We start from the raw sequence: 272,129 nt of genomic DNA, 5'->3' as shown, positions 1-272,129 counted from the left end.
CCAATTAGATTAGCAAGGTTCTGCTCTGTACAGAATTGAGAAATACATCAGGAATAATTGTGCCTCAGTAGTAGATACCTTGAGCCTTGAGAAAGCTACTTTAGTAGAACTATGTCAGTTTTTAACTCAGCCAATTTTTATTTATTGTCTTATCTACTTTAAATATACTGTGTCAGTCTTATGGCATTATTGCATGCTTATATTTTTGTTTTTCTGTAAGCACCCTTTTGTATCCTTTACGGTTCCTGAGCCACTTTCGATGCCTCTATGTGTCTAGCCCTTTAAATATTGAGACTATCACATAGATTTTGTAATGTGGGTTTATATGCTTCTTTATCTCTGAAGCTTTGCTGTAAAATAGCAAGTCAGAATTCCTTTTTAATATTTTTTGCTGGTCCTCTTGCAAACTATGGATATCAGAGCAATCATCTTTGAAATAGGTTAGATAAATTTTTTATGACCACATGTGTATTTTTCAATAGGCTTTTCCTGATGTGGTACAGTACTAATAAAGAAGATGCAACACAATTCTGCGAGTAAATAGCTTCTAGAGCTTTTCAGACATGACTGGGAAAAAATATAATGTAAACCAGCCAGGTGATTTTGGCTGCCTTTGATGCTTCTTAGATTGTCTAGTGTCAGAGGAATGGGAATCAGTAAACCTGCATTCATTTCATAGGTTGTTAAACCACTTCAGCTCTCTGTACCTTTGTTTCCCCAGACATAAAATGAGAACAATGTATTCACTCATCATTATGAATATCATTGAAATACTTCTTTGAAGAGTAATATAAAAAGTAGGCATTATGACAATGTTTCACTCATCCAGGGACGGGCTGGTGGATTGCTGATCTATCGCAAGACCTTGTTTGAAGGTGAGGGCAGCAACTGCGTTGACTGCTGTCATCCTCATGCTGCAGTCATGATGAAGGAAGAGGTTCAGGAATGCTGCTCTGCTCTGGCAGGGTGGGTTTCCTCAGGCCCCTCCTCTGGGTGCTCATCTGCCTGCTGGCGCTGGGCTGCAAACTGAAAGATACATGCGTAGCCAGGCACCCAAGGCACAGCACTGGTTAATTCCTAGTGTAAGCACATGTATCTCTTGCGCTTTGCTTTGTCAGCTTTCTCCAGGATGCATCATGTCCAACAGTGACATAACCAGGTGGATTTAATGTCTGTTGAGTGCTAAATTCTGCCCCTAACAGTTGCAGTCAAGAATATGTAATGCGTTTCTGCTTTGAACTAAGACATCCTAGTTTGGGATGTGGTGGCCTTCCTCCAGGGGGTAAGGGAGGCAGGATAAGAAAAGTGGCAAGGAGTCACCATACTGGCGAAAAGGGAAGCTCAATTACATCACGATTAAGTAAATAAACTGGATGAGATCCTAACCTCTTATTTGGCTTCTTTTCACCAATTAAGTTCTGGCTGATGGAGTCTCTCAGAAGAGAGCCATAAAGCTGTCTGCTGAAGATCCTCTGGGGAGCCCTGTGGTTAAGATATGCAAGGAGTGGCAGAGGAAGGGCGTTTCAAGGGGAAGGCATTAACACGCAATGCTGTGGAAATTTGCAACCAAACTAGCACAGAGCTCAGCGTAAGAAACTGCTGTAGTTCAGGCACGCCTTAAGGGCTGTGATGGAAGTGCAATTGCAGCCTTTAATTTGGGGACTTTATGTCCCTTGACTCTGGTGTTAGAAAATAAGTGATCTGATAGTAATGAATTATTTAAGAACAAAAGCGGTAATGTCTTATTTAATTAATTTCAAATGCGTTGTGTGCATTTATGTGCGTCAAGTAAAATGGCTGTCAACTAGTAAAATATTTTCTACAAAATTCTGTCTACAGATTTACTGAATTTTCATTTTGAAAATGAATGTAACTTTAGAGATTAATCTTCAGATTAGATTGCTTACTTTGGCGTGTTTTCAAAGGAAAAAGAACTAATATGTTGTGTCTTCAAACCATCCACTGCATTCATACAGTAATTTTCCCCCAGTGGTATTTCACAATAAAATTACTTTTGCATGTGGAATTAGTATTCTGCAACGATGAATCCAAAGAGCTTGTGTAGGGGTGATACATTTTGCCAGGTGAGGATTGAAGAGCTGATGAATACCTCTCCAATAGATCGTAACAATCACAAATAGTTATTTAAACACTTCTTGAGTACCAGTTTATATGACAGGCTCTAACAGGTTCTTGCAAAACTCTCACGGTCAATATGATGACTATTTCTCATTTGCAAAATTATTACCTCTTCTAAAATCTATATAAGCTATGTGATTTTCAAAACAATTAATTTTGTCTGTTAATTTTAACAGACTTTGAAAGCTGTAGTGTAAACAATGCATGTATACAAAAGCAGCTGAAAGAGCACATCTCCTCTCACTTTTTCCTTCTGGCGTGGTGCCTCCCAGAGTTGTCCAGTTCAGATGAGCTCTGCAGTCCCGGATGTCTAAGCCGGTGTCTGCCTAACTGCCCAGCTCCTCCACCACCTGTGAGTGCAATCTCTGGCCGATGTCAGCTGGCATAGGAATCAGTGATGTGTAGGTCAGACATGCCATGCCTTTTCCCTATTCCCTGTGTGCACATGTGCACCTGATGTTGGTCAGACAGAGACAGGGTGTTTTTAGGGGGCTTGACACTTCCATGACAAAAGAGACCTGCCAACCAAGAGAACTGAGTTCCAGAAGCGATGAACTATCCTACAGGGCAGGAATGACCAAATTCCACTATTAACCCTAATGGAAGAAAAATTCAAAACCAGTTACCAAAAAATAGAACAAAAATTGCCTCTGTAAAATATTTTCAGTCTGGCATTCTTTTTTGGATTAAGAAAAATTCTGATCAGCTCCATTTTTGTGATGGACTTGTCACCTGAATAATTCATGAGTGGTTATGTCTAGCAGGTAAGCTGAATACGGAGGGAGAGCTGTTGGTGTACCTGTGGTGTGTGGAAGGGGAGTGTGGGACTGGCCGAGGGGGAAGGCAAACTGCTCCTCCTGCTCTTTGCTTTAGCGCTCAGCAGCAAGAGTGTCCACACAGGAGCAGCAGGGGACCTCAGGCTGAAGGAAGGTCTTAGCAGGCAAAGACAGCTGCGTCTTTGCAATGTATTTGTGTGGGAAAGGGACTGTTGGACTTTTGTAATATCATGGGCACATATTTTTGGTAAGATTCTCCCATTATAGTCTGGTTTAGTTTTGGTTTTTGGTTTGTTTTTTTTTTTTTTGACTCAGTCTTAAATTCCAGCTGTAACAGGGAGCTGGCCAAGTAGGCTGGGCAAACTTTGAGATTTAGCACTTCAGGGCCACCATGTGATTCATGAGCTTCTGTGGCATGAGAGCTAGGCAATGCTGTTGGCTTACAAACAGCTGCGGGAATGCTTAAGTTAGAAGAGCAATAACCTGTTATTCTTGCTCCTTTAGAAAATCCCCCAAATATTACTCTGTAATATGAGGAGTTTTGCATTAATTCAACTTCAGATGTACCATTTATAGGCCCTAATCTACTTCATGGTGCTTGTTCAATGGTCACACTTCTGCAAAGTGCTCTACATGGGTTAGTGGCACCACGCCAACCGCTGAGAGGTTTGAAGGGTAGTAACTATTTGTTTGTTTTCAAATAATGAGAGACCTACTAAGTTAAATCCACTGCAAATGAAAGCTGAAACACTGACTTTACCAGGTGGGCATGGCTGCCAGTATAAGGGTGCTTTGTCAAACCCTTTGAGAAAGAAAAAAATAAATATATAATAATTAAGGTAATTGTACAAATGTATTCTGTTTATTACCATCATATCAGCAGAGCAGAGAGAGAGACTTATTAAACTTACTCTAACCCCTGTTAGTTCTTTATAAACTTGACAAAAAAATCAGAGGAAGATCATAGAATCAGAGAATCATAGAATGGTTTGGGTTGAGAAGTGACCTTAAAGACCATCTAGTTCCACTCCCCTGCCATGGGCTTCGTCAAGACCAGGTTACTCAAAGCCCCATCCAGCCTGGCCTGGAACACTTCCAGGGATGGGGCATCCACAACTTCTTGAAGTTTTTATCTGGAATATAAATTGTCTATATTCTAGCTCTTTAAGTTGTTTTTTTTGTTGTTGTTGTTTGCATTGCTAGTCAGAATTTGTTAATGTTTGCAAAAACATATTCTGGTATATGGGCTACTTGCAAACTGTTCTCTGAGATTATTATTTAAGATATCTCTTAATTGTAGTTTTAAGCAACATTGTAGTGGTTCTTGAAAGGCTCCCAGAGCCATCAAGCATTCTCCAGATGATATGCTAATAAGGCATATAATGGGACATCAAGGTGAATTTGTTCTTTCAATTTGTACATAAAAAGGTTATTTTTGATATTTTTTAACCTGTTCCTCATTGAAAATAATCTAATACTAGAAAATATTTACGCTGTAAAATTGTCAAAAGAGAATATCTTGCTTATTCATATATAGCCAAAGGAATAGAGTAGCAGCAGGGCTTGTATATATACTGTATATATTCTGTTACAATCAGCTAAATGGTAATAGAGGAAAAGGGTAATGAAAATATAGATCTGTAGCAAGATCTTCTGTTAGTTCATGGATTTTTGAGGCTTCTACAGTCGCTTTGGGGCCCAGCTTTTTCTCATATTTCAGTTGGAACTGCCTTTTTTTTTTTGCACTTCCACTGAGCTTATGGAAGAGAGGAACTTTGCAAATCTCCATAACTTATTTTTTCTGATGGGAAACTTTGCAAACATACCTATGGCTGTTAGGGGCTTCACTCATCTGTGTAATCAGGGGGAGCTGTTACCAGCCTTACTCTGGGTCTGAATGACCCAGACCGACGTCAGTGGTGGGCCGTTAAGGACTGCTGGCTGGGCTGACCCTTTTAGCAAGTCCACAGTCATGATGACTATGGTCACCCCTGTGGATGCTCACTGGTGCTAACATCAGTGCTATTTAAGGGAGCATCTAAATTTGTTCTTTGACTAGTCAGTAGCTGGGATGTGTGGCTATTTGAAAATGCTCATTTTGTGACCTTCAGCTTGCATCCAGGACCTATTTCAATCCTAACCTTTGGCTTGTATCTCGTTTTCTGACTCAGGCTCTTGACCTTTGGTATTTAGTCTGATTGCTGGTCTTTGGGTGCCAGATCATCTCTTTTCCTAGGCTTGGATTCTGGTTTCGGATATTAACTCTAACTGCTTATTGCAGCTTCGCACTTACATCTTATTTGTGCTTTTGAAATTTTCCCCTTAGGTCACTAATTGTACTACTTACATTTCTTTTTCAGCCTTTATGTAAGTGACTCAAACCTCTTCTTGTAATCAGAACAACTCTATTCTAAACGCCTCCTTTCTCTCCCGGTTCATTAAACTGGGGATGCAGAGCTGTTTGGACACTCCTCCAGGAATCCTTCATTCCTACTCAACACGGGTAGTCACTTGGTTGCCTTTGTGCTCACGCTTATCTGTTAGGATGGCTCCTGGCCTCCGTGCAGGTGGGTGGGTGCCCATCAGCAGAGACTCAGCCCCAGGCGGCCACGGGAAGTCTGCTTTACGGCTGGACATTCCAAAAACCAAAGCAAATGCAAGCCTGATAAATCCCAGCATCCTGTTTGCTGCAAATCTGTTGCTGAGACACCAAGCTGTAAATTGGATTATTTGACCAAATGTGTCAGAATGAAAAACTCTCCATAAATTAAAATGAAATCAGTTAATTTCCTCCTAAGACATTTTATACAAAATGACAGCAAAATCACATTTAAGGAAAATAAAAACAACCCCCAACATCCCTTTTGTATTTTCAGTAAAAGCACCATAAAATTCTGTCAGTATTGAAGGTCAGATGGCAAGCTTCATGTTCACAGTCGTGACTACATGCTCATGTGAGTTTGTTTCCCTGGCTTTACAGGGACTGTTCGCGTGAATAACTACTCCCGCAGAGTGAATAAAAGCTTTTGCAATCTGGTCCCAGCTGGAAACTTATTTCAGAAGCCAGTTCACTCCCTTTATAAAGCGCAATTTCTTTATTTTATCTTGGTTTGTATTTAGTTCAAATGATTTGAGATCTTTGGGCTCACTGCTACTCCATTCCAAATCACCTCTAGTGGAAAAGGTGTACGTTTCAGAGCTTTTAATTCTTTCTGGACACGTATTTGGAATAGAGATATTCTTTTTGTCTGGGAGGAGAAGGGTAATTGCTGCCTGCCTGGATATCAGTTAATTAGCGGTCTCCTCACCGGTGGACGCCTGGCTAAATTCACTCCTTTGCTGAGTAATTTATTAAAAAACTACAAGACTATTCAGGCAGCCCCAATAGTATTTTATAACAAAGCACTAATTACTTGGTATATTTAATGGCAAAAAGGGATGTAAGGAAATACAGAGCATATATTTTCAATTGCTTATGAACCTTTCTCTCACACCTTTCTCTTGGATCACAGGGCTCAGTGAATTATATCCAGTTGTTCCCCAAGTGAGGGTGCAGCATAATTTCAGAGGAGATACCGACTATCCTTTTCTTCCACAGCTAATGTAATCTTGGCCTCCTCAGGAATGCAGCATCACATTTTAAACAGGAGTCACTGTCATAGCCTTAGTAAGGCTGCTTAGATAGGGAGAATCAGCTCCACTAAGTGCTGATGCTTGTGTAGTGGCTTGGGAAACGCACAGAGGAAATGCAGGATAAACCTTTTGCTCAGCTCCCCTGTCACATCTTCTGTGGTGCGGCTGTCCATTAACATGCCACTGGCTCAGCCAGAGCGCTGGGGTCTGCCCAGATCACTTGGTAGCTGTCAAGTGGATAAGACAAGCTTCCTGGGGAATGTACTAGGGATAATTACAGGAAGGTGAAGTGAAATCACATACATGTGCTGCACCGAGTGCTGTGAGCAAAGGAGGCTTTATTCTGTGGTACGGGGACCAGATGGACTCGGTGACTGTTCTGTCGGTTTCTGGGGGAGAATTCAGTACATATGGTCTGGAATCAACGCCTCATTTTGTTGGTTCAAGTCACACCACCGCACTCTCCTTCCCCCCTGCCCCACCCCAAATTCTAATCTTGTTGTTGTTTTATAAACAGAAAATCTACTGGTGAGTGTGAGCAGATACGTGTTGAGGCAGCGTTTTGAAATTTGCCAGCTCTTTATCTCTTTTGCTCAACCCCCCCTGGAGTCCGAAAGCCCAAGCTCTTTTCTTCTCTTTTCTGCAGGGTAGAGACAGCTGTTGTTTTGAAAAGAGAGGCTATGTACCATAGTCATTCTTCTCAGAAATTGGAAAAAAGCACAAGCTTTCTGTTACTCTAGTGCCATATCAGATGATTCATTGTTTGTATGTATATAACATATTACTGTATAAATTGTGAAAATGGAAGGTCAGTAGATTCGATGGTTAGGTCTAACCCTGTTCATTTAGGACCAATCCTTGCAGTGTATCTAAATATCTTAGCACACGAAGGTATACACAGATATTTCCTAGGTGTTACTTAATGACTCATCCCAGTGGTCAGTTTTAATGCTGGGATATGCTAAGTGGGGAGGAAGCACACTCCAGTTTTCAGGTACTCCTTTCCAATACATGGTTCCTACAAAACTGAACACACGAGTATTAGAACATTGCTCTACAAAGCATTGTAGTTCATCTGTTGCAGCCTTTCTGCAGGGAAAACAAGGTTTAACTCCATATCTGACTATACTGAATAATTAATTGTGCTGCAGAAGATTAATTTGAAGAGAATCCTTTTTGCAAAGTAGCAAGTAGACAAGAAAATTGGGGACCTGGCTTGGTAATTCTAGTTTAAATGTATGGTAAGTTCATATAGTTTTGTTTTTTTTTTTTTTAAACCCCGTAGTCTATTTGTTAAAATAATTTACATTTTAGTTTTATCTAGAACTTTTCTGCCACATTTTGAATTTATGTGAAATCATGAAGCTTTGCTTTTAATGAAATGTGTATGGTACAAATAAAGAAACTATCATTTTAGATATTCATATATAATAGGCAGAGACCAAAAAATAATAAGTTTTGATGTCTGCTAGTTCTTCCTTGAGTAAACACCTGCCCATTCTTGGGAGGTGTTTGTGGTAGGGCATTGTGCTGTTCTTTCATCCCACATTCAAAAGACTACTATAGCAGTAAATAGCACAGAAAATAAATTTTTGCATAATGGAGGCAACTAACTCATACTGGAACCAAAATGTGTTAAAGAGCAAGGCTAAGACGTTGCACTGACCTCTTGTAACAGATCAGAAATCATGGGTGAGGACAACACAGACCAGGTCATCTTTGGGCTTTGGCAGGCTTGACCCTGGGTCAGCTCAGAACATATTTCATATGAACAGCAAAACTGAACTAGTCTCGCAGGTAAAGGAGAAGCAAGACCTTGTGGCCCTCTAAACACTTTTTTTTTTTTGTATTTAAAGAATTAATTAGTTTTCAAGGCAGAAGGAGTTAGTAACGATCCTTTAAAACAATGATGATTCCTTTTTTATTTTAAAATAATCTCTCCTTACTGAAATGTTATTAAAGGCTGTTTAGAATGTCTTTGTTTTAATTAAATGGTTAAGTGGAATTAGGTAAGGAATTACACTGAATTCAGAAAACTTTCAGATGGTGGTGCCAGTTTGCTCTTTATGAAGATCCAAAGGTTTGCCATCAGAATGGTTACTATTGCAGCACTGGTATCTCACTGAGAGCTGGAGCTGCTGTCTTTTGTTTTCGCAAAAATAGCTGAAGTTTTATTTCATCCTGGTTTGTTTACACTGACTTGATGCACAGTTTCAAGTATTTCAGCAGCATATATGAAGATCATTACTTTGAGAGAAGCGATTTCCATTAATCCCTTACATTTGATGTTGCATAAGACTTGCATCTTGTATTATGGACTCTGTAACTCAGTTTTATTTCTGATATTTTAGAAAGCACACCTATAACTTGTGAGATAAAAAAGTCATCAAAGCTGTTATTGCCCATTGCACTCAGGCTTTGGCTTTTCCTTTGTATTTACCATTATTCATTAATAATGACGTGCTGACTGATCTCTCTCACATTTTATGATGCACAGACACTCCATATGTATGAGAAAGACCTCCGAAAGCCTAGGAGGCTTTTTTTTTCCTCTCCAGTGAATTGATTATCTTCCAAGTCCTGACCCATATCTTTTTTTTTTTTTTGCAACAAGATCTTTCTGTATGGCAGGGGATGAAAGATGCCTTTAAACTAGCCTGTTTCGTCAGATGAGAGATCAACCCTAAGATGGTTTTCGTTTAGGATGTGCTAGAAGGTTGGATGTGAGAGGTTTTACAACTGCACGACCTCCACTCTGATGGCAGAGGTTGAATTGCCTTTAATCTTCTCCAAGCGTATACTAGCAAAGGATTGTTCTGGCTGCTGGTTTTTCCCTATAATTCCTATCTACTTCATGAATCTTACACTTAGATCTAAAATCTAATGGCCTTTGGGAAGTAATTAATATAACTTTCTACTGGGAAAACAATTGCAAAACAATTGTGAAAAATTTCTTTTCTGACTTATCCATTTGTGGACATCTATTTGTATTTCACCCTGAATCAGAGGCACTTACTCTGCTCTGTCACCCTCCATGTTGGAGTAGGTGTAGTGGGTCTATTCCTGAATTCTGCATGAAATCGGCTCCTTTTCCTCTTGCCACAAATGGGTTTGGACGGGATCTAAATAGTGGATGAAGCATCCACTATGAAGTCATTTTTCTGCTGTTACATTTCCCCGTATCTATCAGGCTTTCCATGACACAAGTTTGGATGCATTGCAGGAAAAGCTAACAATGCCTTTCAACGTGAGAGTTCTCACTGTGCAGAGCTACGGAGGAGTATCCTCTGTCCCCTTGCTCCCCTCAGATCCTTTTCTCCCTTTTGCACTGTTTTGAAACTGCACCGAGACCAACCAAGTGGAAGTTCCTGCAGCATTTCCAGCCTGGGCAGAGACACTTGCAGAGCGTACGGGACCTTGCCCAGACTTCATGTTTGAACATTCTTGATAGACTCAGAATCCCAATAAAAAGTCTGGGGTTTGAGTTTGGGGAATAGTGCGGTAATAGGTACTGAATAATTTGACACACATTTCTGACTGACTGGTAAGTCATTTAAGGCTTGGAAACTATATAAATAAAGGTGATGTAGAAGCTAGGGTTGGGATAAATGCAACTTTCAGGTGTCTTTAGCGGTTCACGAGGAAGAAGCTTGTAAAAAAAAAGTATTTGTTCATATCTTTTCAAGAGTGACATATAATTCCTTTTTCTATTAATATAAAATACTGAATTAAGAAAATGCCCAGTGCATTAGCTTTTAAACACCTTTAAACTTCATAGTCTCTGAATTTGGTATAGGCATGAAATTAGTAGCAGCTGTTTTGAGCCTCTCCCTGTGATTACGGATCACAGTCACAGGATGTACGAGTTATAAAATGTGTGCCAGTGCAGACACATTCCTAAAAGTCAGGGCAGCTTCAGGTAGTTCTTTTTACATTTACTGTTTCTTTGAAAGCTGGTAAAATTAAAAATTTCTAATAAGCTGTAGAAATAAGAATTTTTACCATTGGAAAATACCTAATTCAAAATGTCTTCTAGTAATATGGAAGAACTTGAAATGGAAAACATTCAAAACATTTTAAAAATAAAATTGAATACTGCATTCCAACATTTCCATTTTTCATTTGGATCTTTTTTCATGTTCCAAATTCTAGAGGTACAGACTATAATATTTCAATATTACTGTAAACATAATTCGACAGGGCCTGGTTGATATTTCCAAATTAAAAGACAGTGGAATCTACATTTTACTGAACATTTTGGGTTTTCAATATTTTTACCCACTTAGGATAAAAATAAATTTTGAAATGCCTGGATTTCCCAAAAGATAGACAATTTATTACTCTAACTAGAAGGATTTTTGCCACAGAGCTCCCTAACATAGGATCCGTACCCTGATTACACAAAGCAATGTACTGCTTCTTGCAGTCTTGACTATTAAAGCATGAGAGCTGTCAGATGACAAAAAATGTGTAGCATGTAAGAACTGTGTATCAGTAACACATTGTTTAAAATCAAAGTAAGTTAAGACCAAAAAATCATATTTCTTTTCACCTTAACACTAAATCAAACAAATGTTAATTAACCTTCAGAGACAGCAATAACTTCAGAAATTAATGGCTTTTCCAGGATTTTTATCAGTGGAAAGCCCTTGGTCTCCAAATACATAGCACAGAACTGTTTTTACAGTTCCAAGGGATTATTTAAAGAAAAAAAAGTAGTTTCATCAAGATTTTTAGTCTCACTGAAGTCCATGAGCAGTGGATTAGGTCCTTATATCCGGTTATGTAAACATTTCTGTAACATTTTTAGACAGTTTGAACTGTTACTATAGAACACTGCAGTGCTTTTCATAGCTTGATGTTTTAATACCTACACTTGAAGAGTTTATAATTTATTTTCCACCTCATACATCCTCTTCCCATGTTAACCTATACACTAGTATCTGAGACTATCACTCTTCCCTTTCTGTACTTATTGAAATATGTGAAACAGCTGTCTGTGTCTGACAAAACATAAGAAAATTGCTGAGCCTCAGTGATCCTTAACTTGCGCCAGAGGAGAAGTTATGCTTTGCATTTTATCTTGCAGCTACTTCCTGTTTACCTGTGGGTAAGAACAGGTTTTTTTAATCCACCGTCTTTGCTCCTGATGCCCAGTGAGTGGATAAATCTGGCCACCCATCTGAATGCTGCCTTGAAGACTTTCAACCTATTTTCTCCTTTTCTTAATCTTCATAAGCTTTATCCTTGTATAAAGTCAGTGTGAAGTCTAAGGTCCTTGCCTGAGAATGCTTAACCCCACTTAAAAACCTTGCTTCAGGTGTTAGCTCGGGCTTCAGTGACCCAGAAAGGCTGTGCTGGACTTTGCAGAGGAGGCCTGGAGGCAGAGGCCTGGGAAACGCTTTGTTTTGACTCAGGGAGCTGTATGTTCAGATACAAGACGAAGACAATGCTTGTCGTTCTGGGGTCCCATTAGAAGAAAAGGAGGACCTCAGGTTTAAAAAGATCAGACTCTTCTCTTAATTCTGCATACTGCACCGACTTTTTATCTAATTTTTCCAAAAGTGGAAAAACTACTAACTGGGTAGTATTAAACAAAGGGAGCAGATTGATCTAAAAAGACTGAGTAATAGATGCCTTGTATTAGAACCGCTGAAAGATCGCACACTGACAAAAGTGAAACGTGGTCCCTCGTTCATTGTTCATTCATTCTACACTCCTGTGCCATCTGTCACGCTAGCACAGTGACACGCTAAATCGTTGCATCTCAAAAGCATCAGCATTTTACACAGGGGAAGCAGCCTGAGAGTGCCAGGAAAATAGTTTTGAATGTGTGACCCGTATCTTTTGCAAACAGCATGCCCTTCCCTGACAACACAGGCAAGCAGGGGAATGGAGTTCTGCTTCTTCTCTATGACAAACGACAGTAAATTTTATGCTAAAACATGCATGCCTGTCCTGATAAACTCATGACAGAACTGTGGTTCTTAAGCAACAGGATTGTTAATTACTACAGTGAGAATTCCTTTGCTACCAAATTAAATTGATGTTGTGTGGACATGTGTTTGTTTTACTATTGCCTTTACCTCCCTGTTTCTTACAACCATCAGAGTTCTCATATGGTAAGCACAATATAATTTTTCCATGTTCAGCAGTTGCACTGCTTTAGGAATAATGTGCTAGACTTTCTCAAACACTTGAGCATATATTATGCTCAGCTGCCCTTCTTCAAGAGCTGCTGAAATAATATCATGGTCCAACCTGTGCTCATTTATGAAGTCAAGGAAGATACTACCCTAACAAAGTCAATGGGATTAGGTGACCTATATAATTGTTATCTTAAAGTCTTTGTTATAACTATCTCTGAACATGGGAACTAAGCACCTTTTTTTTTGTCTTACTGGCATTCTTCAAATCCTCCTAAAATTTTACTGAGATAATAATAGCAATCATATGTTGTATAGATAGTACTGTTCATCTCTAAGTGCTTTTTAAAGATAAGAAACATCTTCATTGATGCTGAAGCAAAATTAAATGGCTTGTGCTAAGTCCCACAGCACCGACTGACAAAAATGGGGAGTGAGTAAACCGTCCAACGCCCCAAGTCTGTGTAACAGTAACTGCATCTTTGTTGTTCTTACTATTTTCTATGAAAGTAATCAAGCCTATTAAAACATTATTAAAAATGTAAAAAATAATAACTAATGCTGTGGGTCTACACACACTTTAACCTAGTGTTAGCTAGCTCTGTTTCTGCAAGAAGTGGTGCTAAACCTCTCTGACCTTGTCCACAAGCTGATCCATAGGAACAGAGATTCTCACAGGTTGGAAGGGACCTCGGGAGGTCACCCAGTCAGGCCTCCTGCTCAAAGCAGGCATCAGTACTGATCTCAGACTAGGTTGCCCAGGACGTTGCCCACATTAAAACTGACTCACCATCATCATAACTTATTTTCAGTCTAACTCAGTTCTTTACACTGGGTCATTCTGCATCCATACGGGTACCAGTATTTAGTCTGACAAAGGAGCTGAGGGGATGAAGCAGAGGGGCAAGCGAGATAATTTCTTTCAATGGCAGTACTAATTCATGCTACCCTACAATGTAAGGCTTACTGTTGGAGTATAAAAGATATTGTGATGCTATGCTCAATCCTACTTTCTTCTTGTATTTGGACATTTGTTGGAGCAACAATTTCAGCTCTGAAAGGAGGAAGGGAGAAAGGTACTCTACACTGCTTGAGAGAAATCTCATATGTTAGTGGCACTTTCCACTCCCCACACCAGTCCAAGCAGACATATTTTCATACGTTGCCTAAGGGAATTCTGATATCAACTGTTCAGATGTAATATTTGTGTTTGGTCTGCCTCGTCTTTCTAGCTTATTTATTTCTGTTCTACTGCAGCATAAATTTAATTTAAATTACAATATTAATACTTAACTTTGTGGATCTTTTAAGCCATTCATAGTAGTTTCATAACAATATATCTCACTGAGCTTTCAGTGCAATTCTCTCTCTATCGCACCATCTTAATGAGAGAAGGGATAGTTCTCCTAGCTCCACTTCTTGCATCATACTTTATAAGATACCGTTGGTTCCTGACATGTGAAGGTATCTTAGGATGCTGTCCTTGAAGCCTTTGCTTTCCTTTTCACTGTGTTCTTATTGTGTCTGTCTGTGCTTTAAGTTTCATGCTCTGCCAAATTTTAGCCTGAAGTGACAGCAGAGAAATGAGTATTATAATGAAAGTGCTGACAAACCCTTAGCTGTAATGACGTGAACGGCACAGCTATCATTTGAGTTTGCTGCGTTCTTTACTTTAAATCTTTAATGCTATTTTCTCCTTTTACCCTGTGTTGAGCAGTGGGATTACTCAAGTGGTTTATGGCTTAGAAGTTGTGCAGTTAAGTGAGTTGTTCAGTGGGGTGGAAGGACTCCTCTCTAGGGGCTACCTTCTTCATTTTAGAGGTGTGGAAAAGTTTAAGGTTTGAGGAGGAAAAACGCTGTTAGCACGATGTTCAATACTGCATTGCCATTCCAGCACTGCCGTCAACTTTGCCACCTGTGACCACTTGCTCTAATGACACCTTATTTTATGCACCTCTGACTGAGGTAAGGTCAGTGTCCTCTAGGGTGGAAGAAAAAGATCATTTTGTATTGTAAAGGGGAAATGAGTGAAGCCTTAAGAGTAAGAAAATTTAGCTCATATTAAAGAAGTATTAGTTGATGATGTAGGCATTAATATTTTAGACTGTAAGTCATTTGAAGCAGGATGTCTGCATTTCTGTATGTCTGGATGCTGTCCAAAACATTTCTGACATTACCACAGCACAAATAATGCATGGGCTAGATATGAATCCGTACTGAAGTGCCCACTCTCTGTCTGCGTGTACCCGACATTGCAGCGACGGAAGTCGCGATCCTGTGGAGTTTCCCATTGTTTTCAGTGAAAGCAGAAACAAATTTTCAAGAGGCTTTTTGGATTAGATCTCTAGCTTTTCTAAAATGGCAGGAGTCCTTTCATATATGCCCTGCCATTTTATACTAGACAAGGATTCGGCTCTAAGAATTGCCTCTGGACAATATCTGCCTGGTTCCAGTTGGATGCAATTACTGTGCGGGTGGATGTGTGGCTCTTGCAGTACCATGTGACCAGGTAATGCTAAAGAAGAGGGGAACTATAATCCCTTTAGCTCCGTCATGTATCTTCCCATGGTGACTGAGATTAGCACTGTACTAATTTGAGCAAAATAAATATAGCATGAATATATTAAAAAAGATGAAACAAGATGTATGTGCAGAGGGATGTTAACAGCCTACGGACATCGACTGACATGAGCCTCATGAAGCTCAGCCCCATTTCCCCACTGGGGAAATGAAATTCTCATCTTTGGACATGAAGAAAACTTGACTGGGAAAGGCCAGGAACAACCTGCTCTAAGTTGGTCCTACTGTGAGCAGGGGATTGGACCAGGTGACCTTCAGAGGTCCTTTTCCGCCGGTAACGTTCTATGAATCTAGTCTCTTAAAGGGAAGATTAGTAGTGAAATCATTGTCCTTTGTGTTGTGAATCTGACTGAACTACCGACCCAGTGGGCGCTTAGGCCTGCCTAGAGGGAGAACTACCGACCCAGTGGGTGCTTAGGCCTGCCTAGAGGGAGATTAATAGCTCTGGCAGGATCATTGAAGGAAGACCCTTCATGTGTGTTATACCAGCAACAGATTAGCTCATTGCTGTCAGCAAAGTTAGGGTACAAACTTTGATTTGATCTCCTGTGCTTCCCTGCCACTATGAGATCTGTATTTCTCTCGTTCTCTATTATGAGCATCGAATCAAATTGCTTATGCCTCAAGAATTCACCTGCTTTGTCTGAAATCATCCCACTTTTCCTTTGCTTTGCTGTATGGAAATTATATTGATTCATGGAGAAAAGATTACTGAGCATCATACCTGCCTTTGCTCTCATTTTCTTTTCTGCTTTTCACATGTAACAGCATTATATGGCAGGCCTTGCAGCCACTTCCCAAGTTCTCTGGGGTATGTTTTGGAGAGTTCCTGAAACCGCGTTGCACCGATGTGGCTGCCCCGGGCAACTGGCTGCAAGCTGCTGTCTGTAAGAAACAGCAGAAATTCTTCAGTTCACTGTCTCTCCTTAACTGCCCTTGTCTTTCAAGATTTCACTACCTAAAGAGGGCAAGCAGACACACTGTCTATGAAACTGGGTGTAACACTTGGTTTCTTGAGCTAACAACTGCCACCACTTACGCATTAATAGTCTTTTGAGGGACGATGCTAAAATAAGAGTAAGAACAGCAGCAATGGGGGTGATATCATGCTTCTCTGAGTCAGGTTTGATTAAAAAAAGTAAAAAATCATCAGAAGCAGCTTCTGAGAATCAGAATTGCAAAACAAGTGGTAATAGCTCTCTCTGGATTATGTCTGACTTCGGCTAAAACAGTTTTCTGTATTTCTGGGATCTTCACTGACAACATTCTGCTGGTCATAAAGCATACGAGCAGAAGAAAATTTATGGAAAGAGATCCAAGTAGCCTGCTTGCTTTAATTTGCTCTACTATCATTGCACTCCAGAGCAGATCACAGCAGATGAAGGCAAGTCAGAACTTTTGACATTTTATTGTTACCCCAGACCTGTAACTGCAACAAAACTGGTTTCATCTCTCATTGCCTCATCTTACCTCCACGTGAACTGCGGATTTTTTATTTGTATTAAAAAGGAGGATTAGAACCTTAATCCATTCATCTTTGTAAAGTATTTTGAAATATTTAGAAGACATTTGCTGGTTAGCCTGCTGTGCTGGGTGACAATGGTATTAAAATCCAGATGCATTTTTTGTGAATGCTTTCCCGGAATCTTGGTTTGGAGTGTGACGTAAAGAATTCGTAAAGAAACCTTGGCAGAAAATGGAGTTATACAGCACCTCCAGAACAGACACATGATGATCTCAGTAACTCCTGGGCTGGGAATATAGGTACAGGAGACACATAAACATATTTTCTTGAGTCTACAACCAACGTTACAGAATGATTAGTAAGACTTGAGTGTCAAGCATTATTATGGTTTCAGTTTTGCTCTTTGAGACAGATACGAGCTGAAGTATAAAAATACTTACTTGTTTAGTGTCTAGAAAACTTTGAGAAAACTTTCCAGAACACCAGCTTAAGTGTAATAAATTCTAGACTTTTGTCCTTTGTACCACTATTCCCAATAGCTTACGGGGAGTCCAATGTGTCAAGTCAAAAGGAAAGCTTTAGAAAACCAATTATATGTGTTTTGCCCAAGAAGCCACACAATCTTTCATCCCTGAATACAGAGACACTAGGACATTCTGGTATATATGGCAACATGTAAACCTATGTTGGTTCATATTGACACTGTATATGTGGCTCAGCCAAACAGCCACGGAAAGAAATGCCCTGCAAAGAGACAAACAGGTATGTGGGTATGCTCTCAGCCACCTCTGCCCAGTCACCTTTTTCTGACAGCCTCCTTTTCACTGGATGCTAAGAGAAAACTAGACTTTCATTTTTGGAGGATCTATGGCAGAGACCTGTGGGAGACAACAGTCCCTTCAGCTGCCTCTCCATCTTGGGGCTCACTCACCAACTTTCATTAAGTGCTGCTAAAACTTGTTCTTACTAGTTTAGCTTGTTTCCCTTTTCCCCACTGACACGTATGCGTTACGTCATCGGCAAGTCTGCATTCTATTCTGAGAATTACTTTCCTGCAGATTTCCCTATGGAGACCTAGCATCTATCTTGCAGGGAGAAAAAAGTGTGTAGATGTCTGACGCATCACATTTTCTTCTATATTTGCCCTTCATTCATGTACAGCAAGAGGCTAAAAATTGTCAAGGATATTTGTTGCTTGTCACTCTTATTTGTGCATGAACGTACACATACAGCCTTATGCAGAGATGTGGAAACTTTGAATTTTAAAACAGCAAGAAAAGGTTTTATATCCTTGTTTATCCTCTAGGCACTGTGCTCTCACTTCTCTTTTGATGCTGATGGGAAAGAGGCTTATTAATGGGCTGGTTCAACAGAGTTGTTAAAAGATTTTCTTTATAATAAAGGAAAAATAACCCCCTCTTTGAAATTCCATCGTTGAATGAAATTACATCACTGATTTAGTCTTTATTTTCCAAATGACTAAGCATCTCATTTTTATACAGAATAAAAATTCTTGTCAAGAAAAATTGGTCACAGTTCAGATGTTTTCTAACAAGACATCAGCTGCATCATCAGTATGGTTTTCCTCTCTAAGCTGAGCATCAGCTTATATGAGAAAGAAGTGATATGCTGAGCTCCACATTCTTCCTCCCTCTCCAATCTGCATATCGCACTGCATTGCTGTGGTACATGAATTCTCTTGTGACCCAGCCATTCATAACTTAGTGCTCTCATCATCACTACAGCGAGCACGGAATTACAAACTTTAGTGAGGGTGAGATCTCGTAGGTCAGCCCACTCCATTTCCACACTGGTACAAAAGATTGTTCTGGGATACCCAGAGTCTACATATGCCTCTCTGCTAATACAAAAACACCTGTGGGGACTAGGAGGAAAGGAGAGAAGCAAAAAAGATGTGCTTGTGAAGGAGTGGGGGAAACCAGTGGCACTGAGTTTCTGGATTATTCTTTTGGCATAGGTGCAAACTGGGGCAACCGTCACTGAGAGACTTATTTTCCTGTCCCTGAAGAGTTTGAGACTCTTTTGTCTCTCCAGTGAAGACCTGGTATCCTTCTGTTTAGAAGTATTTGTTCCAAGGAAGAGCCATTCTGTCTTTTCCCCCACAGATTTCAGGGCAGAAAAAGGATTCCTATTTGTACAGAACATTTAATTTCAACAAATATGTATTTTATATGTGAAAAACAAGCTATATATTTGTTCTTTATAGCTTGCAATGAAAAACGTGAACATTACTGCAAATGTTCTAAAGTTAAATACAGCTGTATGGCAAATTTTGTTTTCAGGATCGTTTTCTGGTTTATGAGAATCAGTCTCATACAAATTCTATTTGCTTGGGTTTTTAACCCAATCTTGCTTACACTGTTTTCCTGCACAAAGCCTTGCGGCATTGTGACAGGTGGTGTATGTACAGACACATACTCTTCCCAGAAGATGTAGTCATATGAAGGTAATTTAGTAATCTTGTAAAGGCAAATCTTCACACAACTATTTGTCTTCTGAAATATAATCCCTATGGGTTTTGTGTTTAGAAGGTCATTTAATAACTTATTTGTTGACCTTGTCTGCTCTTACAACTGTCAGATCTACTGTTGTACAACACACTGTACGTAGCATGCAGAAGGGTTTGGAACGCTGTGTTGCGTTCACACAAACGGTACATCATTTTTGGCTCAACTCTAAAGGAATAAACCCACATCATTTTCCTAATGATGCCATTCTTTAACAGAAAAGGCTCAGTGCTTTATGTTTGAGAAAACGCAAGACCTTTAACTCTGGTTATATCTTTTACACCCATTTTGTAGTATACTGACTGAAAACCTCACCAAACATGATGGTTCAGCTTTCAGGTTACTCTTATTTTCCTGGGCCATAAGAGTAAAAATGTATTTTGACAGTGCCACTTAAGCTATACATCTAGCCAGCTTACAAATATCTGTTTCATTTCTCTGTGGAACTTTGCTTTACTCTTGTGTGTTAATGGGTGGACATACAAATATATCCTGTAAGCAGCCAGTGACAAAAAAGATTATTTCATACATTTATTTCTTACACTCAGTGGACCTTTCAGTGCCATTGTTTATAGTGATGGGTTGCGGTCACCCTGCTGCTGAAGTGAGAGTCAGCTCTCTTTAGTTGTATTGTATTTGGGAGATATTGTATTGTATCTGGGAGATACAATTCTTTAAGACTCTAGCATTTGCTTCATTATGAACAACAGTTTTATTCAGGTCAGGCAATACTTTCATCAGCTGATCTTGAGAAACATCTCAGGGAGCATTTTGAGACATTCCTCTAAGGCAGTTAAGAAAAGTTTCGTTCTTATGACTGCTGCACAGCTTTGCACGTTGTATTTCCATTTGAGACTAATGTGCAAAGTGAGCCCGAAGTCAAATGTCCACTGGGATTTTAAGCTTAGTTCTTAACCCAGTTCAGAATGAGGATAAATGAAAATGGCCAATGCTGCAACTGGCTTCACTGGTGTCAGAGCTAATCTTTAAGTTTCTGCATGAACTCCTAGTCGAGGTGAAACCTGGTAGGGACTGTACTGAGCAAGAACATTTAGTTTCTTCAATAAAGCCTTCTCTTTATGGTTGTGAAGCAATGTTCAGAGAACCAAACAGACGAAATAATTTTCTTGTGATAAATAAGCATCAAAATCTCACACAAACCCCGAAATGCGAATTGTACCTGCTGTTATGGATGCAATTCAAGGAATGACTTAACAAAGAGCCACAATGACTAGAGAGGAGTTGAGGGGCAGGAAAAATAGAGAAATAGGTAATTAATGTTTCTGAAACCATTTCATTGTTAACAAAAGTTCATTCATCTACGTGCCTTTAGCTGGGAGACATTATTCTGTTGAGATTTGGCTACACGATAATCTGGATTATTATCTCACTCATTGTCCTTTATGCTCAGTAATGTCAGCGACACGTAAACTGAATGAGAATCTTGTTTAGTGTGAGACAGAGTGGGAAAAGAGGAGGGAAAACACATAGGCAAGATCTATTTTAAAAATACTCTAAAATTATTAGATACTCACGATAGATACTAATTGACAGCTGATGGAGAATTTAAACCCAGCAATTTTGAGTTAGTTCCCAGATTTAAAGAACTGCAGTTAATGGGAAACAACTGTTGATGTATCCAGATGACAGAGATTGCTCGGTGGGACATTCTTGTGTTTGAAAAAAGTGAAAAATGCAGCCACAACAATTCAGAAATGGAAGGGTAGTGGACTGATCAGCCCTATCTTGGCATCCACTTCATTAACCTTATTCACACAGATTGAGTCTCTAACATAAATGAAACTACTTTTTGGAGAAAGGAGTGTTTATTGTGTGTAAAACTGTCAGAAGGAGACTCTTAAGGAACTAAAGGAATAGTTTGGTAAAATTTTATTCTTCCTGTACATATTTAACTGCTTTTGTCTAAGCCTATTTCTAAGGTTTTATTACATCAGTTTTTCGGTACTAAATAACATTTCTGAAGAAATGATGGAAAGTTCAATAGTTGCTTCTTTTTCCAGATTTTTAATGGATTTGTGCAGGGAAAAGCTTTTTCTAAAAGATGCCTTTGGGGAAATGTCTTTTACTTTCTCTGCAAATGTGTACTTCTATGACCACTAAAATGTGAGTTTGGAAACAAGAGTGGGCAGCGGTACATGAGGTACCATTACTGCTGTTTTGGGAACTGGAAAAAGATGTGATCACAAAGTGACAATTCCTTACTTTTTGGAAGTCTAATCACTATATTCTTCAGGCTGTTGTAGTTTCAGGAATAAAGGGAATTAAAGGCATGTCCTAGTTATATATGAAGAAGCTGTTTCTGGTCAGTTTTGCACTCAATGTGTGGTCATGATTCTGGTAAAAATTATGTTTGAATATTCTTTTAAGAAAAGTATAATGTGTATAAGACATAGTGTGTGATCTTTTAAAAATCAACATGAATGTGCACAGATGTATTAGTTTGTACCTTCAGCGCTGTGAGTGAAGTGGCTAATTTAAGCACATGATAGTAGAACCTCCCAGCCCACATCATATGATATCTTTCCTTCTCTTTCAATGCATTTTTTAATTGTAAATCCTGCTGCCTCTGAGTCGCTGATTCAGACAGTCTCCAGCAAAGCCACAAGCCATACCTTTAGCTGCAGGCACCTGCAAAAGTCCCATTCATACCCTGATTTCCAGAGCTGGGAATAAATTACTTCCAAGGCTTCTGCTCCCAATGAACTAGGCATTCACCACAGTAAATATAGAGGAACTTTAAAGCAAATATTTTTATAAAAGGCGACGAAGAGTAAATAAAGTACAATGCAGTATAGATACTCTATAAATAAATCATGCATGACTAAAGTACACAACTCGCACACCTACCAATGTCAAGCAGGGCTGCCAATGACATTGACACCTACCAATGTCAAGAGGCTGCCAGCCTGTCAGAAGGAAAGTTTACCCAGCTGAAGAATCGGAGAGAAAGCTCTGAAGAAGGTCTACGCCTTCAAGATGGAAACCTCTCCAACAATGGTAATTCACATGAAAGAAACACCATCTCACAGGAAAGCTCTTATTATCTTTTCACAAATGTGAAGTTACTCTAACCTAACAGGCCATGCAAATACATTTTTTTTTGTCATTTGCAGCCAGGTTTATTTATGCTGACACTGCTAATTCTTTTGCTTCTTGCTTCTCATGCTTTGTAGCTGTTTCACTTCCTCCGAGCTTAGCTGACTGAAATGAGGTCTGTCTGAGACCGGCGCTTTCTATAGTTCCTTGCACTGTCAGCTTCTATATACATGTTTAAATGATTTTGAATAGTTTCTTATGCTGTTTTATATGCTTGGCTTTCTTAATGGGTAACTGGTGTTATACCAGAGTTTCACAGACTGAGACAAATATTTGATTGCTTAGTGGAAATGAAATGATTGAAGGTAAAGGTGAAAAATTTTGTTGCATCCTTCTAGGAGGAGCTCTGGTCAAGAGCTAACTTCCTCGTTTCCCTAGAAATTTTTGAATACTTTCCATAAAATCTTATAAAATCCAGGGTTTGTGCTTTCTGTAAGATAAATATGCCTGCTTGTATTGGAACATAAGGTTTCTGTTGAGATACTGATGCATTAATATAACACAAAGGAAGGTCTACACGTCTATCAGACTTATAGAATTTCCTATACTGATCTATAAAAAAAATAATTCTAATTTTTCTGCTTGAATTCATGCCATTACTGAGTTCATTTATTTTTTGACACTCAAAACACAAATCAAAGGAATTAATGTTCAGTTTAAAGAAAAAAATTCAGTGTCTTTTATAAAAATGCCGCAATCCCACCTACCCAATAGTAGTCTTTCCCGTTTTCAGTAATAGCTTTTGAATATGTGGAGATACATGAACCATTAATTTGTGCCTTGGAAAGATCTTGAAAGAATGATCTTCACTTAACTGTGATTCTACGTGACAGTACATAAAGTGTAGCACTGTAGATTTTAAAACCATAAGAAACCATTGTGACTGTCTGTTTCAATCTATGTAATTTTATGAATGAATCATTGTATCACATCCAACAGCTATGACTGGTAGAGAACTGGTATTTTAGAAAAATACCCAACTTTGATTTGAAGATTTTCAGTGATGCAAATTCCTTTGCAGACCCACAGTATAAACCTTCTTCACAAGGTACATCAGACAATTTTTAATACATTGTATGCCACACTGATGTTTTATCATCCCGTTTTAGTAATCAAAAGGGCAGGTCAATTACCATAGTGAAGTTTAAATATAATACATTAATTGAGTTATTTTATCAAAACATCTCTTAGTCTCCAAAGAAAAAAAAGTGACAAGGTGGTCTGAAAGATTTATTTTCCATTGTCCTATGCTGACTTGCATGGATTATATTACCTTCCTTTAATTTTCTGTTACTTAAAAATTCCAGTGCTGGCTTTTCTATTATTTTGCCCAGGATCGCTGTCAGGCTGACAGACCTATAATTACCTAGCCTTCCATTTACTCTGTTCAAATTTGGCACAATTTTGCTTTTTTTTCTGTCAAGCTGAATTTAGTGTTGAATTCTCCTTCCAAGTTAGGAAATTGTCCTTGGAAATTTTAAAAATAATAACTGACACTGTATTGTTCGCATCATGAAACCACCAGCATACGTCGTTGAGATATAAAACTGTTTTCTAAATATTTAAGCTTTATATCTAAAAAACCCCAACCCTGTAGCAGTGGAGGACAACTTAAAATATGATACTTTTTTTTTTTTAAGAGTTAACTTTGCCAGAGTAAGAATTTGAATACTTATTCTCTTGAAGTGTTTAATTCAGTGGTCAGTGAGCATGGGATGACTTTGCAGCACTGGAATTTTTGCACACAGAAGTGCAAATTGGGATGATAGGTTGTATTACGACTTAAAGATTTATAATAGTTTATTTAGAGGTCAAATGGTGAAAAGATAAAACAGCAAAGGACCATCTTGCTAGTTATTAAGTAATTCACAAGAGCAAATTAGTCTTCAAGAGAACTCAAAACCATCATGGGTTGATTATGAATTCAGTGTGCATGTCCTTCAAGAGTGCATTCTGGTTTACCGAAGTACTGCACTACATTTTTAAATATCAAAGAAGTAAAAGACACTTGAGGGCTTTTCTAGAATGGCCTCATTCATTCTTTCTTTGCTGTAGACACAGAAACAAGATCAAATGTTAGTTATAATAGTGCTTAAAGTAACTATATCATCATGGATAGTGAGTGAGTAAAGTCTTTACATTACTAAAGCTCTGTGAAAGAAAAAGGAAAAAAAATGTTTAGTAAACTTAAGAATTAATATGCTAGTCTCTTAGATTTCTCTGTGGACTTCCAGAGATTTACTACTTTAATACTTTACGTCCCATGCTAAATAGATTAAAACTGAGCTCTAATGTTTCTCCTGGCTGCAACTTCATTGCCAAAATACCGTGATTTGAAGGCTGTTTTTCCATTAAAAAGTATTACACTACTCAATACAATGTACTTTCCTGAGGATTTGTTGGTTTATCTTTACAAATTTGATTCTATATATGCATATTTTATTTCAGTGCCTGTTTTAATGGCTTTAAAATATTGTAAGTTACTTCAATAGTATTACTTAACTTTTGACAATGTTACTATATTATGGAGGTATTTAACTTTTCCCTTTTCCTTTTCCATGAAAGATCACTTAATATTAAAATGTGCCATTTTCATCTCTTTAGATAGTAAATTTTGCCATGGCTTATTTTATTTGCAACTAGTTTTAGTAGTGATTCTACTGGAAACCATGGGATCAATGTATATTTTATAGTGTGTAGAATCTATTGTGACAAATCTAATGTAACAAGTTCTTTGATAGAAATAAGACTATTAAAAATATGGATGTGAATTCTGCCTGATTGTACACTGCATTGTCACTGGCTTGCTGTCTAAAATCAGTGAGTTTTCTTCCACTTAATCTTCATGACGTCACCAGGATAGTTTCTGCAGCAAAAAGTTCAGTCCTAATGCTATTGAAATTAACAGCAGAGCTCCCTCTGGTTTCAGTAACTCAAAGGTTTTATCCTAAATGCATAACCTTTCCTGATGTTGATAAAATCAATATAAAGCAAAGAAGGCTACTGTTCTGGGCTGTCCACAAATCATCAGACTGATTTTAATTAAACTTCAGTCTAATACAGACAATTAGTGTTGTGCTTACATGGGTGCAAGCTTACGGAAACCTTATTCTTTGGTTTCATAAGTACATACATAAACCTTTGTGCTGGCTGTCATTGCAAGGGTGAGTTTTGGCCTGATGGAATAGATGTCTTCAATGGCGTTTTGCCTGCTCGCTCCAGCAAAACACTTGGCTCGAAGTTCTGTGTTGCCTGTGATTGCTCTGTAAAGCAATTAGCTAACTAGCCTTGTTCTTAAAGCTACGCTGACTTCAGCAGTGATGGTGGTGGCCAAAGAGTTTTGGCATGAACCTCTTTAATGTAATGTCATCAAATAGAGCATCCATAGTAGTTTCAGTACAGCCTGAAACAAGGGACAGTGTAGGCTATTAGGGGAAGGTCAGTAAGTAGGTAAGAAGCATATCAGACGTTTAAATTAAGCAGCATTCAATGACATAAAGGGGAAAAAAACACAAGGTTGGTTGAATGTGCATTTAGAAAGGCAGATATCTACAGAGATAAAGAAACGCCAGCTGCATAGTGGTGAGTTTATTTAGTGTGCAAAATCTGGGCAGAAGTGTTCTGATGAGAATTGTTGGATAAAATGTATTTTGCAGCCTATTTTGGCAGTTCTTAGGCTTCAGACATCAGTTCAATAACCTCTTCAGGGCAGAAAAATGTGTTAATTAATCAAAGAAAGTAAACAGTGTTACTGCATACTTGGGTGTAGAGAAGCCAAGGCGGCACTAGTTTCTCTCTTTTTCTGTGGTTGACTAAATTACTTGATACAAAAGATTTAATTAAAGTAACTTTAAGTTACAACAAAACATTACGTTCTTTAATTTTGTCTGATAATATCTTTTGAATCTGAGACGTTCAGTGAGCTCCTTCCGTCTTGCTGCTAAAGCTAGGGCCAGGGATTTGATGCAGGATGGGCCTGCTGACCTTTCATACGAAGAGCTGGTAGAATAGGAGGTAAATAACCTGGTGTGAAGGTCTTCCAGCTTTGGTGTTATTTTACAGTGCTGAAATAGGGCTCATGACTGATCCCGAAATACCCGTTCTTTCACATCTGCCATCAGATCTTACTAGAATTGATCTTAAGCTTTGCCTGACATCGTGAAGATGGGTGCTGCCACTCTCCAATGGTTCTGCCTAAGTGGCGAGACACTAGTTTCTGTGAAAAAACAAGGGCAGAAACTGGGGGAAGGTTGCAGACCATTGTTTCAGATTGACTTCACTTCAAAGTAAAGGAAAACAAAGTTGCAAACATACTGTACTTGCAAAGGTTGTCCCATTGTGGATTGCTATGGAATGCTTTTTATTTCTTCCTAATGCTAAACATGGTTACTGCTCTCCCGCTTTAATGTTGGTAGGATCACTCCGGTCACTCGGGTTATAATGAGTCATCTCTGCTGTCCTAGCTCTTTCAGATTTGGTTTCTCAAGGCTGGAGTAACATTCGCTTATTTTTGTGTTCATCTTGAGCTCTTTCTGCAAAATCACTGTTCAAGGGTCACTGTTGTTTGAAATTTGCTTTCAAGTATATTTGTGACAAATAATCTAGCCTGACAGCTTCTCCGTATTATTATTTATTCCAGATGATACAAAGGTTAGTTCTTATTTTATTGCTCCTAAAATCTTATTTTTACAGTATCCTCCTCTGGAAGTCGTGTTCTCTTTTCTGGCATTTCTCTTTTCTTTACTGCATGGATACTGAAGAGAGGTGTGCATTTACATTTCTAGGTTTATCTTGTCATTTTGTTAAGTCTCGGGCACAGGTTCTCTTAACAGCTCAGTAGCTAATTCCTTGTTGATCTTCACATCACTTAAATATGTTGAGATCCTTGATTGTTTTTCTTTCCTTTCTGAGCAATCTCCTCACTTTGGCAATTCTGGCAGCCTTAAACAGTGCTGTTGTTGGGTTTGGGGTTTTTACACAGCCTTTCAGTTTCAGTTCATAATTCTCTTAATCCTCTTCAGATTTCATGTTCTTATATCTGTCATATACCCTCTATTTTACCTCAAGAGCTCTTCTGACATTCTTAGTCATCCACATCAGTCTTATCCTTCTTTTATGCCTAGAATAGCCGATCTTGCTCGTTGTCTCACAATCCCTTGACCTCCCCCCTTGCTCCAACTCCTGTTTTGTTCATTATTTAGCACTGGATGCGGCTGGATTGAAAGAAATACCAGATCTCATGGAAGTCAATGATATTGAAAGTGTCTGCCTATTTAGGGGAAGCATTGATGTTTAGCTTCAGTGGTTCTGAGTCAGCCTTTGCCCCCAGGCCGCCGCCGCATTGCTGGCTCATTTGAACAGCAGAGAAGGTGGTGCTTGGTGATGCAACAGGCGCAGACTGAACAGACACAGATTTTGCTTGTCAAGAGGTAAATCTGTATGGAAGCAGGATACTTAGGCAGAGGTAAAAAATAAGCTTAAATTGCTGCATTTGTCCGATAATGTGCTGAATTTCGAGGAAGCCAGAAAAAGTCCTTCTGTAGAGTATCAGCTAATGCACTGTGCATACTCGGCATCTCGCTTTACAGTGGGCACCTGTGCACCTGAGACAAGATCAAATCAATTTTCTCTACACATACTCCAAACCCAAACCTTCACGTTTGAATACCACTTAAGTAGTGTTTCTGATGAAGTTATGACATTGAAATACTGTATCTGAAAACAGGTTTAGAATTGAAGGATGGAGAAAAAGAGTATTTCACATGGATTTACAGTGTAGACTATGTGACAAAAATCCATCCTACTGAAGAATTCCTGTCCATTTTCATATAGCTTGATTCCCTATGTTTTCTAAGTAGTTCAGCAGCTCATTATTAAAAAAAAAATAAAAAAAAGGTCCACAACATCTCTTTTTTGAAGTCCCTATTACATTTGGTCTGTCCATAGTTCCGAAGCTGTATCTCCGCGGCACCTCAGCAGTATGCCTCACTGCCACCAACGAGGAACATTTTAATGCCTCATTAAAATAAGCTACTCCCTAATGAGGGTGAGTGTTCATGTGTGGGCGTATGTATGTTGTGTGTACCTCAGTACCCGCCTGCAATGCATTTCCAGGTGAGATCTACTGTTCAAGAATACGGGCAGCAGGAATGTCAGCATTAGCCTCCTTTTCTTGTGTCAGATAATAGAAGTAATAAAAAATCTGCAGTCTATTTTTTTTTTTTCTGTTGTTGTCAAAACTGCCCGAAATATTTGAGCTCTTTATTCTCCTTTCCACTCTGAAAGAAAACATTCAACTACAATTTGTTCTTCAATTAGAATTGCTCTGTGGGGAGATGGCACTGATGGAAACGGGTACTTTGCAGATGTCTTTACATTCTGTCAACCCAGGACTACATCTAGGGGCTAGTCTAATACCTGACATATATTAATTTATCTTGGAGGCTCTTCAAGTATATGTCTGACAGCAAGATGCTAAGAAATTGTATCGTTATCCAGGGATCTCCTTGGCAAAGGTCACAATCATTTGTATTTCCATTGAGAACACCATGTACTGAGGGCTAAAGCAGTTCTGAGGTTCCTCTGAGACATCAAAACTTCAAAAATAGTGATGGTCGAGACAAAGTCTTTGCTAGGATTTTTTAAATAATTGTGTTTGTCTCTTTCAACACTGTTTAAACCTTGATTTTTTTTTAACAAAATGGTGCTGGAATTTATGAAAGACTGTGTAACATACAAGGTACAACTGTAACACGCCTACGCTGTGTGACTTTAGGATTTTGTATGCCTAAGGCACGCAAATGTGTTTTATACAGCAAGGTACCTATATAAGCTATATTAGCTCTCAGGGGGCATACTAAACATCAATTCTCTCTCATCAAGTGTTGTTTTACCCACTGTATAGTACACAAAGTAGGTCAAAATGTGCTACAGCTAAGCAGAGCCCTTAAACCTAAATCAACTTAATCTAAATTGAACTTCCAAGTGAAATTCACTATTTGGTTTGTTTACAATTTTCTAAATTCAGTATGAGACAATAGGAAGCATTCTGTATCTTTAAAGAATGAAAATATACCCATAAATAAGCTCAATCGCTGGCCTTTGTACAGAGCAAAACAAAAAAAAACCATATACTAAATCAGCTAGAAGCTGAAAATAAATTTTGAGATTGTACTCTATGTTGTTGTCTGCTTGTTTGTTTTTTTTTTTGTTTTTTTTTTTTTTAAACTGTGTATTTATGTGGAACAGCAAACACAGATTATGCCTTAGTAATTTTTATGGCTTCGGCATCTGTCCCTTTGCTTTTATTCACATATTTTCATAGTCATAATCTCTAGTTTCTTATTTGATGATGCAAACCTTTCAGATGCAGAAAAGGATAAAAATCTTGCCGAGTCTAGTGAGAGTCATTTTCAGGAATAATCCTTTTATTTGACGAGGAAAAAAGACCCCAGGCGAAAAAAAAAACCAAACAAAAAACACAGCATGCATATTAAATGACTGAAGATATTAGTGTCCAATGTTTTCATAGCTTGGTTTCTGCATAAAGAAATGCTTGGAGAATTGCTCTACAATAGCAAACTGGAAAAGGCCCAAGACATAATCCACCTGAGCCTAAGTTTGATTTTGCATGCATAATGGAGCTTTATTGTGTTTGAAATTGCAGAGTATGTTGACAGGTCTGTCATCTATCTCAAGCAGATATCCATAATGGGATACACCCCCTGGACTGGGAAATGGCACCCTATTTTGAGATGCCAGTTCCACGGTCATCGAAAGGAGCTTTATGCATAAGTTCAAAGCTGTGAGTGAATTGCATCAACAAGCCAACTGTGTGAGGCAGGTGATTATAGAATATTGAGATTTGGCTGCACTCGCTGATTTTCAATTAGTTTCAAGGGCATGCAGAAGAAAGCAGAAGTGTGACAGAATTTGTTAGTTGTTTTAGAAAATTAATATGATGCAAAACTGGAATATTTCCATTAAATTAAACACATCATAGCGCATCCTCATTTGACGTGCTTGGGCAGTGGTGTCTCTGACGAAAACAAAACAATCCCCAAACCCTCTAAGTAACAAACCGTCCCCCACAAACACCTTTTGACAATTGCACCTGCTAGCGGAAAAACATAAAAAGAGAATCCATTGTGTCCTAAAGAAATTTTTTTATTTGCAGCTACTCCATGACTGATTGAAAGCTCCTCTGTTGCCTTGTCTACTACTGGCATGATCCCTCAGCGCTTTTCTATAGGGATTTGTTTCCCGAGTCTATTAAGCTGGTCTTTGTGTTGTCAAGAGCTACACTGTGAAGTCTTGTGATATGAAAGGATATTTACTTTGCTTCCTTATTTATGCTTTTGTCCTTTCAAGCTCTTTGATCTGCAGTGAAAGCACAGTTATCAGAGATTTGACTTAACATGGTTCCGTGTTTTGCTGAATGTCACCATAAAGCCAGGAAGAAAAATTTTTGGTAGGGTGGCAATTTTGATATCTTATAGCATTCAGAGAGACAGGGAAAAGAATTTTTGAGCAATATGCCACTCATAGATGTGTTTATGTATCCATAAAAACAAAGGCTGAACATATATACGGGATGTTAATGTTGAAGCCAGAGATGGGTGGGATCTTTACATGACAGTCTTCATTCTACCTAGTGAGGCAGTTTAAAAATAATTGTCGTATCATCTACTGTTGAGATTATTATTATTGTTGTTTCTAAAATGTTTAATAACTGTAATCCTTTACTTCTGTAATGCAGCTCTCATTGGATCTACTTGTAAGAATGTCAAATTTTAAAGAAAAGGGGCTTTAAAAGCTTGCTCCAGATCTGAAAACCTAGACTTGCATTTTACTCCAGTAGCGTTTTATACTTTTCCACCCCCTTCTCTAATGCAGTTGCTGCGACTCCTCCCTCATTCTATAGGCCTGTGATTTGCTTATTATCTGGGGTATCTGTTTCAGTGCGGGGTGCCAACACCAACAAAGAGACATGACTATATTTTCTCCAGTGGGTGCCAGTTAGCACAGATAGAAAGCTTTCTTTTTTCCAGTTGTTGTTAGCTCTGACTTACTCTAATGCCAGTTTGTGCTTACGGCTACCCCTCCTCATTGCGTGAAACAGGTACAGGCAAATCCTGCGTGCCTTTGCTGCAACAGAATTTTTGCCTTCCAACAGAATAAGTTCAGAATACAATTTGTGTCATATTCATTGCTGAATACATAAATTAATTAATCGGATGTAAATATAAATATAAAATTTTCCTGTTGGTTTCTTGCTGTAAGTGCAGGCTGTCTCACACATGACATAGTGCGTGTTCCTGTAAAAGGAAGAAAGGGTCACATGAAGCTGTGTCACGATGCAGGCCCAGAATGAAGTAGGACATTTCTTGACCTTGGTGTGCTCAACCGTGCAGCTGTAGTCTTCTTCAAGAGCTACTTTTGACAAGGAATGTTTCTCAAAGTCATTTAAAAAATCTATTTGGGAAAGATTCTGCAGAGAAATTTGCTAAATTCATGTTTCCTGCATCTGGCAAGCAAGAAACATTTTTTGAACCCCAGGTAACGTGTTGTGTTTAGTAATTGGAGCAGAGCCGGGTCAACTTGAGAATTTTATTTCACTCTGTACTCTGCTATATGTTAAAAACCATGAATTTTTACTTATGCCCTAATCTAATTCCCTAATCATTTTCTTAATATTTAATACAGAGCTAATGAATTTTACTTGTTCTGGCAAAAATACTTCCAGATACCCCAGCAGAACAAGTTGGTTTAAAAGTACAAAGTAAGTTTACATTTGAAAGGATACATTTGTGCTTTCACAGGAGAAATCAAAGGGTTTAGTAGGAAGAGCAAGGACTCTTGCCCAAAAGCATATTTTCATTTGGGCTGGGCTCTGCTTGGGAGCAGCGCTTGGGCAGCACCGCGGGTGGCTCCTATGGGGTGCGGAGGAAGAAGCTCCTGGGGCTGGAATTCCCACTTGATGCCATTGGACCCAGCCGTCCCCTCCCCCACTGCTTCCCACAGCACCCGCCGAGGGCTGTTGTCTCCTGCAGTCACCGTGGGAGAGCCCCCACACAAATGTGTTTGCTTCTGTCTAAAATCTGTGCAGTTTTTAGTAGTCTTCCAGCCTCTGGTGTGGGGTTTTGAAACTCCATCACAAGCCATCGCCAGAATATCCTGCAGAAGCTGGAGCGTGGCTTGTATTTATAAAAGTTATTTGTTTGCATGAGGCACATGGTGCTGATACTGTGAGTCATCCGTCCATTTTACTGTGACATTTTCAAGCACAATTATGTCTAGTGGAATTTTTTTGGTAGCTGGCTATGTTGCCCATCTGTGAAATCATCATTCTACCGAGCACTAAAAATAGAGATGAAACTCTTCAGAGAAAATTTTGAATCTACTTAAATGACAGTTTGAAATGTGTTCCTGCAGTCAACAGTTTAAATATTTTCTCTCCTAAATATGGATGCTCTAAATTTAAGGTGATGGAGTCCTGCTGTCACCACTTCAGTTCACCTTGTTAGCACAGTGATATACTTGGAAATAATTTCTGGCAAGGAACCCAGTCTGGTGCCCACCAAAGCCAATTCACTTGGGCCTCAAATGACTAGAACTGGCGTAGGAATGTAGGAGTTCTGGAAGGTGGATAACACACATGGTGGAAAGGATTTATTAATGATGGAGGATCACTGGAGGAAAATGTGAAGACATTCCATGACTGTACATCAGAGGGAAACAGGGAGAAGACAAAAAAGACTACTAGGAAATGAAGCTTTGAGATAAAGAACAATAGAATATCCAGTAACTTCTAAGTGGCTGTTTTTTCAGTCAAATAATCAAAGCAAGTTAGTGAAAAGATACGGTAAACGCTGCAAATAGTGAAGAACTCTAGCTAGGAGAGGGAACTGCTGGAAGAATATAAACTCTGTTGCTGAGTAATAGCATCCTAATTGAAGCCACAGAAAGCCAAAGAATCTAATTAGTCAGGAAAACACATTTAATTACATTCTTAGTAATTTGTTTTGAAAAAATCCAACTGGATTTTAAATTTAACAGATTTTCAATATGTTCAGAGCAGATTACACTGTTTATACTTGCATACAGAGAAAATGAAAAATACCGTTTCAGAGACATATACAAGAAAGCGTTTAATTCAAAATCATGTTTGCAGTTGTCCCTTACTATCTGCCTACCGTTATATAAAGTTCTGCAGAGAGCATGGAAAAAATAAATTAGGACTTGTGTTGAGTTGGTAAGCATTACTGGAGACCATCACCCATTTCTTTAATCTACAGGCAATCTGAGACATACTTGAAGCTGTAGCTCAGCCAAAAAATAATGCAAAGAGCACTGTCTGCGCACCCCGCTGCCTTCCCTCCTTCTCTCCTTCCTCCTCCCTCCCTCCCTGCCACCCTCCCGCCCCGTTTCTGTTCAAGTTTTCACAATGAAATTTTTTTCACAAAATGTACTGCTAGATCTCCAGCTAGACTGAAGTAGTGTTACTCACTTCATTTACATTTAGCTTTCAAAAATTTGTATTTTTGGTGAGCTTATATCCAAATGATTACATGGTAAGGCCTCAGTGTGGTAGGTTTCTTGTATCTTGAATGTTTTTGTCAAACACTAAATAGGAGAGACGAAAATCAACATTATGCTTAGTATTAGGATACCCTGCTCATGCAAATTAATAAAAAAAACACAATGATCCAAACCCATAAAAGACTATTCTTCCAGAGGGCAAATAAAAATTCAGTGTTATATCCTCTTGGAAGTTTTTTTACCCATTAAATCTCAAGCATGGATAAGGCCAATAACATGGACAATTAAGCCTCCCTCTCATCATCTTTATTCTGTAGTGGATCAATGTGTTTTAAATCCATTTATGCGCAGTTTTATCTATTTTTGAGATCCCAGTTAATGGGTTCTCAGAAGTATTGCACTTTTTATAGTTGTCCATATAAACTACATTCATAATAACCAAGTGCTACTTTAAGTTCTTTAGCGAGTCACTGTTACTTTTACTGACATCAGAAAGATGATAGTCACTTATCTGACATAAACAATATATGGACATATTTAAATTTCATCATGGTCTTTTTTAGATAAAAATTCAAACAACATCTTCAAACTCAAACTGTAGCTCTACCCTACTTCAGACGAAAAGAATGAAAATAGAAGTCATAATGCAAAGAGGATGCACCTGAAATATATGCAAAATTAAAAGGAAATATGTAACATGGATGAAAATGAACCCTGCAAGTCCTTGTTTGCAATATAGCCATCTTTCATTAAAATATTCCTCCCATGTATAAAGATAGTAATATTTTAGTATGTATTAGCATACTAATAACTTCAGCTGGACTATTAGAATTAATAATGGATTAACCCGCATGAGTGAGAATCCCTGCCTTGTTAAGGACTAGACTAATTCTGGTGCTTCCCATTTTTTATCAAATTACGTATTTCATAGAATCATAGAATGGTTTAGGTTGGAAAGGACCTTGAAGACCATCGAGTTCCAACCCCCCTGCCATAGGCAGGGACACCTACCACTAGACCAGGTTGCCCAAGGCCACATCCAGCCTGGCCTTGAACAGCTCTAGGGATGGAGCCTCAACAACTTCTCTGGGCAACCTGTTCCAGTGTCTTAGTATCCTCAAAGTGAGCAATTTCTTCTTCCCTCGTCCTATTTGTTACGTCAGTTCCTCTCACGCGCATTGCGACTGGATTTGTTCATTCTTCCCACAATGAACTGCTGCGCAGTATTGCTGTGCACCGCTCCAGAAGTTCACAGTGGCTGAAGTTTTGGTTAAGTAGCTCTATCCTTCTGCACAACACTCCTAAACTCTTAATGGGCTTCCGCTCCTAGGATGTCCATAAGAGGCTGCTTCTTTAGCTGCCTCTTTGCCGTACAGAGAATAAACACCTGACAAGCAATGTTATCGAGGGGGAAATGACAGTAATTTAGCTGCAAGTCCGCAATAACTGTATGATAGTATTAAATGCATTTGTTCCCTGCTCTACCATTCTTTAACACATAAAGGAAGTACACCAAATATGGTACAGCACAGAGTGTATGACAGATGAGGACACCCGTTTTTCTTTTTTCTCTCAACAATGGTTGTTTCCATTCAAAATGTCATCACTTATTATGGTAGCTGGTACACTTTCTAAAACGTCCATATAAAGCTGGCCGTTTCATTTGGGAATGAGTAACTAATATCAAAGGGACATAAAAGAGAAGCAATCTCAGTGAAATAATTAGACATGAATTTCTAGAAGAAGAAGGGAAAACAGCTGTTTAGAGAAGGGTTGATGGCTTCATTAATTAGCACTTTTGTGACTAAACAGTATCAGTGCTCTGGAATACTTTCTCAAAACTTTCTAAAAGGACTTGCATTTCTTTTTTAACTACAAATTTGGTTTTGAAAATATAGCAGATAATTTGATCTAGCAATATAAAAGGCCAGTTAGCTTTTGAAATATGCAAAACTATATGCTTACAGGTTTGGACCAACTGTGAAAAACTTTTTTCTCTCTGTTTCACAGTTTTACTCGGAGGCTCATGATGTTTGGTTTTGAGGAGTATTTGGTAGCTTCCAGTACATATCGCTATGGTCCGTTATAAGGACTGGAGGTTAGAAAATAGGCATTGGCAAGGCCAGAATTAGGAATTTCATGAAAACATTTGCAAGGGAGGCAGCCCTTTTCTATGGATGCTTTTTGGTTATGTTGGATCCAGGCCTTACTAGTTATGGATTCTGCAATAGTGCCACGGTGCTTAACTTCATAAGCCTCATTTAAAAATATGATTTATATACCTGAGTCTAGATTTGTGAAGGTACTAAATGCCTAAGCAGGTTGGGCACTAACTGCTGCTACTCACGTTAGGTGCTGACTTCCAGTGCCTGCAGTGGTTGTTAGGCAACTAGTCTTGATTTAGATATTTTTGAAAATGTACCAAGCATTTTTGACACCTAAATGTCTGGCTGTTGAGAAAAGAAGTCCTAATGACTTCGATGGGCATTTAAGGCAAGTACCCAAGTACATAGTAGACTGTTTTAATCTGGAAAGACCTGTGCTGTAATGATAGAAACCTGTGAACCGGGTGTGGCACCTTCCCAATTAAACCAAACTAACAGTTTGACTCAGGACTGCAACAGCTGAACCCACCAAATAGGAAGATTATAAAAAAGGCAGTGCTCAAATCTCAGTCAAGAGGTGGCATTGGGGTTTTCTCTCTTTGAAAGACTTTTCCTTAAATCAGCCTTGCTGCTAACGTTTGTTATCCTTTAACTTACAAAGGTAATGCCAAAAGGGAGAGGCTTCACCTAACAGAGAGCTTCTGATAAAGCTGGAGGCTGGGCATTCTTCACCAGATCCCTGGAGAACATCAGCAGTATTAAGGTTTTATTGCTCTTCTTCTAATTACTGTCTGTAGTTGTTATTCATTATTAATTAGATGGAGATAATTGTGGATGAAGGATGGCTAAAAGAGTAGGTAGGGACAGGAATAAGGAAGTGGTAGAGGAAAGGGATAGTAGAAGTAGTTGCACTGATAGGCTTTCTTAACAAAATACTGCCTTTGGCAACGATAAGGTTTAAAACCATCGGGTTTGATCATGGCTTGTTCAAAAAAAATGTCCTGAAATACTCTTAAAAAAAAAAAAAAAAAAACGGAGAGAAAGCAAACTTTTAATTTTGAAGCTGTTTTGAATTAGTGTGTTCGTAATCCTTACCTTGTTCCATTAATCGTTCCTGGCAGCGGTGGAGGCGCTGCCCCGCTGCCACTGAGGGCGGCCGCCCCGCGTCCCCCCGCTCCGGCGCAGCGCTCGGGCCCTCGGCGGCGGCCACTGGCTTCGAGACCAGTGAAACAAAACACACATCAAAGTTTTAGGGTTCTGCAGTGAAAGGTAACGCCAGAAAAACAAAAAACAAAGAAACCATATTTTCAAAACCAACCTTATTCAAGTTATTTATTTGGATAAACTTTGAAAATCTCGGGGTTAGCTCGGCGTCAGAACGACGGCGCTTCAACAGGTCAGTGCGAAGAGCTTGAGCCTGGGCTAGCGCCCCGGGTTTTCCCTGGAGGTGAAGGCGGAGCGGGGCTCCCGCGGGGTGCGGAGAGGGGCCGGGCCGGGCCGGGCCCCCGCGGGGAGAGGAGCGGAGGCCGCGGTGTGAGGAGCGGAGCGGGGCCGCGCGGCGCGGGAAGAGCGCGAGCGCGCTGTGGGGGAAGGGTGCGGTCAGTCGGGGTGGACGGGGAAGGTCGTACCGGCCCGGTAAACCGCGAGTTGTCAATAGCGAGGGGCGCCGGAGTGCGCGCAGAGGGAGACGCTAAAGCCGGTGGAGTCCCGGGCGTCGCACCGGTACCTGCCGTGTGGGACAGCGCCGGTCGGACGGGAGGGGAAAGGGCTGAGGGCGGACGAGGTACGCGGGACGCTGCGCGGCCCCGGACGCCCTGAGGGGACGGGCCCTCGAGCCAGGACACGGCGACCGCGGGGCACGACGGCTGATGGCGGGGACGGGGCGGCTGAAGGGCGGCGGTGCCTGAGGGGAAGGCTGAGGGGCGGGGACCAGGTGCGGCGGCGAAGGGGTTAAGGCGGCGGCAGCTCTATTTGCGGCTGCCGGAGCTCCAGGCGATTAGAGAGCGGCTCCGCGCCCCCGCCCGGCCCGGCCGCCGGCGCGCGGCAGCAGCAGGTGGCGGTGGCAGCAGCGAGGGAGTTAACCCTGTGGCGGCGGCAGGAGGAGGGGGGGTGACTGAGGAGCAGGCGGCGGCAGCAGGAGGAGGGGGACTGAGGAGGAGCAGGCAGCGGCGGCAGCAGGAGGGGGACTGAGGAGCAGGCGGCAGCAGCAGCAGCAGCCGGGTTGCTAGGGATGGAGAGATCCCGTGTCACCCGGATGTGAGTGTCATGTTGGCCCAAACTCTGAGGGATTTGGCAGCGGCGAAGCATCAGCAGGAGGAGGAGGAGGAGGAGCAGCCCCTCGCGCGTCGCTAGTCGCTACCATGGGGGTCGGGTAGCGGGGAGCGCAGGGGCAGCGCACACCTGGCTCGGGGTGGGGTGGGGGGCGTCTCTGCCCTGCCGTGGGGGTTTTGGTTGGTTTGTTGTTTTTTTTTCCTCACACGCACTGGAGAAAGTGGGAATAATGCACCACCACCAGCAGCAGCCGGAGCAGCACCCAGAAGGTAAGAGCCGGAGCGCCCACCAAGGGCAGCGGCGTGCCCGGGGCTGAAGGGAGGGGGGAGCGGGGGAGGATTTATGAGGGATTTGGGAATCGGGGATTGGGGGGGGGGGGAAGTAGGAAAGGGGTTGAGGGATGGGGTAGGTTTGGGATGGGGAAGGGACGAGCGGCTGGGTTGGAGGAGGGACCGTGAAGGGCAGGGGATGAGGCGAAGGCGAGATGAGGTGCTGCCCTCGGCGTGTGACCAACATGGGAGCGGGTTTATGCGCGTCTGTTTCTTGCTCTGGCCAAGCCGGGGAGGGACGCGGCTTGGTCGGCGTTCCCCTCATATTTGTGTAATTATGGACAAACGTGCCCGGAGATGCGGGGCTCGGGCAGGGCGGTGGGAGCGGTGGGCTGGGGCCGCTGCCCCGCCGGGCGCACGGGAGCGAGACGCGGGGCTGCTCCGCGTTAATCCCCTCCGGCGCTGCCGCATCCCCCGTTGTTGTTTTTAAATGATTCCTCGCTCCTCAATTAGCAGTAAGTTTGTGGGTTTTGCCCCTTGCGGGGGCTCCCCGGGGAAGGCAGGCACCCGGGCTTTGTTTCCCTTTCAAGTATTGATCTACAAAGACGATGGATGGATGGGTGGGCGGCTGTTTTGCGCCGAGCCACGTTTTCACGGCATCCCAAAGGGCAGGCGGAAGGCGGGGGAGATGGCCGTGCCACCGCTTTTTTAATTTAAAATAAATAAAGAAAACAAGGCTTGGGGGGCGAGGGGGGAGCAGGGATGCTTTGGAAAAATGTTGGAGATAAAATTCCCACCTTTGCCCCCGGTGCCAGCCCGCCCCTGAGGCAGTACTGCGCCCCCCTCCCCGCCCCGTGTCACCCAGCTGTTGATGCGCCGCACGCTCGCCGCTGGCCAGCGCTCGCCCCGCCGGAGCCAGGTCCCCCGCAGCAGCTCGGCCGCCTCCGTGGGCGAGGCGTGCGGGCCGACCCCCCCCTCCCCGCCGCCCCCGCCGCCATCCCGGGGAGCCATCTTAGTGCCCCCGCCGCGCGCTGCCGCCCCTCGCGCAGGCAGGGGCGCGAGCGGAGCGGAGCGGCGGGAAGCCGTGGGGGCTGAGGCCGGGTTCGTCCGCATCCACGCGTGTTCGCGGCTCTCGCGTCTTTCTCGCTGCCTGTTTACCCCCGCCTCCCCCGTCTAAAAAAAAAAACAAAACCAAAAACAAACAAACAAAAAACCAAACCAACAAGGAGGGGTGTGCTTTTTTTGTGGCTCTCCCCTGTTTGACGAGCGGCGATCGCTGGGGAGCTGTTTTCCTCTCCTGCCTGGGCAGATCCATGACACAGTCATCCGCCCGCCAGCCCTAATTCCCAGCACGTATATTGTGCCATTCCTCCATTTTTATTTTTTTTTTTTTTTTTCTCCCCCCCCAACCGAGGCATCTTCAAGTTTTGAATTCCACTTAGGAGTCTCTCCTTCCTACAGGTGCATGTAGGAGTAGACTCTCTTGCTCTAGTCAAAGAGCTCGCGAGGAAAGATCCTTGCGAGGAGGTGGTGTTTCGCCTTCCTTGCTGTCATCTGGATATAAAGAGGACTTTGTTATGATTTGGAAGGTGCAGTTTATTCTTGAAATCCTTGTGAAAACGCAAAACCAAACCCCATCCCTTTTCAGTGGCTTCACGGTTGTAATTTCTAGTGTGAAAGATACCAGTGTTTTATAAACATGTTTATCAGCAGACAGTATTGGATTTTTCACTTGTGGGGAGGCATCCACACATTTTTCTTTGAGAATGCAGAATAGGGCAAGATTTCACTTGCCTACAGGACTCCCCCCCTCCCCGTCCCATAGTTGGTTATTCTCAATGGAACAATGCATAAGAATTTTAAACTACTTTTTTGATCAGAATTAAGTGAGAAAATAGCAAATGCTAAGGTACTATACCAACATTGATCTTAAGGAGTAGCTATGTTTTATTGGATAAACATGGTGACAGGAAAGCTGCCATCTAGTTAGGAAAAAATACAGTAAGTGGAAGAATCAAAACATGAAGTGTTTGTGTTTTGACACTTGCATTAAACTTGAAGTTATAATACTGATTCCTGAGCATTTTTTGCTGCTGTTCAATCACATATATATATGCACGTACATTTGTGCTCTGTAGTGTATGTAATGGAAGCATCACATTGCCAAGAGGTCTTAAAATAATCTTTTTGTCAGAAATATTGTGACACATTTTAGCATTAAAAAATTATAACCAAGTATTTTTTTTCTTTTGTCCCACAGAGGTGAACTATGCAAGTAGCACCAGAATTCCTCTCCCTGGTGACGGACCAGCTATTCAGTCAAACAGTTCAGCACCACCCAAGCAAACTGTTTTATCTTGGCAAGCTGCAATTGATGCTGCTAGACAAGCAAAGGCTGCCCAAAATATGAGTACCACCACAGCCCAGCCTGTAGGATCTCTGTCCCAAAGAAAACGCCAGCAATATGCCAAGAGCAAAAAACAGGGTAATACGTCTAATAGTCGGCCGCCCCGTGCCCTTTTCTGTTTATCCCTCAACAACCCAATACGAAGAGCCTGCATTAGTCTAGTAGAATGGAAGTATCCTTTGATGCAGTTTTCTTTTTTACAATCTGTTCCTTGCGTTTTCTGAATGTATCGAGGGGATTGTTTTACAGCATCTCTTACAGCATCACAGCTAACACATTAGCTCACTTGCACCTGTGGGTAACTGTTGTTAATGTTGATGGTAGTTAATTTTGCTTAAATTGTTGTTAAAGATAGCCTCCTAATTTGTGTCATAGTGACATAGGGTATAATTTTACTGAAGTAGTTCAAAGTCAGAGAAGAGCTCATAGCTGTTCTTTTTTTTTTTTTTTTTGGAGGAGATGGGAGAACATTTTCAGAACTTTTTAAAGTTACAAGCTTACATTGTATTCCAGAAAATCTGTGTTGCGTTTTGTTGCCCTTCCAAATAAGGTTGAATGGATAGGAGTGCATCTAACAGTGTTAATTGGAAGATGACCTAAGATGTCAAACCTGTATCTTCTATATTGCGGTTTGGTGTATTGCTGTTAGGGCAAATGAGTCAGATGTAGGAATCTTTTAAAAAAGATTATTTTTCCGAGTACTAAAAGTAGGGAAGATTTTTAGTTAAGCCAGGGACTCGCTCTAAGTGCATACAAGTGTCTGAGATATTAATCTTCTGAACTTTTACAACATATGTCTACCACTAAATGTATTTGGAAGCATGTATATCTGTAGACAGGGGATCAGATACACTGGCCTGTATTCATGATAACTTGTATGCTGGGAAGGATTGCATTATCTTTAGTTCAGTGATTGTGATGTGGAAGTATGTGGATTTGTTTGGCAAAACTGATAGCATGTTGATGTGGTATATTATTTAATTCTCAAGAAAAGGTTTGAAATAGAAAATAGTGTTGTTGAGGTATGAGGAGGAAAATGTTAGCCTGCTAGCCATGACAACATCCCTGCAATGGGAAACAGCTGTTCAGGAGAGTAGATTACTGAAGTAAAAGTCATTTTGTTGCTTAAAACAGAACAGCCAACCTGGCAATAGGAACTGTTACTCATTTATAGGGCTTTTTTTCAGTTCTTTGAACACTATTCAATTGCAAATTAAAGATAGTGAAACAGATTCTTCTTTCAGTTGAACTGGTAGAAGTCCAACTAATTTCAGTAAATTGGCCTCTCCTTGGCTAAGGTCAGTTAAATGAAATTACTATGGATCTAGAGTGGAATAACTCAGGGAAGAAAGAATGTGTCCCAATAGCACATCATAAAACAAGGTTGTCAATCTTGCGATGGTATCTTTTGTTCATTTCAGTCTGGAGAATGCTGCATGTTGTTGTAACTTTTTGTACACAACATAGCAGCTGTTGATGTTGTTGGGGCTTTGTGAACATAAACTCAGCCTTTGAGGTGACAAATTTTTTGTAGGCCAACAAACAAAATTTAACAGATCTTATTGGGCATATGGGCTTTGTAGGAGTTTTTTTTTTTTTTTCAGGAAAAATATTTTAAACTGACAAAAATATGGGTGTGAGTATATTCAGTACTCTTCTCTGTCTTTATGGGACTCTTATGGATGTGTATCAGGAAGTTGTGCATTGAATTAAGGAAAGGATGCCAAAAATCATAGCCAAAGCCCAAAATACTCCCTTTCCAATATTCCAGTAGGTTCATCTGGGTACCTCCATGTTTGTGGTTACAAGAAAATAATGAAATACTTTGGAGCAAGGGCAAATTAATGATAAACTGAAGGGTGAATTTCATAGGCATGAATTTTAAGAAATATTTTTCTTTCTGGGAGACAAAAGGTGTCTCCAGGTTTCAACTGCTGCCATCCAGATGCAATATAAAAAGTGTAGCTGCAATTCATGCTATTTTCAGTGTGAAAGCCTATAGCCTCTCAGTATGCCTGGCTGCCAAGCCAGTAATGATACTCTGTTCCCCAGTCTACTCACCTAAACTTTTATCTGTCCTGGACAAAGCAAAGTTGTTCAGGAGCCCAGCTGTCAGAGACATGAAGAGGGGCTCAGAATTTTCCTGTGTCCATTGTATAGCTTTCCAGCTCTAATAGAGGAGAACAGTTGTGATTGGTGGGGATTCTTTCTCATATCCTCCTACAAACTAGATCTCAAATGATTTTCCTCCTTTGGACAAACACATTTTGGTTAACGTTAATGAGACTTATGTGAGCTTATAAGGACAGAACAGCTCAATAAGGATTCCTTACGCAGCATGATGATCCGTGTGTTGATTTAAGAGTGTATAATTGTATTCGTCTCTGGAATTTAATATAAAGTGCTCTGTGGCAGCAAGACTAGTAGTTGTGTTTTTTTCTTCCAAAAAGAAGAGGACATTGAAAGATCACTGCGATGGAAAATAATATGGTATAGTGATATAACTAAAGGTGATGAAGTGTTTGTCGCAGTTATCAGTCAAAAGATTGCATTAAAAGTAAGTCTTGTTTTACAAATGTTGATGCTGAAAGGACCACTAGACTTGAAAGTTTGTAGATACGCATAATTCATGAATTCCTTAACAAGATTTTCCAGACCATTTGACATATTTATACTACTGTCTATTTTTGCCAATTGTGTGGCCTTAGCTGTTTACATCCCGTTCCCAGAAGATGATTCTAATTCAACTAATCATAATTTGGTAAGTACTCTTGAACTTTTTTTTTTATATTTGTTTGCTATACTTTTAACTCGATGGTCATGATTAGCTGCTAGTATTTAAGGCTGTATTAAGTACAGATAATTTTAGTAAGAAAAAAATTGGTATATGATGATACTTTAAAATATATATGGAATTACTTTTTTTTAATTTTTAATACGTGCTCCCTTATGTGTTAAAAATATTTTTTTTCAGCAGTGCAATTATTCAGAGGGAAATGTACATTAATATTATGCTGCATGTATATGTATATTTGTGTGGTATAAAACCTTAATTTGAATTTCTATCGCTTATACTGGTTAAATATACACTTGCTGCCTTTCCTAGTATACTTTTCTAGTCTGTTTTCAATTTTTAATGGTATTAGCTGTGTATCTTAGTAGATATTTTAGTTTTTAATGAGGGGATGGTGGGAAATTTTACATTAGTACATTTTAAAGTGATAGGAACATCAAGGTGAATTTTAAAAGCAGTCAGCTGGTATAAGTGATCTTTCAAAAAAGGGATGGTATTGCAGTAAATAGTGTGTAGAGATGTATTTCTTTGAAAATAGTATACTAGTGTTGTGCTTGAAAATATATAATGAAAACTAATTTTGGTTTAATTCTCTATTAAAACTTATAAAGGCTATCACACTCAAGGGTAATATTGAATTACCTTCTAATAATTTCACTGTTCATATTAAACACCATCTTGAAATAGATAGTGGAGTTCAGCAGTCCTGTGCACTCAAAATCTGCGTGTGACTTTTCTAGGGGGAGGTGAGGTTTGTTCATGAAATAAGGAATTGGATACCAGTAAGTAGGTAACTTTGGATTAATTTACCTGGAAAAATTAGGTTGATATGAGGTTTTCTATTTATGAACACGTTTGTGTGAACATTTGTGGTGTGTAAGCTTGTTTATTTTCCTACAAGTAATTATTCTGTGTGTATGACCCATTTTATATTTTTTTTAATCAAGATTAAGCAAATATGGACAATAAAAAATGCTAGCGAAAGGCAGAATAATTCAGGTCAATGTAAAGAATGATTTCTGCAGCTGTGTATCTAGCCAACCAACAGTCTGCCCCCACCCAAGAAATTCGGGGCACAAATCTCCATAGCTGTCAATCCACCAAGAGATCCACTAATAACTAATTTCATAAAGCATTACATGAAAAGGGTAAAGCAGTTACTTGTGTCAGAGGCTAATCATTCTGCAAGAAATGTTTTTAGCATTAATTTTGTTAGGCTAATGTCTGGTATTTCTGACCTAATTCTACAGTGCGCTAGCATTTAGAAACGGACATTTTCATCTTTGGTGTTTTTTTTTTTTTTTTTGTGTGTGTCCGGGTTAGTCTAAGAAAATAAATTACTTTTTTTTTTTTCAGTTAGAGATCTTTATGGATTTTAAGTAGAAAGGGTCTTGAACACACCCAATTATATGTATATAAAGTTTACTTGGTTATTTAAATTCTCATTTTAAATTGGCATCCTGTTTATACTGGTGTTAAGTAATTCCACTAAGTTTACTCAAAGAACAGAATTTACCCTGACAATGTACTTTCAGGTACTCAGATTTAAGCAGACCGAGGGATCACACAAGCACAATCTGTGTACCTGAGCTAATAAATAGTTCTGGAATGAGCAGCATTGGCTTTTCTTATGACTAAGGTTCTACATCATGAAATACACTAAACAGTGGTCTGGGTTCACCTCTCTTCCTCTGGTATTTTACTGATGTTTTTCCTAGTGCGGACCCAATTCTTTTGTTGAACTGTCAGTGTGGATTAAATTGTGCTGTGAGGGAATAACATGGAAGAAATCTTCAGACTTGGCTTGGGAACCTGCTTGAATATGCATTTCCTGATGCCTGAGCTGTATGTAGAGATACGTATTTGAGAGAGAGGGCTGTCAGTTGTCTTGTAGTGGAAGTAGTGATTATTCTGTTGAGTAATGTTAAGATCTTTTGTGATACCGCTCTAAACAGACCAAATCTTAAAAATAAGATATAATATAAATAAAATATCTTATTTTTATTTATATTATATCTTATTAAAAATATATAATATAAATAAGATATAATATAAATAAAATAATTCTCTTTCATGAATGATGTGTTAGTACTAGGTGATACAAAACAATGCATTTCAAACAAAGCAAAAGTGCAGAGTTAAATTCAGACTGGACTGTGCTTGACCACTTTGCCTGTGTTCTGTGGGAAAGTTTATCAAATCCTTTGTCTAAAACACCTTGAAGTGTGTCTCTGGTGTGTGCCAGGAGAGGCGGGTGAAGGGATCCCCTTTTTCTGTACTTTGAATGGAGTAGTTCTCTCATGCTTTTCTATACTGCATAGAGTGTAACACAGACTAATGAACTTTAAAAACAGTTATTTAACTTGATCCTGAATTGTACTTGATTAATAAGTAGTCCCTAATCAGTTAATGTTCTTTCACAAGTGGGCCTGTTCTTCTGCAAGTAGGTGGGTGAAACTATTGTTGAACCAGAGAAGTTATTTTTCTCTTACAGAAGAACAGGGGCAGTGTACACTGGGATGAAATCCTCATAAGCTCACTACTTCATATTTTAATGTAGTTTCTTTCATCTGACTTCAGAAGTTTCAGGTGATCTGAACTTTCCATGCTTGATTCAGCTCTTCATTTGGCAGTGTTTCTTGTCTAAGCTTGATAAGAAGCAGTTTCTGGCAGGAAGGGTTCTCTGTATATGTCTATCTTCTGTTTCTGTCTCTTCTGTTTTTTCCCCCCATCTGTGGTATGTTATTTCCCTTCATGTCTTTTGTCTTTGTTAACTTCCCAGTCATTTCTTTCTTTCTTTCTTGTTATCTTTTGTCTCTGCCCTCTGGCTTCCCTCTGTGTTTACTCTTCTGTTTGTCCTCTTCTGCAGCATGTTTTGCTGTATCTCGCTCTCCCACCTCAATTTTTCTTTCTTGTATCATCCTGCTGTACCACGTTCTGTTGTCCTGTGCTTTGCCTCCTATTGACTTTCCCATTGGTCTGACCAGCACTGGGCTTCTTACTTTACAATGTGCAGGCAGACTGGCACGATAAAAGTCTGGATTTTGGCCACGATAAAGACACTTTTGGTTATTCTTTTTCTTTCATTTTTTTTTTTTTAATAAGTAAAAGTGAACTATAAGAAGGCATCCATCCATACAGAGTCTATGAAAACTACACTGCTGAAGTTTGAGTTTGAGGCTGCTTTGGGCATACTGCATCTCTTGTGACTAGACCCTGAAGGTTTTGACTGGGGACGCTGTTCTGCTTGAGATTGACAGCCTGTGCATTTTGGGAGGCTTACTTGGATAAACTACAGCAAATTGGCAAGTGCAAAGTCATGTGAGTAAAGGGCATGAATCTAATGCATAAAGAACTGGAACCCAATGATAATTAAAGACTATGCCCCTGATAGCTGGATTCTTCAGCCTTGTTTCTGACTACCATTGTCAGGGGGGAACCCTCTCAAGGAGTGAGGTTCTGCATTAAAAGAAGGTCTTTCCAGCCTGTGCTTACAGAGCTGGTCAGGTGATGGTCCTGGACATCATCTCTCCTTTCTCCCAGGCAGTTGGGACTGGGAGAGCATAGTGAGGGACACTGTTACAGAAAGGTAATGTTTGTGTCCTATCTTTCAGGCAAAGATTTCCTCTGTAAGTAGATTTAGGTGAATCTATCAGTGTCTCCAGCACTAGGAAAGCCAGTGTTGTCCCTGAATTCAGTTGTTCCTTCAATCTAGGGCACAGCAGGACAGTACTCTGAGAAGAACTAGCTGAACTCTTGACTTAAGAGGTGTCAGGCTTCCTATCCTTATCTCATTAGCAACCCCATGACTCATTCAGTTCTAAGGCCATGTGAGTAATTAATCCATCTATTGAAAAAGTTGGTTTTTACCTTGCACCCAGTTATCCTCTATATGTAGCTTATCTGAAAATACTGTTGCAGAATGTTACTGCATCTTTGAGGCCTGGGTCTCTGTCCTCATTATCAAAAAGCTATTTAGATTAGACGATGTTCTGTTTCTGATGTTTTTCTACCTTTGGATTCTTAGCTAATGGTCTCTCTTAATGCATCTGCTAGCTGGCATAAAACTCACCCAAGTAAACTTTTCAGGAAAGATGCAAGATAATTTGGACTTTAATGAAAATACTTCATTTTGCATACAGGAAAACACGATGGAGACATTGCAATGTATTGTATCTATTTAGCTAAGCACCTAACTACTGGTACTAAAGGCACCGGAGGTAACTATTTAACTACTGGAGCAGTGTGACTTATCTTTCTGAAAATTAGTAGTAAAGCTGTTTGATGGTTATTAGGTGAGACAATATACATCAGTAAGTAACCTTTGCACAATTGCAAGAATTCCTTAATAGATGACATTTCTGCAAGGGGATTATTAAAAAATGTTATAAAGCTGTACTCAGCCCTGTCTTCATATTTGAATTTGCTAATATTATGGGCAGCCCAAAACTTCAGTAGTATGCATTAGCTAATTATTATGGATTGCTTTGACTATTGTCAGTGCAGATCATGTATTTAGAAGACTTTTTTGCTTTGTGTTGTAACGCATACCTCTGCAAAATAGATGAAAAATCCTGCTCTGTCCTGCAGCCAGTTCCTAGGCCTATTCTGTCTGCTCTGCGCTATACCAGTAGAGTGAAATAGCTCTTGAATTTTCTTGGTAAACAAAATTGCATATGTCAAGTCCATCTGTAGGGCTTAATGAATGAGAAATTTTATTTCATGCTTTGTCTTAAGAAAAGGGACATTCCTGAAAGAAAGATATGACTGGCAATTTCCAACAAATAGAAATGTCACTAGGGTTTGTAGAGGTTTAGGAGTAACATAGACTAGTCCTTGTTCTTCTTTATTTTATTTTGTGTGCCCCAATACAACTTAGGATCTAGCTACTTCAGCACAGATAAAAATGGCTGTTTGAAGTGCAAGGGCATGAGGAGAAGGTTCACAACTTAGTTTTACGGGTTTCAGTTAATGACACTGCAGATAATTTACTTTTTGTTTGTTTGTTTGTTTTTAATGCAGGAGATAGCTTCTCAGTTATCCAAACCAGAAGGCCTTACAAAAAGATGTACTTAATCATTCCCATTTGAAAGGAAATATTTTTTCTATGTTGAAAGTTGCAAGCTTGTTCCTGTGGGGAATTCCTACTAAGGGCTTGTCTCTCCTTAAAAAGATTTGCTGGTAGTGCATTACTGGCAAACTGCCTAGGGAGATACAGCATACACCAGAAAGAGTTCTTTTTCTATTATAGCCTAAAGTCAGTCTCCCAAACAGAATTGTGCTGCACTGGTAGAAGGCTTTTTTTTTCCTGGTTTAATTGTGCTATGAAGAGTAGTGGTTCCCCACCCTTCTTTTCCTTTACTCCCTGCTTGGTAAAGGTATGCCTGCAAAATTTTAAAGTATAGGCTGGTTGCAATGAAAGTAAATCTGTGTACTTCCAAATACACAGAATAATCTTATTAGTTACTATATCAGTTGAATGGTCGGTGAGAAAGTAGTTAGATTTGACATTAAAATTGTTGTAATTAAAATCTAAAGGGAGCATTTAAGATGAGTGGGAGAAGTTTGTACTTTTCATACAAACTATTGGAATAGAGTAAAAGTTGATTTTTAAATCCTCTGAAAAAAACATGAACCCAGGTTATAAAACCAGTTTACTGACTGTATGTAAACAATGTGAATTACTAAGTTCCTCCAATGTCGAGCATGTAAATTTAAGAAAATACTGATCTACAGTTTTATTTGTTGACAATAGCTGCTATGCTAAAGGAAACCCTGAAAATTATTTCTGAAGTTTTTACTCAAAAAATGAACACATAAAGTTGCAAATCTTTACCTGTTGCCATGTATCAGTGCCACACCAAAAGTAGATTACCATAAATATTACTTGCACTTGCTTTATAAAACCTGTTTTGAAAATATGGGTGTTTGCTTTCTTTTAAAAACATGATTCATAGAAGAAGCATATTATGCATTGAGAACTGTGGGTTGTTTTTTTTGTTTGTTTTTTAAATATGGTCTGTATGTGAGCGATGTGTCTTGAAATACCGAAGAGTTGGGATCCATGGCTTTTGAAAGTGCTGGTCAAGGCTTGCTTGCTTAATTTGAGCAGAAAAGGAGAAGTTCTGAGTGCTTTTGAAAAGCTGGTCCCTGGGTACTTCAAAAGACTCATGTAGCTGTTAAGATCAACTGAAGTGTATTTTCTAATCTGGTGAGCTTTAATGACAAACTGTTTGCAGTGACGGTCAATTGAATGTATGATTTTGTTTACTGTTCATTTTGCAAGAATTCAAATTTCTTTATCCTGCTGTCATGCACCAAAACCTTTCTCTTGCTGGGCCATCTGGAAGGACAGGGCCATGAAGAAAGGTTAAATGAATATATAGTGATAGTGGGAGAATGTTAATTAGAATGGATTTGCTTTTCAATGTTAGGTTGTTTTCTTTGTTATTGCGTAATCCTCGGCAATAAAATTTTCATTTAATGAATTGCAAATACAATATCATCCCCCCTCCTCCCCCCTCAGAGGAGATTGAGAGCATGCCCTTAGTTCCTGCTTGTATAAATTCCACTTGGTAGCACCGATTAGCAGCTTACTGTTTGTGTTTTTTCATAGTAACTTTTATGAAGAAAAATGCTTTTGGAATGCTTGAGGAATGCCTTGACGAAACAGAATGTGATTCTTGTCAGAAACCTAGGTGCTTGACTTCAGTACTTAAAACCAAACTTTTAAATAAAGGTTTGAGATTTATGCTCAAAATTTAACTATGAAGTTACATTTTCAATGAAATCAACACAGCTGACCAGGGTACATCATTTGCCTGCTCAGTGTTAGTAAGCAGTATTCTAGAATAATACTGTAGTGATTGGTAGTGATATAAAACTTTGAAATGATGAGCAGATCGATTTGCATGGATTTATTTATATAGTCATGGACCAATTTTATTTTTCCTCTTATTTAATATTAAAAGATGATATACGAGTACATTTTCAATTTTGTTGCATGGCTAAAAGTTTGGGCAGTGTCAAACTCCTCTGTTGCCATTACGTGATGGTTTTCACAGTGGTCACTATTCATGTGGGTAGAGAGCTGCTAACAAGTTTGAAAACTCGTAGAATTATACCTTTTAATAATGTTTGAATCTTGCTGTTTGTTACTGTAGTAAATCACATAATACAAACTGTGATCAGTGTTGGTCAGTAGAGCAGAAAGGATGTTGTTAGACAAAGAACTTGCTGAAGAACAGAATTTCATCTTCAAATATGTTTTTATTGCATGTTTTCTAAGCAACTAATATTTGATGTATCTTAATTGAGGAAAGTGGTTCAGCCCAAATATTTATTTGGCCAATTGTTTTAGTTGTCCTCTTCTCATATGATACAAAACAGGTAGTATGTTGAATTTTATCACACTTGACAGCTTAAATACGTCGTACTGAACTACTAGGTTGCATTTCAGTAAAATTTTGTGGAACGTCCGGTGGAACAAAGGAGCATACAGAACCAGTTACATTTGTATAGCATAAAGGCTGAAAAGCTTTTTGCAATGTAAGAACATAAACATAAGAAATGCTTGTTAATAAGGTTCAGTAGTCTAATAATTATATTTTTCTGTGTTGGCTGACGGTACTGCAGCAGTGCAGCAGCCTCCAGCAAGATCAGATCTTATGCCACTCAGCTAATCAGAAAAATGCAGTCCTTCCAAGGTACTCAGCAAATACCCCAAAGCCATATTATGTTTATCAGACATTTTGTTAGTGCAGTTTTACTCTGATGGATTTACTATGATGCCATTACATTTTTTTTTTTTTTTAACACTCATCCAGAATCCTTTAAAACACATACCAATGATGTATGGCATAAGTCAGTTATTCTTCATAAAATGAAATTTAAGTAATTATATGCTTATCTTCATCCCAAGAAGATGTAACAGTTCTGAGTTCAGGTAGCTTTTATTGTTCAATAACTTATTTGCTGTAGCAAAGGAAAAAGCTGAAAGAAAACAGCCTCCCACATTATGTAAATCTTTTATATTTGTTAAAATAAGGTCTCAAAATCTCTTGACACCACTGACTTCAGAAAAAGTAAACGCAAAAAAAATCGGTAATAAAAAGGAACAATGTTTAACCCAAATGTACCTAAAAGTCTCATGGTATTAAATGATGCTTACTACAACCTCTGCTCTGATTGCTTGCTAGAGGAAAGATGAATACTTCAGGGCACAAAGTCTCTGTGACTGGCCTGCGTTTGTAGTGCAATGCAACTACCTCTGTCTCCTGTTGAAGTGCCTCAGCTGCCATAATTCTTGATGCATAGTATAGAACAAAGTTTCTCTAAATTCTAGTACCAAACTGACTGGTACTTAAACATTTTTACACTTAATCTTAAATATAATGAAGCTATCACATTTAATTGAAATTCCCTAAAACATGGCTTTGGAAGAGGTCATGTCATTTTACTGGCTAATGATTCAGTTTTATGTTTGCATTGTCGTGGGTGTGTTGGTGTAAGCCCATCTTAAGACCAGGCATGCGTGCCAGATGTATTCTTAATACAATAAGAAGACCTTACACTGAACTTTGAAACTTGCTGGACACTCTGAAAGCTTAACACGCATAGTTAATGCAGATTGAGCATAGGTAGACTGAATGTGCACAGACCTTTTCTGTCAGCGTAAGTTAGATTTGTGACTTTTTTTAAAAGGACTTTGTCTCCTGTTGTAAAAGACTATCAGCTGCTTCTTCTCACATCTATGTGTTCCCTAAGCACTGTATGTCTGAGAGCATTTATTGATGTGGCTGAAAAAAAATATGGGCCACAAGTTGTGATACAGCTCTGGTTGCTCTTCCATGAGCTTCCTATTAAAAAGGGGGGGGGGAGGGGAAGCTTTTGCAGTCATGTGCTATATGTGTATCTCTTTGAACCTGTAACTTCTAAGTGCATCTGATTTCAACTAAATACTTTGAAATCTTTGTTTCTGCTGTTATTTTTACATGTTCTTTTAGAACAGGAAGAGAGAAACTTTGTGTTCCCTCTTTTCCCCAAAGGCAGGCTGCAGCAGGAGTCAACATGTCATACCAAAACTCATCAACCAATACCAGGCTGTAGGGATGAGGCTTTATTAATTTTCATACTTACAGAACTATTTGTCTCATCTAAGAGGAACACTGAATTATGTGGGTTGAGGAAGTAAAATGGTTTGTTGCCGTAGCAGAAAGGGTAAGAGAAGGTAGGTAAGATGCTAACCAAGAACTTCAGAAATGAGCATTGAATTTCTTAGTTTGCCCCTAAGTTCTTGTGTGTTCTTGGACAGGCTATTTACCTCTTTAGTAATTTAGTTTCCCACCTATAAAATAGTTTTCTGTTTTAAAAGGATATCAAAAGGAAAAGTAAGTTTGAGGCTGTGAAAAATTCAGATGTGGTGATAGGGAGTTCTCTTAAAGCAGTTTCTTATTTTGTCTTTATTTGGAAATGGTTTGCCTGACTTTCTGGTGAACACTTTCTGGTGAATTTTGTTGTCAGAGGCTGTATTTTAAGTTTGAGAATGTAGACTGTTTTGGCAGCAAATTTTGGCGAAGAAAAAATGATTGGTAGTGGCAATATAGGAACAGAAGGAACAGCCACTGTTCCCATAGTGATACAGCAAAAGCAGTGACATTTAGGTAAACAGCAGTAGGAGAGGAAATTTGGGGGAGTTAATGTTAGATGTCTCAGAAGATACAGTAAGCTTCCATACGGTGTTTCATGTGTATCTGAAAATGCTAATGTTAAGCTTCTATTTGTTATATTAGTAGCACAAGCATCCTTCAATGCTTGTTTGGTGGGAAGTTCAGTGACTTCCTTGAACAGGTGATCTGTGAATGAAACCAAGGCAGGCAACATCCCATTCAGCAGAAATTGCACATAGCAAAAGAAAGCATGATATTTTGAGTGTTCACAAATAGGCTCATGTGAACTGTCCAGCTGGTGGGAATGGCACCACTGAAGGTGTTTTTAGCATGACTGTGTGACACACAGATGACAAAAGTATTTCTGGAAACCCTTGTAGCAGTGCTACTATTCATCCTACTTGGGGCTAAGAAGTATGTAATATTTGGATCATAGAATCACATAGAATGGTTTAGGTTGGAAGGGACCTTAAACATTATCTACTTCCAACCCCCCTGCCATGCCAGGGACACCTTGAGTTTCTTTTGAATTCTGAGCAGCTGTGTCTTATCACACATACTCTGCTCCAAATAATCCACATAATCGTAGAATGATTCTATGATCCAAATATTACATACTTCTTACCCCCAAGTAATTATTTTAAATATATGTATGAAAGCTCAAATACAGGACCTTAGTACTCGTTTTACTCAATGACTGCTAGGGCTGAGGCATTGCACGAAGTTGTGTGTACCTCTCTGTGTAGTGTTCAGTGCAAATTCTGTAATCATGTGAGGACTTTAGCTTGCAGACTAAGCAAATAACTAGGTGGCTAAAATTTTCATTTTTGTAATAATAATAGTTTGAAATAAAGAAGTGTGAAGTAGGAAGAATAGGGCATTGAGTGCAGGGTAGGAAATGAATTTCAGACAAAAGTTGTGGGAGAAGTAGAATTCTGGAGACTTTTTTACATTGAAACTTTCAGGAAAGTTAAATCATGGATTAGATAAACTGTCTTCTGGAGTGTTGCACAGTAAGGGGGATGGGAGTGGGGATGAAGAGCACTGACTATTGGAATTAGTGTCCACACAGGGACTCTGTGCAGGGGTTTGTCTCATCCCCTTTGTCCGTGTTTGGGACTGTGACTGCTTCAGAAACTGTCAGAACGAAAGCAACAATTGGAAAGGCTAATGGAAAGAAAAGTGAACTTAAAGGAGCAACTGCACAAAGACAATATATTTTAGTATATTAGAGTGTGGTATGACATAACATGTTTTAATAAATAATCTGAATGAGCTTGACCCATTCTTTGAACAAAGGTAACACTATGCTAGATTGTCTTGCACGTGCTTAGTTCTGTTCCAGTGAAAACAGGGTGAAGATTTACAGATGATTTGGAGGCCTTGATACGAGTGGGTGTTCACTGAATGGAGGGTTTCCAGTGAAGGGTTAAGTAACATGGGTCGTAAGCAATTAGAATTGTCTTTTTCTTGCCTTTAAACAAGTGTAGAGGTAACAAAATACAAATGTGTTAGCAGATAACCTTCAGGCAAATTGATCATGATGACTGAGTTAAGAAAACTATAAATTTCTGGGCTGAGGATACTGGAAGTATTTAAAGAGATGGATTAAAGCTCTGTGCTTAAGGGCTCCTGTGCAATAGCTGTTTTCTAATGGTTAGAGGAGTGATAAATTGTCAAGGATGCATCAATGTCCTTCATAGAACATTTATCAATATAGATATATTTCTAAAGCATATGGTTACACATGGAAGCAAATTAGATGTGTTATTTTGTAGCTAGATTACTTTGTAAAAGTGTACTTTGAAAATGACTATTTTGCCCATAAAGAGAGTATCTTTAAGTTGAGGTGGTGATGCTGAAAAAGGCTTAATTAACCCATGTGTCAGCTTCCAGTTGCAAGACAAATGCAGTCTTTTTGGATAGCAAGATTCTGTGTTCAGAAGTGTTGGTTTAACTTCTGTATTCCATCACTTAGTATAAAAAGATCACAGAATGGCTTGGGTTGGAAAGGACCTTAAAGATATGTTGTTTCAACCCTCATGCCGTGGGCAGCATTATCTTCTACTAGATCATGTTGTTCAAAGCCACATCTAACCTGGCCTTGAACACTTCCAGGGAGGGTGTATAAACAGTAATGTTATTTTCTTTGATGTGTGACTTTGTGAACTACTACGAAAACCACAAAATACTTATGAATTTGCTTTTACAGAAGTACAAAACTTTTAACATTCCTTATTCAGAAGTTTCATCTCTAATAAAGAACAGGTTTTACATGTAGATAGTTCATTATTTGGATTTGGGATCTTTGGAGTGTAGAATTTATTTTTGTAAGTTGAATGTGTGCACATTTAATTTTTTTTATGAGTCAGGGAAAAGAAAGACCAAACCTATGTGCTCAAGTGCATGTCAGAAGACATAAGTCCTGTGAAGAGGATTTAGTTTCTAGAAGAGATCGTCAAACTCTTCTACCAAATATGTAAACCACATTTTTGCTGAATGTGGAAGAAAAAGCGTAAAACACAAAAAATGTTCTTTAAATCTTCTTCAGACTATTAAAAATGCAAGTGAGTACGGCCGTTTTATATTACAAAACTTTAATATATTGTATCAGACTTGTTTCCAGCATGGCATTTTGAAGAGTGGCTAATATTAGCTAGTAATCTCATGTCTGGCAAATGTGAAGGACAAATTAAGGTGCTAGAGGTCCAGGTACTCAGGCTATTTTCTAGTTAGTTGTTTACTCATTCCCTTTTCCACTTTTTGTCATTCTTCATGAGAAGAAAGCTGGTAGTGGAGGCTCCAAGCTGATATTTCCACCATAATAATGAACTTTTTTTCTTGGCAAGTGGTGGAAGCTCATCTTTCTTCTGTGAACTAAATCTTGAAGGATATGAACTGATAGGTAACCTCATCAACTATCAATGAACTTAGAGGATTTTGGTGTCTCTTTATAGTCATTGTCTGAACACTCATAGTCTGCATAATTATAGAGTAAGGTGCTGATGCCTGCTCTTTACTAAGCTATTAGGGAGGTCACTGAAAACAGACATACTTCAGTTTCCTGGGCAAGGGGCAGATATGTGGGCTCACGTTTGTCTGGAGGAGGCATTTCCTCAACTGACAAGCAGCATTCAGTGTGCCAGACACTCCAACACAGGGTCAGCACTCAGCATGTAAGGTGACTGTGAAACATCAGCTATTTCTGCATTGTACAATTTGTAACCCCTTCTCAGTATGTGAAGACAAAACAGGGAAGTCTTAGGATATAAGAGCACAACTTTTCCTACTGTTTCTCTAAAGCTCTGGAGGAGTAACCGTGAGTAAAGAAAGTCCATGACCTTAACGTCCCTGGGTTTACTGTATGAAGGGGCATTTCAGGACACACCCTACAAAGCTGTGATCATGTATTTTAGCAAAGACTTGCAAAGCTGCAAGTGCTTCCTCGCTTCTACTTGCTGTTACTCCAGTCATGAATAGTGCATGTTAAAGCCCTACTGGAATGAAAGAAAATCCTTGAATTTGAATGTTACTATATTTTTTTTTAAGTTTGTGGTGGAATATCTCTAAAAATCTCTGAAAAGGCTATCTGTAGGTGTTTATCTTGACTCAGAAAGGGAAGTTAAAAAGGCTTATTTTGTTTTGAGATGTAAAGCTCTTTTGAAGAAGTCAAAGGTTCTGGACATCTGTATGTGTCATGAATGAAGCCAAATTGCTTGAAGATTTGAGTCTCTTCTGCATTTTAACAATGTGACAGCTTAGCAGCAGTAATGGTGCTAGATGCTTCACTAGAAATGGATTTTATAGCTTTGGTTTGTAGGTGAAAAAAGATTTCATGAAGAGCATTAAAACATTAAAGAATTTTATCATTCTATCTAGAAGATGACAGATGGAAATTTTTATTTTAAAATTATTATTTATCCTTAAACTAAATATCAGTCTTTGTACCTCTTCCTGTATTGATTTGATTAGAAATTATTGGGTGATGCTCTTAGACAACCCCAGTTGCAGAGTGAATCATCTTATGCCACCTTTTGAATGGCTGCTCATGTTTTAAATTAATGCATTTCTCTTGCAGTTAAGACATGTTAAACATGAACGCTTAAAGTATAATGACTTAGCTAATGAGTGATAAACTGCTGTGGTCTTATGATCACATGAAAATACCTGACTGCCATGGAGTAGACAAGTTTTCAGCTTTCAGATTGTGGTTAGTTAAACGTTAGAATTCTTATAACTCTGAGTAGGATATAGTCTCAAGGGATTGCACTTTTTTAAACCAAGCCTAGAGTGTGGATATCGTACATAGAACTTGCCTTTCTAAATAACTAACTTCATAATGCAACTACTGTGCCTGTTTTCAAATCCGAAGAAGCTTGTTTAAGTTTGTATTTTGCCATTTGTAGTATTAATTCTATTGTGGATACTTTGTTGCATCTAGTTGACTTTTTCCTAAGGCTAAATACCAAAGGCTGTGCTCCCCAGAAGAAGATTGAAGAATTCACTCACCTTTGAAAACCTATGGATAAGTACATGTACAGCAAAATTGTCAAAAAAATCAGAGGGAAAAGTCACAGTGGATTAATTTTTGATAAATGTCATAGCTTCATGATGGAATTAACTCTGTCAGTAACTGTTAGTTTGATAAAAATTTGAGAATTGATTCCCTAATTTATTAGTCACGTGTTACATGTATATTCACTCTGCCAAAATAATTGGGTTCTGGCACATTTTATTCTATAGCTCTTCCTAATACAGTTTTTCTTCCCATACTAATAGATTTTTATAAATAGTGAAATTTCAATGCTGAAAATAACACTTCAAAATACATTAAAATAGGTGAATGGTTTCCCTCAACTTCAGTAATAGTTTGCTGCTGCTATATTTTCCATTAACACATGCAATGATTACTTGATAATTTGGTGCTATATCTATTCAAGCATGCTTTGCATGAGTTAAGAAAAATATCACATATTTTAGCTTATGCAAAATCACAGCTAGCAACTATAAGTGGTAACAAGCAGTAAAATGTGTGCTATGTCATTTACAGTGACCTTCACTGCTGGGAATAACTGTAAGAAAAAATATCTAAGACATGCTTAGAAATTCTTTGTTTGGAGGGCTAAATCTGGCCTGTATTCTGCTGTCCTAATTGTACATAGTGATTGGAGGCCTTTTCAGCTTGGACAGACACAGATCTTTCAAAGGGCAGAATCAAGCACTCAGTTTCATTTTGTATTTCACAATACTGTATATACATCAGCCTACAACAGAGCAATGTGTTTGTTCTAAGCTATAGATTTCTAGTCTGCATACATTGTTTTTATGTAAATTTGACAAGCACATATGCCTCTAAAAAGGCCTAGATGTTATTTTATCAATAATTTAAGCATCATAATTAGTTGGAAGTTAAATGTCAAGATTTTTCTTTCAGATTGGATGTACTCCAAAATTAACTTGGTCATGCTAGAAGCAACTCTGTGTTGTAGAAAGATTTTCCTTCATGTAGGAACAGCAAATTTTAACAGCTGTACTGGGTCACAGCATCAAGCCCCCAGTCCTAGCTCTAGTACCGTCAAATAGGGGATGCATGGGGAATGAAATAAAAGCACAGTATTGGATCCAGCAGTCCTCATCTCAAGAACTTTCTGAGGCAGAGGTAAGGTCTTTGTGTTTAATGGTTTGAAATGAGATAGTACACATCACAGTTAATAATAATTCAGTAGCTTCATGCCATACTTTCTTTAAATGTTTTGAGAGAACATCATCTGGTCATTGTGCTTTCTTATTATTTGTTATAATTTTTTTCTAAAGATGTTTCAGCTGAGATAAATTTTCTAACATTTCCCCCATAAAAAAAAACAAAAACAAACAAAAAAAAACCAAAAAAAAAACAACCAAAAAAAACCCACAAAAAAAAAACCAAAAACACACAACCAACAACCCAACCCTTCCACGAAGGAGCAATCTTCCACTCACCTGCAATTTTCTTGTTACTCTTTCCGTTGCTCCTTTAACAGGTTATTTTCTTCCTTTATGTCACTGTAGTAGATATTTTTTGCTTTTTCTTGTAAGGAAGTCAAATTTAAGAATGCAGTGGTTGTTGCTGCAGAGGTATTCTTCAGAAATAATTTTTTGAACCAGAACTGTTCATGACATGATGACATTTGGATTCCTTGGAAAGGTGATCTGAGATGCAGTCATGTATAGTGTATCATAATTCAGTATTGCATCAGATTGATTCTGACCCGGTATTTACCAAGTAGTGATGCAAGTTACTAGAATATTCTGAAGCACCTCTCCTATGAGGACAGGCTGAGAGAGTTAGGGTTGTTCAGCCTGGAGAAGAGAAGGCTCCGGGGAGACCTTATAGCAGCTTTCCAATACTTAAAGAGGGCCTACAGGAAAGATGAGGAGGGACTCTTTATCAGGGAGTGTAATGATAGGATGAGGGGTAATGGTTTTAAACTGAAAGAGGGTAAATTTAGGTTAGATGTTACGAAGACTTTCTTTACCCTGAGGGTGGTGGGCACTGGAACAGGTTGCCCAGGGAAGCTGTGGATGCCCAATCCCTGGAGGTGTTTAAGGCCAGGTTGGATGGGGCTTTGAGCAACCTCGTCTAATGGGAGGTGTCCCTGCCCATGGCAGGGGGGTTGGAACTCGATCTTCAAACTCCCTTCCAACCCAAACAATTTTATGATTGATTCTATGATATCTTTTAAAAACTGCACTTAATATTATCTTGTCTGTTATTAATCTAATGCTTATTTTGGCAAATGCAAAACTAGTTGAAGTATTTTCTTTGTCAGATGTGAACTAGAATCCAGCAGCAAAGTTGATACTGATACTGGTCTGATTTTCCCACTCAGCTGCCCCTGCAATTTAAGAGTTACTTTTTGCTTACTGCAACTACCTCCCCAACATCTTATTTTCTTTGTTTCTGAGATTCTGAATTGTAGCAGTATTGTGTAATGGAAGGGGTAGTAAGAAAAGTGCATTTTGAGATGGTAGCAGCTGTGATCACAATATATCTGCTTCTTCTATACCACAAGTAAACAGGATATGCATGTGGAACTTCCTACCTCATTTAGGGCTGTCAGCTATGCCTCTTAGCATATTTCACACTGTCACAAGTTTCTCATTTTAATTGTATCATTTCACTGTAGCACTTTGGAGTAATTTTATTGGTGGAATGTAAAGCCGGTAGATCCTGGACGAATTCTAGTAATGACTTTAGCTAAATCAGATTATATCCAGCTATTTAAATACAAGTTTTGCACATTACTGGTAAAGATACCGCGTTGCATATAGCTACATATAATGATTGCTCTGAACACTGCTCCTGAGTATACTGTGCTTGCAGTATTACTCATAGAAGTATATTGTAGTATTATGAAATATCTTCCTAGCTTATTTGTTAGTAAATAGAAGCATATTCCATATCACGCCATCATAAATTTGTTCATATTCTCTGGCGGTTTTTGAAAAGAAGGCAGCCAGTAGTGAGGAAGGTAAGCTACAGAACAGTGAAACATTTGTTTATGAATCAAAATGTGTGGTGGATACAATTTAACAACTATTTCTTGATTTATTTTTTGCCCTAAGATTTTAGTCTAATTTGGTATTGTATGTTACTGATTATTGTGTAGTTTTCTTAAAAACAATTTTCTATTACCAGATTACCAAATTAACAGAGGTATACAATAAGACAATAGCATATTCTTAGTCTTAAGAGATAATGAAAGAAGCTAGTGATTCTAGCTGAAGTAGGAGGAGGAAAACACAGTTGGACTGAAATTGGTCAACAATAGGCAGCAGCTATTGAAAGAAAAACAACTGTTCTGTTTTCAGCCTACTTAAACTATCTTCATTACCTGATGAATAGTGAATTAATTAAGTAGTCAGCATGTAAGTATTTAGGAGAAAATAACACATTGTAGTTAAACAATAGAAAACGGAAGTTCAGTTAGAATTAAATTGTGCCAAACTATGTTTGTTTCTGGCTTTTTTAGAAATCTATCCTCCCTCTTTGCTTCCTAAAAATAAGAATATTTGTAGAAGTGTTGAAGGCCTGAAGGGGACAGTACTCCAACCCCAATTCATAAACCTGCTTTTTCCCAGTCCTGTAAGAGATGATGATAGCAATCCAATCGCTTTGTTTTTTTTTCCACTGAGATTGACCAAAGTCTCTGTGTGAGGTCTAAATTGATAAAATCTTCCTAATTATCCATTGGAAGAGCTTTGGGATACTGTTCAGATATGCTTTTCATAACTGTGATGCTAGATTTGCTAGTAGAAACACTGTTTGGGAAGGAGGAATGGGAATGCTTCTGGGGAGCAATCTTCATTATCAGGTCCTTCTTTTGGCCTACAGATCAAGTGTTGTCTATCTCAGTGTTGCAGTGGTTCTAATAAATGAATGTCCAGGCAAGATATGAAAACATGTATTGCCCTCTTAGTGAATATATATCATTTCACTTATACTTTTCTTTTTCCAGCTTGTCAAGCAGTGGTGTTATCCTTCAGCTATCCTGGCCTTCACAGAATCATTTAGGTTGGAAAAGACCATTAAGATCATAGAGTCTAAACATTAACCTAGCATCGCCAAGTCCACTACTAAATCCTGTCCCTAAGCACAACATCTACACGCCTTTTAAGTACCTTCAGGGATGGTGACTCACCCACTTCGTTGGCCAGCCTGTTCCAATGCTTGACAACCATTTTAGTGAAGAATTTTTTTTCCTAATATCCATCCTAAACATCCCCTGGTGCAACTTGAGGTCATTTCCTCTTGTCCTATCACTTTTTACTTGAGATAAGAGATTGACCCCCACCTCAGTACAGCCTTCTTTTCAGTTAATTGTAGAGAGTGGTAAGGTCTCCCCTCAGCCTCCATTTCTTCAGGCTAAACAGCCCCAGTTCCCTCAGCTGCTCCTCATAAGACTTGTGCTCTAGACCCTTCACCAGCTTTTTTGCCCTTCTCTGGACATTCTTTAGCACCTCAGTGTCTTGTCTTGAGGGGCCCAGAACTGAGCTCAGTATTTGAGGTGAAGCCTCACCAAGGCCGTCTACCGGGGGGTGATCACTTCCCTTGTCCTGCTGGCCACACTATTTCTGATACAGGCCAGGATGCTGTTGGCCTTCTTGGCCACCTGGGCACACTGCTGGCTCACGGTAAGCCAGCTGTTGACCAACACCCCCAGCTGCTTTTCCACCAGGCAGCTTTCCAGCCACTCTTCCCCAAGCCTGTAGTGCTGCATGAGGTTGTTGTGGCCCAAGTGCAGGACTGGCACTTGGCCTTGTTGAACCTCACACCATTGACCTTGGCCCATTGATCCAGCCTGTCCAGATCCCGCTGTAGAGCCTTCTTACCCTTGTGCAGATCAACACTCCTGCCTAACTTGGTGTCGTCTGCAAACTTGCTGAGGGTGCACTCGATTCCCTTGTCCGGGTCATTGATAAAGATATTAAACAGACCTGGCCCCAATACTGAGCCCTGGGGACTACTATTTGTGACTGGTCGCCAATATTATAATAAATATTTTCCATTTATATAGGGATGTTGCATTGTAATTTAAGGGAAATAAGTCTTAATACTGCATAAAAGTAATAAATGAAGGTGAGAAGCCAGGTAAACAAGCTTAGAAAACTCCCTTTCCATTATAGGAATGATAAAGAAAAATTCCTCATGCTTTTAAATTCCTTATTTGCCAGGAGCATCTCTGGTTGCTTGCAGATAAAAGAAATGGATCCTGTTTTGTGTTCGCTGGTTTGTAATTTAATGTACAGTTTAGAAAGTCCTCAGTGGTTAATGTCTTCAGAACTACTGCTTTGGAAGTCTGTCACTTTTATTCAGGCAATTGTTATCCCTGTGGTTGATCTTGTTTCAGTAGAGTATCTGTGTGTTTGTGTGCACATGCATGCACATAAATATACATATATAGTATAAGTTTCTAAGACTATACATATGATACCACATCAGTCCAGAATGATTCCTGTGTGAGAAAAGAGCAGTGGGTATGTAGAAAGTTTTTAACACAACTAGACCAGTCAAAACGGTCACTTGTTGTCCTAATTTTGTTTTGGGCTGGTAGATCTGCTGAGAGAATAACCAGAATTTCTCTTTTGCCCCTTGTTTCTTTCCCTTACCTTGATTGCTGAATGTAACTCAAACTTTAATTGGGAGATTGTTCTAATTCCTTGAAAAAAGCTCTCTCTTTAGCAGATACTGCTGAAGTATGTAGTAATCAGTATGGTAATGATGAAACTATGTTACAGAAATTTCTTTTTCCATTAAGATGCTTTTGGATCACTGGTAATAGCTTCTATGACTTCTCAAGTGCTACAGATTACTACTAAGGAGCCATCTCACAAGCAACTATGTTGCTTGTCTAAGATCAGCCGACTCAGGGAGGAATCTCACAGATTATTCATTTCAGCTGAGTTTTGTGCCTTTGTCTGTAAATGTGCATCTTTTAGGAGACTAGGCAGGAATCAATGAGCTAACCAGGTCTGGTTGATGTACCCACACTATGTAGATAAAGGACTTTGGTAACTTAATATTGGCATGCCGCAGTTTAAAATAAAGTTTCCACGCAGGATGCCGATGAATTTCAGTTGCCCATGCTACATACCCTGTTGGGAACCTAGGGGGGAAAAAAAAAGTTACTAGAGAACAGGGAAATATATTCTGAACACATATATAATTTTCTAGTCTCTATAAATTACTGTGTTTTGTACTACTTTTACATTAGTTTTCTGTGGTTTTGGGTTTTCTGTCATCCCTCAAAATGATGATTAATGTATCTTTGAAATTGTTACCATAATTTTTTATATAGTACAACTTGCTGGTTTTTCAAAAGTAAAAAGTTATTCTGTGCTGAAGGCTGATGGCTGTAAAAGCTCTTGTACTCATTAGAGTCTTCATTTAGCTCATCAGTCAGATGTAACTTTCATTTTTATCTTCAGATGTAGACAACAGCTGGGAGAGGAATGCTCTGGTTGCTTTCATTGCAGATAAATACTTCAAAAATCATTAAAGAGAAGGTGCTCTCATGCTGAGGAAAAATCCTGCTTTGTTGTCTGGCCTTCTGTGAAAATGTAGATGATTTTGTATGTCTCACTAGTATTAACGTTATCTGTTACAAATCTGCTGACTACCTCTAGAAGAATAAACCTGCAGTTTTTTAGCATTATTCTCAGCTATCATAATGTCATTTTATTCCTCATCAGCATCCCTTGCAAACAGCATCTTACACAGTGAGCTTGCAACTCAAAATCTGTGTATTAATCCAGTTTTGTTTGGGGGGTTGAAGGGGGAAGAAATAGCAAAGTTCTTACTGGATGCTTTGTGTGGAATTACTATCAAGGTCATATACAGTAGGAAATGCAGTGAATATAAAAATCAGTTACTTGATATTATAGTCTAGAGGCTTTTTGCTTTGGACCAGAACACTTCTAAAATTTTAGTTTGTGTCAAAACTTTGGCTCATATGAAGATTTTCTGGATAGCTTGTAAAGAGTTGTCAAGTTTCTATAGCCAGATGTCTGTTTTGCAGTGGCAAAACCTATTAAATACCACGTTACACAAAGTCAAGATGCTTATGTGTAATCTGTGATTCTCTCTTTGAGTCTTTTTCTAAAGTGAGATTCCTACTATCACATTTAATCAACTCTAGTAGTATAGAATTTGCTTGCTCCATCAGTAGCTTTATGGAACATTTTTAGGCAATAATGTACTGTGATATGCTGAAACTATAATTTATTTTTCATATTTTAAATGGTGACAACATAGAAAAATAAGGCAATTATGTTTAATTTAACACAAGGTTTAGCAGTTAGCAAAGGGGGCTCATCACTAGAAGTTCATAAAACAAGTGCTTTTGTATTTTAGTCTTTATTCTAAAATTAGTTACATGATTGGGGATTTAAAAGGTCACTAGTAAATACATATCTGAAATATTCATTTATGTCTTAGCTGTAGAGTTTGCGATTTGCAGCCTAATTTCAGATGTTTAGCTGCAATAAGAACGTGGGCCATCACCTTTTAACCATTGAAGTGTCAATGATCTCCCAAGCTTTTCAGTGGTTTTCAATACCTGAGCCTGCAATTATGGTGGAGGGGGGACAGAAGGATCCTGGAATGTGGATACTTTGACTGACAGCAGAGACAATGCATAAAAATTATGTTGTATCATTTTACCCGTCCTTTATTCAGAACGTTGCTGGAATTGAGGTGCGGTTGCTTTCTTACTATACTGTTGAATTTGCTTTTGGAATTCTTAGGGGGGATTTAAAGATCATGTAATTTTTAAGTTTTCAGGTGTCAAACTGTGCCATGTAATGGGAATTTATATGCACATGAGTTGTGGTCCTCAGTGCCTGTTTTACTTAGAAAGGTCTATCACTTTTTAAAATGACAGTCTCACACCATATTTGCTTCATAATTACTCTATTTACCAGTTCTCTTGAACTATCAATAAACTTGCATATATAAGGAAGTTATAGACTTCATTTCAGAGGTGGGGGGGAGGGGAACCCCAAACCTTCCAAGAATAAAAACCATACAGAGAAGTTTTGGATACAGACAACTGTGCATGATGAACTTCCTTTATTGTAGCAATATTTTTTTCTTCTTTAAACATAAGGCTTTGGCATATCTAATGTTAAACTCATTTTAATGTTTCTTTAAAATCCCAGACTTTATTCATAATATCTGTTCTGATTTTTCAAAGAGCACACCACATCTATTGTGGTAGAACCAAAGTAGTCTTCTGAGTTTTTTTTTTTTTTTTGTGAGATTTTGTCACTTTTATGATTTCTTTTTTTGGAGTAGGTTATTCACTATGAAATTTCAAGAAAAGAATTAAATGTTGAGAACTGTAAGAATGAACAGCTAAAATGGCCAAAAAAAAATATCATGAAGGTAACTATGAACTTTCAGAAATCACTTTTGTTCAGTGTGGTTGATGCCCACTGAAACATTTAGTTCATTTTTCTTCCTTCTTTTAAGCATCAGCTTCCCATTTAGTTTCTTCAGTGTCTTGAATGAACAGTAAAATTTAGGAGAGTGAACGTGTCAGTTTACTTCCTATCCATTCATTGTGAGACTTGGGCAATATACTTGAATTCTATTAGCCAAAATCTTAGTAAATTCTTCCCTGTTTCCTGAATATATGATCTGTGCTAGCTTTCCAGCCTGGTAAATAGGAGAGTTTATTGCCTATTGAATAAGAGGCTGGGTTATGAGTGTACAAGCATTTAGCTAACCTATCCTATTGATTTTAATGAGCATATTTAACTGTTAACAGTATAATTTAAGGGATTGTAATCTGTCTCAAGATGTTAATTAAAAATAAGTAACTCGAAGATGTAAGTTATGTACTTTTCTGTACTGCTTATTTAACACTGGACTCCATTTAAAAGGGGTTAAATGAACAAATGATTGAGTTTATCCCTGACATTGTTGTTCTTTTATCTAATTCCTTGTTTATAAATCTTTGGTTTGTCTTCTCATTTCTTTTGTTTTTTACCCTCTTCCTTTCTATTTCCACTGCAATTTTTCTTTTGTGCATTTTGAACTGAAATTGTCATATCTTACCTGATGGGTATTGGAATGGCTTCTTGGAGTTTGCTTGCCCATGAAAATGTTTTTCATCCCAAGTACTGTGACTGCTTGAGCCATGCAGAGCACGTGTAAAAATACACCTTCTACCCCTACGTACATAGAAGACGTTTAGTATTTCCTTGTTTTACATTATGCTGAAGGAAAATGCTTGATACAGCTCACCAATATTTCCTAGCTATCTGACACTTGGGGGATTGTCTGGTATTTGCTTTTCTTTCTCATTGGTATTATTTATACTAATTATGGTACTCGTCTCTTAAAACTTGAAACTAGTGATGATTGTTTGACTGAGTTTGTCAGGTCTCTTGTTAATAGGACAAAGATGTACGGATGGGAGCCTGTTTGTATGGCTTTGGAGAGAGGCTAACACTGACAAAGAGTTCAGAGGTTTGGATTAAGAAGGGCCAGCAGCAGCACTCGAGACGCCTTCATCTACCCATACAGGCAAGGAGTGCAACATACAGAGGCTCAAGGACATGTATTGTAATTAAAAATGCTCCACACTAGGTTTCCTTGCAAAACAGAGATCAAAGCCTATAAATGGATGATAAGGAAATTAGGGGTGATAATAGAGGCGAGGCTAACACGGTTATTTGGGAGTGAATTCAGAGCAAACTGAATTTATTACTTCAGCCCCAATATTCATACTGAAACTAAATTTGTGCCAGGATATTTGGTAAGAATCGTCTGTGTTTAATAGTCTTGTTTGAAAGGAAAGTATTTAATAAAACTGAATATTTGATTCAGATACTGGGCACTGTCCCAGTTTATGATGCTGTTGAAATGAGAAAGTGTTTAGAATGAGTAGTGTTGAAAGCCATGACATAGGCATTAATATTGATGACATTTAAGTATTAACTAGCAAAATGGCATGTAGTGGGAAGTAACTATGTTCTTATGTAAACTTTGTTACTTTGCTTTGACAAACGGTTATTTCCTTTTAAGTTTAACTTTTAACTTAAAAGAACTGGATTGATTCCATTTTTTAGTCACATAAACTAGGAGTTTATTTCTAAGGTGTACATGTACAAAAGTATTTTCCACTGGTCTAAACTAAATCTTTGGTGTTATTTGCATTATAAACCATTGTAATACAACTTAAAATGTCCAGATGTGCTAGTATGGGAGTTGGAATATTTTGTATAAATGTCGCATTTGAGCTGTTAAGCATTTATGATGACAGTGCAGTCAGTCTTCTGGCCTCATTTGGTGATGTGTAATTAGTTACTTTAATGAAAAGGAGGGTGGTTACCCTTCAGGAGACTAAATGGATATTCTATACCAATAAAGTTTCCATACATGGATGATTCAGGAATGCAGTCTGAAGAGTTTCATAATTGTAATATTTTTTTTTTTTTGCGGGTATAACTATTGGTATCTAAAAGCTGAAACAGAGTACCTTTCTAGAATGGGTTATAGTGCTGTTGAATATCAGAATTTTGTATCTTGGTCTCCTTTGTTTTTTTCAGTACCTGATGAGCAACTGTTACCAACAAATTATTCTTTGAAGTCTAGTTTACCTAAGCAGAAGTGATGGACTTAATAGGACTTTCTCGTTTTAGTAAGAATTATGTAGATGAGTAATATTTTGTAGTCTTGGATGGCAGCTGTAATTCCGCCCCCCCCGCTAGAATGCCTGATAGTGTTCTCTGCAATGAAGGGCTTAGGTACTCTTCAGAAAAAGCAAGCTCAAAAATTTTCGGAGGAAAAGGTTTCTTTACTTTTGTGTCAAGCTACTTTTCAAGCTGGAAGGAGGCGAAAAGCTTGCTTATGGTGTGTGTTAAGAATACACAAATCTGATTTTTACATGCCGATTTTTCTAGTTTAATGTATTGATTAAAGGGCAAATTATGAAAAAAGTATAAAATCTTTGTGTAGAAATCTAGCTTTTTAGATGAATAGTGTTATAAAATGAAGTAATGAGAATAGGATTTGGCTTAGTAGTGTAGACTAGTTTTCATAAGTCTGAGCACTCTTAAAATTAACATGACCTTTAGTTTGAAAGGTAGAATACATTGGCAAAGGTGGGATAAATGTATTTTGTATAAACTCATGTGGACAGGTTTTAGAAATCTGTTAAATACTACATTGACTGATGTCCAAATCTGAAGTCAAGTTGTTATACTTATAAAAGATGTTATAAGTAATATTATATAATGTAATTTTAAAATTATATTGGAATGTATAAAAACGTATAAAAATCTCATCATTAGCTCCTGTCTCCTCTTCTCTGCCAGAGGAAAGCATTGTCTTGTATCTGCCAGCGAAATGGTTGCTGTGGTTATTCCCTGCCTCAGTGTTTCAAAATGAGTTAACTAAAACAGTTTAAACAGTAAGCCTCACTTTTTTTTCCGAACTAAGCAGTAATGTGAAGCTAAGAATAGGCTGAATGGGGTTTTCCTTTCTGCTCTACAGCTGGATCCAGAAGATGTTTTCACACAGTTTCATTTCTAAATTTGACACAATCTTTAGTTGACTAGTCATCCCCTCTGTGAGGGATTCTGCACCCAGAACCTGCCTCATTTTATTGGAAGCACAGCAGGTGACAGAGATTGAGCGCTTTCTGTTATTACACAGCAGCAAGGATTGGACCAAAGCAGGCAGAAGTGCTTGAGCAAGGGGCTTACATGAAATTGCCTATGATGGATTACAGTCTATAGTCTTTTCTTTCAATAAATTTACAGCAACATTTCAGTACTGTAAGGCTTCCTTCCTGCATTTGTGGAGGGATGCAATTTCAGCATCAGTGAAGAAGAAGAATAGAAATCTAGGTTTGTTTGTTTTGGTGTTGCTCTCTGTGGACCATTTCTGTTTTGTGGATAAATGGTACTTACATTAGCACATGGCTAAAATGTTAATTGTACTAGTTCAGGTAATTCAGAATTAATGTCTTTTTTTATGCTTCAATGCATATGCAGTGTAGAAGCTTTAATACATACATGAGCATGCAACATTTGGTAACAAGACATTATTATCAATTTAAGTGCACAGATGGTACCTTTAATGCTATACAAGGCATGAAGAGACACGTTGCCAAGTTCTTCTTTTAGTTATACTGATGTTGACTGTAATTCTGCAGTTCTAGAACGATGTCTGATTTTAGTCCTGACTTTGGAGGGAAAAAAACCAAACATAGTATCTGAAAAATAATTAGTGCTTTTTTTTTTTTTCCCAAGTACCAATGCAAACAGACAATTTAATTATTGCATTTAACTTATCCTGTAGTAAGAAATTCTCTTGTGATGCATACATGTAATGAAGTGAGCTCAAGTGTACTCTTGGGAGTTATAATTTTTTTTAATGTCTGTGTTATTAAATATGTGCAGTTTTCAGTTAGGAGCAGTCCTCTATTTTCATAGTTTGTAAGGTAAGTTGACAAATGCCTATAACAATCTACATACTTAGATGTGAAGAGCATGGAGATAATTTAAAGCATGTTGTGTCAAGCTGCCTTTATCAAGCTGCCAGTGTGCTTTGCCAGTAATAGAGCATCTGCTCTCTGTTGACATTGTCAGAGGTTGAGGTCAGTAATGGTATTATGGTCTACTGTATACTTAGCAAAAAGCCGGGTAAAGCTTTTCTGTTTCTAACATGTTTTTCAAGTTGTGTTTGCCTCCACCACCGTCATTGATGTGTCTGATTAAAAAAAACAGTACTGTTTATAGTTCCCTTACATGTATTTGCACTTTGATTTTTACTATGCTCTCAGAGATGCGAGAAGCTGCTAGTATTCCGATGTGACTATAAAATATAAAAGATGTTGTCAGGCACACTTCTGGTGAATTTAACTTCTTTGACCATCAGGATAATATTCTAATCTATGTAGCGTATCTTATGAAACTTGAGCCTTGGAAAATAGAGGTCTGTGCTCAGAAAGATTGTATCACACCAAAGCTGACAGTGTTGGGTGTCGCTGAGGAGCGATTATGAGGGTTTAGGTAGCATCAGAGAGAGCTACTAAGGATAATGGGTAGGAAACTGAGGTATCATTAAGGTGATCTGAATACAGCCCCTTGTGCACCAGATGCAGCAGAGAAAGGGTATGTGATCAACAATTGCTGTTACTGTATTTTAGTCACATTCTGCTGATGCAGCAAAACTGCGGCCATAGCAAATCATACAGCAAAACTGTACTTTCCTGGGCAAGTTTTGCTGATGCTTCTGGAGGAGAAAGGAACCTATAAGGTGTTCCTGTACCAGTGAAAGCATTGTTAGTAATACTGTAGCAGAAATGAATCTGCTACATATCTTTTATGAAAAGCGTAAGAAACTGAATCCGCCCTTCCCCCGCAATGTGAAATTGTCACTAGAGTCTGTTTTGGCCTAACAAATTTCTAAGTTGTTCAACAGTAAACCAGAAGAGCTTCTTTATTGTCCTCGGGTATTTAATTAAATAGGTTTAGGAAAAAATAGGGCAAAATCTTTGTTTAATTAAAATGCTAATTCATAATTACAGGATGCACAGATGACCTTCAGTTACTGTGTAATAGTCCTTTTCTTGTCAGATCTTCTAAATAATATAGTAGCAGTAGCATTTATTGTAAGAGCTGCTTGGTGATCAAAAGCGGCTCCAGTTCAGCACAGTACTCTGATCAGTAATACATCTTTGGTACAGTTTGTTTTTAACTTAATATGAGCACCCTTCATTAGGAAGTGAAGTACAGCCTCTCTGAAACCCTACCACAACCATATATTTGCGGTCCTGCAAACTGATTTGGGCGCACCAACCTCTGCCCCTGTATGGAGAGCTATTAGTTTTGCTGGTGTGCTACAGCAGTGCTGGGAGAATAGAGGAGTGTGTTCACACAATGGGGGTTTAGTCTTGCTTAGATGTGTACGCAAGGTGCTCAAAACTGGAATGCGTTACCAGGGATCTCTTAAGTGTGTCTTATAATTGGATCTTATTGATTACTCTTCCTATCCCTCTGTGCTAGGTAAATATTTTATTACATGTGAAACACAGATACTGACCTAGTGTGGAAATATGGCTTTACGCACCTGCCTTTGTGATTATACTCCTGAAACTTTTGCTGACTGGCAATGCAGGGGCAGTTCTCTCCTGTGACTGCAGAGGTAAAGCTTATATGGTGTTGCACATGTGACCCAGGGGCCATTTGATGGCTTCTTCTTCGCCATTCTAGGATCTGATTGGGGATCACTTTTATATGTTTGCTTATACTTTTACATCTTGCTCTTTCTTCAGTGGTCTGCAAGTTATGTCAAATATACAAATGTATAACATTTGTATAACATCTCTTTCAACTTAGAGTTATACATTAGAAATACAATGCATGTATGTGAACTGCAAAGAAAAGTTTAGAACCAATGCAGTAAGATCATAACTGTTGCTCCAAGGTGTGCTGTGGTGCTTTGCAAACTATAATACTGAACTTTTTCTTGGGTCAGTACCTGACACACTGATGCTATAATAACATAGGAGTGCCTGCATATTAAAGTTGAATAGGGAATGACCCTCAGCAAGTGTAGCTTGCACAAGATAATGCCATCACTTGTTCTCTTTCTGTGTGGGAGATATTTTCAACCACCACAATGCAAATGCAATGATAAAATTCCTTTCTAGTTGACTAATCCATTTAAATATTAACTGAGAACAAACTGCTAACGTAGTAAAAACTTACGTGTCCAACCTACCTGTTCTCACTTGCGATACAGGTTTTAGAGTAGGAAGGAAATACTTGCATAGTTGACGGCTAAAAGGTGGTGCAGGTATCTGTCATTGTGGTTTTAAGTCAATAACCTTGAATTTTTTCCTTCAGGGTAGACCTGAGATTAATATAGCAGTTTAGTCTTGGATTCCTTACTTGAATATAGAGTTAATTTCAAAGCAGCAGTGTTATTCTGAGGCAAGTCTATAGCTTACCAGTGCTGTTGCAGTAGTTTTCTAAATTAAAATTGGGAACAGTCATCACTGTTTAATGTGATGATAATAAACTGAACAGATTGTTTGTTGATTTTAAAAAGGAACTAAAATGCACATAAAATGACAGAAAGAGACAATTTCAGTGTCTGCTGCTCACATGGGATTAATTTTCAGATGTTCTCTAACAAAAGTTGGAACACAAGAAATTAAGATGAGAAATAAACGACAGCTCTTAGGTGCAGTTACATTTTATATATCAGATTTTGTTTAATTCTGTTTTTTCTTAATGTGCTCAAAAGCTTGTATGTACATACACATGGAGCAGAAGAATTAAAACCAAGACAAAATAACAGTATTGTCCTCTCATCTGTTGACTGCCTTCATGATTATTTGCAGGATCAAATTGTGTGTTTTTGTCCTTATTGAATGTGTTGTACACAATGCAGCCCTTACACTGTGTGTATAAAAGTTCTTGCTTACAAAAGGAATGAAGTTACAGGATGTTTTTTTTTTTTCTTCAAAGAAGCAGTGTATCTAGCCCTGTTCCTTATCTAGCCACTCCTTGATTAGGAGTAGTTCTTCTCTGAACACAGTTTTGTTTCAGTCTTAAAGTAATTTTGGAAGCATTCTCTTCCAAAGAGAAGAGAATGCATCCTAAGTACATTCTCAAAAATGGTGTATTTTTGCTGGCAAGAATAATGGCAAAAATGACCACTAATAAAAGTTCTTCTTACTACACCCAATTAACTAAAGAGCACAGAAATGGGGAAACTTGGAAAGTATGCAAGAAGAAAGTAGAGGAAATATGTGTATGTATACATACATATACATGTATGTGCGCACAAATGACTGCAGACTGATGAATGAGTATTGGAATAACTGATACTGCAAAAATTGTACAACTTGGACAGAATTATAAGATACACAATGCTCGTAAATAAGGTTAGTTCCCTAAAGAAGGGAACTTCATACATTTTTGTCTTCTACGATCTTACCAGAGGTGTAGTTCTTCTCCGTAGCAGATTTACTTGATATTGCAGTAATTGGGGGGAAAAAATACGGAGAAGTTTTAAGACCGGTGGGAAGCTTGTAAGTACATTCATTGCCTCTGCTTCATACTGCTGAAGAATTGTGTAAGAGACAGCAAAATTTTTATTATGACTAAATAGATTAATGTTTCATATTTTAAAGAATGCAATTAATCAGCAACATTCTCTCTAGATGACTTTTAAATGCCTATTTATTTTTTTAATGGAAAACAAACCAAGTCATTCTTCTGTTCAACTGGAACAAAGGCACAGATCAATAAATGCAGATTATAAACAGTACTGTGTTATCACCAAATAAATATGCTTGGCCTAGTTAGGCCTGTAGGTCTAGTTTGATTTTTAATGTATTCCAAAATAGCTTAGAAAATACTGGAGACCTGTATTTGGAAGTCTGCTATTGGACATTCTGTGTCAGAAGAAGGAATGAATCGTCTTTAATAACATAAGTTCAAGTAACATGATCCATACAATTTTTGCCGACTGTGTACAAAGATAGTAATGTTAAAGCGTTCATGGTTTATGTATTTTCACATGCTGTATCTTCTCAGGAGATGGGAAGTAGTAGTTCTGAATACTAGGTACAGAGTCTACCTATAAAGTTCTGTACCATTATAAAATCACATTCTTAAAAGTAAGATTGATCAGGATGGAGAGAATGTTGTAGCAGGCTGGCATGGAGTTTCACTGGCAGAACACTTTTCGTGAAAGCTAATTTCTTTTTTAACCTTTTTGGTCAGGTTAACTTTCTAAGGACGTGAATTGCACCTTGTGTAAGATCACTATACCCTGCAAAACTGAACTTCTCTTCTTAAAAACACTAACCTTGTATATGAATGTGTTAGAATTTTATATTTTTCCAAGTCTTCTGACTTTTTTTCTTTTTTTTTTTTTTTCTTGCATATAGCTATGAATTTAAAAAACCCAAACAACTCACTGTTGCAACTTGAAAAGCAATTGATGTCTTTCTGTTTTCTGACCTTGGCTACATCTATCTGCTCACCCAGTGTTACTTTTAAAATTCTGATATTGAGGTCCAACGCATGAAGAGTTATGGCTTTTTTTTTTTCTTTAATGTTTCACCATGATTAAAAAAATAGTTGTAAGGAAATGGTTGCATTTCTACACAGCACATAAGCATTTCTATGGGAAATTTGAGTAGTTCAAAGACAGCAGCTGTTACAGCACTTTAGATTGCTCTCAATGGAATGTACTATTTTTACTGGTATTTTTTGTGGATGGCTTGCAAGCCATTTACCAGGAGCTCAATTATATAATCCTGGTTTAATCACAGACTAGTGTAAATTGAAAGAATATTTTACACAGCAAAACTGATCTGGCTCATTGGCAAAGACCTGATTTTGCGGGAAAACCAGGGTTTTGGTCAATAAGACTATGCAGTAGCACAGATGACCATGTAAGACCATTCTGGGAAACATACTGGTTGTGCAGGTCACAAATATTTTTAAAATTGTCATCCCTTCTGCAATAACTTCTTAATTATGTAATATTTTGGATTGGGTTCTTTTAAAATGTACTGGAAGAATATAAAGCATAAATCTGGCCATATTCATGTCTGAAATGAAAATTTTCTGAATTGTTCCAAGCACATAGTTATGGGAGAAAACACTTTTATATGTTAAACAGAAACAGTAATTCCATATAGGACCTTATAGGGTTTAAGGCGTTACGTAAGCTTCTGATAAGGAAAGTGCAACACAAATGCTAACTATTATCAATAGTTAATCTGGGAGAAAGAGGATGATAAGTTGCTAACCTAGAAGAATGATTATTCATAACATATGCATGTTTCTTGTTATGGGACAGAATCTTTTCCCGGTTGCTATGTGCACTTGAAAAGCCATGGTTTGGAACACTTTCAGCTTAGTGTTTTTATATGTTTTGAGATGGACAGCTAAGAAATTGCAGGAATGTCATCTAGGTCTTTTTAAAAAAAAAAAAAAGTCTCAGATATTTATGATTAAAGTTGTTTTATCTACTGATATGGTAAATCAAAGATAGCTTAATTATACTCTGGTCTATATTACTTTGCATTTCTCCTTCAGTAGTTACTCTGTAGACGTTTTCCTTGTGGAAGTGTAAAAGACAATGAATGCTAAAGTCACATGCCCTGGGAACTCATTAGCTTTTCTGCAATCTTTTAATCAGAGCTCCATATAAAGAAAACTTCCTTTGTGAAGGTACTAATCTAGGAAGTAGGCCTATATTAATAATGTAATGGGAGTTGCTTTGGATGCAGTTTCTGAATGTTATTTTGTTACAGATGACTCTCTGCTCTTGAAGTGATACTGCATTAAGTAATATGCTTAAGACCTCTAAGTCATCTTGTCAAAAATAGGTAACATTTTGTTTTCTAGCAGCAGAATTACTTTTATCATATAAAATCTCACTGTGTGTTTTTTGGTCCCTCCCAGACTTGGAGAAATCTTTGAACTGATCTGCTTACTGTCCCTTAGTTTTCCAAAGCTACTTTTATGCTTCCACTTGTGTAAATGTTTGGATTGTAGTCAGCTGAGTAGAACGTCTGAACAAATCATTTAACTCTAAAGTAAAGAAGAATTCTGTGGAAAGGGTAAATATATGGATAGTGTTTAACTGTGAGATAGACATATGTTTTAAGAGTCCTTATTAATTTAGTAATAATATGATCCATATGCAATTGCAAATTTATTTTTATTCACTGTTTATTGATTCAGAATGTTTTGTTAGGTTACAGTTAAGGATACCTAGGTTTATTTACTGTTACTGTATTAATTCAGAGGAGAAATTGTCAGCAAAAGACAACACCCATCTAATATTCTCTCAAGCATTGTTAACCAAATTGCTTGAGATTTTTGCAAGCAAAAAATTAATTTTTAATTTCAGTGCTCAAGCATGTTCACTTAATCTCATTTAATTGCTCAACACTGTTTTGTAGGCAGCAGCATAAGTATCTTTGCAATAGTTGAACCAAAAAACGTTGGCACTTGGATTGGCAATTTTTAGTAGCATATCTCTGGCTTTTTTTCCTTGCATAAAAGCAGCAAAAGCAATACTATGACTATTCTTTCTAGAGGAGAAGTTAATATTTAAACTGTCTTACTGTGATATCTGTCAGGTTGAGCTGGTACAGGAACATTGTCCCAGGTTTTATCATGACTTATTTTATGATCCATACCGTAAATTACATCCATATAGAATAACAAATACTCAGAATTACTAGAACTGCTTTTATTTAATAAAATAGCTTCTATAGGAATTTACTTAACTATCATAATAGGTATTCAAATGTCATCGAATACAAAAGTACAGTCTATACATTGGCATGAGAATGAAGTTCAGCTAGTTTTGTTCTAAATACTCAGTTATAGTAGCGCGGAGCTTTATTGTAGTAAATTATAGCTTCTTTGAAGGTAATGAGCACGCAGCCTGCGACCTCAGTCAATGACTAGTCAATTGTACAACCTTCTATTTTTCTCCTATTTATTCTGAGTCTTTGTTTAAATTTGGGTTGCTGAAAACTTTTCTGACATGAGTAATGAAAAGATTATGATCTGGAGAAACAACACTATTTGTCATATAGAGTTCACAACAGCATAATCAGATCTTGACAGTTTTTTATTTTCATTGATGATTGAAAAAATCTTTTGTAGTACGAATACTGAAGTTCTTAAACTTGTTTACTTATTTGTCACTTTTTAAAACAAATTTCTACATTCAAAATTTTTTACAATCTTTTTTAGTTGTTCTACAGGCATTTTTCTTTTGCTCATTTTTTTTTGTTTGAAGTGTTGTGAATATCAGAAAATGTCCAAGAAAACATGTATATGTCTGGGCCCCATGTAAATATCCAATGTGTATCTGTTTTTCCAAATAAAGAAATGTTGATTCATTTGAAGAAACTGATTTTTGAAAAAACAAAAGAATTTGATTATGTATATTGAAGAATGCACTATTTTGATTCCCTCTTGGAAATTTGGAGGAGATTTTCATTATTCATTTTTTCATTCTGCGTGGCATTTGTGATAGAAAATTTTTGTTGAAAGCATGCTGGTCTGTTGGACACTCAGTTATGGTGAGGTTGTATGGACTCATTAAGAAATCTTAATACAGAATTCTCAAATTACATTTTTTTGTAGGAGCGTGTTTCTTAAGGTATCAGTGACTTGTTCATTAAATACTGTGAGCAGTGTTCCTGCAAAGAACAAATTTTTTTTGAAGGTTGTGGCTGATTTTAAGTGTCTGAAACTGAGGCATTCCAAATTCCATATATTCTTCTGAAAATTCACTTGGAAATAGAAATGTTATTCATTAAAGATCAGATTTGTTGCACTGAGTCATTTAAAAAAAACCCCAAAAACAGAGAGAGAGGAAAAAAAAAACATTTGCCTTGCAGGCTTGTGCAGGAGTAAAAGGTGGAGCCACCTGTTTTATATTATTCTGTATCTGCCCTCATGATTCCCAGAAATTATTGTTTGGTATTAATGATTCAGGTTAAGCTGACAGTTTAAAAAAAAAAAGTTGATCCTTTAAAGGAGGTGTCCTATTTCAGTCACTCTTTTCCTTCGATAAATAGGTTCTCACCACTCTTTAGGGGGCATGTGGTATTAACTGGAGAAGTTTATGATTTGGAATAATTCTGCTGGTATGTTTATTCACTAACCTTGCACACCAAATACCAGGCTCACTATCATATGGACTTGTGTAAGCGAGGTCAAAAAATTTTCTTCCCTAAACTGGCCTTTGCTTGATCTGCTTACCATATGGAGCAGTGCCTGCTTCTGCCCGTTTTTTCACTTCATAATATATAGCAAATGACTGGTGATGAGTGGGAACTTCAGCAAAATTTCATTAAGTTCATGTCCCACACACATTCTAACTTACTTTCAAAAGTGAGAACCAATATTTTAAACCTTGTTATCATGTGTAACCCATTGTAAGGAGTGAAATTATTTGTGCACACAATGGGACCTTTTAAAACTTACGGTACGATTCAGCTGTTCTTGCATTAAATAGTACTTACTTAAGGTGTAATTCTATTTGTTTTGATTTATTAGATAGTTATTGTAACACTTGATCAGAATGACTCCACTTTTAATTAGCCTCCAAGGACATGATGTTATGACTCATCCTCATGCTGAACTATTTTTAGTAAATATTTATATTCTTACATAGTACGGAGAGGAAGTGGACACCAGTATGTTGACAGAGGAAAGAGTAAGTACTCTGGAGGTGTTCTAAGGTGTAGATTAAATAGTGTTCCCCCCCTTCTCCCCCCTGCCCATGACTGGCTTCTATGAAATTAGGATTTTCTAGACCACGTTACTACTGAATGTGAACAAGGATCTGAGAGTTGGACATAAGAAATTAAGTTCAAAGACATCTCAAATAATTGGTTTCAGGTACATACTCATTTTCTGTACTTAATATGTCCACTGCCAGTGTCTTTGAGGATGTTGGTAGTTTTGAGAGATACATACATATATATATATGAAGAAATACAAGAGACCAACTTGTTGTTCCACTTCCTATATAAGACCAAATTAGAGGGTGAAAAATGTGGTAATACAGAGGTGGAACTACATTATTGAATATCACAGAGTCACAGAATGGTAGGGGTTAGAAGGGACCTTTGAAGATCATCTAGTCCAACCCCCCTGCCAAAGCAGTTTCACCTAGAGCAGGTTGGACAGGAACACAGCCAGGCAGGTTTTGAATATCTCCAGAGGAGGAGATTCCACAACCTCTCTGGGCAGCCTGTTCAGGTGCTCTCTCACACTCAAAGTAAAGTTTTTCCTCATGTTGAGGTGGAATTCCCTATATTCCAGTTTGTTCCTGTTGCCCCTTGTCCTGTTGCTGGGCACCACTGAAGAGTCTGGCCCCATCCTCTTGACACTTGCTCTTTAGATATTGATAAGCATTGATGAGATCCTCTCTGTCTTCTCCAGGCTAAACAGACCCAGGTCTCTCAGCCTTTCCTCATAACAGAGATGTTCCAGTCCCCTGCTCATCTTCATAGCCATCTGCTGGATTCTTTCCAGTAGTTCCTTGTCTTTCTTGAACAGGGGAGCCCAGAACTGGACACAGTACTCCAGATGTGGCCTCACCAGAGCAGAGTAGAGGGGGAGGATAACCTCCCTTGACCTGCTGGCCACACTCTTTTTAATGCACACCATGATACCATTGGCCTTCTTGGCCACAAGGGCACAAAATGCATGATGTTGGGGTTGTTTTTGTGACTGTTGGTATCATTAAGTGACTACCGGTTTAACAGGTACATTGTTTTGCTTCAACTGGATTGGTAGGAGTGTATTTCCTTGTGCTGCCGTTATCCTGAAAGAATGGGCTTTTGGGTGATTTTCCTCAGTTTGGCATTGCACTAACTTGTGCTGATGTTCTTCAGAACATTGAAGCTTTTACTTTATCTTAGTCTGTCATCATGCTGTAAATTAAAGATCGTATCATAACAGGTAATGAAAGAATATTCAGCATTTACCTACATTCCATTCTGTACAATTTATGAGCTTTTCTCTTGTGTAAGATTTTGAACTCAGTATTCCCAAATAAGGTAGTAATATTTCAAAATTGGAAGAAAGTCATGCTGTAAAACATACTCACAGAAATAGTAAAGTTGTCAGCAGCAGCTTCTAAAATACATCCTTGTTAAATATTTTAGGATTCTATCATGTTCTCAATCATTTCCTTAGAAGGGACTGTGATCACAGTGGAGAATGTGTTACTTTCCTTTGAGCAACGCGTCTGTAGTCAACAAGAAATAGTTTGAGGCTGATGACCTTCTAAAGTCCTGCCAGAATTCTAGTTAGAAAGTTATTCCATGGCTGTAAGGAGGGAATTAAGAATCCTGATGCATGAGAATAGAGGCCCCTGGGAGCAGAAGGTGATTTACATGCTTTTCCCGAGGTGGGTCTGTTAGCCTGCTGTTTTTAAAGCAATGAGCTTTAAATAAACGATACAAATAATTTCTGAGGACAGGTAATTTCCATATTTTTCTGCAGATTTCACTGTTGGGCAAAGCCTCTAGAGACTTTTTGACTTTTTTTTTTTTCCATATCACCAAGCTATCAGGAAAGTGTTCTGATTAAATATGTGAGCAGATCTTTCTGATTATTTGTACTTGGGTGTTCAGATAGTAAGTAGAAACAACATTAGAAACTTAATATTTTAATGGTGTGGAGATATGAATGAAATACATTCTGGTAAATTGTGAATTTTATATTTCTGGTTTTGAGTCCTTGATAGGTACTCACCTGTTTTACTTAAAATATCTGCCTTAAAGAGTTTTTCAAAAAACTATATAGCTAGAAGAACTTAATGAAACTGTAGTAAAGATGAATAAAATTTAAATCACTAACTAAAACATCTTTGGTGGCTTAAATAATATGAACTATTGAACAAACTAAGCTATACCTTTTACAGGCCGTTTGACATAAATATTGATGCATTAGTATAAACAGTTAAAACTAATTTGGCTTTGCATTCTTAAACTCCCCTTTCCAGTCTCCTTAGCATGAATCTAGTGATTTTTTTAATATAGTTTTTGCTAGGTTTAAAAAATTTTCAGTAACATATAACCAAGCTGCAAGCTATTTCTCAGTGCACTAGAAACGTACAATTATTTCATCATGCATTTGAAGAAACTTGTTACAGAAAAATACTCTAGTGCGAAATTTGTTTGGAATGAGATCATGCAGCACATGCGACTTTGTTGTTGTTGTTGTTAGTGCAGTTTTAATAAATATAGTGAATAGGAAGCAAAGAACTCTGTGTTTGGGTACGTTGGAACTTTTGCTTAGCTATACCTTGTGAGATTAAAAAATTGAACAAGGTTACCTCCATAACATACAGATATACCTGTAGGAGCAAAGAGAACCTGAAGGAGTTTTGTGGAAAAATGAAAGACAATCTGAAGAAAAAAATCATTTGATCTAAATCATATTTTACCTAATTTTTGCTTTCCAACTGGGCTGTAAAAATCTTTCCCATCGCGTTCTCTTAAATATACAAAGGCTTCCTAAAAAATACTCCTCACCTTCCTCCATTGAAAATAGATGTTTTTATTTAAAAGTATTGATAACTCACTTCCCCTTCAGTTACCGAGACAAGCTGGGTTAATCTCTGCAGTCCCAAAGAAAATCATAGCCTATGAAAGCAATTTGCATGCTTTTTTCTTTCCCTGAGCACTCTTGCATTTCATTGCTATGCAATTGGTGCTAATCTAATTTGTTCCCGTTATGCATTAGATTTCATGACTTTGCCTAGTGGAAATTACTGTCTGTGAAATTATGGTAGACTCGCTCAGTTTTTCTGAACTTACTTTTGTGTAGGCTTAGTTGTGACTACTGTTAACTGTTTTCATTCATTAAATTTTGTTTTGCTAATCAGATTCTTTTTTCTTGCTAGTCTAGCTAGAGATAGTTGTATCCTTTTTAATCATAATTGCATCACCCTTTATTTTAACATGCAACTCTTTGCTAATCTTGTAATTAATTTCATGTGTTTTTAGATAGGTTATTGTGCATTGTTATGCATTTTCAGAGTAATCCGATTTAGAGTAACTGAGGACACTTTATCAAAATATGTCATTACCTACATATAACAGGACTGAAAGACTTCTGGATAGGCCATGAAACACTTGGACTGTATTATTACTTCCCCCCTCCCCCATCCAAATCCTAAATGTCTTAATGCTGGAAGCTGAAGCTATACCAACTCTGAGATATAAGGTGAAAATTTGGAACAAGTGGCATAAATAATGCTACAACAGTTTGGCAGTGGTTATAGTAGATGCCCCACATGCATCTGACCATTCTAAAAATTGAGATGGAACGCTCTTTGCTGATTATTGTGCTGCTCAAAGAGGGCAGAAGGAAATTTTATGCTTTTGGAATTGTACACAAGGTGTGTTTAGGGTCCTGTCAGAGCTTTTGACCCAGCTCTCTAGTGAATGACACAAGGCTTGAGTATTCACTCCTAATACTTAAACACAATTTCATGTGTTGTGGTTTTCTTGTGACGAGTTTATATAGGATCTCAGCCAAAAAAGAGCAGAGAAGGTCGGAGGTATGTTTTGAGGGCATAACGGAGTTACTAAACTTATTGAAGAACCCTTCTTTATTCATAGATTTCTTTCCTGTAGGTTGATTGAAAGGTACTGCTTTTTGGCTTGAAGGAAGGGAGACGCTTTTATTCATTGAGCTGAATCATCACTGTCTTGTTTTTGTCGCTATAAATTCAAGTCTGATTAAAAAACATTTCCGTGGGTTGCTGTGGCAGTCATTGTTCCAGGCTGGCCAGAGGCAAAACCAATCTAGGCTTTTGTCATATGGGAGATGAGATAACAATGATTTCTGCTTGGTTTTATAGCTCTGTTGCCGTTATTGGTAACTTCTGTGGTCCCATCTTCAAATTCCTGGAAGATGAAATCTGGTGTCAAGCTAGCTTTGCTTTCTTCCTTTCTCCTTGTGCTGAAATTACTTCAAGGATCCAGCTCTTGATACTTCTTCAACAATTCCCCTGCTGGATATGTCTTCAGTTATGGTTTCCTGTCTGCCCCCCCCTCCCCCCCCCAAGGTAGAACATCTAAGATTTTAGCTTGAGGAACAGTGTTTTCAGTTTCACTGCTTGCTTGAGCATTGCCTTCATCCTCCAGTGCATGTTTATGCTGCTTTGATTGTGCTGGTGTAACTGTGTGCAGTTGTGTTGAGACAGATCAGTGAATGAATTTGTGTTAAAATAGCCCCTCCCCACAATTTTTAATAAACTTTTTTAACTAACTGGATAAATATATGCCCACTAGTTGTTCTCACATGGCTGAAATGGTGTTGCCTTTGTGAGAAAGAGTGACAAGATGGAAAGAGAGAAAAATGCTTGGTTTAATCCAGTACCCCTGCTGGAAAAAAAGGCTTGTCAGTGTCCTTCCCTGCGTTTCTTATCCTGTAGCAGACTGGGCCTAAAACCACAGGTATTTAATTGTATGTAGAACTGATATAAAATGTGGAAAACCTAGTTGTTAAGCCAAAGTAGGGGGTGAAAGTACTAACCCAGAACTACCATATACATGGTGCAGCATTCTGAACTCATGTAAATAGGTGTAGCTGTTTCAAGTTTGCTAAATGTTTTTTCAGTAGATACACTTTTCATTGACACTTCATAGAGTGCAGGTTATTGTGTCTTTGACCTACTAGGTCTTGTTATGGTTTAGGGATCATCTGACTTACTATAGCTGTCAAAAACTTGTATATGGTCCATATTACATGCTATGAATAATTGAAGAGATACATGATCATGGGCCATGTCTGATGTGAATCGAAATTTTTACTACTGGATGAACTGGTGTGGATACTTGTGGATGTTAATTCAATACTGTGAATTAACAGCCTCAGCCTCCAGACTTGTCTCAGTTTTGAATTCTCTGAGCAGAATTTTAAGGGAAAAACACATTTTAGCAAACTACCAGGACTTTTGGGCTCAGACCTTCCAGCTGTGGATTTCTGAAGTTTGAATGAGTACGTGTGAAATGATTGCAAAAATATTCCCCAACGCTACAATAAAAGTAATTTTGTTGAGACATAATATTTTAAAGAACACTTCTGAATCCTATTTTTTCCTCTGTGTCTTTAAGTCTTGTAGGCTAATGAGTTTCCATTTGGAACTGCTTCTGGTGTTGGCAGTTTGATTAGAAGTACATTATTATGGTTGCTTCTGTCACTGGAAGAAGTACAAATATGTGCAGTTATCAAGTGACTCAAAGTATTGTAACAGCTATCCAAGTTAGCTGCAGAGCATACAGTATTTGAGCACTTGTAATGCTTTTCTGGAAGGTAGTTATGAAAATGTTGAGGGAAAAGGATACCAGTTTAACAGATTTATTTTTTTTTTTATATTGTGTGATTTTAGAATGAATGTAATGACATCCATTCTACAGAAAGTTAAGGATGTAGTCTCAGTACATGTTGTACAGTTCCGGGATGGAAAGTCTTAAACTACATTTTTAAATGTTGACATGGTTTCATGATTGATTATTTTTAATGCACTTTTTCTGGTTAAATTGAGGTAAGGGTAGCATACAACCATACTAGCGCAGTGAAATATTTGTCATATGTAGAGGTGTGATGCCATATTAATAAATATCCTCTTGCAAATTAACTTTAAATGCTGAAAGAATTTAATTTCTTCCATAACTGATGAATAGAATAACTGCTTGCTTACATCTTTCACATAAGGCTGGTACAGCATTCATCATACTGGTATCCAACCGTATACATTCTTTATGGAAAGTGAATTTATTGCTTGAAGCAAACTGAACTTCTTTATCTACAAAAAGATACTATCCAGACAGTCCTCATGAAAGTTGTCAGATGCTTCATTGTGAGCCTCAAGTACTGTAGTTGCTGTTATCTACTTAGTCTAGCTGGGCAAGTGATTGAAGACAGGTATTTGGATGGTTTCTGTAGAACTTGATCGAAACTTTATTAAATTGATATACTGATGTTTTTTAAGTAGGCAAAATGTAAGGATTACAAGATTCCTGCCGCGTAATCTGTACCTCGGGGCAGATTTCCTGCAGCATACCGAAAGGATTCAACACTTTCCTTGAACTCTTCTGTTTTCACACTTGGTAGTAGAACAGAAAGTAGAAAAAGTTCTATGATTTACAAAGTTATTTCCTTCTGTAAATGTATGTATGATCCTTCATTTACATTAGAGGTCATATTTATAATTGAGTCTTTTATCTGTACTAAATATTGACTTCAAGTTGTGACAGACTGAATCTTTGCACAGTTAAATACAGTCTCTAAATTTTAGTTTATAATATTTGAATTTTAGTAATATTTCCTAACTAGAAAATAACTTAATCCACAGTTCAGTCAAGGGTAAAGTTAGAGAGTGTTAGCTTTTTCACTGTTCCTGCCAGAAACAGATTGTCCAGCTATTTTATGTGGACACACAAGGTAGGATTTGCCGTGAGCATACTAGTTGATTATACTGTAGGCTACAGAAGAACATTCAGAGAATCCAATTTCAACCACTATGCACCTAAATTGAGATTAAACAAATGACTGAGAGGTGAAAGGATTTATATCCTGTTATAACCTACTCTTCAGCTATGCTTTAAAGTTTTAGTCCGCTGCTAATCTTTTCTTACATGAACTTTCTGTATTTGTGTTCAACCTAAAATGAACACACGCAGGATTTCCAGACTTTTTGCCCTAATCTCATTTTCCTGCTGAAAAACAAAACTTCATGCAAATGTTTATGAAAAGAGTGTTAGTGATGTAGTTTTAATATTAAAAGCATATGGAAGCTGCCATCTCACAAGAGGGGAAAAAAAGGCTTATATTTTTGCCTTTTGCTTTTAAAGAGCTAAGGTACTCAATATAGTAAGGAACAAAAATTAAGGAAAGAAAACTTTATTTTTTAAACATTCATCTGCATTATATTGGTCTGGCAAGGGGAAATTCTCTAGATTAGGATTGGGGCAGGGATAATTTAGATGTAAATAAATGAAAGTTCTGCATTTACATTTTCTGTTTCTTACCTCTGCTTGCTTCCTCTGCCTCTATATGTAATGGTATAGCAAACATATGGAAAAGCTTCTGATGGATATATATTTTAATTTTCTCCCTTGTAGCCCACAATAGTTGGCCAGCATGAACATGTCAGGAAACAGCATGAGGTCATACTGACCTACTTTCTTTATTTTTGAAGGGCAGTGGAATACTTTTCTATCCTCGTGCTGTGCTTTAGGTGCTTTTGGGAATAAGCCCAAATTGAGGCAATTGGTTTGAAATCTTGCATTCTCCCCACTTCCCAGAACAGCATTACTACAAGGAGTCACTGCCAGTTACAACACCTAAAAAGTGTTGCACTTTCCATTCTCTACTGTGCTGTTTGTGTATTACATATATACAGACTATATAGTCTGTGTATATATAGTCCGTAAGACACAGGCTGTATATTACAATATACAGATTATAGGCTATATGCTTATCTAAGATACCATTAAAATGTTAAATAAAATGAAATGCGCGTAGAATTTGTACACAGCTGTCTTTTAGCTGGTCCAGCTCCAGCAGACCAGTGTTGGGCTGGATTCCTGGTCACAATTTGAAGTGCCTGGTTTCATCACCGCCTTATATGCTAGTGGTAGATGGAGAGTGTGTATTTCTGCATGTGATTCCTGGATGCTAGAATAGAGACCCTAGACAGCCAGAGTGCTGTAATTTATCGGAGTATTTTATTTACAAGCCAATACCAGGTTTTATGGTGCTATCAAACTGCTATGTCTAGCTGATATATACTGCAGTCAGGTTTAATTACAGAATACATAGGGTGGATTTAAAGCTAGCTAGCTTGGGCATGAGGATCAGTGCAGCTGCCGTGTCAGTGACTTCGCTCTGCAGACTCCAGGTTATTAACCTGTGCTGATGTCTTGCTGCTACAACTTTAAGGTTATTAGTAGTCAGCTAGATTCAGTTGATGCTAGTCTGCCTATTTATGCTATGGTCACTTCAGTATAAGCACCATAGGTAAAATATATATATTAATAAGATAAATCTCCGTGCGTCTGTCCTTGATGCAATAAAGTTTACAGTATATATGAGTATTAATTACTTTTGACGAAGTTAAACTGATTGAACAAATATGATCAAAGCTTAGCAGTAGTTTAGAAGTGAAATGTCTGTTGTGATAGACAATCTAAAGTAATGACACAAGGTGAATGCAAAGCATCTTTCTCTAGATTAGAGCAAACAGTAATGTGAGAAAGGCAGGAGAATGTAATAAATATAAGCAAATATGGTGTACGTTTTCTTTTCGCAAACATTTTTTTGCACTGAATTTTTGTGGAATTTGGTGAAACTGGAGATGAAGGGAAAGTAGGGAGGTAAAGAAGTTTGGTGTCGGTTCCTGTCTTCCGTTTTCTGTCTTCAGCATATCAAATGAATTTAATTGCCCCACTGTAGTAATATTTTGCCACCTGACTTCAGACTTTACCTGATTTGTAGTGTCTCAGGTCCTCCAAGGAAGCAGTGTTCTGTATGGCCAGCAGCTAAGGGTTTTGGCCTGGAAAATAGCCTGAATCACCCAGTAGCTGAACTGAGTTATCTTGACCTTTTCTTGATCTTTTATGCTTTTCCAGGAGGTAGAACTTATGGCATGTCAACACATACCTATTCAGAAATTACAATATGCCCTGTAATTTAGTCTTGTTTGATAACTCATCTGTGCTGCCCTTTCTTATGTAATGAGCTGAAACCTGAGGCATAAAACATCATTAGTACTCCAGTATGCTTGGTTGTTAGATGGGATAATAGTTGCAATAATCTATAGTCTAACTTTCAAATTATTTTCTTTCAGTTTGGCTACGTAGTATCAGAATGGTGCTCTCAGTAGTGTTTTTGTTATCTTTTGGGAAAGCAAGTTAGTGTGAAAGGATGCACTCATTCAAGAGATAAAGAACAAATGACAGCATTTTAAATTACCTGTGTCAGTATATTCTTTAGAAAACATATGAAAATAAACAGCTTCCTCACATAGTCCCTGATAATCATACTTCTGGAAGACTGCAAAAAAAAATATTCTTACTTTATATGTGAACTAATTTTTATGGAAATGTGATTTTTTTTTTTTTTTTTTCAATAATCTCAGGGGCTAATTGCCTGCCTAACTTATCTCTGCTCTTCTTATTGCTCGTTGCTGTCACAGAATCTAAACAAGTATATAGCCTGAAGACCTAATCTAACCATATTTATTAACAATAGTGAAAAGGCTTTGCATTTGTCCAACATCTTTCATACAAAGAAAACATTACTACAACAAAGCATCACTGGATACTTTCCAAATTCTGGATTCAGTCCTGCTCCTTTTGACTTAAAAGAGAATATTGTTTAACTCTAGACATGATAAATACACAACAGCACAGATATCATCAAGGCTTATGTAACATGGAAAAAGACAACTTTATGCAAACAACCAGAATAATCTTTTTCTCTTCTAAGAAAGTTCATGTACATTTTAAGGATCCTCACAGAAAAGACTCCCCATGTGTGAAATGTTGTGAAGATCTTTACGTTTGTGTAGAAAGAATAAATGAGTAAGGTGCCCTACTGAAATAGAAACCTGGGGTGCTTCAAAAACTAGAGTAAGAAATTTTGATGTAATGTGAAAAATGGGAAAAACTAGTGTTGATTCTTTGGTGGAGTTCAAGTGCTGACAATTTTGACCCTAAATTAAGGGTTTGAAGGTAGGGAGTTTAGAGAGATTCACTGAAACAGAGATATATACGAAATGCATATTTTTAAATTACGTAACTGATTTATGTGCATACTTTGTCACACTATGGAAATTACTTTATGACAGAGGGTAAATTAATCGTCCTCTTTTCGGTCAATTCAAATAAATAGGTGCAGAGGAAGGATAATGGATGACTGTGTAAAGAAAACTTATTTCATAAGAGGGAACTGTAACAGCATAACATTTTTCAGCTAGAAAAATTGAAGAATGAGAGAGAATCTCATTGGGGGAACACGAGGGGGAGAGAAAAGCTGCTTAAGCTAAAAGATAGTGCTGGCACAAGAACAACTGGGTATCAACTAGCTGTGAGTAAAGTTACACTAGAGATTAGAAGAGCTTTCTAAACACCAGAGGGGTGAGATATGGGATCAGACTTCCAGTAAGAGTGAACAGCACATTCATTTTTGCAGGGCTGGGCCCCCCAACTTCAAATATTATCTAAATGCTGTCAACTGTGCTGGAAAAGAGTGCAGCAAAGAATCAAGAAATAAAATAGGAAACAGGTGGAAATCTGAATTTCCTGAGATATTAATAAAATGTCACTTGATCTACCCCAACTAATAAAGTGCTAGACTATATTTTTGTGAAATTATGGTACAAAAAGAAGCTTTAGAATATCTGCAAAAACATAAAATACCCAGAGTTTATTCAGAACAGTTAATTGGAGCTGCTGCTGCTTCTCACCAAAAACTTTGAAATTAGTGATTGATGGGTTATTGAAGTATGCTGAGAGTCCTAAACGAGTAACTCAGCTATATAGTCTCTTAGGATGCAATAGTAGTGCATGTTTTATTATCTAAATGTGTTTTCACTTTCTGGCTTGTTCTTTATAGAACAAGACAGATAGTATTTGTAAAGCAAAAGTCACTTCCTAAGTTAGAAAGGCCTGAGGTGTTTAATTATATATACTTTTTGTAATGATGAAGGATTAATGACAATGATGATTTATTGGAATATAGTTTCATTATGATTTTTTGAGCTCCTTTCCTAAATGGTAATATATCGGAAACATACAGATTAATGATAACCTGTGAAATTAGGAATAAATGAGGTACTTTGGTAGAAGTGCTGAAGTATTTTGTACAGAGAAAGAAACTGATGGAATTATAATGCAGATAAGACTAAAGATGGAGAAGTATTTTAAAATGTAAGTCATGTTTTCATTCTTATTGATTGTATGTTTGGTACAAGGACAGTCAAGAGTATCGTAGATACAGGCACAGGACCAATATTATGTAATAGTGTGGAAATGTTAAAATGTGAAGTGCATATCTGTTTTGAAGTAAAACCTAGATTTATTTCTGAAAAGTGTTGTGATGTTAAAAATGTAACAATAGTTAAGGTTAATCTTAAGTAAGAGGAGTAAGCATAATACAGCCTTTTTATTTCAGTGAAATCATCCATTTTTGTTTTCGATGTTTCTTTTCTGTTGAAGAGTAGGACTAGGTCTTTCAGCACACCTTTGCAGCAGGGATCATAGGAGTGTTTTGCGTAGCTCTACACAAAATACTACTGTAGGAAATTACACGATTGCTGAAGGCCTCACCAAAACTAAATGACATTGTCAGACAACACGAAGATAGTTCTTCAAAAGAATCACTTCTATTTATGCATAAAGAGTCGTGTTCTGTGATAGACAGTGAGTCTGGAGTCTTTCAGTGTTGATTCTAAAATTCATATACTCATCTAATTTATTGGATTTCAGCGGCATTACTATCGATTTACACTAGAGGAGAATCAGGCAACTGATTTTCTTGTGAGGCTATGTTCCATTTTAAATAATGGAAACTTTAAGGCTAACCTGCCCTTCCAAAAATAATAAATTATTTTAACCTATTGTAGAATTCAAGCTGCCTTTGTGTTCCTGTTTTTATTGTCTTCAATGGCTTAATACTGAGAGTCATAAGTGAACCTTTGTATCATAAATATTACCATTTGTGGCTGTGAATAAATGAAAACTTGTATTTTGCATTCCCATAAATACATGTTAGAAAAAACCCTAAGCTGATAAATCTGAGCTAAGATACCACTTACACGGGTATGTAACTTTTCAGGGAGAAAAGCCAGATTCTTGGTCAGCACAACAAAAATAAAACTAAGAAATTAAGGTTATTCTCTGGTCAACAAGCACATCATATTCTTTCCACTGTGATTTTACTTGCCACTTCTTCTTTGGCATCTTTCATCTTTTAACTGTATTTCCAGGATAAACTAAACATTCAGATTAAAAGCTTGTCATTTTCTGTAAACTGTATTAATTATACATGAAGTACACATGTATTCAGTGCTTTGAAAAGCTTTCTTCAAGTGTGTAGCTCTGTCAAAGGGGGGGGGGGGGAAAGGTTTGGTCTTATAGGCTGTAAAAACCCAAATGACTAGTTAATATTTAAAAAAGAAATGGTATCTTAGTTTAAATATGAGGTTTGAAATATATGATCATGTTGAGAATAGAGTTTCGTACTCTGGCATGGTCTGTACAGATATTAACATTCCAAAACAAGTACATTTTTTACTATATGACCTTATGATTCCTAAATCTTATGTTTAAGTACTAGAAAAATTAATGCATGCAGTCCAGTTGGTCATTACATAGTATATTGCATTTTTAATTACTGCTTTTGAATATGGCCTATATGTATATATAACTTAAGGACCGTTTCTGTTTCCAGAATGGGCAAACTTTAGGTCATAATTTTTAGTAATCTGTGGGATTTATGGAGATCAGTGTAATTGTAATTATTGTTATGTACTTTTCAGTGAGATAACTTTATTATAACGTACAAGGCAGTATTTGTTGCTGGTATTTTTGCCTATTTTTCTTTAAATAAATCCAAATAAAAAAAAAAAAAACAACAAAAACCTCCAACCATAAAGAAGTTAAGATGCTTAAAAAGGATGTGAACTAAACCATGTAATATGACTGAATTTCCCTGGAGGAGGAGGAAGGTGTCAGTTACGATTAATGTGAACAACATTTATGGCCCTCGAGATGTGACCTCTCGTTACAGTAAATGTGACAGGATGAATTACTTTCAATTACAGTGAACTACATTCAGCTACATTGGTTCTGACACACCTCACTAGGAAACTGCTGCTTTGATAGCTTTAACCAAAGGAAAAAGAGGCAAAAGTTTTGAGTGCAAATGTGTATGTCACTTGAGCAAAACCATTGGATTCTGACTACGATGTATTATTGCCTCAGGTTTTACACACTTCTATTACATCATTCGTTATTTCCACTGGCACTTTCAGGTTTATGCATTGGGCACTGGAGACTATGAAAACCACCTTTTTAATATGCCATGTATAATAAATTTAAATGCTGCCATTTTTCAAAAAAAAGATTGGATGAATTATCCAATTTTTTTTCAGATAGTAACCTGCACCTTTACTTGGAATGATAAGTGGGGTTTACTAGCCATCAGTATGTTCAATTTGGTATCGCATAACTCCCTTTAATGTTTATTAACACTATCAATTTAGTCTTACAAATTAAATATATTGCAACACAGGATATTTATCACTTGGCAGAAGGAATCGTTATAATGTCACTACTTTTTCCTTCAAGGTTCAATTATCATGCTTCAGTTTCTACCTTTAAGCTTTCATAGAAAATAAAAGATGCCCAGGGCAGAAGTCAACCTTTCCCTTTTGCTACAGAGGAGATGCCATCTATTTCACGCTGTACTAAGTATTCCATTGAAACATGAGTAAAACAATGCCTTTGGCAAATCATAAGTTAGAAATAGCACTAAGCAAATGAAATAGCTTTAATTAAAGCATTTTGTTTCTCTTTGAGGACTTGATTTGCAGTGTATTGAGCATTTTTTCTGCAAAGATGAAGACCCTCTTTTGAAATTCAAGGGATTGATGGTGTGGAATCACAGTAGAAAAGTTGCAATGTAAAATTGCCAGTTAGCAAAAGAGAACAAAAAAGGTGGTTGGTTATTCTAAAGCAATTCTGAATTAAGGCTGTGTAGGGTAAATTCCTTTTAGTCTTCATCCCATGTTAAGGGCTGATTTTCAAACCTTAGTTTTTTTCCAATATTTTCACTGGCCATTTGATGTTGTAGTAGTCGATTGTGAAAATTGTTTCAATAGCTATTTTAAAAACCAATATGCAGTATAAACTTATATCTATATGTCAGCAACTTCCAGGCCATTAAGGTGCAAAGATTTATATTTTAGTTGTTATTATTAAAACTTAAAATAGAATCCTAAAGTTTTTAGAGCTTTCTTCAAATTGCTGAAACTGGAAGTCTAATAGCATTTTCAATTCAACTATTCTGGCTGTGAAATATCCTCACTTAGGCCACCAGATTCCCTAAAGTTGAGGAAGATTCTTCTTTTTTTTTGTTGTTTGTGCAACAGAGAAGATTTAGGGGTGAATCTGAGTGTCTCCATTGTTGTAAGCAGTAAGTTTGGATAACATAAATGGTTTAGAATAGGTCAAATAAAAAAAGGAGTTTATGGCCCAATCCTTATATCCTGCCTGCACAGACAAAGCAGGATGGGTTAACAGATAACACCTTAGGTTGGTAACGATGAGTTTTCTCCTGCTTCTGGAGGTGATGCATGCTATTAATTTAATAATTTTCTTTATGTATTTTTAACAAATGATGGTGTTTCATGCCTTTAAACGACAGAGAAAGCTTCACAACTAACTCCATTAGATTTCTTTTCTGCTGTTCATATATTTAAGTCCTCATCTAAATGTATTAACGGTACCTGACTGGTTTTAGTTGCAATACATAGAATTTGACTTTTTGGCGTTATATGCCACCTAACAACTCTTCCTCTTCCCCTCAACAAAGTGGGAAAATCTGGATGGACTGTCCATGTGAGCCAGGTAGGCTGAGGGTTGTTACTAGAATCATCAAGTTCTGCCAAATATATATATAAAAGCATTTGAATGTCTGATATGAATTCATGAGCACATTTACATAGAATGCTTATGAGATTAAATTAGCCTAGCTTTTGAGGAATTCCTAATGACTTCTGCTTCACTTTTACAAGTATTGAAGTACACAAAAGCTTGAAAAATATACGGCTGACTACACATGAACATCTTCAGCAAATACATGTTTTTGAAATTCTGTGCATATAATGAAAGGAGAAAATATTTTTTGTTTGTTTTAGCTCTTGGTCTCTCAGTGGTTTGTATCTGATCAAAGTAATAGTTTTTCTTGCCTGCTTGGGAGTAGTAGAGACTCCAGTTCTCTAGGGGAATGTTACGGTTTGAGAAAACCCACAACAGTTTATTGTCATTTAGACACTTACTCTACCATCCGATGACCCATCCCCACCCGGAAGGAGAATCGGGGAAGAAAACCAAGGAAACCTGGGTGCTGAAATGTAAACAGATTTAATAGAATAAGACTAGATAACTAACACTAATAGCACTAAAGAACCAATATTGGTCCCGATACCAATATAAAATATACAAGGATTATACTCAGCCAATTCTATCTGTAGGAAGCTGTGCTCTCCCAGCAGGGGACAGTGAATGTGGGACACTGACAGTGCTGCAGCTTCAGGAGGAAAGGAAGGGGTCAGAGGTCCCGCACTGGGGCAAGTTGTTCTCTGGATCACCACCATCAAGGGAGACAGAGCACTTTGCAGCAACTTCCTAGTTTATATTGAATGTGACGTTCATGGTGTGAAATAATCCTGTTGGCCAGCTTGGGCTGAGTGCTCAGGTCTCGCTCCTCCTTGTCCCTGCACCTGGTGATCTCGAAAAACACTGAGACCTTGAAACCCACACACTGTAGCTGGCTATAAAGTAAAGATTTTCACAAATTCAGACACTAGATTCTTCTAAAAGTGCAGTTTTCCCTAGCATTAAAAGAGAAATTAGTCCTCCGTCACTCAAACGGGGACAGGGAAAAAGCAAATTTTTCCAAAAGGGAAGTAACAACTCTTGTTCCATGTAATTACTAACACAATTTGTAAATATGCTTTAGGGGCTATCTCACTGAGTAGGTGCGAGAAAGTCCCAGGGACTGTGACATTTTACATCAGCTGGAGAGCAATTTTATAGGTGGAGAAAAAGCAGGTGTTGGTATAGTCAAATTATCTTATAGTGTTAATGGACATGAACTTGAAACAGTGACAGAGCACTTATAAATATATTGTTGTGGACGGTGAATTCTCTGGAAATCAAACCTGATATCCCAGGTAGAGGAATAAAGAAGAAAAGACTTAGATGCAGTTCAGGTGGGAATAAGCAGAATAACAAAATAACCTTCCTGATAAATAGTTTTCTGTGGGAGAAGTGGAAAGTGAAATAAGAAATTGAAAACCTAAATACATCTCCTGGGCTGCCAAATGGTATAGGAATGAAGGGAAGAAAATTATTTTGCATTGCAACTCTGAAATTACAAGGATGCAGTTAGAAGTATTTGAGATTTTTGAGGCTTATTCCCTTTAATGTTGTGGCTGGCTATGTGATTAAAAAAAAAACCAAACACGTGTAGTTGTTTGCAGAATCTGGGGCTGTAAATGTAGCAGCCACTGGAGGGGCACTAACTAATGTTAGTAACATTCCACAAGATAGAAGGAAAACTGATTCATCTGTAGAGAAGAAAGAAATTTGGCTTCAGGGCAGACCGACTCATATTTTCCTTTCTATCAGAAGTTGAAGATTTTTATCAGCAAGGTTTGATCTGTAGATCACAGGAAGTGAGCAAAAAGTATTTTTTCAACTTTATTCAGTTATTTCAGTTTTGTTTTTACTGTGGCAAGTTTTCCTGATACTTTAGCAATGACTATCAGTAGCATTCCATGCGTTTAATTCTTTCAAAATTAGTACATTTATTGTTCCTTTTGTTGAATGCTTCTCTATCATGGTTAGAATGAAGAAAAGAGTAAAGCTTCCTGATGGTGCTGTTACTAGAATCAAGCAATATATGTCTTCATTTTTAAATAAACTTCCAGAAGAGTGGACTGGTATTGTACCTGAGCACAGCTGAAATCAAACCAGGTATATCACTGGTCTTGTTTGTGGACTGGGTACATAATGGCTGTACTATTTTTTTTTTTTTTAATTATTTTTTCTTGGAGCTCCTTTGTATTTATAGGGAGCCATTCCACCTCTTAATATTTCTTCTCCTTGTGCTCTATGTTTGCAATGTATGTCCAGGCTACTGTCCTTTTACTTTAGGGAGCAAAGGACTTCCATTGAACGCTGTCATGACAGAAGAGTATATTTATCCTTGCAACTGTATTTTCTCTACAGATCTGCATTTTCTTGGTTATGGAACAGCCAGAGCAATCTGACACTCAGATGTATAACAAAAATGTTCTCATATTCACTGAGCCTTTTTGTTCGAGTTGAAAGAATTATTGAGGTCTACCCTTTCATAGTTATCCAAGTACTTATTAGGCACACAAAATAAGAATCTCCCTGCAGGGAAACAGCAATTTCTGCAGCCAAATTAAACTTTGCATAACTGGAATTTACTACAAGATACTGTTTCATAACAAAGTCTTTTATCAGTGGAATGGCTTTCATTTTTGATGATCGCAGAATAAAATTTTTATTAAATAGACACCTCAACCATTTGGTTCAAAACCAACCACAGGAGAAGAAAAGTACTAGGAAGGACTTCTTCAGCATCTGAGACAATCAAGGATAAAGTTGTGCTTTAACATTTTCATGGATATTACCAACCATTCTACTGTCAGTTTGGATAAAGGCAATTCTTTTGTTCATCACACTGTTGTTCTGAACATTCTATCCTGTGTCGCCTATATTTGAAAATTTATTTCATTAACATAATTGTGTTGAAATTTTTATAGTTTATGACTTTTAATGCTCTAGCAGGTTGTCCACTCCTAAGTAATGCAGTCTTCCTAGACTTCAGTGTTCTTTTATAGTGCAGTACTGCACATTACCTACTAATAAATATAAAATAAATTAATGTGTTACCTAAGTAGTTAAGAAATTATTTCTAGAAGAAAAAAAATTCTGAAGAGATGATAGAGCATGTAGTGTGTCATTACCAGAAAGGCATTAGATCTTACACAGTGGAATATGTTATTTACCGATAATACCTTCTCCTCGCTATAGAAGTGTCATATCCACATCACGTATTGCAGTACCTTCTGTATAAAATTCTAGCGATGATGTTAGGATCTATTAAACAAGAAACTAAATACATATTTCTCTGATCAAATTTCTTAACATTGTTATAACCATATAAAGGATTCACATCCTTTAGTACTTTTAAAAGTCTGTGTTGATTTTTTTTTTTTTTTTTTTTTTTTTTTTTTAATAGTTTAATTCTGTAGCCTGTCCTCCTACAGAAGACCCAGTCCTGGTCATGGCAGCTGACTGCTCTACAAAAGCAGAGGTTTTGAAGAAAGTGTTCTTTTCTTGATCTTGCTGGCTTGCAGGAGGCAATACTAGACCACAGGTGTAGGACATAGCTCCTTGATTGACAACTGATCCAGGGGTCTGCCATTTAAAACTTGAGAAGGATGATTAAAAAAATTCCAATAAAGTAATAGACCTAACCATGTCCTCCCTTTATATTCTGTGACTTCAAAGTCAGACTGGGACATATGGTAGGTACAGGTCTTGCTTGTGTGTTTGAGTTTTTGAAAGCCTTATTTCATGGGGATTTCTTTAACCTTCTCAACTGTAGTAAAAACCCCCACCCACCAAAAGATCCCAGCATAAAACTGAACTAACACTAAATTAATTTAGTCTTACATAATGAAAGCTTCTATCCTGCTAAAGGTATTTAGAAAAACAGACTGTCCCATTAGGTAAGTTTTTAACAAATAATTCTGTAGTTTTTAAACTGACAAACGCAAAGAGCTAGTGTAGTCATATATCTGACAGATTAATGATTAAAGTACTGTAATGAAACTATTCTGTCAGTTTTACCCAATTCTTTTATAATCAAAGTGGAAATTAGATTTGCGATCAGGTGGATAAATCTAGGGCAAAAAACCACCTACTCAATGAATATGTCACTGTTCTGTTTCCCAGCTGACACTATCAGTGCAGAACATAACTACAGAACCAATCTGTTCTCCATATTGTTTTTTAATCTTTTTCTACAGAAAGTTCTTGCCATTCTTAAAACACAGCACTGGAACATTATAGAGCTGTCAATGAATATTTAACCCACAAGAATGTTACCTTTTTTGTCTTCTCACTTCCTTTTCATTGGGGATGCCATATTCCTTCAGAGAGACTTGAAGAAAGCTTGCATGAAGTGTCTCCTGGATAATAATCTGGCTGTTGGGATAGACTTTTGCTTTGGCAAGCTCACCTACATAAAAGCTGACCACAAAGCGACCATTAACTGATATAGGAGAGCCACTGTTTCATACATTTCGGAACTATATTAGTCAAAGAACAAAACAAACAGGTTGGGAAACTATGAAGTGACCAGAAACTGGACATAGGAAAAAGTGGAGATAGGCTTAAATCCAGGCTGTTGCAGTACCGCCTGAATAGGTTGACTACATTTTTGTTACATTTTTGTAGGAAACGTGTGTGTATGTATATATATATATAGTATCAAAATATGTATTTTTAAGTATGGTTAGCAAGAAGATGCATATGTGCTCACAGAAAACATGGGGAAAGCTCACATAGGAATATTTTTAAAGCAGATTTTTTTTTTCCCCCCTGTATGTTTCATTAAAAAATTCAGTAGAGGATTTACTGCTCTCAGTGTTCCTGTCTGTTTTCTAGTTGTGGATTTCTGCATGGTCAGAGGTGAATTTGTAGGGATTAGAAAATTCTCTTGGTTTATAAATTCTCAGAGATTTTGAAGATGTTCACTAAAGTATCTGACATCTAGCAACATTCTCATCCCCTGGTTTCTAGCCAAAAACTGTTCCCTTACAAATAAATAGAACTGCTAGCAAGTAACAAAATATATTTAACGTTAAAGTAATGTTGTTTTATGACTCGATGTGGGTTTAATTATCACTTAGACACTGACTCTAGTCAACTACGTAAGGTAAAATTATGTGACAATGTGACAGTATACATAAATATTGTCTCTTCTACTTTCCTTATTTTGCTGACCTTATTCTCCTGAGTATCATCAATTAGTGGGTGGCAGAAAGACACCCAAGTAATTTGGATTCTGTTCCAGTTATATTCTTTATTGCTTTCTTGGCCTGCTTTCTGTTGTGCAGTTCAGATTCTTTGGCATACTGTGCTCAATCTTCAATAGGAGTTGTGTGGATTTAGGATTGAAACTCAGATGTCACTGCCTATATGCATTTCTACAACTTACTTTTCACACCTTGCAAGTATACAGTCAATATGAAGTGATTGGTTCATTGTCCCTTTGTTGGTAATTTTTCAGTAGATGGTAAATTTATGGGCAGTCTGTTACAGTTTTTGTTGTTTATGAGGTGGTTTCGAAAAATCATGCTATTTCATATTATTCTGAAGAACAAGGTAAACAGAAGGATAATCTGTGCCTCTTTAAGGGAGTGCGAATAGTGTATTTAATAATCTACATACAGAATGGTTATGTCTGTTGTTTCCACCTAGCTTTTATTCAGCAAAGCTCTGTATCACCTGTCAGACAGCAGAGAGAGTTCCACCTAAGTATAGCATAGGGAAAAACTAGACAAAGAACTTGAATTTTTTCCTACTCGGTGTTATGAATGGAAAATAATGTATTTAGCATATCTACTAAATAGAGCTTTTACATGAACAAAACCAGCACGGATCCACAGGGGTGCCTGTAATCAGTATGAAAATTTGTCATCTGGATGCAACATTTTCCCGTCTGTACAAATGCTTATTTGCAGAACTGAGGTGTATTATCCCCTTTTAGTTTTTCAGGTAGGCGGTGATGATGTAGTAAGAACAACGCCAAGGGCAATGAAGAAGGATTTCAAGGCTTTGGGACGACTGGTTAAGGGATCGGGAGCCCAAGTCTTGTTTTCTTCTATCCCTCCTGTTGCAGGGAATGATGTGGGGGTTAACAGGAAGAGCCAGCAGGTCAATGACTGGCTCCAAATGTGGTGCTACTGGCAGGGTTTTGGGTTCTTTGATCACAGCCCAATTTACAGAACACCAGGCCTGCTGGCAGCAGATGGGAAAAACCTGTCTCGCAGGGGGAAAAAGGTTCTTGGAGTAGAGTTAGCAGGGCTCATTGATAGAGCTTTAAACTAGATTCGAAGGGGGATGGGCATGTAACTGGGCTCGATAGAGAGGCACCTGGGGGTAGTAGTTCAGCACTTGTGGGGCAGAGTGCTAGTATTTTTGAGGATTGGAAGGCCCACCACCCCTCAAAGGCAAAAACTATACACTCATTGGCTTTTCTGAAACGCCTATACAGTAATGCATGCAGCATGGGGAATAAACAAGAGGAGTTAGAGATCTGCATGTGGTCACAGGACCATGAACTCATCGCAGTTACTGAGATGTGGTGGGATAGCTCACATGACTAGAACACTGTCATAGAGGGCTATGTTCTCTTTAGGAAAGATAGGCCAGCGAGGCGAGGTGGTGGAGTCATTCTTTATGTGAGAAAGCAACTGGAACATATCGAGCTCTCCCTGGAGCAGACGAAGAGCAAGTTGAGAGCTTGTGGGTAAGGATTAAGGGGCAGGGTAATATGAGAGACACTGTTGTGGGTGTCTGTTACAGGCCACCTGATCAGGATGGGAAAATTGATCAGGCCTTCTACAGACAGGTGAGAATCTCCTCACAATTGCAGGCCTTGATTCTCATGGGGGACTTCAACTACCCTGATACCTGCTGGGAAGGCCACACAGCTGGGCATGGTACAGTCCAGGAGGTTCCTCCAATTCATTGATGATAACTTTTTGACTCAGGTGGTGGAGGAACCCACCAGGAGAGGTGTACTACTGGACCTAGTACTGACTAACAAAGAAGGACTGGTGGAGGATGTTAAGGTTGGGGGCAGAGTGGGCTGCAGTGATCATGAGAAGATTGAGTTCAGGATTAAGTGCAGTATACACAAAATGACAAGTAGGGTTGAAACCTTAAACTTCAGGAGGGCTAACTTTGATTGCTTCAAGGAATTGCTTGGACAAATCCCATGGGAGAGGGCTCCAGAGGCTAAGGGGGCTCAAGAGAGCTGGCTGCTATTTAAGCATCACTTCCTCCAAGCTCAGGATCGGTGCATCCCAAAGAGCAAGAAATCAGGCAAGGGAAGAAGGAGACCTGCATGTCTGAGTAGGGACCTTCTGAAAAAGCTCAGGTGGAAGAAGGGAATTTACAATAGGTGGAAGAAGGGGCTGAGAGCTTGAGAAAAGTATAAGAATGCTGTCAGCGTATGCAAGGAGGAAACAAGGAAAGCCAAGACAGCCTTGGAATTGAACCTGGCAAGGGATGTCAAGGCCAATAGGAAGGGTTTCTTTAAGTATATAGGAGACCAAAGGAAAACTATGGAAAATGTGGGCCTGCTGTTGAACGAGATGGGTGCCATGGTGACAGATGATGCAGAGAAGGCTGAGTTGCTGAACGCCTTCTTTGCTTCTATCTTCACTGCTTGGGGCAGTCCTTGGGAGACCCAGAGTTTGCGGGTAACAGAGAAAGTCTGGAGGAAGCAAGACTTTCCCTTGGTTGATGAGGGACAAGTTAGAGATCAGTTAGACTGGATATCCACAAGTCCATGGGGCCCGATGGGATGCACCCTCGAGTGCTGAGGGAGCTGGGGGAAGTCATTGCTGGGCCGCTCTCCATCATCTTTGAAAGGTCCTGGAGAACAGGTGAGGTGCCTGAGGACTGGAGGAAAGCCAGTGTCGTGCCAGTCTTCAAAAAAGGCAAGAAGGATGACCTGGTAAACTGCAGGCTGGTCAGCCTCATCTCCATCCCTGGAAAGATGATGCAACAGCTTGTTCTGGGTATCATCTCAAAGCACCTGGAAGAAAAGAAGGTTATCAGAAGTAGTCAACATGGATTCACCAAGGGGAAGTCATATCTGACTAATCTGATAGCCTTCTATGATGGAGTGACTGGATGGGTGGGTGAGGGGAGAGCAGTGGATGTTGTCTACCTTGACTTCGGCAAGGCTTTCGACACTGTCTCCCACATCATCCTCATAGGCAAGCTTAGGAAGCGTGGGTTAGATGAATGGACAGTAAGGTGGATTGAGAACTGGCTCACAGATAGAGCTCAGAGGGTTGTGGTTAGTGGAGCAGAGTGTGTTGGAGGTCAGTAACGAGTGGTGTCCCTCAGGGGTCAGTACTGGGTCCAGTCCTGTTCAATATATTTATCAATGACGTGGATGAAGGGATAGAGTGTACCATCAGCAAGTTTGCTGATGACATGAAACTGGGAGAAGTGGCTGACACACCAGAAGGCTGTGCTGCCTTACAGTGTGACCTGGACAGGCTGAAGAGTTAGGCGGAGAGAAACCTTATGAAATTCAACAAGGGCAAGTTTAGGGTACTGCCCCTGGGGAGGAATAACCCCATGCATCAGTACAGGTTGGGGGCTGACCTCCTGGAGAGCAGCTCTGTGGAAAGGGACCTGCGAGTCCTGGTGGACAACAGGATGACCATGAGCCAGCAATGTGCCCTGGTGGCCAGGAAGGCAAATGGCATCCTAGGGTGCATCAAAAAGAGTGTTGCCAGCAGGTCGAAGGAGGTCATCCTTCCCCTCTACTCTGCCCTGGTGAGGCCGCATCTGGACTACTGTGTCCAGTTCTGGGCTCCCCAGTTCAAGAAAGACAGGGATCTGCTGGAGAGGGTGCAGCAAAGGGCTACAAAGATAATTAGGGGATTAGAACATCTCTCCTATGAGGAAAGGCTGAGGAACTTGGGTCTCTTTAGTCTAGAGAAAAGACAACTGAGGGGGGACCTTATTAGTGCTTATAAATACTTAAAGGGAGGGTGCCAGGGGTATGGGAACAGTCTTTTTTCAGTGGTGCCCACTGATAGGACAAGAGGTAATGGGCACAAACTTGAACATAAGAAGTTCCATCTTAACATGAGGAGGAACTTCTTTCCACAACCTCTCTGGGCAGCCCGTGCCAGTGCTCTGCCACCCTCAAAGGAGTCTCCCACTCTGGAGACATTCAAAACCCGCCTGGATGCTGTCCTGTGCAACTTGCTGTAGGTGACCCTCCTCTGTCACAGGGTTTGGACTAGATGATCTCCAGAGGTCCCTTCCAACCCTGACCATTCTGTGATTTAGTGCTGTTTTCTTTTTGCCAGGGTATGTGGATTTCATGTTTGTTTCATTTTCTATATTGGGAAACTGCCATAACATTTTCCACGTGTGGGAATAAATGGGTTTACTTTCCTATTTTTTTTTTTTTGTATTACTGTGGTACAGCTGACAAATGATTTTCAGGGGAATACAGGTATATGAAGTGAGAAATTAAATTATTATATTTCAAAATTAAAAACTCAGTTACTTTTCTGTCTTACAAATGCTGTGTTTTCCCAGTGGCAGAATGTGAAAGAGTGGCTGCTTGTCCAGAAGATAAATCGCTCTGTATGTTGGCAAGGCATCAGTCACACATCATATTTAATAGCACATGATGGATTATTAGTCCCCAAATGAAGAATGTCAAAGTATCTGATTTTGTGTATGTCTAAACTGCAGAAAGTGGATCAGTTTGGTTACTTTGCTTAAATTGAGTCACTTCATCTGCTAAGCAGTTTTTACTCTGATACATGTATGTTACTCTGGAAGCAAAAATGTATTTCCCCAGTTAAGAAATAATTCTGATCTCTGATGCCCAGGAAGTGGAAATTAACGTGAGAAGACGTAATTACATAGCATAACAGATGAAGGTTTTGCAAATTAATGACTTTTTATTTTGAAACCATTATCTTGTGAGACATCTTAAGTTAAATGCTGAGTTTTGGTGCATCACATTACAACATGTAACAGTAGCTTTGCATATTTCTTTCAGAGATTTTGAAAATATGAAGATAATAAATGATGACTAATGTACACCATCTGGCTAGGGTGGGGAAAAAAAAAGATTTCTTCCTGAGCAACAGGGTTTCTGCTAAGCTGATTTACTTAAAATAAGAAAGCAAATGCATTTTTTTTGCTGAGAAAATGTAGTTCTAATGACTTCACTGAAACTTAGTGGATAAGGGTAGCCTTTGTTTTGTGCTCCGTGATCAAAGTGAAGCTTATTGGTCTCTAGCAGAAAGGCAGTGTATCTTCTCTGTCCTGTTGTTGCATCACATACTCAGGAAAAGATTGCTGAGACTTGAAAGATTTTGAGTAACATTAACAAAAGTGTTACACAGCCTTGCAGGAATCAGCCGCCTGTGAAGAGATGACCTAGCTCTGTGTGGTGTCAAATCAGTGAACAAACTACCCTCAATCTATACAGCCGTAGAATTAGATCTGTAGTAACACAGACATATTTTTGTGCTTCATATCTTCTTTGGATTTACAGCTGTCAGTTTTTTCTCTGCTACTTTTGTGATGCAGTATAGAACTAAATGCAAGAATAGATATTAGAACTTATATACAGTTTCTAATTTACTCTGTGCAGTTTCTTAGAACCAAATTATCTTCTCAGTCTCTTTTAATACAGATTTTGTTTTTCAGGCAGTCTTATGTATTTCCTTATTTTTTGTTTGGTTGTTTTATTTCTTAGTGTTCCTACTTCAATTTTTAACGAAATAAAGTATTCACTTAAACATCTCAACTAATTTGAACAAAATAAGATGTGCAGGGATAGTTTTCTCCACTACAGAGAAAAGTAAGCAGATAAACATGTGTATTGTAAACTTCTAGAACTTCAATCTTCAGTCTCTATTTTTGAATTATCTCTTACTGCTTTAGATTTATTTTTACATAGCAACCCTACCTCTGCAACTCTTCCAATAATACTGAAAATCGTATGGATTTATTTAGTCTTGAGAAATGGTTGCTTAAGTTCTTGACGTGCTGGGTGATGTATGGCCTACAGATGTATCTTTGTTGCAGTGGCAAAATTTGGTGTCCATAGTGACTGACAAGAAGTTACGAAAGTGTGAGAAGGGACTGTCAGTAACTTCCTGAGGGTGGGCAGGTTGTTAACTTTGCAGTTTGTGTTAGAACATCTGTTGGCTGCCTACTTATTTAAAGAAAAGACAGTCTGTAAAGAAAGCACAGCCTGTACTTTGAATATTGTTAACTACTGGGCCAAATCATTCATCTGGCCTCTGTGGAAGACGCGAGTTGTGATTTAAAAAAAAGTGAGTGTGTGAGAGCATGTGTTGTGGTTTAACCCCAGCCAGGAGCTAGGACCATGCAGCCACTCGCTCACTCCCCCCAGCTGCGATGGCGGGGGAGAATCAGAAGAGTGAGGAAAAACTTGTGGGTTGAGATAAAGACAGTTTAATAGGTAGAGCAAAAGCCGTGCAAGCAAAGCAAAAGAAGAAATTCGTTCACTGCTTCCCATTGGCAGGCAGGTGTTCAGCCATCTCCAGGAAAGCAGGGCTCCATCGCATGTTATGGTTACACTAGTTAGCAGGACTGTCAACTAGCACTAGATCAGGTCAGCTGTACCTTTGCCTACCTGCATCTTCAAAACTTTCTGCTTTGAAGCTGTATCTTCCCATTCTGCACTACTCTTCTGATAAAGAAGTTTCTCTTAACATTCTGTGAACCTCTAAACCTGCAGCTTGTGGCTGTTTCCCCTTATTTTACCATGTGCTGCTACTTAGCGTTTGGCTTCATAGTCTTTTTAACCCCCCTTCAAGTAGTTGTTATGTACTGTTAGGACTTGACTTCGTCTCCTTTTTGATGGAGGGATCTTTCTTTCACTGGAGTCTGTGCTTTTTCAACACCCTTTTTGAACTAAGAAACCCCAAACTGTAGTGTTGCAGCCTCACAGCACTGAGTAGAGGTGGATAATAATTTCCCTCTGTCTGCTCGCCATGGTGTTCCTAGTACAGCCCAATATGGAATTTGTCTGATTTACAATGAGCGCGTATTTAGCTTGGTGCCCAGTGTGACTTCCAAGTCCTTTCTCAGCCGGTATTGATGTGGGATTAGGTGCAGAACTTTACATTTTTCCTTGCTGAGATTCATGTGGCTTCGGTTGGTCTAGCTGTCAAGGTTTCTTACGGTCCATCTGCTAAGTGGCACACACTGACCTTATGCCCACTTTGGTTTTAAAAAATGAGCTTGTCTTACATCCCATATTGTTTGAATAGAATATTTGCAATACTGTTTAGGAAATAAACTGTCCTGCTTCCATAAAAGGAAAATAAAATAAACAGAAACAAGACAAAATATTATTTTAAAAGCTGGATGCTAAGTGACAGGGTAGAGTGGTTAGATTTGAACAGTCATGTTAAAAGGGTTTGTGACTGTTAAGCAAGTTATACTGGGACCGGTGTTGAGCCCAAATAGAAGAGCATTAGAACATTATTTGAAGGGGAGCAGTGAAGGGAAAGGATGTTTTTTAAGATGGAATCTGATAGATTGATGGGTGGAATTAAATTAAATATTTGCTTGTAATAACAGGACACTGAACATGATGACACAAGAGGTCGTCTTGGCCCAGAAGGTCCCATCCAGTCCTGTGTCCTATGTTCCCTTTATGTAAAGAAGCTGTTGAAATTTTGCATATATGAAAATTCCTCTCTCCTTTTTGTCTCACCTTTTCTTTTACTATGATTTTGATATATATTTTGCCCATAGCAAATGCCAACCATAATATTTTATGTCTTCCTTATGTTGTCTTACATTATTTATCTTTCTATATCCAAGCTGCAGACTTAGTTATATACAGGGAGACAGAAATAGCTGTTACTGTGAAATGTGTACATGGTAGGATTTGATTGAATTTAAGTGCTTTTGCAGTATGTTTCTCAGGAATGCTGATAATTCATATTATTGTAACCTCTGTGGTGCTCTCTAGCCAAAGAAATCTGGTGGCTTTTGGTACACAAAGCATTCATATTTCTTCTCTGAGGTCACTTCACTCTTGTAATCCAGTAACTGTTCCAGTTTATTAGTGATAAATTAAGTGGAAGGGACAATTCTGAAATAAATATGAGGGAAAAAATCTGGAGAAGGGAGTGAAGAGAAGGAGGTTGTCCATCAGTTCCAGTGGGCCAGAAGATCTCAGGCAAAATATAATGCAGCTGAGGAGAAGCTTCCGTGGGGGAAGCTCTATAGTGTTTATGAAATGTACTCAAACCAGAGGAAAAAGGCAGGAGTATGGTGCTGAGCTGAGGAGAGAATGGGATCCAGGAATCCTTGCTTTGCACTAGGAATAAACTTGCCTCTCATTGTGATCCCAGGGTGCTGCTTGTTGGAGATGAACACCTGGAGAGGAGTATGTAGGTTACTGACAAACCTCTACATTTATTAAGTCACCGGTGTCAGAATTATAAATGGATATACCACATCCTATACATAACCAATCCTAAATTGCCCTTCCTGAGGAAAAGAAATCTAGTGTCCCAAATTAAAGACTTTGCACGTGAGAATATAAAGATCTTTGTTTAAATTGCAAATTATCAAGGCTTATTTTTTATTTTGTTGTTTAAAGAAAGTGCCAAGCTGTGCAACAAATAGGAGATACATAGTTCCGTGTGTGATATCTGTGCTATATTTGAATATATGATAGTAGAAGATTGTAATCCTTACTGAGCAGTTATAGTCCATATAATTAACGCTGTGTGTGATAAGTGAGCAACATCATGTGTTCCTGAACAAGTTTAAAAAAGTGAATCATTGTCTTTGTGTCTTTTATGCTTGGCTCTGATATTTGCGTAGCAACAGATAACTAAACAAAGTATTATACAAAGGGATGAAATGATGATTTCTGAGGGTAACACATTTTGTTCTTTTTAACTGATCTGTTTTGATAGCAGTGACTTATAATTTATCCAAATCAAATATGTTGTTATTATAGAAAGAAGAAGCCACAAAAAAATCTATCGTCCAATTAGCTAGGAAAAGAGATTCAATGTATAACTGTTTAAAGTAAGAATTCTTGTAAAATGAAGAGCCTAATAATGTTTAAAGAAAGCATTGAAACAAATCTGAAGTTGGAGCTTCAATGATACATGGTGGTGATATATTAAATTAAAACTTCCTCAAGCATATTAGGGTGATTTAAAGAAATTCTGGTAATGTGGAAGGAAGAATAAGTCAAAGTAAACTTTCATGTCAAGATGAAAACGTTGCAATACAGTGTAAAATTAAATGAAGACCCTCTTAATTAGCTTATAACTTTTGAATCTCCTTGGTATGGGATAACCAAGCTGTCTCAAACTCCTTTATTAAGTAGAACTCTGTGGCTCCTAATTAAATAAAGGCTGACCTAATGAATAGTGAAAGTAAGTACACCACTGCATACCTTTTAAGGATATTTCCAGGGCCCTGTTCTACAGCATTTTCTGGTTTTAATGAATGCAAAGAATCCTGTTGACCTGAAAGGGACTATTTGCTTAAACATAGGTATGGTATACTTCCGTGTTTGCAGAAATAGAACCTTTTTCTCTCACAGAATGTGAAAACAGGAAAATCTCATGCAATTATGTAATTATAACCTTGTCAGTAGAGCTGTCATTAAGTGCTATGTAATTAAAACCTGTAAAATAAACTGCCATGATTTATCGTATCTCCTTAGTCCTGATCAATACAAATTAACCACTTACTGCAAATTCTAACTGGTAAAAGAGCTGTTAAATTACATTTTCTTTCATTGTACTTTTTTTTTGTCTTTTACAGGAAAAAGTAGAATATGCCTTCCTGATAATTTTTACAGTTGAAACATTTTTGAAGATTATAGCATATGGATTATTATTACACCCCAATGCATATGTTAGAAATGGATGGAATTTATTGGATTTTGTAATAGTAGTAGTAGGGTAAGTAACTTATCCTTCATTACACAAAGATTTAAAATCTTCTTTACAGTGAGGTAGACTTACGTCTGTTTGGCTGTGAGTAACAGCCTATGCTTGATTTCTATTCCATTGGAGTAAAAGAACAAAGTGATACAAGTGAAAATTCAAAAAGTCTGTCAATGCTATCTGTGGCTGCAGGCTGTGTTGCACAATCAACTTTATTGTAAAAGTTCCCAGGGAATTCTGAGTTCTGCCAAAAATTTTCCTTGGTTGTTACCTTGCAGACTCTTTTCCATCTGATTTTTTCCAAGGTGAACTCTTGGTGTGTGATAAAGATTGATCTGTTTAGGTCAATATACTGTTATATCATTTATTCATTTACCCCTATACTGTGGTTATGTGGAGTTCATCTTTTCTACAAAGACCTCTGGGAAAGACTCGCCTGTTTCAAAGTGGAGGATAGTGGTCAAGGGAGACAGAGTTAACTGGGTGATTCCTTGACCTTCCCAAAATCTGAGGAAAATTGAACACTTAAATACTTTCCTTTGGGGTGCTGCACATCAGGCCCCATATATATATATATGATTTTGGCTTGCCTCGGGGAGAATGTATGCTAAAAATGCCTTTTTTTTTTTTTTTTTTTTTAACCCTGTGTGCCTTGCTGTACACAGCAAACCCTGAAGAGTTTGTTCTGCTCTTCAGAGGAGGGACTGCTCGGGCCTTATGCAGGTTACAGGAGAGTGGAACATCCCACACTTACATTATGCAGCTGCTTATGATAAATAACACATTTGGCTTTTTTGTCAGCAACTTTCTGTCAATCGTTGTGCTAGTTCATTAGAAGATCCTACCTTCAGCTTCCTAGGGAATGAATCTTGAGGCATATATTCCCCAATTTGCTAAATATGGAGGAGATTATATTGAAAAAAAAAAAAAAAGGAACTTCCAGTACTGTAAATTTTGTTTACTGAAAACATTTATTGATATAGCATGTGGAGAACGTTATCCGCATATAACTTTGTATTGTGGCTGGCTTGCAAGGAAGATGTTGGCATGCAGTGTGCCATTCTAATTTCATTTTTAAGTTCAAACTATATCAAGGTCTGTAATTGAAAAGGCCCAGAAATTAGAGTGTGTGCTGCTCTTAGCTCACATGATTACATTAAGGGAAAAGAAAAAGATGCAAAGTAAAGGAAATTGTGGTAAAGCATTATTAAATTTGGGCAAGTATTATGAGTGTATGAATTCCCAATTTATAACTATTTGATTCTGAGATAGTAATTGTTACTGAGAAGATGGTATTTGGGCCAGTTGCTTGGCATTCAGGCAGTTTTGGTCCAGGGCTAAAATTTGTATAAATAGATCCTTCATCAGGTCAGGTCATTCTCAACAGATTGTCCTCCGTGCCTGAAGGGGAAGCTTGGTGGGCAGGTGTGGAGACTATCACACATAAGAGCTCTATTCTTTTGCCAGGCAGTCACTTGAATAGACCTCTTCCCTCTTGTCAAGTGACCATGGAGTTACAGTAACCCTGGAGCAGTCTAATTAACATGACCTCTATCTTTGGCTGTGTCCTAAATACATGATAACTAAAAAATTTTCCATTAACTCCTAAACCACTCATTATTGGAGGCTAAATCTAGTTAGGTCAAATGTTCACACTGAATCCAAGGAAAACATGAAGAAAGAAGGACCACACCTTATCAAATACCTAAAATATCACACTAAGATTTAAATCCTAGCTCAACCCCCAAAGTTTTGGAATATAAACTGTTGTGTAAGTTGTCATCAGTCTACCTGGAAGACAAGGTGGACCCTTCATAAGACATCAGGCAGTGACAGATCTGAGCAATATTTTTGTTTCTTCTTCTAAGAAGAATACAATCTACATAAGCAAGTAAGCAAGCAAGCACGAGTCCACTTATTTAATTAATGCTTAAAAGCCCAGTGAAGAATTGATTTTCATATATAACCCAAGGTGGGTATGGAATCACTTCTGGATCTGATTCTATTTGACTAATTTCATTAGGTATTTTAATAGCTCTGAAAGATCTGCCAAGATGTCCTGTATTGAATGTATTAGGTGAAATTTGCTTCATGTGCTTTCTCAGCAGAAACTGAAGCTGTCCAAATGCATAAATCTTAATTATACCCAAAGAAATCTCTACTAGCAAAAGGGAAGTATGTATAGAGGCTTTTTTTCCCCAGCATTAAATTTAGCATTTAAACTTTGGTGAACTGTACAGGAAAATAAATGTTAATTTTAGAAGTAATAAAGGAAATCAATGGTTTTATACCTAAATGGCTTTATAGGATAGACATGAAATGATGGGGCTGTAGACATAGCTGTGAATGAGATGTTTTCTCATGTCTTTGTCACTTCTCTCTGAAGTCAAAGTATGAATTACTTCCAGAGCAGTCTACTACTTGCCTGCATGCTATGCTACATAATTTCCATTTATTTCTATGAAAGAATAAGGTCCTGGAAGAGAAACATTTCATAGCACCTTCCTGTGCTTGTAGCCCTTCAATTTTCTGAATGATATATGGGACTGACAGACTGAAAACAGCTTCTCTTAATTTGGAACTTGATTCAGAAGTCTGTTTAACCATGTCTGCCTTTAGAGCATGAATAGTCACTCTGAAATCATTGAGATGGCTCATTTTCTTAGAATTATGCTTCTATTCAATTACAGGGCTGAATCAGGACCTGAAATATTAAATGTCTGGATTTCTATGGTTATAGCAGTATGTGGGTTGCTGGTGTTCATTGTTAGTTCTGTAGCTGTTAGTTCTGTTAGTTCTGTTAGTTCTGTGGCTGGCTTTCACTCTGGAGGGGACTGAAGCAGAATAGGCATAGGTATTGACTGATACAAGTCCATTGCTTACTGTGGGGAGAGAGTCTTCAATATCCTAGTTTAGGTAACCTGTTAAATATTACATGATTTCTAGCAACTATCCAGTGTGACAGAGTTGTGAAAAGTTTTCTTGACAAAACCAAAAACCTGTGCATTTCAGGTGTCCTTTACAAGTGGGAAACATTTTTCAGGATTACAAAACTATTGACTTGATAATCCTTTCAGGAGGAGTTCAGTTTTACAACTACTGAGCTACAGATTCTGTGCAAAGGCTAATATGGTTTGCATGGTCTAGCCAGTCTAGAAAACCATGCATCTGAAATGCAGGTCCAAACTAAAATAAACCTAAGATTACTTTACACTTCAACCACTTGCATCACTTTGAATTGCTGCTAGAACTGGGAAAGAAAAATAAAACTCTTGTCTTCCAAAGCATTTTAATGAATGACTAGTTCATTTCTGCAGTGAAGAAATACAATATACTAAATGAGTCATCTGGGAATATTTTTATCTTCAAAGATATTACGTGTCAGACACAAATCTTTTTGGTGTTGTTAAATGTCGGACTCTACTTTTCACATATTCTGGTTTTCCTGACTGTATTTAAGAATATTGAGCTGCAGTGTCACTTGGAGTTCATATAGTCCACCAAAATTAAAATACGTGGTTTCTTGTGATTATCTATTTCATGTTCTTAAGAGAAGACATTCTCCAAACCTTACAGCTCAAATGTTTGGACAAAGAAGTAGCAAAGTAGCTTCATTTATTTAAAAATAGCAGATTGTGTATATGAGCAGAATGTTAATTTATTGGATACTGTGTGATCATCACTCTCTGGAGGGATTAGAAACTATTGCACTTCATAACTCTTCCTGTCATGATTTAATGTGTAAATATACCTCTCAATTTGACAGCTGAACAGCTTTTCAGAATTGTCTGCAGCTCAAGTAATTTCCTAATACCTTTGATTGCATGATAAATGGATGGTGATGACCTTACCCTTCATCTCATTTTCTAGATTATTTAGTGTAATATTGGAACAATTAACCAAAGAAACAGAAGGTGGCAGCCACTCAGGTGGCAAACCTGGTGGCTTTGATGTCAAAGCCCTAAGAGCCTTTCGTGTATTGCGACCTCTCCGGCTTGTATCAGGAGTGCCCAGTAAGCTCTTTTCTATTTAATTCCACTGGAATAATACTGTGACTGGTCTGATTGTTTAACTTTCTTGTTCCAGACACTAACAGAAATGAGATAATATAAAGTTGATTTCTTGTTATCTGGTTATGTATATAAAGTGGGTTTCAAGACGAATGATAACCTATTTCAAGTTGAATGAAGGATTGTGAATTCATTCAGTGTATGATCTTCTTACACAGTTCAATAAGCAGACAGGGGAGTACACTTCTTTTTTAGAAGCTTTATATAAAAGTAAATTACATGTTAAAATGCAAATACATCAGAAAAAAAAATCAGATTTTTTTATTCCAAAACCTTGCAGATCTGAAAGTGTAGGTGGTCCTAAAATAGTTTATATGTTGGTAAGTGTATGCCAAAGCACATTACACATTTCATATTTCCTGCCCCCTCCAATGCACATGAATGCCTTCTGTTTATCCCAGTAGACCTAACAGATAAATTAGGAAAGTTAAAAAGTAGAACAATATTATTTAAAGAAACCAATTGAATTTTCTGATAATCTTTCCCGTTTTCTTTTGATATGTTATTAATTATGGAAACTATTTGGACTGAAGATGATTATGGCTTACAATTCAGCTCTTTCCAAGACATTCAAAAGAAGAATCCTATATACTGTGTTTATTATACCAGACTGTTACATGGAAATGATTGTGATGGTATATATTTAGCAAAAGAACTTCAGTGAAGAAAGAAGCAGTCTTATGAAATGTCAGAAAGGAATTCTATTAAAATAAAAATGAGCCTTTTTTTTTTTTTTTTCCTCCTTGGTACTGTGGCAGCTTCATTAGTCTGGGATTTACTTCTTTTGGTAAGACCAAAATTTGCCTAAATATTTAATTAAGGAGGAAAGAAAAGAAAAATAAAGTCGTTCTGAAAGTGATGAGGCATAAATGATAAAAAAGTAAGTTTGTTCAGGGTAAAAATGTGTTTTCCCAGGTGATATGCTTTATTTCTCTCTCCAGACCAAAAAGACAGTTCTGCAGTTGACTGAGCATACGTATTCTCAGGACTTGCCACAAAGTTGTGGTTGTAGCACAGAACTTTTAAAAAGTCACATAAAATGACCTACAGCCACATGCTGACTACATGCTCATTTGTTCTAAATACCCATAAATACTTGTGCCACATTTCAAGCATTAACTTCTATGGCATAACCTTTATTAACAGAGGAAATAATTAGACAAAGTCAAATACTTATGGAGTATTTCATGTCACAGGAACATTTTGTGGTTCTGATTCACTCTGCATGCCTGTATCATTAATTTCTAATAATGTGTAATTATAGAAAATTTGGTAAATCAAGACATAGAATCTGGTTCATATCTTGTATCCTCTTTTTTTTCTTTTAGGTTTACAAGTTGTCCTGAACTCCATTATAAAAGCCATGGTTCCCCTCCTCCATATTGCCCTTTTGGTATTGTTTGTAATCATAATCTATGCTATTATAGGATTGGAACTTTTTATTGGAAAAATGCACAAATCTTGTTTTCTTATTGATTCAGGTAAGTCATGAAACTGTTGACTAAGATAAAGGACTAATTCTGTTTTCTTTCAAGTCTGTGGGATTTCAGTTTGAAATAGAACAGGGGCCAAAGCACTAACACTGTTGTAACCCCAGTTTTCACTGTGATTCATAATTTTAGGAAGAGTACATTAAATTTAAAAAAGAAAACAGCAGCAATGCAAACTAGTTAGAGACTAGAACATACTCTGAATAGGTTTTAATTTCTGAAATGTGTAACTGAAATGTCAGTAGTGAAAATATTAAGGGTGACTGTCCACAAGGGACAACTTGATATTTTTTTCTGATCTCTGATTACTGGAGAGGTACCTAGTCCTGTTACAGGGAAGGTACACTTTCCTGAGTTCACAGTCTGGCAATGTCTCTCCTTGAAGATTGTGGCAGTACGGTAAGAAGTGCAGTTCTGAAATGTGTGATGAAAGAAAATAGCGTTCCTCTGTCCAGGTGAAATAATGAACTGAAAGTGTTTGTTATGGGAGAATTTTGAAGGAGTGAAACATTACGAGGGAGATCTGATGGCTAAGGGTAAGTTTCTATCAGCTCAGTAATGAAGTAGACTATATGTACGAAGAATTAGTTCAGAGCTGTTTCCTTGGTCGTCCATATGTTAGTATGAAGTGGCATGAAGTGAAGAAACAGCAATGAAGAGAGAAAAAAAACCCACAACGAACCATGGTTGATCTCTAAAAGATATGTTGTATTATTACATGCTTCTTTCCACTTTACTCGGATGTTCTTAGTTATATTCAGTTTTGATTCAGCCTCAGTTCAAGGCTGTAAGGCCCAGGTGTGAGAGACACTAAAAGCTCTGAAGCTGCCACAGGTTGCCTTTCTCAGCATTTCTCATGCTGATATCTGGCTTTACCTTCCAACAGGGTTGATACTACTTCACGCAAAGAGTTAACTCGCAAAAACTTGAGAGCTGAAAGTTCTGATTATTTTTGGTCGATTTTCAGATATACTAGTTGAAGAAGATCCAGCACCTTGTGCATTCTCAGGGAATGGACGTCAGTGTGTCATGAATGGCACTGAATGTAAGGGTGGATGGGTTGGACCAAATGGAGGCATAACCAACTTTGATAATTTTGCATTTGCGATGTTGACTGTGTTCCAGTGTATAACCATGGAAGGATGGACTGATGTGTTGTACTGGGTAAGTTCATAAATCCCTGACCTTTGTTTACTTTTAAACAAGCTTCAATGTTCAAGTGAGAAATAGACTGGTTTACAATACCATTGGAGGGAAATCTTGGTGAGTTTTGTGGGAGACGAGCTCAGCTGCATACTTTTTCCAGTCACAGCATCTTACTGGACTCCTCAGGCTAAAAAGACATTTTAGAAACAAATTTATTCATTGCTTATTTGAGAGGTTTTTTGCCTATTCCATTTGGATAAATGTAATATTACATTTATGTCCTTTGGACTAGAATTTTTTTTGTGCAAGCCTACGTTTTTTTTAATACGTCTTTTCTGATTAAGCTTCAGAGCTCTCTTTTTGCAGGATTTCTGCAAAATATTTCACAGTATTAACATAAATTAGAACAAAGCAGGCTCTCAACTGCAAACCATTTGTTAACTATTCAGGAACAACAAATCACAGGAGCTGTGAGCCTGACATTGTCTCCGTAGAAGCAGCAAAAGGTATAAAAATACTTAACTATTTAAGTCCTCATCTTTAATGTTAGTCTGGCACAAGATATGGAACCTTGTCGTGGTTTAACCCCAGCCAGTAACTAGGACCATGCAGCCTCTTGCTTACCCTGTCTTCACCCCGGAGAAGGGGAGGGAGAAAAGGAGGGAAAAGGGAAGAAAAACTTCATGGGTTGAGATAAAGACAGTTTAATAGAACAAAAATGGAAAAGGAAAATAACAACAACAATAATAATAATGGTAAAAGAATATACAAGACATATGTCACTCTCACTGGCCGGTGAATTGGTTGTCCAGCCCAACCTGAGCAGAGATCATGGGTTCCCCCCTGGCCAACCTCCATTTATATACTAAGCATGACGTCTATGGTATGGAATATTCCATTGGCCATTCTATTGTTCTGTCTGTGCTCCTTCTCAGCTTCTATGGGAAGCTGAAAAAAGTCCTTGACTAATATAAACATCACTAAGCAGCAGCTAAACCAATATACATTATTGACATTCTTTTCATACCAAATCTGAAAACGTAGCGACCACTAGGAAGAAAATTGACTCTGTCTCAGCTGAAACAGTACAAACCTCCACAATCACCACATAAACAGACAGCTGGACACAGGCTGGGAAACTGAAGATATCTTTAGTTCCGATTTTACAATTGAGAATGGAGGTAAAAGAACACACAGATTTTTAAAGGACTAGGGTCACCTAAATATGCAGCTAGACATTTCTCTGCCTAACCCCATTTCAGTTCATTACATTGCATTCTTTTGTGAATCTTTAAGCACCTGAATGACCTTGGACAGAACACTCACATCAGATATTTAAGAAGTCTGTGACAGAACATACCTACCATAGGTGCTGAAAATCAATGAGAATATTCTGTACCACTTGGTACTCAGCAGTAAGTCTTTGCAGCATTGGGACCTTATAACAAATATAATTGTGACAGTTCGAATATTGGAAAATACTTATGAAAGAAGAAAACTGATTACCAGTAAGGATCATTCTTAGCAAGCTGTTAAAAATGGATGAGCTATCTTAAGATGTATCTTACTGGAACTATACTTTAGGTTATGTTGCTCACAGCAGCTTATGTTTTGAATTTCTTCAACTTTGTCTGGACGAGTGGGACTGTTTACTGATAACAGATCTGTTGTGGTGTATTGGATGCAATTAAGGATGTGGTATTACCCAGTGAGTGAACACTTAATTTTATGTGGTCATTTATTGCTAAAAAATGTAACACCAGAGTGTAGTCTCAGATAAAATCTATTATACTAGAATATAGACTATGGAGATGTTTTTAAGATAATGTCACTGTAACGATAATTAAGATGGTAAACTGGCATTCATTAGGATTGAAAGACAAAAAATTTGACAAAATAGGAATCTCTGCTTCCACTGTCTGTTATCAGAGATACAAATTTGTCTATAAACATGCATACCTTCAATACTGAAGAGTCTAACAATAATGCATAGCTATATATAGGCTAGTGTATTGTTTCTCACAGTGTAGGTTTATCAACTCTTTGGATTTTGTTCTCCAACTCTTCCTAATTTTCTCAAGACTGTGTGAATGTAGCATTCGTGTATGCTTTATACAATTTACATTCATGATGATGAGTTACTTTTATCCCTCCTGAAAGTAAAGGGAAGGCTTGCCATGATTCTTTAGAAGAAAAAAAAATACTTTTAACATCTTTCAAGGCAAAAGTATGCCCACATTTCAGTACTTGACAATTCCTTCAACTGTCACCAATTTTTTAAAAGATTAATGTAAAAACTTCAGGGAGCTACTGTATTTGGAATATGATTGTTACAAAAGATATAGAAACAATTTAAGCTGAGTGGCTCAGTATTAAACATTTTTTGCCCTCAGAATTAATGAGCTAGTTGATCTGATGCATCTTAAATCTTTCTGGTCTCCATTGACAGCACAAAAAATAAACCCATTAAAATAGTGTGCTGAATATTGTTATGATTAGACAAAATGCAAGGCATAAGAAAATGAAAAACTTAAAAAATTCAAAACTACACACGAATTATTTTATTTATCTATAACAAGTTTCTGATGTAGAAGGTATTTACAGGTACAGTTTCATGTTATTGTCAGTTTTCATTTTATTACAAATGATACTGACGTTATTAGAGAAGCAAATATTTATTGATCTAGTGTAGTGAAATATAATCAAAGCCAGATATTCAAGTGGCTTTGGAATCTGTCTTAGCTGATGTTTAGATAATTAAATTATAGATCTGGATTCTTTGTGTCTGAAGACCAACAAATTGCCCATTGTCAAGCTGAAATTACTTGCTGAGGACAACAGAAATGACAATTTATATGTTTTAATTTTAGCCCTGGATTAAGGTGAGATAGATTTAGCTATTGCTAGGCAAAAATTAGAAGATATTTTCTTTTAATTGTGAATTATGAAAACATTAGGGGTATACCAAATTGCAATAAAAATGTCCAAAGAATCTAAGAAAACAATTTTAGCTAGAAGTGCATGGATTTTGTGGGTTGGTTTTTACTTAGAAATCTATTGATGATACACAACTGAATGACTTTTATACAAAACATAAACAAATAACACCAAACCCACAAATATTAGAAACTGTGCAAAATTCTGATTTCCATTTTGTCAGTGTGAACAGTAAAATTAACTATGTAGGCTTATCTCGCTAGCAGGTGTAATCTGAGTGGGTGAAATACGTGCAATAGTTTGCATCATCTTATGTGGCGTTCTGTTAGCAAGAATGACAGCTGAAAATGACAGCTTCCAATAACACTCACTAGCCCAGCTCATTATCACCTGGTTAACAAACAGTAAATTCAGCTTAACAATCCTTCAAGTATCAATAATAATTTTTCTCTTATGCGTACCTGTTATAAATTGAGGGCTTGATCCTTCTACTACTAGGCACCCTTCAGATCCTGGTGACATGGATGTCCTGCTGCTCACCAGTTTGCATCTGAAGCCCATATGTCCTATTATTTTTTAGAGTATCATCTGGCTACTTTCCACTCTAACTTATGTGTAACTCACTGGATAGCATGTATTACATGTTTCATCCACAAAACCTGTGACTCCTTAGTGCCAAATGCTAGACTTAACTACAGAGGTTAAGGGATAGTGTCCTTGTTTTCACCAGCTAGTGCAGCATATGGGTTCCCAAATTGTATAATATGTGGCTGCACATCTGTACGTCTTCTCCATTTACATCAGGACTGAGCTTATTCCCAGTCACAGTCCTTTCTGTTTGCTCTCTAGCCCTAGCTGAAGGCTTATGCTATTAGTTTTGGATCCCAGTGCAGTCCTTGTTATTGGCAAAGTGGCAGCCTCTATGTGCCCAAGTTTTTAATGCTCTGGCTCACATTCTGAAGCTGAGAGTGTAGCATTCTTTGCCTCATTTTCAGTTTATGCTAGCAAGCATTCAAGAATTACAAAATCTGAATCTACATTTGCATATCTGGCTCTAGATTTTTTTCCATGTCTTTCAGACATCTAGATTTATAGTCTATTAATGGCAAACACATATTTTATAAATTGCTTTTTATTTTTAGCTATTTCACTTGATACATAGGAACAAACATAATGAGCAGCGGTAGTTGCCAATAAAACCCCCAATTTTCCCATGAGTACCAAAATTATCCCATTTAATTCTTCTTGTTTGCACCATAGTGAAGTTATCTTGAGTTACTACACTTGAATAATCTACACTGACACTACTGTACCTTGAATGACAGATAGACAGCGCATCTGTGAAATAAACTACTGTGTGATGGATTGCCAGAACAGTTGATTCAATGATCGAGCAACTGTATTAGTGGCTACTGAATTTTACTAAGTCTATTTTGTAGATAGACATCGCATTACTAGCTCAAATATTAATGGCTCGTCAGTTCTCTGACACCTAGCTAGCACTGTTCAGACTGATCTTGGAGATTTTTGAGACTGAAGCACTCAAGCTGAAATTGCTGAATAATGGTACATTGATGTCTTACATGATTTCGCCTATTAATACACCTACTGATATGTTAAGATATACTCTCATGGATTCATGTTTAAAATACACAATTCATTACCTGAAATGTCTAAGCAATCTAAAATATATCTAAAACTTGCGTAAAGTTTAAGGAAAGGGGTGTCAGTTTTTTTAATGTACCCTTTACTAATATGCCAACTTCTTAAGACTGTGTCCTTTACTACTGTTTGATAGTAACATGTTATAGTCAAAGAAATACTTCATTCATAATTCCTCTGCTTTTATAACAAAGAAGTGTGCACCTAGAAATCTGGGTTGGTTTTTTTTTTGCTTTAGAAATTAAGCTTTATGTGCCCCAATATACTCCTTGAAGCATCTTAGAACATCTTAGAATCAATCAGTTCTGTAACACAGTCTGTTTAGTCTGCACTGCACTCTTGCATCTGTCTAGTATGCAGATGTCTACACAGCCATTGTATTAATGTTACTGGAAGTAACATATCAAGATAGAAAAGGCTGTATCAATAATTCTTTGAATGTATTTCCATAACCAAGTACAAGAGCTGTGGCTTCCTCACTAGCTTGCCAGTAGTACAAGACAACTTTATTGTGCATAAACTAAAAGGTACAAAATCATTGCATGTTTGTTTTCTAACTGGATGAGAATTTGAAAGAATGATTATAACTCCCACATAAACCTACACATAAGAAAGAAAATAATTACAATAATAAATCAGTCTATTGATTTTTCAGAATATCAATCAGATGATCAGGGACTCAGACCATCGTCTGATCATGTCACTTTTTAGAATGCTGCTAGTTCAAGAATCTTAAAGGACAGCCTACTCAGAAGTATTGTAAGGGGATATAGTGTACTTGAAACCAGCTGATGTGCAGCCAAAGATTTTTCCTAAACACAAGCAAATATTTTGCAAATATACCTCACAAGAAAACCCCTTGGCTCAGTCACAAAGTGTATTATTAGTCCATAAACAAAAATCTGCAAAGTGTGTTTGAAGTATTATCAAAGCTGTCATCAGAGTGTTGAGCAGGAATCTCTAAAAAGTATCTTTCAAAAAATGTGACCAGCAGTCAAGTAAGCAATAATACTCTAGAACTTTGAGCTGAATAATTTAATAAACCAATGGGAAACAACTACTTTGGGTGATTTAAGTCACATTAGTCACATTACAGCTGCAGAATGGAAGGCATGTTATTGCATCCAACACAATACTTGTCAGTGATGAATTTCAGCTTACACTCTGAGAGAAGTCAAAGGATGCTTGACAACTTTTTTTTCCTTTTGTATGTCAGCTGCAATTATTCAGCAAACAATGTTAAAAATTGTGAGGGAATACATTAGAAAAATCTTAGAAAATATTTATTTCTGCCTTTGTCTGTTATGTACTAAGGATAATTTAATGCTGTTCTCTTAACATCCCTCAACACCACTCACAGGTCATCTGAGGGAGAGTCTTCAGTGAAACAAGGCAGCTCATCCCCAAAGGCATTGATGTGCTGGATGCACAGTGCACCCAGCCTGTCACTACATAGACAAAAATTTAACACATGATATCCAGCTGGAGAAAGAGCGATAGAAATTTTGGATGACCGTCTTAATATATTGCATAAATCACACTTAAGAGCCAGGAATTGCAGGCAGGGGTTTTTGAATTTGCGTGTTAATTACTTGCATCCAATTTCATGTTAAAATCTAGCTTAACCCCATCACCTTTTAGGTAATGATGTGGACTAATTACTTTTTTATATCCTCTAGTTAGATAGATAGATATATTCTCTGGATATAAAAAGCTCTGAATCAACCAATTTTAGATTGCAAAGAGACAAGACTTAAATTGGCAATAAATTAGAATCCTCAGAAAGGGAGAAAAGGGAATGATCAAATTCAGACATGCAAACAGAGCTGCCAAGCCAAGGAATATACATATTAAAAGTTTGAATTGGCATTGAAAGGGATGATCATATAACTTTTTTCAAATGAGCATCTTAACACAAAGAACCCACCTGAGTGGGATTTTAAACTGCCTCATGGGGAAATATCCCATGAACTGAACTTGATTTACTTTGACAAGATACCTGGTATCTTAGTCTTAGCTGTCTGCTGACCTGTACTGCAGTCAAAGCCTAGAACTAATTTCTTCTCATAGATCATTGCAACTACTCAGAAGAACATACTATTTCTCCCCAGAAAGTTTAAATAAAGTGGATAGGAACTGGATTAGAAATAGGCCAGGCTTTAGGTAGCACTAAGAATTCCACTAGTTGAATAGCTAGAGTTTCTTCCAAAAACTTTGCCACAAGAAGCAAACAATCATGTTAAAACCATCCTAGTTCCCAGACTGATAACAGTTCTGTAGATACATTCAGATTGACCTTGAGTATTGGGGTTTTGTTCATTGTTTCTACGTAAACCAAGGTAACAATTTTACATCGACAATCTAAATAGTACATGCTATTATGCTTGCAGTTTTTGTATCCGGCATATGGGAAATACTAAGTACATACAATTATTATACAATGTTGTATGGTACATATATAGGTGGAATAGCAGATATGAAAAGAAAAATGGTATTTAGTATCTATCACTAAAGTGGATACTATTACTCTATGTATTTAATAGAGAAATATTTTAAAATAAAAACACTGTTCTATCACATTAGATAATTCATTTCAATAGTTTTTTGAGGCCTAAGATTTATTAGACCTAAAGATCAGTACATAGGTTTTATAAATTTCTTATGTGAAATTAGTTTGGGCAATATAAATAGGGAGAAGCACTAACAAATTGTTCATCCTAAATTAACACGCTGCAACCAATGAAGGAATCAAACAGTTCCATTTTGCTATACCTGGAATATAGAGTTTGTTAAACCTGGTAGAGTCCTCTGACAATCCAACAGAAAACCTTCACTGGATTACTGCTTTGTAAAGGCAGTACTCCTCATTTTGTTATGGTAATGGCTATCTGCTCTGCAGATTCAGCCTGGAATAACTATCTGAAGAAGAGAAAATAATTTCTTAGCAGTCACATTTGTCATCTAGGTTTTCTGTGGAACAATTATTTGATTATTCTTTTTCTCCTAGTTAAAGATGGTAAGCTGATTAATGAAATGCCACCAACAGTAATTAGCTAAAATGGCATTAGATGCAAAATAAAGTATCTGAATGGAAAAAAAAAAATAAGACCTGCATCTAAACTGATTTCTAATCAATATTAGGGAAAAAAAAAATATAAGCAATCAGCTTTGAAGAATAAGTGCATTATTTGGCTACCTAAATTATACACTTCATTAACTAACAATGTATAAAAATATGGTAGCAACTGAGGTCTGTTCAGATAGATCAAAGCAAATTAATAAAACTGAAGCAGTGTCTCATAAGTTGAGGTTTAACTTGAGATGGTCACTTGTATGTGTCCTATATGCAACTTTATAGCACAGTTTACGTACAGAAGCTGGGGGCCAAATTTAGAGGTGATTAAGCAATTATGAAGCTCTGTAGGTACTCTACCAATCTTTCACTTCTCCAAGAGATATATTTCTCTTTATGCCTTAATGCCTGAGCCATGAAGTTCTGATTTTTCATTTGTTGCTGAGCTGAAATGCTTAACAAAGCAGTGGTCTCTGAGTTCACATCCCACCAGTGTATGTCTTGACGTGCTTCTGTGCTGGCAGTACAACAAAGTTGAGTCTGGCCAACCAGGAGAATGTCAGGGAATCTATGCTTTAACTCCAGAACCCAGAGAAGATTGAAGATAAAATTACATGCTTTTACAAGCCAGCCTGGAGGCTGTTGTGCTTCAAGCACAGGCTGTTTTAAGTCAGTTTTAAGTTAACTCCACTTCAGCCTTGAATATCCCAGGACACAAGCTTTGAAGCTAGAAGGCTTTGAAAAGCTGTCTGGTATGCTCTAAAATGAGTAGAATAAATAGCCTGTGATCTGAGGTTTTGAGAACCTACATTGTATGCTTCAAAGAATGCAGGATTAGTCCCATTTCACAAAATACTGATTTCTGAAGGATTTTTACACCCGTCAAGAGACTGACTTTGTCAGTCTTAATAATTTTAAGATTATTAGGTAGATCATTGGTGACAATAAATAAACTCACCAGTTATGTATCTTTTGGAATGTTGTAAAAGCAGGAAGGTAAAATTGAAACCTAAGGAAACTCAGACACTTAAGAAATTGAATTATTTTACACAATGTTTCAAATTTGCTTAAAGTAGATTGATGCATCAGTGCATTATAGCTGTAATAGTACAAATGCAGAATTAGAGGTGTTACTGCATTGCTTTATCATTATCCCCAGTTAGGGCTTATATTAATTGATACATACAAAGAGCTTGCAACAGATTGCAGTAAACCAGTACCAGGTGTGCAGAAAAGTAAGACCTTGATCTGCACTCAGTTGTGTACAGGGATTTTACTCACAATTACCACAGACAAATGAGACATTTTAATGATTTCTAATTGATGTTTTAGATTGGAGTGTGCTGTCTGCAGCTGTGTAATACTAATGGTTATGTCTGCTGTAAATTTGGGTTTCTCCATGTTTCACTTCAGAGTCTTGGTTTCTGATTGTCTACGTCGCATTGTAATGGTAGTTGACTCCAACTACAGCACCAATAACAAGATAATTCACTCCAAATGCTGGATGAGGCAGTTTCAGACTGTACCAAGTTTGTCCTATCAGCTCTAGATAATTCTTCAAGACTTTGCAGACATATACTCACAAATATAAGCATGTAAATGCAAAGAGCGAAATATACAATGAAAATTAATTATTCTCCACCAATTTAAGTTGCATAGAGTAACTTGTCTCCTGATCTGGTAGCATCAACAAATGGGACCTTTTACAAGGACTTTTGAACTGTTAGTTACTGTGTTTATCATGAAAGGGATAGGAAGAGCCTCAGAGTTTTCATAGCTGTTTAAATACACAAATCTAATCTCACATCTTTATGAAAGGAGTGAAAATGCGAAGTGTAGCCAAAAGTGGCATCTCTGGAGAATAAGCCTTTTTAAACACTTAACTGAGTAGTTCACATCTACCGTTATAGTGAAACAGAATTAAGTGATATGAAAAATACTTTATCCTTCATACCATCCATTATCTCATCTATCCTCTGGCTGATGTGATGGGTAAACTAATTCAAACTGAAATCCAAACAGTAAGACTAGATCTGGAAAAAGGCACAGAGAACAGCAAGAAGGATGGTCCTTGGGGGTGTCTTTGCAATAGGTGTTATGGATGCTAAAAGCTTAATGGACTCAAAAAGATATGGCCAAGTCCATTGAGAGCCATTAAATATGACACCTCCTTTAGTATAGTACGTCCCTGACCCTCAGTGGGAGTCTTGCAAGGCTTTTTGCTGAGGATTTGAGATATGGTATCTCCTAGATTTCCTGGTACTTTAGCATAATTCAGAGGCTTTTATTGTTTGTTTCTTAGTTGCAACTTCCAATGTATCTGGAATTTGGGTCTTCATAACTTCTTATTCTGCACTTTGGGTGAGAAGTCAGCATTAATCCTTTCAACTGAAAATACCTTATTTCTGAGGATGAAGATTTTCCTGTGCTCATATATTAACCAAGCTCTGGCTCAATTTTTTATCAGAAGGGAAATTGACTCCTTTAATCATTCTTTAACTGAAAGTTATGGAAAGTGCCACTTGACATGCATGAAATGAGTAGCTAAGTTTTCCAAAAGGAAAGGACTTATTTTTATACTTTCATCTCTGGTGTTAATGCAATCAGAAATATCACTTCATGAGTAGAAATTACAATGCATTAATTGAATAGAGTTTAATTGTCTCTAGAATTAAATGGTAAAATTCTTGAGTAGATGCAGTTTCAGGTTGTTGCTTTTAGGAAGTCAGTCTGAGACTAGTGCCAAGTTGTTCTACTAGATTACGGGTTCCTGAGTTAGGAATGCTTTTGAATTAGTTCATCATCTGCCCAAACCGAAGTATTTCTTCTAGTACTGGTTAGCTGCAGTTTCCAATTTTTACATCACAGGGCATTAGTCCTAGGTAGATTAGTCTAAAACATTGGGCTTACAATAAAACTGAATAAATCCGAAGGAGTTTTTTTCATATGTTATGCACTGTAAAGTGAATGAAGGAAATGCAAATCACAGTTGCCTATGCTAATAGAGCCTTTATGACAGAGCATGGAAATTTCAGCTTTGCTCCTGGGTTCCTACGTTAGTGCAATGCTTGGCTTCTTGAATATGTTCTCTTTGTGAGCAAAAAGAGTGTATTAAGTTGGATTGCAGTGATTCCCAGAGCTCTCTTTTCTCAAAGTAAAATTGCAAATATTAATCTTTCAGGTTTTCCAGAAAGATTTATAGCAGGAAAACGTTGGCATCAACAGCAGATGAATTTATGCCTTCACTTTGAACTCTGGTGAATTGCAAACAACTATTTGCTAATGGTACAGTTCAGTTAGATGCAAAATGTGTTCACGTGTATTTGAGATTTAGACAAAATGTTCACTCTTAATCAGCTATCGTTAGAAGAACACTTTGTGTGTATCATCTGAATCATTTGTATGAAGGAAACGTAATTCTAAAGCAATAAAATAATTATGAATATGCATTTTAAACTATTGAGTAAATTTTATTCCTAAACCTTAAGACCAGATGCCTGAAATTGAAAGAAGATGCACAGGACAGCATACACTGGGACATAGCAGAAATTCAGTCTGGGCAATAGGGTATTTTACTAAATACCTGAGCGTCTTCATTGGTAAGATTTCTTCAATGTAGGAGACTTGTTCTGAGGGAATGGGTACGGATGATTAAAAAAACAAACAAACAAAAAAAAAAACCCAACAAAAAAACCACAAAATCAAACCACGATTGATCTCCTTAGCATAGGCATCTGACATGGTAAGTATTGCTAAAAGTATATTAGTACAGGAGACTAAGTATAAGTAGGTCAGTATAATGGCAGCATTATGAAAGACTTTATTTTCCATATGAATATGCTGTTACAGAATTGGACTATGGAATATGGACTTATGAAAGACTTTATTTTCCATATGAATATGCTGTTACAGAATTGGACTATGGAAACTTGGGATCTTTTAAAATTGGAGGTAATGATCCCAGCCTTTCTGAAAGACTATAACCCTTCTCCATTTTAATTTCTCCAAAATACACTTTTATTAAAATTAAAAGGAAAAAATCCAAATCAATTATATTTTGCAGTTTTCTTTTTTTTTCCTAGCAAGTCTAAGTAATTTTAATTTACTTTTCAGTACCTCAGTTCAATTACTAAAGCATTTTAAAAGGTGATATAAAGAGAGATTATTTTAAAGGATGCATGAAGATGTTGTGTAAAATAATCTTTGGTTACTTAGGAAGTTTGTTTATTTTAGTGGCATTATTACAGATTGCCACCAAAGAAAAGTGCCTGTGGGCCTTAACCTGCAAAGACTTAATGCGTGTGCTTTTATCTAACCATCCCCAGAGCCTATCTTGCAGAAATTGAGATTATGATAAATTTTTAAAAGAGAGAGGAAAACATAAAATAAGTAGTACAGTTTGAAAAACAATGGTTCCACGTTTAGTGTGTCTACTCCGACAGAGATGTTAAGGACGACAGGAGTCAAATTTGACTATCAATAGAGCTCAAAGCCTAATCATGAATTTCAGATATGACGAACACAACAGCATTCACAGAAGAGGAAAAAGGTTTGCCCGAAGATTGTTCTACAATACCATATCCAGTATTGAATGCTCATGCAGTTTTTATTATCTGCTGAATTTTCATGGCTAAAAAGCATCTTAAGAAGAATCTAATGCAAACTTGTCAGCATAAACAAAAAAGCCAGAATAATTCCTCTCCCACGAGAGACATTTCCAAGAAGTTCCAAGTCAGAATTATTTTTGTAACTTATCAAAATGTCTTTTTGTACCTGAATGCTGCACACAAAAACAATTTTCCTGTGTTTTAAAATATCTTTTTTTTCTGAATAGGCCTTTTTAGATTTCCATGGGTATGTTTCTCAAGTCCCTCTGCTGATATGTATAATGAGCTCGCTAAGAATAGACAGTGGAAAAAGTCTTTATAGAAAAGCTTGTGTGGGTCTATAAAAAGTGTACTTAAAGCTCAGTTACTTCAATCTTACCTTAAAAAAAAGAAAAGTAACAACTTTTTAAACATCATTTAACCTTAATCTTGATATAATTTTTGTTCAGAAGTGTTTGTGGAATATTTCCATGTTTCCACTATGTTTCTAAAATTGGATTTCAGTTTTTCATTTTCCTAAAATTGAGTTCATGTTGTTACACACGTTCATTCTCATTTATTTCTTTTTGAATTAATTAAAAATGTCTGACTGCATCCAACTGTAGTATTTCAGGGAAAAAATATTGAAATTCCATGTTACAGAAAATAATATTGCTTGTACTGTTGAGATACATATTGCCGTTTCTTTTCTCAAAGGATCATTCATGTAGCTAGGATATATGTGAGCTAAAAATCCTAATACTTCAATATACTTTGTAAGCATAGTTTTAATTAGTGAGATCTGAAATTTAGTTCATGTTCTAGGTATTAAAGAACAGAACTGTTGCAGTGCTCCATTTATGTTTGATAATATTTTTGGTCTGAATACGAGGTTCACTCAGTATTTTGTTTTAGAGTATGTATTGGAAATGCAAAGTGAGCGTGGCCAGTGCCTTCTTTCTTGTTTTGTTCTCCTTTGAATACTGAAGGAATGAATAGAATGCTATCTCACCTGAATGATTAAATTCTCTTTGTTCTCTGACTCTTCGTTGCTATTACTATAGTGATCTACTCTATAAGATCATCTTATTTCTTGCAGATGAATGATGCTATGGGATTTGAATTGCCATGGGTGTATTTTGTCAGTCTCGTCATCTTTGGGTCATTTTTCGTACTAAATCTTGTTCTTGGTGTATTGAGCGGGTAAGCATACACCTTTTTCATCATGAAGGCAGAGTCCTGAATTCAGTTGCCATGAACACACAGGTTATCTTATACAGGTGAGACTTCAGTTGTGATGACATCTTTTAATAAAGCTCTATTTCTTCCTCCTCTAATTAGAACAAAAGCAGTTTTCTGTAGCTATCATATAAATAATATGCAAATACCAAAATCAGAGCTTAGACATACCAGTATATATTCTTCATGTCCGTACTTGTAGCAAAATTATAAAAAGGGCTAATAATTTTCTAGCACTTATTTAAAGCTTATTTTAATTCATCTTGTAAGCATCACATCTACATCATAATTTGGGTAAGTAAAGAAATTAAACAAATGTTCATTGATTTATTTATTTTTTTAAAGAACTGAGTTAAGTCATAAACTTTCAGTGTTGAAACCTACGTGATCTGGCAGCTGCAAAAAGGACTCTGCTGTTTAATGAATGACTGAATCATAACTTATTTCCTTACATTTTACAGGTAAATGATGCAATAGGATGTGAATGGCCATGGATCTATTTTGTTAGTCTTATCATCCTTGGCTCATTTTTCGTACTTAACCTGGTTCTTGGTGTACTTAGTGGGTAAGCAGTTGAGTTAACATTGTGTATGCTACTGCTACTTGTAAGATGGCCTCTGCATTTACTCAAGCTTCTCAGCGATGGCTTTTTTTGCATGCACATGAGACTCTTATGTCATCCTACCAGTGTTTGCTCTTTTGACTGAATTGCGTGATTCTAGTGCCTTTATCTGTCTGACATCACGTTCACCATGCTTGCCAAAAATACTCATTAAATGAAGCACTAATTTCCTTATTTTATAATATTTCAGCAGGGAGAAACATTATTTTGCACACAGAGATGGGTGGTGCGCCTGTACAAATATTCTCCCCTATAGTTATAAAGAAGTGTCCTTTTTCTGAAAGCCTAACTGTTGCTTTTGTTCAAATGCCCATAAAGTAACGGAAGTGTGATTTGTGTTTACCAGTCACATTGCAAATTCTTTTTAATGGGTGCTTCAAGATCTGTCTTACAGAAAGAGTATGACTAGGCCACCTCGACACAAAGTGTTTGGGGCTTCCTGCATTGTAGAGCTGTGTCCTGCTCTGACAGCCTGCACAAGTGAGCTGACACAGTTATTGATAATCAAATGTCCATTTAATATACTTGTCAGTGGGAGATTGTCACAGCTTTTTGTTGGTTTGTGTACTCCAGACTCCAGCCAAGAACTAAAGTGGTGTCAGTTTTAGCTGTATAATGTGGTTTAAAACTGTGGTTTATGGCAATAGTTTGCAAAGTTTTCCTCTTGCAAAGCTTGCTTACTGAGGTTACAGCTCCACTTCCTTTGCCATTTCTTCGTTTCTAAGACGCTTGAGCTTGGGAAATATGGTAAAGATATTTTCTGGTAAATAAATAAAAGATCCTGCTAGTATCTGAATACTAAAAGAAAATTATTATTATTGTATGTATTAGCTTTTAATTATACAACAAACGGTATTGTTCTGGCAGTCTTAGGCAAGCTGGGCCATCTTTGTGAGCCAACAGAAAAATTTGTCTTATGTGGAAAGCAGCCTGACACCATAGCTGAAGGTGTCATCAGGCTGCTGATTGTGCGCTATATATTCAAAAGGAATTATAATGCATTGTTACATTCCTGGAAATCGGGCAATGAAACAAAATTTCCAGTTGCTGATATGATAACTATATTAAAAGAGTGTTTTTATCTGATGAGTAGTTTTACGTGTCTTTTAAAATCATAAGTCATTTAGATAGGTTATGGTTGCACACAGGAAACTAGGGAAAGCATAGTTTTACCTTACTGTAAGAATCACTTTACAAAGCAGATGTTTATAAGTAAAGAGAGAGTGCTAAAAAGACATTCCTGATTTTTAGATTTAATCTCTTCCTTCCAAGACCTCCCCAGTAAAGTCTGATTTATATAGTCATATTGGCTTTGTTTTATTCAGGGACAAATGTGTAAATTATTGTGAAACTAAGGGCCTAGCTTTCACCTCACAGACACACTGGACAAACAGAATAAGAAGGAGAAGGACGGATAAATGAGGGTAGTCGCAGTGTAATTTATTTCTTCTTTTGATACTGTTACCCAGCGTTGCTGTGTGACTGGACTTCCCACTGAAGTCATTAGAGGATTATGTTTTCCAAGTTCCTTTACCTGGCCCTTAAGAAGGTCACAAGCAGCAATTAGTTTTCTTCCTGTTTTGTGAAGGTGTCCTGTGGTAACAGTTAACTAAATATTCCCCTTTTGCATGACTCAAATTGTTAATGGTTTCAGATTTTTATGTTTTTAAAAATAAGTTGTGGGGAAGGTAATGCTGGATTCGGTGGTTTTTTGCACATGTTCATTTCTTCTACTGAAGCCTTGGAAATTTAGAGAGATCCTCACAGCTAAGCTTTATGTTTGATTTAATACATTTAAAATACTTTATAAAGTTTGCAACATTATGATACATATCATATTGGTTGGAATATGGAGTTGTTCTTTAGCTGCTGTTACAATACAGGGGAAGAGGTGTCCCCTTGTCCTTGGGTTCCGTTCTGCAGACAAGGAATCACCCCTAATTTCTAGGTATTGCTTGATCTGTAGAGCTCTAACAGTCTTCAGAACCCTTACTGGCTTGCCTTCGATTTCCAGCGAACAGAAATAGCAGTGTCAAGTGTGATGTGAACTCTCCTTAAATTCAGAAATTCAGTCATTCTTAAATTTTATTTTCTGCCATAGTGTCACCTAACTGTAGTGTCCCTTGAGCGCTCGGGTTGCTTGATGAATTGTTTAAATCCATGTTTGCCCTAAATACGTGAACAAGCCTTCCTAACTCTCCAGTTTTTTGTTTTCTATGCTTAAGAAAATCATACAAGTGAACTGAGACATGTGATATATAAATATCACCAATGATTGACATTGAGAGTGGAAGGAGAAAGGAAGAGAAAATATTCCTAAAAGATACCTATCATACCAAACTAATGTTTGGTATGTAACTGAACAAAATGTCCTGGCATACTTGCTTGAAACTCTGACAGGGGCCAGTCTGGAATTCTGTTACACTGATTTATTTTGATCACTAAATGCCATTTGTATATCAATAATAAATATTTTCCACATTTTCTATTTAGACATATCTGTCTAAACTTTAGGGGAAAAAAATGATGTAAAATCCTATGGCTGTATTCCTTAGTAGAAAGCTAATATTTTTCTTTCTGAGACAGGCATTGAATATCTAACACATGCATTTTTTGTTTTTTATTTAAGAGTTATTAGCTTTCGAGTTTTATGCTCTTGAAACCATAGCATGAAACCTGATTTATGATAAATCTACAAAATTAAATTTACTAAATCAATCAAACTTCAAGAATGCAAAAATTATGTTAACTTACTTGAAAAGCATGGCTTTGCATACAGATTTTGGAAGTGGAATCTGAATGCCTAATACACCTTTTCTGTATGAAAGAGTTACTTCCTGTAATATCAGGTTATGCTGTGTAAATTTAAATCTGTTTGCTGTTTTGATCTGTTTGCAGTTTTAAAATATCCATTCATCCTCTTTGCACTCCTTTGTTACTCTGTGCCATCTGCCCCTTTGTATTTCTGTAATGCCTCTTCTGCACTGCATGCTTGATGTATTTAGACTCTGTACAAATGGATGTGAATGATGATTTGGGAGATCTTTTGTTTTACATCTAGCCGTTTCTGAAGGTGAGTATTTCCTGGTGATCCGTGTCAGTTTTGCCTGCTGAAGGTGACATTCTTAAAAACAGAGTTCATATTTTTGATAGCAGATGTGTAAATTAATAGAAATAATGTGTGTGTGGAATCCTAATGTGGCAAATATTCCAATTTCTGCATGGAAGCTGACTGTGGAGATTTTTTCTAAATATTCCCTTGAATAACAATGATGGAGTGAATTCATAGGCTTGAGTAATTCAGCTTTTTCAAAATACTCTGTTTTACTGTGTATTAGACAGTAGTTATTCACATTATTCTCAAAGTGTTATTTTCAGTAGTTAGAAGAGGCCTAGCTAAGAAGCAAAGGTACTGAACAAAAATGGTTCTGTTTTACCTCAAACCAGGACATTCTATCTGGGCTTTAGATTGCCAGGGATGTCAAGGGCAATAAGAAAAGCTTCTGTAGGTATGTGGGTGACAAAAGGAAGACCAGGGAAGATATGGGCCCTCTCCGGAAGTAAACGGGAGACCTGGTTACCTGGGATATGGAGAAGGTTGAGGTACTCAACTTTTTTGCTTCAGTCTTCACCGGCAAGTGCTCTAGCCACACCACCCAAGTCACAGAACGCAAAAGCAGGGACCCACTATAGGAGAAGACCAGGTTTGAAACCACCTAAGGAAACTGAAAGTGCTCGAGTCCATGGGACCTAATGAGATTCATCCGTGGGGCCTGAGGGAACTGGCAGATGAAGTTGCTAAGCCACTACCCGTCATATTTGAGAAGTTGTGGCAGTCAGGTGAAGTTCCTGCTGACTGGAAAAGGGGGAACAAAACCCCTATTTTTAAAAAGGGAAAGAAGGAAGATCTCGAGAACTACAGGCTGGTCAGTCTTACCTCTGTGCCCACCAAGATCGTGGAGCAGATCCTCCTGGGAACTTTGCTAAGGCACATGGAAAATAAGGAGGTGATAGGCGACAGCCGACGTGGCTTCACTAATGGGAAGTTGTGTCTGACAAATTTGGTGGCTTTCTACGACAGCTTTACAGCGTTGGTGGATAAGGGGAGAGCAACAGATTTCATCTACCTGGACTTGTGCAAAGCATTTGACACTTTCCCACACAGCATCCTTGTCTCTAAATTGAAGAGACATGGATTTGAGGGATGGACCGCTCAACAGATAAGGAATTGGCTGAACGGTCACACTCAAAGAGTTGTGGTCAATGGCTTGATGTCCAAGTGGTGACCAGTGCTGAGTGCTGTTTCTCAGGGGTCAGTACTGGGATCAGTGCTGTTCAGCATCTTTGTTGGCGACATGGACAGTGGGATGGAGTGCACCCTCAGTAAGTTTGCTGACACCACCAAGCTGTGTAGTGCAGTTGACACGTTGGAGGGAAGGGATGCTGTTCAGAGGGACCTGGACAGGCTTGAGAGGTGGGCCTGTGAGAACCTCGTGAAGTTCAACAAGGCCAAGTGCAAGGTCTTGCATGTGAGTTAGAGCAATCTCAAGCACAAATACAGGCTGGGCAGAGAATGGATTGAGAGCAGCCCTGAGGAATAGGGCTTGGGACAGTTGGTTGATGAGAAGCAATGACCTGGCAATGTATGCTTACAGCCCAGAAAGCCAATGGCGTCCTGGGCTGCATCAGAAGGAGTGTGGCCAGCAGGTCAAGGGAGGTGATTCTGCCCCTCTACTCTACTCTGGTGAGACCTGGGAAGACTGGGGAGACCATATAGTGGCCTTCCAGTATCTGAAGCAGGCTTACAAGAAAGCTGGTGAAGGACTTTTTACAAGGGCATGTAGTGGCAGGACAAGGGGTAATAGCTTCAAACTGGAAGAGGGGAGATTTAGATTAGAAATTACGAAGAAATTTTTCACTATGAGGGTGGTGAGACACCGGAACGGGTTGCCCAGAGAAGCTGTGGTTGCCCTGTTGCCGGAAATGTTCAAGGCCAGGCTGGATGGGACTTTGAGCAACCTGGTCTAGTGGCAGGTGTCCCTGCCCATGGCAGGGGGGTTGGAATTAGATGATCTTCAAGGTCCCTTCCAAGCTAAACCATTCTGATTCTATACTCTCAGGGTGGTGAGACACTGGCACAGGTTGCCCATGGAAGTTGTGGATGCCGCATCCCTCAAAATGTTCAAGGCCAGCTTGGATGGGGCTCTGAGCAACCTAGTCTAGTGTCCCTGCCCATGGCAGGGGGGTTGGAACTAGGTGATCTTTAAGGTCCCTTTTAACTCTAATCATTCTATGATTCAATGAAAGGGCTCTAAAATTGACCTAAGATCTATTACTGGAAAATGCTTTAGAAATGGTTCTAGAGCCAACTATAGATGTGGCTCTAGGAAAGGACTCTAGTGATGGCTCTTGGTCCAACTTCAACAGAGGGCTGGCTCTGGCCAGAGAACAGAATGGACAAACAGCATTTCCCTAAACATTAGAAAAACTGGCTCTAGATCCAGCTCCAGAAACATATCTGGAAATGTGTTTGACAGTGTGGTTTAAAACATACACGTTGGTAATTTCTTTCAGCACAGTGAATTTCCTAGGAATCTAACTGGACACCTGGAACTCAGTTGATCTTTTACAATAAGACTGCATTTTTTAATTCTTTCAATATTTGGAAATACAGAGCAAAATGCTTGCAGCTCTGGAAAGCTGCTATAGATATATTGAGATATCTTTGCATTTCCATTACCTTAGGCTGGTCTGCATTTTGCTCATTCCCATTACAAATTTGAAGCTGTATGTGGCTGTGAATAATTGTTTTAGCGTCTAGAAATCGCAGGGTGATCATGACGTGATCACGCTCTATTTTGATTGCTGTCTTTTGAGCCAGCAGCAAGGAGTGGGTTCAGTCTATAATAGATACTAGAGCACCTTGTTTTCCTTTGTTATTCCACTGGTTATGATGCAAGGATTAGGCCAGGCAACTTCACACAGATATTGCCACTGAGGAGCTGCCCAGCATTTCTATCTCTCTGAAGGGTGGTGAACTGCTTCAGGGGTCTGTTTTTACACGTAGCTTTGGTTACACACAGTGTGTATAATAGACATAGACTGGAGCTGTGTTCTCTGAAGTCGTGGAATACTAGGCATGGAAATTGGAAGCTGAGGACAGGTCTCCTTCAAATATTCCAGGGTAAAAGACCAGAGGATATCATGACTATTGGTGCAAGAGACAGTGAGCTGAAGTTAGAAAGTTAAGTTAGAAATTGTAAAGTTAAGGTTATTAGAAAGTTAACAAATAAAACTAAACCTTAAAAAAGGGAGTTGAGATACTCATCCACCCTGAAAGTATCTTTAAAAGTGCATTGAAAATGAAAATAAATATGCCAGTAATTCAGCATGCATTAAACTGTTTTACTATGAACAGAGAAAATAATAAATAAGTTATGAAGTTTTATAATTTATCAAGAGGCATGGCTTTTAATGATGTATGATAATCTATTCCTCAAGATAGTCCTTATCATTAGGGGATGGTTTCCGCTGACGGCATTTTCTGCTCAAGGCATTAGTATTTCTTTGGGTAGCCATGGGAACAAATAAGACCTTTCAAACACACTTTAATAAATCTCTCTAAGTTGAATTTATTGCCTTGCATAAAGGACACCAAAGCATAAGCTTTGACATGTCCTTACATACATCCTCCTACATGCAAGTCTTCCAGGTTACTAAGAGAATGATAATTTTTTCCATTTATTTCCCACAGTATTATTTGCAATGTATGTACATAATGATTCTAAAAGCTAAGGGTATATACTCATCCATGCTAATCTCACAGCAATATCTGTCAATTAATGTCATATAAAATACGTTGGCACAGATAAGCTTATACACTTAGGAACAGTTGTCTACGGTATATCTGGAAAAAATCATAGAAAGAGACATTTGAATAATGATGCACCAAATAGAAAACGGCAGTGAAGTGTCATCCATAGTCTTTCAGCAAAAGGGAGATGAACTGTTTTTGACAGTGTTGCTTTTTAAAATTTTCACAGTAGAGGGAAGGCTTAGTAAAAATAAATAAATAAGAGTTGTGGATAAAAATTTCACTCTTGCATAGATAAACATGATATATATTCAAAAAAGAGGAGAGGGACTTCAGCTCTAGATCTCATCAGGTTATGAGCTAAAGCAGATTCTATTGATTGCTGTATGGCTGGTAAAAATAAAACTCAAACACAAATATATTCAAAACAAGGAAATATTATCCTTGATTGATCAATTGAATATAAATAAACAGCAAATACTTTCAGCTCTATAGAGCAGTAACTCTAACCAACTGCGTTAGACAGAGACTGTGAAAGTCAATGGGAGTGGTTCAGTACTCTTGAATTAGAGCTTGAAGGGAACTGATTTTTGTTTCAGTCCTGTTTGAACTTATCACACCAAGGCTTCTTAGGGATTAGTCCTGTGAGGTGTGTGCTGATGAGTTCCTGGCAGGTAATAAGCCACATCAGTTTCAAAAACTGTGTTGACAGTGCACATTGCAATGGTGGCGTGAATACCCTCTGGGGCATGGTCCTACCCTTAGTAATGCCAGTTCTTCCACTAAGAAATACGGTGTGTCCTGAGCCAAACAGGTCTCTATGCAGGGCAGAATGAGCACATCTTAATATGCAGATACAATAACAGTCTGAAGCATGTCAGTTCTGTTGCTCTGTCAACTTGTTCCTATCGCTGTTCCCACAGATGATCCCATTGCATTCATGTGTGCTCTGGCACAATAATGCTGTACAGGCCCTGTGCTACACAGAGGTGGTGCTGGAGCCGTTGAATATCCAATTTGTCAATTGCTAATGAACTGTATAGACACAATTATGGGTAGTTAATACCAGCTTGCATTTCCCCTACAAGAACCCAATGTTCCTTGCTCAAGGAAAATTCCTGCTAGAATTTTTTTTGCGCTGCAGAAATAATTCTACTGCGTTCAGCCTGTGAGTCTTTTTTATTTCTAAAAGACAGGGTAACAATGATGTATACAGTTCTTCGGTAATTCAAGATGTGATGTTACTTAACCTTTTTTATATCTCTCTACATCTGTTACACGTTACACCCAGCTGTGAGCTGTTGTTCATGCTTATCTGTACAGTTTAAGCAGTTCGAGTTCTGTGATTTGATTCTGCTAATTTGTTGGTTGGTATGGTTACCACTGTGTGAAAGCTCTTCTGTGAGTCTGGTGGCCAACACTGTACTCCTGTGAGTGCATTTTTGTTATTATGTGACTGTTCGCTGTGAATAAACGAGAGTCTAGGATGTCTGGGTGACTGTTCTACATATAGCATTAGCATAACACTTTCCACGTACCAGACCCTGTGTGCAGTAAGCTGCATACTGCAGTAGATGAATTCTCTCTCTCACTGCTCTTGCAGTGACACAGAAGGGCAGTAATATGGCCAATGAATAATTAGTGTCCTGGTTTATACTTAGACATCAAAGGCAACTGTTTATTTCCTATAATCAGTGCCTAGTGATGCACAGGAGATACAGAAACACTTATGTTGCTGCACAAGTCCTGTTATGAAAAGTGACTTGCCTTTAGCATGGAAGAACATTCAGCTGATAGGAGGCCAGTATAGGTGTCTCCTTAGTTACTAGGTCTGTGAATTACAGAGAGAGTATACAAGATATGTTTAAGCAAAGTGTTGTCTTAGGATTTTTGGTTAATATGACTGACCCTGCCTCAGATCATGGTGTGAGAAACCAGAGAGCTGTAACTGAGTCCCAGTAGGTACTCCATGCTGCCACCTCCACCCTGCTGCATCAAGCCATTCCCAGCTGATGCATACCAGCAGAGATTATTTCACTCTGGTGAAGAAAGAAAAACCTGGCATGAAAATGATTGCGCCACACTATGGAAGCATGAACTCGAAACCTTCATTTCATATGCTTCTGCCTCAACAACCATTGATGATGATGGTGGTGTTCCTAAACAGACAACTGAGATCATCTTTCTGCAAGGAGACAAGGAATTTTTGGGCAATAGAAATACAACTTGCATTTTGTGTAGTAGCTGAGTTATCACTAAAAATAAGTTAGATCATGTAGATGAGTCTCCATATAATGCTGTATTTTGCAAGTAATGTCTCCTTTCTGCTGCAGGTGCAATTGACTGAGTTATTTACACTTGAGCTGCAATTTGCAGCTTTGTTCAGTTTATAGGATATTGTTATATGCTGCAATTTTTAGTCATATTTAACTAGATCAAAATTAGGCTGGCTAGGGCTGGGTCATCTGATTTACTTGCTTTTGCAGTGAAATCAAAAACTGAATTGCCTCCATCTAGGTAGCAATAGTCTGTTTTGAAAAAAAAAGATGTTTTTGAAGGCAAACAGGTAATTGTACAAGGTGTTGTTATACAAGTTCTGCAGGTCTGCTTTATAAGATTCTTCAGATGTAGAGATTTGCAAAAAACCTCTTTCTAGCCCTGTTAGCCTAAGGTCTTAATTTTGAAGCATATTATCCTTTAAAATATGGACACAGTAGTGAGCTTGGCTTTTTCTAGTTGTTGGAACTAGGACAAAAGACATGTTTATCGACTCCTATCCTTTACAAAAACTACTTAAATCTGTTTTATTTTTAAACTGAAATTTTACAGGCAATAGGCCTGATTTTCATTTCACATATGCTGGTGTCAAACCAGAGTGGCTCCTCAGGATTTTTCAGTTTGGGACGTGGATGGAGAGTGATTTAAATCATATTTTAGCGGAGAGACCCTTATGAATGCTAGCATAGTCACAACAGCCCTTTGAATACAAATTTTGTCAGTTTAGTCAATAAACAACATCCCCGCACACACTCCCAAGTGCACATTTTCAAATGCCGGATCCAGGTCATTTTATCAAACCAGAAAGAAATACGTATTTTGAAGTTAGCTCTTAGCACAAGCATTTGTGAAACCAAATATTTACAGAGCTTAAGTCCACTTACGACAATTAACGTGCCGCTTCCTAAGCCTGTCAACTTCATAGGCTTCTAGACTGGGTTGATGACAGTCAGGGAGGCCGGTTCAGGCCATTAGTCTAACCATGTCAGTGCTTAAGCTGCCTGCATAGCCAAAAGCTTTTTCTTTCTGCCCTGGACTCAGCCTGCGCTCTCCATAGCCATGAAATGCTGCACAAGCAGCTGTCTTATTCCCCATTCCAGGACATCAGCCAATGTCTACATATCTTTGTCTAAACATTCAGATATCTTGTTGTCTAAATGTCCTTGTCAGAAGCATTAAAGAGCCGACGTCTCTACCTCGTCTCGCCTCCGTCCTCTTTTCCAAATAACTTCTTGCTTCTTGGAAAAAAATGATTTTGTTCTGCTAACAGGAAACTCATTACATTCCAATTCCATGTAATTCCCCTTTCTTGTATTTCAGTAAAAGGAATACGTACATAGGTGTGTCTGAGGGATGTCACTTCATTGTGTCTGTGATAGAAAAAAGTACCATAGAGCCGGATTTCTCCAACCCCTAAAGAAAATGCAGTCTTCTCAGGTGTTATGCTTCCTTACAAACAGTCAGGTTTTAAAAATAAAAGTAAAACTTTTAAATATCTTGGAAATTAAGCACCATTACATCTCCCCCTACTGATAAATTGCAGCAGCACTTAACACGACAATGTCTGACTTCCATGCTGTATTAAAGGCAAAGGTCATAGTTAGCTGTGTATATAAAAATCTGTGTTTAATTCTCTGCGTGCAGCCATTTCAATGTAAAGTCAAAGTTAAAAGGTGGTTCAGTCATGGGTGAAGAGCTGTTGAAAGTGTCAGCCTTGCCAGTTGTTTCCTTTTTAAATGATTTCTTTTGCTTCCCTCCATGTAATAACAGCAGCTTTCATTTTACTTTACCCACACAGATCACACGTCCTTCACTCTAAGAAAAAAAACCCGAAGGACTTAAATGAACAAAATATGAATACTTAAGAAAAGCTAGCAAGGCTTGTTACTTCTGATTTCATACTATGCCACCATAGTTCAAAGATACTGCCTATGGTGCGAGAGTCATGAGTGCGTTGCCTCAATTGGATGTAAAGGATGGTCTCTTCGATAATCCCTCTGAGGGAAGCTGAAAACCCAACATTCCATAAACCAAACAATTTCTTATAGGCCTGTGACATCTTCTGCCAAAACAATGAAAATTTTTTTTCTTTTTTTTTTTTTTTTTATAAGCAGTTATCCCTCAGAGAGGTCTGTTGAGCTCGCTGTCTTTCATGAGCCTTTTGAAGGACCTCGTCCTTGGATGCTAGGTGAAGGGTAGCAAATGCAAAGCAAGCACTGGCATTCTTCAGCTTCATTACAGTGCCATCAGATGGAACAGGATGATCTCCACATGCCAAACTGAATTGGTGTTGAATTAAGTCCTCAACTGTAAAAAGTGTAGTGCCTGCCTCTCAGCTTTTGCAACATAAAGCTTTTTAGCTTCTGCAGCATAACATTAAAAAAAGCCCAAACAACAAAATCTGTATGGTTGCATGTAAAGAACTTCACTCTTAAATTTACTAATGTTAAAGCAGAAAATTAGTGTTTAAAAGATGTATTTGAAGACTGCAAATAAAACAATACATTTTCTTCTAAAAAATGGAGAGATGATAATTCCAAATAAGTATTGTCAGTGACTGAGCTGAAATACTATGTTTAAAATTATGATACTTTCTATTGTTCTGTGATATTTTGTTAGCAGAGCAATATCATATTGATAATTGTGTTCACCTTGTTAAAATATTTTGCAAGTCTTACACTAATTTCCTAATATTTTTCCACTTGAAAAATAATATTATTGAGTGCTTTAATAAATTTCCCCTTGAGAGTGTATTAATTAGGGAGTATTTTCAAGTGAAAGTTCACATTAAATAAAGGGAATGCAGATTCATAGTAAATGAAATTACTATAGCCATTTTTTAGGTTTAATTTCAGCCCTATTATAAGATTAACAGGTTAGTCAGAGAAAGCTTAATTTTAAATAATGAATCAGTACGTAGTTACAATACACTTCAAAAGATGCTTGCCTACCCCTAATCATGCAAACTGATACTCAGATAAATCACAAAATGTTTGATCCTTCTAGTGAAGGGAGTTATGCGTTTGGAGCTGTGTGGTGCACCAAATGTTGTAATAATATTGGCATATGAAATGTCACGATGCAAGAATTTACTCGATAATTGTCTCGAGTCGTTTATCATTAAGGGAATCATGGATCCATGGAGTAATTCAAGTTGGAAGAGATCTCAGCAGGCCATTTTATCTAATCTCCCTCTCAAAGAGCACGACTTAATTATTTTAATTACCATTCTATGATAATTTAGAGATTGATACAAATCATGAAGCTAAACTAGACTGACAGTGAAATACATTGTCTTAAGACTGACGTAATGAGATAGAGGACTCAATTTATGTAAAAGGATGCATTTCTGTTCTGTGAGAACAGGATTTCTAGATTCTGTTACAGAGAGCGAAAGGGCAAAACATCCAGATCTCCAACAGCACAGGTGTCGGTGCACGATGTAACTGAGAGACCTTATTAGTGGAATTCTGTGAACCGTGCACTGAAATAAGTATGTTTGGACGTGGCAAATAAACCGTGGCTGGAAGAAGAAGGATTTTAGAACTGGCTGCCAGAATTTCCTTTTCACTGAAACTAATACTTACCTCTCTGAAATTATTTCATTACTGCAAGTCAATTTTGTTTTGTACCCATTAGATAAAACTTATTTTAACATCTGTATAGAAGAGCACATACCCAAAGGGGGGGTGGAGTGGGCAGGATGACTCTTCTGATATGGGAAGAGTCAAGAATGCTGCTTAATTTTAAATTAAATCATGAAAGCTCTGAAAGTTTTGATGTAATATGGTAGGGATTTGCCATTATTTCTTTGCACCACTGTCTTGTTTTCAAAGAAGCTTTCAAATCTTTGGTGTAGTTTATTCAGTTCATTTTCTATGTTAGTATGTTATTCTGCAATGTCAAGACCTAGGTCAAAATTCCTGGGAGTTTGACAATCAGTATTTTTTTCTTCTTTATCTGAATTTGATAGAGAGTTTTCCAAGGAAAGAGAGAAAGCCAAGGCCCGAGGGGACTTTCAGAAACTACGTGAAAAACAGCAGCTTGAAGAAGATCTGAAGGGATATTTAGACTGGATTACACAGGCAGAAGACATTGACCCCGAGAATGATGAAGAGGTTGATGAAGAAGGCAAGCGGAACAGTACGTGTTCTTTAGTCTGTACTACTTCTGTGGGACGGTTTGACTGCTTTTAAGGGTGTTACACTGGGTGAATGCAGTTTATCTGATGTTGCTTTCTGATTTCCGGTTTGCAAAAGTGTTTGTAAGCAGAGCGGACATTAATATATCGATACCGAGTCATGGAAGATAATTCAGAATCTTAAAACAAAATTCTGCTCTGAGCTGTCCATGTACAAATCATTGTCTGCACTCGGTCACTACTGAGACTTAAAAACTTTAGTTGTGTTCTGTAAAAAGTTAATGCATGCAAGCTACGTGCCACTAAGTATCATCATAAATCCTTAGTCAAGAAGAATATGCGTTTCCCTCTAGGTGCACACAACAGAAATAACAGTACAATCAGGAAATAACCTTGTGCTAATAGTGAGGAATTTTTTTGAGTTTTGAAGTGGGGAAATGATATTCTTGATCTTTCTTTCTGATATTCAAGAAAACTATATAAAATCTTTTTTACTAGATGGATTAACTGAGTGTGAAATAAATGAAATCTTGTGGAATTTTTGTTCGACACTAAGAAATATAATAACCACTTACTTACAATGTATTAATTTGACAGTAGTGTCTAGTGTATTATGGAAAGATATAATTTATGCTGTAGTGGCCCTCTACTGCTTCTGACCTGAGTCTTAATGTAAAGGACCAAGTTAGTTTCATTATATTGCAACAGCTGTAAAAGTTATAATTGATTTCTCTGTCAGAAATTTTGAGCGGTATTTTAATGTCATAATTTAGTAGAGGTTATTTTAGCCTCTTAGCCATGTTTACATAGTAGCGGTTAAAATTTTCATGAGAACTTTTATTGCTGTACATAAGTGAGAACATGGATTTGGGATGTGGTTTATGATTTAATACTAAATATAATATATATACTAATGCTAAATAGCACCTATTTATTCATATGATACTCTGGAAAGTCATGATATTATTAATTTACATACCATTGTGTATACATAAGAAAATGTATCTACGAGGGATTTGTCAAAGGCAACTCAGAATATTATTTTCTGTGTTGAAATAATACCTTATTACTGTTCTTTTTCTTCTAGTGCTGCTAATTTATTGTGAACTGTTCTTTTAAACCATAGTACTTTTCAGAAGTAGTAAAATAGTGAAAATTATGTGGTTTGATATTGAGGTATTTGTTTTTAAACTTATCTCTGTATTGCACATAGTTAAGTTTTTTAAAATCTTTATGGTTTTGAGTTTCAGAATTTTATTAGCCCTTTAGTTCTCAATAAGAGCAGGGTATGAATCTGTTACTGACTGGAAGGAAACAAGATGATTTTATGAAAGGCTGGAAAGCAACTTGTGTGTTGATGTTGATGCCAGCATCAACCAGAAAGGAATAATTATGTTTATCTGAAAATCTGTAGCACAAAGAGAGGTTTCATCTAGAGCAGAGCAAAAAAGCCAGAGTTCACTATACTTGGATATTGCTACTAATGTTGTGTGGAAGGAATACGTAAACTGTAGGTTTGAGTATCAGCATAAAATCCTAAGACTGAGAAGTAAAAGATTGCACGTTTTATGGAGTAAAAACATGTCGTATAAGTCTGCGGTGCAGAATTATAGGTGATGCTGAATTTGCACAGAGCATTGGACAACTATGCCGTCAGCTATGGTGCTGATGGACTTGGTTTGCAAGTTTGCAGGTGAAATCCTGGGAACCTTTTGCATCCTGTTCAAATTGGATGTTTGTTAATATGCTGCAAAAGAGCCATTTGCTCCAGCATTGCTTAAACAGCTTCTTGGTCATATAGGTCTTTCATAAATCAAAAATACTTATTTGCATAGTTGTTGAGTTTGAGAGAGCTTTTAGCTCTAAACTGTTAACTTAGACGTAATTTCAGAGTAGGTTAAGCGTTGGAAGAGACTTGCAGAGTAAAAATAGAAGGAAAGTAATTTAAAAGAACTTTAAAATAAATCTCAATAATTTAATTTCAGGCAGGCATATGTATTTTGAGTGGAAATTTCCAGCAAATATGCAATCTCATAGCACTCCTCTGGGTTTGTGCACATGTGCTTAAATGTGTGGCTTGGAATTTAATTTTTAATATCAGCTGCAACAGGGTATAAAGGAGGAAGGGTTGCTGAATTGCTCCACTTCCTTGCATTCATGCTCTGTTGCATATCACATTGCATGGGGAGGTATGATGAGAGACAGCACGAGCTGTCTATCCAGTTATTTCATGGAAAGCTTTTGGGTTAGGAGCATCATTATGATCATGAGCTACCTGTTGGGAAATCAGGTGAAATTTAGCTAGTTATCACTAGGTTAATAATATTGAGTAGTAAGCTTTGGAATAAATTTAGTCCAGATTTACTGGTAGTGGGTTTCTAGAACTGTTTTTGAAGCATAAGGTAGGGCTGGGTCCCAAGATACACCGAATAATCATTTGCAGGCTTCTAGGCAGCTATGTCCCTACTTTGAATACTTAAACCTCTGGATGATCAAGATTACTGCTGATTTATGGTGATGGAAGATCACCATAATGCTCTTCAGCATGTGGAAGAGCTCTGGGTTTAGGATACAGAAGATCTCTTTATGACAGGAAAAGGTACAGATTTCAAAGGAGGTTAAATCAGTGTTTAATAGCTTTTTACGTAATCCTTTAAAAATGTAGTTTAGATTCGTGCAACCCCAGCATTTTAAAATTTCTAACCGCGGAAGTCATTAAGTCAAGTTATTTATATATGAACCCCTGGCTTTTGTATGTCTCTGTTGCTAATAGTGAGCAGGTGTTCAGTGCTGTTGAATAATTACATTTTAACTACTAGAACTGTAAATATGCCTTCAGTAAAAGTTGTAAGTCTATTATGAACCAATAGCTAGTTACCCTGAAGTCAATGAATAACTTCCGTTGACTTCAAAGCATTGCAAATTTAACTCAAAATGCAAAAATGAGTGAGAGTTGAGGGACTTAGCTCTGATTAGTTACGCTGCTGGTAATTTCAATTTGTTTTGCCTAACGTTGCTTGTGTTGTATATATGGACACGTTTCTATTTTTTGCGTTGCCACCGCTGCCATCTACTGTTTAAATGCTGGGATTACATGTACTTAACACGAAGGGGTTACATTGGCTGACTTAATGGAAGAAAAGAAGAAAAGCAGACTTAGTTGCTTTGGCCGTTCTTCCAATAAACATGGTAAAACATGTTCTGATTTGCAGTTGAGCTTTCTTTTGTGCCAATACTGCATTTGATATGTTAGCTTTTGAAAGCACATATTGTATGCATTTTCTGTAACAAAGGCATATACATCTTCGGCATGTAGACCCTCGTGCATGCAGTTCTGCTGTTTTACATGCATGTCTAAAATAGACTGGTGCTGCAGTGCTCTACCTTCCTAAAGCATAGCCTTTAATCCATTTGGATTTCCACTGAAGTGTCTTTGTGACTGTTCTTGTTGAAGCATAGGTTTTCTTTTTCAAAAGTCAGGTAAACTAGATAAAAAATAGATTTTAAATTCAGTGTGAAGAAGTTAAAGGATTTTACACGTTTATAGTGGATTATAGTGTAAGCTTAGAACAGTATGATGATAATATTTACTATTTACTTATAATACTTTTAATGTGGAATCTAACAAAACATATCATAATTTTACTGTCTCTCCTCTTGTTATTGGTGGTTTTGTTTTTGTAATTTGTGTTTTATTCAATTTCTTTCCCACCCACAGTGGAGATGGACAGGGGGTTTAGAGTATGATAGTTATTTTCAAATCTGGACTCTTTTAATACTGGCAAATGTGTTGATTTTACATAATCAGAATTGTAGTAATCGGATCTAGTTTCAATCCTACCTACAACAAAGTTATTGGAGCAACTGACTTCCTTGCTGTCCTAAGAATCACTATTGTGGCTCAAGCTGAGGCTGATAAATCTGATCTAGTTGCTTTAGAGAATGCAGAATATTAAGTCAGAAATTGCTAGGACCCGATGCACTCATTTGCTACAAATACCAAGTCTGCTTGAAATTATTTGTGTAACTGTTACATATATTCTCTAATAGCTTACACAGCTTTTCAGGCTGGAATAATTTTTCCTTAAAAATTGCTAAAAGGCAGTGGTTGCATTTTTATTTTGGGTATGCGTTTCAGCATAGTCTTTAAACTAGCAGCTTTGGGTTCTGATGTCAGTCATGAAGCAGCATGGAACTGGCTGAAAACTTGCTGTCGTCTACCGGCCGCAAGTGCTGTCTCGCTGCTAGTACCTGACCTTGCTAGTCAAAAGCATTCTCAAGCATATGTGAACTGACTTAGTTTCATCTGTGTCTGGCCGGGCAGGTGTACTTTTTATATGTAGGATTTTTCCAAAGTATAAATTGGTGGCCTAAGACTATTTCTTTCTGTATTTATGAGACTATTATGCTGATCTGAGTAGCTCAAACTTAGACTACCACTGCATTAGAAATGCCATGCCCTAAATATTAGCTCTGTCACTATTTCTGTTAAAAGCACCACATCTGTAGAGTATACAACATTCCCAAGATTCATAGTGCCATCCTTCAGGCTAGAAGTGGTTGGTTCAGTGATGCTTCTGTTAATGAAGACTGATTATTTTGGTCTCCTTCCACTGCTATGCAACCATTCAACCTTATATTGACTTTCCATGGGCTGTCTATAAAAAGAGAGAGCCTCTAAGAATGATTGTTGATAGTATCAACATTAAATCTGCTCTATGAAAACAGATACCTCCCTACCGTATCAAGTAGAACTTCTTCCAGGCAGCCCCTCCTTAAGCTGAATTTACCCTTCACAGTCAGAATAGATAGTACCACTTATTTCTGATGTTTTCTGGGCAGACAGCAGGCTTAGGAAAATTTGAGATGAATTTGCAATGATAAAGTTGCCTCTTTGGGGATTTTTTTTTTTTTTTGTTCTGTTTTCCTGTTTGACTACCTCAAAGATTTGGTGGAAAGGATTAAGAAAATCCATGTACTGATGTGAGAAAGAATTAGGAGAATTTTGGAGCTCATGGATTTGGTTGGATGTTACTAGCAGACAGAAGATGACCATTTGATCTAAAATTTTGTCAGCATAGTATCTTTTTAAATAATTTTAAGATTCCAGTAGCTGTTACTGATTATCTGACTAGCTGTGCAGATCGCTCGACTTCTGTGGTTCTTTTCCTTCAGCACACGTAACTAGAAAGCTACCCAAGGTGTCTCAGTGTAGAAAGGAGATCAGCCTATGGATCAAAAATCCATAGCTGCAGTTGAACCAGATTAAAATATTAATTATATACCTTCTAGAAGAAAACATTTCCAACGATAATACTTGCCACCACAGGTCAGTAATTCAGAGTGTAATTTAGCTTGCTTCTGGATTCTACAGTGACACTAAATTGTCATGTCACAGGATTATGGAATTTATTTCTTCCAACTCCAGTTGGGTAGGACATGCGGATGGACACTGACTTGCTCTTAGCTATGCATTGGTTATGGTATGTTCTGGAGTGGAGTTTGAAATCCCTGATCCAAAATCTGAAAACTCTTTGGAGTAAATAGTGAACATTATAAGATGAGAAAACCAATCTATTTTCTTATCCGCAGAAATAAAATGTAGTAGCTGATATATTTGACCTATTTTCTATATATTCAGGGAAGTATTAAGCTGCATGCTATATGAGTTGTTTATATTGCCTAATGCAAGCATTCTTTCATTTGAAACCAGTTACCATAATTGAAGAGAGCTGATACTATCTAGAAATCTAGATGATCTTTCCAGAAGAATGCCAGTAAAATAAGGGCAAAAGGTGAATAAAGAATAGAGGAAATTTGGTATCTCCCTTTGAATACTGGATACCAGTTTCAAGATCTCAAAGCTGGCCTTACTGAGATCAGGCAGCCTTTCAAAAGTTCATCTGTGTGCTATAATTTGCCCAATGAACACTGCCCTTAAAAAGCTGTGGTCATGACATTGAGCCTTTTCAAGCCTTGCCAGGTTGCTTGCATTAGCGAGAGTGGATGTGGTCATGCAGTGCTGTTGCTGTTTTCTTCTGGCTAAAGGTTTACTGACTTGCTAACATTGCTGGAGCTAGACTTCCACATGATGCCTTTCTCAGTACTTCTGTCAAGTTTTTCTTTTGGCATATAAATTACAGAATAACGATAACTGAGTTTCTAATGTAAACTGAACTGTCTATGGTTCTTTTTTTCCTCTTTGGTTTTTCTAACACAGCACCTGCAAGTCACTAATAGATCTAGAACAATAGCCCTGTCTGAAACAGAGAGTAACATTCTGGCTGTATTTAATAATTAGCAGAACTAACATTGGCTTCAATAGGGACAAAGATTTTTTTTTTTTTCTTTCATACTTTGTTTTTCTTCCTGCAGTCATGTTCAAAAAGGGCTGGTCTTTCTTACTGTGGGTTAACACATCAAGTCTGGGTAAACTTGAATTAAAATTATGTTACTTTACACTTGCTCTTCTAAAAATCATTTGGCATGTATTAAAACAAACAACATTTGTGTGACACGGAGTGGTACTTTATGAGGAACTGGATTCTAAGTACTGCTTTTAGATGAGGGAAGGGTTGATAAATTTGGAACACAAGTGTGAGACACACTTTGCACATGCAATGCTTGCAAAAGTGGGCCTAGCTCCGTTTTCATGGCAGTTCTTTATAACAAGTATATGAAACAAGACGTCTGCACTCACATTTTGCAGTTGTCCATCACAAGTGCTAAAATGTTCATCGTTAGGTGGCTATAGTGTTGCATTTCCTAACAGCATGCAAGTCACCCAGCACAAAACAACCATTTCAGTTCTTTACCAGACAGGGAAACTCCTTGCATTTATTGCAAAAGACTCTGGCATTTTCAAATAAAAACTATTAGTTCTGTTTTGTAATTTTTTTAAAAAAACCTTTGAAATTTTAATACTTGAATTTGAATGTTGTCAGAGATTGTTTGAATGAAATACCTTTTGAAGTCTGTGACTAAGCTGTGGAGTTCACACAAGACTAGCAATATTAATCTTTAAAAACTGATTTATAAACAGAAGTATGTTATTCGAATTGAGGCACTTGCAGGTGCTAAACAGGGATTTTTCATACATAAAGCAATTGCAGTAATATTTTAAAAGAATCATCAAAACAGAAGAACCTTGTGAAAGAGGGTTTTGCTGTGCTTACTGCCTGAAGTGCCTTGTTTATTCAAACACCTGCATGGACTTTTTGGATCTTTCTTTGTTATGCCAACTCTGTGTTTAACAATTCATGTAATGGTAACTTACATTTATGGGGACAGATTCTCAGCTGTTGCAAATAGTTGAGCATCTAGCCTGCATAGACCCGTCAGCCTCTCAACTTGGATGGAATTGATGGGCATGGAAATCAAACTACCATTTACCACTTCTCTGTATCTCTATGTCAGTGTTGAGGCAATACAGAGGCTGTGCAGAGAAACTGTTTCTAACAGGTCTTATTTTGTACCTGATCTGTAGACAAATCAGAAGATTCAGGCCCTGATTCTTGAGTCTCACTACTTATATTAAGATGTGTGTAATTAAGCCTGCTTTAAGCCTCATTTAGGCAACCAAAATAGTGAGACATTGGCTTAAACCCTCCCCAACAAAACCAATCAACCAAAAAAAACCAACCAAGCCAGCCATCAAAACAGCAGGAGGTACACCCCAGAATACCTTTAAGGTACTCAGTTTTTCTTTTGTTCTTGCTGTTCTGCAGTAATTTCAGTGCATCTTCCACCTCTCTTATTTTTTCCTACTTTATATGGTATTTCTACTGTATAAACCAGTAACATTAATTTTACACTTTTCTTGTTTCTGAGGTTTTCTTTTCATGCTTGCTTTACAGACATGGAAGTAGTGTTCTCCCCTAAGAAGTAGAGAACTTTGCCTGGTCATCATTTCCTAACACCTTGTGACATATGCTGTCCTCCTTCTGTATTTCAGTTGATTTGAAGATAAATTGTGATGACCAATCTGCAAATGAGTTGTGTCTAAAAAGCCATTAGCTACAGATGCAAACTATTCAGTAATGATCTACTCTATGTACAGTACTTCACTGTGTAACAAACATAATAATCCCCTTTTTATTAGTAGTAATTCTCATCATTCTTTCTCGCACCTGTTCTGCCATTCCCAGTGCTCCTTCCCCTCTGCTCATATAGTATTTGGAGGCACAACTACTTTCTAGCACTTTGCCTTGATAATTCATAATGGAAATAAAAGCATAGAGTGGTCAGTGTGATAGTTCCTATTTTCAGGAGAATTTTGGCATTTCTTGGAATTAGTGAGCGTGTTAACAACACATAAACTGATGTGCACTCCCAAAGTGTTGACAGAACACTTCTTAAAATGAAAGGTCACAAAATCTAGCTCAGGTTTATTTCTTTACTAGGGGTAGCATGCAATTTGTTACAAAACTCCTCTACAGTTATGTTGAATCATTGAAAAGAAACGAAAAAAAGCTACAATACACTCTGGAATTCTGTGTGCTTTCTTTTATTGTAAGAGGAGGAGTGATGAAGTGTCTAACTTCATCTGCTATTCCTCAGATCTTCCAAGCTCTCAAAAAGTGGAGGCATTCTTGCAATAGAACAGGAGATCACATTGTGTGTAATCCCTTGCTTGGCTGTCAGTCTAAAGCAATTTCTATCTCCTGCAGCAAGCATGCCCACCAGTGAAACTGAATCGGTGAACACAGAGAACGTGAGCGGAGAGGGAGAGAACCCAGCGTGCTGTGGGAGTTTATGGTGAGTACATGGACTATTTTCATGTATCCACCGTCATCATCTCAAAATTTAAAAGAATCGTTATTTCCCCATAGTTTATTTAGCCAAAACTGCTTTCAAATAGGCAAGCTTTGTATGATACTTGAGGGATTTTTGCCTTTCAGTGGTTTAATGTTAGACCAATTATTACAGCATTGAAACTTTCCTAAAATCCTCAACGTAAGAAGATATAAACCAATTCAACTAAACTTCCAGTGGAGTCATGTTTTCCTGAAAGCTTTTATAAAATATAATTGTTATGCAAAATAATAAGAAAAGAGTGGAAGTCCCCTATGACATGTAAAAAGAAACGTTTTCTGTTAAATTTTGCACAATCTGGAGAATATGTATCTTTTGGGCATTAACTGAATTTATGGGAATATTTCTATATCCCATGCTGGTGGTTGTTTATTTGCTCAGATTTTCATGACTTCTAAGGAGCTTCTATATGAGCAGTTTATTTAAAGATGATTTCCTTTCTTTCACTTAGAAAATTCGTAAAACTTTAGGAATGATAATTAAGAAACTAAATAACGGACAAAAAAATTTCAGTGTTCATGATGCATTTTATTAAAAGCTTGTTTTTATCTATATGTAACTCCAATGTATTGATTTGAAAAATTCTAAAGAGAACGGATTTATGTTAATTATTTTTTCCACATCCTTAAAAATGTGTTTTCCTTTTCTTCTAGTCAAACCATCTCAAAATCCAAGTTCAGGTCAGTATTTTCCTCTCTCTTCATCACTTTTTTTTAGCTTGTGACTATTTACACATCATGATGATCTCATATAATTATTCTTTATTTACTGTACTTTAAAATTTATTGTTTAAAAATTTTCGTAAGAGTTATGGGTGAATACAAAAGTATCCATGAACATTCTTGGAAATCAAACTCCCTGATTTGCTTTGCTGATATTTGTGGCTCTCTTTTCGCTTACTAGGAGCATTTGGGACTATGAGCTTCTATTTTCAAGTATGATCGCAGAAGGGAAGTGTTATAAGCAAAATTAAGAATTAATAGTCCTGTTATGGTAGACATTGGGTGTGCCAGTACAAACCCAACAGGAGTCTTTATTTTGATTTTATTTTCCACTCTTATAGGACATCTATTTAGTAATTAGAAAGGATAATTGCAAACACAGAAGAGATGTCTCTTTCTGTTTAAAAAAGTTACATTACTTCATGAAATGACCAAAAAAAAAAATAGCTATGTGGTTTAAGGTAAGTAATCAAGTGGTAGACTTGAAGGGCAAAGACACTCCTACAGTTGCAGACAACCCACAGAACAAATATTTTTGACAGAAAATTTTCGGTGAAAAAAGGGACAATCAAGAAGATTTGGCAACGTCTGGCATCAGCAGTTTTGGCAACATCTGGAATCATTCCAGTTTTTTAACCCTAGTGAAACTACTTTCAGTGTTGGATTCATTGGTAACAGCAGTGTATTCTCCTTGCAGCAACGAAGAGGAATAGCGTACCCAGGTTTATTCTACTAGCCTTACTAGCTCTAATGACCTACCAGCGCTGACCAGTTGCAAGCAGTTGGAGTGGACTTGTGTTCCTTCAGAATAGTCTTCTTTCTTTTTTGAAGAAGAGTTTCCAGGCAACAGTTAACTGGTGCTTTTCTACACGGAGAGTTTTTTCATGTGATGCTATGATCAAGCTTTCTTTTGTCATCCCTTTCAACCAGCAAACTGGTGACAGCATATAAATGTGCCTTACTGCTGAAGACTGTGGCCAATGAAGATCTGACCATTTAGGATTGTAGTGAATATAGAACTAATTTTTTAGAAGTTTCATCCTTAGTGATAAAAGCTGTATCATTTCTTGTATGCCTTTTGCTACAGAAACTGGCCTTAGCTACAGCAACTGAATGGACCCTTAACCCTTCATGAGAATTACAAGAGATGAGACTGCTTTTAGCTTAATAAAAAAAGCAATTCAATGTGCGAATGGTCTGTAATTTCTCTTGCCATTGCTTCCAGTTACTGTATCAGGAGTATTTTAGTATTTCATGAGCTGAGGATCCCAAACTAGCATGATTATTTTGAATCATGAGATTGTCTCTGATAAACCTTATAGCATACTCTTTATTGCTATGAAGCCAACTCATGCTGGTTTTACGGGAGGAACTCAAATATGAAATGGTCTGTGAAACTTCAGATACCAGGCAGTGCAATAGACTGACGTTATTATACATTCTCCAGGTTTGGTCTGTTTGCACAGTGGGGACTCATGGAAGCATTACAGAGAAAGCAAAGTAATGCCTACATTCTGAATGTGCCCATTATTTGTATTTTAACAAAAATGAGAACTCCAGAAGCTCTATTAAATGAAAGCTGCTATGTCATCTTTGAGAAAGGAAAATTTCTATCCAAACCTGATGTTTTTAATAGTCCAAGCAGTGAGTAAGGAAGCAGTCAGTGCTATCCATCTCTACAATCATTGTTCATAATCAACATGTCAATTTGAAAGAAAACTTATTTGCAAGCCAGAAAGTCACCAAAGCACCTCCAGCTGTTTAGATTCTGCCCTGGTCCTAAACGTCTTTTGCATGAGCTCTTTGATCAGAGTCTGTCCTTGTGGCATTTAAAAACACAAGTCGCACAGAAGTTCATTCATACATATATTGCTGCATCTATTCACAGTAGTTGTGGCAATCGGCAACGGGATGTTGGTGTCTCTCATTTGGAAGTGCTGCAGGGGTCTGTAGCTGCTTGAGGCCTTCAACCATACTTGAACTTTTTAAGCTGAATTTGGCAATGGGAATTCCCCTTTCGACTTTCACGTCTTTCCTTGTAGCACTGGAGAAAGATCTATCCCTTTTAACTTAATGAGTCCATGTGAGGAGTAGTTTTGAGGTAACAGAGCTCAAACTTATAGTTGTGCCATTGTCTTCCAAAGAGATGTGGCTTGTGCCATGTCTTAGATCCCTAAAAACAGCTGACAACATCTGTTATCAAAGAGAAAAAACACTTCGAAGAGCTGCCGGCTTTGCAATGCCACTAAGAACAGAGTCTATCTGCTCTTCTATCTGTGTAAGGATCTGCACACTCACGCTTCTCGTCCTGTTGCTTCTGGGTACCTAACATCTCATATTGGCAAACCCCATTTTACTGATGTGTTGGAAGAATGTAATTTGGTGTTTTTCATTGGAATCGCTAGTTTCTGAAAAGCTCTGTTTACCTAAAATACAGAAACTCAGAGTTCTGCAGCAACGCCCTAGATTATGTGTGAGCTGTCAGGGATGTCCTGGCACATTCTAAGCCAGATGCTAATTCTCACTCTTCTGGCCTGGTCCTCACTCTAACTTTGGGAATGTTATTCTGCAATGGCAATGCACTGTGTTTCAGGGCAAAGTAAATCAGGACATAGCTTATCAAGGATGTGGGTTTGACCGTAAACGTCTTTGCCTTTGGATCAAAATAGGAAATGCTTTTTATTGCAAGCTAGCCTACCTCTGCTATACAAGTGAAAATAGATGTTAATCTTTGGCAATGTGTTTCTGTACAGTCAAGAGAATTATGTCCTAGCAAGATACAGCAATTATCTGCCAGTTTATTAAGTGGAGGTGTGTATCAACCATATGTTATGCTGGGATATACGGGTAAATGGAATGGAAAGTCATGCTAAAAAGCTGGTACTATGCTCTGAATACTGTAGCTACAAAAAGGAGGAATGGAAAAATAGTCTCAAAGGCTTCTATTTTTTCATAATGAACGAGCGCTCTGGTGCGATTCTTCTGTCCCATATTTTAAAAATAAAAGTAGTGAAGTCTAGGGTCTCTGCACAGATGTTAGCACCCACTTTTATAGAAGAATTCATCTTGGGCGTTAGTACTTACTTCTCTGTGAGCTTACTGGTGAAAACATGAGGCACGCCAGTTTCACAGGTACAGGGGTTATGCATGTGGCTCTAAACAGAAAGTCCAGTTTAGAAAAATACCATGTTATAATGAAAGGGTGCTGGTAACAAAATAATCTGAAAAAGAATGTTCCTACTTTTGTGTAGGTCTAGTAGCAATACACGAACACAAATGAATAAGAAGTAAACAAACTAAACTTTGTAGATTCTGCATGACTGACTGACATGGAGTTCAGTCAGACTCAATGCAAGGCTGGATTTCCCATGTGTGGATCCAAATATAAAACAGAGGCCTAAAGGACCAACTAAACATGAATGTCTGAGTAATTGAAAATGAAATTGGGAACACATTTGTAAAATAATTATTTGCTCATAAATAGTTATGAAAACAAAATGATAAATTATTTAATGAGAACAAAAGCAGTGAATAATTTGGTTTATTGTAACAAACTGTCACCTAAACCATTCTATGATTCTGTAAGTGTTCTCTGTGATTTTAATATTTATTCAACTGCTATATTTTGTGAAAAATGCTTGATAATTTCATGACAGCAATATTATATCATTGCAAATTTATGAAAATGGAATTTCTCTTTGAAATAAAAGAGAACACTTGCATTCTGGAAAAAAATTATGCTATTTGGTTAAAACTAGGAGGGGCGATTACTAGAAAACAGAAAACTGTTAAGTGAAAATAGTGTAATTTGGTTTTTTATATTATGTAGCCACAGGTTTTCCTGGCACAACAGGCCATCTACTTTAGTCTGCTACTTACTAGTTGTTTCTTTGCTTGTACCATTCTAATGAAGGTAGAAAATTACTCTTATTCGCCTCTTTTAGTTTTTGCTTTATTTCTGTAGGCTTTTTACATATGCTTATATTATTCATATGCTTCTACATGTGAGTGCTGTTGCACACCCTTCAACAGCGTTTTCATCTGTGCACCACTGTTTTGTGACTGTTTCCTCAGACCTTTTTGGGGGGGGGAGGGGAATCTGTATTGATGTTGGAGAGCTATGAGTTACACACTTTAAGACTGTTTTTGGCTCCTATGAGTAGAGATATCCAAGCAGTGTTACTCTTGTCTTATTTACTTCGATGACAGAACGTTCTGTAAGTGTAAAAAAAAAAAAAAAAAAAAAGGCTGTTTTACTTACCCAGGGAATGAGCTGTCCTGATGATGGCCATGGACATAGCGCTGTTCAGCAAGGACTGGCAAGATAAGAATGTTCTTAAATACCGTGTTGCTTTAGGTCAGGACGGGGTATTTTTCCTTTATATGGTTAGAATACTGCAAAAGCCTGAAACATCTTTGTACTGATGTCTGAAACCAGTATTGATTTCCATTACTACAAGAAAAAAATTAAGGAAAACTCAGTTAAAGCTTGAATGCAACGCCAAGCACAGTTATTTTTATGGTGATGTTATTGCCTATTGGTTCTATTTTCTGAGGCAGATTTAAAACATTTCTGATTTTATACATACTAAATACAATACCTGCTAAGTCATACACTAAATGTATAACGAAATTCACCTACTTATTTGTAAAAATTTTCAAAAGCTGCGGTTCCATGTTTGTGGTACTGCCAAAAGGGCTGCAGTGCCTTTGCCCTGTCTCAGCTACTCGTTCTTCCTGCTCTTGCTGTGATGTGGCAATACAGTGAACTGGATCAGACAACTGACCAGCTAAAATCAACCCAGAAAAAAAGAGATTGCTTTCCCCCAGTCAATTCTCAGATCTGGCTCACTTCCTTAGGGCTAGTTTTGGCAAAAGAGAAAGGAGAGAGCAGAACAAGGAGAGCAGACCAGTCCTTTCCATCACAACAGATTCATGCTAGACTGGCTTGATAGTGAAACTATAGAGGAAGAAGCCTATACATGCACACTCTTCTCAGTTCTTTGCTATTTTAAGGTTAGGTCAAGCTTCCGTTGGAGTCTGTGCCTGCTCTGTTCCTTGAACTTTGGATGAAGCAGTTGTTGGTTCCTAAAATTTTTTATCTGAGTCCAAGGCTGTGGTTCTGGGTGCGTGAATTTTATATGCCCCCATTTTAGGTGATACCAAGTGTTTCCTAATCCTTCTCTTCCTATGACCCAGCAGTATATTTTCTTCCTGTTTCACAAATGGAAACGAAACCCTAGGGTGATTAAGTGGTTTACTAAGGTTCCCAGAAGTGAAGCAGAGAAATCAAATGGGATTTTAGGAGTCCAAAGTTAAGCTAATACCCTCACTTGTGAATCCAGCTCATATCTAGATAGAGCCAGTTTATTTGTCCTTGATTGTCACTCTTGTTCATTTCACAAACATTTGCCCACTGACACAATTTCAAGGCACATCAGTAGAAATCTCTAGGAGTCACTGACTGAGTTTTCTAACATTATAGGGTAGATTTCTAAAAGTTGATCTCAATATTCCTGCCTTGTTTAATCCCACAAGAATTGTGCCTGTGGTTTAGCTCAAAACTTACATTTTCAGACTAAATGTAATTTGAATTCTGAGTTGCCTCATTGGCTTTTCTTCACTGCTATTAAGTGTATGGTGTCTGGGAAGGCAGATATATTTTGTTACTCAATGAAATGTTAAATGTGGCTTTATCTAATTATGTCACAGGCACTTAGAGTCTCTAAAAGTTGTGGTTTACATTTAAAAGTCTATAATGAAATCTAAAAAAGGAGTAACAAATTAGCACTCCCTAATCTGCAACTGGTAATAATTTACACAACTAAATATTGTGCACATATTTATGAAAATACACCTGCTGACACATACATACTTACACTATGTTTTCTACACAGAAAAAAACCTCCTTAAGTTCATATGCATTTTCTGTGTAATAATATATTTGTTTTTATTTGAACTTTCAGTCGACGCTGGCGTCGCTGGAATCGATTTAATAGAAGAAAATGTAGAGCTGCAGTAAAATCTGTCACATTTTATTGGCTTGTTATTGTCTTGGTCTTTCTGAACACGTTAACTATCTCATCGGAGCATTATAATCAACCTGACTGGCTGACCCAGATCCAAGGTACAATCAAAAATTATTTGTCCTGTTTTTGACTATGGATACTTGCCTGTCTGTCAGTGCCTACTTTTGTACTTTGCCATTCTGTTTTTGGTTGCTGTCCTGAAGGATATTCAACCCAGCTAAAGGGAGATACAAGAAATAACCGAATGTATTTGATTTCCACAACTGCAACACAGCTTAATGGCATACCAGCAAAAACTGACAATACTAAATTGTAAATAGCTGGACTGTTACTGTTAAACCATGCTTGACAGATGAGGAAGGAAATGGTAACTGGCCTGGCAGAACACTCTGTGGGCTGTGTTGCTTAAGTTAGAGTGTGGACTCAGGCTGTGAGTTGAGCAGCCATGAACTGCACAACGGATTGGAAAGATGAATAGTTTATAGGCATCAGGAAGCTTTACATCCTTCTGTAACTTTTCCCACTTAGGCATCAAGTACAATCCAATGTAAAAAAATAGTAATTCCTTCTTAAGTAAAAGGCTGCAAACTAGTACAGAAAGTATAGTACTAATATGTTAACACAAAAATGGAATCTGTAAGACAATTCAGGAATGACTTAATGACTTTTTTTTTTTTTAATATTTTGTTCCAGATATAGCAAATAAGGTTCTTCTGGCTTTATTCACCTGTGAAATGTTAGTAAAGATGTACAGCTTGGGCCTGCAGGCTTATTTTGTTTCTCTTTTTAACCGCTTTGATTGCTTCGTTGTTTGTGGTGGCATTGTTGAAACCATTTTGGTGGAGTTGGAAATTATGTCACCCCTTGGAATTTCAGTGTTTCGCTGTGTTCGTCTCCTGCGTATTTTTAAAGTAACAAGGTAAGATTAACTAATACTGCTAACTTTAAGGGTAGCTGAAGGGTGATCAGCAATTCTTTTGTAATACTTCATCATGCGCTGCTCTTTTACTGTTTTGTTTGGGGTTTTTTTTGGTGTGTGTTAACACACGCATTTTAATTTATAGGCACTGGGCATCCCTGAGCAACTTGGTAGCATCCTTGTTAAACTCAATGAAGTCCATTGCTTCACTGTTGCTTCTGCTTTTCCTCTTCATCATAATCTTCTCGTTGCTTGGAATGCAGCTGTTTGGAGGCAAATTTAATTTTGATGAAACTCAAACAAAACGGAGCACCTTCGATAATTTTCCACAAGCTCTTTTAACTGTATTCCAGGTAACTTTCTTTCATCCCGTATGAAACATTTTACCTTTGATGATCAACAAAACTGTATAAGTGATCATGTTGCCTGAAAATAAAATCACAAATACTATTTATTCAGTTTACTTTAAGTAGCATTCTGTTCATTAAACACAGTACTCTGATAACTGCACCATTTGTTCCATTTGTTTCATGTCTTATTTGATCTATCTATGCAACATAGCTGTCATATTACTTCACAAAATTAAATCTCTTTTGTTCATCAAATACATGACAAGAAAAAGAGGTGGAATGTTATTTTTATTTTAATCAAGTTGTTTCCTTTAACTTCATTAGCTCTATAAAGAATCAGCTATTCCCAAGTGGGAAAAAATGAGAAGCATTGTTAAGAGTGTATATTTGCATATGGGTCATATCACTTACTATAAAGTCATATCACTTACTATAATATAAAAATAAGTACAAATTTCTTTAAAGAGACACTGCCAGGTTTATTAAAATTTTAAAGCAAGTTGTCTGTTACTTGTGAAAGGACAGGTCCATACTAACAGCTTAATTCTCACTATTTTATGATCCTTTTTTTCATTTTTCCTGATTTGGATACTGGAATTAGGCTAATTGGTTTTATCTTTCTAGCCATTTTGACATTCAGCTTTGCACATTACCACAGTGTTTGGTTTTAGACATTGTAGGCAAGTGTTTAAAGCTGACCCTCCAGGACTCTTTTGAGTCAACTTCCTGTCTCTTTGGTAGAAGTTTTATCTGGTGACTGCCAAAAGCAAGCAAAAAATCTTTCCATGTAATTTTAACATAAGGAAATATTAATGAGAAATTTCCTTAAGAGGAAAAGTGTCCACATTTGACCTGACGTTGCCCCTTTAAAAAATTGAGGCTGTACTTTCAAACTCAGCCAAATGGGATTTTATTCAGGTTTTAGGCTGCCTTGTTTTCAAAGGAATGAGGCTTCCTTCAGTTTCAGAATACAGTTAGGAGCAACCAGCCTGTTGGGTGCTCCACAACTATGAAAATCAGCTTGATAAGTTTAGGTCTCCCAAAATAAATTTCACAAATTGGCACGCATTGTAATTTTCCTGAACAAGCACTTAATTACTTGGAACAAGAGTCAATATTACATGTTTTCTCAGGATAGAACTGATAATTTTTAAGAAGTTACTTAGAAATTTGTAAAGTGCCCCTATAAACCTGCATTGTAATGCTCAGAATTTTTCTTGTAGTACGGTAAAAGCACAGTTGCCTCATTTTAAACTGTCCTTTTAACTAATGGACAGATTTCTGTAAAATTCTTTTAGACTTCTGTGAAATTATGTGAAACAACAGCCAATAAGAAAATCATGTAATTCTCCCACAGGATTCGAACTCCATTCAGTTTAAAATAGCTACCCTTTCAAAAGCTCTAACAGTGGTGTATGTGTGTGGTACGTGTATTATATAATTTATGATAAGGTGGCCAGTCCCTGTTAAAACCGAAATTGGGTTGACCAATTTGCAGGACTAACAAATGGCATACACTAGAAATTATTTGTGGCCACTATTTAAAAAGAAAAAAAAAAAAAAAAAAGAGAACCTTGAAACATACACTAACCTGATTTTTGAGAGTGATGAGCATTTGCGGGCATTACTACATATGTGTCATTGAAAGTCAGGGCTCTTTTGCGTGCCAAAATCAATACATTTATAGGCTTCTATTTTTATTGGTTTTGTCTTTGAAGTCCAGTGATGTAAATGCATAGCATAAAATAAAAACTAGTACAGTTAAACCAACGCTTTCAGGAGATGCTTATTTAAATGGAAATTTTAAAACAATTCATGAAAAGGTTATGGCATTGCTTTATGTATACAGAAGGTTAGCCTTATTGTGTATTGTGGTCAGAGGAGATGTATTTCTCTGTTGCTGTTTTTGATGTTGAGTTACTAATAATATACCTGCTTCTTAGATTCTAACAGGTGAAGACTGGAATGCCGTTATGTATGATGGCATAATGGCATATGGTGGCCCATCATCATCAGGCATGATAGTCTGTATATATTTCATTATCCTCTTCATCTGTGGTAACTGTATCCTTTGCAGTCACTGGAAACATCTCCAAATGGGGCCGTGTGCCGGAGACGTATGCAAGATTTCTCTAGGAGGTATAGCCCCGTTAATTCTGACACACACTGACAGTGGAGCCACTGACCCATTGTATAGTGCAGGGACCAGATGAGAAAAATATGCATGGAGGAATTAGGATTAATCAAGTAGGATTAATCTGTTAGGATTAAACCTGCTGAAGCGTTCCCCTTCCCTGCCATCAGTGTACTGGAAATACTTCCTTGGCCCCATGTAGCAACAGAAACTAGTGTCGTTCTCAGAAGTTCTTGAAAGGTCAGGAGGTGATAAAAGGGCAAAATTACTCTGTTTTCTGTACTATATGGTACTTATATTAGTATTTGTTCTTAACTCTTATGGACTGAAGTACAGAATTTTATATAGATTGTTGTAAACACAGAAAATAGTGCATTATAAATTTTTCAAAATGCCAGAGCAGTCTTCACTTTTAATAGATAATGTTTCATATTTGAAACTTGCTCAGGCTAGCATAAAGTTAAACTTTGTTTATTTAAAAAATACGTCAAGCGTTCTGCTATTTTAAAATCAGTGACCCTAATGGATCTCTGCTTGTTTTACACCCAGTATTAATCTAGTCCATTAAATGAATGTTATTTGCACTGTGCTCCAGCATCACAGATCTCTACGCTGTAGGTTGGGAACATGCGTTTTATGTCTCTCGCATTGTCAGTGTTTATGTTTATAATAAACCAAACAAGTTGTGTTAAGGCATAATGTCCTTAAAATGATTTGAAATAGATATCTTGCTAAATGTCTTCTTGGCCATTGCTGTGGATAACTTGGCAGATGCTGAAAGTCTAAATACAGCTCAGAAAGAAGAAGCTGAAGAAAAAGAAAGGAAAAAGAACGCGAGGTAAAATAGCACAGGCGTGTTGAAAAAGCAGGAGAGGGAAGGAGGAGGGTACCGAATTCTTTCATAAGGATTTTCTTTACTTTATATAAATATCTTTACCATCTTCAAGATTGATTGGAGTCAGGAAAAAAAAAAGTGAAAGCATTTACCTAGATATTAAACTAAGACTCCATTAATATGATTTTAGATAAAAGTTGGGCAGTAAATTGGGAAAATGTGGTGAATTAAGGACATAATGATAAGACAACTGATATTTAAACACTGCAATGGTAGAATTTATTGCACAATTAGAATGAGAATGTATCTGTTGTTGCCAGTGCACAGCTCCCTGTGGAATGAGATCTCTAAGCCTTATATAGACAAGAAGAAAACTTTCCTTTGAAATCGGTGCAGGCCTATTGAAGTCAAAGCCAGTTGTTTGTATGAGTCCAAGGGCACAGTTTATCCCTCTAGAAAGGAGTAATGATCATGCATTGAATTTTTTAGGGATTTGCTTCTGGAATTATATTCAAAATGATAATCTTTTAACTGGATCATTGCATTCAAATGTAATAGATTTTTATTGCTTTGAGACCTGCGGCTGTGCAAATAATTTTAAATATTATATGATTTTATGTATGCCTTCTTAACTTTTCATAGAATGGGTATAGTTCACTTAAAATCTTCTGTCTTTACATGACGTGCTTTGTAATTGTTGTTGTATTGTTTTGTAGAAAAGAGAGTCTGGAAAATAAAAAAAGTGAGAAGTCAGAAGGTGACCAAAAGAAGCCCAAGGATAGTAAGGTGTTTATTCTAAAAATTGTCTCTTCTACAAAGCAGTTTTACTAATTTTGCTACTGAGTGCTTTTCAAGACTACTGTGCGTTGTTACAATTTCTTTTATGAACCCATTATCCCTACATTTTTTTCCAGGTGAAGGAAACTAAGTTCTGATGCTTTTCATCCTCACAGAATCTCTTAACCCAGAAAAACCTTTTGGTTTCAGGATATCCTGAGAAGGAAAGCTCTTAAAACATGAAATAGTTAATGTTAGAAAACTCTGATGTTATTTTAGGATCCCTGTAGGTACTTTGCCTGATAAATCCAATGGAAAAGATTAGTGAATGATAAACTTTTAGTAGAATGTTCAAACATTCTTGGTAATTTGTACCAAAGCCTGTTATTTATGTACTCGTGATCTACACAGCCGGAAGAATGTGGATACTATAGAAAAATAATTTTTAAAAAATGTGTATTAAACTGTCAGCTTTCCTCTGTTCTCAGAGTTACCCTGTTTCAGAAAGCTCAGACTAAGCATAGGGATCACTTCCCTGACTTCAGAGGCTTATTTGGTTTGCTTTCTGTCAAACTTTATGCTCCAAGCTATATTTGAATTTATTGTTCTTGTGCATCCCTTTCGTTGCTGTAGGTGACAATTGCTGAATATGGAGAAGGAGAGGATGAGGACAAAGATCCCTATCCACCTTGTGATGTACCAGGTATGTGAATACCAACCAGAAGACAAACATGTTTAAGTTTGTTGGCTAAAATATCCTAAACTTGCTCTTGCTGAACACTGAATCAATTCCTTTGAAGTTGGTGAAGGTGTGCTTTGTTACCAGTGGATAAATGGGCCTGTAAACTGCTGAGTATTATCTTTTCCTGGTTTTGCTCAGCCACGGCACAAAGCTCAGCACCCCCACAACATAGCTCAGGCATGGACTGAAGGTCAGGGGCTGAGCTTAACTGGGGCTCCAGAGCCCACGTGTAAGGGATGTTAATGGAGACCCCAGGTGAGGCTAGTCAGGGACAGTAAAGTCTCTTAGTGCAGTCACGGCACTTATGCACACACCCACATATGCACGTAAACATGTATATAGGCTCATGACAACTATATGCATGTTATATATATTGATTCATAGATTTTTTAAAGCCATGCTATGAATGTATATTTCCTATAAGCCATATATTGTTATGAAAAAAACCTAAATGCTTTTAATTTTATAGTAAAAAAGTGTTTAATTTAAAGTAGGTGAAGATGAAGAAGATGAGGAGGATGAACCAGAGGTACCAGCAGGCCCACGTCCCCGTAGAATATCGGAACTAAATATGAAGGAGAAGATAACACCGATCCCTGAAGGGAGTGCCTTCTTCATTTTCAGCAGCACCAATCCGTAAATATAATTTTGAAAAATACTGTTTTAGTCCATCAAGATTTAGTAGTGAAGGAACAGCTTATTTCCAGTGAGGTTAGGAATGGAACTCCAGTATCTTCAACAGGAGGATTTTCAGAACAAATTTTCTGAATCGCTTGGTAAATGAAAAGAACTTGATAAATATATATATAAATTTCCTTCCCACTGTTGAAGATAATAGCATTTTGTACATATAGTCTGTCAAGTCTGCACATGTCTGAAAAATACCCTTTAGTGGATATTAGTTATTTGATATGTTAGTCACTGGATATAAAAGGTGTGGCATAAGATCTGAGCATCTCCTACATGAGATAGGATTCCTAGTAACCTTAGGAACCTTTGTGGACCAATACAGATGAGGAAGGAGAAGAGAAAATAAGAGAGAAAAACAGAAAAGAAGGAGAAAGGATGTATATATTTCTTTTGGGGTAACAGGATTTTCCCAGATTCAAGCAAACATTGAAAGTAAGGACAAATGATTTCAAAAATCAAGAACAGTAATAGTTGGATTTGGGGGGGAATTGGAATGTTTTACTGCTTGGTCTAACTCTGGAGCATTTGAAGTTCTGCACTGATGAAGAAAGTGTGCTTCAGTAATCACTAGAAGTCATTACTGATGGTTGGATGGAAGTGAGCAAGTGAACTAAATTCAGTTCTTACAGACTGATCATAGCTATTACATTTATATATAGCAATTTAATGAGCAGTCTTAGAAGCAAGCTTAAGAATTATTTGGCATGGGAGAATATTATCTTCTCAGTGGTAGAGGTCATCACAATTAAGTTTAGAAGACAGTGTGATGATCAAGATACAATGTTTTGGGCTTGTATCTTATTCATTACATGGGTTGTCTAACACTTCAGAATTTTCAAATGAACTAGAAAGACATTTAAACTGGTAATTTTAAGAACTTGGGTGCTGAATGCAAAAACATTAGATTTGTTGAACATGTCAAATTGCTTTTGGCCGCAATTAATGCTACATATTCTCAGGCCAAAATGGCCGTCTTAACTAAGATACACTATACTCAAATCATCTACTTAATAACAGGAGAACAAATTTTCCTCAAGTACCTTCTGATTCTTCAGCAAAATTTAGGCAACTTCAGTGTTAGTCAGTTACGAACCTGATCCTGCCTTTTTGCCAAGTTAATCCCGGACCTGCTCTAGCAAGGTCCTCAATAGCATTTGTAATAACTTTGGGCTCAGTGACTCTAAGCATATGTACTGTTTTGCTTCACATTACATGGCTGAAACTTAGCAGCTCTGTAATCTTTGACACCCACTTGTCCTATAATTCTATAGAAAATCTTCACAGGAGATTCTGATTTGGGTTGAGTCTCTTAAGTAGCACAATGAAATCTGCAGCCTAAGCCACATCTTACTGTATGAGTATTTTTAACGGCTTTAATAAGAATCAAATCAATCTAGGGATCTGAAATGATTTATTATCTCGCATTGGTACTTTTGACGTCGGCCTCTGTATGTGCACAGTGGTATAAACACTGGAACTTGTAGTGGCATTCATAACCCATTGAAAAACAACAGGAGCTGGGAAGTCCTCTCAGATTCCTTTGATAAGTGCATCTTCACTACAGGTGGATTGGATTTTGGCTTTATTTACATTTTTAGAAATGAGAGCAATAACTTCAGCATTTGCACTGCTTTTAGCTTCTGGTGGTTGCTCTGTTCTGTCATTGTTGGCAGAGTAATAGAAAACATGTTGTATATTAGCCATCTGCTGAATTCTATTTGCACACATGGTATATTTTTGTATCTCTTCTTCAGAATTCGAGTGGGATGCCACAGACTCATCAATCACCACATCTTTACCAATCTCATCCTTGTCTTCATCATGCTGAGCAGTGTTTCCCTAGCAGCAGAAGATCCAATTCGCAGCCACTCTTTTCGAAATAATGTAAGCACTTCATTTTTATGTCTGAAGATAAATATATCCTCACAGGATAACAATCCTTTGGGACTAGTGCCCGGTTTTTAATTTTCAAGTTAAGAAACTTTCTTTTCCTTTTTCAAGTCATACATTTGTAATTCTTTGCTTTAAAAAAACATAAATCTTCAAAGACAATTAACTTTATTGGTGGAACTTCATAGGTATTAGAACCCTTTATTAGGTACATAGTGTTTTTCCTTTGTTGGCTATTAATATATCAGAATAAAATACGCTCAAGCTGAGCATAATCTTTATAATTTTCATATTTTTTCATAATTTTCAGCTGGTGTACCTGATGCACGTTTCCTGAATCACTCTTAGTGCCTCTCGGTGTTTGACACTAGTTTAAAAGTACCAGTTAAAATTATCACTGTTCATAACATAGGGTATAGTCTCTGACCTGTCCTCTCTTCTCCATCATTGACTCTATTATATGGTCTTGGGGAACTCAAGGTATCATTCTGTTGGTGAGTGTGTACCTTCATAAGGTTACTACCTTTTCTTTCAAAGAAACTAGTGTGGCCACACTAATGAGTTTGAGTACCACCACATTGGATCCAAAGATCCTTGGATTCCTGATTGTCTAATTGTCTAAACAAGTTTCACTTTTTTCTAAATCCACGTGTAAGCTGAGGATCGGAGCATGCCCAGCTCTTGCCTTGATTCACAGTCAAATGCCGTTTCAGCCTATATACAAACCCGAAAATTTGGAAGTGTTTTTGCATCCTGTTTTAGATATACTTATAGAAACAAAATATTTGTAAGAATTTTCATTTCATAAATGTCTCCATTATTCAATACAAGTGTAGATTATGTAGTAAGTAAACATCTGTGTTCTAAAAAAAATTCCTGAATCCTCCATTTTAAGTTCTTAATATAGTGGAAGACTTGCCTGTTACTTAAATGCACAATTATTAGACAGAGAAGCAAAAATAACTCCACTCTCATGACTGCTAATGTTTGTCTTACACTTGTTGCACTTGTATGAGTGGTGAAGCAAACCTCTCATGTTATTGTGAGTTGTGCATGCTTTAGATTAGGTATGAAATAGCTGAGATGATGCAACTTGGTAATAGTCTGTGGGGACTTTTGGGATACTTTGACAGAACTTGCACGCCTCTCCTGTTTTAGATATGATCTGTAAAGATTGCCATGGAGTTAGAGAAATTCTTCTGCCTCTTACAGGAAAGGTGGGCCTACTAGGTAGAGGTTGTATCCCTCTAGTTCTTCCTAGTGTAGATGCAGCCTCTGAAAGTCTTCTTTTGGCTGTTGACATTCTCTGAACATTTTTTCAGTAATATTAGTAAAAACAAAAAAGCTGAAACTTTCTCCAAAGGTAAAAAAAGGTCAAAGCACAAAGCCACTCTTCATGTACTATTCAGCAGAGCTGTGTGCTTCCCGTATCTATAAAATTGGACAAGTGCACTCTTATGAATAAATCACACTAATGAATAACAGAGCTGGTGGGCAATACTGGAATTGTTATTGTAGAAATGGCTTGAAGGGCTGATAATTGTTTTGTAACTAGAGGAGTACTAGAAAAATATAACTGGAGAGTGGTGGTAACTGAAACAATTATTCCTATTTGGGACACAGGAAAAACGTGTGAGTGATTTCAGGACGGCATTGCCCTCTTGTAATATTCACAAATGCACCAGACCTGTGAATTTTTCTTGTTATTACCTTGAATGATCATGTTCCTTCAATCAGCAGGGGTATGAAAGTTTACAAACTGGAATACTTTACATATTTATTTTTTTTAAACTCTAGAATGAATTCCTTACTGATTAATCTTTGTTAAATGGCTTTAATATATGCCTATTTTTTCAGCCACAGCAAGGGACAGAAGGATGTGATCTTCAACTGAACATGGGGAAAAATTACTTCCTTTTTGTGATCTAATAAGAATACTTTCTTTGTTCATTGTTTCTATTTTATTTCTCCTTGCCATTTTATTACTTGCTGAATCACAGGAAATATGTTTCTGTGCACAACTGTTTGCTATTTGGATTGCTGGATCCTTGAAACCAAACGAGTACACTACCGTAGTGCATGTTGATCACTAAATTAGGTGCTAGCGATCTGGCCACCTTGAAAAGGTGAAATCTTGGTTGTAGTGAAATATATGGCAGTGTTCCTGTCGACAGCAGTGAGGTCAGTATCACTTCCACAACCTTTTTAAAAGTTTGCATATCACTATGCAACTGTTGTGGGTTCTTTTAAATTTCCTACAAGTAAATCACTGCTGTATCTTCCAGGTTCAAGAATAAAGAGTTGTAGTGCTGATTTTAAGTAATTTAGTTATTCATTCATTTGCTTTGTGACATTCTAGCCTCATCTATACAGGAACAATACTATGTAGCAGAATGTAGAATGATGTGTAATCTAGAAGCATCCATTGAAGCTTTATTTTTTGATGCAATACATTGGTAAAAAAAGAAAATATTTATTATTAAGAACTATTTATTCTTTGCGTAAGATTCTGTATCTCTACTAAAGGCTGAAGAAAGTACCTGTGAAAGCTGATAGAGGAAAGTCTGAATTGAAAGAAAGTGTTGCCTGTTGGGTCCTGTTAACTCTTTAGTAATGAAATCAAATATCTAAGAAAGGTGACATCTGATAAATTTTTAAGTAAATAAAAATGGTTGCACAATAGCTGGAATTTTAAACTACATTGTCTAAATTCCCCGTTTACCTACTTAGACTAATTCAGGTGTTGTTGTGCATGTGGTCTAAATTGTAAAAATTTAATAGATGGATTTCTTACTGTGGCACATATTATACCTTGCAGATACTTGGTTACTTTGACTATGCTTTCACAGCCATCTTTACTGTTGAAATCCTGTTAAAGGTAATGCATTGTTAATTGATCCTTGTTAGCTCAAAAGCAGCTTTAGCAATAATGTTTGTAACTTTTTGTTTACCTTCCAGATCCTAGGGTATGCAGATTATGTCTTCACTAGTATGTTTACATTTGAGATCATTTTGAAGGTAACAGGTTTTTAAAGGAAGTTTGTTTAAAAGGACTTTCCTTGTGTGTCACCTGCCAAGAAAAGGCACTTGAAGTGTTCTTCGCCTTTTCTCTAAGCGATCAAAGCTAAACTTTTTTTAAACCAGAGGATTTTTTTATTTGACAGTTCCTTATAGTTTTGATTGGTTATTTTTTACCATTGGGTGCATGAAGAAGCTGATTTTTTTATCATTACATCAATTTAATAATTCATTTTTTACCCTTTTTAAACTTACAGTTGTCAGAAAAGGGAAAAATAATTCGCTGCGCATGAGCTTTTCCTTCTCCTTGCTCTGGCATTTCCAGAAGAGATAATCAGTCTTTTAAGGAGGGAGCATGTAATTTCTCATTTCTTTTGCTGAACTATATTCACAGAGCTAAAATAGTAGATAACTATTTTCTTGCAATAGGACTTGCAAGATATCTTGCGTTTATATATCTATACACTAAGATACTTTGCATTTATCTTGGGCATACATTTAAATACACAGAAAGGCATAAATATGCTTGCTTAAATGTATTACCCATGCATGAGTCAAAAATTGGCATTTTAATGTATGGTTTGTGTACTGATTATCAAGAATATTCATTGGGGTTACTCAGATTTTAGTTGTATGATGCTTACTCTGGCAAAGAAGCTGTATAACTGAGGATTAGGTTCATGTGGGAGAAAATGCTGAACAAAGAAATAAAAATTTTTGGTGGGAATTTGTGAAATATTTTTTCAGAAAATTATCCATGATTCCTAAAAGTTTCATTTTTGGTTGAGTAACCCTGATCTATACACTTACCAATTTCTATTACACTAAGAATCTGTACATAAACTTTGCATTTACAGTTGAAGATTAAGCTTAACAAAAACTCTTCTCCCAGCTTTTGCTCATATTGCTGTGCATACTCTTCAGAATGAGATTTGATTAATACTAATTGTTGCAATATTTGGGCTGTTTACAAGATAAGCTGTACTGTAAGTAGTAGACTATTTTTATGCTTGCAAATATTCTCCCAGACTTACATTTATCCCCTTATTTCTCATTGTCAGCAGTGAGGAGCTTGCTGTAGAATTGATTAATCTTACAACATTTATGGCATTCTCAAGTAAATATCCATATTTTTTTTTGCTAGAGAAAGGCCAAGCTAAAGGAAAGAGCAAAGCACTGAAAAGAACTGTAGCATTAGATCAAACTAGTTCCCAGCTCTGAATTTGAGAAGCCATAACAAAATATGTTACCACCATTTCTGCGGCAGAAGAGTCTGAAAACATCCACGTGCTCTGAATAGCAGGTTGTATAGTCCTTGCAGTTCCAATTGTGTTTCTGTAGGAGAAAGAGGAATTGTAAAACATGGCTTAAAGAGGCATAACTGTATGTGTTAAGAAAAGCAACATTTCTACTAACTGCAAAAGATGCTGACACTGACCAACTCAACAGTTATTCAAGGGAGGCAGGAAGCAGTAGAGTCTGGGCTGCTGAAATCTGGCATAGTAAAATATTACAAAGGAACAAGAAGGCCCATCGTAGCCAAAAATGTTGATGCTCCTGACTCCAGTTTCTCCTGGAAGCTCTGCCCTGCAGTACACTCACATGTATTTATGAAGGAAAATAAATTGTACCATAAAAAATGTAATGGACAACCAGAACATGAGACACATACGTATACAGTGCCTGCTTTACTAACATGTCTCAGACACTGGCTTTGCTTGCTTATGGCTGGAGGCCTCCGTGTTTTCTGTGCTGGGTTTTGCGCTGTGCTTTCCACAGTGTCTGTCGTTCAGAAGCTGCGTGTGTTCTGCAAGGAGTAAATACAAGTCTAGACCTGAAGTAACAATAGCATTCCTTAATTTCCAGGCAAAAAGTATATGAAACTGAAGTTAAGATAACCACAGGCAATATTATCAGCTGCAGCCAAGAAACTTGTCCAAAAAACAAGTGTTAAAACAGAATAACTCTCAGCATGTGGAGAGTCCCTCTGTGCTCTATTTTATTGACTGCTTTGCCGACGTGAGGATTTCCACAATTATATGGTGTTGTGTATATAAGCGAGGATATGAATAACGGAAAAACTGCAACATCAGTCTATAAAGCATTTAAGAATTCTCTTCTGTAACCCCTTCATGGCATTCAAATCCAGCTTACCGACCTGTTTGCAGTTCTTGGGAAACATGAAAACATCAGAGCAAAGATCAGGTTAGGGCCTTGTGCTATTAACCTTACCCCAGCTGTGCTAATCCCACACCATTTAAACCAGTCCCCAGTGGTGTGGAATTGCAGGTAGGAGGAAAAGAGCAGCACTGGTGGTGCCCCAGGTGCTTGGCTCAGAGAGTGTCTGTTCTGCTGAAGGCTGTGTGACAGCGCTCTCCACTGCAAATCTGCTCTACAGCTCGCTTTGGTCTTGATCTGTGCAAAAGATAGAATGATTTGCTATAGAGTGTTTTACTCAAATGCTTCCCCTGAGTTTTGTAGAGATTGAAATATGAGTCTTCATATAAAGATGGAGATAGGTACTCCACCTGTATTTTCAGGTCTATATATCCGTACTTTTGTCTTTACGTGAAACTTTGTGTGCTGCTAACTGATAACGTACTGCAGTGTAAATGTGTATTTGTAGATAGATGTAGGTTTGATATTCAAGGTTATTTTATTGTTCAACTCCCACTGAGTTTAATGAGCTTAGCCATATTCTGTACAGCTGTAAGTAAAAAGAGCTAGGAGTTTACTGGAAATTTTATAACATAGTTATATTGCCTCTCTCATGTCACAGCACAGGTTAAAGCTTTAGGATTTTTATTCTTCTAGTTTTGAGGAGTATTTAGTATTTTGATCATGACTAAAGAAAGTTTAACACGAGAATAAGGAGGGAAGTGCCTTCAGGAAAATTGCATCTTTTGTAGTTGGCATTCCTTTGCAGATGTATAGCTTTCACTGATGTTTTTTAAAGCAAAAAGCCTGCAAATTTGTGCAAACAAGTAGTGACACAGTAGATAAGGAGATGCCCATTAACAATTGGTAGCTCTGTTCTGCATTGTGGAACAGTCTTGAAAGTGTAATAGTCTCCTGCAAGAGGTAAGGAAATAAAATCTTTTCACTCCATCTTGTGGAATAGGAGAGAAAGTAATGGGTTTAAAATTCACAGTCAATATCAGATGTTCTCTGTCTGGCACTGAGTTTTCTCACCTGTGGAAAACAATTAGTAGCTGAGAGTACTTCAAGAGGACCTTAAGGCTGAAGAAGTTAGAATCCATGTGCCTAAACTGACTACTAAAAGGTATCCTTATTTTAATTTCAAGTTTAGTTTCAGTGTTTCAGTCTTAATCCATAACTATGGAAAAACCCATGCAAAATTCTACTGAAGTTCAGATTCTGGGCTTCGACTGGCTTAACTGGATTCCTCTGTTCATTTTTTTAACTGGTACATACTATCAGTTATGATAAGGTTCTAATTCATAGATTCAGGAGCCAAATTCAGCTTTGCGATACTTGAGAATGTCTGCCCAGATTCTGTCTGCAGCCAGAGTTAATAATCTCTATCGCTGGCTCCTAATGAAACCTATAAATGATGCATGCAGGTTCCTTCACAAGATACCCTTTCTGTGCTTCTTTCATCTTAATCTAGGCACAGAAAGCAAAGAATGAAGAGAAAGTCCAATAGGGAGAGCAATGTTTGATATACTTCTCAGACCACGAACTTACGGACACTTCTCTACGCATGATACAAACCAATCTATGGGTCATCCCAGGTTATTCCGGGATACCACTCGTGGTCTTAACATGTCTCCTCTGAGCCAAAGGCAATTAATAATTTAATGCTGCCTTATGACAGCCATGTGCTGGTTCTGTACCAGATTTGATACTCAGGTTTTTGCAGTACACGTTCAGCTCCTTCAGTTCTGAAGACAGTATGAATGATTAGGAGTCAGAATCTGGACCTTACTGTTTAGTAAGCATGGAAATTTTATGGTTCTTGTAGTAATTTTTCTAACAAAGGCCCAATCAATTCAGTGTAATCAGCTCAGCCTAATCAGTTCTTACAAAAAAATATAATTTGTTGACCTCGGAAACAATTAATACATTTACAGAATCACAGAATTATCAGAGTTGGAAGGGACCTCTAGAGATCATCTAGTCCAACTCCCCTGCTAAAGCAGGATTGCCTAGAGCACATTACTCAGGACTGCATCCAGGCGGGTCTTGAAAATCTCCAGGGAAGGGGACTCCACAACCTCCCTGGGCAGCCTGTGCCAGTGCTCTGGCACCCTCACCGTAAAGAACTGTTTCCGTGTGTTTGAATGGAACTTCCTGTGTTCTAACTTGTGCCCATTGCCCCTCGTCCTGTTACTTGGAACCATTTGCTGGTGTTGCTTGAGCAGAATTTCTATGATTTAAGTGAAATATTTAATGTACATATGGAATTGGTTTATATCTCAATTGCTTTTAGAAAGTGAGATAACATTGTATGCATTCACACTCTAGGCAAGCGTCTTGTAAACAGCCTAAATGTGAATTTGAATAAATAGAAATATAGACTAAACATGTAACAATTCTGTTTTTAGATGACAGCTTTTGGAGCATTCCTTCATAAAGGGTCCTTCTGCAGGAATTATTTTAATTTGCTGGATTTGCTGGTTGTGGGTGTTTCTTTGGTATCATTTGGTATTCAGTAAGTACTGTACTTACAATGTGAATGATTTATTTTTGCTTTGGGGTTTTATACTGAAATCAGTGTTTCAGCTCCTTTTGTTGCCCCTTTGTGTGGGGGTGTGCAGTATGAGTATTCAGGGTTGGGATTGGCAAGAGGTAGTGCTTTGTATGGAGTGTGTCATAACTCATTACTAATACGGGTTGGAAACAAATTACTACTTCCCACTATTACCAAGAGAAAAAGGAAGAGCAGCGTGGCACTATTGTATAGCAAGTAATACCTGAAGCTTCAGGAGGTTTATATACCCTCTTTTGTGCTATTGCCTCATCTACAACCTAGTTCTACGAGCTTGCTCTTTCAGCATTGACCTACTAGGATATGTAACTTGACAGTATTTGAAGGGAAGAGAAGTTGTACCTTAATCAGGACTGTACACGGTAGTGAAGAGATTCTTTTGCTTTGTTTAGATCAGGCTAAACATAATAAAAGAGCCTGAAGGTGCTTATTGGTTCACTGAGCAGTTGAGCCTCATTTAAAATCATCTGTGAAACCCTTAGCGACTTAGAAAAGAGCAAGGGCTGGGTGTCACTCAACTGCTTCCCACTTCGTATTCTGCTTGTACTGGAACACCTATTATACAAGCTATCAGTTTCACAATATGTTCTGTAAAAGGCTGTCTGCTATTATTTCCTCAAAATGCAGTCCTAGCTACTTAAAAAAAAAATGTGAGTCATCTGAGATCTTTTCATCTCTAGCTGGTTGGAAATTAGGGTATTCATTGATTCACAGGACTTATACAATGTCTTTGAAAGTGCTTGTCAACACTGAAAAATACTTTGGGCACTGTTTTGCTCATGACCAAACTTAACTGCATTACAGTGTCAGACAAGCTTCTGAGCTGTTAATTCCCACGTTGCTCGGGATTCAAAATAATTCATATGGTATTTGAGATTGATACTACTTTCTAATATTAATACAGGATCAATAAAGAAATAGTTTTAAAAATCTTGTATGTATATATTGAGAAATTTTTGAAATTTCATTTATTAGGAATTTGCAAGAAGATTATTCTTAGTAACAAAATCAGTTACCTTAAAAGTAACAGAATAACTTTTTTTTTTCCCCCCCTAGATCAAGTGCTATCTCAGTTGTGAAGATCCTCAGAGTTTTGAGAGTCTTGAGGCCTCTAAGGGCAATAAACAGAGCAAAAGGACTTAAGGTGTTTATTTTTATTTTTCAAGTTATATTTCTGTTGGCCTGATTCTTCAGTCCTGCCTCAGGTTAAAAATTCTTGGGCAAGAAGAACTTCATAGAGGAGTTCACAGGGCAAAGACATAAACCAGTTCCTAAATCTTAAATGTGTTAGGCCATATTCTGCCCACAGTTACAGCGGTTTATATGTGGAGGAACACCAGTGCCACGGAGAGGAGATTTTGACTGTAATGCTTTCTGTGAACCAGCATGCTGGAGCAATATTTTAATGGTTTTTCAATGATGCTTATGTAATTTTTAGTCAGTTGGTCTTGATGGGTCTATGTCAACGGACTTGTAGAAAAATTTAGAAAACAAGTTTAATTATGGTAGTAGGTATAATACTGGCAACGGAAAAATAGTTTTAAAAAATAATCTGAAAGTGATAAAAAGGCTTTTACAGTATGTATTCTGTGATACTAAGTAACAAGTCATATTGAAATTTTAATTTCTTTTCTTTTTCCAGCATGTTGTTCAATGTGTCTTTGTGGCTATTAGAACTATTGGTAATATCATGATTGTTACAACTCTTCTGCAGTTCATGTTTGCTTGTATTGGAGTGCAGCTGTTCAAGGTAAGTAGACACGCTCAAAATTTACACTACACCAAGAAAATCAAAGCTGACTTGAATTCTTGGTGGCCTGGTGTTGGAACTGGGGTGGTCCCATTCTGAAGCAATCATAGGATAAATGTGTTTATTTTGCACATTCTGCATTTTGTCATTGCTTTTTGTTTTACCTGTAGGGAAAATTCTACAGGTGCACCGATGAGGCAAAGCAGAATCCTGAGGAATGCCGGTGAGAACATCTTTGATCTAAGAATGTCACATCATATTTTGAATAATTTAAACTGTAGCAGATATGGGCAGGCATGTGTCAGGCCATTTAGGTTTGTATAAATTGGAACTGTAGTTTTAAATACACCAGAAAACACAGGTTAGTAAGGACATAAAACAAGCTGAGTGAGGGAGTAAAGTAAAGTATTTTGAATATAGCATTGAGTAACTCATGTATTTCACTAATGATGGTTTGTTTCTTTCCCACAGAGGCATATACATCGTTTATAAAGATGGAGATGTTGATAATCCAATGGTCAAAGAGAGGGTTTGGCAAAATAGTGATTTCAACTTTGATAATGTTCTGTCTGCTATGATGGCCCTTTTTACAGTATCCACTTTTGAAGGCTGGCCAGCGTGAGTGAATTCTCCATGTTTTCATAGCATTGTTAAGACATAATCCAGAACAGTTCTTTATCATTTACCGGGCATTTTTGGGCAACAAAGCAGTCTTAAGTGATGACACAAAAACTTATTAATGGAGGAAGGAAAAAACCCCTACTATCCTTCTGAATCTGTGCACTTTTCCTGTATTTCTTCATTCACCTCTACCTATAAAGGGCAAACTTCTTTTATATTGTTTGATTCCTAATCTTTCAGCTACTTTTGCTATAATTAGCTATTCTTTAGCTCTAATGGAAGTAATCCTTTTAGATGTTTATCCATCAATGCCCTTTAATACTCATACAAAAATTTTAGCCCTTTGAGTAAAACTTCTACTACAAAATCAGGCAATAGTACACTGCATAGAGAGGTCCAGGAAGAGCAAACTGCTACCACTCAGTATTTACCTAAATAAGAAAAGTCTTAGAGGATAGCTTGGGGGGGGGGGATAAAAATATAACCATCTGGTTATTACCTTGATTCTTTTGAAAAAAAGCATATAACAATGTGTGGTGTGATTATTCTGGTTTCAATATTCTTGTGAGCACTGTCAGTAACTAGAAAAAGATAACAGTAAACAGACCATTTTTGAAATCTGTCCTCTGAGTCTGTGTATGCTACTCTCTTTTGTCATTTTAATGCTAATAAAGATAAAATTTTGTTTGTTTTTCAGGCTGCTATACAAAGCCATTGACTCAAATGGCGAGAATGTAGGACCTGTATACAACTATAGAGTGGAGATCTCCATTTTTTTCATCATCTATATCATCATTATTGCTTTCTTTATGATGAACATATTTGTGGGGTTTGTGATTGTTACGTTCCAAGAACAGGGAGAACAAGAGTATAAGAACTGTGAGCTGGACAAAAATCAGGTTAAAATAAATAATGAACTCTTAGTTTTTGGAAGTATTCTTTTTTTATTTATGCACAGAGAGCTTCTTTTCTTCTTTGGGTCAGAAGAGGGCACCAAACACATATCTTAGTAAAAAAGTGGAATTAGTACATACTATCGATTTATATTGAGGTCATTGTATGTTCCTATGCCTGTAAGCCCAAGGTGCCAGTCTTGTGAAAGCTGTTCCATTAAGCTTGTTAGCTTCTTAGTGTCTCACTTGTTGGTGTCACATTAAGAAGAAAACAGCACTTGCCAGCTTATCCATAGGCAGGGGTAGGTTTTATAATAAGAATGGAAAAATAGATTTTGTGTTCTGAATAGTCTGAAAGTGTTAAAATGTTCTATTCAGGCACTAATAAAGTAGGAGATAAATCCATGAAGTTCCTACATACGTGATGTGATTTTGATGGGCAATTTAACTGAACTTTTAGGAATAACTCTTCCTCAGTATTTATTTTGCTGACTCGAGGGTTGTATGCTATGCAGTTACATTGGTGGTTGAAAACTTAGTAAAGACAAAGCATGACTTACAGATGAATTAATAGTCGTGCTATACACTGTATATGTACACACATGCAGTCTGTGATATACTACTCTATACTACTACATATGAAAGGTATAAAGGTGAAACACTTCTGAATTTCCATGAGCATTATTTGATTCTTTGTATGTGGCTGAGTAGTGTGTATGATTAGGTACAGCTGTAAATAACCAAGTGAGAGAATTGGTAAGCTACCTGATTATTAACAATTAATAATAAAAAACCTATATCAAGTAGATAGACTGCCTGTTTTTAAGACTTATATTTAACAATTTGCACTTATTAATTGTATTATCAGTTGATTAACTGTTAGGTACACTCTGACAATTTTTGATGTATTTGCTTTTACAGCGTCAGTGTGTAGAATATGCCTTGAAGGCACGTCCTCTTCGTAGATATATTCCAAAAAATCCTTACCAGTACAAGTTCTGGTATGTGGTGAATTCTACTGGATTTGAATACATCATGTTTGTCCTCATCATGCTGAACACACTTTGCTTGGCTATGCAGGTAGGAAAACCAGAAGCTCTTTTGAAGCTGTTGGCATAAATTGCAGGCAAGGAATAGGTGATAAAATGCCTTTCAATTATGGTAACCTGTATTTCTTTATGAAGTAAAATTAAAAAAAAACCCACCTCTGATCTTAGTACTCTTCTGTGACGGCTTCTTATCTATTCATCAGTTCTCTGAAATCAGACTGTTTAAAAAGCTTGGTGTTGATAAAGTTTTTCCTAATCTAATCTAGCTCTTTGAGCTTTAGTTTGTACTTGCAGTGTAATTTAATGTGTTATATGTTTGCGTTCCCGAGAAAATCTGAAGAGAATGTAAAAGTCTTAATTATTTTAGCAAACATTTCTCTCAACCCCTTAGATTCTTTTATCTAATATATACTTTTATGCAGTGTCTTTAAACATTACTTCACCTCTGTAGTATCTGTACTTGTTCTGTGTTCATTTTGTACATGTTCTGCTCCGTGTTTGGTTGGATTGGACTGGATGACTTTTAAAGGTCCCTTTAAACCCAAACTACTCTGTAATATTTCTATCCTCTGTGTCTATCTCTTCAGAAGTTTAAAAACTTAATATATGGAGCAATTCTGGGTTTGTGTGATAATGGAAACCTTGCGCAAACATGTTTTCGTATATTAGTTGTATATCTATATGTACCTGTGTGTAATTTTGCATAAGGGTTTTTTTTTCATGTATATATAGTTTTCTTTTTCTAATTTTCCTATATTATGTATGCAGTTCTTCACCAGCTACTTCTCTTATCTACTTTTCCAAGTTGTCTCTTTTCCCTACTTCAGATTTTGATAAGAAAAAGAATGGTTCAAATTCAGTTTACAAAACCATTCAACTTTTTTCAGTAAACTTGCACGCACTGTATCCTCTGAAAAATATCACTCCTACACAATATGTGTTATTCTGTGACTAACATACCACAGGCTTTCTAAGCGGGTGTGACACAAGGTTATGTAATTTCAAACCTAGCATAGAAGACTTGGGAACATGCTGTTGTCTAACACTCCTTTTTTGAGGGAACAGTTTTCCTCTCAAAACTATTCCTCTCAAGATTCCATTAGGATGTAAAGGAATCACAGTTTTGTTCCCCTTAGTGCCTGAACAGAATAGATTTAAACAACTCCATTCCTGACCAGAGATACTCAACTAGTCTTGTATGAATATAGGCATGCATCATAAATACTACAAGAAAATATTTTCCTGTGCTGCATTTTTGCCAACTTTGTCTTAGGCTGCCTTACTTTCACTTACTATTTTAAAGCCTTTACTTCTTAAAAGTATCGTATTTTTTATTCACAGCACTATGGACAGTCTAAGCTCTTTAATGATGCAATGGACATTATGAATATGGTTTTCACAGGAGTGTTCACTGTTGAAATGGTTTTGAAACTGATTGCATTCAAACCCAAGGTAAGTTTTAGATATGATTTAATTAGGTCATCACCAGAGGAATTAAGTATAACGTAAGTTTCACATTAGCTATGTATTAGTCAAAGAACAAAAAGAACCCACGTTTCCCACATTTATCTATCAGAGAAATCATAACAGAAATATTAATCTGGTAATATGTAATATGTAACTCCAGGAAATGAAATGCAGATATCAGAAAAAATATGACAAGATAGTTGATGAGATCTGGAATATTTTGGGGTAATGAAAATGTCCCTTTGTAAATCAGATAAATCATTTCTTGTTGCAAGCATTACCACTTCTTCTATTCGTGGTATGACATTTGTAACTTTACAATAAGTTAATCTCCAGTAAAGACCTGTATGTTATGTTATATTTCCTGTTCTAAAATGCAAAATTATTTCTTTACTTTATAAAATATAGCCAACTACTAAAAGGTACACATAAATAATTTGCATATTCAATAGCCTTTTTAGATTTTTATGTTTTCAATTATACATACACACTATTTGGCAGAGAGCCCCACAGTGAGGAGCTGATTCCTTGCCTTAAAGGGACACTGTCAAAATGAATAACGCAGACACATTTTCAAAAGTAGATTGGCAAGCGAAACTGATAACTGTAATTGCTAATTGAAAGAAAAAAAAGATGAAAATCCGACTGTGACAGTTAATACAGTCTTTTTGTTCAGTTCTCATACTCCATACAGTGCAAAAGCTAACAATGAAAAACTAAACTAAATTTTGCTTTCAGCACAATGAAATCCATATTTATTCTGGTCTTATTTCTATGTAAGTAAGTAAAGTGTTGTCATTCATTATATATGGAATTTGAAAAAAGCCAGTCATGCCATTTGAAGTCTACTGATCTCACCATCTTATGGCTGGTATTTCTAATTTTCCATTGCCCTTCTTGTAAAGTAATCGGTATATCTACATCTGTAATTGGGCTAGCTCCAATACTTAGAGCAACATAGTCAAGGCTTCCCAGAGCTCAGCATGGAGTGGAGTATAAATACTTTTCAGAACTATATATTCAGCTTGCATTTAGTTACAAGCTTGGCTGTGGAGCCTGAGCTACTTGACTTAAAGCTGGCTTGTGTTTGTCTACAGAAGTAAACAAATTATACATCACTTGAGGTCTGGTGTTGAAATGTGAAGTGTGGAGTTCTGGGTGAATGCTTACCCAGTCCTGTAGTCTCGCTCTGCACTGTCCAGTCCATTGTACATTTCTAATGAATTTATTTGTATTTTTGTGTCACCTATCTTATTTAATTGCTAAGGATTTCACATTCAAAATGACACAGTATGAGGCCCCAGAGGAGATAGGTCAGATATGTGGACCACAGTGTCATGAGTATGCTGATTGTGTTTCCTGATTTGTATTGCTTGTTCTATATCCGTGTTTCACACTGAAGTTTCAGAAGACTTTGCTGTATTTTATCATCTGCTCTTTGAAAGAAGATTGTGAATCCTTGTATGGTTCTCCACACACTTTTGACTTTTTTGATCATGAGTGTATAAATCACAGTGCTCCATTTGTATTACAGACTTCCTACTCATTATCAAATCCAATGTCTTAATACCGGTCTCTAAGACTTTGTACAATTTGAGTTTTAACTCTGTTGCAACATGCTTTCTATCTGATTGGATGCTTTTACTGTGAGAGATCCCTGGTTCTGAACCCTGAGAGTTTAAAGGGCAGACACTGTCAGTGAAAGGTCCTCGTTTCCTGAATTTTGTTCCCCCATATATGCAGAACATCTTAAACTTGTTAATTAGCAGTACAAGGTTAAAAAGCCATGATATTTATCAGAGTTTTGCCAGGGATTAACTAGCAGCAAGGGAAGGGAGTTAAATATCTTTAAGGTTGTTCCTGTTATTCTTTGATGTTTGTAACTTTTTTAATTTGTCAGATACTCTTTAACAAAACACCTATTGGCAACATATATTACATAGTTCATTAATAATTGCAAGTCAGACAGCAGTCTTAAGCAAAATGTGCGTATCTTTTAGTAATCTAAATTTTAAACCAGATACATGCTTAAAACAATGATGAGTTGCTTTAACTGATACTAAGATTTAATAATAGTAGGAACAATCTGAAACCCAACGTAACGTTTAGGGTCTGTGAGGAAAGACTGATTCATTTCCTCTATGTTTGTGTCCCTGGTGGGTTTCTTAGTCTAGTCTGGCAGAATGGACAGTTTTATTTATTAATTTTGTGCATTTTAAAAATTATTTGAAGATGCTCAAAGCATCAAATAGAAACTCCACTACTTACTCTGTAAAAATTAGAAAAGATAAAAGCATGTTAGTTTTTATCTCATCTGCTTGACAGTGTCCCCTTAATATGTTGATAAAAGTCCCATGAAAACTGTGATCTTCTGGTCTTGTTGGTCATGCAAACTTAAGGCTACTATAAATTATTGATACTCTTACTACTATGTTGTTTTGTTTAAAGCCACGGTACTGCAGACTACCTTCCAGCTCTGAAATAGATAAAATCTGGATAAGTGATAGATATTAAAGGTGATGCTGAATGTCCGGCACACTTCTTGACTGGGAGATTGGAGCACACAGTAATTTGGAGAATGCGGCCCTAAGCTTTTCAACAGAGTACTAAAAGGACTAAAATATTGATGTGGTAGATCTGTAGAAACATATTTTTGGTGTTAATTTTCTATGCCTACATATTCCCCAGGATTTGTGATTTTATCCTTCAGCCTTTCTCAATGAACAAATTTTTTGTACTTGTAAGTTAAAAGAGTAGGCCTTTTTTCTTCACGTTGTTCTTCACATTTGCTAAAATCTGTTACTTAGCATGGTTTACTACAGTAGAAAACAAAATACATTATGAAATCTAAAATAATACATCAACACATACCGTATGTACAGCTTCACGATAGCTAGCTGTTACTTAAACTTGTAATGATTTTCCATGTCGTTTTACATCAGATTTTTGTAAGAAAAAAGGAAAGATGGCTAGTAAGTGAATCGATCTTGGGTCATTGCAGTGGTGAAAACAACTTATTTGCATGATGTTTATTTGCTGTGACTTGTCCATTCCTCCCTTTTCCAAAACCATCTTTATTTTCTCTTAGTTTTTTTGTTTATTTGTATGCTTTTGCTTTACATACTACTTTGAACAATATTTGTCTATACTGATGGAAAAGGTTTCATAAAATAAATGTGTAAAGTATTTTAGCTGTATTGAATCAAAATGTGAATTTGTTATTTCAGTGCCTTATATTGTAGTGTGTCTAGTAAAGTCACTTTTTCTACAGCTGAAATTAACCTTTATTTGGAGGATCTTTTTTGGTTCCCTTTGTTGTAGAGGAAGATGGATAGCACTCCTCAGGACTGTGCTGATTATCTGTTTGCTGTTTGCCAATAGTCCCTTATTTTATGTATATATATAAATATTGCTATTTTAAAATCAAGAAAGATACTTCTTTAAGAGAAATAAGGAATATGAACGGGAAGAACATTACGAGAGTAGGTCCCCTTCTATAGTTGGCAGCTGCCAACTCTTTAGGATTATAAATTTCAGTATGACTGAGGTGGCTCAGCATGATGTTTAGTAGAAACTTTGGGAATGGCTTGTTCTTGTGAAGCAGGATGAATAACGAAGAAGCGATAGAGAATTGTGCAGAAGGTCTCAAAATGGACATGTTTGTTCAGGAGCCCAAATCCATGAACATTGGCTTTTGCCCCAAGACAAATGAAGATTAATCCCAAAGAACCAAAGCATGTGGCACAAAGGGCTGTAGTGATAATCATACTCTGATCTAGTTTCCTCTTACAGCCCCTTCCTTAAATGAAGGAATGATTATAGTAATTTGTGTTTTCAGAGTAGCATTAGAAACACAATGAGGCTTTCCTGACTCTGCTCAGTGCTTACTCTCCCAGAATACGCTGTAGAGCTGTCGTCTTCTGTAGCAGCTCTCACAGTCTCCAAGAGCAAATTACCGCATGAAATTAGCTTTTTTCAACTAGTGATGCACTTGAGTGTAACCTTTAAACTGTGAAGTTTCTAGAAATTCTAACAGTTTAAAACCTTGAGAGAAAAATAGTGCAATTCTAAAAAATTTTGGAGCTGGTTTTGTTTTTCTGTGCTAACAACACATGTAACAACTTAAACTATTCAGCTAAAACATTATCTTAAACTGTAATAATAACTAACTAGACATAAGGTTAGATTAGCACGCTCATCATTTTAAACTTTTTGCTAAATTTATTTTTTAGAGCTTCAATAGTGGCTGACAAGTTAGTATTTTTAAATTAATTACCATGAAAGCAGAATGTACATGTACAAAATGTACATTTCAGCCTTTTTCATGTAATGCACATTCCTCAGTCATGGTTGGCTGATAAATTAATATAGCTAAGAAAAAGGGCAAATTCAGCAATTTTTGCAATTCTGAATTTCTGTAATAACTAGGCAAAATCCACATATTGCAGAAAACTTACATATCTTGCCTTATATCTGTAGAGTTGCCTTCAACATGGTAATACCATCTTGATTTTTTCCCGCTGACGGATTGATCCTGGAACCTACCTCAAGGTTTCTTCTGAAATATCTTTTTGCTCAAACTTGCAGTTTTGGTACCGATAGACAGCTGATTGTATGATAGCACTTTATAACCATTTGCAGCAGTTTGCCATTATCATATACATAGGGAATATATTTAAAGCCATAAAATGTCAGAAAGGTGACTAAGCAATTTATGAAAATAAATTTTCAGACATTGGACTGGCTGCATTAAAAGCATTAACAAATTGTTAATGCATGTCATGGTTGCTAGCACTGACTTCACTGGTTACAGAATCAGGTCCTGACTGGAAATGTAGTATGAGTTCCTATATTAAACCTAGTTTATGAATAGAAGATTGTCAGTTCTCTAATATTTATGCACAGTTTGACATTAATAATTGTGCACGATTCACCAGTGATGAGCTTTGACCCTTTGAATATTTTTACCAGTCATTTAGGTAGTACTATCATAAAGTCCTTAATGTTAAGGAGGTTTCAATTGGCTTGGTCTTGTAGAAATATTATTAAAGGGATTTTGTCATGCTTGTTAGGGTATATGTGTTAGAATTTCTCAGCCTTGCTAGAAGTCCAAAACCAATTTTGGATGATGGCTTGCTTGCCAACGTTGTGCTTATACGGTGGTGTATTATGCATGTGTACTGCGTGTGTGTGCGCGCGTGTATGTGTCTGTGTGTGTCTGTACATGTATATATATAATGTATATATATACACACACATGCACTTATATGTTGCTTTTCCTTCAGTAGGCAATATTGTTTGTTTTGTTTTGTTTTCTCATTAGACCACAGGTTTTGTTTAACTAATTTCTGTTTATGCAAAACTAAACAGAAGTATGCAAATATTTGACATTTCATGTGTAATCACAAACGTTTGCACCCTGCCTGCTCTGTTCAGGGCTATTTTAGTGATGCCTGGAATACGTTTGACTCCCTCATCGTTATTGGCAGCATAGTAGACGTCGTTCTCAGTGAAGCTGATGTGAGTATACCCCAGCTTACTTTCCCCAGTCCCTACTTCTCTTTCTCTGTCTCCCCACTATTTCCATCATCTGGACAAGTCACAGATTTTGATCTGATGTTTCTAAAGTTTGAGTACAGACCAGTCATAGGTCAATTATGTTGATATGGGAAATAAATAGCCTTTTTTTCTACCATTTTTTTTTTAGCTATGAAAGGGAAAGATTAGATTGTATAGTGGTACATCAGAAAAGCCTAGAGTGTTTCTGTGTTATAACGCTGTCCTTTTCTTCTCTCTTTCTGTTTGTGTTTTTCTCTGCTCTCTTTCTGCTGAATGCTTGTCGTAACAGCACTATTTCACTGATGCATGGAACACTTTTGATGCCTTAATTGTTGTTGGTAGCGTCGTTGATATTGCTATAACAGAAGTTAATGTAAGTAGCAAATGTTCATGCACTAAAAAGTAATTGCTGTCATCAAGAAATACAGAAAATGTAAACTTTACACCCCCCCCCCCCCCCAATCCTTTTTTAGAAAACTATGTTTTATCCTGGAACCAAAGACTGAAATATTGATATAGATGTTTGTACAAGCTGATATTGTAAATCTATATACCCGTATAGTTGCACATGCACACAGCATAGTGAGATAATGAGAATTATATTTTTCTATGTATGTACAGAAAATATTTAAAACATTTTATGTATAAAAAAGGATTTAAGCCTCTGTTACTGTTTTACTTGAAGCCCAGTGATTTTTGGTAGGTAGCTTGACCAAGATAATTCCAGATCCTGTAAGTTGTTTCAGTGACTTAGTTTAACAAATAATGATTTTTTTTTTTTTTCTGTGGGAGGTTGGGTTTTTGGAGCAATGTTAGCATTCATATCTCATGAGATAGCAAAAGGGTACATATAGAAAGTAAGGCTTTCCATACTGTGGAAAACAGAATGTTTATTTTTTTCTATTTCTTTTGCTTCTCCCACCCTGCAGTAAATGTTTTGAAATTTGAATTACTCTTAAAGTATTTGGAAAACTCCATCTTTTCACCAAAATTTTGACTGATGGCCATTATGCATATAGATTATTTGGACAGCAGAAAGATCCCTTCCCAAAGAAAAGATAGGGAAATACTGATTTCTGCCTGTTTTCTGTCTGACTTGCTGGTTTTAACAAGGAAAGCTGTATCACAAAAATGGTAAATGAAAGATAACAAAATACATACCAGTTCTTTAGTAAATATGCAAGTGCTTTAGTAAATATGCAAGTGCTTCTTTGATCATGGGCTGCTTTTCAGGACACCAGGCCTTCTGGCAACAGACGGCAAAAGCCTGGCTCAGAGGGGGAAAAGGGTTTTAGGGCAGGAGTTGGCGGGGCTCATTGAAAGGGCTTTAAACTAGGTTCGAAGGGGGATGGGGATAGATCCAAGGTTGCTAGCAAAAAGCCTGAAAGTGGGGTGCTGGCACTAGACTTGGAAAAGACAGGGGGCGTAACCGGGCTCCTTAGGAAGATGTCTGGGGATGGCAGAACTTCAGCTCCCTCCAGTAAAAAGGAGAAAGGACCAATAGCCCAGCAGAAGTGCTTATACGCTAATGCGTGTAGCATGGGCAACAAACAGGAGGAGCTGGAAGCCATTGTACACCAGGGTAATTACAATGTAGTTGCCATCACAGAAACATGGTGGGATGACTCGCATAGCTATAGTGCTGCCATGGATGGCTATAGACTCTTCAGGAAGGATAGGCAAGCGAGGAGAGGCGGGGGTGTGGCCCTGTATGTCAGGGAGTGTTATGAATGTCTTGTACTAAATGATGGTGATAATGGGATTGAGTGTTTATGGGTAAGGATCAGGGGGAGGGCTAACAAGGCAGATATTGTAGTAGGAGTCTGTTATAGACCGCCCAACCAGGATGAGGAGGCAGATGAAATATTCTATAAACGGCTGGGAGAAGTCTCAAGATCGCGAGCTCTGGTCCTCGTGGGAGACTTCAATTTGCCGGACATCTGCTGGGAATACAATACAGCAGGGAGGGAACAGTCTAGAAAGATCCTGGAAGGTACTGGGGATAACTTCTTAACACAACTAGTGAAAGAGCCAACTAGGGAAGGTGCCCTGATGGATCTGTTGTTTGTAAACAGGGAAGGTCTTGTGGGGGAGGCTGTCTTGGCAACAGTGACCACGAAATGATAGAGTTCTCAATTCTGGGAGAAGCAAGGAAGGGGGTCAGCAGAACTGCCACCTTGGACTTCCGGAAAGTGGACTTTGGGCTCTTCAGGAGCCTGGTTGACAAAGTCCCCTGGGAGGCAGTCCTCCAGGGCAAAGGACCCCAGGAAGCCTGGATGTCTTCCAAGACGGAAGTCCTAAAGGCGCAGGAGCAGGCTGTCCCTGTGTGCCGGAAGACAAGCCGTCGGGGAAAAAGACCGGCCTGGCTAAGCAGGGAGCTAGTGTTGCAGCTTAGGGAAAAAAAGAGGATATACGGCCTTTGGAAGGAAGGGCAGGCCACTCAGGAGGACTACAAAGAGGTAGTGAAGCAATGTAGGGAAAAAATCAGAAGGGCCAAAGCTCAACTAGAACTAAACCTGGCTTCTGTTGTCAAGGACAACAAAAAAAGTTTCTATAAATGTATTAGCAATAAAAAGAGGACCAATATCTGTCCTCTAGTAGATGGGGCCGGTAACGTAGTAACCAAGGATGAGGAAAAGGCTGAGGTACTTAATGCCGCCTTTGCCTCAGTCTTCAGCAGTAGGACCAGTTCCTTGAGTTCCCCAACCCCTGAGCTAGAATACAGGGATGGGGAGCAGAATGAAGCCCCTGTAATCCAAAGGGAAATGGTGAGGGACCTGCTTCAGCACCTGGAGGTGCACAAATCTATGGGGCCAGATGGGATCCATCCAAGGGTACTGAAGGAGCTGGCGGAAGTGCTCCCCAGGCCACTCTGCATCATTTATGAACAGTCCTGGATAACTGGGGAGGTCCCAGCTGACTGGAGGTTGGCAAATGTGAGACCCATCCACAAGAATGGCCAGAAAGAGGATCCAGGGAACTACAGGCCAGTCAGTCTGACATCGGTGCCTGGGAAGGTCATGGAGCAGATCATCCTCAGTGCCATCACACAGCACATGCAAGAGAACAGGGTGATCAGGCCCAATCAGCATGGCTTTGTGAAAGGCAGGTCATGCCTGTCAAACCTGATCTCCTTCTATGACAAGGTGACCCACTTGGTGGACGAGGGAAAAGCTGTGGATGTTATCTACCTGGATTTTTGCAAGGCTTTTGACACCGTTTCCCATAGCATTCTCCTGGAGAAACTGGCTGCTCATGGCCTGGACAGGTGTACTCTTCGCTGGGTAAAAAACTGGCTGGATGGCCGTGCCCAGAGAGTGGTGGTAAATGGAGTTAAATCCAGTTGGTGTCCAGTCACAAGTGGTGTCCCCCAGGGATCGGTGCTGGGGCCCGTTCTCTTTAATATCTTTATCAATGATCTGGATGAGGGGATCGAATGCACCCTCAGTAAGTTCGCAGACGACACTAAACTAGGGGGGCGTGTTGATCTGCTTGAGGGTAGATTGGCTCTGCAGAGGGATCTGGACAGGCTGGACAGATGGGCTGAGGCCAATGGTATGAGGTTCAACAAGGCCAAGTGTCGGGTCCTGCACTTGGGTCACAACAACCCCATGCAGCGCTACAGACTGGGGGCGGAGTGGCTCGAAAGCTGCCTGGCAGAAAAGGACCTGGGGTGTTGGTGGACAGCCGGCTGAGCATGAGCCAGCAGTGTGCCCAGGCAGCCAAGAAGGCCAACACCATCCTGGCCTGCATCAGGAATAGTGTGGTGAGCCGGACTGGGAAGTAATCATCCCCCTGTACTCGGCACTGGTGAGGCCTCACCTCGAGTACTGTGTTCAGTTTTGGGCCCCTCACTACAAGAAGGACATTGAGGTGTTGGAGCGTGTTCAGAGAAGGGCTACAAAGCTGGTGAAGGGTCTGGAGGACAAACCTTATGAGGAACGACTGAGGGATCTGGGGTTGTTTAGCCTGGAGAAGAGGAGGCTGAGGGGAGACCTTATCACCCTCTACAACTACCTGAAAGGAGGTTTTAGAGAGATGGGAGCTGACCTCTTCTCCTTGGTGACAAGTGATAGGACAAGAGGAAATGGGTTCAAGTTATGTCAGGGCAGGTTTAGATTGGATATTAGGAAGCATTTTTTCACTGAAAGGGTTATTAAACATTGGAATAGGCTGCCCAGAGAGGTGGTGGATTTACCATCCCTGGAGGTGTTTAAGAAAAGGGTAGATGAGGTGCTTAGGGACATGGTTTAGAAGTGGTGGTGTTTTTATCAGGGTAGGTTAACGGTTGGACTTGATCTTAAAGGTCCCTTCCAACCTCACTAATTCTATGATTCCCATACTTACATGTTTCTTTGTTTAACTAGTCAAAATAAAATCTCAGAGGAAAGTGCCTCCTCCCTCTCATGCTTTTTGAGACCTTGAAAAGGGAGATGGGAAGGAGGTGAGGCTTGGATCCAGTCCAGCCACTGAAATTGCTCAGGGAGCACACAGGCTCCGTAAATGAGGTTAGCGTATTCCACCTGCTGAAGACCTTAGCTCTTCAGCATTCTGAGGACTAAGTTGTCTAGAAATACCCATGATGCAGGAGATCCCCAACATTCACATATTTTCCCTGTGTCAAAGAACAGATTAATTGGAAAAAAATTGTACGTATCAATAGCTGCCTGGTATTCTTTGAAGATATTTAGCTTGCATGTGTTTCTACAGCAGTCACGGTTTATGAGCTGGCTAATAACATTACTTTTCTCTTAAATTTGTTTTAGTAGGATACTTGGTAGACATCTTTTTTTTTGCCCCAATGGATATTATTACTTACCTAAATGGTTTCTTTTCAGTAGGGATATTTAATATGCATCGTCTTTCAAAATGCTTCTATATTTGAATAAATACTCTTCAGTGGTGAGTATTTAAGTTGCAGTAACTCTGACATATTTTGGGGAAGCAAATTGGTCTTGTGGCTGTCATTGCCATTTAATTGAAACAGTTTTTCAGAAAAAACACATTTTAAAATTTATTTTCCAAAGTGATTCATGTCAGGAATCCAGTTCTTAGGATCACACTCCTCCAGTGACTAGCAGAACTGTGAATAACAGGATAATAAAGTTGCCCAGGAACATGGAATAGAAATTGTATTTGAAAAAACTGTGATCTGTTCCAGGCATACCAGGATGAGGGGGAAAAAAAAAACAAACCAAATGAGTAGTTCTCAAGTAAGATCTGTCCAGAAGACAGTTTTCAGCTTTCGGTGCGTTGTTAGATCAGCAGACCACCTACTGGGAGCTGGGATTCGTCAGGCTTGTCTCAATTGATGCCATGGTTTGTTGAGGATTTCTTCTGGCATCTCTATGAAGCTTAAGCATCCTTCACCCGCAGCCCTTCTTACCTCCATAGCTGTGTGAGCTGTTCTTCCACAAGAGTTTGGGGGCTTCACAGTTGCCTCATGAGATGCTGAGCTCAAAGTATTGGCAGAAGTGTGGGCTGTAGTAGGGTGGAAATGAGTGGAAAAGGCTACTGCCAAAGGAAATACTTCTTATACTGTGCCCACACAGGTCTCCCTTCAGAACACAGTAGCATTGGCACGGACAACATCAATTAGTCGCGGTAGTGGCTGTTGAGAAACAATGATGTGCATAGTTTTTATCTTCTTTGGTTCTTGTCTGTTTGGTAAGCATAGTGATATCTATTATAAATGCAGTTGAACTAAATATAGAAAACAATTGTATTCTTTTTTTCTTATTTTTTTAAGATGGCAGAACACCTTCAAGCATACACAGAGTCTCTTAGCTCTCATTAAAGACTTCAGATTTCTTTATAAAGCTGCAAATTCTACACTGCCATCTCAAAGATTAACCACAATCAAAATGATTTTAAGGCTGATTCACTTTAAAATTCCTTCTGATTTTATGTTAAACTATAAGAATTTCATGACTGACTGCATTACTGGAAAGAACAAGAGAGGAATGATGTGATAACATGTGAGCAGAAGGACCTTAGTCTGACCCTTAGGTTTCAGATTGATCTTGCTCAGTTCTCAGTGGGTGATGGATCTTTCTGTTTGTGAACTGAAGGAAACCGAGCTGACGTGGAGCGTCAGTCAGCACAGAACTGCATTGTCTTATGGAGACATTTCTCAAAGTATAATTACAGTTCATGGAGCAGATTTTTAAAAGCTGCCTCTAATTTGGGTTTGGGTTTTTTTGTTTGTTTGTTCTTGTTTGGTTTTGGGGTTATTTTTGTTTTCTTTTTTTCCAGAAAAGTTTGGATTTAGACTTTTGGCTGAAGAATTTAAAATTTACCCACTGTTTCCATTCACAGTAGTACTGGTGTAGATGAGCGTAATATCTGAGTGTAAAAAGATAGAATAGCTTTCTATTCTGTAAAATTTAGAATAGCATTCCTTAATAACTGCAAAACATACTTGATTGTGAAGAAATTGAAAAATAGCTCAAATGCACTTCCATGACTGCAGAAGGTGTCCCTGTATGTAACTCTGTATTTAACACTGCATGGACAGTGTTAATTTGACAGCATTACTTGTAACTGTCACTGCTGAGCTTTCAGATGTGGAGGACACTGTCATTTTAGTAGTTCACACAGTTGTCTTGAAAATATTCTGGAGATACTTTTCTCCAGGAAAAGTACACACCACAGTCAATAACTAGCACTGTCATTTCTTAGTGTTTTGTGCTACACTCACTAGAGAAAAGGGGCTCATCTTTGTTGTCTTCTAGTCCTGCACAGCAGACTATTTGTGTACTAAGTATTGTCTGTCTCTGATCTTTTCCACTTTTTTTTGTGCTTTGTTTGTGCAAGTCATTAATGTATTACAGTTTCAATATATTTCTGGGCTTGATTTCCCATTTTCAACATGAAACAGTGAATACTGCAGAGTGTCTAGGGAAATTTCTTCGATTTTTTTATTACTTTTATTGTTTTGATTCTGCTGAATTACTCCTATTCATTCGTTTTGTGTAAATTCCCATACTTCAAATTCAGTATTTTAGAATCTTTTTCTTAATATTTTTTTGGCATTCTGAATCATGCCATTCCACCTATACTCTTTATCTGACGCTGACAGTGATCCTGGGAAATCTACAGCTCTGCTAAGATGTTAACACTACTTTGTTTTCAATGGGATTTCAAGCACGATTGAAATGAGACCTGTAAAACTTCCCATTGTAGGAGCTTCTTAAACTGAGGAAGCTCAGCATTGTTTGAGAGATGATCTGAAACAGTGTAAATCGCTAGCACTATTGTAAGATCAGATCTTGTTGCAGTTGTAACTGCATGAGTACAGCCAGGGAGTGTAGTGATAGGACAAGGGGTAATGGCTTTAAACTGAAAGAGGGTAAATTAGATATTAGGAAGAAATTATTTACTCTGGAGATGGTGAGACACTGGCCCAAGTTGCCCAGAGAAGTTGTGGATGCCCCATCCCTGGAGGTGTTCAAGGCCAGGCTGGATGGGGCTTTGAGCAACCTGGTCTAGTGGGAGGTGTCCCTGCCCATGGCAGGGGGGGTGGAATTAGATGATCTTCAAGGTCCCTTCCAACCCAAACCATTCTATCATTCTGTGTTCTGAATTGATTAATGTAAAAGATGACTTCAAAGAATGTGAATACCTAAAATAATGTACTCAAGATGAACTAAACATTCTTATAGTTTTGCATATATAATTGCCTCATGCTGTGGAAACAACTTGGCATCATTCTGATAGCATAGCTGTGTACATTTAGGCTAATTCCAAAGGCCAGCAAGTTCAGTATAGAACATGTTTGTATCTGACCCATTTTTTTCAAAAGAGTGGGTTGGACTTTCTAGTTATGTATCACATTTCAGTATTAAATTCTGGAAATTAAATGTCATCTCTTTATTTTTTTGTTACTTTTCTTATTTTTTTAATGTTTTATAATAATGTATATGGTGCCCTGAGGCTGATTCTTCTGATCCAGTAACCTCTCATTCACATATAATCCAGGAAATTACTGTGTTTTGAAAATTTTTGGTGCCCGTGGAAATCAATGTTTAATGTGTTCAGCAATTTACAGGACTGGTCAGCATCCTCAAGGAGTGGATCAGTGACCAGCTCCAGAAATGAACCGCCTCAGAGCAACATATATTTTGGCAATACACTATTTTCTATGATTGTTTTGTTAATTTGCTCTGTCATTTAATATCCCTTCCTTTAACCAGTTATTCTCTTATGAAACTAATTGGTTTTCATGTTCGTTTTATTTTTAGAAATTTTTAGAGGCAAGTATGTATAAGTAAATATATATATATGGCATAGCAATAAAAAAATTAAAAACACTGCTAAAACCTATATAATTGTTTTTGGGGTTTGTGACCTTTTGTTTTCAAAAAGTTTCACATGACACGCAAGATCTGGTGTGGTCATAAAAATGGTTCCTTTTTCAATTGAAAAAACAGAGTAGTGATTGTGGGACACAAGATTTGGTCAGTCCATTCTGGGAGATGGACATACATAACTTAAGACAATGAGAGAGAAATAAATTGGAAATAAATCTGAATAAATGAGTAAATTTTTAAATGGAAATACCAGACAAGTTTCAATCTGGCCTGAATGTATAGAAATTATGTTATTTGTCAGCTCAGAAACCATTTGGATGACCAGCATGGATGATTTAGAGGCATGATCACATTGTTACAGTAGTATTTACAAAGGTTTCAATTCACATTTTTTATTTGTTTACTCTTACCATTCATGTGCTGCCAAAATGTCGCAAAAATGATGGAGAGTTCACTTTCTCCTTTTGTGCAAATGTTTAATGCAGTCCCTATGGGACTAACTTTATGCTTCAAGCTAAGTAAAATTCCAGTTCTTTGCTGAAATAGGGTTTAAAGGAACAGCATTGATATCTTCCTCCTGAGCCCCTCAGGAAAACAGATTTGTCTTGAATCACCACTGTAAACACGTAAGGCTTATTCAATGCTCACACTACTGTAACAAGTAGTTAGTAGCAATGTCATACATCAAAAAAGTCTCACAAAACCAGGATTGGATATTCTGCCATTTGTCAAGAAGCAGCACCGTTGTTACCACTGCAGCACTATGCAGTGTGTAATGTTGACTTGCGAATGGTGGGATGCGCTTACCATTTGCTAGACTGCTAGCGGAGTGTGTGCTTGGAGGGCTAGTGCTTATTTTTATATAGTTGCCCACTCACCCTGTATTTGGTGGGAGAGCTGATCTTGCTTGTGTGGAGGAGCAGATTATAAACCTCATGTCTACCTCCTGTAAGAGAGTCTGGATTCCAGTTTTGAGCAAAAGCACTGCAATTCAGTTTGAATCCTACTTTATGCCTCAGTATATGTCAGAACTTATGTTTTGTTGCCAGTAATTGCTGGTTTTGAATACCGTTAGTATATTTTGTAGACTTGCAAATGTATTTCTTTAGGCCTAAGGATAGGTCAGAAAAATACATTCTCATATGGCTTTGCTTTCATCCGTGTGAGGTCTTATTGCAATATGAAATCTATGCTGTGTTGCAATATTTAATTTGGAAATAGAAATGTATTTCTGAGCTGCTTTCATGAAGGTGTTAAAGTAAATAAATTATTACTATTATTGCGCAACTGAATATTTATTAGTTATCCTAATAACACCCTATGCCATCAACTTGTACATTATGAACTTAAGAGTTTTAAATACATCTTTTACAAGGCAAAAGATACTTCTCTGATCTACTCTGGGGTTCTTCACATTGATTCAAAATTTTTACTGAATTCTGTATATGGGCATTTGATTTGTGTTGAACAGGGAATATAGAGAGGACTGATAAGACTGAAGGAAATTACTTGCTAGCACATTTGAATTCCAGTAATTATTCTCTGAAAAAAATCATATACGTATATACATATGTGCATACAGGCACACATACACTACACATTTCCGAAGATATTTTGGCAACCTGAATGCTTTCCTATATATGTTATTGTCATCATATGTATTTGTCATTCAGATTTTTCCTTCTGTATTTGTAATCATGGTTACATCATCACTGTGCATCCATTTGTTTTGGGATACTCTCGTACCCTTTGGCACAATCTGTAAAAAAAGAAACATTTGCCTAACACTGTATACTAATATCCACTGGTTTTCACTACGTTTATTTTTTCTTAAACACAGAGCTACAGTTTGCTTCCAATGCATGATGCAATCTGTTTCACACTGTTCACAGTTTTGACACTGAAGCTTTTTTCAGTTAAGATGTTTATTTTGAACTTTTGTTGCAATATGAAGAGTGTAATGAGGAGTTACTGCTTAGGAAATGTACTATGTTTTTCATAAGCAGCAATAAATACCAAAATTGGTAGCAGGTTGCAAACATTTTAATCAGTGAGTCAGAAATTCAGGTTGATCATTAGTTAATCTTTTTTGAGGGTTGGGATTGTTTGGGGGAAGAAAGCTGCTGTGTTGAACTTTGATTAAGAAAAAAGCAAAATCATATGTTACTGCCTATTTGAAGTGTTTAAGAATTGGATGAAAATTACACAGTTATGAAGTGCTTTGCTGAGCTGGACTCTCAGCATAGATGGCACATAGCTGACAGAAAAGGTAGAATAATTAAGCTAGTCTCTGTCCTCATTTACCTTGCTGCAATGCATCTGTTAGCCAAGGCGAAGCTATTAATTTATTCCAGCTGTGCCCATTACCAGACTTCCAGCAGTGATCCCAGAAGCACATCTGTCATCTAAGGAATCACATAGTCTCATGGGGGACAAAAGAATCATCATAATGACCAGCCAGTCCCAAAGCGTTTCGGACATGAGTAGTATTGGAATGACTGCTGGAAGGTGAGGGGAAAGAGGGGGTTGTAGGTGGATTGCCTGCCCGCAGGAAATATTTTTTGGTTTTGCATTCTTGTCAGCAGCCATCATCCAAAGAGACACTCTGCTCAACCTCCCCCCCTCAGACTGAAGTCTATTCTAATACTTTCCCTACATATACATAATGTACCATCTACTTATGTGTATATATGTCAAGTAATATTACTGACATTTCAAATAAGATTATGTATTTGGGTAGTGTATGTTTTTTCCTTATCTTAGGAAGCAGATGTTCTCTCTTACTGTCGGTCTGTCTGTTATTGTCACTGAAGATTGTGTTATCTTAATCTTAGTTTCCCAGATCTTAGTATTACTTTGTGCTGGATGGACACACATAAACCTTAACTAACCTTGTCTCTTAGCTGACCATTTCCTTTATAAATAATAAGTATGAAGGATATTTTCTTTGTGGTATATCACTACATTTGCTTCATTATAATTAGTATTAATAATGCAAACCAAGCTGCTGTATTATCAGAAGGAAATGCCAGAGAGGGTAAAAAATTAGATAGGCTTACTTTAAAACGTCAGTATCCAAAACACTTGGCCAATGATGGGCAGAAGTTGAATATTTTCAGCTCCAGTAGAAAAAAAATCCCCTGGTACCAGGAGTTCATTTTCATTGTTTGTTTCTAGCATCTGTTTCCACCTTGGTATTTTCGTACAATTTATATTTTGTGAACGGGGTGTTTTCCTTTTTCATTCCTGGCCTGCTCTTTCCAGTGTCCACAATATATAATCTCTTGCATACGGCACCCTAGCACTTCCCAGCAGCAGATCAGCCATCAGAAACAGGCAATTAAGATTGCTTAGACCAAAGAAGCTGAGAAAGAGTGATTTATAAAGAGGAGTGTGCGTTACAGAGTCTTGTGCATACATAAATGTGCATACGCAAATACATTCAGTACCCTTCAGACAAAAAAGAAGTTGAGGGATTTTGCACTCATGATTCCTGAGCACCTGCAATAACTGTTCACATAGTTTTGGTAATCTGATCTCTGGCTGCATTTTCAAAAGTGAGAATTAAGTAATCATTAAGATATTTACATGTTGAAAAAGGTTTTTTACTGACTTTTGTGAGGGCTTTTTCATAAACAAATCATAATGCATCCTTCTCATTTTTTCTTTTGGAAAGCAATTAAATAAAAATCTGTAGGACAAAAGTATCATTTTTCTGTTTTTATCTGTCCCATCACATATTGCTATCCTGACAGTTGTAGCTTATTTGGGGCCCAATCCTTCTCCTATAAAAGCTAGCAGGGAGAACTCCCTAATCCAGAATTTTACTACTTTTTTTTTTTTTTTAGTGCCAATTTGTGATGATACTGTAATTTAATCTGTTCTGTATCTGTCAAATATTTCATTTAATTTTTGATGATACAAAATATTGAATGCTGATTAGTAAATTGCTCACTGATTAAGACAATATCAAGCTCAGCATGAGTGAGTCACCAGAGATTAGTAGGAAATTTCAGGCTTCATCTGCAGACAGTATAACGAAACCCTTTTTCTTTAAAAGTTCCAGATAAAAAGGAATTTTTTTCTGTTCCAAAACGTCAATAGCAACATGGGTGTGTGTACACTAGTACAGGTTTGTGGTTGACGTAGGTAGACAGCTTTGCAAGATTGTCTCCATGTTTTGTGATATTTTGGCATTTATGATATTTGTGATTATGAATTTCTCTCTCTATTTTGATGATTTTATTTCAAATTGTTGAAATATGTAGGGAATTTCTAATGCAGCAACTATCTTTCATTGGCAGCATATTTTTTGTGTACTTTATATAAGTGCTTACAAAGCTTAGATGTTACAGCTGATTTTACAAATACTCTACTTACTGAAGTCTAATAAGGACATCTGGGTTTTGATTAATATTAATGCATCAATTTAGCAATAATCCCTTAAACTATTTTAAAACACTTTGTTTCAGATAATACTGTTACCCTGGCAGGGCAGTAATGTACACATAGGTAGATTGCACGTAGTTGAGCAAACAGTTATTTGTACCTCATTTTTCCCTTGTGATACCTTTGTATTAGATATGTTTTGCCAAAACAAGTAATAGACAAACCAATCAGTATTTTAATAAATACTGCTAATGTTCTGAGTTTAACAAAGTACTACGTATTCTTGGTTTTTTTACCGTATTATGTTTATATAATATACTGCCAGTATTTTCCACAGATTCAGCTCCTCTCTTTTGCCTTCCTTCTGCCCAAGTTTTATCTTAGATATCAGCAATACTTGAGATTTTACTGAGTGAGTCATGGCATTAAGAGTGTGCCTGATGCATCCACAGTGAGTTGGAAGCAGCACTGAGGAGGCATCATGGTTATTGCTGCGATATGTGACAGTAATTGTTGAAGGTTGCCCCTTTAAAAGGAGGATATTGTAGGCAAGAGAGTGAGACCCATCACTTGGATCTAACATCCAGAATCCCATTTGTTCTAGTGCTATCAATATTTTTAAAGACACTTCCATTCAATTTTGGAAGAAGCTGCTGTGAATCTGTCAGTGCACATGCAAGCATCGACAGTTGGTCCTTCAAGCTTTGCTGAGCGTCTGACCATTTAGGATATTGATACAGTCTCTCCAAAGACAGACAGAGACATAAAGAGGGAAGCGAGTTTCTTCTTTGGAGGAACAGTGTTTGGCTCTGAATAAGAAGTTGGTGTGTCTCTCTCTCCTCCCTGTGGCTTCTGAGGGTTGTACAGATCACTTCCAAAAGGGTTAATCAAATCTGAAGCCCTTTACACCTGATCCTGTTACATCAGCTCAGGTACAGGAGTACTTCGTTGATAGTGAGAGGGTACAAGTATTGCCTTCTTATTTGCAGCTCTGTGGGAGGAATAGCCTTCGTGTCATTGTGCTAAAAACGTTTATCATTTTGGCAGAGTGAAAATCTGTCCTTGTTAAGCACTGCAAAACCCAATGTACATCACTGAGTGAGTTACCTCAAGCGATCGCCTGATGTGATATAAAACACAATTACTGGAATATGGTTAGATTCCAGTGATGGTATAATTAATCTTCAAATAGAGCACAGCAGAAAAGGGGCCTTGAAAGGCTAGTTTGACGCCAGAGCTTTGTTTTTTAGTTTTATTTAGGCTTACTGCTACAATTTCGTACAGCCTGTGGAAGTTGGTGGCTAATTTTGTTTTGCTTACATAGGAGCAGATATTTTATTTGTATTTACTTTCCATTGAGTCTTTTAAATATGTTTTATACTAGCAGATTTTAGTATGAGTCAGCCAACATGAAATGCCAAAGGGAAGGTTTTAATAAGGATATTAATGTTCTGTTCAGGAAGTATATTGAGCTGAAAGATGTTTGTTTACATTTAGAAATGAAGAATATCCTTCCTTCTGTTTATGGATAAACTGATTTTTTTTTATCTTTTATTTGATTTTAATATTTACTGTTCTTAATTTCTTAAAGCCAAAGCCAACTGAAACAGTCACAACTGATGAGTCTGGGGTAAGATTAGTAAACTGACCCCAGTGGTTTTACCTCTATTTGAGTTTATTCTTTTTACCATGTCTCTTTTCCACCAATTTTTTTTCTGTATTTTTCATTACTGTCTTACTACAAAGGTGTTATGCAGTGGTTTGCATTCATTGTCAATGTACTATTGAAGTCTACTACAAACAAACCTGATATGATCCTTATTAACAAACCAGAAAACTTGGAAATGCATGCGATGTGTGAAGCATTTCTACAGGTCCTGTGTTTTTAGCATGTAATTTTTCCTTTCATATCATGCTTATCAAGGTGAAAAGGCCCTCAAGATACATTTTCAAATCTTACCTCTTCCACCTTTGCGTTTGTTGTTGTTTTTCTGGAAGTGTTGCATGTTTGAGTTTGTATTTGGTTTGACTTCTCCATGATGCTCTTCAGAACTCTGAAGACAGCGCTAGAATCTCCATCACTTTTTTCCGTCTCTTCCGGGTGATGAGGTTGGTGAAGCTGCTTAGCAGAGGAGAAGGAATCAGAACTTTGCTGTGGACATTTATTAAGTCATTTCAGGTTAGAAAAATTTATTTAAATTTGCTTTATAATTACAACACCAATTTACATAATTATACGCCAAAATTTATGAAGCAATACCCTGTAGAGTGCAAAAACCATTTCTTTTTAAATTCCTGCTATCAATAATGGCATGTTTAAATATATTTGCATACTAGTGCCAAAACAAGCTTTACCAGTTACTTCAGTGAGTCCAAGGGTCATTCTTTGTGATTTAATATTAGCTGTTACTATGAGATTTCTACAGTACTTCATAAAAAATATTTGTTATATCCAAAAGGGATAGGATAGGATTGACACACACAAGTCTCATACTTCCACACATTTTATGAGATGACTTCAAAGAGGAATTTAATCTATTTTTTATATAAAACTGATTTCATAAGTGTAACAAATAGATATTTGAATGCTTGCTCCTGAAAACTCTGATGAATGTGAAGCTAATGGAACTCTGTAGCTGTATAGAAGAAAGTATCTTTGTGTTGTCAGAATCAGTAATGAAAATAAAATTAAAAACTGCTAAAGATGATTCTTCCCCCTGGATTGCTGGCAGAAATAATTTAAAATATAATGAAGCTTGTGTTCATTCTATGTGGCAGAATATTAAGAGTGACAGATAATAACATGTTAAGTGCTCGCATAGGAAGAAAAATCTTGGAAAAGCCTGTGTTGTACAGAGAAATTATTTTTGTAAATGGAAATTGAAATTATGGTGTGAAATTATTAAAAGACAATGCACCTGTCCCATTTCTAGGCTCTGCCTTACGTTGCCCTTCTGATAGCCATGCTGTTCTTCATCTATGCTGTCATTGGAATGCAGGTAATTATAGATTATTTTTTTTTAGCATTAAACAAAAATATGGTGTTGGCTACTCTGAGACTTCTTTACTAAGGTGCGTATTGAAAAATTCCTTTGATAGTGGTGCTATATATAAGGCAGAGCTTTCAAATTAATGTAAAAAATCTTCTTTAGCTATGATTTTGGTAGTCAGAAAATCCAAAAAGATGCAAGAGAAGAGCTTGGTGTGAGCGTATAGCACTTTGGTTTGGTGAAAGGAGCCACTCCTCTTCTGTATACTGTGAAGTTCGCTAAGTTTTTTCCTATGTATGAATGTATGAAAGAATGTATGGCTATTTTTTACTATAGACTTGTTTTGGGAATCAGGCATTAAAACTCACTTTTTTTTGTTGTTTGTTTGTTTTTTGTTTTTTAAAGTCTTTCCCATATAAAAAGAATAGAACCAGGAGAATAATATAGCTGAAGATTTAGGCACAGCTGAACCTGTGGTTAATCAAGAGTGGGATATATATACAAGATGTGCAAGCACAGAAAGAATTGAAGAATGTTGGTAATCTAAAGTGTAAAAATGTGCTCTTGGGATGAGGGTGCCACTCCTTGCACCAGCAGCAGTGCTGTGAGGGCAGAATAGGTTCTCTAGTCTTAGTAACTGGAGATAGCTAGGTAGGAGAAACCTGTCAGGAAACTGGTCCTAAAATTCATGCTACTGGGCTATTTCTAGTGTGAGGATGGGATAGACATTTGGGAAGGGACTGCACAGACTGCAGGAAAGCAGCAGATAAAAGCACTGAGCATGAAGCTGTGATGGGGAGTGCGGTTTGAGTTGCAAGGTGGTAGTCTCTGTGCCACACATGAGATCCAGTGCTTGCCTAAGGAGGTGCCAGAGGAGCATGGCTGGGTGACCATTGACACTTTGGCAGAAGTTCTTGTAAGGTATCCTGAATTTGACCTGCAGTTCCCTTTTGTTTTCTTTGGTTCTCAAAGTTGTAAGGTTCCTCAAATCAATGCAAAGAGAAGCCCTAATTAAATGGGATTAATAGAAGAAATATGCTACGAAGAGTGATGTTGCTTCTGGATTCTTTCTCTTCATCTTTTATCCAAAACCACCTTATGTCATTACAGTCCAGCAGCATGTATAGAGACCATAATGGTGTTAATCTCTCTAAATTAAATAACAGCCTTCACTGTATTGTAAGAGGATATTCAATTGCAGAAAAAGATTGTCTTGTGGCCAAGGAATTGCACTTTAATTTTAAGGAACAGAAATCATTTCCATCTCTGGCTGATACAGGATGCTGACACTCTCTGCTTTGGTCTCTGTCTTTGCAGCTCTCTTTCTCTATTTAGTTTCAAGGTTTTCAGGACAGCAATTATTTCTTAGTACGAGTATGTACAATATACCAATAAAGGACTCTAGGTGCTAGTATAAAACAAATAATATTTTCTCACCTGAAATACCGGAATATGTATTAGTACTATAATGGTTTATTAATGTTAAATTCAGTGATTAAGAATTATCTTGTACATGTGATAAATTTACTGCATTTACATCATTATCAGGAAAAACTAAAGAGTAAAGAAAGTGTGTTTGTGAAAGTATTTTTCATACATACTGAAGCAAGTTTAGACTGCAAGGCCTACAGCTTCTGACAGTACAGGTCACTAGGATGAAAGTCAAAATCCTGTTTTATTGTAGGTATTTGGAAAAGTGGCCATGAGGGACAACAATCAAATAAACAGAAACAACAATTTTCAGACTTTTCCCCAAGCTGTGCTGCTTCTGTTCAGGTGAGTAAACTTCAACTCTTACTTAATGCATCCCATTTCATTGATCTATGAAAAACGTCTGTAGCTCTTGTACTATGGATCTGTTCAAAATGTGTTTGCAAGTGGGAGGCGATTTAGCATAACACACACATACTCTCTATGACTCTACGCCGAGTGTCCATTGGCACAGCAGGGTTCTAGCCAGGTGATACAGACCTAAACTCATTACAGCTATTGTGAAACATCTCGTTTGTGGAGTAATTGTCTTCAGGTAGAGCCCAAACATAGTCTGCCCTGGTATCACCGTTTAAGTGTTGGGAAAGGTGAATGAGACTGTGCCCTTACTGTATTCTGTAGAAGCACAGACAGCATGACAGTTTGAAAAAAAATGAAAGATTGTTGCAAAGGTAAAGAAATAGTGTGTTTTACGTTTGCTGAAGAGGTGACAAGAAGTAGAGGGTGTAACTTGCAGAAGGGAAATATCAGATAAGCAGTAGGCAAAACTTTCTGATGGCAAAGGTAGCTAAATCTTGATGTAGGGGAATTATGGAATCTCTATCACTAGAGAGCTTAAGAAGAGGGTAAACATTTGCTAGGAGTGCTTCAAAATGTCCTGGAGCAAGGACAGGGAACGACAAGGAGCAAGGATGCCTCTAAAGGTGACAGCCTTGACAGCTCTCTTGCCTGTGGTTCTGTAATTCCACTTGGCTCCTATGCGTTGCTACTAACCTGATTGGAAAACTGGTAGGTCATTCCTTATCTGAGACCAAGGGCATCACCTAATGAGATCTAAGCCACTTTATGCATGTAAAGACTTTTGTGTTTAAAACTAAGTAATAAACACAGCCAAAAATGTCATGAATATCTAGTTGTCTTTCAAATATTTGAAATCATGGGTCTGTACACAGGCATTAGCCTACTGTGCAACAAATGTAATAGCAGAAGTTGGAGACAAGCGTTTCCTCAACCATGCTGACGAAAAGGCAATTCATCTTTTACAAATAGATACTTTCAACTTTTATGAAAGGTGTTCATATGCAACACCGCTTTCATATACAGCAGCTCCACTGCCATAAGTCTTTAACTTGTAAATCACAGTTTGGGGTTCAAATTTCTACATGCAAACCTTTATGGGGCCTTATAAAATGTGTCTGCAATGTCAGATCTATGCTTGTCCTTTCTGAAACATGCTCTGTATTTTTTTAATCTGTTCCTGCTCTGAAAAATTCACGATCTGTCTTCGCGTTTGTGGTTGTACAGCTCCAAGTGTTTTGTCAGAACTTAACAAATTAATATATCTTTAATCCATTTTGATCGAATAATGCCTAATGTATCTTTGTGACCTTATAAAGGTGTGCAACTGGAGAAGCGTGGCAGGAAATCATGCTGGCATGTTTGCCTGGAAAACGCTGTGATCCTGAATCCGATTATAATCCAGGGGAAGAATACACATGTGGAAGCAATTTTGCCATCATTTATTTTATCAGTTTTTACATGCTTTGTGCATTTTTGGTGAGTCTACGTTGTGCTTATTAACAGAAATGAGCTTTGGCATTTTGACTTTCTTCTGAACTGAAAGAGTAATGGGTTCAGAGAATGACTGAAAATCTCACATCTAAAATATTTTTGCAAGGTTATATTTTTCCATACACAGTCCTAAATCCTGTATCTTATACGGGTTTTTACAATGAGAGTGGCGAAACACTGGCCCAGGTTGCCAGAGAGGTGGTAGGTCCCCCATCCCTGGAAACATTCAAGGTCAGGTTGGATGGGGCTCTGAGCAGCCTGGTCTAGTGGAAGGTGTCCCTGCTCATTGCAGGGGGGTTGGACTAGATGGCCTTTAAAGGTCCCTTCCAACCCAAACCATGCAAGATGTTCTTCTGACTACACGTATGCAGGAGTGATTGGTTGCAAGTTTGAAAGCTAACAGTCTTTTCATGAGGCATTTCTCAATAGTATCATTAAATATTAATTGATAATAAAGTTGCAATTCCTTTGGCTTACTAGTAATGCTATTTGTATTATTTAAACTTAGCAGAATTTGCATTCGTGTCTCTACAAGTGTGCTCAAACTGTGGTACATGAGATGCGAACAATAACCTAATCCATGGCATAATGGATTATTTGCTCTAAAATAATCTTTGAAACGTATTTTTCCTCATTGCAGGTGTCTGGTCTAACCTGGTTGATGTGTTCTATTCACAGTACTGTTCTCCTTGCAAAAGGAATGGTCAAACAGAATTCTGTGAACTAATGTAAACATTCGCATTCTGCTGTTCTGTATCATCTTCTGTGTTAACGAAACGTATGCAGAAGTCTTATTGTCATGACATTGACTCCTGTTGTCATGACATTGACCTGTTTCCTGAGATCTACACTGTGTCAAATATATATATTGAGTCCGTTCTTTAATTTGATGTAGTGGGATCTGGCAAATCAAGGAAGAGAAACAAAACCATGTTACAGCCTATGTCAAAGACTGAGTAAGATAGAATCCCCCTCGTGCCATATCATTATTTGATAGAGTTCCAGTTAGTCAGTTAAATGGTCAGCAAGTATTTTCTGTGATATTTGATCATATTTGCCAAAAATCATTGTTTATGAAATCACTTTGAATTCTTAACCTGCTACCTTATAAAATTATTTTATTTAATGTGGGTTTTTTTGATTTCAAAATAATTAAGGCAGATTGTTCTTAATTACTTTTTTTAGATTATAAACTTATTTGTGGCTGTCATTATGGATAATTTTGATTATTTGACACGTGACTGGTCTATTCTGGGTCCCCATCATTTGGATGAGTTCAAAAGGATATGGTCAGAATATGACCCTGAAGCAAAGTAAGTTAGATCATTTCTCTGATAAGATTTATCTGGTAAAAACAATAAAAGCAGAGTATAGTATATTCTTTGGGAATGGATGTATGTTTGGTAACTGATGTGTGTTGGTTCCAGGGGAAGGATAAAGCATCTTGATGTGGTCACATTACTGAGACGCATTCAGCCGCCACTTGGTTTTGGCAAATTATGCCCTCACCGAGTGGCCTGCAAGGTAGGTTTTACCCTATTTTCTTTCTGGGTTTCTCTCACAGTACGTTCATTCATTCGGTTCTGCCCAATATGTGTCACATGCACAGTAATCCTGTCTGCTCACAAGGTCTCCTTGACTCTCAAGTTTTCCCATTTTTTTGCAGGCTTAACTTAAACCAGCAAAATTAGTGTCATTTATTTCAGTGTACTCATTTGAGTAGTTACCACCAATGTAAAATTCTTCCCGTTCATTCTGATGATCTGTGGTCAGTGTCTGTAAATCTATCATTAGTCTATTATTGTCATGTGTATGAACTACCTCATCCCAGCATTTCTGGGGACCCTGTGTCACATACAAGACTACTTCAGCTCAGTGGCATTTCTGATTTCCCTTCAGTCGCAGGGAGAAGAGGGTGGTAGTTTACTTTAAGTGACAATTAAGCTTTGATACAGTACTTTTACAGTTGCATTCATGAGAAATTTGCTGCACATGAAACATAGAAATGAGACTGAAGGGTGGGGACTGCAAGATGATAAACCAAGCTGAAGTGAATAACGGTGTGCAATTCAATAAGTAGCAGTGAGTGAGAAGACTGAAAATTAAAGGGATATAAAATGGTGTAGAATTTGTCAGACGCGATGTGCAATTTAGATGAGGATTAATTGCATTTTAATATAGAAGTTGAAAAGCAACACAAAGGAGATGAATAATTATTATGTTATTTGAGGACTTCAGAACTATGGATATTGTGGTTTTAGCAATTCCAGTTGGAATAAGATCAAGCCTTTTAATTAAAGGTTCATTACAACACCACTGTCATTTGATTTCTTTTACATCTGTTTTATAAATAGGTAAGTTGACATATAGAACACTGGGTTCAAATGGAATTCCAAAAGGCATACTTAAAGCAAACCTATATTTATACGTTAAGATAAATTATCCAATTGAGTAATGCTTTTAAACTAGAATAGAAGAAAATCCAAGTCAGACATTAGGAGAAAATTTTTATATATCAAATAGTGTTTCTATGACAGACAGGGTCACAGTGATACTGCTCTAAAAGATAAACACTGTAATGCAGAGATGGACTAATCCAAAGAGGAAAGCCCCTTTCACACTCACTCAGTGCAGATGGCATAAAGAGATGCACGGCATCACAGGAGAGTTACCTGAAAAATGAATCAGCTTATACACAACAGACCTGGTGCTGTTGTCTTCATGGAGCATGAGGCTGGAGGAACCCATGGGAAACTCAGAAAATGCAACTGGAGGGCATGCTCTTAAATAGCTGCATTTGTCTTAATACTTGCATAATGTGACTTATAGCCAAGGGCTGGGCTTCAGTGTTTGCAAATTAACTCAATAAGTAGCTCATGAAAACTACAGGACAGTTTTAGCTTTTGTATAAGCATGCATGTGATTAATATCAGAAAGAAGTGTTACTGGGTGGTTTTTATACGCAGCTAGGGTGGAAGACTCAACTTTTTTTGAAGACTTATAAAATTTTTATGCCTCTCTGGATATTATTCTTTGAATACATCAGCTTTTCAGAAATAAATGTTGCAGAAGGTTGTTTTTCAAACAAAGCCCCATCAAGATTTGTTTTCCTTTTCTCGTTTACAGAGGTTAGTAGCCATGAATATGCCACTAAACAGCGATGGAACCGTCATGTTTAACGCTACTTTGTTTGCTTTGGTTAGGACTGCTCTAAAGATAAAAACAGAAGGTAAGGTTCTTAGCTGTAAAGCCTTTGCTGCACTTGTAAGAAGGTCCAATGAAGAAAAGTTACAATTTACTTTATTCATTCTGTTGGACATGAGTAAGGCTGTCTTAGTCTCACTGGATTTGGCTTGCTTTTGGATCACGGGTTTTATTCACTGTTGCTAGAAAATTAAATAAAAGGGGTAGTGAGGCGAAAGCCCAAGAAATCTCAGAAATTATTACGTGTCTTTATGTGGTCAGATAAAAACATGTAACAGTGGCATAACAGGAGTTCTACTGCAGAGAATGAATGAGTTCCCCTTTCTGTCTGACCAAGATGCTCCTTCCTCACTACTCTTTAACTTGTTGCCTTGGATCCCACACTGGTGCAACTGCAACTTTAGCACACTTGAAAGCAACATCCTCAGTTTGGTCGAGGCCTGTTCTCGCTGGGCTGAACGGGCTTCTGTCATTTGCATCAGAGAGGGAAAAGTTCTAAAAAATAGTGGTATGTTTCGAAGAATTTTGCTTTGTATTTTCATACATTTTTTTTCATTATTTTACCATCTTTTGCTACTTTCTTTTCCATGTTTTCTGCTATTCTCAGCAGAATTTGAGTTCCACTGCCAATAACATTCTGATTAGATTAAGCCGCCTCAGGCATTGCTGTGGTTTAGGTGAGCACTACAAGAGATGAAAAACTGCTCAGTATTCAGCTGCCTGGACTTTCAAGCCTGTACAACTGAGTAATTACTATGATTAAACAAATAAAGGCTCAGCTTTGGATCAAGAAAGGAGTGGCTTGCAAAGAACAAGTCATTGCTTTCTGCACAATTTAGGCAGAAGTTATTAAGCAGTGACAGTGCAGAGCCAAGATCTGTAAATTGCTGTTGACCTCTGCAGTACTGCAGAGACTGATTTGAAAGCCCCAGGATCTCACTGTCTTACACCCTTTCTTCTCTTTAGTTGTAGTATTGTTATCTGCTACTTCATGTAGCTTGGGCTTGCTGTAAGGCATCCTTATCACAGTCTTTATTTTTATACAGCTAATTAATACCCAAAGGATCATTCATTGCAGTTGGTTGAAACATAAGTGCCATCCTCCATTTTTCTATTTTGTTGCCACAGGTAACCTAGAGCAAGCAAATGAAGAACTTAGAGCAGTTATAAAGAAAATATGGAAGAAAACGAGCATGAAATTACTTGACCAAGTTGTCCCTCCAGCTGGCGGTCAGTCTGATAAACTTTGTAATATGCTATTCTCTGTGCATTTTGGTCTTTCTAGATTGTTAGGAACCAAAGAAATAAAATTACCAAATTTTGCAATTTATATGTCATTAAAGGACAACAAACAATAATAACAAAATAAACATATAGAGAATTATATCCTATTACACTGAATAATACATATAGAACTGACAAGTACAACTTCCTTAGATCAAAAAGAAAAAGGAAAATGTTATGCTTATTTTCTTGCTTGAAAAAAAATACTTTTAGACCTAAATCTAGTCTTGATTTCAAGTCATTCAGCAAAAAACCCTAAACTTAGTTTGATTTCAATGCATTGAGCAAAATAACATGTTTTGTACTAATTAAGCTTGACAACGTACACTGCATTATAGCTTATATCCTTGTATATGTTGAATACTTCTGGGAGAAAAAAAAAAATAATTGCAAGAGGCTAAATTATCTCAGTTACACTAGTTTAAACCAGAGCAGTTCCATAGTCAACCGAAAATGGAAATGAATCAGGTTTATGCCAGTATGACTGAGATATGAATATGGCCCGTGTAAAGAGATATCTAAATTCAAATGACACCAATACGTTTGTGAGAACTACAAGGCACATATATTAGTTGTTCCTACATGCTGTAAATGACATATCAAATATTTGTTATCTCTCTCTCTTCAAATATATATATTCTGATATATATATTTAGCCTTTTTCAATATATACATTTTTATTAATGTAGTGTAGGTTTAGGTGACTGTTTTTTACTTGCTTTTTCAAGTTTTAAAGGTGCAGAATCTGTTGCACTGTCACCCACACCCAGGATATATTTATCTAGACATCCACTACGTAGATCCATTGTAATCATCTGGTATTTCTTGTAGTTTATTGGACTTTTATAGCGTTATGGCAGCTTTCAAGACTGCTGAGACTCAGGTTTGGAAGCAGACTCAAGATCCCAGGCCCGATGGTGGTGGAGGCTGATCCCTTTCTGAAGGTGATGCTCTCAGTCTCTAGGGGAGGAAGAGCATGCTGGCTGCACTGCTGTTCAGCATGACCGAAGAAGCAGCATTAGCTTTGTCGCTGGAGGGAGCCACTTGCTATTGGTGTGGTGGCTGCCAGATGATAGTGGAGATGAAGGCAAAAATCTAGCAAATTTGACTATCCAAAGGGGAACTGATACTGCACATTTAAAACGACTTTTTGTGTTCTACTCTGTTGGTTTTAGCCTTACACCTAAGTGCTTGCATGGCATAGATGAATTGCTTTGTTATTGTTGTAACTATGTGCTTGAGCTTTTTCTGCAGCCTCTGTTCCTTTCAACTATGAGTCTTTCCGAATATTCTGAAGCAATTCTGTTTTAGGGTGGTGGCATGGAATTAGTGTTGCCTCTTGCCAACTTTATTCCCCTACATTTTTTAATTGAAATAGAGATGCATGCTTCAGAATAGCGAGCTGTGCCTGCCTAAATCAACCTGACAAAGAATCTGTAAAGATTACATTCCTAGCACTAATCTTACATAGTAACTCACTGTTAACTTCAGCTTCATTTCATTGCTGAATATAAGCTGTATATTTATTTTCAGCTATACTAAAATTCATTGCTAATATTTATTCTGCAAATGTAGCTCTTCAGTGTAGCTAGAAGGCTGAAAACCTGGATCGCTGCTCGATTGATAGGGAACAGTATGGCTTCTACAACCCAGTATAAAAAATATGTTGGGAAGTCCTTAAGATATATGAATTTTTTATTTCAGTTTGATTTGTTTCTCTGTGGACCTTGTTATGACTTACCTGAAAACTGGAAATAATCTAACCCACCTAGAAAAAAGAGGAATACAGCTATTTTACATTCATATGCCATAGGGGTGTAAAGTAGCTTAATATAGAGTAGAAATTAGTTTCTGTTGATCCTTAATATTCAATAGAAAATTGTATAAGACAGTAACACCAGTGACAGCTGATAGTAACAATCTGCTAGGAGACAGAAAATTCTCTTCAATATAAATCCACAAAGCATCCGAATTCAATATGTTAAAATCACTTGCATTTAAAAGTATTAAGTGGTCTGGTTAATATTTTTTTCTCCAGTATTACTTTTGCTGGTATCACTGAATGCTAGATCCTTCATGTGCTTGTGACCACGTCTCCAGAACACAAACAGAACAATTATTTGCAGGGCAGACTGAAAATAATCAGTATAGCATTTTTGTCCTGAATTATAAATAGATGCACTATATATAGAAATGGACAGTTAGTTAATTATTGATGCTGGTTAAATAACTCGTTACTATAACTCAATTAACTGTTAACAGTTAGCAACACATTTTCAGTGCAGAAAAATTAAATTGCTTTGCAAAAACATAGAATGTCAGTCAAATGCCTGAATGTATGAATGAGTTCACATTCTGAGGAGACTAGAGAGTAAGAGGAATACATACAACTCGCTAAAGATTCACCTGTATTCTCTAAACTCCCGGGTCTCCACCTGCAAACCCATTTAATCCTGCCTAATACTTTTTGCCCTCTCCCAAAAACTTCCTACAGAAATTATTCCTTTTGCTGTGACTAATTGTAACTATAGATTTGTCTACTCTGTGGTCAGTTATGCTTAGCTGCCTCCCCTCTACCTGTCCATATCTGGCTATATGTGTGTTACTCAAAAAACAAAGTCAAGGATGGCTCCCCTTGGCCAGGCTTCAGTTCTTGTGTGCACGTGTCTGCAGTACAACTGACTGTGCCTGTGAAGTACACATGCATCTTGTTTGTACATACAGACTTTGGCATGCATAATTCAGCAAACTGGTAATGCATTCATCTAATACGCTTATAAAAAGTTGGTGCATGTCCAGAGTGGTCAATAAGAGCCCTTCCTTTCTGCATACTGAGACTTTGCAGGTATGGTCGTCTCAGGTACAGTCAGTAGTCGTGCAATGTCATAGCCTGACTTGAGACATGCTCTAAGTGCAACCCATAGTAGTATATGTTATATCAAGTCTGTCACTTCTATGTGCTTGTTCTTTGTAGGAGCCATTTGCTATATCACTTCCTTAAAAGTTCTGTTCAAATACTTGAAACAAATTAGTGTAAAGGATGGGGAAAGGTTTATCTGGGGAGTTTGACCAAGGCTACATTGCAGACCAATGGACTCAGCTGAGCTAAGGAAGGCAAGTGCAGATGAGATGCTTTAGAAGAGATCTCTTCCTGATACAATGCACCATTAGTCTCCGAGGAGCTGCCGAGAGAGATTACAGATGAACATCAAAGCAAATGTTCACAAAAAGTTTAGAAATTAGTTTTGAGGAGTCAATTAAAAAGCGTTTTACTGCTGAGACTGAATCTGCAGACTGGTGAGCTTTTCTTGTGAGCTGCAGAGTTCCTGCTGTTTCCTAGTGGGAACTGAGGGAACTTGAAGAGATGTCAGTATTTGGCAGAGCAGGCTCTTTAATGGGCTAAGATATTTTCTGCAACAGACTGGTCTCCCAACCAGGATATTTTAATGCAATTATTATAGTTATTTTTGCTTTGAGACTTTTAAAGACAAATAAAATGCTGGGAGAATATATCCCTGGTGCATTTTTACTGAATTTAAAGCCTGTCGTTCTTTCATACATGCTTACAGCCCGTGTCAGACATTATAATGAGAGGAGCTTATTTTGAATGGTAGAGGATCCATTTTGAGACAAATTTTTGTCACAGGTGAAAATTAGTTTAAACAGCATTGCATGTGGATTGGATTTCCCCATCCTTTTTATTGATGTGAAAGCAAGTCATGCAAAGAAGAAAGTTAATTAAATTTAAATTAGGAAAAGCTGTCATATTATAGGTAAAAAATACTGTTAGAAATACTGTCCTTAGTGAGATACATTGGGAGATATTATTGATAAAATGAAGACATGAGGAGACTCTGTTTTAATAGAATGTTAAGGTATGACATTACAGTATATGACAATCGATTAAAAAATTTGATTGACAATCAATTAGAGAAAAACTTGCTTAACAGAATGTGTTGAGAGAGATCAGGCAACACAGCAGAAAGGGAAATAGCCACCTTCGTGCCAGATAACTCTAGGGGAACAAAAGTGTGTGGAAAAAAAAAAAGCAATGTTTTTTGAATAGAAAACTTCCTAGTTTTCTGGCAAGCGTTAGTCATCAAGAGATTAAACTTGCACAGCTGAATGATTCAGTGGTTCTCAAACAGGCATGTACATTCTTAACATGCTATGAACCAGGCAATTTTGATATCCTGATATGGTACCTGCCTTTGAACTTTGAAAAGTTTGACATTTGGATTTTGTTCACAACAGTGACTGTAAAAATGCTAGCTTTTACTGCACCTGCTGTTCGCATATCTTTTGAGTTGTACTAAATTAGCTAATGGCAGTTATTTTCATTTCTATCAGCATTGCAGAGCTGATACAACACAGTAATGTGGTAAAGCGCCATGTTGTTTCATATTTACTGTTATCATCATCCCCTATCTAGAAGGTGGCTAAGGACCACATCTTCACTTAAACAAGAGTCTCATAGAAAATATGTGAAACTGTAACCTCTGTGGGATTTCCTCAGTCTAGAATCTGTCTTACTGGGTGACAATAAGATAGCAGAAGATACAGCCGAACATGAGCATCTCGGACACAGATAAAATTTGAACTGAAAGATGCTTGGGTATTACAGTGAGGGCATGACACCAATAAAAAAATGTGCATAGCGAAGCTGGCTGTAAAGATGTCAAAGTCCTTATGCAATCAGAACAATGCTAAATTGATACACTAAGCAACTTTGGTTCAGCAGTGAAAAAATAAAAGCGAGATGTTGTAAGCAGGACTTTTTTTTTTTGAGTCGCTCTTATGAACTTAAATATATGCAAATCCTAGTAGCTTTTATTTTAATCCATTTATTCCAAGTAACTAAAGCCTATCTTTCAGCTTCTATGCATATACAAACATGTTTACGGTTTTGTTAGAAACTTACACGAACTTACTTAGAAGTACATGAGACTTGGCAAAGTATTGTATTTGCTTCTTTATTAAGGATGTGTTCACTTAACTGACTGAGCCTAAACTGCTTGCTAAAACATTGCTTTTAAGCCAGTTATAGGTTCCATTGTTGTAAGCTGAAAGCATAGTACCTATTGCACCCATCACCTTTTTGGCCCCAAATCAGATATGAGTGTACAGGCTATTGATAAATGTGCTGACTTGGGAGAGATCTGTCTGGTCTGTTCGTTTAGATGATGAGGTAACCGTGGGGAAGTTCTATGCCACCTTCCTGATACAGGACTACTTTAGGAAATTCAAGAAACGCAAAGAACAAGGACTGGTGGGGAAATATCCTGCGAAGAATACCACGATTGCTCTGCAGGTGATTTTGTTTTTACATTTTTAACTAACCATTTTGTGAGCTTACTTGAAATAGCAGGTAGATGAATATTGATGATTGTGCAGTGCTGCAAGGATTTTATTTAGCTGGGACACTTTTGGCCCTTATTCATCAGAAAAGTAAAACGTAATCCCGCTATTCTGTCTATAACAAGGTAAGTGCAAAAAGTTATTCTCTGTGGATTGCTCAAACAGTACCAACAGTTATAACATTTCTTAGCAAGTCTAGTTGATACCGTCTAAAGCTGCTGATGTAAAATCAGATAAATGAAGTTCTTGAACTATCATTTCTGTTCTTTGTTTTGCCTTAACTGTTTAATTTCTTGTGTTCCTACAATGCTGTAAGCCAGTTCTTGGAAAACTTCCTAATATGCATTACCTTATAGTAAAGAGTGTTTTATATGGTATCATTTTTCTTCTTAATTCTCATTGTTCTTTTTCTTTTCCACTTATGATTACTAGTGAAATACCTTCATATTGGTATTTTTTAATATTTATATTATTGTATTGTATTTGTATTATCAGTATTTTTAATATTTTTGAACTTCAGATTCATCAATTTCTTTCCTAGGAAGCAATATTAGCGTACTACATTAATGTCATATACTTCTCTCTGTCTCTTAAAACAAGCTATCAAATGGAAACCAGGACCATAGATTTGGCCATCTGTCTCTCAACAGGCCTGCAGCAAGCAGTCCCTAGAGTATATATGATCTGAAGAGTATATCCTGAACGTTTCTTTCCAGTGATACCCTTTGTATTATGAACTTTGAAACAGGCAAATGGAAGGCTGTCCTCAAATAATTCCAGACATCGTACACTGCACCATTTTTATTGGATTGGGACTTCCTGAATTTCAGTTAGCGCTGAGTAGATTCCTACAAACTATAAAGATATTTAATGTTTCTGTTAGCTCTTTATTCTGATGCCAAAACTTAGGAATACGTTGTGAAAATTCCTTTTTAAAAGGGGAGGAATGTGTTAACCTGATTCAGATACTGTTGACTTTGTTAAAAATCCTGCTGGTTTGTACTTTGATCTAGCAGAATGATCTTTGCTGTCTTTAGTGGGTCATTTGTTTCATTCCTGTTTCCTAAGAATGCCTCTGCTGGCAGCTGACACGCATTCTGTTCCAAGTCACCATAAACATAAGAGATGCAACAGGCAGAGAAAGATTGATCGCAATTCTTGAAATTGATGAGTGAGCACATGGCTTGCCAGGAGAGTATGAACTATATTTGCATATCATGAGAGAATAGAAAATTATGGGGAATGGAAGAGAGAAAAAGACTGGAAACCGTTGTGAGGGAGGTAAAAGACACTGGATTTTTAGGAAGGACTTTGCAGACTTCTTCATTTCAGAAGCATTTGAGCATAAGGAGCTCAAAGTTAGTTTTAAGCCACAATATTACAGTTTTCCACTTGTGTTTTTGAAGTTGCACGTATAACGGAAACAAACACTGAGTTTCCAAATGTTAGTGTTATTATCAGATCGCACTTCCTGTTCAATACCAAAGATGCAGCACAAGATGAAACTGGAAAGAATTAGCTCTTCCTCTGTCCTTAGACAACTATTTTTCAATTCAGAACACCTAAAAAAAAACCGCCCATGAATCTCTGCTAGGAATCTACAAAGGCTTATGGGATTTGAGGCATGGCACTTATTTTTTTTTTGCTGGTTAAAACAATGCTCCTGGTTAAAACGATGAGCCAGGGTGGTAGATGGGAAGGTTATTTTTTTCTTTCTCCCCATTTTCCTCTGTTCCACTTTTGTCTTTATAACAAATCAGTAGTAACTCAAGTTGAGTTACCCAATACAAGTTGAAATGCCATTTTAAAGAAACCTGAAACCTATGGTTGGGAAAAAGCCCAGTCTGACGGGTGTTCAGTCCAGCATTTAAAGGCATAATATGATTCAATATGGGAAGCTACAGCAAGTCAAATTCAAAGTCGAAATGCCATGTTTGTTAGAATAATTATGTGGGGATACAGGTTTAAAACAGACCCGGATATCTTTCTGAAAGAGATGTTCTACTTCAACGAGGAATTGATTTCTTCTGATCAGTGCCTGCGAGAACAGTCCTGTGGGCTGTGTTATAGGGAAGGTAGTATAAATGATCACAGGGGATCCTTTTGGCCTTATACTGTATAAAGATCGGATGCTTCTCCATTTTCAGCCTCTTCATTCCAGACTTGCTTTGTCCAAAGCTTAAATGCTTACAAAACTTCAATGTTTTCAAAAACCTATGTTCTTAACAACTATTTTTGGCAGCATAATTTATGGGTATACCATCAAACTTGTTTTTCAACTGCAGAAATTTGTTGAGTGACCTGTGAAAGGTTTGTAACTATGAAGATGTTATTTCTGTTCTTGGAGAGCTAACAGTAGCTATTTTTCCATTTATTCTCTTAAATGCTCAAAGTAAACTAACGTTTGCAGATCTCTCTGGTAAACAACATACTAAGAAAAGCAGAAACATGCAGTATCACTCCGTCTCTCATCCAATTTCTCAGGGAAATTGTGATGACTGTTATGTCAATATATGCGCACTTCCATTTGTAAACACTGAAGGAACTTCATGTAGCACTAACAGTGGACTTACATCTTTATTACCCAGTCTATCCAGATGTATTTACTGTTTGTTTTTTATATCTCTGATCATACATAATCATACAAACTATGCGTACAGTATTCCAGCACCTGACTTTGCTTACCACAGTATGGGTGGAATAGATTGTGAATTAAAAAAAAAAAGTACTAAATTAGCCTTCTCTCTGGAGGGGAAAAATAAGCTCAGCTACACCTGAGTTCCTGTCACTGAAATCTGCAGTAAATATGGGACCTTTATTTTTATTCTTGACTGTATTTACCTTATCTTTTTGTTGTTTTGAGAGCTTTCTTTTTGAAATCAGAAATTTCCTGTAACCAGGGCAGGGATGTGACTTCAGCAGTGGCTTTTTTTTAGTTTCTCCTTTAAACTAGTTAAGAGTACACAGTATTTAGTGGTCATGATAATACCACTGCAAACAGCTTCTGCTTTCTGGACTGCTAGAAGAGGTGAGAGCAGCAGAAGCTGGGCTAAGTCTGCCTAGTTTTTCAAACAGGGGCCCTATTTGTAGACTGGACCCATCCCACAGGGAAGTCAGCTGCCTCCCTGGGGCCAGAATTAGGGACATATGGAGAAAACTCCCTTCCCTGATTCAGACATCTGATTACTACCCACTACTGATTTTTCAGGTAGATGGTGATGAGGTAGGTACCAGAAGTCTAAGGGCAATGAAGAAAGACTTCAGGGCCCTGGGATGGCTACTAAGGGGATCAGGAGCACAAGTAGTGTTTGCTTCTATCCCGACAGTTGCTAAGATTGATGAGGAGATTAACAGGAAGTGCCAGCTGATCAATGCCTGGCTCAGAGGCTGGTGTCATCAGCAGGGCTTCGGGTTCTTTGATCATGGGCGGCTTTTCAGGACACCAGGACTGCTAGCAGCAGATGGCAAAGCCCGTCTCAGAGGGTGAAAAGGCTTTAGGGCAGGAGTTGGCGGGGCTCACTGACAGAGCTTTAAACTAGATTCGGAGGGGGATGGGAATAGATCTGAGCTTGCTAGCAAAAAGCCTGAAAGTGGCATGCTGGCACTAGACCTGGAAAAGATAGGGGGTGTAACTGGCCCCCTTAGGAATAAGTCTGGGGGTGGCAGAATTTCAGCTCCCTCCAGTAAAAAGGAGAAATAACCAATAGCCCAGCAGAAGTGCTTATGCACCAATGCACGTAGCATGGGCAATAAACAGGACAAGCTGGAAGCCATTGGACAGCAGAATAATTATGATGTAGTCGCCATCACAGAAACGTGGTGGGATGACTCGCATAGCTATAGTGCTGCCATGGATGGCTATAGGCTCTTCAGGAAGGATGGGCAAGCGAGGACAGGCGGGGGTGTGGACGTATATGTCAGGGAGTGTTATGAATGCTTTGAACTAAATGATGGAGATAACGGGGTTGAGTGTTTATGGATAAGAATCAGGGGGAGAGCTAACAAGGTAGATATCATAGTAGGAGTCTGTTATAGATCGCCCAACCAGGATGGGGAGGCAGATGAAATATTCTATGAACAGCTGGGAGAAGTCTCAAGATCACGAGCTCTTGTCCTCGTGGGAGACTTCAATTTGCCGGACATCTGCTGGGAATACAATACAGCAGGGAGGGAACAGTGTAGAAGGTTCCTGGAATGTACTGGGGATAACTTCCTGACACAGCTGGTGAGAGAGCCAACTAGGGAAGGTGCCCTGCTGGATCTGTTGTTTGTAAACAGGGAAGGTCTTGTGGGGTATGTGAAGGTTGGAGGCTGTCTTGGGAATAGCGATCACGAAATGATAGAGTTTTCGATTCTGGGAGAAGCAAGGAGGGGGGTCAGCAGAACTGCTACCTTGGACTTCCAGAAAGCGGACTTTGGGCTTTGCAAGAGCCTGGTTGACAAAGTCCCCTGGGAGGCAGTCCTCCAGGGCAAAGGAGCCCAGGAAGCCCGGATGTTTTTCAAGAAGAAAGTCTTAAAGGCGCAGGAGCAGGCTGTCCCCATGTGCCGAAAGACAAGACTGGCCTGGGTAAACAGGGAGCTAGTGTTGCGACTTAGGGTAAAAAAGAGGATTTATGGCCTCTGGAAGGAAGGGCAGTCCACTCAAGAGGACTACAAAGAGGTAGTAAAGCTATGTAGGGAAGAAATCAGGAGAGCCAAAGCCCCGTTAGAACTAAACCTGGCTTCTGTTGTCAAGGACAACAAAAAAAGTTTCTATAAATATATTAGCAATAAAAAGAGGACTAAGGATAATCTCTGTCCTCTAGTAGATGGGGCCGGTAACTTAGTGACCAAGGATGAGGAAAAGGCTGAGGTACTTAATGCCGCCTTTGCCTCAGTCTTCAGCAGTAGGACCGGTTGTTCCCCGAGTTCCCCGACCCCTGAGCTAGAAGACAAGGATGGGGAGCAGAATGAAGCCCCTGTAATCCAAAGGGAAATGGTGAGGGACCTGCTTCAGCACCTGGAGGTGCACAAATCTATGGGGCCGGATGGGATCCATCCAAGGGTACTGAAGGAGCTGGCGGAAGTGCTCACCAGGCCACTCTGCATCATTTATGAACAGTCCTGGATAACTGGGGAGGTCCCAGCTGACTGGAGATTGGCAAATGTGACACCCATCCACAAGAAGGGCCGGAAAGAGGATCCAGGGAACTACAGGCCAGTCAGTCTGACCTTGGTGCCTGGGAAAGTCATGGAACAGATCATCCTCGGTGTCATTACACAGCACATGCAAGAGAACAGAGTGATCAGGCCCAGTCAGCATGGGTTTGTGAAAGGCCGGTCATGCCTGACAAACCTGATCCTTTGTCGCCCCTCCATTTTCTGATTGATGGTGATTCTATGATAAGGTGACCCGCTTAGTGGATGAGGGAAAAGCTGTGGATTTTATCTACCTGGATTTTTGCAAAGCTTTTGACACTACTTCCCACAGCATTCTCCTGGAGAAAGTGGCTGCTCATGGCCTGGACAGGTGTACTCTTTGCTGGTAAAAAACTGGCTGGATGGCCGTACCCAGAGAGTGGTGGTAAATGGAGTTAAATCCAGTTGGTGTCCAGTCACAAGTGATGTCCCCCAGGGTTTGGTGCTGGGGCCGGTTCTGTTTAATATCTTTATCAATGACCAGGATGAGGGGATCAAATGCACCCTCAGTAAGTTTGCAGATGACACTAAACTAGACGGGTGTGTTGATCTGCTTGAGGGTAGGATGGCTCTACAGAGGGATCTGGACAGGCTGGACAGATGGGCTGAGGCCAATGGTATGAGATTCAACAAGGCCAAGTGCCGGGTCCTGCACAATGGGTCACAACAACCCCATGCAGCACTACAGACTGGGGGCGGAGTGGCTGGAAAGCTGCCTGGCAGAAAAGGACCTGGGGGTGTTGGTGGACAGCCGGCTGAGCATGAGCCAGCAGTGTGCCCAGGCAGCCAAGAAGGCCAACACCATCCTGGCCTGCATCGGGAATAGTGTGGTGAGCAGGACTAGGGAAGTAATCATCCCCCTGTACTCGGCACTGGTGAGGCCCCACCTCGAGTACTGTGTCCAATTTTGGGCCCCTCACTACAAGAAGGACATTGAGGTGTTGGAGCGTGTCCAGAGAAGGGCTACAAAGCTGGTGAGGGGTCTGGAGGACAAGTCTTATGAGGAACGATTGAGGGAACTGGGGTTGTTTAGCCTGGAGAAGAGGAGGCTGAGGGGAGACCTTATCACCCTCTACAACTACCTGAAAGGAGGTTGTAGAGAGGTGCGGGCTGACCTCTTCTCCCTGGTGACAAGTGATAGGACGAGAGGAAATGGGTTCAAGTTATGTCAGGGGAGGTTTAGATTGAATATTAGGAAACACTTTTTCACTGAAAGGGTTATTAAACATTGGAATAGGCTGCCCAGGGAGGTGGTGGATTCGCCATCCCTGGAGGTGTTTAAAAAAAGGGTAGATGTGGTACTTAGGGACATGGTTTAGAAGTGGTTTTGTCAGGGTAGGTTAATGGTTGGACTTGGTGATCTTAAAGGTCCCTTCCAACCTCAGCAATTCTATGATTCAGAAGTTTTCTATATTTGGGATTGTTGCTTAAAGCTTTAAATAAGATGAGGAAAATACTTTTATGAGGCTACAGTAAGAAAATACTTTCCAGCCATCCAATTTTTCTATTTGTGAAGAATGAGACCAACTGTATTTTTGTATTCTTGTCAACATCTCACACTATTGCAGATCAGTCGTCTTGTTGCAAACTCCTTAAGCAAACCAGCAGATAAAAAGCAACGCCGCCTGTTCCAGTTTGTGTCAAAAGCTGTATAAGCAATAAATGCTCTTCTACTTTTGCTGACATCTGTAACTTTCTCTTGGGGTAGTTGGAATTACCTGCAGAAGAACTAGTTAATTAGTTAAGAACATGCTTCCCAAGCATCTCGTAAACCCTGCAATTGCTGCATTATCTAGCCTGGCTTTCCTTATCTCCTTTCCTGGGAGAAACCAACATGCTGTCAAGCTCTACAATCCATTCCTAACAATTGAGTGAAGCAAGAGGTGAGTTACGGTTTTATAATCCTGCTGATTCTTATAGTTGGCCATGTCACTCTTCCTGGCTTCAGGGAGTAAACATCCACTTTGAGAGAAAAGGTATACGCTCTTTGTGACAAAACCCATTCTGTGTTTTAATTCTCAGGACAACTGTTGAGGCAAGAAATGACTGGATGTTGCCATTTCCCCTGTTTTATGAATTTTTTTAACATAGGTCATTCCTCTTTGCCTTCATTTATTCCTCATGTTCTCAGTGGTATTTTGCTGGGGGTTTGGTGTGGGGTTTTTTGTGTGTGTGTTTAGTTTTTGTTTGTTCTTTTTTTATGATAGTTTTGTTTAGTACTTTTGAAGATTCTGAAGGGAAAAACCCCATGTAACTGACAAATGGGCTACTGCACTGCTTCTTCCAAGAGAGTTATGCCTACTTTTTTTTTTAACAAGTCCTTTAGTTATATTGTAGGATATTAAGTTGAATGCCTTGCTTTTAGCTAAAACTGTTTAAAACATTCACTTCTCATGCTGCTGTTTCTGAAGGAATGACTTATGTTAACGTAGGCAGAAAAATGATGTGCAATAATTTAAAAGCTTTCACATTCAAGATAAAAAGTTTTGTAGAAATGCAAAGCAAAATCTTCACAATATTACAACTAGAATTCAAGGTCATAAAAAGTAAAGTTTTCAGAAAGAAAAGCACTTTAAAAATATAATATAAAAGATAAGAAGTCATCTACGCCATCTTTATTTAGTTGAAGAGAATTGCATAACACAGGACAAAATTCTGTGAACTTGGGAAAGTCCAATGCGATTCTCTAGTGGCCGCCGTTCGTCCTGTTTCAACAAGTGTAGGAATAAGTCTTCCCTTGGAAGCCACATTATTTAGCTAAAGATTCAATCTGCACCCAGGAAGGCAGACTGGCTAAGGAGCGTGTGTATACGTACTGTTCTTAGGTGTTCTCTTTAGAGAGACATAAAAATTATTTCATTTCCAGGCTAAGTAAAAAGATATGCTTTTTTTGGTTAGATCAAGAACTTCTGGCAGTAAATATAATAACTAATATCAACGGAACCTTAATTTTACCCAAATGTCTTCTCTGTCATTTGCAATTCACTAGGTAAAAGCATTCTATGAGTGCAGTTATATTGACATCAGAATGTTTTTCCAGCACTTTATAGCCGAATTACTACAGCATAATTTACTTTATCAAGCCTTTTATCCCACTTGAACCAGTTCTAGTGTATACTTGTCAATAAAATACTTTCAAGAATTTTATCGTCCTTTGACTTTTGAAGAATACAATGGATGTACTTTTTTCTTTAAAAAAATTTTGTTATGTATAGTCACATACTTATTGAAAAGTGGTTTTGAGTTAGGGGAGGTTCAATGGCTTGAGGAAATAATAGGTTTCTTACACTTTCTGAATTAACTGTTTTACTTAACCCTGCTTTCTTTCATAGACACCTCTTGTATCCTTAGTTACTTCTAGTTAAAGTTACAATGTTAACACTCTCAAATTTAATTTCAGATATTTGAAAAATTAGAACTAGTGAAAAAAGTTTTCTATTGTTTGAGTTCTTCCTTTGCTATATTGCTCTACACAACAAAACACAAATAATCATAACTTGCACTATGCATCAACTTCCTAGCCCTGATGGTATCTGACATCAGGGATAAAGATGTGCACAAAGAGGCAATCACACGAGGGCAATCCTCTTGGATGCTGCTTCTCTGATGTCAAAGATGTCAAGAGATCCAAAACATCATGAAAAAACAATAAGAAAATAGGATGTCTTTTTTTCCCCTCCAAGGTTCTGAGGGTTATATAGGTAATGGAGGAGTTATCCTGCCTTTCTGCCAAAAAAATCAAAGCAATTCTTTAAAGAAGTTGGACTTGGTTCTGCTTTCACTTTGAAATGAGCTGCACTTTTCATGCAGTGCAGTTAAAACTGCTGCCGCTGTCCTTTTGAAACTGTTAAGAGGATGTTATAGTTGATCTTGATCAGTGACATGTATTTAACAAGACTGAATACATTTGAAATTGGTATTGACTTCTCTAATAGGAAAACTAACAGAGCTTTAAAAAACCCTGTTGTAAAGATTATTTTTTTTTCTCCCCATTCCATTCCTTTTTAGCCTACTTGAATTTCTCTCTCTGCAAGGTAGAGATACTTGGTCCTTAATTTGATCAAATATTTCTTAGAAATGCCTCTTTCACTCTGCAGGTGGCTCTTCTGCAGTGTAATGGTAGCATTACAAGCTAAACTAGAGAAAGAAAAGGAAAACTGGTAGTGGTGGGTGGGCAGAACCCGGGGTGGGGCCAGAACCTAGACCCAACTGGAATAAAGAAAACAGCTTCTTCCGATACTGGCTTTGAGAAATGTTTGGGGGGAAGGAGAAAAAATAAAAGTTTGAGGTGAGTCAGGAGGTTATAATGGAGCTCTCTGCAAAACTAGATTTGCTTTGTGAACACCAGAGCGTGCCGCAGGCAGGAATCCCCCTCCTTACTCCACAACAATTGCATTCAGGGTGATTTTATTAGGTTTTTCCTCAAGGCTGCAGCATTTGCTGTTACCCTAACACAGGCTGCTCCGTGGGTATGTGTAGTCAGAGAAGAGGAAGCATTCTAGAAAGTGAAGTGGGTCTCTGGAGATGATCTGCTCAGGCTATAGAGTAAAGTCGTCTTGCCATGAAGTTTCTCATTCCTCCTCACTCAGAAAAGGACACTTCAAATTATAACCAACAGCAGCTTGTCTAAAACTGCATATTGTCACAGAAAACATCTTCGGAAATGAAATAACAAGATCTCTTGGAACTACAGCAGTCTGTCTGCTGCAGACCCGGGGATTTCACTCCTTGTGAAGGGGAAGAAAAGCAAGTGGTTCTGAAATGAAGTGACCAGTTCATGTTAGCTCTCTACTATCATTCAAAAATTCCTTAGGGCTCACAATGCCTTTCTTATGCTACTGACTGATACTTAAGCAGTGAGAACGTATATTTGCTAGGTAAAATCAGAACAAAATTGCATTTGTAGCAGTAGCTTAGGAGTTGTCTTTTTATAGTGATGGAAATTTGTATTGAGCTGAACAATAGTCACAGTGCTAGTAAAATAAATGTTAAGTGAAGCATGAACAAATTTAATTACTTTCATCTAGTACTTAAAGTGAAAGAATTAATTCCACGCTATTTTTCCTAGGGAAAATACTTACTGTAAACTACATAACATTTGCATCTGTATTTCACTTTTATTTACATGTAACCCTCTTTGTTAATACATACAAATAAAAGTTAAAAGATATTTCCTTTCACATCACAAGTACACAAAAGCACTGATTCATTGAGCTGAACTTGATTTTGGGAACATGTTTCAAATTAAAGTCGTTAGGCTTTTTTTCTCTCTGAGACTTTTGTAAGTAATAACAACCCTGCAGTAAACAGAAAAAGAAAAAAGAAAAAAAAACCTTTAGTAGGCATCAGCTGAGGGGTTAATATGTTGCTCAAGTTCGATTTAATTGTGCTTCCACATTCATGTTGTGCTCACAGAAGGGCTGAGCTTGAAGGGAGCCTGGGCTTGACTGAGAGCACAGAGCCTGTGCGTAGCTGTGGAGCAGCACAGGCAGCTCCAGCCTTTGAAGATGGGCTCCATGAAGATGAACACCACTGGGGAATCGAGACTTGACTACTATGTCTCTTATGTTCACTGCTATAGCGTAGGTCTATTCACTTGTTTTTCTGCATGCTTATTTTCTCATTTTAGTAGTTCTTGCATTGTATTCTGTTCGCACTAACGTCAGTTTATTTTTACGTTAAAGTGTCAGCATAGCTTTGGGTTTTTTTCTTTTTATTTTTCTTTGCTATAAAATAAGCAGGTAGTAAACCCATGCTCATTATCTACAAATATAATGGTTTATATGAACATTTTTAGAGTCACAGGCTTTCAGTGTTCTGAAGCTCTGAAGACCTAAGTATTTAGAACTCATGTTTAAGCTTTATTTCAGATCCTTTGAGTTTATATAGCAATATACTTAAATATCCCTCATTCTTCTGAAATCTGTGAAGCAAAGCTTACAAGTGTCTCTTCCATTTCCTGATATCACTGTAAGATGCCTCAAAAGAAGGAGCATTGTGTGGTTTACATGACTAGAAATAGTTTAGGTGATAGTGATTCTTATTTAAATAAGGTTATTGTGCTTGCACTTCTTAAACTAAGCTTAAACTTCATCTATATGTAGGTTGCACCATACCTCAAAACAGATGCAGGCTGAGTTTAGATATAGGGAGAATTATCATTTTGTAGTTACAATATTTATAAGCATTTGAATATTTTTCTAAAAGTCATGAGTCTGGATTCTTGCATTATACACAGATTTCTTAATAAGAAGACATATATCTAAAACAGTGTTACTGTTTTATGCATACTGTAGATGTGGAAAATTGATTTTAAATCTGTTTGGCATTTGTTAAAAGTAGTCTTTTTAAAATGTTTAACTGGTTTATTGTTTTAATGTTTAACAACTTTTAAATGTTTTGATGTTTTGGCATGAGATGCTTTTCAAGCATGTTTAAGCTTTATCTCTCCCTAAATAACCAATTCAGAAATACAGTTATTAGTCATATGACATTTTTTTTCTCAGTGAGGGACTTCTACAGCTCTATTATTTCAGCATTTGAAAGCACATGTGTGTCATCTCAATGCTGTGTCAGAGAGGGGCATCATTAATTGTCTCTTGAGATGCTATTTAGGACACGGCACTGGTGTATTAGTGCCTTGTGCCATCTTGAAAACATTGCAGGTGTTATTATGCCTCATAAAGCACAGCTGCACAGAATTATCATGTTAATTTGAAGTAATCTGGTGCATTTACAGGAAAGCCTATTTAAAGACTTGCTTGGGTTTATTATGTAATTATGTTGCTCCACGCACTGTGTGTCACTGGTTTGGTAACTAACCATTGGACTGATGATGTCTCATCTTTCTCAAGCCTACAAGATAAAAATTAAGCAAGGAGGGCATCAAAGATTAAATTTTGGAGAGAAAGTGTCTGAATAAGAAACAAGTTCTTTTGCAAACTTCTAGTGTGATCTGTAGAGTAGAATTCGAGGCAAGCAAACACAGTAGCATTAGTCTCTTTTCTTCCCCTACTTCAAAGAAACAACAACAAAATTGAAAAACCCAAGTAGAAACAACAGATGTCCTCTTGCAGAACAGCATGAATAATTCAGTGATGCAGTTTTGATCAATGTTATTCCTATAGAACTGCTGCCTAAACATCTCTCGCATGTTTTACCTGTTCTGTTAGACCCTTTCATCTTCCAGTGTCTTTGATGAAAACAAAATTTGCTAAAAGGTATAGGGTAAATGCACATAAATACTAACACCCATGTGAGAAAATATATGTATTTTTTCCAGTTACAGGTATGTTAGGCAAAGACATCTGTGCATAGTAAATAATAACACTCTGTGTTGGAAAGTTAGAGATGAACAGAACTGAACAATTTTGTGTTCTGCAATATACTGGGATTATTAAACACATTTTCTTAGAAATGTGATCCACCTGACTGATTTTTAACAGCCTTGTGAACCAGGCAGGTTTTCAGTCTGGTGCCCCTTGCTTCTTGAAATGACGTGAATTGTATTTTGGTCCTCAAAAAACAGCACATAAATCAATATTTATTATTCACATTTCCACTTATTTAGGGAAAAATGTTAAAGGTGTTTTTTACTGCTGAAATGGCATCAAATAATCTTGAAGCTTCCTTTAAGGAAAGGCAAGAATGCTCTGGACATTGGAAAATCTTTAGGAATCAAGAACCTGCCATAAAGAATAAGGATATAAGGGAGACTAGAGAGAGCGTGATCCTTTCAGTAGTCTTTACCAACCAAAGGAAATGTTACGGAAGTTCCTATACCGGTCTTTAGTGTCTACTCGTTGCTCCATTTGGGGAAAGTAAAGAGGATTTAGCTGTGATTTCCTTTCCTCTGCAGCTCTCGTAATCCATGCTCAAAGACTGTGAGGAATACTAAAACTTGATTTTTATTTTTCAAAGTCATTGTATCATGATGCTTCAGGAATGTGGCTAGTCTTGAATCGTTATGTGTAATAACAACAAAAGGTCTTATAAAGTTCTACTTAGGGAAATAATTGCCTCCTAAGAACTTAAGCAGTCATAGTAAAAAAGAAACAAGCACGCCTCTGGCAAATGTAGACAAATCATTATCCAGGTTGTCTTTTTGAAAAGTTCCATCTACTCAGGGTTTGTTTTTTTTCTAAGAGAAGAAATTATCTCACATTTAAATGTAGCAGTTCTTAGAACTTCACAAGCGGAGAAAAACAAATACTCCTGTTGCCCTCTTATGTGTTATAATGTCTCTAACATTCTTGCTGGGTAGACTAAACCAGGCAACGTCATATAGGGAAATGTGTACAAGAAGGACCCTACTTCCCTGTAGACTAATGGAGAGATGTGGGGAAGGTTGGGTTGAAATTTGTGTGTGTTCTTTTATTTAAGAGATCTTCGGTTTGGTTCTGAAGCGCTTGAAGGTAAAATCAAATGTTTTATGAGTCCATGCTACCTCTACAATCTTCACAGAAGATACTAAATGTGGTTCAGAGGGGGGATTTTCCTAACTGGCATACGAGTACCAATTTCTGCATTTTTACATCAGCCCCACTTCAGTGGTAGCTGACTGATCTAATGATGGATTGTTTATCAGTAGGAGCTCAGTGTGAGGATTTGTCTCGCTATGTGGCATTTTCCTGTCATTAAAAATGTTCTTAGAATATGTAGAGTACTTTTAGATTACACCAGGTAAAATGAGATAGTACATGGGAGTAGTAATTTTAATGACAGAGTTCACAAAATTGTTGTAGGTACTTCTTGAGGAATATCTTAATTCTGCAGCCAGATGTTGCTTGTAGAACCTGTGGCTTCTGTACTGGCTGTGAGTGAATAAAGCTGATTGGTTTAGTTTAACTAACATATACTTTTACATATGGTGATCCAGGTTTCAGTCTTCCGCTGTTAACTGTGTCAGTGCAAGAGGTCTGTTACATGAAAATGTGTATTACTGAAGAGAGATGAGATGATAAAAGCTGCCTGCTTTCTCTTGAGTAAAGAAGGAGTAATCCACCAGGAAGTAAATCAGAAAGCAGTTGGAAATGTAATCAAAATTAAGTTACTATTGAATATGTTGCTGCCAAACACATGGCTTTTCTCAGCTTTTAGGCAGATGTTTGTGGGACTTTGTCACTATTTGGCAGACAGGAATATAAGCTAGTAGTTTTTGCCAGAGTTAAAATTTATAATACAGCTGTCTGAGCGTGTTGTGCTCACAGAAGGGCTGAGCTTGAAGGGAGCCTGGGCTTGACTGAGAGCACAGAGCCTGTGTGTAGCTGTAGAGCAGCGCAGGCAGCTCCAGCCTTTGAAGATGGGCTCCATGAAGATGAACACCACTGGGGAATCGAGACTTGACTACTATGTCTCTTATGTTCACTGCTATAGCGTAGGTCTATTCAGCTGTTTTTCTGCATGCTTATTTTCTCATTTTAGTAGTTCTTGCATTGTATTGTGCTATAAAATAAGCAGGTAGTGAGCACGAAATGCAACTATTCTTGCTAATGATTAAATAACCAAAATATATTAGTAATCCTCTGCTAAATAATACTGCCTTTGCCTCTGGTAAAGAAATAGAAGGCTTTGGTCTTTTACTTTGAAATCTGTACCTTAAAGTGTTAATTTTACTTCCCTTTAGCACCTTACAAAATGATGACATTTAGCAACCTTGCTAGCTAAGATCTTGACTATGCAATTAGCATAAGAAGTGGGAGAAAGCACAGTGTATTCATGAAACGTATATTGTATATTATTAACTCACTAGTAAATGATTTTTAGAGCCTTGTTCAATTATAGCATAACTCTCAAAGTTCACCCCTGGAGGAAGAAGGTATAACTGCCAAATATATGTAGCTAATATGATGAGTCAAGCGCTGCTTTCAGGAAGTCAAATACTGCTATGAGTCAATCCTGAAGAGGAGCCTGTAGAAAATCTATGCCATTAGATACAAAGCTTTTTGGTTTATCCCTTCCTGGGTTCTGGTTGCGCACACTGCATAAAAGCCATTTTGCTCCCCAGCAAATCAACTGTTTTTGATTTGAGCTGAAACCTGACTGCGGTGGTGTGGTGTACTCCAGGGAGTGTGTGTGGTAGGCAACGTGAATGGGACCAAGCCACGTTTGGTGCCCTCTAAGGTCCTTCAGCTCCTTCTGGAGCTCTGAAAGACACAAAATTCTCTACACATCTTCATGCTACCCCAGGGTGAGTAATGTGCAATGTCATGCCATAGGACAGCTCTGATGGGCTGGGACAGCCCTCGTCTGCATCAAAAAATGCAGAAAAATAATAAATCAGGCTTTTAGATCATAATCAAGAATTGAGCAAAGTGCTGCGTGTGATTATTAGTGTTGTAAGTGTAGTGTCAGTGATGGGCTAAACAAACAAATCTTTGATTTCTTCTGAACGTGAGGGGATTAAAATAAGAGTTAGGAAGAACAAGATTGCATTTTTTGCTTCGTACCATGACAGCCAGAGTTAAAACAGGAAAAATACTTCCTTTTTGAAGTAAGGCTGGCCTGTAGAAAGCACTGAATTCTTGCCCTGAGTGTGAAGTCTGTTTCCTCTCTCATGTGCAGGTCTGTCCTTGGCTATTTCAGCTTTATCCTTTTTCCTAAAGGTTGCTTGTGGAAGCAGGCTTGAGAGGAATGTGAACCGATATGTGCTGAGGTCCACGCTACTGTAGCTAGATGGTTTTCTGTCCTAAGTCAAAGCTTTCAGTCAAATATGTGTATATCCCAGTGCAGTGCAGATGAGCTGGAATTATTTCACTGCTTTCTTTTCCATCTGAGCTCTGCTAAAACTGCTGTTGCTATAGCAAAGATCTTGTGTTTCCTTGGTGGACACAGGCTGCAAACATGTTTTTAACATTAAAGATACATCTCATTGAAATGCATTTTATTATTGTTCTTGCTGATTACTTGCTGATACTTTATTATAAGATGAATTTTATTTCCTTAGGGTTCCATAAACATCAGTGTTCTTTTAGTCAGGATCTATGCTGTGATTATATACAGACATGATCACCTCAGCAGGCCTGTACTGGAATGTAAGCCTTTTATTAATAACAGCAAAGGGACATATAATAGGATGCACCTTCTCTGGATGTCAGGATACAAAAACTTGTTAACTGTCCTTTAAAATAAATTTACACGCCTGTAATTAAAGAACAAAAAAGAATTTGCATTCCTAATGTATTATGATATTGTCATTGATTTAGGCAGGACTAAGGACACTTCATGATATTGGCCCTGAAATACGCCGAGCTATATCCTGTGACTTGCAAGATGATGAACCAGACGAAAACAATCCAGAGGAGGAGGAAGATGTTTATAAAGTAATGTCAGAACACAGCTATGTGAATTGTTTTATCATATAATATAATATGAGATTAAAGAATGAGATTATCCCGGAATATTGAGTAATAATAATAATAAAACCCCCACCCCCTCAAACCAGGAAAAAATAAATATTTTATAAATAAGCATATTTTATATATATTTCATCTCATCATAAATTTAGGAAGCAGTTCCTGCAGGGTGATTCTCCTGCCCCTAATTCTTTCTCATTAATTCTTATTTTTTTCTTAAGCAAATCCTAAGACAAGCTATGAACCGTGCCATCTCAAATTTTGATAGTGGTAAGGTTAAACTGGAAGTGTCTTAACTGCTGCAGTGGTAGATAGGAAGAAGAGAATGAAATTCTGTGCAGCCAAACCACAACAGACACAGAGCTGCGTATTTTAAAATAAGTGCCTGGAATTACACAGAAGTCAACTAAATATAAATGCCATTTCCAATTTCCTGTGAGAGATAGCAATAAGAACCAATCAGAAAAAGGATTAGTTTTTCTTTTATGCTATAGATATTCAGTCAAATGGTGAACACCGTAAAGTTGGTATTATAATCAGGAGCGATGTGTAAACTATTTGTCAGCCAGCAAGAAAGCTTAATTTTTCACAAGCATTTCAGAAGAAGCAGATGTAAAAGCATGCTTCTGCAGTAGTTACGTCCTTTGCAAAGAAGGAGGATGTGGCACTGGAGACAGTGCTGCCGCTACCATCAGTAGATGCATTTCTCTGCCAACCGTCATTACCTCCTGTCTTCCCTAGATTGAGCTTCAAGACAGACTGCTGTCATCCAAGACCCACACCTGGCTAGACAGGGAGGCTACATAATCTGGGTCAGATGTAAAAGAGAGCTGCATGTCATAGTCATAATTTAGCACTTTGTTCTCTCTTTCACCATCCATTGCACCCTTCAGGGCTGATAAAGAGTTACTACTCTTTCTTGTACCTCTGTAAGAAGAAAGAATGGAAGCACTGAAGCTTAATGTTACCTACTTGAGATATGCTTGCAAGCTGTTGCATGGCACTCCATCCTGTCTGAGTGACGCCTGTTGCAAACCGATGCTCTGGGACAATAGGAGAGAATTCCACCAAAGTGCTCTCAAAAATTAAGCAGACACATCCCTTTCTGAGGAAGTTGGTGCATGTTCATGTACAGGAATCTGGGTTTCTCCTGCACAATAAAATGTGGAGAAAACTGGATGTCACATTTAGGAGTATGGAAAAAGAATAACGATCACAGCATAATGTTGTTTTGACTCGGAAATACAAATATTGTCATTATCACGATCACATCTCTCTCACTTCAGGAGATCCCATCTGAAGCATCATAAAATTAGAAAGAAAACCACAGATTATTTGAATTGCTACTTTTGAATGCATGTAGGAGAGAAAAGTAAGTTATCGCTCTCAAAAATATGTTCTGTTAAGGTATCTGATGTAATTTTTTCTTTCTCTTCCCCTAAAACAGAGGAATGGTGCCCTCTTTGGCAACCACATAAACCATATTAGCAGTGACAGACGAGATTCGTTTCAACAGATCAACACCACACACCGTCCCTTACATGTTCAGCGGCCTTCCATTCCATCTGCAAGTGATACTGAGAAAAATATGTATCCGCAGGCAGGAAATTCTGTGTACCACAATCATCACCATCACAACTCAGTAGGAAAGCAAGTTCCAAACTCAACAAATGCCAATCTCAATAATGCCAACGTGTCCAAAGTTGTTCATGGAAAACACACAAATTTTGGAAATCATGAACATAGATCTGAAAATGGTTACCATTCTTACTCCAGAACTGATCATGACAAGCGTAGAAGGCCAAGCAGTAGGAGGTAAACGTACAAATATATATGTGCTTTTAAATAGATTTCTATATTATAAATATACTATAAGAAAACTTATGCTACGTTAAACTAATTTGTATATTTAGCTTCACTTCTGTTGCCTACTAATGTATGAAACATTTAAAATATAGCTCTGATGTATGAGAAATGTATATAACTTTAATAAGGTTTGAAAGTAGTAGTTTTCTTTAAAGTGAAATTATTAGTTACAGCACAGACATAATCACCAATGAATTTCTCTAAACTACCTGATTTTAAAACATTTTTCTCCTTATTTTCTTGGCTTACCTGGATAGAACGCGCTACTATGAAACATATATTAGGTGAGTTGATATTGTTCTGACATAATTGAAGAGGACAAAGTAGTTTTGGGGATTTTTCTTTTTTTTTGTTCCTTTTTTCCTTCTTCATTTTTTCCTTCTTTTTTCTTTTACAGTACGATTTTCAAAATTAACTATATGACAATGCATATGCTGAATAACTTAAGTGACAATCTCTAAGTCAAATTTTCCACTGCCTGTTCTAAAAGGATAAACTTCTGGTAAAGTTCAAAATTATTCAAGCTGTTTTAAAAGTCCAGGCAGGTTTGTGCAGTTTTGAACAGATAAAAGATCACGCCTGATCACTGCCGTTGTTTAAAATTTACTTGCGAAGACTGGAAGAAACACTGGGTTTAGCTTTGTTAAATAAAATGTGTACAGTTCTATTTATAGGGGACTCAAAATCTTTCCTGGTCTTATGTTTGAATATTTTCTTAGACAACTTTTATAAAGAGGATATATTGTGTTATTTGAAGTGCATTGCTAAATGTACCTTCAGTGCTAGTTTTTAATGTATGCATTTGCACATTCACTTCAGATTTTTTTTTTTGGAATAACTCCATGAGTGCTTCTTAATATTTTAGCCATTTGGCAAACTTCAGACATGTGAAAGAGGCTGTGTTTCTTCAACTCTGAATTTATATTTTGTAAAAAAATGTCTTAAATGTATTTGACTTCACTGAGCATCCCCATATTAATTATTTTCCTGTTTGTACCATAAGGAAATAAAGGGAGGTCATCTTTAAGAAACAGATAAAATAGTCGTGTTCTGAGCTGCAGTTCTATGCAATTTACTGTAACACCACATTCTGACAACAAGAGAGTTGCTAATGCTTGTCTTTTTTTTTGTTTTAAATCTTGGAAGCCCATTAAAAGAACTGTGTATAAAATATACACTATGTAATTGATATAAATAAAATACAAAAAATAAGTATTTGATTGCTACTTACAGATCTGACTCTGGTGATGGGCGTCGACCTACTATTTGCCGCGAAGAACGTGACGTTCAAGACTATTGCAATGATGATCATTATTTGGGAGAGCAGGAATATTTTAGTGGAGAAGAATATTATGAGGAAGATAGTATGTTGTCAGGAAGCAGGTGAGGATATTTTTTGACTGGGAAAATATTTCAATAAATTAGGTATGTATCTGTAAAGGCTTCACTAAGCACACTTATACTGAAAATTCTCTGTGTAGCTAATACTCCACAACTGCTGGCAAGTGAAATGGTGAATAGAAGAGTGTGTGTACCAAAGATCTTTTGTATTCAGCATCATGTGCTGACTCCAGCAAAAGTTCCGTACCAAATTCAAAGGAAAGCACAAAGTTCCTTTGAACTGAGTATAAACTAGACAGTGCGTAAACAAAGAAGCATTTCATTTATATATAAAATTTCATACAGTGGAAGACTGATCAAGCTGAGATAGAGGAACTTTTAGAAATGGTTTTCTTCTTTTAATTTAACTTAGAAAGGTGAAACTGGTATGGACTGAGATCATAAGGTAATACTAGCTGGGCCAATAAAGAATTGGACAACTTCCTTTTGAAAATTCTCATTATACCTCCTTATTAATAATCCTCCTCTTGGCGCCTTTTTTTGTCTCCTTAGTACAAACACTTAACAGTGTCATAGTTATCCTGGCTTTTATGTGTTTGAAATAGATGGTTTTTAAGTTTTATTCATAATGGAAATTTTTATTCATAATGGAAATGCCATCAATTGAATTTTAGTCAACAACTAGCATTTCTTACAAATTTGTATTACAGCATGATGTCCAAAGTTGTATTGATCTGAGGCTCCTTGCTGTGATTGCAGAGTTCTAGTTTAGTAACCTGGTTCCTCTCAGTTTTCTCATTTTTTTCTCCAGCCCAAAACTTGGCATAGTGTCCTTGTTAATTATAGTATTTCTGTCCAGTAGGCTTTTTCCAAGGCCCAATAGTGTTTTTTAACAACTCTTGCCTGTTCCTGTGTATTTAACTCCTGTGATCTTTGCATTCAGTATCTTAACTTCAAGATTTAAGATGAAAAAAGGCCTTGATTTAATTTTGGTAAATTTGAGATTTTCTCTGCAACTTTTTCATGCATTTTCTTCAGAAATGGACTGGTGTGGGTTTTTCTAACTTTAGAACAGTGACTCCCAAGTTAGTTCAGCTTTGAGCAGTACCAAATAATTTTGATTTAAGCACTGTGCTGCTGGCTTTGGGCAGTGATGGCTTCAGCAGCAGGGCAGGTCCTAACTTTGTGCTGGGACCACTCCTGTGCATAAATAAAGCGTTTCCAGTTGTTCAGGCAATGTTTGGTGCTACTTTGGGAGGAAGTCCTGATATTCCTGATTTAGTCTTTAAAATGTGAGATCGTTACAGTGTTTTCTGACTATCAACCTGTCATGGAACCGAACCTGTATTTGGTAGTGGTGAAAGGCTTCCTATTTTAAAAAAAAATAATTAAATGCACCTTTTACCCAAACATCTCATGATTTTTTTTAATTCCATAATACTTATCTTTTCATTATGATTTATAAAGACATACACATTTACAAGATCTTGAGTAGACTGTGTTCATCTTCCGTATAACAGCTGTGTTTCCCTTCTGCTGAATAAATTCAGTAAGTTCTCAAAAATATCCTCCACTTCTGTCAATAAATTTTTATTTGGAAGTCCAGCCCGGAAGTAGAGGGATTTATTGCCATTTTATTTTAGATCCTTAAGTGCATATGCACAAGTGCCAGACGTGCTTAATTCTCCTCCTCCTCTACTGTCTGTCTTCGCCACCTGAATTCTGGCAAGATTGGCACACTATCTGCATTTTATTGATTTGCATAAAAGCTAAATTTTACAGAATTGTCAAGCCAGTAATTTTTTTACACGATAATTACATTCAAATAACACCCTTCCAAGATTTGATTTTCAACAAGAGAAGTATCCAGAATATAAAAGGCTTAAATCCATTCTCTGAGTTGCTGTGCGGCACACGTTGCCCGGGGTTCACAAGACAGCGTGGCACGAGTAGAACAGAGTTGGGTTTTTTTAAGCAATGTACAACTGAGATCCTACACTTTAGTGGTAAGAACAACTTCATTGAAAATGTATACTAGTACATAAGTGTATGCTCGCTATCTCAAAATTGGTTTGCATACAGAAACTGGATTTTAAAATTGAGTCCTGTAATTACATAATGTAATGTTTGGTTATCTTGCTGGAGAAAGAATAGATTTGAAAATCTTCTAGAAGAAATCTAACAGATCAATTTACAGAAACTCACTGAAATAACATTTTCTTTATTGTATTTTAAACTCAGGCATATATATGATTACCACTGTAGATATCACTGCCATGACGCAGATTTTGAGAGACCAAAAGGTTACCATCACCCACATGGGTTTTTTGAGGAAGATGATTCACAGATCTGTTATGATACAAAAAGATCTCCTAGGAGACGGCTGCTACCTCCAACACCAACACGTAAGTACATTGAGAACAATTTGTTTGCAAATCTAGAATTATTTAAATGCATTCATACATGTTCCAGTTTAAAAAGGCTTCTTTTTAGCTTGGATTTCAAACATGACTTTTCTTGATTACTGTTGCTAGTGGATTATAGTGTATGATACGCATAAATACCTATCCATCCTGAGAGACTGCTCAAAGGATCTATGGATCCGAGCTCACAAGTCAGTCTTTCTAATATCTCTTGCCTCACTCATCCAATAATAGATATAAAAAAAATTTGCCAGTTTTAACTTGGTTTGCTAAATGAAGAAAGAGCAAGATAGAATGCAGCAGTAGTTTGCTTTGAAACTTTGATCAGAGGCTTTTAATCCCTGTGCCCTTTATTCTCACCTACAGATGTGCAGTGTTGCCTTTGTCAGGGCCGTTGTCTCTGCAGTGACTCACCTGCTGGCGCTTCCGTCTCTTAACAGCCAAGCCATGCCGCTTAATGACACTGTAATCACTGCCATTTACATCTTTACCTCGTGCTGTTTTAGTAAACACTAGAGACTGAAGTAGGGTAATTTTCAGGGAAAAGAGAACCAAAAGTGAGCTTAATGGTGCTTTGATTTTGTTGCTGTTTTTTTTTTTTTCCCCTTGCTTTTGAAGCATCTTTAGCTTTTTAACGTTTCTGGAGTCCCTGTGAAAAATAAGTGTTATCCTGAGCTAAGCATCTTATTTCAGATTCACATTGGTACTTTAATGTCAGGAACAATGCTTAATACTCTGTGTTTCTTCTGAGGGAGAAAATGTTTCAATTTATAGATTGAATTCGTGTTGTCAACGGATACTTTTTTTTTTCCTGTTTCTTTAATTTTCATTTACTCTCCTCCTTAGATCTTTCCCTTGGTTTCTCCTTATCTCAAGCACAATATTGCTTTATCTGCATTTCTAAAAGCTCTTGTGCTTCTTATCCTGTAATTTTGTTTTTGTATGTTCCAGGCCATACTGCAGAGATTAGCAGTGCTAATCCTCTGGTGAAACTAGGCACAGACTCAAAGCTCTTGGATTTTGCTCTTTGACCTCAGACACTTCACAGAGAGGAAGCACTTGGGGTTGTGAAGAATAAACCTCTTTCTAAGGCTGTTTCTTGTTGATGCACAAGAAACAACCCTCAGCTCCATGCAACCCCACAGGGTACCTAACAGTACTGGGATGGGTAGTGTGGCCAGCACAGCCAAGTCTGCACGTGTGTTTTTGGATGATGCCATCTAACCAGTGCCATCCAGACAAGACAATACAGGATCATTTCTGGAAGAGCCTCCACATTTTGTATGCTATCAGGTGGATTGGCTTTCTAGCGAAACTAGAGTCATCTTTCATTCTGATGGAGCTGGCAGCCAGAGTCATGGTCCGTGTATCTGTAGGAGTATGACTGTAAGGAGCCCATAGGTAGGAAAATGCGTTTCAGTCCTTTCCTGTCTCAGACACCCTAAAGAAAATGCAGGTATAGATTCAGATTTCAGATCTAAAAAAATGAGTGTTTCAGAGAAAAGTATAATGGGATCATTATACAACATCTGAGATACAGTCAGACTGTTTAAAGCTACAGAAAGCTGTAGTAAAGGGCAGCAGCAAAACATATTATATAATAAAGGAAACGTTCTTCAGCAATGCTGTAAGTGCTGGATCCTCGCTTTTGGCACTCAGCTCTTGCGACTAGTAACGCTCTCTGCTATCTGGCTTTCTGACCTTATGGGGCACTGAGGGAAAAAGCAGAAAGAATGAGTCTTGTACTACAGAGAGTAAATGACTTAACTCAGATGGATGCTAGTGAAACGTACAGAAAGCTGCTAGCTCTCGTCCAGTAGCAGAAGGAAAAGACAGCAGACAAAGGGGAGACTAAAAGGCAACTCCTGTACATCTTTCTACAAGTTTCTCTGATAGCAGAGGAATTTTAAGCCAAAGAAATAGACAGATGTTTTTATATCCATTCCGTACATTGCAGCAGAAAAGGATAAAAGAGGATTAAAAATCCTCTGAGGTCTTCCCATGGAAGCGTTGGGAGGGGAGGGTTGAAGGCTTCCTATGGCTGCAGCCTTTGGGATTCATTTAACTTTTCTGATAAAGTTTTGATGACAGCATTAAGCAGATATTTCTTTAGAGGAAGCTCACTCTTTTTATCTTATGTACAAGAGATTAGATAAATGTACTAGATAAGAGGGTATTTGACATCCTAGGATAAGAGGACCTAGTTCTGATCTAAGTTGCGTAAGGGTACTGCAGGAAGTAAAGTCCTTTGACTTACACCAGTATCATGTCACAAGAGCGCAGTCAGGCCTCCTGTCAGAACTATTTATTTAATGTTCAGGATCACAGCTGAGAAATTTTAGAGGCTTGGGATCTCAGCAGATTTTAAAAGAAGCTCAAACCCGTTATTTGTAACTAGCATATAGGCTGTTTGGCCTGGGGAGGAAGGCTCGATGTTCTCATGTAAAGAAAGAAAAAAACCACAAAAACCTGCAACATTGTACTGAATAGTTCTGCTAGCATCTGGATTCAGTCCGAGTTAACGTGCCATGCAGTGCCATGGCTGAGTATTGTAGTTAGTAAACTGACCTCTGTGTCAGGCCTTCTAGAGGATTTTATACCAAGCTCATCACCACAGTATTTGAACAACCTCCAGAAGTGTACTGAGAAATTAAGATGTTCTTTCAGACTCTTTCCTGGGGAGAGGCATCTTGTTTTGGATGTGGGGACCTTTTGGTTTGCTTTTTATTTATTTTGGTATTGCAACATTTAGCATTTGTTAGGGTCAGGAGCTAAGGCTTACATTCCTGTATTTGGATTTACCATAGAGACAATGGAAAGAGACAAAAAGTTTGCATGAGGCGAACTGAATCCCCTCCTGGAGGTGCTGACTTTAGTCCAATGGCTCTTTAAGGAAATTTGATTGTTAGTATCCAGCATTAAGTGTCCGGTAATAACTATGAGGAATGCTAAGTCTATGGCACGTAACTCTTCAATTCTGTTTGCAAAATTCTTGGTGTTGGAAAAAAAGACACCAAGAATAGTTCCAATAATTTTCAAGAGAGCACAGTTTTGTATCGTTGCTTTGTACCATCAACCTCTTTCGAGTTTTCCACTATGGTGCTCGCAGCTGTGAGGATGTATCTGGATTCCAGCTGCTGTTCAGCATCCAGGCTTTCTTCACACTGATGCTAACACAGAGGAATGATACCTATGCGCTGCTTCCCATCATACTGTAGGCTTTCACCAAGACCAGCTGAAACATTTCCATATGAGCCAAACATCTTGATCCAGTTTAGATTTCTACTTTTTCCTTTCTAGCATTTACATGAGTCATAGAATCATCGAACGGTTAGAGTTGGAAGGGACTTTAAAGATCATCTAGTTCCAGCCCCCCTGCCCTGGCTTGGGACACCTTCCGCTAGACATGAATAATAACAGCACATGTAACAGCAGAGACCATGGCTTATCATTGTCAAAAGTAACAGAATAAGTGTCAGGAATTGACAGCGTGAGTCAAGTTTGACTTGGATATGGTTTTTCATATTGCACACTGCTTACAAGGAATTGGGGATTTGGTATTTCCTTTGGGAAGTCTGGTTCATTAGAATGAAGAGTTTAAAACTCCAGGGAAGAAAAAAGAAACTCATCTTTGTAACTCCACAGCAGTTTACAGCAAAACTCTGAAGTTAAGTGTCTGCTGCATCACACAAGCTTGCTTTGTGAAACGGCTGCTTCAAATTCTGTCATGTTAGGCTGCTCATATGGTTTCTACCTAGGACTGCGTTTGCTCATCTGAATAATGTATCCTTTATCTTATAACCAGCCGCTTGCTTCTGTTAGCACAACTTATTTCTTACCGGGGGATATGTTTTTATTTGTGATAGTTGACTCACACTGGAATTCTGGAAATAATAGACTTTGAAGAAAAGTATTTTGTTTTCCTAATGAATTATGGTTTCCCTGTAGCAAATAGACGATCGTCCTTTAACTTCGAATGCCTCCGCCGACAAAGTAGTCAAGATGACATACCACTCTCTCCTAATTTCCACCATCGCACTGCTTTACCACTTCACTTAATGCAACAGCAGGTAAACACAGAATCTTATTTAACCAATAATGAATTACATCTTTCCAGCTTCTATATTGTACTTCTGACTTCCATTGTTGTTTGACAGTGCTAGGGTATTATGTAGTTTGCCTGTGCCTGACTTCTAGGCCAAGGCTTGTAGCTGCTAGACGTGAGGTGTCTCAAACATCTACCTTCTACAAAACATTGCAAATGAGTAGTTTGCCCCTATGACTCTTTAAGTGTCCGCAAAGAGTCAGGACACCCTAAGGAATTTCGACCAGGACTGCATAACACGGCAACTGTCTCTTAATCCTTACCTATGCAGTTACTCGACTCCATTTGTGAAAATTGGCAAGTACATCTTCTGAGGCTCAGCACCCAGCTCTGACGTGAGCTGGCATCAGAAGATGGCAATATCCATTGCCCAGAGACACCACCCAGAATGCTTGGATAATGCTGACAGCTTCCTATCCTGTCCCTATAGGACAGAAGGAATGTTTCTACACTTTGCTTTCTTTCTTTAATATGTTGTATGAGCAATTATTTTTCTTTATTAATGCTAATACCAAGATTTTGTGCTACAAGTAATAATAGAAAAAATACCATTTTATCCTGTCAATTTACCAATTTCAATCCTGTTCCTCCTTTACACGACCATTAAACATCAGAAAACATTAACTTTGCATAGCTGCTGCCTGAACAATTGGTTTGAGCTAACTGCTGAAATGAGAAATTAGTATGACTGAGCATTTGAAATCACTTACTTCTAAAATTCTTCCCCTTACCAGGTCATGGCCGTTGCAGGTCTGGATTCCAGCAAAGCTCATAAACATTCACCAAGTCGTTCAACGCGTTCCTGGGCCACCCCACCCGCCACCCCTCCCAACAGGGACCGCACTCCATATTACACGCCTCTCATCCAGGTCGACAGGGCTGAATCTACAGAGCATATGAATGGCAGCCTGCCTTCCTTGCACAGGAGCTCTTGGTACACAGATGACCCTGATATCTCCTACCGAACATTTACACCAGCCAATTTAACTGTACCTAATGACTTTAGGCATAAACATAGTGACAAACAGAGGAGTGCAGACAGTTTGGTAGAAGCGGTAAGTATTACAGAAACCTCTGAAGTAGCCAAGAGTGTGTGTTCAGTTTTTGTTAACTGTAAAAAACCATATAATTCAGTCTACATTATCTCTCTGAAAATGCGGTATTTTCAGTTTCAAAGCCCAAAACAGGGGAACTTACTGGTAGTTGTCATGGAGTAAAGGATTTCTGCTGAATCAAAATCTTAACATTAGTGTGTCAGAGAACTGGAGGGATTTCAAAGAGATTTGAAATTCAATTTAAGTTTTCTAGATAAGGCTCAGTTACGAAGTGTCCTTCCACAATGGCTGATAGGGAAGAGCTGATGCATATGCCTGTTCTCTCTGTTGTTTCTATAGAAATACATCACCATTTTTGCAGTAACCTGAATAAAAGAACAAGAGGTCTATGAGTCAGTGTACTAAGTGCAGAGGATTGATTTGTAGGTGTACTAAAGAATGTTAAGAATTCCTTTTTATATTAAAAAAAATTGAAGATAAAGAGTATATAGCAGTTCTGAATCAGAGTTACTGTTCTTGCTTCCATCTATCACTTCCTTTCCATTGCTATGAGCTAAACAATATACTTTGTTAAATTTTATTTGCAGATGGGACTTCATCTTTCTTCCTTGTACGCTAAAGTACCAAGAATATATCTATAATTCTGTGTTTCAGGCAGTTGTTCTAACTGCACCATTTACGATACATTAACAGTTGTCTTTAGCGTATCAGCCTGATGATTGCTGTTTATCACAGACTACTCCAAAATTTCTAAAGAGAACAGTCAGATGTACTGCATTATCAGTTGCATTGTCACATAACTGATACAGTGGGGTTTGGAGCCATTTGAGTGTTCTTTACACAGGCAGTTTTGCTGTGGGTTGCAGTAGTGATTCAGCATGGGGTTTTTAGTATCTTCCACAAATGAGAAATGTTGCTATGACCTGTCTGTTCTTTTCTAATTCCACTGTGCATCCCATTCTCTCCCCTCCATCTGCCAGGTACTTATATCTGAAGGCCTAGGAAGGTATGCAAAGGACCCTAAATTTGTCTCAGCTACAAAACATGAGATTGCCGATGCATGTGACATGACTATTGATGAGATGGAAAGTGCAGCAAGTAATCTTCTCAATGGAAATATTAGCAATGGGACCAATGGGGATATGTTTCCCATTTTAAGCAGACAAGATTATGAACTTCAAGATTTTGGTCCTGGCTACAGTGATGAAGAACCAGAAACAGGACGATATGAAGAAGATTTAGCTGATGAAATGATATGCATTACGAGTTTATAGTATTTAACATGGAAAATTATTTTAATAACAGAAAAAGTGCCTCATAGTTTAAAGATGCTAGGCACTAGCTGGAGTAAATAACCAATCAAGTTTTGTACAAGTGATGTCACACCTCAAGGAAGCCATAACTAATAAATTTGTTATCTCCAGGTTGCCGAAATGTGATCAGAGCTGCAGTATGTCAAGTCTCCTCCCACAGAATCTTCAGTTCCTCTGTAGGAATAAGGTTATTTTGAAACCAAGCAGATTGTGACAATCAGTTTTTTGAGGGCTAGAGTGGGATTCTGAGCTGTAATATCTTGCCTGTCTTTCAGCCTTGAGCTGCTGTCCTTCCTAGTGGAGCAGGATTTTGTCAATGAAAATGTCTGTGTAAGTCTGGCACAAAATTGTGTGGGAAATAGCAACATGAGACGAGTGATGACAACCAATAATGTCATTACCTCAGTACTCGATAGCATATCAGCTACACATTGCATATCCATTCTAACGTTGTTTTCAAACTTGCCTCCTGATTTCTTTTCTTAATGCTCTTCTAAAACACAGTTTGTCATGCTGTTAGAGATCATTGGAAAAAGAAGTTATATAAAGAATAATCTGTCATATGTAACACCAGTTTACATAGGAAAATATCATTCAGATAGTCTGTTTTATGACTATCACGTTAAGGGCAAAATATACTGGAATAATTGCATTCTTACTAATGCACTTGCAACCAGGTTATAGTAGAATTAGATAAGATAGTTTGCTAAAAATTATATAGTAGAAATTATTGTAAATTAATTGTAATATACAATGATTTGTATTTGTAAAGAGATGTTCTATATTTTGTAATTATTGTACCGTAATTGAACTGCAGCAATATTTATGGACCCTAATTATTGTAACTCTCCACAGAATTCTAGATATAAGTATTTTTACTTGGAATATATAGATCTATAGCATAAATATTTAAATAGAGCCACCTCTCAGTGTAAATCTCTTTTTGGGATAAAATGTCAAGTTGGAACTTGGCAACAGACAGATTTTTTTTTTTTTTTTTTAATAATTGAGTCAAATTAATCTCTCTGCATAAGGGATGCACAGTTGACTATTTACAGTCTTATACTCGGAAAGGTAAAAAAGTTATTTTAACTTTTTTGATGAAAAAATAAGCTGTAATTTTATTTTTGTATTAATCCCATGCTAAAAATTAATATTTAAAGCATTAAAAAATTGGCAAGTTCATGCCAGGATATTACTGGTTATGAGACAATTAGTTTTGACAAATTATATTACTTACATACCCTACTTTGATAGGAATCATGTTGGGCAGAAAATATTTCACAGGTAAACGAAAATGTTTTATTTCAGTACTACTTACTCTGCTTGGAAAGAAATGAAATATGGTAAAATGATTATTCACAGAACCAAAACCCTTGACTATACAAGAAGTATGCTATTTTATTGCCTCTACCTTTCTGTTGTTCTATGTGTACTATTTCAAAGATTTATTTTTATGCAATCAAGAGAGGGCTTAGATATTGTTCACAATGCAGTAAACCCTGAAATGACTTTGAGGCTAATACAACCTTGGAGGAAAATCAAAAAATACTGAAAGCTACTGTCTATTTTGTTAGCACTGGATAACAATGACTTGTTCTAACAAGTTACCTTATCAGGTTTTACCTGTAGTTCATACGATAGATAGCAATCCAGTTCACATTTTTACAAATGTGATGTTTAAAACATGTCAATAAACATTTTGTACATAATGACAGTTTCCTATGAATAGCTTACAGACCTCCTCTGAAATCATTCTTATTTCAAATGCCAGGATAAGGTTTGTAAATTATTTCTTGACCTACATCATTTTGTATAAAAACAAATGCAAAATGTTCTTCAAAATAAAACTGTGTAATAATTTTATTATACTTGGGACTCCTTTTACTAATAGTTTTTCACCAGGAAGCTCCAAAAGTTAAATTCTGTTTGCACTGTTTGAAGAATGGGAGGGAATGTGTGGAATATAGTCATCAGTCTACGCTATCGTAGTGTGCAAGTCTTTTATGAATGATTGCTGTTAACCAGAAAGAAATGAAGTGATTGGGATATCCATATGAAAAAGGATACTATTACTCCCCTGCTATCTAGGGAATTACTACTTCCTAGATACAGATCTATGGAAAAAATTAGGAAAATGTGACTACAATGCCCTAAAGTGTCAAATCTTTCATGCTTGTCTGCCAGGAAACACTTGGGTAGGTCACCCAGCAGTAGTCACTTTGTTACACTTTCCCAGAATACAGAAACTTTAGGAGACCAAAATGGAGCTTTCCAGATCTGATATCACTGTGAAATAACAATGAGTAGTTTTCAAAGTGCCACTTACTGTGGTATACCCACTCCTGAAAACCGCCTTAAAGGTAACTGGAGTTAAACATTAAAAAAAAAAAAAGGGGGGGGGGGGGGGGGGTGACGGGGAGGAAATTTGGCAGATTGATCTGACTGACAATTTTTTTTTTTAATTAATCATTTATCCAAGAAGACAAAACAATATGCTGACTTCACTGTATTTTCTTGCTTGTGTGGTTAGTCCTTAGCTTTCAGTAGTCTGAGACTCTTTAGAGCAGATATGCTATTTTATGAGAAAACAGTCCTTACAAAAACAAATAATGAAGCAAATTTAGTTACAGACCATGTTCTATATAGTTAATGGTTTAAGGGAAAACATATATATGGATACATAGAATACCTGTTCAGTTTTATTACAGAAGTATATGGAAAAAAAGTAATCAGTATATGCACAACTACATGGTAACTGGCACCCTTAGAATACTACCAATCATATTAATTACTCAATACAGAAAAACTAGAAGTTATCTCACCAATTAAAGCATATTTCATGAATTTCCAGATTTGTTTATAAATGTATGTAATGACAGAAAACATTAGTAAAGAATTAAACAAAGCTAACTCTTTTACAGTGAAGTAAATTTACTGAAAAAGTGAATATATAAAATGCATTCATATTTGAACAGTGTCTTTTCTTGGAGCTTTGATGACAAAATTAGAAACTAAAAACTATAATACTGTAATAAGATATGCTTGTGTTGTCTCTACAATAACTCTTCATTTAAACTATAATTTTAAAAAAATGCATAAATGCTTTTATTATTTCTCAAAATATGTTTCTATGTTTATTTTATAGGAAATGCTTGTTCCAAGCCCACTTTCCAGTTTTGTGGTGTTTATATAGCTGCCTCATGTGGTTGCAGACTAATTGAAATCAGACACTTGGAAAGGATTTTAAGCTGTAGAAACATCAAATGTTCTGGTGTACAAAACCTCGAGCGGCCTTACATAAATTAAATATAATGCAGTTTTATAAATACTGCTATTTTCTGTTGCTTTTAAAAAGCACTTCTCATACTAAAGCAACTTGAACTGAAACGTGTAGAAAAGAAACATTTTTTTAGTCACTTTTCTTTCTTAATCTCATTGTCCCCAGCCAGAGACCTCCAACTGTGTCAGCAGCATCTGCAGCAAGCTATTATCATGGAAATGCTGGTGTTCTTACTCGCTGTACCACTGCTGGTTCAAGCCATGCTGGCAGGTCTAGTAACTTCCAAATTCTTATATCAAACAGCTTTTACAGTTAACTGGTTTTGAATAACATAATGTAGTATCATCAGTGCATTTACAGCAAAATTTATATCTGGGTAGAACTGGGAATAATATTCAATTATACACTGTGTTATTTTGTAAGTAAAACTCTTGAATTTTTAGCCTGTGCTCTGCAATCCAATAAGGTGCTAAAGCTGGTTAATTTTAGCTAGCAGACTGCCAGTGCTCCACAGACCATGTTAGAATATCTTGTACCTGTTCTAAGCATCCCTTAGCAGACTCGGCTCTGCCAGAAGTAAGAACAATTTTACCAGGAATTCAGTATCAGCAACCAGACAATGCAGGAGAAACTCAGGGTAGCTAGATGTTACCTAAAGATTTCCCCAGGGCAACAAAACTTTCAGATACCTGTGCTATTTCTTTAGCACTGCATCAAAGGAATGTCATGAACTGCCTCAACATTCTATAGCAGTGAGGCCTAAATTAATAAACCAACTGCAGTTCACAGCAATGAAAATGTTTAGAAGGAGAGGAATTTGCAAGGTGTCTATATGTATGCTTAGAACTGCAAGAAAAGATGATGTTTCAGAAGAAATGCCCAATTATCGGATTGCACAATGCAGCAATGTGTACCTGAACATGACACACATGCAGTTTGGCACGTGTATCTAACCTTACTGTTTCCTCATCTTTTAGAGCTTGACATAGCTGAGGATAGCTCTGTGCGTGTTCAGTAGTTACGTCAGACAGTGGCTAGTTAATCCTCTGTAGTTGCATAATAACAATTCCCGTCTTGCATGCCTAGAGTGGAAACCCACGATGTAAATCTGCAAATGCAGGAACTTCAGTATTCCGTCTTTCCAAATTGCTTCCCCTTGCAACTGCACAGAACTGTGGTAAGTCTCACCAGTATATATTATTCTGAGAATCCTAATATTTTGTATTCCAAATGATGCTGAGATACCTGCTGAATAGCTTTAAATGAAAATCTCAAAAGTACAGGTGCTGAATAAAAACTATTTGCCATACGAAGGCACACCATACACAGTTCATGCTTTCCCTAAATGCAGAGTTGCATCGGATGAACTATCTGACTAACACAGCTAATCAATCACCTACGACTTAAAATATTCTTGCTCTTCCCCTCATTCCAAAAGAATGCATCACACAGAGAAAGGGTTTACCTGAATCTTTTTGGAGCAGAATTCACTGCTATCATCTTCCATCTTCAGTATTTGTTTGTCTTTACGCAGATATTGTAATGAATTAAGTCCTTTTCTCAGTTAGCAGCAGGGCTTCCAACCACTGCCTTACAGCAAGCGGCACCAGGTAGAAGTAGCTGCCTTAAACATCTGCAGTTGTCCCTCTAGCCAACATCTGAGTCAGCAAGATTTTTTTTTTTTACAATCTGCTCAAATGGTGTAAAATTCCATTTTTTCTGAAAAAAAAAAAAGAAGTTTATTCTGTTTACCACAAGTCCTAAGCAATCTTAGGCTACAGCAGCTTTTACTTTATAATTTGACAGCTGCTTAGTCAGAAGTTATTTTGGAATACTTAATAAATCCAAATGATTCAATGGGTTCAATTTCATTCAATGAGTTCAGTTTCTTTAGGTTTGGGTGTATTTTTAAAATCAGTACCTCAAAGTTAGATTGACACAGAAAACAGCTGTGAAGGATAATGTATCATGCATTGCACATCTGAATTTAGTAAAACAAAGATTTAAGTCCTAACTAAAATATAGCATCGGTTCACTGAATAAGTTATTCGCCTTCTAATTTAAAAAAATTTCTTCCTGTATCATCAATACCTGACCTTATGCAGTTATTTTGAGTAACCCTTCATTTTAAATCTACCTTGGCTGTAATTTTTTTAATAAAATTTGAGTGATAGTAAGGCAGCATTCAGAATATTTGCCGAGAAGTATCTTTTGCAAGCTCATCTTTGAGGAAAGACCAGTAACTTTAAGGACATTACAGGAAGTGCAGATCTCTTACTGTGCTAAATGATAAAGTGGTACAACTAAATCAGCTTAAGCTGTGAACGGAATTCTACTAAGCTCCTTGGGGAAAAAAGCAAGGAGAAATTCCAGTTTTCCAGTATATTTTTATAAATATCAGCTTCTGTTCTCCTTTTTCCAAAAAATAAGTTTCTGATAAATACAATGTAGCTCTTCTGTCTGAATACTACACTGTTATGACTGCTAAGTATGGTGAAATCTGACTTTAAGTGAGGATTTGTAAATTCTGCATTCCTCTCATAAAAAACTACATTTGACAAATTCCAGCTGCACGCAGGTTCCTCTCTCTCCTATGAATTCTGATACATACTACTTTGGCCTGTGAATTTGAAATTGTATAAATGCTTACATTTGCCTAACCATTCTTTGCAGGATGTGGGGATTACTGACTAGCTGTTATCCTGGATAACGCTCTCCCAGCAGTTAAAATCCTTTTTTTAAATAACAAGGCATACCATAATGATTTTCAAAATAGCACACATTAATCTCTTCCATTCCTCATGCAATTGCATAGTATTTGTGGCTTATGTGCACAACTGTCTTGTCATTTAGAAATAGCTTCTCTTCAACAAAAAAATTTGAATTGTACCACAAAAGGTCATGTTAAATAAACAGCTTAAGCCAACCGATTAAAAAAATGAATAGGTATATAAGAATGAATAGGTATATAAAGAATATAAGAGAATGGTTCGAATTAATAGTTGCTTTAATAGGATATGTTGTTTTGCTTGGTATTTATTTAGTTGGCATGTTTAGTATGAGATACCAACATGCTGATGAAAGCCTAAGTGAAAAAATGTGAAAGGGTGAGAGGGTTTGTTTATCTCTGTGTTTCCAAGGTCTTGGGCTTATATACAGGAACATTTTTCTCCTGAAGCGATGGGAGGCCCTTAATTATATCTGCAGCTTTCTCTGCTATCATAACAGTTGGGGCATTCAAATTTCCACTGACAACACTGGGCATTATTGAAGCATCTACTACTCTCAAGTTTTCAACGCCAATTACTTTTGTTTGGGGATCAACTACAGCAGAGCTATCTGAAAGCTGACCCATTTTACAGGTGCAGGAAGGATGATAAGCACTATCAGCCTTCTGCCTTATGAAAGCATCTATTTCTTTGTCAGACTGAACATGTTTTCCTGGTAGAATTTCAGGCCCACGAAATTTTTCAAAAGCTTTCTGAGCAAAGATCTCTCTGCTCAACTTGACACACTGGCGGAATTCCCAAATATCTCTTTCTGTAGGGAGAGAAAATAAGAAAACTGTAAGTACAATCTTGATTTAGTAACACATACAGAATGTTTAATAGAAAAAAATAGCATCAAAGAAAAAAGGCTGGAGGAAAGTCTCTCACTTATTGCTGAAAGCCATAATAAAGTAGGATATTTTTCAAAGTCACAGGTAATTACATTCACTGTGAACAGAACTGTAACTTACATTGCACAATCCCAAAAGGGAATAGGTGAGCTATGAAGAACTGCTCTTTATTTCGCTATACCCACTGTCTAGCCAAGGACACTAGTCCCAGCACAAAGCAGCACACAAGATCCATTCCTTCACAAGCAGAGGAAGGGATGAAATAAACAGCATGATGCAGCAAACACGAAGAACTCTGACTGCATTCCCAACAGGGAATTCTTTTTGGTTTATACAGTGCTTTGCACAATGGCCTCTTTTGATACTGACTTTTATAAATAAGAAATAAATAACAATGCAGCAACTAGCACTTCTGAACTGGTGTTGGGTAGATACGAAAATCTGCTACTGAAACAGGCAGGGAATAAGCTGACAGAGCAAGGAGAGGCTGCATTTACCTGTTGACAAGTAGTTAGGCTCAATGATAGGATGCTCATTTGGGTCTGTACTCTTCAGTTTTACCCAGCCCACACTTGTGCTCCTCATGGGTCCCACGTGGACCTGCAACACCCACACTATACTCGTGACACAATCCTGCCAGACGTATTTCCAAATTCTGTATGGTTTGGGTGGTTTTTTTTTTGCAATTTGAACAGTCTTTACAAATTAGGCAAACGTAAACGTTAAAGGGAGATACTGGCAAATGCCATTGAACATTTTTCCATTTTATATAAATTTGTTGTAAACATGATATTCCATAAGGGGAAGTGAATATACCTATCATCAACTTACAGCTGTTCTTTTAATTTAAAATACAATCATTCCAATTTAGCAGCAGCACAGCATTCAAATGCAATTAGCGATCAGACCACATGACTATCATCGCTGAAGAAAAGAGATTAGCAAGAAAAAACATGTATATTCAGTGACACGACACCAGCATTAGCACAGACTTTTGGATCAAGATCATAGTCTAAAAATGGGGCTTGGATTTTTGCCAATGAATAAATGAGTGGCCTCAAACATTCTCACTTAAACCTCCGTATAAATGGCAGTGGAACAGGGAACACCTTGTTTTAGTTTTGGACAGCATCTAGCACAATGGTATCCTAATCAATAGCACTATGGTAATTCAGTAATGCAAATAAACAGCTATTCCATACTTGCCTACTTTCCCAGAGATAAAAAGTAACATTATTTTGGTAGCAATATCAAATAACAAGTTGATGTTTTTTCCCTAATGTAGGAGGTTAAGCCAGCTTTTCTGTATTATGCTGAACAAAGTATTTTTCAGTGTATTGCCAAATTATCAGTACTTATAATGGAGTTAAATCCAGTTGGTGTCCAGTAACAAGTAGTATCCCCCAGGGCTCAGTGCTGGGGACAGTTCTCTTTAATACCTTTATCAGTGACCTGGATGAGGGGATCGAGTGCACCCTCAGTAAGTTCGCAGATGACACTAAACTAGACGGGTGTGTTGATCTGCTTGAGGGTAGGATGGCTCTACAGAGGGATCTGGACAGACTGGACCGATGGGCCAGGCCAATGGTATGAGATTCAACAAGGCTAAGTGCCGGGTCCTGCACAATGAGTCACAACAACCCCATGCAGCACTACATGATTGGGGAGGAGTGGCTGGAAAGCTGCCCAGCAGAAAAGGACCTGGGGGTGTTGGTGGACGGACGGCCGAATATGAACCTGCAGTGTGCCCAGGTGGCCAAGAAGGCCAACAGCATCCTAGCCTGCATCAGGAATAGTGTGGTGAGCAGGACTAGGGCAGTGATCGTTCCCCTGTACTCAGCACTGGTGAGGCCCCACCTCGAGTACTGTGTCCAGTTTTGGGCCCCTCACTACAAGAAGGACATTGAGGTGTTGGAGCGTGTCTAGGGAAGGGCTACAGAGCTGGTGAGGGGTCTGGAGGACAAGTCTTGTGAGGAACGATTGAGGGAACTGGGGTTGTTTAGCCTGAAGAAGAGGAGGCTGAGGGGAGACCTTATCACCCTCTACAACTACCTGAAGGGAGGTTGTAGAGAGATGGGAGCTGACCTCTTCTCCCTGGTGACAAGTGATAGGACAAGAGGAAATGGGTTCAAGTTATGTCAGGGGAGGTTTAGATTGAATATTAGGAAACACTTTTTCACTGAAAGGGTTATTAAACATTGGAATAGGCTGCCCAAGGGAGGTGGTGGATTCATCATCCCTGGAGTTGTTTAAAGAAAGGGTAGATGTGGTACTTAGGGACATGGTTTAGAAGTGGTTTTGTCAAGGTAGGTTAATGGTTGGACTTGATCTTAAAGGTCCCTTCCAACCTCAGCAATTCTATGATTCTACAATAGAGCATAAGCCTCCTTGCTAATCACTACAGAACATTACTGGAATACATTCTTCAACAAAAATTTACCTGGTAAGCTTCCATTGTGGAAGCAACCCGACCGTGATCAATCACCTGAGAAGGGAGAAAGTGGAACTGAATGTCAGGGTGAGGAACCCCTGGTTCACTTCGGATAAACCCACCAGATTCTAAGTGGGCAGTTGCTCCCTCACCTAGAGAGTGTAAATGAACAGAAAATGCCATTAAAAGACCTCTGAAAAGCAAGAAATCCACTTCTTCTTAACCCTCAGTTTCACTACTATGAATAAGTCATACGTACAGTGGAAATCGCAAGGTACGTAAATCCATTATGAAGAGCACGTAATTTAATGCATTACTTTCATCTGCTTTCATCACTAGACAAATGTAAGTATGCATAACTTTGGAAATCCCACTTATTTGAGAGAAGGACGTTACAGTTATCTCAGTGTAACTGGCAGGCCAAGGGTCTAACTCCAGAGGCAGATTTGGTCCCAGGACCCTAAGAGGTGTGGAGAGAACCCCCTGCAGCATCCTGATATTACTGCACTACACGTTCCATGACATGCAATATAGTTATCCCATCAGTCACATGTAACAGGCAGAGCCATCCTCAGTGTCTACCCTGAAGGGGAACAATGAAGACCCTGCTATGCCTCCTATATTATATGTTTTCATATCTGTTTAAACCCATGAGTCAGCCCTCAATATTTATTTGTATGGGAAAAAGCCACACATACCCAGCCGTAAGTTGTCAACTACTAACATGATAATTCAGCAAGTGATGAAGCCCTCAAATTTAGACAAACTATTTTACTGATTTCAAGGACTACTTTTACAGATTCTTTTTAAAGTACAACTTAAAGCTGGATTACTGTAAAACAAGTGTGCCATTTTAACAAAAGTCACTTCAGATTTACACGCAAGCCTAAAGGGTTCTAATCAGAGTAACAAACTAATTATTTTGGGGCAATTATACAGAAAACTTAATTCAGCTCAACCATATGTTTTTATTGACGCAGAATCTATTTCAAATAGATTTTTTTCTCAATGTTTTTACAACATCTTTTCTCAGTGACACCAAGATTTTTAAATGTAGTTTCTCCTAAACTGAGAGAGATATAATAATGTTAAAAAACAGTGTATAGAATCCTCCCTTATTACCTAAGATATAACAACTGTTCTAAAAGATTCCAATTTAGAAAAAAATAAATAGTTCAAGACAATTTGCAAGCTCCAGTTATTTGCCAGGACATGAAAAAAATTATATATTCAGACTCCCAGACTTGGAAATTAATAGATAAAAGGCTGCAACAATCCTAAAGCTATCGATGGTAGAATGATTGCATACTTTGTTTCATACCTGTAAACTTCCAGAGCCATTCTAGACCAATCCGCACCATGTTAATTGGCTTTTGCGCATTATACAGAGTAATAGGTTTGGTGCACTTTTGCTGAACATACACTTCTAAATGATCTTGAAGGTTCTGGCCTACTCCTGGGGGGGAGTAGAAAGGGGGAGGAAGGAGAAGAAAGGAAGGGAAAAAAAGTTATTTCACACAGAACAATTATACACAACAACCAAAAACCAGCATAAATGGGAACTAAACTAACCTCTTAGAAGGGCAGTGATGACCAAGACCAAGACCATGAATTATATCTGCCTTTTGCTCATGACAGAATAAGGTATTACATAAACATAGCACAACGAGAATGAAAATAGAAAGTTAAATGGCAGACATATCACTTGTTCTAAAATTGCCAGATATGACTTCTAAATACAGTACTAGCTTTTCCAGTTTAAAGGAAAAGTTCATGTTATTCCTTCTGTCTTTGAATATATACAACAGTGGGAGTTCATACAATCTGTTGTGGATCAAAATTCATTCAAAATTCTAAATAAGTATGCTGCTTTAAAAGTACTCAATGGCATTTTTCAGAAAGGCATTTTTCACTATCAAATGTAGTGAAGAAAGTGTAGGAGTTTATTGCTCAGTTCTAAAATCCATGCGTGTTTCCACTGATTTGTAACACTTGATTTCAGTCCACACAATCTGACATAAAGACAACTGAATTTCATGGATTTGTTTCATTTAATAGTCTTTGAATTGCATCCATAGGAAGATGTAAGGTTAAAAGAAATAATAAAATTACCAGGAAGATGGCAAACAACAGGGATCCCCAGTTTTTTTAGATCATCTGCATTGCCAATCCCAGACAACATAAGCAGTTGTGGAGAATTTATGGCACCTCCACTTAAAATAACTTCTTTACTGGCAAAAGCCTAAAAGGAAACGAGCACAAAAGTCCTAGCATTATTCAGCCTGATCTGAATGCAAGCAACGTCAAGAGCTTCTGTTCAGGTATGCTCTTCTGGTGCAGATTAGACACCTTTCCCTCATATTTTTTTCATTCTAAATGTATTCCTATCTTGCCAGAAGTTTATACAGAGAAAAATGATCAAGCTGTCACTGATATTTTCTGTATTTATTCCCATGTTTACAATCCGTTCAAACTGTATGGCACACAAACATTCAGCTCAGCCAGTACCGTGGCTGCCAATAAACTCCTGTGCTACTTGCCAGGAAAAAAGTACCTATGACGCTTGGATCAGTCAGCTAAGCATCTCTTCAATTTTCAGTGACAGTTTGTAAATTAAAACTGAAATGCCTACAGAAGATTTTTAATTCAGAGACATGCTAGCTCAGCTTTTGGACTAGATGATCTCTAGGGGTCCCTTCCAACTCTGATAATTCTGTGATAATTCTGAAAAATGCTCAAGAGTTTATTTTCTTAATTGAACCAAGACCAATGTGTAGTTTCTTATCTCACTGTAGTCCTCAGAAGCCCCTCAGCCACTAAAACACTAGCAAGAAGGCCCTGACTGCAGGCATACATATAATTCTGTTTTGCTGACAGACTTTTCATCAGTTTGAGTCTGAGCCCAGAGCTGGTCACGATATCAGCTGCTAAACTATTCCTCCATCTTTGACTCAGTTTTCTGTGCTGGATAGTTCTTTTTCTAGAACTTTCTCTGCAAGTATTTTTGGCACGTCATCTTTCCAAGGATTTTTGCCCCAAAATATTCTCATTTAGCAAAACCAAAATCATTGTGTCATTTGTATCTGGGGGCTACCTCTTCCCTGTTGCCACATCTCTTAAATTTAGGATCAGAACTACACCCAACCCTTAGTGCTTTTCACTGTTAAAAGTGAAAACTGTGTGGAGAAAGAAAATATTGATACTCCCCTCCTTCTCCCTTTACTCTTTGAAAAAGGATGATGTGGGTGAACCCAACCTTGTTCAAACTATTCCTTTGTATTCTAATGAGCTGGCTCATGAACACACACACATTGGATGCACTACATCCTCCCTAGTCGCACATATGTTGCCTGTTGAATTCTAAGATACCTTTTGTATACAAACTGAGTTAGGCAATTGATTACAAACTGAATGGTACCTCTTGCATATTAGAAAAAAAAAAATATTCAAGATTCACCTGTCCTTATGAAAGAACAACTGCACCAAAGAAGAAACAAAAAATTACCAACAATTTATATTTAATGCAAATTCTAATACTACCTAAGCTAGTCCCATGTTATCATAGAATGGTTTAGGTTGGGAAGGACCTTGAAGATCATCGAGTTCCAACCCCCCTGCCATAGGCAGGGACACCTCCCACTAGACCAGGTTGCCCAAGGCCACGTCCAGCCTGGCCTTGAACAGCTCTAGGGATGGGGCCTCAACAACCACTCTGTGTATTTTAAACTAATACACATTTGCAAAAGTAATACTATATTTATTTGTGAATTCTAATATAACAGTGTGGCCACAGTGAGGAAAAAAAAGATGAGGCACACGATTGTGCCCCAAACTTCCTCTCATTAGCAAGCAAAAACTGCAAGGGTTCAAGGAAACGTACCTGGTATTACTCGACTGCATTCTTCACTTTCGTAGAATGTAAGGTGCTATCATGAGTAGCTGCTTGTTTTTACTTTAGATGAAACATTTAGCTTCTAAAGCAACATTTAAAAGTAATATTTTTTCCTGTAGTACGGTGAAGCATTAACAGATTAGCATGGAGTGCATATTAACTTGTAGTAATCCTATCCTTTTTGAATGACGCCTCAGCTGTACAGAACGATGGTGAATGAGATTGCTGCTAGTAATAAGATCAAAATGTAGTAAGAAGATAAATTTTGATAAATTGTTTCCACAGTATTTTTCTGATATTGCTGACAGATAGCCACTGCTGATATTTCTTATTCATTCTTGTCTCTGGGCAATCACTCCTATGTTAAGACGAATACACAGCATATCTGTGACTGCGGAATCAATACGTAGATCTGTATTTTGCATGTTACACAAATATAACTTGTTTGTATTTTCTATGGTACACACCGAACTGGTGCCAGTTTGTTCCAGGTAGCTTTCAAATGATGCTTGTTTGGTCTACACACACTGCACAGTCAGCACCGTAGTTATTCCTAGCCCATATACAATCTTTCAATGTGCTTAAGGCTAGCATGCAAAGAGGAAAAACTGACTTTAAAACTTTTTTCTATGGGTTATTTAGTTTATGATACATTAAAAATATGTTTCCCCTTTAAATACAGTTTTCTGCCTGACTCTGAACTCAGAAACCCCAGGAATGTTCAGTCTACTTTCCCTACTTTTGTCAGAGGGCTCACTGGAGTCCTGGGAGCTCTCTGGGGCCCCAATGTCTACTGAAATAACAATTAAGTCTTTCCACTGGTTTGAACAGGTTTTGAATCATGCTTGAATCGGGTTTTGATGAACTTTTAACTTTTACTGACGTAAAAGAGATCCTACCTAAAAAAGACTGTAAAACTGAAAATGCTTTAATGTAATCAAGTGTCTCATCTTGATGTTCATAATGTAATAAAATCATTAGCTTTTTCAACCTGACAGGTATAAAATTTTCCAGAAATTAAAAGCAGACAAGTCCTGCAATTTTAATATTGCAAGGGGCGGGGGGGGGGGAAGAAGGGAAATACTTTAAAGGTGTACTTTTTATGATATATGCTATAAATATATATAATTCACTATGTGTAATTCATACATGTATTAATATGTATGAAGATTCATAGCAATTACAGAATTTTGCAATTAAAGTGGTCCAGTATTCAGAAAGCCTTTGATCATATATAATTAGTTTTACCAGACTTTCTTCAACAAATTAATCTTGATAATGGCACAAGAACAGCAAGTAGAGACACTGTTTTTGCAAGCATTTAGTAGCTCATGAAATCAATTAAATTTTCTGCGACTTCTGTTTTATATTGTTAATGATAATCATTTTAGCAATCCATTTAGAAAACAACAGATTTGATCTGCACATTAGAAAATGAAAGAAGAGTTTCTTTATATTGCATTTTAACTTTTAGCAGGTGTTCAAGTCACAGAACACTTGTCTGTTGTCTTGTAAGCCTTACTGAACTCAAACCATCAACATTTGTACTGTCCTCTGTTTAGGATATTGCTATTACAATTTTTAATTGTTTTATAATTGTTTGTGACTAAATAACTGAATTTATTAACCTACAAATCCTTTTTAGGCAATTTTCTAGTTACATACTCCATAATCAGCTGTAATATTAAAGAGTTAAGGGAAATTAAAATGGTTTAGATCTTACAGAAGTCAAGGGATCGAAAGCTGCATAAAATGAACTGTTTATCCACTGAGATAAGTTTTAATGGCAATGCAAGCTTCCTGCGACATGACGACATGTACAGTGGAAGTTGGACTGAGACTGAAAAATACTCATTCTACAACCAACCATAAGGAACATTTCATTGTTACGTTTCATCATTACTATCCCAAAACTCAATACATAGTGGCAATGTAGAAGAGAATGACTCATTATTTATCCCTTGAGCCATTCAGATTTCAGTATCTTTTACAGAATTTCCAATCCCAGAACAGCATTTTCAGAATTGTTTTTCAGAAACATCAGCGTGTCAGCACACTAGTCAATACACGGAGACAGTGCATGATTGCACCATAGGTTCCAGCCACCTTACACAACACTCTTGCATAACATCAAGTTATGGCTTGTGCCCTCAATACTGAGAGATGGAAAGATAATGGAGATGTTAATCTCTAAATCGATACAGTTGAAATATTACCTACTGTAAAATAACTGACAAGGAATCATATACTGGAAGAGACAACAACAGAGCATCAGAAAAGCAGGCATTTTGCATAGTAAAGCGCCACTTTTAGTAAAAGTTTGTTTTAAAATAAAAATTTTAGTTTGCTTTGACTCATACCTTTCTTACTGGAAAATAAAAATCTCTTACCTTTTCCCTTTTCCCATTTTTCACATACTCAACACCAATGGATTTTGTTCCTTGAAACAAGATTTTTGTTACAAGTGTCTTCTCTGCAACTGACAAATTTGGGCGTGATATGGCTGGGCGAAGGTAAGCGCTAGCTGTGCTCCATCTTTGACCTGCAATGTATATTTACATTAAACATCAAAATAGTCATGCTCAGTATTCTTCAAGATTTTGGCCAATAACCATCAGGATGTTTACAGAGGGAAAGCCTTCATAGTTTGTAGAGTTCAAGGCAAATGTGATTTGATATAATAACTAAAGATTCTATTTTAACAAAACAAATTTCACAATGACATACTGAAAACCTGTTCTCCTTCCCAAATTTAACTATGAATCAAGACTTGCAATTTTCAATGAAACACACACTAGATGTGTCTGTGCCTTCTTAAAATAGGGCAAGCCACTGTTAAACGAACAGGGTGTAAACTGCCATAGCTGTTCAGTAATCTAAACAAGCAAATGGCATTCAGTGCAGATTATATGTCCATATTCCAAAATTACTTATTATTATTCAAAAAGTACCACTGGTGGGTCAGAAATACCAATTACTTAAGGATCACTTTATGACTTACCTTGGTGTACAGTCATGTCCATCCAGCCAAATCCTTCTTGCTGATAGCCATTCATATCATCTGTGAAGGGATACCCAGCTTGCTGGGTTGCCTCCAGGAATGCATGATGAAGAGGATGGTTTGTTTTCCCTCTTGACACATACAGGGGTCCATTTCCACCTCTGTACTGATCTGGCCCCAGTTCATGTGTCTGTGCCTTCTTAAAATAGGGCAAGCAATGTTCATAGTCCCATCCTATAGCCCCTTCCCTGCTCCATCGATTATAATCTTCTGCGTGCCCACGAATGTATACCATAGCATTGAGAGAAGAGGAGCCACCCCACACTCTTCCTCGGGGCCAGTACATAATTCGGTTATCCATATGCTTTTGTGATGTTGTGTGGTAATACCAGTTATATTTCTCATCACAGAGGTTGTATGTTAATGCAGCAGGCATATGAATCTTCCACATCAGTCTTTTACTACCTAGAAGGGTATCTTTAGGGCCTGCTTCCAAAAGTAGTACAGTACTGAGAGGGTCTTCAGTCAACCTGTTGGCTAATACACACCCTGCTGATCCAGCTCCAACAATGACATAAGTGTAAGGCTTTGCCTTTTCAGAACTAAGTTGAGATGATGTACGTGAAATTTTTAATCGCTGTTCATTGATGCCCAATATGTTCTTTAATATGTGTGCTTTAAACAGAGTTCCTGTTACTTTGTGCATCTGATTCACAGGACTGCAACATTTAACTCCTTTCACCAAGTATGACATATTTACTGATGGTATCACTCTTGCAGAATTTCTAACAAAAATCCAGTGTTTCACCCTAGAAAAACAAGCAAACAAAAATCCTAATTAAGATGTAAGCACTAATACAGTGCATGACGTCCAAAATGTCAGTCATTTTCAGGTAAAACTGGTATACTTTACCCATTCTCACTATCCAAAAGCTTAACAACAATGTCAATAAAACAATAAACATTTAGTCTGAAACTTGCCATCTTATTATTCTTTTAAGGCAGTCTATCCACCAAATCAAGTGGCACATTATTTTGCATTATATGCAGCCTGATTTTGATTTGCTTCTTGTTCCCAAGATAGATACATGAAGCACATTTTCACATATTTGCCCAAACCATAAAGGATGGAAACCCTTGCTCACCTTGTAGTCTCCATTCATCTGCCTCTAGTAGGTAAGAATTTAAGAAAATCAACAATTTCATAAACTTCTCTGCAAGTTTGTGACAGTTAGTGATACCGCAGAGCGAATTCACGACAATGGAAATTATGAGTATGCCCACTGTAGCTTCTGCCAGACAAAATCTAGGACAACATCTCTACAAAACATGTGTAACAGTGAAAAACTGCTGGGTTTTGAGGTCTCTCCTAACATAGGAAAAGCAAAACCTGTTCATCTTGGCTTTCTACCTTATTACTGAAACCAGATCCTGCAGGAGTGCTCTGAGGACAGTTACAGTCTAGTACCACCAGATCCTCAGGCTGAGTAGGAATGGCCACTTTTTTACCTTCAGAAAAGCCTGTCAGCCTTGCAAGCAACACAGGTTTAGCTCTGCGTTGTACGGTTTCAGGTACAGGGACTAAATACAAGACTTTCCCAGCCTGTCTAAGCGTCACAGGTGCTGGTGCAGCTGGCCAGCCTGAAGTGTGTTTCTCTTGTTCTCTGCCCTTGAAACCATTCCTCTCGGTATAAACAATTAGTGAAAATGGATATCCTTGGGTGGTAAATAGTATTTCCCCCTATCCCACAGCTTCTGTCTAAGTTGCCTCATATTTTAGAGACAGCAACTTATCCAGAGGCTGTTACACTGTAATGCACTGTCTACTTGAAAGAGATAAACAAGCTTTCTCCTGGAAATATATTGAATACTGTATTATGTTTGTGAAATCTAATTTTTCAGAAATAAATTAGTTGTTAATGTTGATTTTCATACATTCAGGTTTCATAGTCATCCAACACTTTGTAATATAAGCCCTGTATTTTTGTAAAATGTCTGGGTTTTTTCACTAAAAGAAAACATGTCTTAGTGAATCACTGAAATAATCAGCTTTTTCTTACTAAAAGGTGCAACAGAACTGTATTCATTTTCTTGGCTGAAACTCTACAATGTACAATTTGTCAGAGCACACACAAGCCCTTAAGGCTCAATTCTGTAACAAAATTAGGTGTAGGTTCCTAATAAATGTTAAAAGTCTTCCACATACAACTACATTTATTTACAATTTAATGTACAATTTCACATGCAAAAGTATTTTTTTCCTCTCAGGTAAAGGATGGGAATAAGCATACATCTCTTACTTTTCTCTAAGAAAAACTTGTAATGGGCTGTACAAACCCTCAAACTTCTGGAAAATGAACAACCAACCATGGAGAACAGTTTGCTCTGTTAAAAAAATGGATGCAGGGAATAGGTCTGAGCCCAGTGTTCACACAGCTGATTCTCACATGGCTAATTCAAAATTGATCCCAGCTGAAGGCAGGTTTGTTTTTTACAGGTGGAGAATATTAAAGGATCCTTTCTTGGAAAAAAGGTTTGGCAATTTCCTGTGATGCAGCAGAGGAAGATGGAAAGGTAGAGAGGTTTTTACTTGTTTTGTTTGTGATGAAGAGAGATATAATTCTGAAGCACCTGTGTTTAACCTGCAGAACTGGTGGGTCATAGAACTTTATTGTTTCAGGAATAGCAGATGAGGTTGGTAGAATATGGGCCTGAGCCCAGGCCCTGATAATTTGGGAAAGGTACTTTGTCCTTATAATGTGAGTTATTTCTTTTTTTTTTTTTTTTTTTTGGTGGAGATTCACCATGATGAGTTGAAGTGATCAACCTTACTCCTGAGGAAGTAAACCCTCAGGTTTTGGTACTACAGATGGTCAACGCTTATTATTTAGATAGGTAGGGTTCATAGACTCTGGAACAAGTACTGGCCTGCTTATTTTGGCATGGGGTCTCTAATGCCATCAAGCATTACTGTGCCTCCTAGCCAGAACACTGGCTGCTAAGCCTACAACTGACCTAGCTGTTGGTTGTAAAGAGGGTAGATTCTGCAGAAGCCCTGGAATCATGTTGAGTCTGAAACTGACTTAGTCTAGTAGTGCTGGAGGCTGTAGTTCTACAGCTTGTTACAGTGGCTACTGAGGTCCTGAAAATACTCAAAAGTATCTCAAGTGACAATCCAAAGGCAGCATTGATGTTACAGGACTAAGTACTTGTGTCTTACCTTGTGCCAGAATCCTAATACTGAAGTCTAGACCCTTTTAAAAGCTGATTTGTTAAGAGCCTCTTGCATATGCAGGCTTTGAAATTCATAGGCTAATTCAACCATGTATTGAAGGGGTTGGTATCAAGGACTGAGATCATGAAGTCCTCAAATCAGAACGCGATGATACTTCTCTCTAAAATAACTTATATAGTTCTATAAGCATACATGGTTTATCGCAGTTCAAGTTCTCCTACGGAAGATAGCCTTGTGGAATTTTGCAGGAATCCATCTTTGAAAAAGAGAACTCAGTCAAAAAGTAACTTAATGCATCTTCACTCTCAACTTACCCTTAGTTTTATCTTGCCCTTTTGCCAGGAAGAACTTATAACCTGTGCAGTGTTCCAAAAAAATGTATTTCAGCAAGAATGTGTTCTTTACAGTAACTGCAAAATCAAGTTGTTATCCTAATAGGCAGAGTCATCTAAAACTGAGATGTGCTGGGGAAGCTGACCCAATTTACCCAGTAGGGAACTATAGTCTTATGGTCAGCTCTATTAAATATTGTAGTGGTTATGTCAAAACAAACATGTAGAAACAGGGAGGTTCTACTGGAATGCTCTGTACTTACCACCAAGAAAAAGTTGTCTTCTGGGCCCTACTAGATATTATTGCGTGTTTTTCTCTGGATTCTCACATATCATGACCTCTTTATGAATATGTAGTAAAATGTTCCTCAGGAATCAGGGCACAGACCTGCAGAAATGCATATTGCAGCAACATGAAATATATTACACTAGAGCTTCAAAATCTGGAGCTCATTTTAAAAAACTACGTATTTACTGATAATATTACTAGTAAGCAGGGCCTATAGACAGTGGCCTTACAAGAATGAGGAGAGCAGGAGCATCTCAGCAGGAAAATTCTACTGCTACAATTAGATATCTAATTGTACACCAGGTAGCTGGAAGTGGGCAGTGGAGTTCTGAAGTTAGGTGTTTGGGGCTCCTTGCATCATTGTAACGCATTTCTGAATACAGTATCAGGCTTGCATGAGAAATAAACCCTGATGTAACCCATGAGTACCTACCACTGCACCTTTATAGACGTTGAGTTGGGGTCAGATGTGAAAACAGACTTCTATAAGGGACAGCGAAGCTTTGAAAGGTCAAAAATGTGTTACTTCTATTTTTTTTTTTTTTTTTAAAGGAAGAGACAAAAAGGAGAGGAAAAGATATGTAAGAGGCTGCTTCCATGTAGGGCATGGAAGGACTAAATTGGCTTGCCTGTTCTGTAAGAAAGCTAAGCAAAAGTGCTAGGATTCAGCCTAGGGACCGTACTCCTAGACTTAAAGCACTTGCCCTCCACAACAAAGAGGGGGTAGGTATTCTGCACACATTGGGGGGGATATATTGAAAAATGGACAATAACAAAATGGTTCTGTAGGTGGGTGAGGTGGCTATTCTGACAAAGTTACAGGGCACTGTGCGTCATTACTGTTAACCAATCAGAGCTGTCTCATTCTCTGATAAAACTGGAAGTAAAGGTGACCAAAAATATGTACCGACACAGTTAGGGCACCCACTGCCTGGGCTAGAAGGCTGAGCTACCAGTAAAGAAAGCTAAACCTAATGTTCCTTTTCAGTAACTGAAGTAGTATTTTGCATCTACTCCACCATGTATGTTTGTCAGATTTATAGTTAGATGCTATTTCATGGTTTTATTTGCTTTTTTTGTTGCTTTAATTCAAACAGAACAGGACTTGTAGCATAACATTTGAGACAATTTTTATCTTGCAAAGAGGGATTTGGGAGTGAAGTTAGTCAATGCTGTCCTGGTCATAATATTCAAGTGACTTTGAGAATCAGTGTGTAGATGTTTCACAAATTTCTGTGCTTTTAAGTTCTGAAGTGCAGAGGTCAAAAATTAAGCCATTCTTATTTAATTTAAATCCAACATACGTAGTTGGATTGAATGGATGAAAACACTAGTTACGATGCACAATTCTTTTTGTCATATTGATCTATACCCACTCATATCTACACATGCTCCTCCTGCACGAGCACTATCCTACCCTAGTTTCCTCTAAACCGATCCTGAAACAAAGAGCAGATGGCCGCTGTGGCCGAAACTTTACTCACTGTCCTATTTTGCCAGGGCCAAAACAATAACATCCTCTCTGGCAGATGTAAAATATGACCCTCTCCCGAAGATGTCCAACAGCATGGACAATGCATGGTGCCGCCGAGCCATTGCTGGACCTTTGCTGGACGTTTACCCTTCACGGCACTGCGCTGCCAAATCCTGTCAGGACTGTATGCGTAAGACTGGAGGAACAGCTCCTCAGGTAAAAGCAGCTCTTGGGTTGTTTTTTACCCCTCACTGCAGACCGTGTAACCAGTTTAAATTCTTCTGCTGTGGGAGTGTTTTGTACTAACTTCCCCTTGAATCCTTCTAGTAAAAAAGTTCATTCACTTACGGAAACGTTGTGGTAAGTTTCATCTCCACGGCTGAAACTGCTCAAGCCTACTTACCTCACCGTTTCTCCTTTGTGAACAAACTTATCTGCCGGCCGAGGGCACCAGGCGGCTGTAAATCCCCGCAGCTCTGCGGGCAGCCCGTGACCCTGCTCCGGGGCGCCCACAGCGGCTCTCGCTCCTCACAAAGGCCCGGGGCCGGGGCAGGAGCAGGAGCGGGCTCCCGCCCAGCCGCTCTGAGGGGCACCGCGGGTCTGTCCCGCTCCCCTCCGCAGGACGGAGCACCCACGGGCCGCGGCTCTCTCCCTCCCGGCCGGGGAGGCCTCTGCCTCCCTCAGAGCCCCTTGTGTGTGGGGGGTGGTCTGCCGAGCGCCAGCAGCCACCGCTCGCTCCAGCCGCGCCGCGGCCTTACTCCCCTCTCCCGGCCCTTCCTCCTCACGGCTCCTAGGAGCTCTCCCCTCAGGGCCTCCTCAGCGCACCGGCTGCGGCCCCACTCACTCGCACGCCCTGCGTCGATAGCCCCGGCAGCGCTGCCCGTCCCAGCTTCCCAGCGCGGAGGTCGGGGCTGCTCCCTGTGAGGCGCCGGGGGCCAGCGGCGGGAGGGCGCGGAGCGGAGGGCGGGCTGCGCTGGGCGGCGGGGCCGGGGCCGGGGCTCCCGCGCTCAGGAGTGGCCCCGGCAGGGGGAGAGGTCCGTGGGGGAGGCAGGGCAGGGGAGCGGGTGGAACTTTCCACAGGAATGCACCCTTTGGCCGCCGCGGAAGGTGTCGGTCGGAGAGAGGCTTCGTGCTGTTTCGAAACCGGCCGGAGCGGTGGCCGGCCGAAGTCCGCCGCCTCGCCCACGCCGCGGGAGTCCCGGCGCGCCCCGCTGTCCCCCCGCACATCAGCCGAAGCGGAGGCGGCGGGGCAGACCCAGCGCTGAGGCGGCCTCCCCGTCCCTTCCCGGCAGCGCTTTAACTTTTTCACTCAGTCCCTAAGTGAGGCAGACAAAAGGCTTTTGGTTTTGGGTGGGGTTTTTTTTTGTTGTTGTTTTGTTTTGTTTTGTTTTGTTTTGTTTTGTTTTTTTTTCTTAAAGCAAACACATTCGACAGCGTTGTCAACTCGGCTGCGACGCCGTTTCGCAGCGGAAGCGGTGGAAGGCGTGAGGCGGCTTGAGGTGAAGAGCGGGCGCGGGGGGGTAAGCGGCGAGAAACCTCCCGTCGTGAGGAGGCGCCCGCCGTGCCTGTGGCGGGTGCGCAGTGCCGCCTCCCCCCCCCGCCCCCCGCCACCGGAGCGCCCGGGCCCTGCCGGCGGGAGGGGCGCGGAGCCGGGGGCTGCCCTGTGTGAGGTGGGCTGGCGTCTGCGGTGCCAGGCTTCGGTTGCCCTCCGTGCCTGTGTAAATGCGCATTTTGGCAGTGAGCAAATGGTAAACCGAGTTGTCCCCCCGGCCTCAGACCCTGTTAACTAACTCGTTACCTCAGCGGTGACAAGTCGTTTTTAGTCCTCCTTATTGACACGTGTGCGTTCGACAATAATTCTCAACAGTATCCCACTGGGTAGCCGAAAGTGCTAAAAATACTACAGGGCCTTTGTAACTGTCGTATAACTTACTTTGCTATTGGCTTTGTCCTGTAAGTATCTTCAGTGTACCCTACTTCAGGCTAAACTGCATTAAAAGGTGGTGGTAAGGAGAAGATTCCCGTGAAATCCCTTGGGAAACAGACAAGAATTGGTATCGTGCCAAGAGTCAGTGCCGGTGTTCTTCTGGGTTGCTGGAGGATGAACCCGAGAGCCTTGTTTTCTCATTTGGAATGCTCATGGTGGAATAACGATGATATAATGAAGACTAATCAAAATATTCGTTGTGAGAATGTACACTTTCTCCAGGCATCTTGTAATGACAGTAGTCTCTGCTGCAATATTTTGGATATTGCTTGTAGATGCTGATTATTTTCCCAAGTCCTTCCTTATTGCTCTGCTTGGAATGTGTTGGATGATTAATAATTTTCTGGGATAATTGCTTGTGAATGTTTTTGCTCTTGGTTAGATAAGCAGAAAATAATGAACAGTCTCTGCATTATTCGTATTTAGGCACCAAACTGTGAACTTCTGAATAATTGTTCGTTAATGGAAAAGAGTAATTGTCCCCTGTGGAACTGTGGATAAATGTGTAGCTGATGTAAGTGGTCTTTAATCTTCATAGTGATTAAGAATGCTTGAAACCAAGCTTATGAGTGTTTGCAGTGTTTCAATAATTTTAAACATCTTCAATGCTCATATTCAGTAAGCAAATAAAAAGTCCATAGGAAATATGCATTCAACGTATATAAGAATATACAAAATATATATATAAATATGCATGAAATACAGACATTTAAGAACTAGGCTATTTCTTTTCAGTGACTAGTGGGGGTTGGATCTCTGATTATATAGCACCAGCTGCAGTGTGGTCCTAGTCCTGGTCCTTTGCTAGAGCTCTTAAGCGCCCTAGCGACACTAGTAAGAAGAATTATTTTTTCTTTCCTGAAAAAAAAATAATTGTTAATTTGTTGATTCCTTCCATTTCAATGAGTTCTGCAGATAACATGGGGCTGAAACGAGACCCAAAAGTGTACAGTTGATTCAGGCTACATCAAAACCCTTGGAAAGACAATAAATCAATGCAGGAATTAGCACAAAGTTTAGTGAAATTTTAGAACAGATATTGTTTGTGTCACAGTATAGGTTATGTTTTTGGGAAAGCAGAGCCCTTAAGTTTGTACGGATGACCATAATTTGTTTACACAGTACCGCTCGGGTATATCAATTATGGAAATATCAAAGGTACTAACTTGTACTGTCTATAATGTTATGTTCACATAGAAATGAACTATCAGCTCTAGAATTTACTTACATGATGGGTAGATTTATTTTCTAAAAGGTCTATCCAGCTTAATTTTTAAAATCTTCATCAAAGCTTCAAATAATTGTGAAAGAGGAGATGTGTTAAACAACTTTGTCTCATTATAGAGCTTCTTCCCTACAGATTTATTTTCTCATTTGGGCAGGCAGTGCTACATACTTTCTATTAACCTGTTTTTTAGAGGTTGATGACAAGATGTTCTATAATGAAATTTGAAATATTTTACTAGGAAAAAGGCATAGAAACATCTATGCTTGAAATTATAGTTCAAAGACATAAGAAAAAAATGAATTTGTGTGTAAAGGGCATAACTCATTTGTTTTGCTATAGAAAAAATAAGTTAATTATTAGAGATACTGTAAATATAGTCACAACAGGAAAAAGTGAATTAGTAAATACACATTTCTCTGAAATAACACCATATAGAAAACCAGAAAAGAACCAAACCCGCTAAACAGTAATGGATGGGTCCACATGCTAAAATTCTGTGGTCCTAATTATTGAACATAAATCAGGATTTTCTGCCGTGTCAGAAACTTAAACAAAAGCAGGAGATTATCTTTTTTAAGCGACAAGCTATAAAAGCTCTGAAGTAGACAAGAAACAAAAGTGACTTTGCTGTATTATCTATATGGATGCTCTAGGCTTAGTGACTGTTCAGGATTTTCTATAATTTAACCTGCTCCAGTTTTGCTACCTTTTCTTTTCTTGCAGCTAATACTAACAACTTGTACTAATTTCTACTCTAGCTTTTACAAGAAAGTGTCTTCAGCTATGAATAACTTAAGAGGACTATAAAAGAAGACAGAATTGATTTTTAAACATTACTGTTCTGTTTAGCAGAGCACCAAGTATCACGAGCATCTGCTACTGTTTAAATGTGCAAAGCAGCAGTTATATGTAAGTCCTTAATGAAGTGTTAGAATCCAGGCTAATTCTTCTCAGTTGCTGTGTTTTTAAGCTTAGCTAGTAGAAGGTCAATTTGAGTAGAGTATTTTCTAGAGTTTAATTCAGAATCTGTCACCTTAAGCAAACAAAAAATAATTTAAAAAATGATGAGCCACTTTTGAAAGTCATGATAATCATGTTTATTCTTCCCTTCTCTCATTAAGCAAATGATAACTAAAAATTCTGTCACTTTTTTCTAGCCTTTTTATTGAAACTTTTCATATTGTATGCAAGGTAAAACTTAGGTGGGAAAGCCAAACTTCAGTCCACAAAGTTGTGCCTGTTGATGTCTGACTGTTCAAATGAAGATAAAATTTCCTCAATTCACTCAGTAGAAGTGAACTTCAAGATTTCATGCTAGTCTCTTAACTCCCTCCCCCCATATCTTTTGACTTGAGTCCCATGTTTTCTGTACCAAGGCTATAAAATCTAACTGGACAGAAAACAGGGAATATTCTGTATTCAATATAATCAAATACATTCTTTCTACGCATGGCGTTTTCTCATGTCTTTTCAATAACTGTGAACTACAGCAATTGTCACAGGAGTATTTTTGCAGCACCTTGATAACAGCAGGAAAAAAAAGCCTTTGATGTGAACTTCTGTGTAGTACAGCACAGTGATCATATTTAGAAGTATTAAACATCAGTTATAGTGTTCAAAGCACTTTGAAAGTTTAAATTATTTTAGTTTCATTATACAGTCTACCAACCATGTAATTTAAAGTATCCAGCAGTTATTATGGTAAGGGTGGTCAGAAATAGTTAATTAGAACCAGATGCTCAAATAGCCATTCCCTCATGGAGGAATTGTCTTCTGGGACTCCAGGAGTTTTCCCCCAGCTCTTCAGTGTTCCTTCTTCCTGATGCCCAATGACTTCTCTTTTGAAGAGACGTTAACTTAAAAAAAAGTGGTTTCATGAAGCTGCTGAGTAAATTCAGCAGTTAAGCAGGGGTAGACCTGCAGCACGAAGTTCTGGCTGTGTTCCCTGTTTTGAACACAAAAAATGGAGGAGTTTTGCACATCACTGCAAGGTCTCCTCCTGCAGGTGTCCAGTATTTCGTGGGTTTATTGCCAATTTGTGCAAATCGGTGATGCTCCCTTATCCTTGACTACCCAGAGGATTGCCCCTTCTGTTCTTGACTCAGGAAATTAACATGCGATCTTTTCTGTCCCTTTGTCCCATCATTATCATCTGAATCCTTTTATTCATTTTCTGTTGCTTTTCTCCAGTACTGTAATCGCCCATTTCCTGTCATGCAGTGCCCTGCAGAGCATTGACTTATTTTATTTTTTTTAACAGGGTATTCATTATTCCTTTCAGTTTCTATTTTCTAGAACTGCCCTGTTTGGATCTTCCTAACTGGCATGAAGGCAGGGCTTCTGTCTTGTTGAGTCAATCCTACATGCAAGCATACAACAAAAAGGCACCCATCTCTCTTCAGCCATGTTGACAGTAGAGGAAAAATGTATCAATTTTTAATAAGGCATTCTGTAAGAAATTTCCATGAGACACACTAAATAAATGCCCTTTCGTGACTGGAATAAGTATAATGATGAAGGCTACAAATAAATGTTAGATATATGCAAGGAGTATATGTCATTGATGTGTTATGTTGTTGACCTGATCACACAAAATTTAAGCTTCTGTGCCTAATTATTTGAATCTTGTCACTTGGCACACTGACTATAGCAATGGACCTGTATGTTACTGGTTGTTCATAGGGATCCTACTACTCAATGGCACAAATAGGGATACAGTGGAAAATGTGAGCTTTAGGGTTTGTTTCTACATACATTTGAGCTCTTTTGTCTTGAGCAAGTCTCCCTTTGAGAAAGTTGATCCATGTCTCTCCCTCAATTCTTCATTTGTACTTGGGCCTTAAATATTAATGAATATGTTCCCTAAACTGTTCTTAGTAAACTGCTCAAATACTGTTGCAGTGGCCATGTAAACTTCAAAATAAATAGCATCCTGTTATTTCTACGCCAGTTAATCCCGTTTTTTTTCCATTGTTCTCACAAAATGGATAATAATAACTTTCACAAAGTACAGTTAATGGTTGGGTTTGTCATCCATTAAACCTCAAAAGTGGCTGTAGTACCTAAATACTTCTTTAAAGCACTTGAAAATCCTCGGTGATGAAAAGTACATATAGACATAAAATATAATAGTATTCTTGCCTCAATTTTGTGATGTAATCTTTTACAGTAATCTCAACATTTCATGTTAGCACATTTCATTAAATGCATTATGGATACCTTTTGTGCTTAGGAGTATGTTTGCATCCTTGAACTTGCATTTCAATTGAGAACAGAAGTTGATGTTTCACATTTTTGTTAAATATTTGTAGGAATAGCTCATGTAAAAACGAGTGTCACTGGCAGTCACTGTGCAATTCAAGGTATGCGTTATAACAGAGATGGCTGACTTTGTAAGCAATACTAGTTGCTGCCCTGCTAAAGAGTGGGACTTAGATGCAGAAAGATATGTTTAGAAAGTGTTAATAAATTTACTTACGTTTATATCCCAAACAAGCAAGTTGGAACAAGTGGCACTATTAGTTATCTAGGAAGCCAATGATATTTCTGATTTAATGGCTATATTACAGAATTCTGAAGGATACTTTATTACACTGTTGTAGTGGAAGATGGAGGTTTTGGAGTTAGCACAATATTTGGCTGTAAAACTGAAAGCAGCATCAAAGTAAATTACATTGTGTAAGTTTTCTTTCTCTGCTTTATTCAACCAACGGGCTGTCTTATGAAAGATATGAATGTTTATTTCTCAGTTTGGAGACAG

The 272,129-nt window shown here is 37.8% G+C and overlaps 2 protein-coding genes across 2 annotated transcripts; one reads left to right on the top strand and one right to left on the bottom strand.

The window, feature by feature from the left end:
• Positions 1–38,530: 38,530 nt before the first annotated feature.
• CACNA1D (calcium voltage-gated channel subunit alpha1 D) lies at positions 38,531–243,559 on the top strand (the record flags this gene model as incomplete). Its single annotated transcript, XM_082487992.1, has 47 exons — positions 38,531–38,570; positions 40,831–41,149; positions 43,633–43,738; positions 108,972–109,111; positions 112,967–113,109; positions 114,495–114,647; positions 115,624–115,820; positions 129,160–129,263; positions 142,986–143,155; positions 151,823–151,910; positions 152,621–152,647; positions 158,656–158,816; positions 159,412–159,637; positions 159,783–159,990; positions 161,931–162,051; positions 162,845–162,959; positions 163,673–163,742; positions 164,367–164,436; positions 164,967–165,111; positions 166,920–167,049; positions 169,874–169,933; positions 174,642–174,748; positions 175,862–175,949; positions 176,448–176,555; positions 176,726–176,778; positions 177,027–177,173; positions 177,874–178,075; positions 178,991–179,149; positions 180,460–180,570; positions 186,434–186,517; positions 200,896–201,024; positions 201,779–201,844; positions 203,520–203,611; positions 204,943–205,102; positions 206,303–206,430; positions 206,545–206,641; positions 208,244–208,346; positions 209,450–209,551; positions 214,786–214,916; positions 231,346–231,462; positions 232,943–233,310; positions 233,619–233,645; positions 234,595–234,744; positions 236,944–237,107; positions 241,074–241,195; positions 241,965–242,285; positions 243,266–243,559. The coding sequence occupies 47 exons, from the start codon at positions 38,531–38,533 to the stop codon at positions 243,557–243,559; spliced, it is 6,423 nt and encodes a 2,140-aa protein (XP_082344118.1).
• A 6,360-nt stretch (positions 243,560–249,919) lies between these two features.
• Positions 249,920–260,578, bottom strand: CHDH (choline dehydrogenase; the record flags this gene model as incomplete). Its single annotated transcript, XM_082487698.1, has 7 exons — positions 249,920–250,421; positions 250,998–251,100; positions 252,941–253,083; positions 254,253–254,387; positions 255,044–255,173; positions 259,214–259,365; positions 259,825–260,578. 7 exons carry the CDS (start codon positions 260,576–260,578, stop codon positions 250,003–250,005), a joined length of 1,836 nt encoding a protein of 611 aa, XP_082343824.1. The 3' UTR covers positions 249,920–250,002.
• Positions 260,579–272,129: the final 11,551 nt, after the last annotated feature.

This window comes from Vanellus vanellus, assembly GCF_965231255.1.
Source record: "Vanellus vanellus genome assembly, chromosome: 9".
NCBI lineage: Eukaryota > Metazoa > Chordata > Aves > Charadriiformes > Charadriidae > Vanellus > Vanellus vanellus.
Note: the sequence above shows the minus strand (reverse complement) of the source record. Positions and strands in the feature narration are given on the sequence as shown.